This window comes from Bombina bombina, chromosome 2 (genome assembly GCF_027579735.1).
Source record: "Bombina bombina isolate aBomBom1 chromosome 2, aBomBom1.pri, whole genome shotgun sequence".
NCBI classification, from domain to species: Eukaryota; Metazoa; Chordata; class Amphibia; order Anura; family Bombinatoridae; genus Bombina; species Bombina bombina.
Genome location: NC_069500.1, coordinates 141,931,173 through 142,219,530, shown reverse-complemented (window position 1 = coordinate 142,219,530; position 288,358 = coordinate 141,931,173). Strand labels below are relative to the sequence as shown.

Below are 288,358 nucleotides of genomic sequence, written 5' to 3'. Positions count from 1 at the left end.
CATCCCAGAGAATAAAAAGCCACACTCAGTAATACAGATGTACGCAATGCCCACAACATGTATTGATTGAAATGATCAGAGCTTAATGCCCCCAGTGGGGCTGTTAAAGATTAAGAGCTTATCAACCACTAGTACAGACATGAGGCAGAACTCTCACATCGGCCCCATAGGACCAATATAACCATAAACGAAACCAACTAAAAATATATACTAAAACCGGTATGAGGTAAACCTGAATCTCATATACAGCCTTAGGTACTGTCCAAACCAGGCCAATTCCTATAAACTCCAGTTACCAAGAAAAACGCTCAATGCAGGGGGTGTAAGAGCTCAAAATGTACCAAATGCACCAGGTGCCTATAAACGTAATTTTACAAGTGCGGACTTCCCACATACATACACACACCCGCAAGGATGCAATCATGCGGTTCTATATAAACACAAGGGTAAAATATTGTTCAGACATGTCTAAATCGATAGGACTCGAGGTAACCACCAACAATAACATTAACAAGCAGACCTTACCTTAATGCGGCTAGTCTGCCGTACTCCCAGAAGAAAAATAAGCATGATCTGCATCGACACCCAGCTCAACCTTAAATAGCATTACTTACGCGTACAGGGGATGGGCATCAGGTGTATGAACGTCAGGCTCTGAGGACGTACACTAATTATGCAATGAAACAGATCAGAGTGCTAACAGACTCTGCAATCCACTACCGATATACAGGACCATAGCTGTCAAAACACATGACTAGACAGCAGGTCAAATGTATGGAAAATTGCTCAAAGCTTCACATCAAACAAGTGAACATGCCCTAAATAGTATATGACTCGTGGATTCCACTTAAACACAATAGCCATTCCCCAAAGCTAGGACGTGTAATATAAAGTACCCATCGGAGGTATGGCAAAACCTGTACCTAAAGATCATACGCAATGCACTATAGAAAGGAATCTAAAGCAAAACACAAAAATAGACCTCCACAAGAACCCCTCTGACAGTCATGTGGTAAACATTCTATCCATCAGCAGGAGACTCAGAAACTGATAAACACAAAAGCCACTGAAACAACAGAAAAAAGACCCTAGCAAAAAGATACTAGTCAAGGGGACACAGAACCTAAGTACCCATGCTGGTGGGACCTCAAGCTTCTACCTACGCAACAAACCCTGAGTATTATGTCAGACCGGTCAGTCAAACCAAACAAGTCTAGTGCAAGCCAAAACAAATATATCACAGTAGTAGTGGTATGATGTGGGTGTCATTCACACATTGAGACATAATTAGAACGGCCCAGAAAAGTTCAATAAAACAAGGCATTGTCAATGTGCACCTTAAGTCCGTGGGGTGCAAGTGTGTTGAGTCTGAAGAACCACATAACGACCAAAAGACAGGAGAGAAAGTAGACCACGTACTATATATATATATATATATATATACATATATATATATATGTTACACATCCTGAAATTAATATATAGTATAATACTATGTTTAACCTTCTAACTGCTGTATTGGGGCTGCAGAGAACAATATATGCAGATATGTTGTGGACTTGCTAAGACACATTTGAAAGTTTCACAAGTAGATGGCATTTTATGAGGTAACAATTCATGTTTCTTCTTTGTTGCTGCAAAGATTAATAGCAATAGATTAATAGACCCATAAATTCCCTACTAAGGACTAGATTACAACTGGAGCGATAAGAGTTATGCGCAAATGAAAAGGGGTTTATCACGCGGGTTTGTGCGCGTCAAAACAAGATCGATTGAGCACAATTTAAGTTAACGAGCGTTGGGTTACAACAACCTCAGAGCTCTGGTTAATTGTTTTGCAAAACAAAAAAGTGTCACAAAACACATAAAATATATTAGAAAATATACTTACACTCATAATAACGCCATCTAATAATGATTAATACAAAATATTGTACAAAAAAGTTATAAGGGCTCAAAGATATAAAGGTCTTAGGTGTTAGAAAAAAAGGCAGGCAAAAGGCTTTAACATAGAGATACATACATTTACATTTCTATAGATGGATATGTATGTGTGTGTGTATATATATATATATATATATATGTTGATTTGTGTGTACATATGTATTAATATGTGTATATATGTATTTATAGACAAATATACACATATAAACACATAAATACATATGTATACACCAAAATTAGCTATGAATCTGTTGGCGCTCTACAAATAACCGATAATAATAATAATAGACATATATATATATAAAAGCATTGGAGCCCTTTGCAGTTAAGTAAATGAAAACATGTAAAAGCATATTTATGCAATATTACTTTTTAAATAAAGTGTTATTCCGTGTATTTACTGTAAATATTTCACATTTCAATGTTCTCCACATAGCACTAAATATTTATAAATAGATATTCCTATATATATATATATTCCAAGGTTCCATTCTCGGCCCCCTACTATTGACATTATTTATAAATGATTTGCCTAATGTCTGCAAATCCTCAACTGTACACATGTACGCAGACAACACGGTAATCTATGCAAGCAAATCCGATCTGCAGCAGCTTGAAGCAGTGCTCCAAGACCAGTTCACAGAGGTAGAAAAGTGGATCTCAAAAAACAAACTCTTCCTAAACACTGACAAAACTGTCACAATGATCTTTGGAACAAGACCTAAATTACACAAATTACAAAATTCCCATCAACGCATCAAAACAAAATCCAATTGCACGCTGACCGCAGTCCACTCTTTCAAATACTTGATATGTATGCTAACATACTAGGTATGTTGTTAGACCCCAATCTATCTTTTGGCCTCCACATAGAAAAACTTGCATCTAAACTTTATCCAAAACTAGGTGCCCTGTACAGAAACAAATCTTGCCTCAGCGCTACAGTAAAAGAAAAGATTGTACAGCAAATGCTGATGCCTATCATGGATTATGGGGACGTAGTATACGCACCTGCACCGCAAACTCACATTAATAACCTTAATACATTGTATAACTGCCGCTTTGTGCTACAATGTAACTACAGGACCCACATTGTGACATGCTAGACATGCTAAAAGAACTAAACTGGCTGACGCTGGAATCCAGACGCACCCTCCATCTTTCCTGCCTTGTGTTTAAGAGCCTTTCTGGGAAGCTCCCACGCTACCTGACCATAATGCTCTCCCCGGCTATTCCCACCTCCTATAACTTCCGATCCAATAACAGCACATTATTTAGCTTGCCTCAATACAAAAAGAAAGCAGCTCAATCCTCCTTTTCCTACAGAGCGCCACAGTTATGGAACGACCTCCCGCACACTTTAAAATCTTCCCCAAGCCTAATATCCTTTAAGAGATCCCTCTCTATATATCTCAAAACAGAATGCACCTGTCATGGTTGATTATATATTTCCTACCTGTGCTATGTTAATTGTTTGCATATATTGTGTATTATTATTGTTTTTGTATTTTATTGTACCCTATTGTATCAATTGCAATGTTTTGTGATCCCAGGACATACTTGAAAACGAGAGAAATCTCAATGTATCCTTCCTGGTAAAATATTTTATAAATAAATAAATAAATATATCTTTATATAGCTATACTTATATATAATCATGTGTGTATATATATATATATATATATATATATATATATATATATATATATAGGTATAGATATATAGTGTACCAAAATACCATAATATACTGTATATGTAGAAATATGTATTTATTTATAAATAAAACATATTCTGCTATGTGAAGAGCATTAGAATGTGAAATATTAATATTTTCATGTCAGGTTAGCACACTTGGGAATATACAATCGTGCTTCCGTGCGAGTAGGGTTTTAGTTCTCCGACTAACACTTTTTTGCTTCATTGACTTCTATGGGGAATAGTGATAAATAACTTACAATCACAAACAAAAAAGAACAGATAATAAATGTGATAATAAAAAGCACTGTACAATACTTGAGCTTAAGATAGCTCAAGGTTATATGATGTAACAGTACTGTGGCTTTAAGCAGGTTACCACCCCCTTTCACATACCCAAGTCTACTTAACATCCGTTTTACCTGTAACCGGTGTTTGAATATTTTGTTCTATCTAGTCGTTTATCCTCTAGGTTTAACTCCACTCCAAGCTCCTAACCTAGTATCGTCATATACTAATTTGGATCATTTTGTCTCTGCTTCACAAACATCTCTCTACCAGAATAATATCCTTGCATCTAGCTGGATACTTCGCGGGTCTAAGCAGCCGCTTCCTTTTTTGCTCAGCCTGTCAGCCTCATCAGCTCTGAGCTGAATTCATCTGTGCCATAACCGGAACGCTCTCTACAGTTCCATGCTTGCCTAAGCAACTTCTATACATCAGTGTCTGAGGAAACCGCAAGTAAAACATTGTTATTTTCAAAGTTGCTCCTTATTATATTAGTTTATGTGCAATCTCTAATTTAGTGGTCACGGACTGTGTGTGTATTGACTATATCTCAAGCTACGTAAACAGTGAGGATTCTGAGGGTCTGGAATTGCACTTAATCGTACAACTTGTCCACAAGTGACAGCATATAACCAAAAGATCGTTAATTCAATCTATGTCTTGAGCATTCCTTTTAACCTGTCGCCTCTCATATTTGTTCCACACAAAATACTATTTTACCATCTAATAGTATTATCAATTACTTGATAAAATTGCTTACACTTGTGGTTTGCTAAGATTGTTACAGCACCCAATCTTAGTCACAACATCAGCTACAAACTACTCTTTAGTAGGATACATTGAATATTTGCTACACTATTTCTTATTATTACATACGAGTACAAAATTGACATGTTATTTTTACACTGAATTGTGTTACAATATTGCACTATATTATGTTTCTTTTTTGTTTAAGATACTGAAAATTGGAAGCTCATAAGTCTTTTGACCCACCATACCATATCCTTTTTATTATCACATTTATTATCTATTCTATGGGAGAATAGGTTATCGTGCGTGCAATATTCTAAGGTTTGGCTTTTTACACTCATCAGGTTTAGCGTGAGAGTGAAAACTGTTTACTTTCAACTTGTAATATAAGTGCTACTGGACGTGCGTAAAAAGCTTACTTCTAACAAAGTTAACGCTCAAGCGGGAGCGTTAAATAACGCTCCACTTGTAATCTAGCCCCAAATCTGGATTTTTTGTGTGTTCTGTGAATTCCAGCTCAGCACATGAAAAACCTGGTGTGTTAAGCCCCTGATAAGCAAAGCCTCAGTATATACATGGGGAAAATATACACGTTACAAATTCTGCAACACTATTGAGCTGCCTGGCTTCTTCACCCCTTGTTTCCTACCCTCCCTAGTATTATATATCACATATCATGGCTTTCCCTAACCTGACCTCACACTGCTAAACTTGATTGTAACAGAAGACCACATAAGTTCTATAACACCCCACCCCTCACAAAACAAAACCCCACATACTGTAAGCAATGAGACTAATGCCACACGCCCTCTATCATGGAAGTGCTGCACACAATATTTATAAACTATATACAGACTGAATTGAACAAGGGACAAGCTTAAAAGGCAGGGGCAGGAAGCCAAAAATTGGACTGTCCTGGGAAAAACAGAACAATATAACTAATTAGAAGGTCACTGCAATTCTGAAATTCCCGGAAGTGAAGGGGTTAATTAATTAGCTGTTAAGGGAAATATTAAATTAATGTAGGTATTACCCTCCTACCTGACATGTCCCATCTCCATTATCCCCTCCCAAACAACTCTCCCCACTAACACTCATCCCTACCATCTTAGGTACTGGCAGACAGTCTGCTAGTATGCAGTTCAGGGCCTATTTTTTTTTTTTTTTTAAATTGTTGTTATTATTTTTCTACAGTGTAGTGATCCCCCTCAACTCTTCCACCTCCCTGATCACTCCCAAACAGCTCTCTAACCCTCCCATTAGTGGCAGCCATCTTTGGTACTGGCAGCTGTATGCCAGTACATAATTTGTGTGTTTTTTAAAAAAAAATATATATTATATTTATATTTTTCTGTAGTGTAGTGGTTCCCCATCTCCCCCCCTCTCCATGATCAACCCCCCATTTCACCCCTTTTCTGTAGTGCAGTGCCCTCTCCCTCCCTCTCCCTTCAAAACTATTTTTCTGTAGGTAGGGTCCCTCCAACTCCCTCCCTCTTCTCCCCCGCTCTGTCGCTGAGTCGCCCACTCACCTCCCACACCTCCGGTTGGCACCAGCAGATGCTCATTACAGACAGTGACACACGCAGTGACACTCTCTGTAATGATCAGGCATCTACCTTCCTATGGAATCGGAGCACTGATCGTTCTCCTTTACCAAATGAAGAGAGTTGCCTGCAGCTCAGGAACAGCAGTTGTCAGATGTCACTTTAAAGCTGAGGCTACTGTAGCTTCCTGAAGATGCTGCGTATGTATACAGTATGTGGTACAATGGGCAATGTTTGGTTTAAGGGGTTAATATACATTATTATAATAAAAATATAAAAAGTGAATCACATCTCTTGTTCAATGTTTACATTAAAGGTATTGCCAGACCTTGTGAGTTGTGCAGTCACCCATTAGCACCTAGCTCCCAGCAGTGCATTGCTGCTACTGAGCCTACCTATGCATTTCAACAAGGGATACCAAGAGAACAAAGCAAATTTAATAAGAAAAATACATTTGAAAGTTGTTAAAAATGGCATGATCTGAATCATGAAAGTTGTATATTTACTTTACTGTCCCTTTAATGAACAAGGGCATTATTGATATAACTTAATTTTTTTAACAAAGATTTTTTTAGAATGGAAAAGATTAAAAAAATGAGAGGATAATATTTTTTACTAAATAATATATACTGATATACTCTTAGTTAAGCTGAAAATGTTTAAACCATGATTAAAGGTACATGAAACTCAAACATTTGCTTTCATTATTCAGATAAAGTATGATTTAAAAAAAGTTTGCAATTTACATCTAGTATCAAAATTGCTTTGTTCTCGTGTTATTCTTTTCGAAGAGATGCCTAGGTAGGTAGCGTACACATGCCTGAAGCACTACATGACAGGAAATAGTTACAAAATTGCTGCCGTATAGTGCTGCAGACACGTGCACTGCTTTTCAACAAATCCCTGCTTTTCAACAAAGGATTACAAGAATTGGAAGACAATTTGATAATAGAAGTAAATTAGAAAGTTGTTTCAAATTGTATGCTATATCTGAAACATGGGTTTTATGTCCCCTTAACTTCATAATATCATTCTTTTGCAACACATCAGGTGATTCTTCCTGGCGTTTCCTGCATTTAAAGGGATATAAAACCCAAATGTATTTTGTGATTCATACAATTAATAAAAAATGTTTCCAATTAATTTCTTTTATCAAATTTGCTTTGTTCCCATAGTATTCTTTGTTGAAGAGATTCCTTAGGTAGGTGTCTAGAGTTTTGCAAGAATGTTATCCATTTGCAAGAGCCCTAGCTGGCAGTGCTATTTCCTGCCATGAAGTGTTCCAGATACCTACCCAAGGAATCTCTTCAACAAAGATCTTTCGCCCTGCTTTTCAACAAAAGATACCAAGAGACCGAAGAAAATGTGATGAAAGGATGAAATTAGAAAGTTGTTTAAAACCACATGCTCTATCTGAATTATGAAAGAACAAAAACTGTGTTTCATGTCCCTTTAAGAAATGTTACATACATTTCAAATATAAATCATAGATGTCACAGAAAGTTAAACACTAATTCAAACAGGCAGTATAGAGCCAACATACTCCCTCAGAGCTAACCCCTTGCCTGCCATGAAGGTCTCCAGCATGGATTAAAAGCTAATAATGTGATGATTTAAATAAAATAAAACTAATAAACTGGCAAAGGGACATTGATTTTGTATTTTTTTGTATTCTCTTCGTGTTGCACATAATTTCAAACTTTTTGATAAACATTCAAACTACCTTGCTATAGCTAATTGGGATGAGAACTCAGCCATGTTTTCCTGGACACTTATGAGTTACAAATGCTGCAGGGATTGCAGGAAGGAACAGCATTATTCATATTCCTCCCTGCAGCATGTGTAAATCACGGAAAACATGGCTGAGGTGGTAACCCTATATGGCGACCATGATCATATGAGATATGTGAAACCAAGTCTATAATTTAAATTATTTTGTTGTATTGTTCTATCTAGAGAGAGACCCACGCACAGAAAACTTTATTCAGCTAAAATATAATTTTGGATTGTTGGTATTTCATTAAAAAAGATTAGAAAAGTACCACTAAACACTATAAGAAAAAGAATAAAATAATTTTATGACAAGCAATCTTGAAAAATCACTTCTTAATTAATTTAATTATTAAACTTCTCTTTTTTAAATGGTCTTTGCTAAATGGAGAATTAATGGCAATTTTCCTCATTGTAGTTACTTATTCATTAAAATCCCTAATTGAAAATCTCTTAACCATGAACCTATATTGCTAATGACGCACAACTAATGATACAGGGCAGCCCTTTCCATTTATTTGTATGGCTATTTATTAACCCTTGAAAAAAATAAAAATATACATTTTTAATCCCTAAATCTTTTTTTCCTTTTTAGTAAATAGAAATATATATTTATAAAAAAAACATTTCTATACGCTTTTTTTTTTGCATCTCTGCATTTGAGAGCTACAAATATCTAATTATATTTTTACAAGTAATTTGTACTAATCATCCCTAGGACACCGGTATTTAGGTTTCATTACATGTAAGTAAATGCAATAATTACCAAAATCTGTACAGCCACCAACTACTGAGTATTGATGAATTGTTTAAAAAGATAGATAACGCCTTTATTACTACCCATCACCCAGCTTTGCACAACCAACATGGTTATATTAATATAATTTATAACATTTAAACCTCTAAATTTCTGCCTGTTTCTAAGCCATTACAGACAGCCTTTTATCACATGCTTTTTTATTAGCTTTTCACAACAGGAGACTGCTAGTTCATGAGGGCCATATAGATAAGATTGTACTCACACCCGGGGAGTTATTTAAGAGTCAGCACAACACAATACTAATTGGCTAAAATGCAAGTCAATAGATAATAAATAAAAAGTAATGTGATCTGGGGGGCTGTCAGAAGATGCTTAGATACAAGGTAATCACAGAGGTAAAAAGTGTATTAATATAACTTTGTTGGTTATGCAAAACTGGGGAATGGGTAATAAAGGGATTATCTATCTTTTCAAACAAAAAGTCTGGTGTAGACTGTCCCTTTTACAATTTAAAAATATGAAATTTATTATATTAACATAACATTTGTTAACTGTATCAATACACACCTTTAGGGCACAAGCAAGGAATTTTCTTAACATTATAGAGCTAAAGCACTTTGACAATTTTAAGCAATTGTATTTACATACATACTAATTTAGTTCTGAAACTGAGGATAAACCTATAATTACAAACTTGTCAGAGGCAGTTTATGTTCTTTGAGCATGTTTTAAAATCTCTAAAGTATGAATTTTCAGTTCGTAGGTATTAATTAGTATGAGCCAATGGGATCAGTTAGCTTATATGCCACAGAAATATACTTAATTCATAAATGTTTCTTTCCTTGTGAGGAAATATTTAATCTTTCATATAAAAGTATAAACACTTTGTTTTAGTTAGTGGTGTTTATCTTTTTTGGCAACCGTCAGTTTACAAAGATTTTGGTTTTCTTTTTTGCCGTCTCCAAACTAGAACAAAAAAAAAAAAAGATGTGTCCCCTTTAATGTTCTCCCGAATATTTGTTTTAATTGGTGGAGTGTGTTAAAGAGATGTGAAACATTGGTTCTTTAATAAATCAAAGTAAACATAAAAAGAAGCAGATTGTGTTGAAAAAAAAAAAAAAAAACAGCAAATAACTTGCTTTCTTACAAAACGAGTACAGGTGGCCCTCGTTTTACAACGGTTCAATTAACACCGTTTCAGAATAACAACCTTTTTTTCCAGTCATGTGACTGCTATTGAAAAGCATTGAGAAGCAGTGCATTTATTAAAATAGCCAGTAGGTGGAGCTGTCCGCTTGTGTTGCAGCAAAGCCAAGCAAGCTGAAATTAATCAGTTTAACCAGACCTGAGCTATCAAGCAGATTTCAGAGGAACAAGATCTTCCTGTCTATAAATCAGTCCAGATTGGAATGCATAGAAAGAACTGTTTGCAGAAAAATGCAAGTGAAGTCTGTGTTCTGTGATTATTTTATTAGGTTTATAATACTGTTTATCAAATGTTTTTGTTCATTTAACTTAGTTTAATTATATATTATGTGTTGTGTGATTATTTTAGTATGTTTATAATGCTGTTTAGCATTTAAAGGCTTCATTTCAAAGCTTTCAAAATAATGTATTAGATGTTACTTATGACAATTTTGAGAGGGGCATGGAACCTATCTCCCTCACTTCCCATTGACTTACATTATAAACTGGGTTTCAATTTACAACGGTTTTGATTTACAACCATTCCTTCTGGAACCTAACCCCGGCGTAAACTGAGGGCTACCTGTACTTAGAAATATTCTCAGTGTAGCCATCACCTGCAGCAAGGTAAGAGTGCAGACATATAGACAACTTAAAGGGACATGAAACATAACATTTTGATTTCATGACCAATTTATGCAGAAAACCAACTAATTCCAAAGGGTTTGCATACTGTTTCTTGCCACTGTATACTTTCATTGTACATATTTGCCCGCTATTGCTGTAATAAAGCTTAGTAAGTTGTATTTTCCCTATTCTCCTATAGCCACTGGATTCTGCAGTTATTCCTTGTATAAAACAATGACACACATAGGGGCCGATTTAACAACCCCAACAAGGAATGCTTGTGCAATGATAAATGCTGACAGCATTTGCTGTAGGCATTTATCGATGTGCGGCGGACATGATCCGCTACAGCGGATCATGTTCGCTCGCACTTTTTGATAATTCGGCCCCATAGTCTTAGTGTTCACATTTTTTCAGGATGTAATTAACCACAGCAAAAGGAGACAGGAACATGAAGTTCAGCAAATTTTGCTAAAAAACATAATTTATGCTTACCTGATAAATTCCTTTCTTCTGTAGTGTGATCAGTCCACGGGTCATCATTACTTGTGGGATATTAACTGCTCCCCTACAGGAAGTGCAAGAGGATTCACCCAGCAGAGTTGCTATATAGCTCCTCCCCTCTACGTCACCTCCAGTCATTCGACCAAGGACCAACGAGAAAGGAGAAGCCAAGGGTGTAGTGGTGACTGGAGTATAATTTAAAAAATATTTACCTGCCTTAAAAAACAGGGCGGGCCGTGGACTGATCACACTACAGAAGAAAGGAATTTATCAGGTAAGCATAAATTATGTTTTCTTCTGTTAAGTGTGATCAGTCCACGGGTCATCATTACTTGTGGGATACCAATACCAAAGCAAAAGTACACGGATGACGGGAGGGATAGGCAGGCTCTTTATACAGAAGGAACCACTGCCTGAAGAACCTTTCTCCCAAAAATAGCCTCCGAGGAAGCAAAAGTGTCAAATTTGTAAAATTTGGAAAAAGTATGAAGCGAAGACCAAGTTGCAGCCTTGCAAATCTGTTCAACAGAGGCCTCATTCTTAAAGGCCCAAGTGGAAGCCACAGCTCTAGTGGAATGAGCTGTAATTCTTTCAGGAGGCTGCTGTCCAGCAGTCTCATAAGCTAAACGAATTATGCTACGAAGCCAAAAAGAGAGAGAGGTAGCAGAAGCTTTTTGACCTCTCCTCTGACCAGAGTAAACGACAAACAGGGAAGACGTTTGTCGAAAATCTTTAGTTGCCTGTAAATAAAATTTAAGGGCACGAACTACATCCAGATTGTGCAAAAGACGTTCCTTCCTCGAAGAAGGATTTGGGCACAAGGATGGAACAACAATCTCCTGATTGATATTCCTGTTAGTGACTACCTTAGGTAAGAACCCAGGCTTAGTACGCAGAACTACCTTATCCGAGTGAAAAATCAAATAAGGAGAATCACAATGTAAGGCTGATAACTCAGAGACTCTTCGAGCCGAGGAAATAGCCATTAAAAATAGAACTTTCCAAGATAACAACTTTATATCAATGGAATGAAGGGGTTCAAACGGAACACCCTGTAAAACGTTAAGAACAAGGTTTAAACTCCATGGTGGAGCCACAGCTTTAAACACAGGTTTAATCCTGGCCAAAGCCTGACAAAAAGCCTGAACGTCTGGAACTTCTGACAGACGCTTGTGTAACAGAATGGACAGAGCTGAGATCTGTCCCTTTAAGGAACTAGCGGATAACCCCTTTTCTAAACCTTCTTGTAGAAAAGACAATATCCTAGGAATCCTAACCTTACTCCAAGAGTAACCTTTGGATTCGCACCAATATAGGTATTTACGCCATATTTTATGGTAAATCTTTCTGGTAACAGGCTTCCTAGCCTGTATTAAGGTATCAATAACTGACTCAGAAAAACCACGCTTTGATAAGATCAAGCGTTCAATTTCCAAGCAGTCAGCTTCAGAGAAGTTAGATTTTGATGTTTGAAAGGACCCTGAATCAGAAGGTCCTGTTTCAGAGGTAACGACCAAGGTGGACAGAATGACATGTCCACCAGATCTGTATACCAAGTCCTGCGTGGCCATGCAGGCGCTATTAGAATCACTGATGCTTTCTCCTGTTTGATTCTGGCAATCAATCGAGGAAGCATCGGGAAAGGTGGAAACACATGAGCCATCCTGAAGGTCCATGGTGCTGTCAAGGCATCTATCAGGACCGCTCCCGGATCCCTGGATCTGGACCCGTAGCGCGGAAGCTTGGCGTTCTGTCGAGACGCCATGAGATCTATCTCTGGTTTGCCCCAACGTCGAAGTATTTGGGCAAAGACCTCTGGATGAAGTTCCCACTCCCCCGGATGAAAAGTCTGACGACTTAAGAAATCCGCCTCCCAGTTCTCCACTCCCGGGATGTGGATTGCAGGACAGGTGGCAAGAGTGAGACTCTGCCCAGCGAATTATCTTCGATACTTCCATCATTGCTAGGGAGCTTCTTGTCCCTCCCTGATGGTTGATATAAGCTACAGTCGTGATGTTGTCCGACTGGAACCTGATGAACCCCCGAGTTGCTAACTGGGGCCAAGCCAGAAGAGCATTGAGGACTGCTCTCAATTCCAGAATGTTTATTGGAAGAAGACTCTCCTCCTGATTCCATAGTCCCTGAGCCTTCAGAGAATTCCAGACAGCGCCCCAACCTAGTAGGCTGGCGTCTGTTGTTACAATTGACCAGTCTGGCCTGCTGAATGGCATTCCCCTGGACAGATGTGGCCGATTAAAGCCACCATAGAAGAGAATTTCTGGTCTCTTGAATGGAATGAAGGACAACGGCATGCACTTTGAAGTTTTGTTAACCTGTCCTCTGTCAGGTAAATCTTCATTTCTACAGAATCTATCAGAGTCCCCAGGAAGGGAACTCTTGTGAGTGGAAAGAGAGAACTTTTCTCTTCGTTCACTTTCCATCCATGCGACCTTAGAAATGCCAGTACTATCTCTGTATGAGATTTGGCAGTTTGAAAGCTTGAAGCTTGTATCAGTATGTCGTCTAAGTACGGAGCTACTGAAATTCCTCGCGGTCTTAGTACCGCCAGAAGAGTGCCCAGAACCTTTGTGAAGATTCTTGGAGCCGTAGCCAGTCCGAATGGAAGAGCTACAAACTGGTAATGCCTGTCTAAAAAGGCAAACCTTAGATACCGGTAATGACTTCTGTGAATCGGTATGTGAAGGTAAGCATCCTTTAAATCCACTGTGGTCAAGTACTGACCCTCTTGGATCATGGGCAAAATTGTTCGAATAGTTTCCATCTTGAACGATGGAACTCTTAGGAATTTGTTTAGGATCTTTAAATCCAAGATTGGCCTGAAGGTTCCCTCTTTTTTGGGAACTACAAACAGATTTGAGTAAAAACCCTTGTCCTTGTTCCAACCGCGGAACTGGATGGATCACTCCCATTAATAAAAGATCTTGTACGCAGCGTAGAAACGCTTCCTTCTTTGTTAGGTTTGTTGACAACCTTGACAGATGAAATCTCCCTCTTGGGGGAGAGGATTTGAAGTCCAGAAGGTATCCCTGAGATATGATCTCTAACGCCCAGGGATCCTGAACATCTCTTGCCCAAGCCTGGGCGAAGAGGGAAAGTCTGCCCCCCACTAGATCCGGTCCCGGATCGGGGGCCCTCAATTCATGCTGTCTTAGGGGCAGCAGCAGGTTTTCTGGCCTGTTTGCCCCTGTTCCAGGACTGGTTAGGTTTCCAGCCTTGTCTGTAGCGAGCAACAGCTCCTTCCTGTTTTGGTGCAGAGGAAGTTGATGCTGCTCCTGCTTTGAAATTACGAAAGGAACGAAAATTGGACTGTCTAGCCTTGGCTTTGGCCTTGTCCTGAGGCAGGGCATGACCTTTACCTCCTGTAATGTCATCAATAATCTCTTTCAAGCCGGGCCCGAATAAGGTCTGCCCTTTGAAATATTAAGCAATTTAGATTTAGACGTAACATCAGCTGACCAGGATTTTAGCCACAGAGCTCTGCGTGCCTGAATGGCGAATCCTGAATTTTTAGCCGCAAGTTTAGTTAAATGTACTACGGCATCTGAAATAAATGAATTAGCTAACTTAAGGAATTTAAGTTTGTGTGTGATGTCATCTAGTGTGGATGATTGAAGTGTCTCTTCCAGAGACTCAAACCAAAATGCTGCTGCAGCCGTGACAGGCGCAATACATGCAAGAGGTTGCAATATAAACCCTTGTTGAACAAACATTTTCTTAAGGTAACCCTCTAATTTTTTTATCCATTGGATCTGAAAAAGCACAGCTATCCTCCACTGGGATAGTGGTACGCTTAGCTAAAGTAGAAACTGCTCCCTCCACCTTAGGGACCATTTGCCATAAGTCCCGTGTGGCGGCGTCTATTGGAAACATTTTTCTGAATATAGGAGGGGGTGAGAAAGGCACACCGGGTCTATCCCACTCCTTAGTAACAATGTCAGTAAGTCTCTTAGGTATAGGAAAAAACGTCAGTACTCTCGTCGGTACCCAAGCAAAATATTTATCCAACCTACACATTTTTTCTGGGATTGCAACTGTGTTACAATCATTCAGAGCCGCTAATACCTCCCCTAGTAACACACGGAGGTTCTCAAGCTTAAATTTAAAATTTGAAATGTCTGAGTCCAGTTTATTTGGATCAGAACCGTCACCCACAGAATGAAGCTCTCCGTCTTCATGTTCTGCAAACTGTGACGCAGTATCAGACATGGCCCTTGCATTATCAGCGCACTCTGTTCTCATCCAGAGTGATCACGTTTACCTCTTAGTTCTGGTAGTTTAGCCAAAACTTCAGTCATAACAGTAGCCATATCTTGTAATGTGATTTGTAATGGCCGCCCAGATGCACTCGGCGCTACAATATCACGCACCTCCTGAGCGGGAGATGCAGGTACTGACACGTGAGGCGAGTTAGTCGGCATAACTCTCCCCTCGTTGTTTGGTGAAATATGTTCAATTTGTACAGATTGACTATTTTTTAAAGTAGCATCAATACATTTAGTACATAAATTTCTATTGGGCTCCACTTTGGCATTAACACATATAGCACAGATATCTTCCTCTGAATCAGACATGTTTAACACACTAGCAAATAAACAGCAACTTGGAAATACTTTTCAAAGTAATTTACAAATAATATGAAAACGAACTGTGCCTTTAAGAAGCACAGAAAAATATTATAACAGATAAAATAATTAAGTTATAGCATCAATCTTTGTCAGAATATACAGTTTTAGCAAAGGATTGTTCCCCTCAGCAAATGATAACTAACCCAGGCAGCAGAAAAAAAATACACAAATAAACGTTTTTTATATCACAGTCAATACAATCAGCACAGCTCTGCTGTATGATTACTTCCCTCAAAAAAGACTCTTGAGATCCCTGAACTCTGTAGAGATGAACCGGATCATGCAGGAAGAAAATGAACCTCTGACTGAGTTTTTCTGATGCATAGTGAAAGCACCAAAATGGCCCCTCCCCCACACACATAACAGTGAGAGGGATCAGTGAACTGCTCTAATTTAAATCAAAACTATTGCCAAGTGGAAAAAAAGTGCCCAAAACATTTTTTCACCCAGTACCTCAGAGAAAAAAAAACGTTTTTACATGCCAGCAAAAAAACATTTTACCTCAATAATTAATTGTCATTTAAAACCTATTGCAAGTCCCTGCAAAATAGGTTAAGTCTATGTATACAGTTTAAAAGCCAGAGAAGTACCATTTCCCAGAAAACTGAAGTGTAAAATATACATACATGACAGCCTGATATCAGCTACATCTACTGCATTCAAGGCTGAGTTTACATTATAACGGTATGGCAGGATTTTCTCATCAATTCCATGTCAGAAAATAATAAACTGCTACATACCTCTTTGCAGATTAATCTGCCTGCTGTCCCCTGATCTGAAGTTTACCTCACTCCTCAGATGGCCGAGAAACAGCAATATGATCTTAACTACTCCGGCTAAAATCATAGAAAAACTCAGGTAGATTCTTCTTCAAATTCTACCAGAGAAGGAATAACACACTCCGGTTGCTATTATTAAAATAACAAACTTTTGATTGAAGATATAAAAACTAAATATATCACCATAGTCCTCTCACACATCCTATCTAGTCGTTGGGTGCAAGAGAATGACTGGGGGTGACGTAGAGGGGAGGAGCTATATAGCAACTCTGCTGGGTGAATCCTCTTGCACTTCCTGTAGGGGAGCAGTTAATATCCCACAAGTAATGATGACCCGTGGACTGATCACACTTAACAGAAGAAAGAACATTTTAAATGCTTTTAATTTGTTTTTGAAAGTAGATTTTGTTTTCATTGTGGTATTTAATAGATTATCTATGCATTTAAAACTGACTTTAATGTCCCTTTAGATTCCCCAGCAGGGACTGCATTCTAAAATCTACTTTAGTGTGTTCCCAGTGGTCCATTTTCCCAGCTTCTTTATCTTTTTGTCATTTGAAACAGCTGCTTTGCCTACAGAAACCACTACCTACACTGAAAATATGAATAACAAATGTATTCTCTGTAGAAAAGTTATGTAAACAGGTGACATGATTAATCTCCCAGTGGAGGGTATGAGAAAGACAGAGATTTTTGAATACGAAATAGCTAGTTGCGCCAAGCCATAATTAGCATTTCAATACCTAACTTTGTTTAGACATAGATAACATTAGCAAGTGTGCTTTGTGGGGTTAGCGCGAGTGATGACTTCCCATAAAGGGTTAGGGCTAAATCAAAAGTTGTTCAAAACGCAACATAAATACATTAAAATAAATACACTACCTAATAAAAAAATATTTACATAAATATCTAAAAAATAAGGGTTAAAAGGTATTTGAATGGAAAGGGCTATAATGTATATTAAAGGGACACTGAACCCAAATTTGTTATTTCATGATTCAGATAGAGCATGGAATTTTAAGCAACTTTCTAATTTACTTCTATTATCACATTTTCTTCATTCTCTTGGTATCTTTATTTGAAAAGCAAGAATGTAAGTTTAGATGCCGGCCCATTTTTGGTGAACAACCTGGGTTGTTCTTGCTGATTGGTGGATACATTCATCCACCAATAAAAAAGTGCTGTCCAGAGTTCTGATATAATAAAAAAAGCTTAGATGCCTTCTTTTTCAAATAAAGATAGCAAGAGAATGAAAAAAAATTGATAATAGGAGTAAATTAGAAAGTTGCTTAAAATTGCATGCTCTATCTGAATTATGAAAGAAAAATTTTGGGTTCAGTGTCTCTTTAACATAATATACATATCTAAATATGTGTACGTAACTATATTTACATATGCATATGTGTATACATATTTACTTATGTGTTTATATGTGTACAGTATATATGTATATATATACATATATACACATATAAACACATATATACACATTTATGCACATACAGTATATACAAATTTTACGTTTTTGGTAAAACACGATTTTGATGCAAATAATTTTGATGCACCTTAACAATACAGTTTTTCCCTGCTTATTTTTTTTCGTTTTGTATGATGTTTAAAATACAAATGTTATGGTGCACTCTCCTTAAGATAATGGGAAATGAAAATAAGCTATAAAGCAGAGGGCTATTGTGGCCAGGACAAGCTGTCTGTGCCTAGGGCAGCAGGATATAGGACAAGTAGTTTTATGGTTTGACGCCTTCCCCCTCCCTGCTCTACAAGTCAGTAATGCCTTATTGTCTAGTGGTGGTGAATGCATCCCTAGTAAATGGTTGTGAAAAATATATGAGGCAAATATGAGATTAAAGGAACAGAACATTTTCATGATTGAGACAGAGAATCTTAGTAAGGCTCAGGAGCAGCAATGCACTACTGGGAGCTAGCTGCTGATTGGTGACTGCACATATATGCCTCTTGTAATTGGCTCATTCAATGTGTTCAGCTAGCTCCCAGTGGCAAATGCTGCTTCTTAAACAAAGGATACCAAAAGAATGAAACTAATTTGATAATAAAGTAAATTGGAAAGTGGTTTAAACTTGCATGCTATGTCATGAAAGTTTAATTTACTGTCTTTTTCATTTGTTGGGGTTGAGATTCTTGAGGGCTCCATTTTTCCCAGTGCCTAGAGCAGCACTAAAACTAAATGCACCACTGCTTTAAAGAAAGAATGCAGAAGCCAAGCTTTTCAGCATGTTTTGTTTAAAGGGACATAAAACCAAAACTTTTCTTTCATGATTCAGATAGAACATACAAATTTTAAACAATTTTCCAATGTACTTCTATTATCAAAATTTATTTGTTTTCTTGTTGAAAAGCAGGAATGGAAGCTCAGGAGTGTGCACGTGTCTGCAGCACTCTATGGCAGCAGTGTTGCAACACTGTTATACATTAGCAAGAGCAGCAGATGGCAGCACTATTTCCTGTCATGTAGTGCTTCAGGCATGTGCACTCTACCTATTTAGATATCCCTTCAACAAAGAATACAATGAGAACGAAGCAAGATTGATAATAGAACAAAATTGGAAACCTGTTTAAAATTGTATTCTCTATCGGAATAATGAACGAACAATATTGGGTTTAATGTCCCTTTAAGGTTTCACAAGAAGCTGCACAAATACTGTCGTTGACTCCTGTGACAAACATAATTTACAACTTTATGAAATGTGCTTTTTATAAGCAGTTGCCGTTCTATCGATCTTTTTTAATGAGATGTTGCAGAAAGTAAATTTCCACTCTAGTGACATAGCAGAAACTGGTTTCTTTTTAAAATGAGGCGTATATAATGTAAAACATATTTTCTTTTAAATTACATTTTCTATAAAAACATGTTAAAAAAAAATGACAAAGTATCTCTTTTATAAATGAGTGAAGGTTAATAGAAATTTTTTTTGCTACTAAACCTCTTTTTTAAAACATAATAACAAAGTAAACAATAGAATCCGTCTCCATTTGTTGAGTGTATATGTTAATACTGTTAATGTGTAATAAGTAAGCTTACCCTGTGCAAGCCCACACCCAGACATGATGGATACAAATTCACCTCTTTGTTAAGATGAACTTGACTGAAATTAATGGATTTATTTTGTTAAATATTGTGCATTCATTTTACTCAAAGTATTTTTATACAGGTATATTTTTGAGATAACAATCGGCCAGATTACGAGTTTTGCGTTATGAGCGGCTTTGTACTAACTTGCAAGTTATTTCCACCGCTCACCTCCCTATAGCGCTGCTATTACAGGTTTGCAAAAACCCGGCGTTAGCAGGCAATATGGCAGCGTTGAGCTCCATACCGCACACAAATACCAGCGCTGCTTTGAGCTGGTTTTACGTGCTCATGCACGATTGGAGAGCCTTCTAAAAAAAAGCCTAACACCTGCAATAAAGGAGCGTAAAGCTCCGTAAAGCAGCCCCATTGATTCCTATAGGGAAAGAAAATGTATGTTTACACCTAACACCCTAACATAAACCCTGAGTCTAAACATCCCTAATCTGCCGCCCCTGACATCGCCGACACCTACATTTCACTTTATTAACCCCTAATCTGCTGCCCCCGACATCGCCGCCACCTACCTACACTTATTAACCCCTAATCTGCCGTCCCCAATGTCGCTGCCACCTACCTACACTTATTAACCCCTAATCGGCTGCCCCCAATGTCGTCACTACCTACATTACACTTATTAACCACTAATCTGACGTCCCCAATGTTGCCGCCACCTACCAACACTTATTAACCCCTAATCTGCCGCCCTGACATTGCCGACACCTACCTACACTTATTAACCCCTAATCTTCCGCCCCGACATCGCCGACACCTACCTACACTTATTAACCACTAATCTGCCGCCCCCAATGTCGCCACCACCTACCAACACTTATTAACCCCTAATCTGCCGCCCCCGACATCGCCGACACCTACCTACACTTATTAACCCCTAATCGGCTGCCCCCAATGTCGTCACTACCTACATTACACTTATTAACCACTAATCTGCCGCCCCCAATGTCGCCACCTACCAACACTTATTAACCCCTAATCTGCCGTCCCCGACATCGCTGACACCTACACTTATTAACCCCTAATCTGCCACCCCAACGTCACCACCACTATACTAAAGTTATTAACCCCTAAACCTAACCCTAATCCCCCTAACTTTAACATAATTAAAATAAATCTTAATAAAAATTACAATTAATACCTAAATAATTCCTATTTAAAACTAAATACTAAATCCCAAGGTACAAGCCCCGCTCCCTTTTTTACCCCATACATTCCACGGGTAAAATATTTTAACTTTACCATAAAAGGGTGATAGAGGAGCTTAAACAACTTGATGAATCAAAAAAGAATGACATACACCATCTGTCATTAAGAGAGAAAGAGGCAATAAACTCGTTGAGAAATAATTCCTCCATAGTAATTAGGCATTCGGACAAGGGAGGTAGTGTGGTTGTACTTGATAAAGACCAATACATAGGTGAGGTGTTTCGTCAATTGTCAGATACCAATGCCTACAACACATTGAGCCATAATCCTTTGAAAGAAAAAGGCATTTTCACACATATTGGATGATGGACTGCATCTGACCATTCTAGATGAGCCCACTGTGAAATATCTGAGTGTAAAACACCCTGTTACGCCAATGTTCCACCACCTACTTAAGGTGCATAAAAGCCTACACAATGTGGTCGGATGACCAATTGTATCTGGTATTGGTTTACTGCTGGAGCCGCTTTCAGAGTGGTTAGATGATGTCATTCAACCTATGGTGTTGGGACTTTCCAGTTATCTTAGGGACACTACACACGTTCTCCAGCTGATTAAAGACTTTGAATGGACACCCAGTTGTAGCTGACTTACAATCGATGTAGTGTCCCTATATTCCAGTATACCACATAAATTAGGTATACAAGCTCTTAAATACTTTTTGGAGCAACAAACAGATCTGGATCCCCAAACTATGGATTACATTATCAGGGTCACGTGGTTTCTGTTGCAGCACAATTATTTTTCTTTTGAGGGTAATTGCTATCTGCAGAGACAGGGGACTGCCATGGGTGCAAAATTCGCACCATCCTATGCCAATATTTTCATGGGCTGGTTGGAGCGGTCCTTTGTCTATGCGGATAGCAATCCCTTTGGGCATTATATTTTGTTTTATCGTTGATTCAGCGACGATCTGCTGCTTATTTGGGATTCCAACAGAGACTCAGCTGATAGATTTGTACACTACTTAAATGAGTGTGACAATGGAGTCAACTTCACTTTCGAATGGGATAAGTCAGAAATAAACTTCCTTGACATCACTCTAATTGGTAAACCAGATTTCAAGAATATTCAGACTAAACTGTATCGCAAGAAAATAGCAGGTAATACTATTCTTCATAAAAACAGTTCCCATCCACAACATGTTTTTAGAGGCATTGTGAAAGGACAGTTTCTCAGGGTAAAACGAATATGCAGTACAGAGTCAGATTTTGCGTAGGAAACTGTAAATATTACAGAAATACTAACCTCTAGAGGATATCCCACACAAATGTCGAATAGGATTGCCAAAGAGGTTGTGGCTACTGATAGACGCGACACTCTATGGTCTAAAAGGATAGTGAGAAAAAACACAAAGAGCATTCCTAACACAAACGAAAAAGATCCTATGCTGTTTATTACACAGTATTCCTTTGATTTCTACTCAATCTGTAAAATACTCCAAAAAAAATTTCCACTCTTATATGGAGATAGAGATTTGAGCAAGATAGTCGATCAAGGTTTCATATGTGTGTACTCAAGAAATTTAACACTAGGCAACATCCTATCTCCCAGCCAGTTACCAAGACAAGAACCAACTAGTACGTGGTTGAGTGTCAATGGCACCTTTAAATGTGGAGTGAGTAGGTGTAAAGCTTGTGACTACCTGATAGAGAGCAGAGAATTTAGATCACATATTACTCAACAATCATTTCCAACTAAGGGCTGTATCAAATGCTCTTCTAAGTATGTTATCTATATTATTGAATGTACTACCCATTGTCGCCAATATGTAGGCATGACAACAAGAGATGTTCGCTCCCATATCCGGGAACACTTGAGGTACATAAAAAATGATAGACCATGTTCTGCGCTCTCATGTCACTTCTTGGATGTTCATAAAAAAGACGTCACCACTTTCAAGTGGAGAGCCATAGAAATGATTAGACAACCACCTAGGGGTGGTGACAAGGAGCGACGTCTGGCCAGGCAGGAAGTCTATTCGATCCACAAGCTTTAGACTCAGGTTCCCAACGGATACAATTCAGAGTTTGATATTATCAACCACTGGAACTAACTACTGACCCTGGACTGTCCTGCCTGGCCACTACATTAGTATCACTCCTTAAAATAAATTGTAAACATCAATTCATATATTCACACATACTTTTTGCATTGTTATATTTAATTTATTTTATTTGTCCCTATTGATTTAGCCTTAAATTTTGATATCTTAATATTATCTGATATCGTTTATATTTCTCCTTGCTATGGCTCTCCAATTATCAATTAATGTACTCATTTATGCAGAGGGTTAATCTTTGGGATTGTCTTTTTGCAGGCCATATAGCCATATGTAGGCTCTTAATATACGCTACTTGCTGACTTCCCTTTCATTTTATTAGATTATTCTTTTATATTTTCACAACAGATTTATACTTCATATTTATTTATCCCTCTCCTATTTGTACTTCCTTTACCTCAGATTAGCAATCAAGATAATACTAATGTTTTTTGCAGCACTAAATCTTTTTGTACTTGAGAGATTAAAATTGTTTATTTTAATTCAGTCTAACACCAGTAAGTTAGGATATTTGTAAGTAACATGGTTTAAACTTATTTATATATTTTTATATATTGATTGGTGTTTTAGATTCACTTTATTATATTTGTACATTCTATTTAGTCTTCTTTATGTCATAACATTATAATGTCTCTGCATAATATACTGATTGTAACAGGGTTAAATGGGAGTGTTTTTAATTAGCACTTTCCGCCAATAGCTGTGAATGTTTGATTATTTAAACTAGCAATGTACCTTGCACAAATCAGATCTATGATTACGGCACCTGCCGAAACGCGTAGAATCTGATGTTCCTGCCGAAACGCGTAGAATCTGATGTTCCTGTGATTTACTCTGTACACGGCATTGGCGTGTTTTAACATATGTTTTCAATAAAGCTTCAAGATCGTTTTATCATCCAACAGTCAATAGAATATGAGCTCAATCCTAATGGCTGATTGGATCAGCCAATAGGATGAAAGCTCAATCCTATTGGCTGATTTGAATTCAAGGGACGCCATCTTGGATGACGTCCCATAAAGGAACCTTCATTCTTCAAGAGCCGTCAACAGAAGAAGATGCTTTGTGCCGGATGTCTTGAAGATGGAGCCGCTCCGGGTCGGAAGGATGAAGATAGAAGATGCCGTCTGGATGAAGACTTCTGCCCGTCTGGAGGACGACTTCTTGTGCCGCTTGGATGAAGACTTCTCCCGCTTCGTTGAGGACTTCTGCCGCTGGGATGAAGACTTCTCCCGGCCTTAATGAGGATGGATGTCCGGTCTTCAAAAACTGTAAGTGGATCTTCTGGGGTTAGTGTTAGGTTTTTCTAAGGGTTTATTGGGTGGGTTTATTTTTATCTTAGGGTTTGGGCAAAGAAAAGAGCTAAATGCCCTTTTAAGGGCAATGCCCTTCCAAATGCCCTTTTCAGGGCAATGGGGAGCTTATGTTTTTTAGATAGGATTTTATTTGAGGGGTTTTGTTGTGTGGATGGTGGGTTTTACTGCTGGGGAGTTGTTTGTATTTTTGTTTACAGGTAAAAGAGCTGATTTCTTTGGGGCAATGCCTCACAAAAGGCCCTTTTAAGGGCTATTGGCAGTTTAGTTTAGGCTAGGGTTTTTTTATTTTATTTTGGGGGGGCTTTTTTAATTTTGATAGGGCTATTAGATTAGGTGCAATTAGTTTAAATACTTGATAATTTCTTTTTTATTTTGTGTAATTTAGTGTTTATTTTTTTTGTAATTTAGTTAATTGTATTTCATTAATGTAATTGATTTAATTTGAGTGTAATGTTAGGTGTTAGTGTAAGACAGGTTAGGTTTTATTTTACAGGTAAATTTGTATTTATTTTAACTAGGTAGCTAGTAAATAGTTAATAACTATTTACTAACTAGTCTACCTAGTTAAAATAAATACAAACTTAGCTGTGAAATAAAAATAAAACCTAACGGCTAGATTTAGAGTTTTGTCGGTAACGACCCGAAAAGCTAACGCCGGCTTTTTTCTGGCCGCACCATAAAAATAACTCTGGTATTGAGAGTCCACAGAATGGCTGCGTTAGGCTCCAAAAAAGGAGCGTAGAGCATATTTAACGCAGCTTCAACTCTCGATACCAGAGTTGCTTACGGAAGCGGCCAGCCTCAAAAACGTGCTCGTGCACGATTCCCCCATAGAAAACAATGGAGCTGTTTGAGCTGAAAAAAAACCTAACACCTGCAAAAAAGCTGCGTTCAGCTCCTAACGCAGCCCCATTGTTTGCTATGCGGAAACACTTCCTACGTCTGCACCTAACACTCTAACATGTACCCCGAGTCTAAACACCCCTAGCCTTACACTTATTATCCCCTAATCTGCCGCCCCCGCTATCGCTGACCCCTGCATATTATTATTAACCCCTAATCTGCCGCTCCGTAAACCGCCGCTACTTACATTATCCCTATGTACCCCAAATCTGCTGCCCTAACATCGCCGACCCCTATATTATATTTATTAACCCCTAATCTGCCCCCCACAACGTCGCCTCCACCTGCCTACACTTAATTAACCCCTAATCTGCCGAGCGGACCTGAGCGATACTATAATAAAGTATATTAACCCCTAATCCGCCTCACTAACCCTATAATAAATAGTATTAACCCCTAATCTGCCCTCCCTAACATCGCCGACACCTAACTTCAATTATTAACCCCTAATCTGCCGACTGGAGCTCACCGCTATTCTAATAAATGTATTAACCCCTAAAGCTAAGTCTAACCCTAACACTAACACCCCCCCTAAGTTAAATATAATTTACATCTAACGAAATTAATTATCTCTTATTAAATAAATTATTCCTATTTAAAGCTAAATACTTACCTGTAAAATAAATCCTAATATAGCTACACTATAAATTATAATTATATTATAGCTATTTTAGGATTAATATTTATTTTACAGGTAACTTTGTAATTATTTTAACCAGGTACAATAGCTATTAAATAGTTAAGAACTATTTAATAGTTACCTAGTTAAAATAATAACAAAATTACCTGTAAAATAAATCCTAACCTAAGTTACAATTAAACCTAACACTACACTATCAATAAATAAATTAAATACAATTCCTACAAATAACTACAATGAAATAAACTAACTAAAGTATAAAAAATAAAAAAGAACTAAGTTACAAAAAATAAAAAAATATTTACAAACATAAGAAAAATATTACAACAATTTTAAACTAATTACACCTACTCTAAGCCCCCTAATAAAATAACAAAGCCCCCCAAAATAAAAAAATGCCCTACCCTATTCTAAATTACTAAAGTTCAAAGCTCTTTTACCTTACCAGCCCTGAACAGGGCCCTTTGCGGGGCATGCCCCAAGAAGTTCAGCTCTTTTGCCTGTAAAAAAAAACATACAATACCCCCCCCAACATTACAACCCACCACCCACATACCCCTAATCTAACCCAAACCCCCCTTAAATAAACCTAACACTAAGCCCCTGAAGATCATCCTACCTTGTCTTCACCTCACCAGGTATCACACCGATCCGTCCTGGCTCCGATATCTTCATCCAACCCAAGCGGGGGCTAGACATCCACTGAAGAAGTCCAGAAGAGGGTCCAAAGTCTTCATCCTATCCGGGAAGAAGAGTAGATCCGGACCGGCAACCATCATCTTCCAAGCGGCATCTTCTATCTTCATCCGATGAGGACCGGCTCCATCCTGAAGACCTCCACCGCGGACCCATCTTCATCCGGTGACGTCCAACTGAAGAATGACGGTTCCTTTAAGGGACGTCATCCAAGATGGCGTCCCTCGAATTCCGATTGGCTGATAGGATTCTATCAGCCAATTGGAATTAAGGTAGGACTATTCTGATTGGCTGATGGAATCAGCCAATCAGAATCAAGTTCAATCCGATTGGCTGATCCAATCAGCCAATCAGATTGAGCTCGCATTCTATTGGCTGTTCCGATCAGCCAATAGAAGTTGTAGTTATTTGTAGATATTGTATTTAATTAATGTATTGATAGTGTAGTGTTAGGTTTAATTGTAGGTAATTGTAGGTATTTTATTTAATTAATTTATTGATAGTGTAGTGTTAGGTTTAATTGTAACTTAGGTTAGGATTTATTTTACAGGTAAATTTGTAATTATTTTAACTATTTTAGCTATTAAATAGTTATTAACTATTTAATAGCTATTGTACCTGGTTAAAATAAATACAAAGTTACCTGTAAAATAAATCCTAATATAGCTACAATATAAATTATAATTACATTGTAGCTATATTAGGATTTATTTTACAGGTAAGTATTTAGCTTTAAATAGGAATAATTTATTTAATAATAGTTAATTAATTTCGTTAGATTAAAATTATATTTAATTTAGGGGGTGTTAGTGTTAGGGTTAGACTTAGCTTTAGGGGTTAATACATTTATTAGAATAGCGGTGAGCTCCAGTCGGCAGATTAGGGGTTAATGTTTGAAGTTAGGTGTCGGCGATGTTAGGGAGGGCAGATTAGGGGTTAATACTATTTATTATAGGGTTAGTGAGGCGGATTAGGGGTTAATAACTTTATAATAATAGCGGTGCGGTCCGCTCGGCAGATTAGGGGTTAATAAGTGTAGGCAGGTGGAGGCGACGTTGAGGGGGGCAGATTAGGGGTTAATAAATATAATATAGGGGTCGGCGGTGTTAGGGGCAGCAGATTAGGGGTACATAAGGATAACGTAGTTGGCGGTCGGCAGATTAGGGGTTAAAAAAATGTAATCGAGTTGCGGCGATGTGGGGGGACCTCGGTTTAGGGGTACATAGGTAGTTTATGGGTGTTAGTGTACTTTAGAGTACAGTAGTTAAGAGCTTTATAAACCGGCGTTAGCCCATAAAGCTCTTAACTACTGACTTTTTTCCTGCGGCTGGAGTTTTGTCATTAGATTTCTAACGCTCACTTCAGACACGACTCTAAATACCGGAGTTAGAAAAATCCCATTGAAAAGATAGGATACACAATTTACGTAAGGGGATCTGCGGTATGGAAAAGTCGCGGCTGAAAAGTGAGTTTTAGACCCTTTTTTGAGTGACTCCAAATACCGGAGGTAGCCTAAAACCAGCGTTAGGAGCCTCTAACGCTGGTTTTCACGGCTAACGCCAAACTCTAAATCTAGGCCTAAGATAGCTACAATGTAACTATTAGTTATATTGTAGCTAGCTTAGGGTTTATTTTATAGGTAAGTATTTAGTTTTAAATAGGAATTATTTAGTTAATGATAGTAATTTTTATTTAGATTTATTTTAATTATATTAAAGTTAGGGGTGTTAGGGTTAGACTTAGGGTTAGGTTTAGTATAGTGGCGGCGGTGACGTTGGGGGCGGCAGATTAGGGGTTAATAATATTTAAATAGTGTTTACGATGCGGGAGTGCAGCGGTTTAGGGGTTAATATGTTTATTATAGTGGCGGCGATGTCCGGAGCGGCAGATTAGGGGTTAATATTTTTATTTTAGTGTTTGTGATGCGGGAGGGCCTCAGTTTAGGGGTTAATAGGAAGTTCATGGGTGTTAGTGTACTTTGTAACACTTTAGTTATGAGTTTTATGATACAGATTTGTAACATAAAACCCATAACTACTGACTTTCAGTTTACAGTACGGGTCTTGTAGTTATAGGCTGTACCGCTCACTTTTTGGCCGGACAGGCAAACTCGTAATACCGGCGCTATTGAAGTCCCATTGAAAAATGAATTTTTGAAAGGTGCGGTAGTTATGTTGCGTTACGGCCAAAAAAGTGTGCGGTACAGTTATACCTGCAAGACTCGTAATACCAGCAGTAGTGAAAAAGCAGTGTTATGAGGCTTTTTCACTCATAGTGCAAAACCCGTAATCTAGCAGATACATGCTGGATATTTTATCCTGCAGTAGAAATATAATTATGAAATCTTTAGAAATATACCAAACAAAAAAAAGAGATAGAGAGAGAAAAGAGAGAGGGGGGAGAGAGAGAGAGAGAGAGAGAGAGAGGAGAGTGATAGAGGGGAGGGAGAGAGAAGGGAGAGAGGGGGGATAGAGGAGAGAGAGAAAAGAGAGACACGAGAGAGAGAGAGAGAGAGAGAGAGAGAGAGAGAGAGAGAGAGGGGAGAGAGATAGAAGAGAGAGGGAGGACAGGGAGACGGGAGAGAAAGAGAGAGGAGGGGGAGAGAGATATGACATTTTGATAAAAAAACAAACACAAGGATGCACAAGCTAACACAGTAAAGGTGACGATATATAAAGGTGAATATATATATATATATATATGGTACGGGTAAAGTAAGAAATCTGGGTAATCCTAGGTAAAACGGACTGTGGGTAAAGCCTGATGTACTGTAATTCCCCCATCTACACTATTTATTTTGCCTCTACCTGGAGGGGGGTTCAAGGGAGGCGCACCGCCGATCCTCTGGCATCCACCAGATGTGAACCTTAGGGAATGGGGTTTACAAGGGAGGCTTTGCTCCCCTTGGACCCCACCAGGTGAAGGCAAAAAAGATAGTGAAGATGGGGGAATTACAGTGCATGCTATACTGTATGTTTGATGTGATGACTCTGCACTCTGAGGGGATTTACGATCATACATCTGGCTCTACCCACAGCCGCTTGGATAATGTCCGTTTTACCTGAGTAATCCTAAGATTACCCAATATCTGATTTTACCCATAACATATATGTTATAGAGACCTTCAATGATATGTATTTAACCCCCTCGCAAAAGAATTAAACACATAGTTAAAGTACTGCTCAGGACCTGCCGAGAAAAGACTAATGAAATTATACAATTGTCACGGATACCGGGCTGCAAGGGTTAAACCCCCTACTACCTCACCCCCTCTTGTTTCTTGGCAGTTTTGTGCTACTCAAAGCAACCGCAATTTCCCAGACCTTTCCTTTTGTGAGAATTTGTGTGTGAACCTGATCTTGAAAGAGCTGGTCTCTGACCGACCTATCCCTCTCCGGCCGCCGCACCCAACATCCTCCAGATCTTTACCTCTGGCCGCTTCAGAGGCTCCTTGCCCTAGAGCTCCGCTCTCTTGGGGGCTGGTACCATGTGTGTGTGTGTGGTGGGGGGGGGGGGGGTGTAAGATGTGGGCAAATTGCCAAAGGTGAGCTCCATAGGGAACCAGGGTTTCCGAGCCCTACTCAGCAGACCGCCCTTCGGCTGGCCGGCCCCATGGAAATTCGTCCGGCCACAGCAGCTCGGATTGCTGGTCCCCTTTAACTCAGATCGCTCCAGCGGCCCCTCGTCCTAGAGCTTTGCTCTTTTGGGGATTGATATCTTTCAGGGGGAACTAGAGGTGGGGTGATTTCAAGGGGTGAGTCCCCATAGGAACCAGGGGTTTCGGACCTCGCCTCAATACCCATTTTGCAGAGGTCTTCCTGGTGTATGGTTGGACGTCCATAGCTCCGGCCCCCAGCCATGGATCAGGGCACTTTTTGGACTGTATCAGCTGGGGACCGAGGGCTATCCAATGACAGTGCCGCCGCTCCCCCGGGATCACCCCGAATGCACCCTCCCTGTACCGCTGGACACTGGGGGCCATTGGACATTATGGAGGTGCCAGCCTGTCTGGAGGGGCGGGAATGGTGGGAGATTTGGGGGACTGATGAGGCTCTTATCAAGATCAGTTTGTGTATAAATGTTCTGTGTTTTCCCCAATAAAGTGTACTTCTTGTTTCACCTGAATGGGTGGGAACTGCTATAATCACTCTTCTCCGCTCTATAGCGGCAGGTTCCAGGTGCTGGAAGGATCCTTTGGCGGAGCTACCCAGTCAGGTAGCCAGTAATCCGTCACACCAATCAGCAGCAGCTGCATGACCCAGCTGTGCAACTGCTGCTGCTGGATGGCTCACCCACACTTTCTGCTCAATATGAGTAGTGGTTGAGTGGTACTTTAACTATGTATTTAACCCTGTTGTCTTGGTTAAACACGCAGAATTATTTAAAGGTCTGTGGCCTTGCAAGATTCTGTTAGAAATCTTGCCAGTACTATGAAGTGCTTGTGGGAATTTGCTAAAGGCAGCTTTTACACTGAAAATAGTGTATCTCACAAAGGGGTGTTTCCTACATTTAAGTATGAAAAAGAGATGCCTATATTACAAAAGGGCTAAAATAAAATCATCCTATATAATAAAAGGCCAAGTGTGTTTGTCCGAAGCTGTCATGCGCAGTCGAGACAACACACCTGGCCTTTGAGTCCCTAGCTGATCTGCGGCAGAAGTGGGCGTGACCGGCGTGAAGGGGGCGTGAATTGCCATGAAGGGGGCGTGGCCGGGCACAGTCACACGATAGAAGGGAGAGAGATAGAGAGGGGGAGAGATAGAGAGGGGAGAGAGATAGAGAGGGGGGGAGGAGAGAGAGGGGGGAGGAGGGGAGAGAGAGAGCTCAAAAGAGAGGGGGGAGAGAGAACAGAAGAGGGTGAATAGAGAGAGCAGAAGAGGGGGGAGAGAGGGAGAGACAGCAAAAGAGAGAGGGGGAGAGAGGCAGCAAAAGAGAGGGGGAGAGAGACAGCAAAAGAGGGGGGAGAGAGACAGCAAAAGATAGAGGGGGAGAGAGAAAGCAAAAGAGAGGGGGGGGAGAGAGACAGCAAAAGAGAGGGGGGAGAGAGAACAGAAGAGGGGGGATAGAGAGAGGGAGAGAGAGACAGCAAAAGAGAGAGGGGGAGAGAGACAGCAAAAGAGAGGGGGAGAGAGACAGAAAAAGAGGGGGGAGAGAGACAGCAAAAGATAGAGGGGGAGAGAGACAGCAAAAGAGAGGGGGGAGAGAGACAGCAAAAGAGAGAGGGGGAGAGAGACAGCAAAAGAGAGGGGGAGAGAGACAGCAAAAGAGAGGGGGGAGAGAGACAGCAAAAGAGAGGGGGGAGAGAGACAGCAAAAGAGAGGGGGGGAGAGAGACAGAAAAAGAGAGGGGGGAGAGAGAGAGCAAAAGAGAGGGGGGAGAGAGACAGCAAAAGAGAGAGGGGGAAGAGAGACAGCAAATAGAGGGGGGAGAGAGACAGCAAAAAAGAGAGGGGGAGAGAGACAGCAAAAGAGAGAGGGGGAGAGAGACAGCAAAAGAGAGGGGGGAGAGAGACAGCAAAAGAGAGAGGGGGAGAGAGACAGCAAAAGAGAGGGGGAGAGACAGCAAAAGAGAGGGGGGAGAGAGCGCAAAAGAGAGGGGGGAGAGAGCGCAAAAGAGGGGGGAGAGAGAGAGCACAAAAGAGAGGGGGGAAGAGCGCAAAAGAGAGGGGGGAGAGAGAGCGCAAAAGAGAGGGGTGGAGAGAGAGCGCAAAAGAGAGGGGGGAGAGAGAGCGCAATAGAGAGGGGGAGAGAGAGCGCAAAAGAAAGGGGAGAGAGAGAGAGCACAAAAGAGAGGGGGAGAGAGAGAGAGCAAAAGAGAGGGGGGAGAGAGAGCGCAAAAGAGAGGGGGGAGAGAGAGCGCAAAAGAGAGGGAGAGAGGGGGGGAGAGAGCGCAAAAGAGATGGGGGAGAGAGAGCGCAAAAGAGATGGGGGAGAGAGAGAGCACAAAAGAGAGGGGGAGAGAGAGAGCGCAAAAGAGAGGGGGAGAGAGAGAGCACAAAAGAGAGGGGGAGAGAGAGAGCGCAAAAGAGAGGGGGGGAGAGAGAGAGCGCAAAAGAGAGGGGGAGAGAGCGCAAAAGAGAGGGGGGAGAGAGAGAGCTCAAAAGAGAGGGGGGAGAGAGAGAGCAAAAGAGAGGGGGGAGAGAGAGCGCAAAAGAGAGGGGGGACAGAGAGAGTGCAAAAGAGAGGGGGAGAGAGCGCAAAAGAGAGGGGGGAGAGAGAGAGCTCAAAAGAGAGGGGGGAGAGAGAGCTCAAAGAGAGGGGGAGAGAGAGAGCAAAAGAGAGGGGGGGAGAGAGAGCAAAAAGAGAGGGGGAGGGAGAGAGCACAAGGGGTGGGACCGCTGTACTGCAAAAAATGGCCCGTGTGAACGGGCTTTAGGACTAGTAATTTAATAATTACATTAAATTAATTAATGAAAAATTTAAAAATATAGTAAAACATTATATAGTTAAAATTGCACTAAAATTTGTAACAAAATAGTTCTATAAAAATACTATTTTATGGAACAATTCAAATTTATTTACACTGCGCATGCAAAAACGAAACTGTGAAATGTGTACTAATAATGTGAAGCATTTTTTTCCCTCATTGTAAAATGAGTATCACTGCCTCTGCTAGTGTTGTGTACAGAGATGTTCTTGCTAACTGAGGTGACAAGATTGTGTCAAATATGCAAAACACTAAAAAAAAACCAGGTATACGAAAATAGATATGGTTACAAGATACTATGGCCCAGATTACGAGTTTTGCGTTAGAGGCTGTGCAGTGCTAACAAGCAGTTTTCCCTCACTGCTCACTTACCTGCAGCGCTGGTATTACGAGTTTTCATAAACCCGTCGTTAAAAGACAATAAGTGAGCGTTGAGCAAAATTTTGCTCATTACCGCACTTCAATACCAGCGCTGCTTAAGTCAGCGGTGAGCTGGTGTAACGTGCTCGTGCACGATTTCCCCATAGGATTTAACGGGGAGAGCCGACTGAAAAAAAGTCTAACACCTGCAAAAAAGCAGCGTAAAACTCCTTAACGCAGCCCCATTGATTCCTATGGGGAAATAAAAGTTATGTCTACACCTAACACCCTAACATGAATCCTGAGTCTAAACACCCCTAATCTTACACTTATTAACCCCTAATCTGCTGCCCCCGACATCGCCGCCACCTAAATTATAATTATTAACCCCTAATCTGCCACTCCGGACACCGCCGCCACCTACATTATACTTATTAACCCCTAATCTGCTGCCCCCAACATAGCTGACACATACATTATATTTATTAACCCCTACTCTGCCACCCCCAATGTCGCCCGCCACCTACCTACACTTATTAACCCCTAATCTGCCACCCCCAACGTCGCTGCCACTATATTTAAGTTATTAACCCCTAAACCTAAGTCTAACCCTAAACCTAACACCCCCTAACTTAAATATAATTTAAATAAATCAAAATAAATATTCCTATCATTAACTAAATTATTCCTATTTAAAACTAAATACTTACCTGTAAAATAAACCCTAAGCTAGCTACAATATAACTAATAGTTAAAATAAAACCTAACCTAAGTTACACTAACACCTAACACTACACTATAATGAAATAAATTAACAAATTACAGATATTTAAACTAATTACACCTAATCTAATAGCCCTATTAAAATAAAAAAAGCCTCCCCCCAAAATAAAAAACCCTAGCCTAAACTAAACTACCAATAGCCCTTAAAAGGGCCTTTTGCGGGCATTGTCCCAAAGTAATCAGCTCTTTTACCTGTAAAAAAAAAATACAAACAAGCCCCCCAACAGTAAAACCCACCACCCACACAACCAACCCCCCAAATAAAATACTAGCTAAAAAAACCTAAGCTCCCCATTGCCCTGAAAAGGGCATTTGGATGGGCATTGCCCTTAAAAGGGCAGTTAGCTCTTTTGCAAGCCCAAACCCCTAATCTAAAAAATAAACCCACCCAATACACCCTTAAAAAAACCTAACACTAACCCCCTGAAGATCGACTTACCGGGAGACGTCTTTATCCAAGCCGGGCGAAGTGGTCCTCCAGACGGGCAGAAGTCTTCATCCAGACGGCATCTTCTATCTTCATCCATTCGGCGCGGAACGGGTCCATCTTCAAGACATCCAACGCGGAGCATCCTCTTCATCCGACGACTAACACAGAATGAAGGTACCTTTAAGTGATGTCATCCAAGATGGCGTCCCTTAGATTCCGATTGGCTGATAGAATTCTATCAGCAAATCGGAATTAAGGTAGAAAAAATCTTATTGGCTGATGCAATCAGCCAATAGAATGCGAGCTCAATCCTATTGGCTGATAGGATCAGCCAATAGGATTGAACTTCAATCCTATTGGCTGATTGCATCAGCCAATAGGATTTTTTCTACCTTAATTCCGATTGGCTGATAGAATTCTATCAGCCAATCGGAATCTAAGGGACGCCATTGTGGATGATGTCACTTAAAGGTACCTTCAGTCTGTGTTAGTTGTTGGATGAAGAGGATGCTCCGCGTCGGATGTCTTGAAGATGGATCCGCTCCGCGACGGATGGATGAAGATAGAAGATGCCGTCTGGATGAAGACTTCTGCCCGACTGGAGGACGACTTCTGCCTGGCTTGGATGAAGACTTCTGCCCGTCTGGAGGACCACTTCGCCCGGCTTGGATGAAGACTTCTGCCCGTCTGGAGGACTACTTCCCCCCCGGCATGGATGAAGACGTCTCCCGGTAAGTCAATCTTCAGGGGGTTAGTGTTAGGTTTTTTTAAGGGTGTATTGGGTGGGTTTATTTTTTAGATTAGGGGTTTGGGCTTGCAAAAGAGCTAACTGACATTTTAAGGGCAATGCCCATCCAAATGCCCTTTTCAGGGCAATGGGGAGCTTAGTTTTTTTAGCTAGTGTTTTATTTGGGGGGTTGGTTGTGTGGGTGGTGGGTTTTACTGTTGGGGGGGTTGTTTGTATTTTTTTTACAGGTAAAAGAGCTGATTACTTTGCCCCGCAAAAGGCCCTTTTAAGGGCTATTGGTAGTTTAGTTTAGGCTAGGGTTTTTTTTTTTGTTTTTTTATTTTATTTCAATAGGGCTATTAGATTAGTTGTAATTAGTTTAAATTTCTGTAATTTGTTTATTATTTTCTGTAATTTAGTGGGGGTTTTTTTGTACTTTAGCTAATTTAATTTAGGTAATTGTATGTAATTTATTTAATTGTATTTAATTTAGCTAATTTATTTAAATATAGTGTAGTGCTAGGTATAATTGTAACTTAGGTTAGGTTTTATTTTACAGGTACTTTTGTATTTATTTTAGCTAGGTAGTTATAAAATAGTTAATAACTATTTAATAACTATTCTACCTAGTTAAAATAAATACAAACTTGCCTGTAAAATAAAAATAAATCCTAAGCTAGCTACAATGTAACTATTAGTTATATTGTAGCTATTTTAGGGTTTATTTTACAGGTAACTATTTAGTTTTAAATAGGAATAATTTAGCTAATGATAGGAATTTTTAATTAGATTTCTTTTAATTATATTTAAGTTAGGGGGTGTTAGGGTTAGTCTTAGATTTAGGGGTTAATAACTTAAATATAGTGGCGGCGACGTTGGGGGCGGCAGATTAGGGGTTAATAAATGTAGGTAGGTGGCGGCGATGTTAGGGACAGCAGATTAGGGGTTAATAATATTTAACTAATGTTTGCGAGGTGGGAGTTTAGGGGGTTAATATATTTATTATAGTAGTGGCGATGTCCGGTTCGGCAGATTATAGGGGTTAAAATTGTTCTTTTAGTGTTTGCGATGTGGGAGGGCCTCGGTTTAGGGGTTAATAGGTTTATGGGTGTTAGTGTACTTTTTAGCACTTTAGTTAATAGTTGTATGCTACAGCGTTGAAGTATAAAACTCTTTACTACTGACTTTAATATGCTGTACCAGTCTTGACAGGAGAGGGTCTACCGCTCACTTTTTGGCAGACTCGTAATACCGGTGCTATGCAAGTCCCATTGAAAAAGGAGGATACGCAATTTACGTAAGAGGATTTGCGGTATTACCAAGTCTGGCCAAAAAAGTGAGTGGTACACCTGTTAAAAAGCAGCGTTAGGACCGGCTAACGCTGCTTTTTAAGCCTAACGCAAAACTGGTAATCTAGCCGTATGTGTTGAAAGCAGAGCAATATGATTTGTGTTGGCTTCAGTATTTCATTTTTAAATAACTTGGAAAATCAGGACAAAATAATCAATCTATTTTGAGGGCTGTTTTTTTTTAGCTACACTAGTCATGTAGACATGATTATAAACAAAACTGCTTTTGTAGATTTTCCACTATTTTTCAGTGTTAAATTCATATTTCTTGTTATTTTATTTGACCATTTAGGGTATCACAATAAAGCCGTTTGTCTGTTAAAATGGTATATAATATATATAGATGCACTTAAAGGGAAGTTTAAACAACTTTCCAATTTACTTTTATCACCAATTTTGCTTTGTTCTCTTGGTATTCTTAGTTGAAAGCTAAACCTAGTTGGTTCATATGCTAATTTCTTAGACCTTGAAGGCCGCCTCTAATCTAAATGCATTTTGATAGTTTTTCACCACTAGAGGGCATTAGTTCATGTGTTTCATATACATAACATTGAGATTATGCATGTGAATTTACCATAGAGTCAGCTCTGATTAGCTAAAATGCAAGTCTGTCAAAAGAACAAAAATGAGGGGGCAGTCTGCTGAGACTTAGATACAAGGTAATTACAGAGGTAAAACGTGTATAATTATAACTGTGTTGGTTATGCAAAACTGGGGAATTGGTAATTAAGGTATTATCTATCTTTTTAAAAAAACAAAAATTCTGCTGTTGACTGTCCCTTTAAAGGGACATTGTACACTAGATTTTTCTTTGCATAAATGTTTTGTAGACGATCCATTTATATAGCCCATCTGGCAGTGTTTTTGTAAAAATGTATGGTTTTGCTTATTTTTTTAATAACATTGTGCTAATTTTCACTCCTAACCAAACCCCACAGTGCCAGATGAATATCCGCGTTTACCGACTCCTGTTTATGTTACCTGTCTTTTCATATGCAGGGAAGGGGAGGGGGGAGTGTCTGCTCTTCTTGTTTTCCAGCCCCTTTTTATTATTATTATTATTATCGGTTATTTGTAGAGCGCCAACAGATTCCGCAGCCCCTTTCATTCGGTGTCCCAGCCTAACCTCATCAACAGTGCTAAACTGGGAGCTTCTAAGTAAGTTTTTTTAAAGGTTTTATACTGGATTTTTAGATCAGCATCCATGCATATTCTTTATAATAGTGTCTATTACATGCAGCTATATGAAAATTGGTGAGCACTGCCCCTTTAACAAGAGATGGAATAATTATGTTAAAACCAATAGTGAGCAAAAATGACTAAAAGTCAGAAATACCTTTGTTCTTAAGGGGTTGAAGAGCGCCCCCTGCTCCCTGATAACTTTACTCTCTGCAGCAGTTTCCCTTTCCAGCGTGCTCCATTACCTGCTATAAGAGGCATCGCACAGGCACTCCCTGAAGGCAGCCCCTGCCTTGAGTATCAATGTAGTTTTTCACTCCTGAACAGACAAATGTTAGATAACGAGGCTCATAGAGTTGCTGGGTCACTAGTGATAAAATTAGATGCGATTAGAATAAATAAGAGAATGTACTTTTTCCCACTAAAATGCCCTTTAAATAGGATGTATTTGATTTTCCCTGTATGAAATGTGGGAAAGTGTCCTGATAATGCTCATATTTTATAGTGTGGCAAACAAAGCTTTATATTAATGAACTGCTGGAAGAAAGTAAAAAAAAGAAAACTGTTACTATTTTACATTTTTTAGAATTGGAAAGTTGTTGAAAAATTGCTAGTACTATAGGAATATTAATATGCTTTATTTTGCTGACATTATCATATTTAGAATGAATCAGATAATTTAAAGGGCCATAAGTAAAAAAAATAATAATTGCATGATCTAATGAGTTAGATCATGTAATTTTAAGACTAACAACTCTTAAATGCTATGTGTTTAACCCCAGCGAACTGTTGATAATCCAACCAGCAGCGCTAGTGACACAGCTGAGTTGTACAACTATTGTTACCGATTTGATCAGCTGCAGTTTCTGCTCGGTACCGGCAGTGCTCTGTGGGTCAGGAACGTACTTCTTCTATGGGCTAGATTTATCAATTTGCTGACGGACAATGTTCACATGTTATGAGCCTGTTGACTTTTTATCGCAAATTGTGGGGCCAATTTGTTCCCCATTGCACAATCAAATGCTCATACAGTGCCGCTCCTCTGCGCTCGTGCAACTATTTGTGCAAGAGCTGGGCTTGTCAATCACCCCGATTGAATGAATCCGGATGATTTTCATTCACAAACTCTAACTTGGCAAACAGGGTTTAGGAAGCAGTGGTTTAAAGGGACAGTACACTGTAAAATAGTTTTTCCCTTAATGTGTTTACAATTGCTTTTTTTACCAACTGCAGAGTAAAAAAATTATGAAAATTAGCTTTTTAAGGCTTATTTGTGTATATTAAAGCTCTGATTTTGTGTTTTGAGGCCACAACCTAATAAAATGGGTTGAGCTTGTAGGTTTAATCAGATCTCATTACTGTATTACATTGTGTACATATATACCTGCTTCTGTATCTTATATCTGTCCTTAAAACAATCACCAGTACTTTGAGAGAACAATGGAAAATCAACATTGTATTACCTTATCTCTGCTATATCCGACTGGGAGTGTAATTTCTTCTGCTGGCTGTGTTTACAAAGCTTATCTATAGCTGGTACGCACGGCCACAAACTTTCAGAATAGGTGGGGATACCACATGCTAAATCAACAATTTCAAATGCCAATATAAGGGTAAAGGAGCTACTTGTAAACAATTTAATACACTCCAGCAGGTAAAGTGGATCATTGGGAACAAATTAAAGGGGAGAAATTTTTTGAGTAAACTGTCCCTTTAACTTGTTGTTTCAAAAATGTCAGTTATAGGCTAAATGGGCAAGCCTGCAACCAATAGGGGATTTTGCCTCATGATAAATAATCCCCTATGTTTCTATATAAATACATAGAGGAACAGGGTTGTTAAAGGGACACTGAACCCAATTGTTTTCTTCCGTGAATCAGATAGAGCATGCAATTTTAAGCAACTTTCTAATTTACTCCTATTATAATTTTTTCTTCATTCTCTTGCTATCTTTATATGAAAAAGAAGGCATCTAAGCTAAGGAGCCAAACAATTTTTGGTTCAGACCCTGGACAGCAATTATTTATTGGTGGGTGAATTGATCCACCATTCAGCAAGAACAACCTAGGTTGTTCACCAAAAATGGTCCGGCATCTAAACTTACATTCTTGCTTTTCAAATAAAGATACCACAAGAATGAAGAAAATTTGATAATAGGAGTAAATTAGAAAGTTGTTTAAATTGGAATGTTCTATCTGAATCACGAAAGAAAGAAAATTGGGTTCAGTGTCCCTTTAAGCTTAAAATTACATGCTCTAACGTCAGGATTTCAATGGCATTTTATGTTAAATGTTCTTATAGTGATGTAATAATAATACTTTTGGTATAGTTATAAAGTAGTGTGTGCTTAAATGGTATTAGAGAGATAAAAACGCATATAAACATATATTGATTCGCATGGTTTTTATGTAAGCGTTACTAGAGAGACTGCTGCTTATATTATTGAAAAAGATCTGCTGCCCTCTTCTGGTTATTTAGAAAACTCTTATAGTGAAAAACGACACTAAAAAAATCAACAGGAGGTTGGGGAAAAAAGAGAATCCTACAAAAAAACGGGACATGATGCATTTCAATCGCAAGAGAGGCTGCATCTTTATCTGAGATGCAGAAATAAATGTAAAAAAAAAATAATTAGAAGATAAACACAGTAACTAACATTTGTAAGGGATATTTGATCAATATATTTTTTTTATCATAGTGATTAGAAACATAAAGACATTGTTTACTTTTAGCATTGTTTTTCAGGATGAACTATAAGATATGCCGTTGTGTTGACAAAAATCTACAGATAATAACATAACGAACTAGTAAAATAGAGTGCGTTTTAATATCATTTTGAAAATTTGAATAAAAGTTTTCCTTTTTAATTTCACATAAACATGCAGGTTGTTAGAACAATTATAATAACCTGGGAACTGTTTATACAGGTAGTGTGAAATTGTGCTATAAAAGCATTCAACGAGTTTATAATTACCAGAATTTACAGATTAAACCCCCATTCCAATCCCCACACCTGTTCCCGCATATTTATAATGAACCTGCTTGAATGTCATCTTGCACTGCTACTTCGCGGTTAGTTATAAAAAACGCAAACTATTTTATTTTATAAGCCGAAATTTGAATGGAATTAGATTTCATTTTCTCAGTTCAATTTCTCAGAAATGTGCTAGGCATAATTTAGGTTGATTAAATATTAAATATATGTCAGTAACACGGGCGTCACACTAACAACCCCATACTATTTTATTTTTAGACTACTAGACCGCGCTACATTTACCGTTCTTGTTCAGTGTGTTAATGTATATATTATATAACTGTCAGAGGAGGACTGCAGGTTCACTCACTGATAGGCAACTGCTTGCAGGGCCAAGGTGGGAGTGACTGTGACCCACCAGCAACTTCAGGTTGCAAAAGGGACGCGCAGCACGTGTTTACGCGACCGCGCGCTTATTTGCCGCGCGGACGGACATCTAGTCATCATCTAGTGTCTACCGTTGGTGCTGACAGTTGCATTGCTGTCACATGATGTCATGATGTTGTAAAGCGTGCTCGCTTCTCAATCTCTAGGTGCGCACCTAGGTGTTCTGTTCACTTCCATAGCAACCACATTGGCACATTAGCTTTTGGTCTACACTAGAATATGGAGGTGGTAGAAGTACCAGAGGTCAGTTGCACAAGGGATACAGACGTATTGTTCGCGTATAGAAAAACAAAAGGTGCCCCCCCCCCAGTGGAAATTGAATACAAACATGACATCTACTCAATCAAATAAACGGTCATATTTTAATGCTAAATCCCGAATTAGTATTACAGTACTTCATTAACATTCGTTTGTAAAGGTTGTGTTGGGCATACGAGTAAGGGGACAAATTATTGATACTGATTCATGGTTAATACAAATTATATATATATATATATATATATATATATATATATATATATATATATATATATATATATATATATATATATATATATATATATATATATATATATATATACACTTATATATACTCACTATACAAAACACAAAAAGAGGGGCCCTGCTCTGAAGAATTTAAAATATTCAGGATTGTTTTAAACTATTTTTTTGTCTTTGAGAAATGTATACATGAATAACGAGTGTATATTTAATAAAATATGTAACAGGCAAATCTATAGGAGACATTTTAATTTTAGTGAAATAATTTTATTTGACTGTCTCATACTGTTATGAAGTGTGAGATGGTAATCTACTTTTTTGTTGTTAAACATAACATGTTAAAACGAAATTTGTTGAGCTTTGTGGAATTTGAATTGGGTGAAGTACCAATTTATTTTGGGTTCTAAAAAATAACTGGCTCAGAAAATGTCTATATTTGTTCTAACAGTGCTTGCACACTTTATATATATTGAGTTTTCACTTCTTTTTTCTTTCAGGCAGTTTACAACCCAAATATGTAAGGATTATTTGGACAAAAAGGCAAGTCAAGGTTTACTTTATAGCTGGTATATATGATTTTTAACATAATATACTATCACAGTTAATAATAACAAGCATACTATTTATTTATACAGGTATACCCCGCTCATACAGCAGGTTAGGGACCGGAGCCCCGTTGTAAAGTGAAAACCCCCTTAAAGTGAAACAAGGCAGTTTTAGCTTTCTTTTCACTTGCCAGTGTGTTTAAAAACTTGAAAACATGTTTAAACTAACATATTAGGGGTGTAATAGTGCTAATTTAGTTTAACACTAGCATAGCACAGTATTTAATTAGTATTCAATAAATACTGTAACTGTAAAATAGTGACAATTACTGCAGTACAATTTGCCAGACTATAGCACTGAGACACATATTGCACTTTAATGCTGTAAACAGAGTGAACTAAGCAAAACAAAATGGTGGCAGTCACTTTTCTCGCAATCTCACGATGATTACAGCACTGTTTCAAAATCCTTGGAGGTTAAACTTCAGCTCCACAAAGCGCTGTATTATCGAATCGCTGTAAGGTGAGGTATACCTGTATATTGTACTATAATGTCATGCTCGGACACCAGCTTTTACATATTTCTGCAACCCTTGATTTTCTGATGTCCCAAGACCATTGACTGATTGGACTTTCCTTAAAGGGACACTGTACAGTAAAATGTACTTTAATGTGTTCTCAATGGTCCATTTTACTTTCTGGAACATATTAATTTTTTACAAATAGCGTATTATTTTGTCATATGAAATAGTTGATTTTATTTATTCAAACCACCACCTATAATGAAAATATAAATACAGATGTATCATATCATATATCAGTGGAAAAGCTTTGTAAACAGGAGGCAGTAGTATTAAATTAACCTACTAGTGGGGGGGGGGGGGGGGGAAGGAAAAGAGATATAGATTTTAGTATCTAAAACTGCTATTTTTGACATAACTAGGATTTCATGATCTATTAGGCTTTGAGTACATAGAGAGATGGCATTTCCAAGTCTACTCTTTCTCTAGGTTCATTATATTTAAATGGGCATGTCCTTGAGAACATATGATGATTTTAATAAATAAAACCAGATATTTTAAATACAAAAGTAACAATGAAGGATTTCCCCCCCATGCATTAAATAATCTGTAGTAAGTCATTTGGAATTTTAAACTTGAAGGAGCTAAAAATCCAAGATCTAATTCCACGATTTGTTTTGCAGATTAGCAACAGCTCATTGTTGACCATCTGGTTCTTACACTCCAATGTCTTCTATTTCTGTATATGTATCCTCTAGCAATGCAGCCATAACATCAGTAAAATACGTTAAAGTGAATGTAAATTTTGATGCTAAAGTGCCCTGTTTTTAAAAATGTGATTAAAAACAAGGGCACTTTAATTCATCAAAATTTACATTTCACTCGTGTTGTGAAAAAATACCTTTTAAATTTGACAGCCGCTCCAGCTTCCTCCGCGCGTTGCAAAGCCTCTTCCTGGGTCTAAAATGAGGAATCAGGCTTCCTCCAAACACGGCTTTAAATCAGACACTGATTTTACGGGTGGGAAGCCGTGATTGGACGATGACCGATCCATCATTTCTGATGTCAGAAATGACTTTTCGGCGACCAGAGGAAGCTTGAACGACTGTCAAGTTTAAAAGGTAAGTATTTTTTCACAACAAGTGAAATGTAAATTTTGATGAATTAAAGTTCCCCTGTTTTTAATCAAATTTTTAAAAACCGGGCACTTTAGCATCAAAATTTACATTCACTTTAAGGCTAGATATATTTATGTTTGGCTTTAAATTGTTCTACTAGGCCAAATGCTTAGTTTATTTACTAGCAGCGAACAAATAACAAAGAAAAAAAACATTTAAGCAATGAAGCAGACCCCAATGCCACCATCAAGGGCATTGTATCTGGCTCTTCTCATCTCCAAACATGCTTTAAAACAGGAATTAATTAGTCAGTATTTCAACTTTATGATAACTAAACTATATTACATTTTTATCAACAAATGAAAGTATACTAATTTTATATATATATATATATATATATATATATATATATATATATATATATATATATATATATATATATATATATATATATATATATATACATACACACACACATGTATGGGAAATTGCTTTTTTTGGCCTAGACAAAGTCGGTATGTGAATAGGGCAGAATTTAAGGAGCAGCACTTTTTAATGGATAGTTCTATGGCCTTTTAAATTAATTTGTAAGAAAAATTAGGCAATTTTCAGGGGGGTACAGAAGTTTGTTGGCAATATATGTCTATGGCAGCCTATAAATATAATAAACCATTAAATTCAACCTATATAAGTGAGGGGTAAGAATTTGTTAAATAAAATAAACTCTTGACTATATGGATTTGAAAGTTTAAGTAGAAATTTCTCATTAAAAAAACTGTAGTTCTGTGAATATCCCATTGACAAACTCCAATAGCTGCTCCATTTTGTATTTGAAATAAATATAATAAAGCAAATCGCAGAAGAAAAATGTGTTAACAATGGCATATACCCAAAACCACAATTTTTGGCATAAGCCTTTTTTAATGTCTCTGCTCATACATAAACCCAACCTTTAAATTATATTCAAAAAATAAACAAAATGTTTTCCCAAAGTGTATTACATTTTCAGAAATAATCTCCCTCTACCTATAAACAATGCAAAAGAGATTAGCTGACAACCACTCATGGATAGAAAATATAAAAAGCTAAAGACACACACACGAACATGTTATATATAAAGATGCACAAATTAATATTTTTATTACTGGATTAATGTATACATAAACTGCCATTGACATGACTGCCACACAGGTATTATTTGTCGTTCGCGGTCCAAACCAACATCTATTAGCGCCATTTCGATTGCCATCTGGTTAACCCTGTGATTATCTGTGATCAGAAACTAAATTCTATAACTCTTTGCCGCTACTCAGAGCCAGATAACCCCGCTACTGCAGCACCACTGGGCAGACCAGTTTTCCCATGGCATGTTTGGGTAACTATGGGCTTGTTTGACCCGCCCGTTGCCCACAGCTCTCGCGGGTCCTACTTTGCTATCACCTGGCACCATCAGGCTTAATTTGGCGGGATCTAAGGCGCCTGTGGCAACAGACGGTCTAAACTAGGCAGTATTAGCCACCGGGCGTTTAGCACGTTAGATACTATAGAGACATGCATTATACAATTGCAACTAATTTGACGTAATCTAAAATTTTAGAATTTTAACAATATACGTTACACTCGTAACGTTCTGAAGAGGGATTCCCTCACGTTGCCAGGACAACTATATGAGGCAGCCAATCAGATCAAAGGGCTGCTAGCTTTTCGCGTGCGCAGCTGGTACAGTGCGCGAGTAGAGCTTCAGTGGAGTTTGTTGCTGAGCAGCATTCCAAACAGGGAATCCCTGAAGTGATGTCACATGCCCTGCCTCGCGCTCCCAGTCTCCAAACTCTTGGACCAATCAGATGCTAGGACAGGTGCTTCCCGCTGTAGCAGGCGCCTGTTACCCACCTTTATATAGAAGAATAGTACCCAAGGGAACATCACAGAGCTCCTGGAGACAAAGAGAACAGCTCCAGGTACAGCAACAACGCACAAATCTCTTCGTTTTACAACATGGAGTGGAAACTAGAAAGGATTGCATGCAGAAAAGTTAAATCAGACGAAGACATGTTGTGGGTAAGTTTAGCAATCAGAACTAATTTCTATTATTGTGATCTCCGAATGCAGATCTAGCAAACAAATCCGGGTTCCAATATATATATATATATATATATATATATATATATATATATATATATATATATATATATATATATATATATATATATATATATATATATATATATATATATATTAGTATTAAAGTTTATCCTTTCATTTTTAGGGAAGTATAATGAGAACTCTGGGAAACGACTTCAAAAGGATCAGGAAATACAATCTGCAGAAGAGCACCAAGGTGAGTATAGTTTATTTTCACAACAGAGAATGGATATTGAATATGTCATTTGTCTATTATTTGAACAACCTGGTTTACCTTGTGTTATAACATCACTAGGCACATAGTTTGTGTTTATAGATCATTAGTTGTATCCTGTTGTACCTTCAAGTGAAGTGATTCACAATATGTGAATCTGCACATCATGGAGTGTCAAAATACTCTGTTTGTGTCAAACATAAATAGACTGTGAACATGACCTAAATTACACATGATGTCTTTTTGAGGATAAGCATTAATCATTTTGAAATAAAACCTAGTGTCATAGTACATGATAGTTCATACAAACAAATGCCTCTTGTTCATATTATTTTAATTTTTATATCCTTGCATTAACCTTGCAAACCTTTTATGGACCATAACGTTTGTGCAGTAGCATAAAACTATTAGTTTAACACACACAACATCCAAAATATAATCATTTATAAAAACAAATGTAAGTGCATGGTTGCCTGACTCCATTTTACATTTACTTTTTTGAATGGTAATTTATACTCTAAAAGGACATATTTTTTCTAAAGAAAAAAATCAATATAACTGACAGGTAGATTTTTAAATAACAACCAGTCATTTTCATACAATAAGCTTTGAAAACAAATATAGATTTTGAAAGTCTATAAGAACCTAAAGGTCCCGTTTGTGTCACTGAATGTAGTGCATTGCTGCATCTAAGCCTACCTAGGTATGATTTTTTTACAAGAGGATAATAATGGAACACAACTGTCCCTTTGAGTGTTGATTTTGCATATTGTGCATTATTTCCAAAAGTCATTATGTGATAAGAGGTTGGATAGATGCCATATAGGAGAATGTGACAGTAAGGCAGTGCATTACAAGCTGGCTGTTTTGTACTATAGACTGACAGCTGCTGGTTGCACTCCACATTGTTGCATTCATTGCGCCATGGCAAAATAAACACCGCCATCTTGTGGAATAAGTGTAAACTTTATATCTAAGTTAAATAAAGCTTCAGAAAGGGGAAACAATATATTCTATAAAACGCTATATACTATAAAAGTTTGTTTCACCCCCCCCCCATACATGTTGCACTAAACGTCCTCATGGTTCATTTGCCAGCATTGGTCTGGTTTCCGTTGCTGTTGTTGTTTTTGTTGTTGACCACTGATTACAAAATCAATTGCATGCAAACAGGGCTTGTATTTATTCCTGTATCAGGTAGGCAGTGTACATTTAGCTGGCTGCTTGTGTTGTGTTTAGCAGTCGCTAGTACTTTGCCATCTGCAACAGGAAGCTGCTTCAATCAGTCCGTGTAACTGTATTATCCTTAGTAATGTGTGTGCTGAGGTTAGGCAGTGTTTTGTTAGCTGGTTGGAAAATCAAAACATCAGTTAACATACATCTGCCCCTCCTCTTCACACGTTGTCTTCAGCTGCTGATTTTTATTAAAACATAATATTTATTTGCTGTTCTGTGACAAAGATCTTTAGTGACTTTATTACAGTTGATTCATTTATTGCTTTTTCAATTATATTGTGTGACATGCAGTATTCTAAACTGATGTATAGTTTATAACATGAATAGCACTCGCTACTTTATTCTTTGCTTCTTGTGTGTTGTATCTGTGAGCAGCCAGAATCCAATCAAAAGTCTCACAGGCATCCCAGGAAACACTGAATAAAGCTAGTTTTATTATGTGTGGTGATTAGGCAGTGTATTGTTAGTTTGCTGTTGTATGACTCTCAGCAGCTACGTACACTACCACATCAGCACATGCTGTGTCGCCTAGACCTGGAGAACTGCATTGTTTATATATATATATATATATATATATATATATATATATATATATATATATATATATATATACACACTTATAGGGCCTATATGTTGGTCTCAAGTTGGTTCTTTGTGAATAGACACAAATATATTACTTTCTATTTTAAAGGGACACAGTACTGTAAAATTGCTTTCCCCCTAATTTGTTGCCAATTACTTAAATGTATGGCAAATTGTCCCTTGTGTTTGTTTTTGTATATGAAATAGCCTTTTCTGGTAATTGGAGACCAATCTCTCACTCACTCACTCTCTCTCTCCCTTCCCATATTCTTTTTGTGCATAAAGAAGAGAGCAATTGAAAATATGCAATTTTGTACCCATCTCCCATACCCACTACACTGTTGTAGCATATTGTTGCTTCAGTATAAGTGACCCTTCCAATAGTCTAAAACAGTTAATTCAAAATGACAAAATAAAGTTAAAGGAGCTATTTAATACACCCTAACAGGTAACATGAATTATTGAGAGCACTTTTAAAAAGAGAAGAAAAAAAAAACACAGAACAATGTCCCTTTAACATTATATTTTTTATCAAGTTTTCCTCACATGATTACATTGTCTGTATAATTAACCTACGTTTGAGTTTCATGTCCCTTTAAAGGGACATTGTACACTAAGTGTTTCTTTGCATAAATATTTTGTAGATGATCCATGTACATAGCCCATCTTAAGGGTGTTTTTGTAAACATTTATAATATTGCTTATTTTTAAATAACGTGCAGATTTTACCAAAGCCCAAACATTTTAGATATATACTGATGTATACAGACTTCAGCTTCCTCCTGTTTGTATAATGGGTCTTTTCATATGTAGGGGAGGGGGAAGGGTCTGCTCTCAACTGCTTTCAATGGGTGTCCCAGCCTAACCTCATCAACAGTGCTAAATTTGGAGCTTCTAAGTAAGTTTTTAAAAGATTTTAATATCAGTATCTGTGCATATTCTTCTTTATAGTAGTGTCTATTACAGTTATATGAAAATTTGTGTATACTGTCCCTTTAAGTTAAACGCATTAGAATATTCTCAGTGCCTGCTTTGTAATCTAGCTTTTTAGATGTTAGTAGAACAGGACATGGGTATTATATTACAAATAAAAAGAGATATTGCAGGCAATGATTACTGATCTGGTGCCTGACTATTTGTAAAATGAAATAATAGTACACTTTCTCCAAATAACTCTGGTTTACTTACCATGTTGCTTTTGGACATCTGACAATCTTCTTCACTAAAGGGACATTTTAAAGGACAGTGGTATCTACACCTATACAGAAAATGTCAATACTTAAAGGGATAGTAAAGTCCAAATTAAACTTTCATGATTCAGATAGGGCATTTTCAAAACAACTTTCCAATTTAATTAGCGTTTACCCACATGTAAATCTGGCAGGATTTGTGGGTAGAGTGAGAACATTTGTGTCAAGTAAATTTTTCCTTTGTCATTATGGAGAATTTTTACTTTCACTAAATCACTAATCATGGATATTAAAGGGCTACTGTACTATAAAATTAGCTTCCCCTTTAATGTTTTCCAAATTACGTGTTGTACCTACTGCAGAGTATCAAATGTAAGGGATATAGTTATTTCATATTTATTTTTGTATCTGAAACATACAGTTTTGCTCATTAAAGCCACCACCTGTTCTCAAGGACATACCCATAAAAATGGCGGAGCCTGCAGGTAAAGCAGACTTGCTAATGGTATCTATGTATCAACACACAGACTGGCAATTAGTATTGAAATGCTAATTATAGCTGGGATTTTAATGAGCACAACCAGCTTTTTAAGATACAAACATCTCTTGTTTTAACAAATTTCCTTCTGCCACTGTATATTTACTCATGTAATTCTTAAGCATAGGTGTTAAGGTGATGTCGGGCCTCCCCGTGTCCCTCCTCAGCAGTCATAATGCTAAGGGTTATAACACAAAGCATTTCTGATACTGTCCCTTACTGACCTCATATAACTATACATAGAAACAAACAGAAACATAGATATTGACGACAGATAACAACCATAGTCCCAACAAGTCTGCCAATATTTCCTAAACGTAAAAACTTATCTAGTTGGTAGGATAGTCTTATGCTTATTCCAGGCATTCTTAAAGTCCCCCACAGTGTTTGTCATTACCACCTCTTGTGGGAGTTTATTCAATGAATCAATCACCCTTTCTGTAAAGAAGTTCTTTCTCAAATTACTCCTGAATCTACTACCCTTCAGCTTGAGATCATGACCCCTTGTTCTTTTTATGAACTATACGCACAGCCTCAGCTTTACTAAGCCCTTTAATATATTTGTAAGTTACTATCATATCACCTCTTTACCTTCTTTCCTCTAAGCTGTACATATTTAGGTTATTGAGACTCTCCTGATAAGTTTTATTTTTTTAGACCATGTACCATTTTAGTAGCCCTCCTTGGCACAGATTCCAGTTTGTTTATATCCTTCTGGAGATATGGCCTCCAGAACTGTACACAATACTCAAGATGAGGCCTAACTAATGATCTATAAAGTGGCATAATAACCTTACTATTTCTGCTGCAAATACCTCTACCAATACATCCAAGCATTCTGCTAGCCTTACTCACTGCATTACTACATTGTTTACTAAGTTTTAAATCATCTAAAATAATAATTCCCAATTCCCCATCCTCATTTGTAACAGTCAGTAAAGTGTCATTTAGTTTGTAATAATGTTTGGATTTTTCTTTCCTAGAGGCATAATTTTGCACTTTGCAGTGTTAAACTTTAGATCACAGACATTCGTCCAGTCATGGGAAGTCAGTCATGCACAGCATATGTGCATATCCTACAATTTATAAACCTGTATATATTAAAGTGATGGTAAACGCTCCACTTTTAAAAATCAAATCCAGACTGTTATTGGTATTTTAGATGGAGTTTCATTCATCAGTTGTAATGGAGATAACTTACTTTTTAATATAGATATAAAATTCAAATACCCTGCACTCCGCCACCCACTTCAAAAGTTAATTTTTCTGTGAGCTAATGGTTTGATTTTTTTTGTCCAATCAGCACTCTTCCCATATGGTACTTTTGTTGTAGCTAGAGCGCTGATTGGTAAACAGTCCAAACCTTTAGCTGGTGGATACTAGAGTAGGGTTGAAAAGCTTTGTGACAGAAGATAATTGGTTAACAAATAATTATTTTGCTAGGCTGTTCTTTTAAGATCAAACAGATCTGAAAGCCAAAATAAATCAAAATGCAAAAATACTGACAACCATCTTATTATATCTGAGCAAATAATAGAATAAACACACATACATAGATTTTAGTCAGTATTCACATAGGGCATACAATATTAAACACCTTTTCAATTTATGCCTTTTATCTAATTTCCTTTGTTCTCTTGGTATCTTTTGTTGAAAAGAATACCCAGGTAGGCTCAGCAGCAATGCACTAATAGGAGATAGCTGCTGATTGGTGGCTGCACATATAGTATATACCTCTTGTCATTGGTTTACCCAGTGTGTTCATCTAGCTTCATGTAGTGTAATGCTGCTTCTTCAACAAAGAATAGCAAAGGAATTAAGTAAATTTGCTTATTGAAGTAAATTGTAAAGTTAATTAAAATTGCACGGCTTATCTGAAAGAGGAAAGAAAGTTTGGATTTCATATCCCTTTAAGTTTGATCAGATGTTCTACGATAAGCCCAACCATTTCAATGCTTACAACTTTAGTTTGGATCAATAAAGTGGCATAAGTTTGATTTCTGCTTGGAAGTTACAAACCCTGCAATTCAAAGTAAATAATTTCCATAGCTTTTAAGTTATTAAAAGGGACAGTAAAATCAAATTTACATTTTCTTGATTCAGATAAATTTTAAGAGACTTTTCAATGTACTTCTGCTAATCAAGTTACTTAATTCTATTGACATCCTTTATAGGTATGCTCAGGAGTGGCACTACTGGGAGCTAGCTGTTTATGTGTTCAGCTAGGTCATTGCTGCATTTTACACTTTTATGTCCCTTTAAATGTAAAACAAAGGTTATTTTCTTTCTTTCTAAGGAAGTTATTAGGAGTTTTGAAAATTTCTACAGCCAAAATATGTGAATAGATTTGTTTAAAGGGACATTACATAAAAAATGTAAATGCACATAGATTAATTACATGTTTAATTAGAAACATATTTGCAATTTATATGTATTGGCAAAAATGCTTCTAGTAAAAGATTTCACTGTGAAGCATAGCTAGATATCAGTGCGCCAGCATTTTATATACTGCAGCTGCTCAGAGTGACAGTGGGGCTTGTATCATGTCAGCAGCAAATTTGGTCATTACCAGATGGTACAATTAACTTAGGCTCTCTGAGCAAGTGTTGTGTTTAAAATGCTGGTGCACGGTGCATACTTAAATACACTTTTTTAACAGCTATAGCAGAATTTACTTTTCTAAGGATTTTTAAATTATATAGAGAAATCTCAGTCATCCCTATCGTTTAAAAAACGCTATGGTTGACTTTCACTTTAAAATAACTTTTTTACCATTCCTGCTGAATAGAAAGCAAAAACAAACAAGGATTCAGCGGGTACAGGAGGGGTTTTTCTATTTGTCTACCTATTTCTAATATTATTATTTTAAATCCCACTTTTCCCTCCTTTGTCCCCTTCCTTACTCTGTGTACAGCACCTGACATGTTAAAAAGTCACAACTCTGCAAATAAAGGGCCCCTTTGACGTGCTACTGTACTGAACGTGAGGACACATAGGGGTAGATTTATGATGCACCTATATCAAGTGAACCTACTGCCACACATATAAACTGCTTTCAGAGGTGGCGAGATTAATCACCCAGACACTTGCTTGTATGGCTCATTGACATGCCCTGCTGTAGCCAATTGTTTTTTTTTTCTGCAAATGGCGATTGCAGACAGACAGGTTCACTACATGCAGGGATGGTAAATTTTGCCCATAAAATTGCCACTGTCTCTTTTAAATGCATTATAGAAATTGTTATAATTCCTCGTCCCTTTAAGTTATAATCATCCTTTCTGTATCCCTTTAAATGTTTACTTAAACAAAACGTTTTTTTGCCGTTAAAGGGATAGCAAAGTCCAAATTAAACTTTCATGAGTCAGATAGGGCATGTCATTTTAAACAGCTTTCTAATTTACTTTTATCATCAAATTGCTTTGTTCTCTTGTTATTCTTAGTGGAAAGCTAAACCTAGGTAGGCTCATATGCTAATTTCTTAGCCCTTGAAGGTCACCTTTTATCTGAATGCATTTGACAGTTTTTCACAGCTAGAGGGCATTAGTTCATGCGTTTCATATAAATAACATCGTGCTCACGCACGTGGAGTTATTTAAGAGTCAGCACTAATTGCCTGAAATGCAAGTCTGTCAAAAGAAGAGAGATAATGTGGCAGCCTGCAGAACCTTAGATAAGAGGTAATTTACAAAGGTAAAACGTATATTTCTATAACAGTGTTGGTTATGCAGCAAAACTGAGGAATGGTAAATAAAGGGATTATCTATCTTTTTAAACAACAACAATTTTTGGTGTTTACTGTCCCTTTAAACATTTTTTGAAAGGTGTTACACACGTAGCAAAAAATAATAATAAAAAAATATATATATATAGAAAGAGAGAGGCTGTAGTTATAATTACCTACTAATTCTAAAGACTCATTGATTTATAATACTTATTTTACTAGCAATTGTTTGGTATATTATGGAGTGCTGATTTGTTTTTTACTAGCCCATGAATATTTTAGCATTTTAGCAGTCAAATGGTTAAGTATTCTAATCTGTTCTGTTTTTGTAACTCCAAAATAATTAACTTTTTTTTTAATCTTAAGAATATAGTTTATATAAATGTAGCTTTCATGAAGCACGATGCTAATTATTGAGCTGTATCTCCGGCCACTTCTTGAGAAATACTGTTTTTCTTTTAAACCTTCTTCTCTACAGACGCTAGCTAGAAAATTGTATTATTATTATATTCCTCACGACATGCTTATTAAGAGGTGAAATTAAGTAATTACAACAAAAATAAAATATAATAGCCCATATAAATCTGGAAATGTTTAACAAATATTCATATTTAGGATTTTAAAGAACTGATGATGTCTTATCAGTTGAAAATTTGGACTTAAATGTATGCTCTTTAACGCGTTCTCAATTATCCATCTTACCTACTGGAGTGTATTCAGTTGTTTACAAATATATACTTTACCTTTATTTTGCTATGTGAAATTGCTACATTTGCCTCTTGTTTCGCCTCCTATACTGACAATACTGACTATTTCAATACAAGTACTGGTTATAAAAAAGATATGTAAACAAAAATGATTGGATAGTGGGCGGCAGGCGAGTATAGGAGATGTTCATTTTCAATTGTTCTTTCAAATGGCCTGATGATCAATAACAGCACGGTGAGAAATCTCACAAAATATTTGGGGTCCTTTTTTGAGTATTATTGTACAACACGTGTGTCTGTTCTTCAAATCCAGAACTCTGTATAGTGAGATAAACAGCTCTCAAACTAAAAAGTGTGCCTTTCTAAAAAGTTTTAAGGAGCTTGCAGTACTAACAGGACGTTTTAGTTTACCGGATCTTTAGATCATCAGGTCCTAAGTATGGGTCTCTGTGTATGCAAGATAAGGAGGACTCCCTGCAAGCACTGCCCATTTGATTGGTTTTAATCTCTGTAGATGGTAGAACAAGTAATTGGAAATACATTAAAGGTACAAAAAATATATTTCATGATCCAAATAGAGCATACAATTTTAAACAACTTTCCAATTTACTTCTATTATATAATTTGCTTTGTTCCCTTGGTATCCTTTGTTAAAAAGCATACATAGGTAGGCCCACTGCTGATTGGTGGCTGCACACATATACCTCTTATCATTGGCTTACCAATGTGGTCAGCTAGCTCCTAGTAGTGCATTGTTGCTCCTTCAATAAATGATACTTAGAGACTAAAGCAAAATTGATAATAGAAGTAATTTGTAGAGTTGTTTAATATTGTATGCTCTATCTGAATCATGAAATAAACATTTTGGGTTCCACATCTCTTTAAAGGACCAGTAAATTCAGTAGATTTGCATATTCAACAAATGCATGATAAAAAGACAATGCAATAGCACTTAGTCTGAACTTCAAATGAGTAGTAGATTTGTTTCTGACAGATTTCAAAGTTATGTCTATTTGCACTCCCCCTGTACCATGTGACAGCCATTAGCCAATCACAAATGCATATGTTTATTCTGTGATATCTTGCACATGCTTAGAATGAGCTGGTGACTCAAAAAGTGTAAATATAAAAAGACTCTTCAAATTTTGGTAAATGAAGTAAATTGGAAGGATGTTCAAAATTGCATGTTCTATCTGAATCATTAAAGTTTAATTTTGACTTGAGTGTCCCTTTAACCCCTTAATGACCGCAGCACTTTTCCATTTTCTGTCCGTTTGGGACCAAGGCTATTTTTACATTTTTGCGGTGTTTGTGTTTAGCTGTAATTTTCCTCTTACTCATTTACTGTACCCACACATATTATATACCGTTTTTCTCGCCATTAAATGGGCTTTCTAAAGATACCATTATTTTTATCATATCTTATAATTTACTCTAATTTTTTTTATAAAATATGAGGAAAAAATGGAAAAAAACACACTTTTTCTAACTTTGACCCCCAAAATCTGTTACACATCTACAACCACCAAAAAAATCCCATGCTAAATAGTTTCTAAATTTTGTTCTGAGTTTAGAAATACCCAATGTTTACATGTTCTTTGCTTTTTTTGCAAGTTATAGGTCCATAAATACAAGTAGCACTTTGCTATTTCCAAACCACTTTTTTTCAAAATGAGTGCTAGTTACATTGGGACACTGATATCTTTCAGGAATCCCTGAATATCCATTGACATGTATATATTTTTTTTTAGAAGACATCCCAAAGTATTGATCTAGGCCCATTTTGGTATATTTCATGCCACCATTTCACCGCCAAATGCGATCAAATAAAAAAAATTGTTCACTTTTTCACAAATTTTTTCACAAACTTTAGGTTTCTCACTGAAATCATTTACAAACAGCTTGTGCAATTATAGCATAAATGGTTGTAAATTCTTCTCTGGGATCCCCTTTGTTCATAAATAGCAGACATATATGGCTTTGGCGTTGCTTTTTGGTAATTAGAAGGCTGCTAAATGCCACTGCGCACCACACGTGTTTTATGCCCAGCAGTGAAGGGGTTAATTAGGGAGCATGTAGGGAGCTTGTATGGTTAATTTTAGCTTTAGTGTAGTGTAGTAGACAACCCCAAGTATTGATCTAGGCCCATTTTGGTATATTTCATGCCACCATTTCACCACCATATGCGATCAAATTTAAAAAAACGTTAAATTTTTCACAATTTTAGGTTTCTCACTGAAATTATTTACAAACAGCTTATGCAATTATGGCACAAATGGTTGTAAATGCTTTTCTGGGATCCCCTTTGTTCAGAAATAGCAGACATATATGACTTCGGCGTTGCTTTTTGGTAATTAGAAGGCCGCTAAATGCTGCTGCGCATCACACGTATATTATGGCTAGCAGTGAAGGGGTTAATTAGGTAGTTTGTAGGGAGCTTGCAGGGTTAATTTTAGCTTTAGTGTAGAGATCAGCCTCCCACCTGACACATCAGACCCCCTGATCCCTCCCAAACAGCTCCCTTCCCTCCCCCACCCCACAATTGTCCCCGCCATCTTAAGTACTGGCAGAAAGTCTGCCAGTACTAAAATAAAAGGTTTTTTTAATTTGTTCTTTTTTTTTTTTAGCATATTTACATATGCTGCTTTGTAGAATCCCCCCTTAGCCCCCAACCTCCCTGATCCACCCCCAAAACAGCTCTCTTACCCTCCCCCTCTGCATTATTGGGGGCCATCTTGGGTACTGGCAGCTATCTGCCAGTACCCAGTTTCAAGAAAAAAACGTGTTTTTTTTTAAAAAAATAGAAATTCTGTAGTGTAGCTTCACCCCCCCCTCACAGACAAACCCCAACACCTTAATTGATTATTTAAAAAAAAACTTTTATTCCCTTTTTTTTTGCATTTTTTTTAAAACTTTTTTCTGTAGTGTAGCGGTTCCCACCCGCTCCCTCCCCGTGCACGCGCCCGCCCCCGCCCTTCCGTGCACGCGCGCGCGTCAGTGCGCGCGCCCGATCACCCACGCCCACGATCCCGCCCCTCCTGCACGTCGCCAAGGCCATCGATGGCCACCACCCGCCTCCCACCAGCCTCCCACCCACCAACGCGGTAAGCCAACAATCTCCGGTGCAGAGAGGGCCACAGAGTGGCTCTCTCTGCACCGGATGGCTTAAAAATGTTATTGCAGGATGCCTCGATATCGAGGCATCACTGCAATAACCGGAAAGCAGCTGGAAGCGAGCAGGATCGCTTCCAGCTGCTTTCCACACCGAGGACGTGCAGGGTACGTCCTCAGGCGTTAACTGCCTTTTTTTTGAGGACGTACCCTGCACGTCCTCGGTCATTAAGGGGTTAAGAAGGGATACCAATTTAACAGGTCGCTTTCCCTTTAACAAGTGCACTGTGATCCCCCCCCTTCTCCTTTAATGTGCTCCCAATTATCCATTTTACCTGCTGGAGTGTATTAAATTGTTTACTAATAGCTCAGTTATCTCTATTTTGTTATTTGAAATAGCTGATTTTGCCTGTTGTATCAGGACCCATACTGAAAGATACCAACATCTTTAGGACCAGAATACTCATGCAAACAGCATACGGTTAGTGCACCTATATCAGGAATCATGAAAGATTATTATCTACAACTGTTACCTACCTAGATCCTGCATGTTATAATGGAGTTATTATAAATGGCAGATGAAGCTCATATTGCTGTTATTTTAGTGGCAGTGCTAGTTGCTATTACTAACCACCAGTGAGTTTGTATCCCTCACTGCTATTGCTCTGGTATCTATATTACATATATATTAGATTAAAGAGACCGTCTACTTTAATTTGTATTGTTTAAAACGATAGATAATCCCTTTATTGCCCATTCCCCAGGTATGAGCCTACCTAGGGTTAGCTTTTAACAAAGAATACCATTAGAGGTATACTAGTCTGTGATTGGCTGATATCTGTTACATGATACATGGGGCCGGAAAATGGGATGAAAAATAAAATTGTCAGGCATAAATTAATGTTAAAATAGCATAAGTGGTTGTTAGAAAAGTAATTTAAAATGTAATGAATACAGCTGCTCAGTGTTACATATAAGTAAGCATATCAGTAAAGCCTTTTGAGAACCAGGAAGTACAGTGGTGTTGAATTAAAGCAAAACTTGCAAAAAGCCTGTGCATCATCTAATAGATTGTATTTAGGAGCCATACAATGAAAATGCAGCCCTCCAAAATTTTCACTAAATGACCATTTTTTTTAAAGCCTTTGTGTCAAATTTTTTTTTTGTTTCTGCAAAAAAAATAAATGTTTATTGTATATGATATTTTACACTTAAAAAAGTCTCAAACAACCCATAGATAGCAACACTAAGGTAATAACTCAATATTTGTCAGGTAGAATAAAATGAAAGATCATTTCTCAATAGCACATTTAAACCGATACAAATAAAACAATATAAAAGATTGTAAATTAATTCCCTGCCATTGGTTGACAGGATGCTAGAGAGAATGAATTGCTACAGTTCAAAACTACAGAACTAAACCATTGTCACTTATCTGATGGTGGCATGAAGATTTTATAATCACAGTACATTCCATTTGGTTGCACATTGCCTTTGGACATTATCTTTACTTACTAAGGTGAGACATGTCTCTACGTGAACAGTACAATCCTAGGTTGTTCACTGTGTAATCGCCGCTCAGTCTTAGAATTGTTCTTTACCCATGGGTTAGTTGCACCTGGATTGAGTTTAGCCTGCTGTTGCTCTCACTGGGGACTATTGCTGTCCTTGTTTAAGCATGCCAAATGATTGATCCTATTGCATGCAAGAATTTTAGCATACAAAGGGATTAAAGGGACAGTCTAGTCAAAATGTTACTTTCTTGATTCAGACAGGGCATGCAATTTTAAACAACTTACCAATTTACTTTTATCATCAAATTAGCTTTGTTCTCTTTGTATTCTTTTAGCTAAACCTTGGTAGTCTCAACCTGATTTCTAAACCATTGAAAACTGCCTCTTATTTCAGTGCATTTTAATAGTTTTTCACAGTTAGACAGCGCTAGTTCATGTGTGTCATATAACATTGTGCTCACTTCCGGGAAGTTATTTAGGAGTCAGCACTGATTGACGAAAATGCATGTCTGTCAAAAGCACTGAGATGAGGGGTTAGTCTGCAGAGGCTTAGATACAGGGTAACCACAGAAGTAATAAGCGTATTAATATCACAAGGTTTGTTATGCAAAACTGAGGAATGGGTAATAAAGGGGTTATCTATGTTTTTAAACAATACAAATTTGTAGACTGTCCCTTTAAACTTGTATGAGAGTAGCCTACAAGGTGTTGTACCCAAGTGGTTACAAGTGCATGAGAGGGGCAAATAACTGCATGCAAGAAACAGCCATCAATTACAGTAGTTTTTATTATTCTGCTCCGGCATTGGCTGAGAAAAACACCATGTGACGCTTTTCCAATGTACCTTTTTTGTATTCATTTTTGCTGCTCCTCTCACACCTCTGTGTGGAAAACCCTTACCATAAATAACTCATTTGATTTTGGCATAGCAGATACAGGCAACATGTGCTTTATATGCACAAAGCTTTTATAAGTAATATATAGAACTATACATTTGCAAAAAATATATATATCTATGGTATAAATCTATAGCTAATGAGCATAGGTCAGTACACTGTTAAATCACAAACAATAATTTATATAGTAGAAAGAGTGAATGATATGTTTTACACTTTGGTTTGTAAGCTGGGTCAAGCTACCCAAAAACACCCAAATAAATTATATACTTTATGAAAATACAGACCCAGGATAATTAAAATGTCCCTTACAGATTTCACATGACAAAATATTAGTTTGTTGATCTTTGGTAAAAATGTAATTTTCTAAACTTAAATATTCACCAAAAAATCGTATATGCAATTTCTGTTAGAACTAAATAGAACTCTATGAAAAGTGGTTTGGGTCTAAGAATCTATACATATATGGCTTGTGGCTTAAATGGTCAAAGTAACCGACAATGCAATAACAAAATCTGAAAGTAAATATCTTCTGAGAGTACAAACTACAAAATAATCAAAAATATCAAGCAGATCTCAGCTCACAAAGTCTATGTTTTTAAGACAATAATAATTTAATGTCTTAATTATATATATTTTTCCCAGCTATATCATTTTAAAAATGAAATCACCATATCTACAAAGTACATAAGAATATGAAATATATTTATGACCTCACACCATTTCTGACACATAAGAACAATAGTTTACTATTTTCACATTTTAAGTTACACAAAATGGTATGCATTTTTTAAGTACAGTCTGCAGTGAAAATACATATATTTTATACCTTTACCAAAGTATTTTGCCGTTAATCTTTAATAAAAAAGAACAGATATAGATTTCAATTAACTAATTAAAAAAAGTGCACAATTAATACATTAATAGGTTTTTTAATGAAACTAGATATGATCATTAAATAAAACTGAATGTCATTCTTTGATAGTACATTTTTATTTCGCATGAAACGTTACAGATAGAGTTGGGAATTGGTTTGGAGAACTCACAATGTGTTGTCACTAAGACATTTTTTCCCCAGAACAAAGCACCCTTGTAACATTTATTTACACCAGGCAAACCCCCCCCCCCCCCCCCCCCAAAAAAGCAAGAGGATATTCGTATAATGTACAGTATGGACGAACTATCTTTTATTTCTGAATAAAAAATATCCTGGTGTATGAATCCCAATGAAATACCTTTTTGTAAACTTTTAGCAGCTTCACTTCAAGATAAGTGACATTTTTTTTTATCATGCACATGAAAGAGTGCTATTTAAACTTGTTGACATTTATTTTGTATGAAAATGGCAAAATTAAAGCTATTTTGATTCTGAATCTAACAGGAAGTGAATGACAGCACAACTTGGTCTTAAAAGGACATGGAACCCAAATTGTTTATTTCATGATTCAGGTAGAGAATACAATTTTAAACAAGTTTCCAATTTACTTCTATTTCTCTTGTTAAGTGTATCCAGTCCACGGATCATCCATTACTTGTGGGATATTCTCTTTCCCAACAGGAAGTTGCAAGAGGATCACCCACAGCAGAGCTGCTATATAGCTCCTCCCCTCACTGCCATATCCAGTCATTCTCTTGCAACTCTCAACAAAGATGGAGGTAGTAAGAGGAGAATGGTGTATTATAGTTAGTTTTTTAACTTCAATCAAAAGTTTGTTATTTTTAAATGGTACCGGAGTGTACTGTTTTAGCTCAGGCAGCATTAGAAGAAGAATCTGCCTGCGGTTTCTATGATCTTAGCAGAAGTAACTAAGATCCACTGCCGTTCTCACATATTCTGAGTAGTGAGGTAACTTCAGAGGGGGAATGGCGTGCAGGTTATCCTGCAATAAGGTATGTGCAGTTAACATATTTCTAGGGATGGAATTTGCTAGAAAAATGCTGCTGATACCGGATTAAGGTAAGTTAAGCCTAAATACAGTGATTTAATAGCGACTGGTATCAGGCTTATTACCAGAGACACATACTCTTATAAAAGTGCAATATAAAACGTTTGCTGGCATGTTTAATCGTTTTTATATATGCTTGGTGATAAAACTTATTGGGGCCTAGTTTTTTTTCCACATGGCTGGCTTGATTTTTGCCTAGAAACAGTTTCCTGAGGCTTTCCACTGTTGTAATATGAGTGGGAGGGGCCTATTTTAGCGCTTTTCTGCGCAGCTAAAATTATTGACAGAGACATCCAGCTTCCCTCTGCATATTACAGGACATCTCTGAAGGGCTCAAAAGGCTTCAAAAGTCGTGTTTGAGGAGGGTAAACAACCACAGTAGATCTGTGGCAGTTGTTGTGACTAGTTTTAAAAACGTTTTTTTCATTTATTATTCCGTTTTTGGTATTAAGGGGTTAATCATCCATTTGCAAGTGGGTGCAATGCTCTGCTAACTTGTTACATACACTGTGAAAATTTCGTTAGTGTAACTGCCTTTTTTCACTGTTATTTGAAATTTTGACAAAATTTGTTTTTCTTAAAGGCACAGTAACATTTTTTATATTGCTTGTTAACTTGTTTTAAAGTGTTTTCCAAGTTTGCTAGTCTCATTGCTAGTCTGTACAAACATGTCTGACACAGAGGAAACTACTTGTTCATTATGTTTAAAAGCCATGGTGGAGCCCCATAGGAGAATGTGTACTAAATTTATTGATTTCACCTTAAACAGTAAAGATCAGTCTTTATCTTTAAAAGAATTGTCACCAGAGGGTTCTGTCGAGGGGGAAGTTATGCCGACTAACCTCCCCACGTGTCGGACCCTTTGCCTCCCGCTCAAGGGACGCACGCTAATATGGCGCCAAGTACATCAGGGACGCCCATAGCGATTACTTTGCAGGACATATCATAGAAGATATAGACTGAAAGAATGCACCAAGGTGCATTCTTTCAGTCTATATCTTCTATGATATAGACTATTCTCGCAATCGTTGTCATTTCATGCACAAGCACTCAAGCTCACCAGGTATATATGTATATACCCTATATTAAAAATACAGAAATTTGATAATCATATGCACGATATCCAGACATAGTCATATAAAAGGATACGTTGTTTGCAAACAACTTAAATATATTCTCTGTATTTATTAAAAGAAGACACAGAGCGTTCCAACCTTACCAGTGTAGTGCTCTTGCTATTTCTTGTTAAACTTTGCAGGACATGGCTGCGATCATGGATAATACCCTGTCAGCGGTATTAGCCAGATTGCCTGAATTAAGAGGCAAGCGCGATAGCTCTGGGGTTAGACGAGATACAGAGCGCGTAAATGCTGTAAGGGTCATGTCTGATACTGCGTCACAATATGCAGAACCTGAGGACGGAGAGCTTCAGTCTGTGGGTGACATCTCTGACTCAGGGAAACCTGATTCAGAGATTTCTAATTTTAAATTTAAGCTTGAGAACCTCCGTGTATTGCTTGGGGAGGTGTTAGCTGCTCTGAATGACTGTGACACAATTGCAGTGCCAGAGAAATTGTGTAGAAGGAGTGGGATAGACCCGGTGTGCTGTTTTCCCCCCCCTCCTATATTTAGAAAAATGTTTCCCATAGACGCCACTACACAGGACTTATGGCAGACGGTCCCTAAGGTGGAGGGAGCAGTTTCTATTTTAGCAAAGCGTACCACTATCCCGGTTGAGGACAGTTGTGCTTTTTCAGATCCAATGGATAAAAAATTAGAGGGTTACCTTAAGAAAATGTTTATTCCACAAGGTTTTATTTTACAGCCCCTTGCATGCATTGCGCCTGTCACTGCTGCGGCGGCATTCTGGTTTGAGGCCCTGGAAGAGGCCATCCATACAGCTCCATTGACTGAAATCATTGTCAAGCTTAGAACACTTAAGCTAGCTAACTCATTTGTTTCTGATGCCATTGTTCATTTGACTAAACTAACGGCTAAGAATTCCGGATTCGCCATCCAGGCGTGTAGGGCGCTATGGCTTAAATCCTGGTCAGCTGACGTGACTTCAAAGTCTAAATTACTCAACATTCCTTTCAAGGGGCAGACCTTATTCTGGCCTGGTTTGAAAGAGATTATTGCTGACATTACTGGGGGTAAGGGTCATACCCTTCCTCAGGACAGGGCCAAATCAAGGGCCAAACAGTCTAATTTTCGTGCCTTTCGAAATTTCAAGGCAGGTGCAGCATCAACTTCCTCTGCTTCAAAACAAGAGGGAACTTTTGCTCAATCCAAGCAGGCCTGGAAATCTAACCAGTCCTGGAACAAGGGCAAGCAGGCTAGAAAGCCTGCTGCTGCCTCCAAGACAGCATGAAGGAACGGCCCCCTATCCGGCAACGGATCTAGTAGGGGGCAGACTTTCTCTCTTCGCCCAGGCGTGGGCAAGAGATGTTCAGGATCCCTGGGCGTTGGAGATCATATCTCAGGGATATCTTCTGGACTTCAAAGCTTCTCCTCCACAAGGGAGATTTCACCTTTCAAGAATATCTGCAAACCAGATAAAGAAAGAGGCATTCCTACGCTGCGTGCAAGACCTCCTAGTAATGGGAGTGATCCATCCAGTTCCGCGGACGGAACAAGGACAGGGTTTTTATTCAAATCTGTTTGTGGTTCCCAAAAAAGAGGGAACCTTCAGACAAATTTTGGATCTAAAGATCTTAAACAAATTCCTCAGAGTTCCATCATTCAAGATGGAAACTATTCGAACCATCTTACCCATGATCCAAGAGGGTCAGTACATGACCACAGTGGACTTAAAGGATGCCTACCTTCACATTCCGATTCACAAGAATCATCATCGGTTCCTGAGATTTGCCTTTCTAGACAGGCATTACCAATTTGTAGCTCTTCCCTTCGGATTGGCTACATCCCCAAGAATTTTCACAAAGGTTCTGGGCTCTCTTCTGGCGGTTCTAAGACCGAGAGGCATAGCGGTGGCTCCTTATTTAGACGACATCCTGATACATGCGTCAAGCTTTCAAATTGCCAAGTCTCATACAGAGATAGTTCTGGCATTTCTGAGGTCGCATGGGTGGAAAGTGAACGAAGAAAAGAGTTCTCTATCTCCTCTCACAAGGGTTTCCTTTCTAGGGACTCTTATAGATTCTGTAGAAATGAAAATTTACCTGACGGAGTCCAGGTTATCAAAACTTCTAAATGCTTGCCGTGTTCTTCACTCCACTCCGCGCCCTACGGTGGCTCAGTGCATGGAGGTAATCGGCTTAATGGTAGCGGCAATGGACATAGTGCCATTTGCGCGCCTGCATCTCAGACCGCTGCAATTATGCATGCTCAGTCAGTGGAATGGGGATTACACAGATTTGTCCCCTCTACTAAATCTGGATCAGGAAACCAGAGATTCTCTTCTCTGGTGGTTATCTTGGGTCCACCTGTCCAAGGGTATGACCTTTCGCAGACCAGATTGGACGATTGTAACAACAGATGCAAGCCTTCTAGGTTGGGGTGCAGTCTGGAACTCCCTGAAGGCTCAGGGATCGTGGACTCAGGAGGAGAAACTCCTCCCAATAAATATTCTGGAGTTAAGAGCAATATTCAATGCTCTTCTAGCTTGGCCTCCGTTAGCAACCCTGAGGTTCATCAGATTTCAGTCGGACAACATCACGACTGTGGCTTACATCAACCATCAAGGGGGAACCAGGAGTTCCCTAGCGATGTTAGAAGTCTCCAAGATAATTTGCTGGGCAGAGTCTCACTCTTGCCACCTATCAGCAATCCATATCCCAGATGTAGAGAACTGGGAGGCGGATTTTCTAAGTTGTCAGACTTTTCATCCGGGGGAGTGGGAACTCCATCCGGAGGTGTTTGCTCAATTGGTTCATCGTTGGGGCAAACCAGAACTGGATCTCATGGCGTCTCGCCAGAACGCCAAGCTTCCTTGTTACGGATCCAGGACCAGGGACCCAGAAGCGATGCTGATAGATGCTCTAGCAGCTCCTTGGTTCTTCAACCTGGCTTATGTGTTTCCACCTTTCCTCTGCTCCCTCGTCTGATTGCCAAAATCAGACAGGAGAGGGCATCTGTGATTCTGATAGCGCCTGCGTGGTCACGCAGGACCTGGTATGCAGACCTAGTGGACATGTCATCCTTTCCACCATGGACTCTGCCTCTGAGACAAGACCTTCTCATACAAGGTCCTTTCAATCATCCGAATCTAATTTCTCTGAGACTGACTGCATGGAGATTGAACGCTTGATCCTATCAAAGCGTGGCTTCTCCGAGTCAGTCATTAATACCTTAATACAGGCACGAAAGCCTGTCACCAGGAAAATCTACCATAAGATATGGCGTAAATATCTTCATTGGTGTGAATCCAAGAATTACTCATGGAGTAGGGTTACGATTCCTAGGATATTGTCCTTCCTCCAAGAGGGTTTGGACAAAGGATTATCAGCTAGTTCTTTGAAGGGACAGATTTCTGCTCTGTCTATTCTTTTACACAAGCGTCTGGCAGAAGTTCCAGACGTTCAGGCATTTTGTCAGGCTTTAGTTAGAATTAAGCCTGTGTTTAAACCTGTTGCTCCTCCATGGAGCTTAAACTTGGTTCTTAAAGTTCTTCAAGGGGTTCCGTTTGAACCCCTTCATTCTATTGATATCAAACTTCTATCATGGAAAGTTCTTTTTCTGATGGCTATTTCCTCGGCTCGAAGAGTCTCTGAGTTATCTGCCTTACGTTGTGATTCTCCTTATCTGATCTTTCATTGAGATAAAGTAGTTCTACGTACAAAACCTGGGTTTTTACCCAAGGTGGTTTCTAACAAGAATATCAATCAAGAGATTGTTGTTCCATCATTATGTCCTAATCCTTCTTCAAAGAAGGAACGTCTTTTGCATAATCTAGACGTAGTCCGTGCCTTGAAGTTTTACTTACAAGCGACTAAAGATTTTCGTCAAACATCTAACCTGTTTGTTGTTTACTCTGGACAGAGGAGAGGTCAAAAGGCCTCGGCAACCTCTTTCTTTTTGACTTCGGAGAATAATCCGTCTAGCCTATGAGACTGCTGGACAGCAGCCCCCTGAAAGGATTACAGCTCATTCCACTAGAGCTGTGGCTTCCACCTGGGCCTTTAAAAATGAGGCTTCTATTGAACAGATTTGCAAGGCTGCGACTTGGTCTAAGCTTCATACTTTTTCCAAATTTTCGAAATTTGATACTTTTGCTTCTTCGGAGGCTGTTTTTGGGAGAAAGGTTCTACAGGCAGTGGTTCCTGCCTTGTCCCTCCCATCATCCGTGTACTTTAGCTTTGGTATTGGTATCCCACAAGTAATGGATGATTCGTGGACTGGATACACTTAACAAGAGAAAACATTATTTATGCTTACCTGATAAATGTATTTCTCTTGTAGTGTATCCAGTCCACGGCCCGCCCTGTCCTTTTAAGGCAGGTCTAAATTTTAATTAAACTACAGTCACCACTGCACCCTATGGTTTCTCCTTTCTCGGCTTGTTTCGGTCGAATGACTGGATATGGCAGTGAGGGGAGGAGCTATATAGCAGCTCTGCTGTGGGTGATCCTCTTGCAACTTCCTGTTGGGAAGGAGAATATCCCACAAGTAATGGATGATCCGTGGACTGGATACACTACAAGAGAAATAAATTTATCAGGTAAGCATAAATTATGTTTTTCTAATTGGCTGCATTCTCTTTGTATCCTTTGTTGAAGAAACAGCAATGCACATGGGCGAGCCAATAACATGGAGGCATCTATGTGAAGCCACCAATTAGCAGCTCCTGAGCTAGGAATCCCTTTCATAAAAGGGTGCCAAAACAATGAAACAAATTAGATAACAGAAGTGCATTGTAAAGTTGTTTAAAATTACATGCTGTCTATGAATCATAAAAGAAAAAAATTGTGGGTTTCATGTCCCTTTAAGGACTGATTTTAAAGTGTAATACACTTAAAAATGCAATCTTTTAAAAGAAAAAAAACAACAACTTGTGTCTCAAAAACTTTTTAAATTTGTAGGTCAACTCATTTTCCAGATAAACTGTAGTAAACCGGCTTCATATAAAAAAAAAGAAAAAAAAAAAGAAAAAAAAAAAAAAAGAGTAATCTGAAAAATAATGGCGTTCTGTATATGTTTTAACACTGAAAGTCAGCAAATCACATATACTTCTTTAAGAAAATTCACATATTTATTTAGAAATGTTAGAAAAACTTTTAAATTACTGGGTTAGATTAACTAACATTAGAATTGTATTTGTTTCACTCTGCTCCAATAAATTGTTTAATATTACAGTGTTGAGCTTTTGGTGTGAAGCCTGACTAGGGTTGCCACCTCGGCCATGTTTTCCTGGACACTTATGAGTTACACATGCTGCAGGGTGTGCAGTGAGGAACATGAATAGTGTTATCCAGGGTCACTATTCATGTGCTGTTTAGGTGTGCAATGCATGTTCCCCTCTGCTTACCCTGCAGCATGTGTAACTCATAAAGGCTGTGACACACTGCGGTGCGCAGCGTGTACATGCAGCTGTGTGCGCTCAGTGTGTCCTGCCTTTTAATCTCTGAGCACTGCTGCGTCAGGTCGCATAGCTAAGCTCTCAGAGATGAAATATTTGAACTTCAGAAGCGATGCAACGCAGAGCGAAGCAGCTGCTTTGCCTCGCGCCGCATCGCTTGCAGTGTGTCACAGCCTTTAGTGTCTAGGAAAACATGGCCGAGGTGGCAACCCTAAGCCTGACAGCGTGCACGTGTACACTGGTGCTGAATGAACTGGTATTGTTAGATTAACTAACAGCCTTTCCGGTGTCTCCATTCTTTTCAGATCTTGTGCTGTTATATGGAGGCTATTCACTAAACAACTTAAATGGATATTAAAGGGACATAAAACAAGATGGGATAGAGACAAAATATAATAATATGTACTTTAATAACTTTACCTCAAAATGTATACTGCAGTGCCTCGCCATTAACCCTTCCTTTTTAGTTTCTGAATTGTAAAGCTCTAACTCCCCCCACACATTTCCTTCTATGGCTGTATCTATATCTATTGTTGTTTTGGTAGAATGCAAAAGTGCATAGGGATTATCTGCTGGAGCATGCCTAGAAGCTGTGAACTCAGTTGAAATACAATGCCTGTGTCTGAACACTGATAAGGAGGGTGGAGTTGGCTGCTCCAGGCAGCTTAGCTATGTAATTCTTTTTGCTTATTTTTGAAAATTATTTTAAAATACTTGCCAGCAATTTTTAAACAATTTTTTTTAGGCAAACTTTTTAATTCATTGGCCCTTTTAGGATATGTACAAATCTCAACCTGTTTTACGTCCCTTTAAACCCTTCTTGCTTTTGTGTAAAAATTGTGCTCGTCTTATGCTCCTGGAAGAGACAAAAAACAAACGCTATAACAAGTATAATACCCTTTTCTAAAATGCTACAAATTGCTAAAACAAATGATTTGATTTGCAGAATTGGGAAGAAAATCTAGGTTTATAGAATTTGTTCTTGGTCTCCATAGGGAGTGAAGGATACACATAGTTTTTACTCAAAAGCAACGTGTTAAATGACCCTTTAAGGAGAGGTTGCATAGAATAAATTAAGAAGTGGAGTAATTGGAGAGACTGAATTTAGCACATTGTTTCAGTCAACAAATACATTTTCAAAATATCTTTAAACCATTGCACTTTTTAAAATATGCCCTAAAATAAAACTTGGTACAAAACTGACAAATTGGTGATTCTTGTTTCAAATATTAAATAACCACAAGACTGTTCCTCAAATGTTTGGTATCTTAGAAATGTAAAAGGACAATAAAACAAATTTCAGAGAAGTGGGACAAATATTAAAAACATACACAAACATTTCAACACATACAAAAAAAATAAAACTGTTGAGAAAACCAGCACAACTGTGCTGTGAACAGTCTGAAGCCCATGTGGCTAAATGAAAGTTTTAAAGATCTTCTTTCTTCTTCATGATTATTTCTCTGACTAAGGCCGCTACGTCATGTCGAATATTCTCAATTGGTTCCTCTGGTCTCCAGAACTTCACTACTTGCCCTTGCGTGTTTATCAGATATTTCCAAAAGTTCCATCTTGGCTCTTTTTTTGTTGAATCTAAATAATACAAATTATAACTTATGTTTTCATTACATATTTTTTTTTTATCAAAAAAACAAAACTGGTATATACAGTATGATAAATCTGGATGGTAACTATTTTATTTGTATCTTATCACAAATCTTTTTCATTGTCTTCCTCTATCACTGTACCCAGCGCTACGGAAGTTGGCAGCGCTATACAAATAAATGATAACGATGATCTGTTATTTTTCTTCCCTCAAAAACAGTTAAATATACGTAAAGCAATACTTTCTATAAATGACACAAGTATTACCAGTACCCTGTGCAATAAATTGTCCTGCAAATATATCACAGGTGTAGCTTAAAAGAAACAATGCACCCAAACTTACTAAATATATTTAATTTGACAGATTTTGCCTGTCCATTCTTGTAAGGCAGCAACAGCATAAATAAACAGATAAAAATGTTTGCCGTAACTTGTGCAAACTGAAACCAGTTTGTGAAAGGGACATTAAATTCCCACTAAAATGTTCAATAAAGTGTAAAACAAATGTAATGTAAATCTATTATTTATTTTGTGGATTCCCTTAATAAACTGTTCAAATTCATTAAACAAATAAAGGATAAGGCCAATGGATGAGAGTTTTGACGCAAGCCGCCCTTTGACTTTTATAACTGTAGTCTCACCTGGCAGAATGTTCCTTTAAGCATGCTGCAGTGTTTCTGACCCTGCTAAATGCTATAAACCAATTGCTAGATTATTATATTTATTTACAATACAATGTGCAAATTAAACAATAATTTTGGGGGAATTCAGTGCTTAATTACAGATTAATTGTGCATATATTAACTAAGGTTTAATTCCTTTTTAAGGTTTTTACAGTGCGGAGATCTTTCCTAGTTCATAAAAATGAGGTGACAGGTGATATGTTTCAAAGTAGTTAATACCCTAGCTCTAAGAAACAGGATTTTTTTTTACACCTGAGACAGTCATTGTTCTTAAATCATTCCAGCACAATAGACATTTTTAGTGATCACAAATGTTAAACCAGGAGTATAATTATCTTTTTTGTATATGAGAACTTCCAGATAATTACACACAATCAATAGGTTGTTCTAGCCATCTGTTACCAGGAACGGTATATGGGCCTTTCACTAAAAAATGAGTATAGAATTGATAAATAAAGTATACATCATTGTTATAAATCCTCCACAGAGGTTTTTTTTTTTTTTGAGGGGGGGGGGGGGGCATACAAAATGAAGAAAAAAAAAAAGGAATATATTATTAGTGCAGAGAAACAAATGCAGTAGAACAGTTTTCAGCACCCCACATTAAAGAAGCATTTCCTGCTCATTCTCGGAGGTGGTGGAGATAAATTGATTGACAGGTCTTGCTCTCACCTGATTGATGACATGAGAGTAGGAGAGGGATTGCACAAGAGAGCACTTGTGTAACCTTATATTTTGCCAAGCGATGCTGCATTAGAAGTAGCAATTCCGGGCAGATTAGTTCTCTGCTTGAGAACCTGCTGCCTGCAGCTTGATAAATTTTCCTGAATATATGGAACAATCATCCAGATAAGTAATTTCATCAACCATATGATATCTAGGGGTCATCTAACCCATCATTTGGCTGAAGAAGACTCAATTCTTTATAATGTGAGGTCTCAGCTGTGTGTTTAGATTTGGTAAAACAAGGTGATGCAGTTTACTTGACAAATCAATTTTATTTATATGGAAACTACATTTCCCATCATTCCACTTACAATTAAACAAGTGTTATAAGCAGCTGCAGTGCTCAAACTCATTAGTATGGCAGTAGCTAAATGATAGGCATTGCCAGGACTCATTATGCTTTGTGATAGAACCGATTTCTGAGGTGCAATATATATATATATATATATATATATATATATATTATTTTTTTTATTTTCATACATAGTATTTCGGCAATTAAAAGGACAAACTTTATCCCATACCTTAGATCCACAAAAAAAAAGATCCTGCACCGCACTCCATCTTAATAATAATACCACTAATGTTATGTGTCTAATCTTCGAATGAATACATAGTTTTCCACGGTAGATAATGCCGCCAAACTACCCCCACCGTTACGTAGGAGGCTTATTCTTAAAGTCTTCAACCAATCAGAAATAAATCCTAGGCTAGATTCTTTACCCGCATTCACGGAGACACTTTCTATTTCTAATATCGAGGGGACTAAAATTATAATGCGCATTAGAAATAGAACAGCGTCCCTGTGAAAGAGGATTAAATTGAAAAAAGAAGGGGACGGAGGAGGGGGAGGAGTTTGGCGGCCATATCTACCGATGAAAACTGTATGGGCTTTTGATGATTAGACTTATAACGTTAGTGGTATTGAAGATGGGAGGCGGTGCAGGCGCATCTTTTTTTGTGGTTCTAAAGTATGGGATAAAGTTTTCCTGGGTGTCGACTGTCCCTTTAAAGGGACATTATACACTAATTTTTTCTTTGCATAAATGTTTTTGTAGATGATCTATTTATATAGCCCATAAAGTTTTAAAAAAAAATAAATGTATAGTTTTGCTTATTTTTAAATAACATTGCTCTGATTTTCAGACTCCTAACCAAGCCCCAAAGTTTTATGTGAATACCGTCAGCTACCTTCTTCAGCTTGCTCCTGTTTGTGTAAAGGGTATTTTCATATGCAAAAGAAGGGGGAGGGGGGGGGAGTGTCTTATTTCCCACTTGCAGTGGTCTTTCCAGCTACCTTTTCAACAGAGCCAAACTGACAGCTTCTAAGTAAGTTTTTAAACAGTTTTATACTAGATTTTTATATCAGTATCTGTGCATCTTATTCTTTATATTCTTATTCTTCTTCTTATTCTTTATAGTAGTGTCTATTACATGCAGTTATATGAAAATGAGTGTATACTGTCCCTTTAAGCACTGAATTGAATTTAAAACTTACAGTATCATTTAAAGGGACATTTTTTAATGCTTAAAAGTTAACGCCTTAAAGGGACACTGAACCCACATTTTTTCTTTCGTGATTCAGACAGAGCATGCAATTTTAAGCAACTTTCTGATTTACTCCTATTATCAATTTTTCTTCTTTCTCTTGCTATCTTTATTTAAAAAAGAAGGCATCTAAGCTTTTTTTTTAGTTCAAACTCTGGACAGCACTTTTTTATTGGTGGATGAATTTATCCACCAATCAGCAAGAACAACCCAGGTTGTTCACCAAAAATGGGCCGGCATCTAAACTTACATTCTTGCATTTCAAATAAAGATACCAATAGAATGAAAAAAAATGTGATAATAGGAGTTAATTAGAAAGTTGCTTAAAATTTCATGCTCTATCTGAATCACGAAATAATTATTAGATTATCTATCATTTTAAACAATACAATGTTTAGGGTAGATTGTCTCTTTAACAGCTTATTTATTTTGTTATTTGGAATAGCTACTTTTGCCTGGTGTATCCCCACCTATACTGAAAAAAGGAGTAACAAAAATGTTTCTCTGTAGAAAAGCTATGTAAATAGGAGACAATAGCACTAATTAATTTCCCAGTGTGGGGTAAGAAGGAGACATAGATTTTGTATATGAAAAAGCTGGTTGTACTCATTCAACCACAAATTAGTATTTCCTTACCTAATATAGATAATATTAGCAAGTCTGCTTTACTTGCAGGCTCAGCCCATTGTTATGCATGCCCAAGAGAAGAACATGTGATGGTTTTAATGAGCAGAACAGCTATTTTAAATACAAAAACAAACACAAAGGAACAATATAGCTTAAATTTAATACTCTACAGTAGATATAACAAGTCATTTGGAACGCAGTGTCACTTTAATTGAGTCATAGCCAACAAAGTACAAAGCACCGACAGCTCTACGAGCAGACAGGACATCTTAAAATGCTGATGCATGAAACATATAGAGAAATGCTTCACGTGCACATGGTCAAAAAAAGCTCTCACTGAAAACAATGATATTTTTTATTAGAAGCATTTTTCTTAATACAAATATGTTGCACAAATGCAAATTTCGAAAACTCAAATGCATTAATAAATGATGTTTTAATTTTGTGTTTAATGTCTTTTTAACCCGTAAAGAGTTTAACGCCTATTTTTCTGCTTGATCCTCTTTTTTCCAAGCCACATAGGGGATTAGCGTATATGAATAATGCTGTTCATCAAGTATTGCTGTAACTGTTAGATTTAATCAGGTTAAAGCACTGGTTTTCAAACCTGACCTCAGGCCTCCATTTACAGGGAACTGGAGCACAGATGAAATAATCAGCTGATTAGTAAACATGGTTATTTTACCTGCTCTCATCAAAGGTAATCCTGAAAACCTGGCCTGTTGGGGAGACTTGAGAACAGGTTTGAAAACCAGGGCGTTAAAGGGACACTGAAATTTCAAGCATATGAAGGAACAGCTGTTTAAAAAGACTGTAAAGCAGTTACATCTAAATGAGGGTATTTTATATACTGCATGTTTTTGATTTATATAAAACGGATTATTCTGGACTAAGCAAATAGTTATTTTGTTTTATGTCCATGAGACATATCGCTGTTCATCAATAAAGCAGCTGCAGTTCTTCTTATCAGCCAGTGAGTATTCAGACCCTAGGGACCAATAGTACACAGATATGCACTTCCGGTTATCTTCAAAATGAAAATAAACCGCTTTTTATGTATATTTTTTTTTTAAAATTGAGCTCTTTCAATGGCAATGCAGAATTGTTTAGGTTTGAATCAATCTATCTACCACCTATCTATCTATCTATCTATCTATCTATCTATCTATGCCATATAAATATATTTATGTAAAAGGTTAGATACATATGTTTACATTGACAGAAGCAGAAATGATATGTTGGTGTACTGCTGCCACTTGAAGAGACAGTAGACACCTTAAGTTTGTTATATAATATGTTTACTTATACATAATGAAACAACTTTGCAATATTTTTTCATTATTTATTTTGCTCCCTTTTCATATAAATTAGCTCTGAAAATTGAGCACCTTCTAATTCTCAGAACTTAAAAATGCATCAGCTGACTTCTCAAGACTAACCTTGCTACATACATGTCTGCCTTTAATGGGCTTTATCAGATAACAACTGTAAAACAATTAATTTTTTGTATTTAATGACAGAGATTAGCCTTGTTGTCTGTGCCCAGATTGGTTCCACAAAATGAGGCAAATGGTGGTTGGAGTTTTGTTATTATAAACTAACTGCAGTAAAAAGGATGTTAATTTGTTTGTAAAACATTGAGACTTGACTGATATATTAGTCTATAGCAACACAACAGAAATATCTCATATTTATAAGGTGTTTACTGTCCTTTTAAAGGGACTTAAAGCGACAGTAAACACATTCTAATTAAAAGATATTTCTGTTTTCTTCTTGAAGAATAACATCAACCAAGTCTAAATATTTTTAAAACAAATAAATCATCTTGTTGAAACACTTGTCTTTTTTTTGGGCGACCCAATCTTGGCTTCAGTCTGCAGACATAAAGGCTAGCCACAGACATATATTTAGTATGAAATGCATTATTTTGCAGCTGTTATCTATTAAATCCAGTTAGGTAAAAAAAGCATGTAGTAGGGTTATCCTTGAGAAGTCTGCCACAATTTTCAGAGCTAAATTACATGTAAAGGGGGCAAAATAAATAATGAAAGTAGGATTGCGAAATTGTTTTATTATGCATAACTTAACATTTTATATTAAAATCTGTCCCTTTAAAGTGATTTTTTAATATGCATAGTATATATGATCTGTGTGCTCAGTGCACAATAAAAACACTTAATCTCTGCGCTGGCACAGTGTTTAAAGATTGGTGAATATGCTTCTTTCATAATTTAAATAGAGTATGCGATTTTAAACAACTTTCCAATTTACTTCTATTTTCTAATTTGTTTTGTTCTCTTGGTTTCCTTTGTTGAAAAGCATACCTAGGTAGAATCAGGAGCTGCTGATTGGTGGCTGCATATATATGCCTCATGGCTCACCCACTGCATTCAACTAGCTCCCAGTAGTGCATTGCTGTTTCTTCGACAAAGGATAGCAAAAGAATAAAGCAAATTATGGAATAGAAGTAAATTCTAAAGTTGCTTAAATTGTTCTATCTGAATCATGAAAAAAAATGTTGTGTTTCATGACCCTTTACCTTTTACTAGAAGCATTTTTGCGAAGACAATGTTTTAATTCAAAAATGAAATGTACTACATACAAAATAAATGTTTTACAGCATTTAAAACTATGACTTTATTAATGAAATTAAATGGATTGCCCTAAGCAATCACTTTCCAGGTAATTCATAAACTAAGCACAACCAGAACACTTGTAAAAAAAACAACTCATGTAGAAGGGAGGTAAACAATTATAAAAATGTGTGTTATAAAATGCTTAAAGGGACACTGAACCCAAATTGATTCTTGCGTGATTCAGATAAAGCATTATCAAATTCTCTTCATTCTCTTGCTATCTTTATTTGAAAAGTAAGGCATCTAAGCTAAGGAGCCAGCCAATTTTTGGTTTAGGACACTGGACAGCACTTGTTTATTGGTCGGTGAATTTATCCACCAATCAGAAACAATAACCCAGGTTGTTCACCAAAAATGGGCCGGCATCTAAACTTACATTCTTGCTTTTCAAATAAAGATAGCAAGAGAATGAAGAAACTTTGATAATAGGAGTAAATGAGAAAGTTGCTTAAAATTGCATGCTCTGTCTGAATAAGAAAACATTTGGGTTTAGTGTCCCTTTAAAAGGGATATGAAACCCAATTTTTTTCTTTTATGATTCAGCTAGAAAATGCAATTTTAAATAACTTTCTTATTTGGTTTTATTATCAAAATGTTATTTGTTCTTTTGTTGAAAAGCAGGGATGTAAGCTCAGGAGTGTGGACGTGTCTGGAGCACTATATGGCAGCAATGTTATAAGCAAGTGCACTAGATGGCAGCAGTTTTGCAAGAATGTTATAAGCAAGTGCACTAGATGGCAGCAGTTTTGCAAGAATGTTATAAGCAAGTGCACTAGATGGCAGCAGTTTTGCAAGAATGTTATACATTAGCAAGAGCACTAGATGGCAGCACTATTTCCTGTAGTGCTTCAGACACCTACCCCTTCAACAAAGAATACCAAAATAGAAGTAAATTAGATTTTATTCCCCTGAAAATTGTGTGCATATTAAACAACTTAGCAATATACTTTCATTTTTTATTTTGCCCCAGTTTCCTGAAAAAAAAGTCTGGAAAGTGTGTGTTTTCCAGTCCTGTAAAGTGAAAGAAGCATATCCGGCTTCACAGGCCTAACCCCGCCATATATCTCTCCCTAATTTGCAGTTTGCTGTCTTATCTTTTTTACGAAGCCATACAATGGGCAGTAATGACAGTAAGCCCTGCTGTCTCTAGACTCAAGTCCAGATTGACTCCTCCAAATAAAGTGGTGGGTCGTTTGGCCATTTAAAAACATTTGTAGCAAACAAGATATTAATCTTTTCTAATATTTTTCAGATGCTGTTGATATGTTAAAGAGATATTAAACTGATGGTAAACCCTTTATAAAAGCAGATCCAAAATGTTATTGATATTCAGGGGCGGGCTGATCAGCCGGGCACATAGGACTTGGACCGAGGGCCCAGCATGTAGAGGGGACCACAAATGGCATCTCCATGGCTCCTGGTGCCTTATCATTAACTAAGCAGTTAAGTGTGGGTTTAATGGGGGACCTGGCCCAGAGTGGGGGCCTTGTGTCTGGATGTAGGGGGGCCTGTGGTGGTCTATTGCTATGGGGGACATGGAGTGTGTGGTCTGGCCCTGGAGGTTGGGGGCCTAGTGTGGGCAGGGCAGGGAAGGGAGGCTACTATATTCATTGCATACATTTAGATACTTTTGGGTCACTGTGAGACAGTAGGGGCCCTTACCTAATTTTTGCCCGGGGCCCTGATTGGTCTCAGTCCGCCCCTGGTGATATTCTAGAAGGAGTTTAATTAATCAGTTATGAAGATGCGCTATAAACTTACTTTTTAATATAGATATGAAATTCAAACACCCTGTGCTCTGCCGCCCACTTTAAAAGTAAATTTTTCTGTGAGCTAAAGGTTTGATTTGTTGTCCAATCTGCACTCTAGCTACAGCATAAGTGCCTTAAGGGGAAAGTGCTGATTGGAGAACAGTTCAAACCTTTCACTCACAGAACAATTGACTTTTGAAGTGGACGGCTGGAGTGTGGGGTATTTGAATTTCATATCTATATTAAAAAGTAACTTATAGTGCAACTTAATTACAACTGACGTGAATGAAACTTTATCTAAGATATCGCTAACATTCTAGATCTGTTTTTATAAAGGGGAGAGTTCACCATCACTTTAAACACTAAATTCTTTTTATAAACTTATTATTGAGGTGCCGCCTACAAATCTACTTTTCACAGCTTTCCAGAGCTGACGTGTTTGCACATGTGTAGCAACTCTGTCAGATACTTGCACTATAACCTAGGTCAGTGTTTTTCAACCAGTGTGCCGTGGCACACTAGTGTGCCGTGAGAGATCCTCAGGTGTGCCACGGCAGACTGACAACAGTGTGACATATTTTTTAAACTTTGCTTGTTTTTTACTCCCAGTGCAGGGGTAGTTTGTAGGAGGCATGGCATAACAGCACAATACATACAGTATGTGTGTGTTTGTGTGTATGTGTATATATATATGCTGTATTAGGCTACAATGTGTGATTTTTTTTTAAAATTTTGGGATGGTGGTGTGCCACAGGATTTTTTAATGTAAAAAAGTGTGCCACGGCAAAAAAAAGGTTAAAAATCACTGACCTAGGTTACAAAATTGTGGTATCCATAATTAAAGGGGGTGCATAAAATGTACTTAGTTTTTAAAGTAAATATTGTAAGACTGTAGAGAAATGTTGCAGTTAGTGTTTACTGTCACTTCCATGCAAATATTCAGCATTTTGGTAGTTTTGCAACAATGAAAAACCTTAAAGTTCTTTTTTTTATATGTTTAAATGTAACAATAATGAAAGTGTCATTTTATGTTACTTATCATTTACAACAACTGTACTTCAGGGATAACACACTTACCCACAAGGAATCTGAAGGCAGGTTCTGCTTCCGAACCTAGAATTTTAGTCTTGCTGAATATTGGAAATGTCACTCCATAGTTCCCTTTAGCAAATGATAAAATGTCATAGTTGCTTCCGGGTTCACTCTCTCCAAACTGATTGCAGGGAAAGGCAAGGACAGTGAAATGGGAAGGACCAAATTCTCTGTGTAATTCCTGCAGCGCTCTGTAGTTTGCATCTGTATGCTTGCAGGCACTAGCCACGTTTACAACCAGAGATGCCTGAAAAAACACATTGTAAATTAAAAAAAATAAGACATTTACTTTTCAAATATCTGCTAATTCTTTAAGACCTAATACCTTTTTTTTTAGGTCTGTGACACTTATAGAATACTGTTAATATATCAATTACAGAAAACCTAAGTGCCTTATTGATTTGAAGTAAACATTAATTAATAGCCTCTCTGATTTCTGTATTTTATATCATGTAATCATTAACCATTGTTTTGCCAATTCAGTTCATTACCATCAAGAATGTTGAGTGCGGATATGGATGAGCTGGCAGCTCTCACAGCTGATCACTGTACATAAAGTGTTAATAAACACAAACTCTACAATCAGTAAACAAAATATATAATACAAAATCAGTGAATAGTGCCATGTAATATATGTAATGATTGTGACCAATTCAGATTCTGTTGGAAAGTAAATAAGCAGTAAATCATTTCATAGTTATAAAATGATTCAGATCATTTTAGTGTTGAAATCGAAATATATTATTAAGAAGTTATATTATCTTTTATGAACTATGCAACAATTGCTATGTTGACGCTTTACAGTTAAATGCATTAGAATAACAACATGCAGCAGTTAGAAAGTTCCACTTACTTTGCCTCTGTATTTTCCCAAAGAAACACTCTGTCCTTTAGAATCCATTACTTCAAAAGAATAAAAATCTTTCACTTTAGGTCTAAAAAACTTTAACTGTACAATACATAATAAAGATGTGCATAAAACCATAGAAAAGAAAACGAGGAAAACTTTAGCTTTAGGTGACGAACATTTCAAGGGATAAGGAGGGAGAGTCTCCATTTTGGAGATTTTGCTAGGAGGAGGTTTGAGCAAGTCCCTGGAATGTGAGAGGGAGGAGCAGGCAGTGTGTAACTGGAAACCAGCAGCAGATCTGCCTTCACTGGGAGAGAGGATGGCTGTCCTGTGTAGTTGTCATGAGAAGGTGTAGTGTTACCCTTAAAGGGACACTGAACCCAAATTTTTTCTTTCATGATTCAGATAGAGCATACATTTTCTAATTTACTTCTCTTATCAAATATTCTTCCTTCTCTTGCTATCTTTATTTGAAAAATAAGGCATCTAAGCTAAGGAGCCAGCAAATGTTTGGTTTCAGAACCATGGACAGCACTGGTTTATTGGTGCTGTCCAATCAGCAAGGACAACCCAGGTTGTTCACCAAAAATGGGCCGGCATCTAAACTTACATTCTTGCTTTTCAAATAAACATACCAAGAGAATGAAGAAAAATTGATAATAGGAGTACATTAGAAAGTTTTTTAAAATTGCATGCTCTATCTGAATCACAAAAATAAACATTTGGGTACAGTGTCCCTTTAACAATGCTATCTGTTATAGAAATGATTTAAAGGGACATGAAATCCACATTTTTTCTTCAATGGTTCGGATAGAAAAGACAATTTGAATCAACTTTCCCATTTTCTTCTATTATGTAATTTACTTAATTCCCTTGATATCCTTTGTTGAAAAGCATATCTAAATAGGCTCAAATAGCTACTGATTGGTGACTGCACATATATGCCTTTTTTTTGCATGAAAAATATTCCATGCACTTCAATTTCTTCCTTTTTTTTAATCAGTGGGTTCTATTCACTCTGGTGTGAGTATTGATTGACTATGATCCTGTTTAGGCTAAGCTGCATTAAAGGGACACAACCCCATATTTTTTCTTTCATTATTCAGCTACAGCATGCAATTTTAAGTCTCTGGAAAGTTTGCTGCTCAGATCTTCAGGGAGAGAACACACCTGTATGTAATCGTCATGGCGGGGGTGACGGCTAATACAGCTGAACCAAGCTGCATATGAATCAAAAGCAAAAAGGTTAAGCCGCAACACCAAGTCTTAGTATGCGTTTCGTACTCTTATGAGCACTTAGTCATAGATGATCTATGACTAAGTGCTTGTAAGAGTACGAAATGCGTAAGATTACTGTTGGATTAACTCCCTCTTGTGAATTATTGATTTTAAGGAACAAATAAAGTCTCTTGTTTTAAAGATTTGGTATTGCGGCTTAACCATTTTTGCTTTTCATGCAATTTTAAGTAACTTTCTAATTTACTCCTATTATAACTTTTTCTTTGTTCTCTTGCTATCTTTATTTGAAAAAGCAGGAATGTAAGCATAGGCGTCGGCCCATTTTTGGTTCAGCACCTGGGTAGTGCTTGCTGATTGGTGGCTACATTTAAAGGGACAGTCAACACCAGAATTTTTGTTGTTTAAAAAGAAAGATAATCCCTTTATTACCCATTCCCCAGTTTTGCATATCCAACACAGTTATAATAATACACGTTTTACCTCTGTAATTATCTTGTATCTAAGCCTCTGCTGACTGCCCCCTTATTTCAGTTCTTTTGACAGACATGCAGTTTAGCCAATCAGTTCTCACTCCTAGGTCACTTTACGTGCATGAGCTCAATGTTATCTATATGAAACGTGAACTAATGCCCTCTAGTGGTCAAAATGTTTCAGATTAGAGGCAGTCTTCATGGTCTAAGAAATTAGCATATGAACCTCCTAGGTTTAGCTTTCAACTAAGAATACCAAGAGAACAAAACAAAATTGGTGATAAAAGTAAATTGGGAAGTTGTTTAAAATTGCATGCCCTATTTAAATCATGAAAGTTTTTTTTGGACTTGACTGTCCCTTTAAAGGAAGCTAGGCCTACGTTTATGGTAAAATCACCTTTACTGTTGGCCTGCACATCATAAGGCAGCCCATGTTGGTTATAAAAAAAAAATAGCCAGCTTGCTATTAGAAGTATAGCAAGTCAGCTTATCCCCCTATCTTCAGATCAAAGTTACATAACTATACCGAAAGGCACTTATTTATGCAAGGATAACCCCTTCTTCTTTTTGACTAAAGAGTTTAGAAACACACACATACAATTGTTTGAAACCTTATTTATAAAAAATGTTATAAAAGTCGTTAAGGGCTTGTCTGATTATAATAACGCAGGTCTTGCTGCGAGCGACAAGACCTCGCTATTAGACCCTCCCTCCCTCCTGCAGGCTTCCGCTGCTGGTGGTGAGACCGTGCTATTGAGAAAACAATCCCCATAGAAAGACCAGCAACGTTGCCGGTCATTAAGAGGTTAAAGCTGCATGCTCTATCTGAAATGGCCAAGTGTAAGCAACTTCTGCTGACTGTTTCCAGCTAAACATTTTAGACAGTTGGCTTTTGCAGAACCAACTCCACAGGCAAAAATAAGTTACTTCAAATTACAAAATAAAGGTAAAGGAGCTATTTGTAAACACTCAAGCATGGATCATTGGGATCACATTAACCCCTTCATGGTGGTACTATAATGTTCACATCAGAACAAAGTTTAGACTATTAGTAAAGTCGATTCGATCGCATGATTTTAAAGGGACAGTATACACCAATTTTCATATAACTGTATGTAATAGACACTACTATAAAGAATAATATGAACAGATATGGATATAAAAATCCAGTATAAAAGTGTTTAACCCCTTAGTGACCACAACACTTTTCCATTTTCTGACCATTTGGGACCAGGGCTATTTTTGCATTTCTGCAGTGTTTGTGTTTAGCTGTAATTTTCCTCTTACTCATTTACTGTACCCACACATATTATATACCGTTTTTCTCGCCATTAAATGGACTTTCTAAAGATACTATTATTTTCATCATATCATAATTTACTATAATTTTTTTTATAAAATATGAGGAAAAAATGGAAAAAAACACACTTTTTCTAACTTTGACCCCCAAAATCTGTTGCACATCTACAACCACCAAAAAACAACCATACTAAATAGTTTCTAAATTTTGTCCTGAGTTAAGAAATACCCAATGTTTACATGTTCTTTGCTTTTTTTGCAAGTTATAGGGCAATAAGTTCAAGTAGCACTTTGCTATTTCCAAACCATTTTCCCCCCCAAATTAGCGATAGTTACATTGTAACACTGATATCTGTCAGGAATCCCTGAATATCCCTTGACATGTGTATATGGTAATTAGAAGGCCGCTAAATGCCGCTGTGCACCACACGTGTATTATGCCCAGCAGTGAAGGGGTTAATTAGGGAGCTTGTAGGGTTAATTTTAGCTTTAGTGTAGGGTAGTAGACAACCCAAAGTATTGATCTAGGCCCATTTTGGTATATTTCATGCCACCATTTCATCGCCAAATGGGATCAAATAAAAATAATCGTTCACTTTTTTACAAACTTTTTCACAAATTTTAGGTTTCTCACTGAAATTATTTACAAACAGCTTGTGCAATTATGGCACAAATGGCTGTAAATGCTTCTCTGGGATCCCCTTTGTTCAGAAATAGCAGACATATGGCTTTGGCGTTGCTTTTTGGTAATTAGAAGGCCGCTAAATGCCGCTGCGCACCACACTTGTATTATGCCCAGTAGTGAAGGGGTTAATTAGGTTGCTTGTAGGGTTAATTTTAGCTTTAGTGTAGAGATCAGCCTCTCACCTGACACATCACACTCCCTGATCCCTCCCTGACCCTCCTCAAACAGATCTCTTCCCTTCCCTAATTAGGTAGCTTGCAGGGAACTTGCAGGGTTAATTTTAGCTTTAGTGTAGAGATCAGCCTCCCACCTGACACATCCCACCCCCTGATCCCTCCCAAACAGCTCTCTTACCTCCCCCACCCCACAACTGTCCCCGCCATCTTAAGTACTGGCAAAAAGTCTGGCAGTACTAAAATAAAAGCTTTTTTTTTTTAAAAACATATTCTGATGTGTAAGATCCCCCCTTAGCCCCCAACCTCCCTGATTCCCCCCAAACAGCTCTCTAACCCTCCCCCTCTACCTTATTGTGTGCCATCTTGTTTGCCAAAAATATGGTTTTGTTTTTTTTAATAGAATTAATAAATATTTTCTGTAGTGTAGCTGCCCCTCTCAATATCCAACCTCCCACATCCCTTAGCTAAAAATTCCCCCCTCCTCTCTCCCATCTTATCATAGCAAATTGTTCCATAGTGTAGCGTTCCCACCCGCTCCCGTGCACATGCATGCCCGTGCGCGCTCCTGTCCGCGCTCCCGCCCCCCTCTGACGCACTTCTCCCATCGATGGCCGCCCACCATCGATGGCCGTTGCAGAGAGGGCTCTCTCTGTATAGGATGGCTAAAAATTGTTATTGCAGGATGCCTCAATATCGAGGCATCACTGCAATAACATGAAAGAGTCTGGAAGCGATCAGGATCACTTCCACCGCTTGAAAACACCAACAACGTACAGGATACGTCCTTGGTCGTTAACTACCTTTTTTTGTACGTCGTTGGTCGTTAAGGGGTTAAAAACTTACTTAGAAGCTTCCAGTTTAACTCTGTTTAAAAGGTTACTGGAACACCCACTGCAAGTGGGAAATATCAGACACTCCCCCCTCCCCTTCCTTTGCATATGAAAAGACCCTTTACACAAACAGAAGCAAGCTGGAGTAGGTATACGTCGGTATTCTCCTTAAACTTTGGGGCTTGGTTAGGAGTCTGAAAATCAGAGCAATGTTTAAAAATAAGCAAAACTTAAAAAAAAAAACCTTTATGGGCTATATAAATGGATCATCTACAAAACATTTATTCAAAGAAAAAACGAGTGTATATGTATGTCCCTTTAAGGCTGGGATCGTATCATGGGGAATTGACAACACTGCTAGGCACGCCACCCAGGCCGATCCTAGCCTATGTCAAAGGGTGAAGCTGCAGGACGCTGTATATGGTAGGACGTTATATGCCATTCTAACGGCTTTAAAGCCCAGCGCTGTTAGGACGGCATGAAATGTCTTAATGGTGTAAAGGGGTTAAGGGCTAGATTACAAGTGGAGCCCCATTATAGCTCCGACTCATGCGCGTGTATTACAAGTTGAAAGTAAAATGTTTTCGGATAAGCTCTTACCCGACAATCGCAAAAATCCGAACTTCAAATATTGTGACCACGTTACCTTATTACCCCATAGACTTCAATGGAGTGTGAAAGTGGGAAAAAAAGCTAACACCCTTACGTGCAAACCCAACCACTTTTAACCAAGGCCACTAACCTGACAAGAAATATGAATATTTCACATTCCAATTTTCTTCACATAGCAGAATATGTTCTATGATTTTTTTTTGGTGTATATGTATATATATATATATATATATATATATATATATATATATATATATATATATATATATATATATATGTATAGATATATACAAACAAATCCCCCTTTGTGAAGAATATTGTAACGTAAAAAATGTACAGTATAACCATAGTTAAACACTTTATTAAATATGAAAATTGCATAAATATGATTTTACATTTTTTCATCTACTTGACAGCAAAGGGCTCCAATACACTTATATACAGGTGGCCCTCGTTTTACAACGGTTCAATTTACACCGTTTCAGAATAACAACCTTTTTTTTCCAGTCATGTGACTGCTATTGAAAAGCATTGAGAAGCAGTGCATTTATTAAAATAGCCAGTAGGTGGAGCTGTCCGCTTGTGTTGCAGCAAGCCAAGCAAGCTGAAATTAATGAATTTAACCAGACCTGAGCTATCGAGTAGATTTCAAAGGAACAAGATCTTCCTGTCTATAAATCAGTCCAGATTGGAATGCATAGAAAGAACTGTTTGCAGAAAAATGCAAGTAAAGTCTGTGTTGTGTGATTTTTTTATTAGGTTTATAATGCTGTTTAGTAAATGTTTTTTTTAATTTAACTAAGTTTAATTATATATTCTGTGTTGTGTGATTATTTTATTAGGTTTATAATGCTGTTTAGCATTTAAAGTCTTCATTTCAAAGCTTTAAAAAAAATGTATTAGGTGTTACTTATGACAATTTTGAGAGGGGCCTGGAACCTATCTCCCTCACTTCCTATTGACTTACATTATAAACTGGGTTTCAATTTACAACGGTTTAGATTTACAACCATTCCTCCTTGAACCTAACCCCGGCGTAAACTGAGGGCTACCTGTATATGTCTATAAATGTATACATATGTATTTATGTGTATATATATAACATAATTTATGTAAGAACTTACCTGATAAATTCATTTCTTTCATATTAACAAGAGTCCATGAGCTAGTGACGTATGGGATATACATTCCTACCAGGAGGGGCAAAGTTTCCCAAACCTTAAAATGCCTATAAATACACCCCTCACCACACCCACAAATCAGTTTAACGAATAGCCAAGAAGTGGGGTGATAAGAAAAAGTGCGAAGCATATAAAATAAGGAATTGGAATAATTGTGCTTTATACAAAAAAATCATAACCACCACAAAAAAGGGTGGGCCTCATGGACTCTTGTTAATATGAAAGAAATGAATTTATCAGGTAAGTTCTTACATAAATTATGTTTTCTTTCATGTAATTAACAAGAGTCCATGAGCTAGTGACGTATGGGATAATGACTACCCAAGATGTGGATCTTTCCACACAAGAGTCACTAGAGAGGGAGGGATAAAATAAAGACAGCCAATTCCTGCTGAAAATAATCCACACCCAAAATAAAGTTTAACAAAAAACATAAGCAGAAGATTCAAACTGAAACCGCTGCCTGAAGAACTTTTCTACCAAAAACTGCTTCAGAAGAAGAAAATACATCAAAATGGTAGAATTTAGTAAAAGTATGCAAAGAAGACCAAGTTGCTGCTTTGCAGATCTGGTCAACCGAAGCTTCATTCCTAAACGCCCAGGAAGTAGATACTGACCTAGTAGAATGAGCTGTAATTCTTTGAGGCGGAGTTTTACCCGACTCAACATAGGCAAGATGAATTAAAGATTTCAACCAAGATGCCAAAGAAATGGCAGAAGCTTTCTGGCCTTTCCTAGAACCGGAAAAGATAACAAATAGACTAGAAGTCTTACGGAAAGATTTCGTAGCTTCAACATAATATTTCAAAGCTCTAACAACATCCAAAGAATGCAATGATTTCTCCTTAGAATTCTTAGGATTAGGACATAATGAAGGAACCACAATTTCTCTACTAATGTTGTTGGAATTCACAACTTTAGGTAAAAATTCAAAAGAAGTTCGCAACACCGCCTTATCCTGATGAAAAATCAGAAAAGGAGACTCACACGAAAGAGCAGATAATTCAGAAACTCTTCTAGCAGAAGAGATGGCCAAAAGGAACAAAACTTTCCAAGAAAGTAATTTAATGTCCAATGAATGCATAGGTTCAAACGGAGGAGCTTGAAGAGCTCCCAGAACCAAATTCAAACTCCAAGGAGGAGAAATTGACTTAATGACAGGTTTTATACGAACCAAAGCTTGTACAAAACAATGAATATCAGGAAGAATAGCAATCTTTCTGTGAAAAAGAACAGAAAGAGCAGAGATTTGTCCTTTCAAAGAACTTGCGGACAAACCCTTATCCAAACCATCCTGAAGAAATTGTAAAATTCTCGGTATTCTAAAAGAATGCCAAGAAAAATGATGAGAAAGACACCATGAAATATAAGTCTTCCAGACTCTATAATATATCTCTCGAGATACAGATTTACGAGCCTGTAACATAGTATTAATCACGGAGTCAGAGAAACCTCTATGACCAAGAATCAAGCGTTCAATCTCCATACCTTTAAATTTAAGGATTTCAGATCCGGATGGAAAAAAGGACCTTGTGACAGAAGGTCTGGTCTTAACGGAAGAGTCCATGGCTGGCAAGATGCCATCCGGACAAGATCCGCATACCAAAACCTGTGAGGCCATGCCGGAGCTATTAGCAGAACAAACGAGCATTCCCTCAGAATCTTGGAGATTACTCTTGGAAGAAGAACTAGAGGCGGAAAGATATAGGCAGGATGATACTTCCAAGGAAGTGATAATGCATCCACTGCCTCCGCCTGAGGATCCCGAGATCTGGACAGATACCTGGGAAGTTTCTTGTTTAGATGAGAGGCCATCAGATCTATCTCTGGGAGCCCCCACAATTGAACAATCTGAAGAAATACCTCTGGGTGAAGAGACCATTCGCCCGGATGCAACGTTTGGCGACTGAGATAATCCGCTTCCCAATTGTCTACACCTGGGATATGAACCGCAGAGATTAGACAGGAGCTGGATTCCGCCCAAACCAAAATTCGAGATACTTCTTTCATAGCCAGAGGACTGTGAGTCCCTCCTTGATGATTGATGTATGCCACAGTTGTGACATTGTCTGTCTGAAAACAAATGAACGATTCTCTCTTCAGAAGAGGCCAAAACTGAAGAGCTCTGAAAATTGCACGGAGTTCCAAAATATTGATCGGTAATCTCACCTCCTGAGATTCCCAAACTCCTTGTGCCGTCAGAGATCCCCACACAGCTCCCCAACCTGTGAGACTTGCATCTGTTGAAATTACAGTCCAGGTCGGAAGAACAAAAGAAGCCCCCTGAATTAAACGATGGTGATTTGTCCACCACGTTAGAGAGTGTCGAACAATCGGTTTTAAAGATATTAATTGAGATATCTTCGTGTAATCCCTGCACCATTGGTTCAGCATACAGAGCTGAAGAGGTCGCATGTGAAAACGAGCAAAGGGGATCGCGTCCGATGCAGCAGTCATAAGACCTAGAATTTCCATGCATAAGGCTACCGAAGGGAATGATTGTGACTGAAGGTTTCGACAAGCTGTAATCAATTTTAGACGTCTCTTGTCTGTTAAAGACAGAGTCATGGACACTGAATCTATCTGGAAACCCAGAAAGGTTACCCTTGTTTGAGGAATCAAAGAACTTTTTGGTAAATTGATCCTCCAACCATGATCTTGAAGAAACAACACAAGTCGATTCGTATGAGACTCTGCTAAATGTAAAGACGGAGCAAGTACCAAGATATCGTCCAAATAAGGAAATACCACAATACCCTGTTCTCTGATTACAGACAGAAGGGCACCGAGAATTTTTGTGAAAATTCTTGGAGCTGTAGCAAGGCCAAACGGTAGAGCCACAAATTGGTAATGCTTGTCTAGAAAAGAGAATCTCAGGAACTGATAATGATCTGGATGAATCGGAATATGCAGATATGCATCCTGTAAATCTATTGTGGACATATAATTCCCTTGCTGAACAAAAGGCAATATAGTCCTTACAGTTACCATCTTGAACGTTGGTATCCTTACATAACGATTCAATAATTTTAGATCCAGAACTGGTCTGAAGGAATTCTCCTTCTTTGGTACAATGAAGAGATTTGAATAAAACCCCATCCCCTGTTCCGGAACTGGAACTGGCATAATTACTCCAGCCAACTCTAGATCTGAAACACAATTCAGAAATGCTTGAGCTTTCACTGGATTTACTGGGACATGGGAAAGAAAAAATCTCTTTGCAGGAGGTCTCATCTTGAAACCAATTCTGTACCCTTCTGAAACAATGTTCTGAATCCAAAGATTGTGAACAGATTTGATCCAAATTTCTTTGAAAAAACGTAACCTGCCCCCTACCAGCTGAACTGGAATGAGGGCCGTACCTTCATGTGAACTTAGAAGCAGGCTTTGCCTTTCTAGCAGGCTTGGATTTATTCCAGACTGGGGATGGTTTCCAAACTGAAACTGCTCCTGAGGACGAAGGATCAGGCTTTTGTTCTTTGTTGAAACGAAAGGAACGAAAACGATTGTTAGCCCTGTTTTTACCTTTAGACTTTTTATCCTGTGGTAAAAAAGTTCCTTTCCCACCAGTAACAGTTGAAATAATAGAATCCAACTGAGAACCAAATAATTTATTTCCCTGGAAAGAAATGGAAAGTAGAGTTGATTTAGAAGCCATATCAGCATTCCAAGTCTTAAGCCATAAAGCTCTTCTGGCTAAGATAGCCAGAGACATAAATCTAACATCAACTCTAATAATATCAAAAATGGCATCACAGATGAAATTATTAGCATGCTGGAGAAGAATAATAATATCATGAGAATCACGATTTGTTACTTGTTGCGCTAGAGTTTCCAACCAAAAAGTTGAAGCTGCAGCAACATCAGCCAATGATATAGCAGGTCTAAGAAGATTACCTGAACATAGATAAGCTTTTCTTAGAAAAGATTCAATTTTTCTATCTAAAGGATCCTTAAACGAGGTACCATCTGATGTAGGAATGGTAGTACGTTTAGCAAGGGTAGAAATAGCCCCATCAACTTTAGGGATTTTGTCCCAAAATTCTAATCTGTCAGGCGGAACAGGATATAATTGCTTAAAACGTTTAGAAGGAGTAAATGAATTACCCAATCTATCCCATTCCTTAGCAATTACTGCAGAAATAGCATTAGGAACAGGAAAGACTTCTGGAATAACCGCAGGAGCTTTAAAAACCTTATCCAAACGTATAGAATTAGTATCAAGAGGACTAGAATCCTCTATTTCTAAAGCAATTAGTACTTCTTTAAGTAAAGAGCGAATAAATTCCATCTTAAATAAATATGAAGATTTATCAGCATCAATCTCTGAGACAGAATCCTCTGAACCAGAAGAGTCCAAAGAATCAGAATGATGGTGTTCATTTAAAAATTCATCTGTAGAGAGAGAAGATTTAAAAGACTTTTTACGTTTACTAGAAGGAGAAATAACAGACAAAGCCTTCTTTATGGATTCAGAAACAAAATCTCTTATGTTATCAGGAACATTCTGCACCTTAGAAGTTGAGGGAACTGCAACAGGCAATGGTACATCACTAAAGGAAATATTATCTGCATTAACAAGTTTGTCATGACATTTAATACAAACAACAGCTGGAGGAATAGCTACCAAAAGTTTACAGCAGATACACTTAGCTTTGGTAGATCCAGCAGGCAGAGGTTTTCCTGTAGTATCTTCTGGCTCAGATGCAACGTGAGACATCTTGCAATATGTAAGAGAAAAAACAACATATAAAGCAAAATAGATCAAATTCCTTATAAGACAGTTTCAGGAATGGGAAAAAAATGCCAAACATCAAGCTTCTAGCAACCAGAAGCAAATGAAAAATGAGACTGAAATAATGTGGAGACAAAAGCGACGCCCATATTTTTTGGCGCCAAATAAGACGCCCACATTATTTGGCGCCTAAATGCTTTTGGCGCCAAAAATGACGCCACATCCGGAACGCCGACATTTTTGGCGCAAAATAACGTCAAAAAAATGACGCAACTTCCGGCGACACGTATGACGCCGGAAACGGAAATGAATTTTTGCGCCAAAAAAGTCCGCGCCAAGAATGACGCAATAAAATGAAGCATTTTCAGCCCCCGCGAGCCTAACAGCCCACAGGGAAAAAAGTCAAATTTTTGAGGTAAGAAAAATATGATAATTAAAGCATAATCCCAAATATGAAACTGACTGTCTGGAAATAAGGAAAGTTGAACATTCTGAGTCAAGGCAAATAAATGTTTGAATACATATATTTAGAACTTTATAAATAAAGTGCCCAACCATAGCTTAGAGTGTCACAGAAAATAAGACTTACTTACCCCAGGACACTCATCTACATGTTTGTAGAAAGCCAAACCAGTACTGAAACGAGAATCAGTAGAGGAAATGGTAAATATAAGAGTATATCGTCGATCTGAAAAGGGAGGTAAGAGATGAATCTCTACGACCGATAACAGAGAACCTTATGAAATAGACCCCGTAGAAGGAGATCACTGCATTCAATAGGCAATACTCTCCTCACATCCCTCTGACATTCACTGCACGCTGAGAGGAAAACCGGGCTCCAACTTGCTGCGGAGCGCATATCAACGTAGAATCTAGCACAAACTTACTTCACCACCTCCCTTGGAGGCAAAGTTTGTAAAACTGATTTGTGGGTGTGGTGAGGGGTGTATTTATAGGCATTTTAAGGTTTGGGAAACTTTGCCCCTCCTGGTAGGAATGTATATCCCATACGTCACTAGCTCATGGACTCTTGTTAATTACATGAAAGAAATATATATATATATATATATATATATTTGTAAATACATATATACACATATAAATACATACTGTATGTACACACGTATAAACATATATATATATATATACATATCTAGACGTATATGTATGTATCTCTATGTTAAAGCCTTTTGCAGTCTTTTTTTCCTCTCTAACACCTGAGATGTCATATCTTTGAGCCCTTTTAACTTTTTTATGCAATATTTTTTTTTATTTTTAATCAGTTTTGTTATACAGTGTTATTATGAGTGTAACTGTACTTTTAAATGTAATTTTTATGTGCTTTGTGTAACTTTTTTGTCAATCGTGAAAGTTAACTAAAGCTCTGTAGTTAATTAACTAGAACTACGCTTGTTAATTAAATTGTTCTCAAGAAACTTGAATCAACTTGCAATATGTGCGCTAATTCCGAAGCTCGCAAAGAGACAAGATAAACCCCTTATCGCTCGCGCGCAACAGTTAGCGCCCCACTCGTAATCTAGACCTGAAGTGGAGAACATTTTAAAGTACAATGATCCTTTTCAAGAATATTTAAAATTTAAAATGTGAAACAGCCTGTGCAAATTATCATAATCTTTGTTTAATCGAATGAACCAAGAGTCCATATTTTATTTGGAATGCAATTAAATTAATGCCCTTTTATTAACAAATAGTCACTGTTAAATATGGTAAAATAATTATGCCAATGCCCTGTTTTACTGCAAATATCCTGTAATAATACAACTGCTATTATAACATGATTCTCAATTTCTTTATGGTGACTGAACTTTCATTTGACAGATGACCTTTTATTTATTTTCTAATAGACACCTGACATAGGAAAGACCTCGTATTCCAGGTTCAAAAGAAGCATCATGAGAAAGCGTGCAGCTCAGGATCCCATGGCTAGCAGCCCAATATCCACAAGGTGGCAGCAAAGCTATGAAAAAGAACAGGAACGCACCTCTCACAGCCAGTCAACTGACTGTTCTGTTTCTTCCTCTGATGAGTATTGGAGGACCCCAGAGAAGAGGTCTTTATTACCATGTGAGTACCCTAATTCTGCAAATTACCATCTCTACACAAACTGCAGCACAAATTCAGCTGCTATATTACACAAATGTGTCTTATGTAAAAATGGCATCATAGATTATTGCAGTCAACATAGTTTTAAATTCATGAATCTGTATAACAAAGCAATTTATCTTTATTATTTTCTATGAAGTATTCTGGTACATTATGACTTTTATGTCTTTGAATTGCTATAAAAGATTGGCATGAGAAAATACCTAAGCATCAAGTAATAATTAAAGATACAGTAGATTCCTTTCATGATTCAGATAGATCATGCAATTTTAAACAACTTTCCATTTGACATCTATTATCAAATTTGCTTTGTTCACTTGGTAACATTTGTTGAGGAAACAGCAATGCATTTACTTGGACCTAATTGAATACATTGGGTTAGCCAATGACAAGAGGCATATATGTGCAGCCACCAATCAGCAGCTAGCTCCTAGTAATTCATTGCTGCTTCTTCAACACATGGTATTAAGAGACTGGTCATAGAAGTAAATAGCAAAGTTACTTCAAATAGTATGCTCTGTCTGAATTGTGATAGAGAGAAAAAAAAAGTCAAAAAATGAACAAGAGACAATGACAAAAAGAGACAGATAAAGACAAACACCTAGATTACGAGTTGTGCATTAGGGTTAAAAAGCAGCGTTAAGAGGTCCCAATGCTGCTTTTTAACGCCCGCTGGTATTACGAGTCTTGCAGGGACAGGTGTACCGCTCACTTTTTTGGCCAGACTCGGAAATACCGCAAATCCACTTACGTCAATTGCGTATCCTATATTTTCAATGGGACTTGCATAGCGCCGGTATTACGAGTCTGACCAAAAGTGAGCGGTAAACCCTCTCCTGTCAAGCCTGGTACCGCATTTTAAAGTCAGTAGTTAAGAGTTTTACACTACAACGCCGTAGCATAAAACTCTTAACTAAAGTGCTAAAAAGTACACTAACACCCATAAACTACCTATTAACCCCTAAACCGAGGCCCCCCCACATTGCAAACACTAAAATAAATATTTTAACCCCTAATCTGCCGAACCGGACATCGCCGCCACTATAATAAATATATTAACCCCTAAACCGCCGCACTCCCGCATCGCAAACACTAGTTAAATATTATTAACCCCTAATCTGCAGGCCCTAACATCGCCGACACCTACCTAAATTTATTAAACCATAATCTGCTGCCCACAACGTCGCCGCCACTATATTAAATGTATTAACCCCTAAACCTAAGTCTAACCCTAACCCTAACACCCCCTAACTTAAATATAATTACAAAAAATCTAAATAAAATTACTACAATTACCTAAATAATTCCTATTTCAAACTAAATACTTACCTATAAAATAAACCCTAAACTGGCTACAATATAACTAATAGTTACATTGTAGCTATCTTAGGGTTTATTTTTATTTTACAGGCAACTTTTATTTTAACTAGGTAGAATAGTTATTAAATAGTTAGTAACTATTTAATAACTACCTAGTTAAAATAAAGACAAATGTACCTGTAAAATAAAACCTAACCTAAGTTACACTAACACCTAACACTACACTATAATTAAATAAATTAACTAAACTAAATACAATTAATTACAATTAAATAAAAGTCTAAAGTACAAAAAAAACAAACAATAAATTACAGAAAATAATAAAATAATTACAAGATTTTTAAACTAATTACACCTACTCTAAAATAAAAAAGCCCTACCCTACACTAAATTACAAATAGCCCTTAAAAGGGCCTTTTGCGGGGCATTGCCCCAAAGTAATCAGCTCTTTTACCTGTAAAACAAAAGTACAAATACCCCCGCAACATTAAAACCCACCACCCACACAACCAACCCTATTCTAAAACCCACCCAATCCCCCCTTAAAAAAACCTAACACTAACCCCTTGAAGATTACTCTAGAATTCTATCAGCCAATCGGAATTAAGGTAGAAAAAATCCTATTGGCTGATGCAATTTGAACAGCCAATAGAATGCCAGCTCAATCCTATTGGCTGATTGGATCAGCCAAAAGGATTGTAGTTCAATCCTATTGACTGATTGCATCAGCCAATAGGATTTTTTCTACCTTAATTCTGATTGGCTGATAGAATTCTATCAGCCAATCGGAATTGAAGGTACGCCATCTCGGATGACGTCACTTAACGGTACCGTCATTTAGTTAGAAGACTCCGGATGAAGAGGATGCTCCGCGTCGGATGTCTTGAAGATGGACCCACTCCGCGCCGGATGGATGAAGATAGAAGATGCCGTCTGGATGAAGACTTCTGCCCGTCTGGAGGACCTCTTCTGCCCGGCTTGGATGAAGACTTCTGCCCGTCTGGAGGACCACTTCTGCCCGGTTGGGTGAAGACGTTTTACGGTAGGGTTTAATGATTAAATAACCAAGGAATAGCCCTCACCTGTCCAAGAAACAGCTTTTAAATCAATTGTCCAATTACTTTTGGTCCCTTGAAAAAGAGGGGGCTACATATTAAAGAGCTGTAATTCCTAAACCCTTCCTCCAATTTGGATCATATTAAAGCTGATAGACTGCACTTTAAGCCCATATTAATTATTTAACTGTAAATTGAATTTATTTTGGTAAACAGACGAAGTAACAAAACTTGTGTCGGTATACAATTATTTCCGGACCTTACTGTATGTTAATTGTATTTTTTTTATTTTTAGGTTTTACAGAAGTATCCAACAACTGCAGCCCTGTCACTCATAAACCTCCCAGAACATTAGCACGGAACCTGACTCAGAAACCAGTGAGGAGGTTGCTTCTGCATCATCATAAAATGAAATTTCGCCACCAGGTGTGATTCCATGTAAATTAGTTTTTTAATGTGTTTATGATTAAGATGCTGTTTAAACTTTTGATGCTGTTAAGCTGCTCTATAAGCGATTCTTTGGAAGGTTTGCAGGGGACTTTCACACTTTTTTTTAACAAAACTCTATATTCTTTTATTTAATCAGTTTGCCCATCAGAACAAAGATTTGGTGTTTTACACCTGCCTTGTATTTATTTTTAAATATTTTATTGAGGTTTAAATACAAACATACATTCAAAAAAAAAAATACGATGAGCAAACAAAGAAAAAATACAACATATGTATGCAGTACAGTTAGAAGACTATGCATACATTATATTAAAATAACAGTAATCTTTGGATAGGTAGTATTGCTCCATACAGGTTAGGAGAGAAAATGCGGTGCTCATCATTAATGGTGGATATTATTCTACTTATAAACCCTCTAAAATGAATTAAGGAGGCCACATTTGGACCTCAGATGTTGGAGTGATAATACTTATTTATAGAAGGTATCTGGAGATGAATAGGCCACTCATGGACCACATCTTGTAAACCTCGTTTTTTATTTTTATAGTACTGTAATGCAATAGGCCACTATTGGACCTATTTAGGGTGATAATTAACATACCAAGTGATAACCACAACAAAAGTAATATTCCCAAATGGAAATAGCATGTTGAAGCAAACAATCAGAGACTCTTCTGAAAAGTTATGATGATCAGACCTGCTGAAGAATATGTAGTGATTAGAGCCATCTCTTTGGTAATATGTAAAGAAGAGTGTTAGGGAGGTATTGATTGCGTGGCATTGGCAAGATAAGCCACATAGTTAATCCCCCTGAATTAGGAGGCATATTATATACAGTGGGGGGGGGGTGGTGGGTTGAAAACTATTAGTAAACATATATAGCGCAGGAGACTGTTGAATTGTAGGGTATCAACTGTAGATAAATAGGGCAGCCCTCAAGGGTTTATGCTGTATGTTGGCAACTAAAGATTTTAAGGTTACTATGGGAGCGTCTTTCTAGTAGTATTAGGCATGTAATATAAGGAAAAATAAACATACACATTCTTTTTGGCAAGCTAAGGAGGCAAAGGGCCTCACAGCAGATTTAAGTTTGTGAGATTAAATATGTACGGAATGGAGCATAGATAGCATATCTAGAGCCTTGCCGCAAAGTACATTATAAACATTGCTTGCACAATTTGGTAAGCGCTGCGGTACAAGGCTATAACTGTAATATTTCCCCTGAGCTGTGCATTTGTGGAGTATAGGCGTCACTCCACCCCGGCCGCAGGCAGTCGCACGCCATGTCTAATAGTTATACTGAAGCCCAAGGGACATACGTAGGGGTCAGTACTCAATTCCAAAGCTCAGAGATAAATAGGGAGATGATAGTTTAGCTGTACTTTAGCAAGTGAGATGAACCAAATTTTAAAGCAATGACTAGACATACATTCCTAATAGCCCAAATTGTTGTAGCTTATTCACTATTAATAACAAATAACATGTAAGAAAACAGATATACCCCGCGCATCCCTAAAGATGATGCAAATAAATTAAGTAGGAGCTTTTCTGCATATTAAACTTTAAATAGCAGTTTGTTAGCATAGTATACTGTAATAAAATGTAGATGAATATTCAGATTCAAAAGACATGCCCGGAAGGGCAATATATAGTTAAACACATATAGTGGGTGTTTGAAAAAACATTTTGCCAACATAACATAATGTAGATTAGTATAAATGGGTACCTAAGGTAATTAGTAAATGAAAAGGAGAATGAACACAGCGTTTATCTTAACTATAACAGAACATGCTAAACAGTTAATTAGTCAAGGTATAAACTTGGGTAACTGTATTTCCCAGTCTGACTAAGGGAAAAGCACCGAACATACTCCACTCATAAACAAAATGCACAAATAGAAATATAGGAGGTAGCATATGTAGTCTAAGAGCTAGACACGATATCAGACATACATAGTGTGTGATTAATAATATATCAGTGCAAGAACTATCAAGTCAAATAAATTTTTAACAGTGTCTCTCCGCGGTCTAAAATGAAATCTAACATTCAGTGTGAATAGGTTAGGCCACCAGGAGGTAATAGGAGCAGTGACTCTATCCTACCCCAGCTTTCAAGCTGCTGCGAGTATCGATTATCCAGAGCTTAAATTCCCATGGACAAGTCAGAGTCCCAGGCAAGTGAACAGCCTGTGGATGCAGCGTGGCATTAGATGCAGACACTCCCGGGTTATGAGAGAGCTCATCAGCGTGAGCCCTCCCGGGTGTATCCCACCCATATGCCTGGGTTGATGTAAGCGCTGGTCGGGCCTTATCAATATCGCCACTCCAGGGTCGCAATAAAGTGAGATGACCTTTTTCGGCTTCAGCAGTAACTGCCGCTGCATGAGCCGATGTGATGGCTTCCACAGTCAATAAAGCCAGTGCTCCAGCTCCAAGTGCTACACCTGTCCCATTCGTTTTAGGGGCCGAGACTCTGTGGGTCCGACCAGCAAACACCTCCAACATGCAGTCCAAGCTAGGGCAGTCTAACATAGGCTTCACCGCAGCAGGTTGTAGTGGGTTTAGAGCCCGCATTGCTGTTGCACAATCATCCTCAGCGACTGACTGATCTATCCCCATTTCTAAGATGCTGTCACGAGTTGCTGCTGCTAGAGGGGTAGAGGCTAACCGCCCGCTGTCGGCTTCCACCTGTGGGGCTGTTAACGCGTCTGCACATTGTTCAGTGTCCGTGGCCAAGTCTGTGGCATCGTAGCAGAAACTTTTTTTTGCAGTGACTTACTCACAGTTGTCATTGAAGGGTGCGCTATTCCCAAAAGCCTCATGAAGAGCTTGTGTGAGACTGTGGAAGTGGCTGTGAAGGAGCCGCGCCATCTCTGATTCCCACATGGTCACGGCCTTCCGCATGGTAGTATTGCTGTTTTGCTCTCCTGCTCAGTCCAATCTCAGCCAGCCCCCACAACTCCACCAAAGTTATCCAGACATGGTCAAATGCTATCATAGGTGTTCAAAACACAAATTTTGATAGAGATACCCATAGTTATATCAAAGTTTAGTCAGGAGCTTAACACAGGCACGTCTCTGTCCTTGGATAGCTGGCTCCGCCCCCTCCTGCCTTGTATTTAGAATATTGTGATGCCTTACAGTGGACCATCTTACACATAAGCAATGCATTCCATAAAGTTTAAAGGTCTCTTTTTTCAGACTATATTCTGATTATAAAGGGTGGTCTTACATCACAAATACGACAACAAGTGGATTATGCATTTCTTCTAAGCTTTATACACATGCTCCAAACTTTCTTTCACTGAGTAACCTACAATGGACCTTCTCAATTGCTTGTATTGCAGACATGTCTTGAAGCTTTTGATGACAATAAGGATGAGCCATGCAACAGATGTGATAGCAGTATACAGTTATGTGAACAGGACACTTGCTCATGGAAAGGTAAGCATGGCTCATGTCATGTATATTCAGTGCCTAAATTACAAGTGGAGTGTAGAAATGTTAGCACTATGGGGCACTAAAGCACAAGCCATAGCCCTTCCATTTTTACTCTAATATTACAATATTAGATTCGAGTGAAAGCCTTGTGCGTGCAAACATCTGGAGGTCAGATACAGCTGGGTGCAATAAACCCCTCACATAATAATAGACTCTATGGGACTCACTTAAAAACGTAGGTCCTGGCATTCACTAGAGCGCTAACCTGAAGGCGCATATATATATTCACACATGAAAAAGAAAAGAAAAATAAATATTTTCTAATGGTGATGAACTAAATATAGAACTTTGAAATGTTTTAAGCAATCAAACTAGTACATTATACTTGCCCTAAAATGCCTGGGCCTATTTGTGGTCCTAGTCCAGCCCTGTATCTGTTTATCATGTATAATATATTAAAATAAACTATTTCACTCATATATACACATATAAATACTATTAAATCCCTTCACAGTCATATACCATATCCCTTAAAATCAATCTTGACACATTTGTTTATTGTAGTCTACAAACTTCACTCAGGTCTCCAGTGGCATGCAACACCTAACTAACCACTTGTAATGTGAGCGATGGTAACGCACCCTGAGCTATCTATTTAAAGTGAAAGGCACGCAAAAAAAAGTGACGACAGTGCTAACATTTTCTGGTAAATCTTTTTTTCCATTGATTTGTAATACCAGATTGTTTGTTATTCTTATTAATAAGGCTCCACTTGTCATTTAGGCCATAATATTTATAATAACCACAGCAGCCTTATTAACTACCGTAAATATGGGCTTGTAGTAAGGTTAACCCCTAAAAGGTACTTTGTACTTTGCACTTAATTTCTTTATTTGGTTTTGCAACAGCAGGTGTAAGAGCATAAATGAGAAGTTACAGAAACACAAGCTGCCTAAAACATCCCCTAATGTTGAGGCGTGTAGAAATGCCTTCATGGATTTACACTTTAACCCCTTAATGACCACAGCACTTTTCCATTTTCTGTCCGTTTGGGACCAAGGCTATTTTTACATTTCTGCGGTGTTTGTGTTTAGCTGTAATTTCCCTCTTACTCATTTAATGTACCCACACATATTATATACCGTTTTTCTCGCCATTAAATGGACTTTCAAAATATACCATTATTTTCATCATATCTTATAATTTACTATAAAAAAAATTATAAAATATGAGGCAAAAATTGAAAAAAACACACTTGTTCTAACTTTGACCCCCAAAATCTGTTACACATCTACAACCACCAAAAAAAACATATGCTAAATAGTTTCTAAATTTTGTCCTGAGTTTAGAAATACCCAATGTTTACATGTTCTTTGCTTTTTTTGCAAGTTATAGGGCCATAAATACAAGTAGCACTTTGCTATTTCCAAACCACTTTTTTCAAAATTAGCGCTATTTACATTGGGACACTGATATCTTTCAGGAATCCCTGAATATCCATTGACATGTATATATTTTTTTTTAGAAGACATTCCAAAGTATTGATCTAGGCCCATTTTGGTATATTTCATGACACCATTTCACTGCCAAATGCGATCAAATAAAAAAAATTGTTCACTTTTTCACAATTTGTTTCACAAACTTTAGGTTTCTCACTGAAATTATTTACAAACAACTTATGCAATTATAGCATAAATGGTTGTAAATGCTTCTCTGGGATCCCCTTTGTTCATAAATAGCAGACATATATGGCTTTGGCTTTGCTTTTTACTAATTAGAAGGCTGCTAAATGCGACTGCGCACCACACGTGTATTATGCCCAGCAGCGAAGGGGTTAATTAGGGAGCATGTAGGGAGCTTCTAGGGTTAATTTTAGCTTCAGTGTAGTGTAGTAGACAACCCCAAGTATTGATCTAGGCCCATTTCTCCAACATTGGTGTGTCCGGTCCACGGCGTCATCCTTACTTGTGGGATATCTCTTCCCCAACAGGAAATGGCAAAGAGTCCCAGCAAAGCTGGCCATATAGTCCCTCCTAGGCTCCGCCCACCCCAGTCATTCTCTTTGCCGTTGCACAGGCAACATCTCCACGGAGATGGTTAAGAGTTTTTTTGGTGTTTAAATGTAGTTTTTATTCTTCTATCAAGTGTTTGTTATTTTAAAATAGTGCTGGTATGTACTATTTACTTTGAAACAGAAAAGGATGAAGATTTCTGTTTGTGAGAGGAAGATGATTTTAGCAGACAGTAACTAAAATCGATTGCTGTTTCCACATAGGACTGTTGAGATGAAGTAACTTCAGTTGGGGGAAGCAGTTAGCAGACTTTTCTGCTTAAGGTATGACTAGCCATATTTCTAACAAGACGATGTGATGCTGGAAGGCTGTCATTTCCCCTCATGGGGACCGGTAAGCCATTTTCTTAGTCAAACAAACAGAATAAAGGGCTTAATATGGGATAAAAAACTGGTAGACATTTTTATGGGCTAAATCGATTGCTTTATTTGGGCATTTTATTCATATTTATGCTGACAATTTGCATTTATAAACTTGGGGAACGTTTATTAAACGGCAGGCACTGTATTAGACACCTTTTCCAGTCAGGGGGCCTTCCTAGTTGTAGACTGAGCCTCATTTTCGCGCCATTACTGCGCAGTTGTTTTTTGAGAGCAGGGAATGCAGACGCATGTGTGAGGATCTAAAAATTGCTGGAAAAGCTTCTAGAAGGCGTCAATTGGTATCGTATTACCCTCTGGGCTTGGTTGGGTCTCAGCAAAGACTATAGCTGGGACTGTATAGGGGTTAAATTTATAAACGGCTCCGGTTCCGTTATTGTAAGGGTTAAAGCTCTGAAATTTGGTGTGCAATACTATTAATGCTTTAAGACAATGTGGTGAAATTTTGGTAATTTTTGAACAATTCCTTCATACTTTTTCACATATTCAGTAATAAAGTGTTTTCTGTTTAAAATTTAAAGAGACAGTAACGGTTTTGTTTTAAAACGTTTTTTGTGCTTTGTTGACAAGTTTAAGCCTGTTTAACATGTCTGTACCTTCAGATAAGCTATGTTCTATATGTATGAAAGCCAATGGGGCCTAGTTATCAAGCCGTCAACCTCAAATACGCTGGAATTCCGCAGCGTATTTGTGGCGAGGCTGATTCGCCTTAGTTATCAAAGGCTCGAGACCGGCAAAAGTAGAATTTTGTGACGTAAGCTTCGATCCGTCGGACTCAGTCCGACACAGATCGATTCTTACGTCACTCCAGATGTTCCGCACACAAGTGCGGCACATTCTCACTACTTTTGCTAGCTATCCAAAAACTAGCAGGTACGCTCGGCACTTTTACGGCCCAGCGTACCTGGTTTTCAATCCGCCACCCCTGGAGGCGGCGGATCCCATAGGAATCAATGGGAGTCTGACCATAGCGAAAGTACAAGTTCGCTGCTGACAGACATCCCATTGATTTCTATGGGAGCTGTCTGCACCTAACACCCTAACATGTACCCCGAGTCTAAACACCACTAATCTGACCCCCCCTACACCGCCGCAACTAAATAAAGTTATTACCCCCTAAACCGCCGCTCCCGGAGCCCACCGCAAGCTACTCTATACATATTAACCCCTAAACCGCCGCTCCCGGAGCCCACCGCAACTATAATAAATGTATTAACCCCTAAACCGCCGCTCCCTGAACCCGCCGCAACCTATATTAAATGTATTAACCCCTATCCTGCCCCCCCTACACCGTCGCCACCTATAATAAATTTATTAACCCCTAATCTGCCCCCCACTACGCCGCCGCCACTGTAATAAAATTATTAACCCCTAAACCTAAGTCTAACCCTAACGCCCCCCTAACTTAAATATTAATTAAATAAATCTAAATAAATTAACTCTTATTAACTAAATGAATCCTATTTAAAACTAAATACTTACCTTTAAAATAAACCCTAATATAGCTACAATATAAATAATAATTATATTATAGCTATCTTAGGATTTATATTTATTTTACAGGTAACTTTGTATTTATTTTAGCTAGTTAGAATAGTTATTAAATAGTTATTAACTATTTAATAACTACCTAGCTAAAAGAAATACAAAATTACCTGTAAAATAAATCCTAACTTAAGTTACAATTAAACCTAATACTACACTATCATTAAATTAACTAAATAAACTACCTACAAAGAACTACAAGGAAATACAATTACATAAACTAACTAAAGTACAAAAAATAAAAAAAGCTAAGTTACAAAAAATAAAAAATTAAGTTACAAACATGTTAAAAATATTACAACAATTTTAAGCTACTTACACCTAATCTAAGCCCCCTAATAAAATAACAAACCCCCCCAAAATAAAAAAATGCCCTACCCTATTCTAAATTAAATAAATTTCAAAGCTCTTTTACCTTACCAGCCCTTAAAAGGGCCATTTGTGGGGGCATGCCCCAAAAAGTTCAGCTCTTTTGCCTGTAAAAGAAAAATACAACCCCCCCCCAACATTAAAACCCACCACCCACATACCCCTAATCTAACCCAAAACCCCTTACAAAAACCTAACACTAATCCCCTGAAGATCATCCTACCTTGAGTCGTCTTCACTCAGCCGAGCCACCGATGGAACTGAAGAGGACATCCGGAGCGGAAGAAGTTAATCCTCCAAGCGGCGCTGAAGAAATCTTCCATCCGATGAAGTCATCATCCAGGCGGCGCTGAAGAAGTCTTCGATCCGGCCGATGTCATCTTCAAAGAGGCGCTGAAGAGGTCTTCTATCCGGGCGAAGTCATCTTCCAAGCCGGGTCTTGAATCTTCCTTCCGCCGACGCGGAACCACCTTCTTCACCGACGGACTACGACGAATGACGGCTCCTTTAAGGGACGTCATCCAAGATGGCGTCCCCTCAATTCCGATTGGCTGATAGGATTCTATCAGCCAATCGGAATTAAGGTAGGAAAAATCTGATTGGCTGATGGAATCAGCCAATCAGATTGAGCTCGCATTCTATTGGCTGTTCCGATCAGCCAATAGAATGCAAGCTCAATCTGATTGGCTGATTGGATCAGCCAATCGGATTGAACTTGAATCTGATTGGCTGATTCCATCAGCCAATCAGATTTTCCTACCTTAATTCCGATTGGCTGATAGAATCCTATCAGCCAATCGGAATTGAGGGGACGCCATCTTGGATGACGTCCCTTAAAGGAGCCGTCATTCGTCGTAGTCCGTCGGTGAAGAAGGTGGTTCCGCGTCGGCGGAAGGAAGATTCAAGACCCGGCTTGGAAGATGACTTCGCCCGGATAGAAGACCTCTTCAGCGCCTCTTTGAAGATGACATCGGCCGGATCGAAGACTTCTTCAGCGCCGCCTGGATGATGACTTCATCGGATGGAAGATTTCTTCAGCGCCGTTTGGAGGATTAACTTCTTCCGCTCCGGATGTCCTCTTCAGTTCCATCGGTGGCTCGGCTGAGTGAAGACGACTCAAGGTAGGATGATCTTCAGGGGATTAGTGTTAGGTTTTTGTAAGGGGGGTTTGGGTTAGATTAGGGGTATGTGGGTGGTGGGTTTTAATGTTGGGGGGGGTTGTATTTTTCTTTTACAGGCAAAAGAGCTGAACTTTTTGGGGCATGCCCCCACAAATGGCCCTTTTAAGGGCTGGTAAGGTAAAAGAGCTTTGAAATTTATTTAATTTAGAATAGGGTAGGGATTTTTTTTTATTTTGGGGGGGTTTGTTATTTTATTAGGGGGCTTAGATTAGGTGTAAGTAGCTTAAAATTGTTGTAATATTTTTAACATGTTTGTAACTTAATTTTTTATTTTTTGTAACTTAGCTTTTTTTATTTTTTGTACTATAGTTAGTTTATGTAATTGTATTTCATTGTAGTTCTTTGTAGGTAGTTTATTTAGTTAATTTAATGATAGTGTAGTATTAGGTTTAATTGTAACTTAAGTTAGGATTTATTTTACAGGTAATTTTGTATTTCTTTTAGCTAGGTAGTTATTAAATAGTTAATAACTATTTAATAACTATTCTAACTAGCTAAAATAAATACAAAGTTACCTGTAAAATAAATATAAATCCTAAGATAGCTATAATATAAGTATTAATTACATTGTAGCTATCTTAGGGTTTATTTTACAGGTAAGTATTTATTTTTAAATAGGAATAATTTATTAAAGTATAGTGTAGTGTTAGGTGTAATTGTAACTTAGGTTAGGATTTATTTCACAGGTACATTTCTCTTTATTTTAGCTAGGTAATCCTAAGATAGCTAGCATATAATTATTATTTATATTGTAGCTATATTAGGGTTTATTTTATAAGTAAGTATTTAGTTTTAAATAGGATTCATTTAGTTAATAAGAGTTAATTTATTTAGATTTATTTAATTAATATTTAAGTTAGGGGGGCGTTATGGTTAGGGTTAGACTTAGGTTTAGGGGTTAATAATTTTATTACAGTGGCGGCGGCGTAGTGGGGGGCAGGATAGGGGTTAATAAATTTATTATAGGTTGCGGCGGGTTCATGGAGCGGCGGTTTAGGGGTTAAACTATTTATTTAGTTGCGGAGAGGTGCGGGATCAGCAGGATAGGGGTTAATAATTTTATAATAGAGGGCGACGGTATAGGGGGGGCAGGATAGGGGTTACTAGGTATAATGTAGGTGGCAGTGGTGTCCGGGAGCGGCGGTTTAGGGGTTAATACATTTATAAGAGTTGCGGCAGGGTCTAGGAGCGGCGGTTTAGGGTTTAGTAACTTTATTTAGTTGCGGGGGCCTCCGGGGGCGCCGGTATAGGGGGTAGAACAGTGTAGTTTAGTGTGAGTGCTTAGTGACAGGCTAGCAATAAAGCTGGGAAAAAGCCGAAGGGCAGCGAGATCGGATGAGTGATAACTGTCACAGTCCGCTGCTCATCGCCCCGCGGCTTTTTGACAGCTTTATTTGATAACTTAGGCGAACGTATTCAAGGTCCGCGGCGGCGAAGGTAGGCGAGCTTAGGCGGACGTATTGGGCCGGCGAAGCCAGAAAAGTAGACGGCTTGATAACTACCCCCCAATGTGTCTCCCCATTTAGATTTATGTGATAATTGTGCCATAGCGTCCAAACAAAGTAAGGACAGTACTGCCACAGATAATGAAATTGCCCAAGATGATTCCTCAGATGAGGGGAGTAAACATGATACTACATCATCTCCTACTGTGTCTACACCAGTTTTGCCCACGCAGGAGGCCCCTAGTACATCTAGTGCGCCAATGCTTATTACCATGCAACAATTAACGGCTGTAATGGATAACTCCATAGCAAATATTTTATCCAAAATGCCTACTTATCAGAGAAAGCGCGATTGCTCTGTTTTAAACACTGAAGAGCAGGAGGGCGCTGATGATAATTGTTCTGTTATACCCTCACACCAATCTGAAGGGGCCATGAGGGAGGTTTTGTCAGATGGAGAAATTTCAGATTCAGGAAAAAATTTTCAACAAGCTGAACCTGATGTTGTGACATTTAAATTTAAATTAGAACATCTCCGCGCACTGCTTAAGGAGGTGTTATCTACTCTGGATGATTGTGACAACTTGGTCATTCCAGAGAAATTATGCAAGATGGACAAGTTCCTAGAGGTTGCGGTGCACCCCAACGCTTTTCCTATACCCAAGCGGGTGGCGGACATAGTAAATAAGGAGTGGGAAAAGCCCGGCATACCTTTTGTTCCCCCCCCTATATTTAAGAAATTATTTCCTATGGTCGACCCCAGAAAGGACTTATGGCAGACAGTCCCTAAGGTCGAGGGGGCAGTTTCTACTCTAAACAAACGCACTACTATTCCTATCGAAGATAGTTGTGCTTTCAAAGATCCTATGGATAAAAAATTGGAAGGTTTGCTTAAAAAGATTTTTGTACAGCAAGGTTACCTTCTACAACCAATTTCGTGCATTGTTCCTGTCACTACAGCAGCGTGGTTCTGGTTCGAGGAACTAGAAAAGTCGCTCAGTAGAGAGACTCCATATGAGGAGGTTATGGACAGAGTTCACGCACTTAAGTTGGCTAACTCTTTTATTTTAGATGCCGCTTTGCAATTAGCTAGATTAGCTGCGAAAAATTCAGGGTTTGCTATCGTGGCGCGCAGAGCGCTTTGGCTAAAGTCTTGGTCAGCGGATGTGTCATCCAAGACAAAATTGCTTAACATCCCTTTCAAAGGTAAAACTCTATTTGGACCAGAATTGAAAGAGATTATTTCAGACATCACTGGGGGAAAGGGCCACGCCCTTCCACAAGATAGGTCTTTCAAGGCTAAAAATAAGTCTAATTTTCGTTCCTCTCGCAATTTCAGGAACGGACCGGCCTCTAATTCTGCATCCTCTAAGCAAGAGGGTAATGCCTCACAACCCAAACCAGCCTGGAAACCGATGCAAGGCTGGAACAAGGGTAAGCAGGTCAAGAAGCCTGCCGCTGCTAATAAAACAGCATGAAGGAGTAGCCCCCGATCCGGGACCGGATCTAGTGGGGGGCAGACTCTCTCTCTTTGCTCAGGCTTGGGCAAGAGATGTTCAGGATCCCTGGGCGCTAGAAATAGTTTCTCAAGGTTATCTCCTGGAATTCAAGGAACTACCCCCAAGGGGAAGGTTCCACATGTCTCACTTATCCTCAAACCAAATAAAGAGACAGGCATTCTTACATTGTGTAGAAGACCTGTTAAAGATGGGAGTGATACACCCAGTTCCAATAAAGGAACAAGGAATGGGATTTTATTCCAATCTGTTCGTAGTTCCCAAAAAAGAGGGAACTTTCAGACCAATTTTGGATTTGAAGATCCTAAACAAATTTCTCAGGGTACCATCGTTCAAGATGGAAACCATTCGAACGATTCTACCCACTATCCAGGAAAGTCAATTTATGACTACCGTGGATCTAAAGGATGCGTACCTACATATTCCTATCCACAAGGAACATCATCAGTTCCTAAGGTTCGCTTTTCTGGACAAGCATTACCAGTTTGTGGCCTCCCATTCGGGTTAGCCACTGCTCCAAGGATTTTCACAAAGGTGCTAGGGTCCCTTCTAGCGGTTCTAAGACCGAGGGGCATTGCAGTAGTACCTTACTTGGACGACATTCTAATACAAGCGTCGTTCCTGTCAAAAGCAAAGGCTCATACAGACATCGTTCTGGCCTTTCTCAGATCACACGGATGGAAGGTGAACATAGAAAAAAGTTCTCTGTCTCCGTCGACAAGAGTTCCCTTCTTGGGAACAATAATAGATTCCTTAGAAATGAGGATTTTTCTGACAGAGGTCAGAAAATCAAAACTTCTAAGCTCTTGTCAAGTTCTTCATTCTGTTCCTCGTCCTTCCATAGCGCAGTGCATGGAAGTTGTAGGGTTGATGGTTGCAGCAATGGACATAGTTCCTTTTGCACGAATTCATCTAAGACCATTACAACTGTGCATGCTCAAACAGTGGAATGGGGACTATACAGACTTGTCTCCAATGATTCAAGTAGATCAGAAGACCAGAGATTCACTCCGTTGGTGGCTGACCCTGGACCATCTGTCCCAGGGAATGAGCTTCCGCAGACCAGAGTGGGTCATTGTCACGACCGACGCCAGTCTAGTGGGCTGGGGCGCGGTCTGGAAATCCCTGAAAGCTCAGGGTCTATGGTCTCGGGAAGAGTCTCTTCTCCCGATAAACATTCTGGAACTGAGAGCGATATTCAATGCTCTCAGGGCTTGGCCTCAGCTAGCAAAGGCCAGATTCATAAGGTTCCAATCAGACAACATGTCGACCGTTGCGTATATCAATCATCAGGGGGGAACAAGGAGTTCCCTGGCGATGAAAGAAGTGACCAAAATAATTCAATGGGCGGAGGATCACTCCTGCCACCTGTCTGCGATCCACATCCCAGGTGTGGAAAACTGGGAGGCGGATTTTCTGAGTCGTCAGACATTCCATCCGGGGGAGTGGGAACTCCATCCGGAGATCTTTGCCCAAATAACTCAATTATGGGGCATTCCAGACATGGATCTGATGGCGTCTCGTCAGAACTTCAAGGTTCCTTGCTACGGGTCCAGATCCAGGGATCCCAAGGCGACTCTAGTAGATGCACTAGTAGCACCTTGGACCTTCAACCTAGCTTATGTATTTCCACCGTTTCCTCTCATTCCCAGGCTGGTAACCAGGATCAATCAGGAGAGGGCCTCGGTGATCTTGATAGCTCCTGCGTGGCCACGCAGGACTTGGTATGCAGACCTGGTGAATATGTCATCGGCTCCACCATGGAAGCTACCTTTGAGACAGGACCTTCTTGTTCAGGGTCCATTCGAACATCCAAATCTGGTCTCCCTCCAGCTGACGGCTTGGAGATTGAACGCTTGATTCTATCGAAGCGTGGGTTTTCAGATTCTGTGATAGATACTCTGGTTCAGGCCAGAAAACCGGTAACTAGAAAGATTTACCATAAAATATGGAAAAGATATATCTGTTGGTGTGAATCCAAAGGATTCCCATGGAATAAGATAAAAATTCCTAAGATTCTCTCCTTTCTACAAGAAGGTTTGGAGAAAGGATTATCTGCAAGTTCTCTAAAGGGACAGATCTCTGCTTTATCTGTCTTACTACACAAAAGACTGGCAGCTGTGCCAGATGTTCAAGCATTTGTTCAGGCTCTGGTTAGGATCAAGCCTGTTTACAGACCTTTGACTCCTCCCTGGAGTCTAAATCTAGTTCTTTCAGTTCTTCAAGGGGTTCCGTTTGAACCTTTACATTCCATAGATATTAAGTTACTATCTTGGAAAGTTTTGTTTTTGGTTGCAATCTTCCTTGTTTGTTGTTTATTCTGGTAAAAGGAGAGGTCAAAAAGCGACTTCTACCGCTCTTTCCTTTTGGCTTAAAAGCATCATCCGATTGGCTTATGAGACTGCCGGACGGCAGCCTCCTGAAAGAATCACAGCTCACTCCACTAGGGCTGTGGCTTCCACATGGGCCTTTAAGAACGAGGCTTCTGTTGACCAGATATGTAAGGCAGCGACTTGGTCTTCACTGCACACTTTTGCCAAATTTTACAAATTTGATACTTTTGCTTCTTCGGAGGCTATTTTTGGGAGAAAGGTTTTGCAAGCTGTGGTGCCTTCCGTTTAGGTAACCTGATTTGCTCCCTCCCTTCATCCGTGTCCTAAAGCTTTGGTATTGGTTCCCACAAGTAAGGATGACGCCGTGGACCGGACACACCAATGTTGGAGAAAACAGAATTTATGCTTACCTGATAAATTACTTTCTCCAACGGTGTGTCCGGTCCACGGCCCGCCCTGGTTTTTTAATCAGGTCTGATGAATTATTTTCTCTAACTACAGTCACCACGGTACCATATGGTTTCTCCTATATATATTTCCTCCTGTCCGTCGGTCGAATGACTGGGGTGGGCGGAGCCTAGGAGGGACTATATGGCCAGCTTTGCTGGGACTCTTTGCCATTTCCTGTTGGGGAAGAGAATATCCCACAAGTAAGGATGACGCCGTGGACCGGACACACCGTTGGAGAAAGTAATTTATCAGGTAAGCATAAATTCTGTTTTTGGTATATTTCATGCCACCATTTCACCGCCAAATGCAATCAAATTAAAAAAAACGCTAAATTTTTCACAATTTTAGGTTTCTCACTGAAATTATTTACAAACAGCTTGTGTAATTATGGCACAAATGGTTGTAAATGCTTCTCTGGGATCCCCTTTGTTCAGAAATAGCAGACATATATGACTTTGGCGTTGCTTTTTGGTAATTAGAAGGCCGCTAAGTGCTGCTGCGCATCACACGTGTATTATGGCTAGCAGTGAAGGGGTTAATTAGGTAGTTTGTAGGGAGCTTGCAGGGTTAATTTTAGCTTTAGTGTAGAGATCAGCCTCCCACCTGACACATCAGACCCCCTGATCCCTCCCAAACAGCTCCCTTCCCTCCCCCACACCACAATTGTCCCCGCCATCTTAAGTACTGGCAGAAAGTCTGCCAGTACTAAAATAAAAGTTTTTTTTTTTTAAAAAAATAAAATAAATTTTTAGCATATTTACAAATGCTACTTTGTAGGATCCCCCCTTAGCCCCCAACCTCCCTGATCCCCCCCAAAACAGCTCTCTAACCCTCCCCCTCTGCCTTATTGGGGTCCATCTTGGGTACTGGCAGCTGTCTGCCAGTACCCAGTTTGCAAGAGAAATGTTTTTATTTTTTTATTTTTATGTTCTTTTTCTGTAGTGTAGCTTCCCCCCCACACAGACCAATCCCCCACCCCCTGACTAATGTAGTTTTATATAAATATTGACTACTTTTTAAAACTTTTAATACATCATTTTTCTGTAGTGGAGCGGTTCCCACCCACTCCCTCCCCGTGCACGCGCCCCCGCCCTCCCGTGCACGCGTCCGTGCGCGCCTCCGATCACCCCCGCCCACGATCCCGCCCCCCTCCACATCATCAGGGCCATCGATGCCCGCCTCCCGAACCGGCTCCCACCCACCAACGGATTTAGCCGGTGATGTCCGGTGCAGAGAGGGCCACAGAGTGGCTCTCTCTGCACCGGATTGCTAAAAAAGGTTATTGCAGGATGCCTCGATATCGAGGCATCACTGCAATAACCGGAAAGCAACTGGAAGCGAGCAGGATCGCTTCCAGCTGCTTTCCAGACCAAGGACGTACGCCACACGTCCTCGGTCATTAACTGTATTTTTTTTGAGGACTTGTGGCGTACGTCCTTGGTCGTTAAGGGGTTAAAGGGACAGTTTAATCAAAATTAAACTTTCATTATTCAGATAGGGCATGCAATTTTAAACAACTTTTTGATTTACTTTTATCATCAAATTTGCTTTGTTCTCGTGGTATTCTATGTTTAAAGCTAAACCTAGGTAGGTTAATATGCTAATTTCTAAGTTTTTAAAAGGACAGTCAACACCAGAATTTTTGTTGTTTAAAAAGGTAGATAATCCCTTTATTACCCATTCCCCAGTTTTGCATAATCAACACAGTTATAATAATACACATTTTACCTCTGTAATAACCTTGTATCTAAGCCTCCTGCAAACTGCCCCTTATTTCAGTTCTTTTGACAGACTTGCATTTTAGCCAATCAGTGCTCATTGCTAGGAGCTTCACGTGCGTGAGCTCAATGTTATCTATATGAAACACATGAACTAGCACCCTCTAGTGGTGAAAAACTGTAAAAATGCTTTCAGATTAGAGGCGCCCTTCAAGGTCTAAGAAATTAGCATATGAACCTCCTAGGTTTAGCTTTCAACTAAGAATACCAAGAGAACAAAGCAAAATTGGTGATAAAAGTAAATTTGGAAAGTTGTTTAAAATTACATGCCCTATTTAAATCATGAAAGGTTGTTTGTTTGTTTGTTTGTTTTTTTTTACTTGACTGTCCCTTTAACCCCTTAGTGACCAGACCATTTTTCAATTTTCTTACCGTTAAGGACCAGGGCTTTTTTTACATTTCTGCTGTGTTTGTGTTTAGCTGTAATTTTCCTCTTACTCATTTACTGTACCCACACATATTATATACAGTTTTTCTCGCCATTAAAGGGACAGTCTACACCAAAATTGTTATTGTTTAAAAAGATAGATAATCCCTTTATTACCCATTACCTAGTTTTGCATAACCAACACAGTTGTATAAATACACCTTTTACCTCTGTGATTACCTTGTGTCTAAGTCTCTGCAAACTGCCCCATTATTTCAGTTCTTTTGAAAGACACTGGAACTCCATGTGCGTGAGCACAGTGTTATCTATATGACACACTTGAACTAACACCCTCTAGTGGTGAAAAACTGTCAAAATGCCCTGAGAGAAGAGGCGGCCTTCAAGGGCTTAGAAATTAGCATATGAACCTCCTAGGTTTAGCTTTCAAATAAGAATACCAAGAGAACAAAGCAAAATTATTGTTAAAAGTAAAATTGTTTAAAAGGACATTCTCTATCTGAATCATGATAGTTTATTTTGGACTAGATTGTCCCTTTAAATGGACTTTCTAAAGATACCATTATTTTTCATCATATCTTATAATTTACTATAATTTTTTTAAATAAAATATGATGAAAAAATTGAACAAAAAACACACACTTTTTCTAAGTTTGACCCCCAAATTCTGTTATACATCTACAACCACCAAAAAACACCCATGCTAAATCTAAATAGTTTCTAAAATTTGTCCTGAGTTTAGAAATACCCAATGTTTACATGTTCTTTGCTTTTTTTTGCAAGTTATAGAACAATAAATATAAGTAGCACTTTGCTATTTCCAAACCATTCCCCCACAAATTAGCGATAGTTACATTGTAACACTGATATCTGTCAGGAATCCCTGAATATCCTTTGACATGTATATATATATTTTTTAGTAGACAACCTAAAGTATTGATCTAGGCCCATTTTGGTATATTTCATGCCACCATTTCACTGCCAAATGCGATAAAAAAAAAAAAAAATCGTTTACTTTTTCACAAACTTTAGGTTTCTTACTGAAATTATTTACAAACAGCTTGTGCAATTATGGCACAAATGGTTGTAAATGCTTCTCTGGGATCCCCTTTGTTCAAAAATAGCAAACATTTATGGCTTTGGCATTACTTTTTGGTAATAAGAAGGCAGCTAAATGCTGCTGCACACCACCCTTGTATTATGCCAACAGTGAAGGGGTTCATTAGGGAGCTTGTAGGGTTCATTTTAGCTTTAGTGTAGTGTAGTAGACAACTCAAAGTATTGATCTAGGCCCATTCATTTAATTCCACCATATCACCACCAAATGCGATCAAATAAAAAAAATATTAACTATTTCACTAACTTTAGGTTTCTCACTGAAATTATTTACAAACAGCTTGTGCAATTATGGCACACATGGTTGTAAATGCTGCTCTGGGTCCCCTTTGTTCAGAAATAGCAGACATATATTGCTTTGGCATTGATTTTTTGTAATTAGAAGGCCGCTAAATGCCGCTGCGCACCACACTTTTATTATACCCAGCAGTGAAGGGGTTAATTAGGTAGCTTGTAGGTAGCTTGTAGGGGTAATTTTAGTTTTAGTGTAGAGATTAGCATCCCACCTGACACATCCCACCCCTGATCCCTCCCTGACCCCCCTCAAACAGCTCTCTTCCCTCCCCATCTCACAATTGTCACCGCCATCTTAAATACCCCCCAAATTGCTCTCTAACCCTCCCCCCTCTACCTATTTTCCACCATCTTGGTCAATATTGAGGCATCGCTGCCATACCCTGAAAGCAGCTGGAAGCGATCACGTCATTGGTTCTTAACTGACACTTTTTGTCGTTAAGGGTTAAAGGGCCGCCTCTAATCTCGGTGCATTTTGACAGTTGTTCCCAGTTAGACAGTGCTAGTTCACGTGTGCCATATAGATAATATTGTGCTCACTTCTGTGGAGTTACATAGGAGTCAGCACTGATTGGCTAAAATGCAAGTATGTCAAAAGAAATGAGATAAGAGAGCAGTCTGCAGGGTTAGATACAAGGAAAAAATGTATTAATATAATCGTGTTGGTTATGCAAAACAGAGGAATGGGTAATAAAGGGATTATCTATCTTTTTAAGCAATAAAAATTCTGAGTAGACTGTCACTTTAAAATGTTCTGTTTGTTCTTAAGGTGAACTTATTCACTGGACACGTACTGTGATTAAAGATTTGTTTTATGTGAAATAGCAGAAATGCAATGATGCGCTGTTACTCCTCATCACTATACTCTAGCTATGTGCTAAGTGACCACAGTGTGAAGTCTAGTAAACTAGATTATCAGTGTATATTTAGTGGTTACTGTGTGAGAGATTCACACTTCATATTTGTTGAGAGTAATGAGAAGACTAAACATATAAAAGGAATAACCTATTAGCCAATACTTATTTGTATTCATGAGAATATCTTTTCTTTTTTTAAATTATTTTATTGAGGTTTAAGCAATGACGTAACAAATAGTCAGTGTCAAGATACAGAAATACCACAGCTCTTGGGTAGTACAGAAATACACACTAGATAGAGCAATGTCAAAAAGAACGGTAGTCAGGTTATATCAACATTTGTTTTACATAAATAAAAGCGAAAAAACACATCCCATGAAAACAATGTCTACAGCATACATAGATAATATAGTAACACAGCTATTTATGACCTCTAGCATGAAGGCCTCTTTTTCTTTTAAATGATATTGCACCTCCTTTACCAAGCTAAAGCCACTCTTAGTTCTATTGTAAATAGCAGTTACCGGTGGACGCTTGAGAATATAGGGCCACTTTTGGACCCTCAGCTAAGATTTAAGCTTGTTTGAGTTTTGCAAAGTTATATGAAACTTTCAAACATTATTAAAATAGTGTTATGAGTTCAAAACCCTTAGGGGCTGTTATCAATTGAACCACTATTAATGTATAAATTTGTTAGCAATTGCACTCATAATATGTGCAATAGAATATATTAGGAAAAAAGGACATAATAAACCTAAAAGGAGTGAAACCATCATAAATAGGGTGACCATATTGCCGCTTTAAAAAGGGACACATATGAAAAATACATATGACAGGGCTGTTTTCAGGGCTGTTTAAATAAATGTTTTGTATAAGAACCCTGTCATATGTATGTTTCATATGTATCCCTTTTTAAAGCGGCAATATGGTCACCCTAATTATAAAACAATATGTAGAACTAACCGGTTCCTTGGGGTGTAATTTAGGCATCAGTAAATATAATCGCTTAATTTGGTAGGTAGTACAATATAAGAAGTAAAGAGAGATGAGTATTTTAATAGAGTATTGTCCACCAATTTAAAACTTTATGTATGTAAAGTCTGAATGGGTTAAATCTGTAAAGATCAATATTCAAAATATCTATCATTGTAACTCAGCTTTTATATGTTAACCCCTCCACATTACACATGGTGTAGGGCTAAGTAATAAGAGTTAAATACTAATTTACATCTGGATAAATTGATTAAGTCATATTATCATCAAGTCCGGGTTGGACTAGCTGAAAAAAGCCTCCTATTAAAAATTTTGGTTAGTTTGTCAACTTTTGTGAGGACTGTAGGAACTAAATATGCCCCAATACCATGTAGCTTAATCTACTAATCCTCACATTAGGGCAAGTCCAAATCAATGAAAATTCATCCTATGCCGGCTCTCAGATTTCCCCCCAAAGTTAAACAACAATCTCCTAGAATAATGTTCCAGACCATGTGTGCACTCATACCTTCCAGGATTACACAAGTTGAGGTCCATATGCTCTATAATCTACTAGTGAAAGCGGCAGATTCATTGAACCATGAACTGTATAGCTGTCACACCGTCTGGGACAGCAGCTGTAACCATAGCATCCCCTCCAGAGCCACCATACTGGTCCTCAGTCTGTGTATAAGGGCCATGCGATCTTTTGATCCCTGCTGTGAAGAGTTCCTCTTCCAGACCACCAACACCTGGAATCACCACTGTGTCATGGTCAGCTGCAGTGTCGCCGCTCTCTGTGAACTTTCTAGGGCCACGTGAATTTTGAGTGTCTCCAGTAAGTATGGCAGGGCTCACAGTATGGTCTGGAGCTTGCAAAAGCAATTTTGAGAAAGCTTCTCTTAGCTGGTGTTAAAGGCTGCCAAAGTGGTCATCCAGTAGCCACAAGGTCTAATGTTCCCATTTATCCACTTGCTGTCTGATTTTCACAGAACAACTCAGACTATTAACCGGTAGCATAATTGCACTTAAGATAATAGTGGTTGTTGTACAAATTCAATGTAGATAGTCTCAGTCCTTAGGGAAGAAAATTGTAGTCCAACTAGCAGACATCTGTCGTCTGATTACCCTGTGAACCGGGGGGGGGGGGGGGGGTTGTCGGGATCTGTATAGTAGGCTGCCGCCTGAGATCCAACAGTCCAGATCAGACCATGAGATTCGAAATGTGACAAGCTATATATTATTTCTCTCAGTTCACTTTCAGATGTACAGATACACCATTTATATGCTTTTATGAGAAAATATTTCTAAGATATTTGGTTGGAAAATCATATTATATCTCGCAGCTCCTGATATTACAGCCTGTCATGGCTGCAGCCCGTACACGCCCCCAATGAGAATATATTTTACTACCATTTCTTAATTAGAAACATGTATATATAGATAGATATGATATAGTTTCTTAGTTAAAGGGACAGTCTAGTCAAAATTAAATATTCATGATTCAGATAGGGCATGCAATTTTAAACAATGCAGCAGCAGAAAATTGCATTGCAAATTAGCTGCATAAAAATAATGAATACATTTGTTTCCTTTGCTCTTGGTGTATTATCACATAATTATAATTTAAAATGCAGTAATGAAAAGGTGCTTTGCTCGCAAGAACGTCTTACATTCAGCAGTCACAGCATTGCAGACTGGGAAAGGCTAGGAGGCAGGGTTAAAAAAATCCATGAGAGCTAGTCACCAATCAATGTGCTTTTGACTGTTTTCTTCAAACAGTGCTTAGCTATGGCTGCACTGTGCTAAGGAAAAATTGCACAGTGCAGCCACTGCACAACAAAGGAGGGTAGGAAAATGGATTCCACCAGGCTTTTCAAGAGGTGTATTGTATATCTAAGCTACTCTTGATTTGCAAATCTTTGCAAATAGTGCTAATAAAATGATGAGAGCGTTTATGATTTTAAAACGTTTATTTTGCTCTGCAGTGTTTAATTGCTGTTATAGACTATGGGCTTGATTTATCAAGCAATGGTGGACAGGGGCGTACATATGTGCCCCTGTCTGCCGCAGCTCGCCTCTGGCGGGCTGAATTCCGCTGTCGGAATTCAGCATTGCACAAAAGCGCTATTTTGATAAAAATAATACCATACTGTGCAAAAGTCTTAGGCCACCATTAGCTTTGTTGTTTTAGCAAAGTTTTAATGACCATCCATATTTATTTTTCAGTATCTTTAGTAAGATACAAACAGAAAATATAGGAAATATGTACACAAAATATAAAAAACACACTTTTCAGAAAAAAATGGCTTCTTCAGGCAACAGTCAGTATTAAGTGTGACCTCCCTTGGCGCTAAGCTAATCTTGAACTCTTTTGAGGAGACTGTCCTGAAGTTTTCTGAAGTAATTTTCTGGTATATTTTACCAGGCTTCTTTCAGCACTTCCCAGAGTTCTTCTTTAAATTTAGGTTGTCTTTTATATATTTCTTTGTCCAGGTAATCCCATACTGTCTCTATAATATTTAGGTCTGGACTCTGTGAACGCCAATCCATGACTTTCAGTGTTTTATCAGCTGCTTTTCTCTCCAAATATGATTTCACCGCATTAGCATTGTGCTTGGGATCGTTATCATGCTGAAAAATAAAAACATTCCCAATCAGGTGCTTTCCAGAAGGAATGGCATGATGAATTAAAAACTGTCTGTACTTTTCAGCATTCATGATCCCATCAATATTGCCAACACCACTGGCAGCCCCAAACGCAGCCCAAACCAGGACAGACCCTCCACCATGTTTCACTGAAGGCCGCAAGTACTCATTCTTCCATCTTTCTCCAACTCTTTATCTATTACAAATTGTCAACGATTGGACACAGACATTTCAAACTTGAATTCTTTACTCCAAAATACTTTTTTTCACTGATCTTCATTCAAATGTTTGAGAGCTTTAGCATATCTTAGCCTTTTCACCTTGTGCCCCCTCTGAAAAAGTGGTTTCTCGGTTGCTACCCTTCCACAAAGACCATACTTGATCAAGCTTCTTCGAACTGTAGAAGGGTCAACTTGGTATCCCGATGAAGCTGCCAGATTCTGAGCCAGGTCCTGGCTAGACTTCTTCTGGTCTCTCAAATAAGATACTCTGAGAAACTTCTCATCAGATTTTGAAAGTTTTCTTGTCTTTGACCTCTCTGATTCTTCAACTTTCTTTAAAACAGCTTGAATACCACATCTTGAGTATCCAGTTTGTTTGCTGATTTCCCTTTCAGAGTGACCTTGCTGATGCAAAAGTATGATTTTATGTTAAATTCTGTGATCTTTGGCATTTTGAAAGGAATGATGTGATTGAAAGTTAGTCTTATTAGCAAGCTTCTAATGAATTAAACTCATACTACATGTGTATGTAATGCTCAAACATGTCTTGCAAAAACATGGTGTAATAGACATTTTTCACAGCAGTCATGTTGAAATGAAATAGTATGACAATATAGGTGTTAGCACTGACATTAATTAGGGTTCATTCCATTTAGGTTTATGAGAGCCAGGTTCCTGCTATTGCTCAAGTGTAAGGGTAGGTCACACTAAATACTTGCCACTTTAGCCTATAGAGGCTGTTTTTCTGATTTGTTTCTGTTTTTTAATATTGCATACAAATATCCTGTATTTTATGGTTGTATTCTAATAAATAGACTGAGAAATAATTATATATGGTCATTATACCATTGCCAAAACAACAAATCTAATAGTGGCCTAACACGTTTGCACAGTACTGTATATTTAGCCTATCTAAAAAGAAAATACCATTTTAAATATCAAAATAAATAATGAAGCAAATACACCTGTATCAGTTAAACCCTTCTTGTTTAATAAAAACTGCAATAATAAAAGGGATACAATGTAACAATACCAGTGTAATAAAAACTGTGATAATAAACTCTGATTGGCTAAGAGGCACTTCATACTACTGCTCATTGGCTTCCTGCTGTTAATGCTTATTGGCTGATTAGTACTTCCTGCTTTTGCTCATTGTGTCCATTTTCTTTGTTCATTAATGTGTTATTTTCTCAATAATCCATTATTATTGCTACAAATAAGTACGAAATTGCTGATAAATAAATAATTAAATATTTGCTATATCCTGATATTTAGGTTGCCAAGAAACTAAACAGAAAAGAACAGTCGGTCGGACATATGTGGAAGATAACTATTATTGTAGCAGTTTAAAACCCGAAGTAAAACTTCACCTTACCGGCCTTCACAACGATTATTGTAAGTTATCACACAGACTACACAAGTTTATTTTACTGAAATACATTTAAAGGGACAATAAGCTATATCTCTTCCTGCAATGCTTCTTACTGCGTGAATAGAAATGGAACTTGTATTTCAGCACCCATCCAAGGGTTCTCTTAGGTGTTGAGCTGAAAGCCCCTCTTCCAGAGACTTTTTATTTTGCTTCTTTACATGCAGGGAGGCTTACAGCTAATTGGACGGCAACCACCTGCCCTATAGACTGTAATGGAAGCATCAGCATACATAGTTATGTAGAGAGAGAGCACAATTGCTGGCTGTAGCTGACTATGCAGCAAGTATCACAATCCCATTACAGTTTATAGACCAGGCAGCACATGCATTTGAGGGCAAACAAAGTTGTACTGAAATATAACTTACACTTCTATTCACGCTGTAAGAAGTGGACATTGGTTTCTAAAATCATGCAATGCTATAAAACCATTGCAGGAAAAGATATAGTTTACTGCCGCTTTAATGTGCCTTTAAATGATTATGCATACGAAGTACAGTTTAAACATACTTACTTAAAAGAACAGTAAAGTCAAAATTAAAATGTCATGGTTAAGATAACATGCAATTTTAAACAACTTTCCAATTTACTTCTACTATTGAATTTGCTTTGTTCTTTTGGTATCTGTGTTGAAAAGCATTCTGTGTAGAGTCGGGAGCAGCAATGCACTACAGGGATCTAGCTTCTGATTGGTGGCCACACATATATGCCTCCTTGTCATTGGCTCACTTGATATGTTCAGCTTGCTCCTAGTAGTGCATTGCAACTCCTTCAATAAAGGATACAAGGAAAATGAATAAAATTGGATAATAGAACTTAAATGGAAAGTGGTTTAAAATAGGATGTTCTGTCTGAATCATGAAAGAAATTTTTTGAACATTATGTCCCTTTAAGTATTAATTGCTCATTGGTTGATAATGACATCTCTCACATGACACCACTAGCATTAAAGTAAAACAAATTCTTGATTTTTTCTTAGAACTTCTCAGCACATTGTTTTTTGTTTTTTTTAAAAAAAAAAAAGATTTTTAAATACTTTTTCCATGCTACAAAGAGAACACATTATTTCAATATTCCTTTAATATGTATTTAATGTTTACTAAGTTACTGTTCCAATGCTATTAAACACTTCTAGGCTAATATTACCAGGCGGCGGCTGATTATTGAAATAGGATGGGGACTCATAGAGTTTCATTAAATCTTGTATTGTCTGGAGCAAAGGGAATATACTGGCTGAGCTAAAACACTATCGCCTAGATTACGAGTCTTGCGTTAGCCTTAAAAAGCAACGTTGAGAGGTCCCAATGCTGCTTTTTAACCCCCGCTAGTATTACGAGTCTGGCAGGTACAGGTGTACCGCTCACTTTTTTTCTGCGACTCGAGCATACCGCAAATTCACTTACGTCAATTGCGTATCCTATCTTTTCAATGGGATTTGCCTAATGCCAGTATTACGAGTCTTGGAAAAAGTGAGCGGTACACCCTCTCCTGTCAATACTCCTACTGCATTTAAAAGTCAGTAGTTAAGAGTTTTATGGGCTAACGCTGTAACATAAAACTCTTAACTAAAGTGCTAAAAAGTACACTAACACCCATAAACTACCTATTAACCCCTAAACCGAGGCCCCCCCGCACATTGCAAACACTTATATAAATTTTTTAACACCTAATCTGCCGACCGGACATCGCAGCCACTGTAATAAATATATTAACCCCTAAACCGCCGCACTCCCACCTTGCAAACACTAGTTAAATTTTATTAACCCCTAATCTGCCGCCCCAATGTCACCGCCACTATAATAAAGTTATTAACCCCTAAATCTAAGTCTAACCCTAACACCCCCTAACTTAAATATAATTTAAATAAATCTAAATAAAATAACTACAATTAAATAAATTATTCCTATTTAAAACTAAATACTTACCTATAAAATAAACCCTAAGCTAGCTACAATATAACTAATAATTACATTGTAGCTATCTCAGGGTTTATTTTTATTTTACAGGCAAGTTTGTATTGATTTTAATTAGGTACAATAGTTATTAAATAGTTATTAACTATTTAATATCTTCCTAGTTAAAATAAGTACAAATTTACCTGTAAAATAAACCCTAACCTAAGTTACAATTACACCTAACACTACACTATAATTATATTAATTCCCTAAACTAACTACAATTAATTACAATTAAAATAAATAAACTAAAGTACGAAAAAAAAACCCCCACTAAATTACAGAAAATAATAAAATAATTACAAGTTTTTTAAACTAATTACACCTAATCTAATCCCCCTAATAAAATAAATAAGACCGCCAAAATAAAAGAAAACTCTTACCCTATACTAAATTACAAATAGCCCTTAAAAGGGCCTTTTGCGGGGCATTGCCCCAAAGTAATCAGGATTGAGCTCGCATTCTATTGGCTGTTCCAATCAGCCAATAAAATTCAAGATCAATCCTATTGGCTGATTGGATCAGCCAATAGGATTGAAGTTCAATCCTATTGGCTGATTGCATCAGCCAATAGGATTTTTTCTACCTTAATTCCGATTGGCTGCTAGAATTCTATCAGCCAATCGGAATTGAAGGGACGCCATCTTGGATTACGTCACTTAAAGGTACCGTCATTTAGTGTTAGTCGTCGGATGGAAGAGGATGCTCCGCGTCGGATGGCTTGAAGATGGACCCGCTCCTCTCCGGATGGATGAAGATAGAAGATGCCGCCTGGATGAAGACTTCTGCCCATCTGGAGGTCCACTTCTGCCTGGATCGGATGAAGACTTCTGGCCGTCTGGAGGACCACTTCTGCCCGGTTGGGTGAAGACGTCTCAAGGTAGGGTGATCTTTAAGGGGTTAGTGTTAGGTTTTATTAAGGGGGGATTGGGTGGGTTTTAGAGTAGGGTTGGGTGTGTGGGTGGTGGGTTGTAATGTTGGGGGGGGGTATTGCATTTTTTTTACAGGTAAAAGAGCTGATTACTTTGGGGCAATGCCCCGCAAAAGGCCCTTTTAAGGGCTATTTGTTATTTAGTATAGGGTAGGGATTTTTTTATTTGGGGGGCTCTTTTATTTTATTAGGGGGATTAGATTAGGTGTAATTAGTTTTAAAAACTTCTAATTATTTTATTATTTTCTGTAATTTAGTGGTTTTTTTTCCCGTACTTTAGTTTATTTAATTTAATTGTAATTAATTGTAGTTAGTTTAGGGAATTAATTTAATTGTAGTGTAGTGTTAGGTGTAATTGTAACTTAGGTTAGGGTTTATTTTACAGGTAAATTTGTACTTAGCTTAACTAGGAAGTTATAAAATAGTTAATAACTATTTAATAACTATTGTACCTAGTTAAAATAAATACAAAGTTGCCTGTAAAATAAAAATAAACCCTGAGATAGCTACAATGTAACTATTAGTTATATTGTAGCTAGCTTTGGGTTTATTTTATAGGTAAGTATTTAGTTTTAAATAGGAATTATTTAGTTAATTAAAGTTATTTTATTTAGATGTATTTAAATTATATTTAAGTTAGGGAGGGATAGGGTTAGGGTTAGACTTAGATTTAGGGGTTAATATATTTATTATTGTGGCGGCGACGTTGGAGGCAGCAGATTAGGGGTTAATAAGTGTAGTTAGGTGGTGGCGACATTTGGGGCGGCAGATTAGGGGTTAATAAATATAATGTAGGGTTCAGCGATGTTGGGGGCAGCAGATTAGGGGTTCATAAGTATAATGTAGGTGGCAACGGTGTCCGGAGCGGCAGATTAGGGGTTAATAATATAATGCAGGTGGCGACGATGTCGGGAATGGCAGATTAGGGGTTAATAAGTGTAAGATTAGGGGTGTTTAGACTCGGGGTTCATGTTAGGGTGTTAGGTGTAGACATAAAATGTATTTCCCCATAGGAATCAATGGGGCTGTGTTAGGAGCTGAACGCTGCTTTTTTGCAGGTGTTAGGTTTTTTTTCAGCGGAATCTGCCTCATTGATTCCTATAGGGAAATCGTGCACAAGCATGTTTAGCCAGCTCACCGCTACCGTAAGCAACGCTGGTATTGAGGTGAGATGTGGAGCTAAATTTTGCTCTCCGTTCACTTTTTTGCGTCTAACACCGGGTTTGTAAAAACCCGTAATACCAGCGTTGTTTGTAGGTGAGCATAAACTAAGTGTTAGCACCTTACCGACAAAAACTCGTAATCTAGCCGTATAACTTGCAAGAGATGATAACACTAATATTACAATAGACAAGCTAATAAGAGCCGGTATAAGGACATAATTGCATTCTCTTGTTTAAGGCCACATTACATTAGATAGTTATTTTTTATAAGGCTGCAATAATAACTCCTCAGCAATGTGATAGCTCCTTCCAGGTGGACATAATGTCCCATCATAAGATATCTGACAATAGCCATAAACATAAAAGCCCCTTTTGATGGAATAGGTACTTGGTATCTACGTTATACAGTTGTGTCACTATAATAAGGGTATCTTGTAATACCCTAAGGCTCTTCACTGCCCTAACAACACTGGCCCACAAAATAACCCTTACTAGGACTCTCCTCCACCATACTGTCCTCTACCTCACTGCCTGTCCTGCAATTTTACCATGAATGTCCCAGTAACCCCCAGCACTGTATACTATCATTACTTGCTCCAGCTTTGCAAAAGAAGCTAACCTTGACTGCACCAGCCTCTATTGCTGCAAGGTTACTCTAACTGCACCATCTGCTCCATTACAAATTTACCTTAACCACACCTCCACCTCAAGTTAACCCTAACTGCACCTAACTCTCAACTGACTTTACCTACCTACCACAATACCACTTATTTCAGATCCCTCCTTATCCATACACCCTATTTGTGAGCTTGCCCACTGCCTTACTTGTAACTGCTTTACTTGTACCCTCTAGCACTCAAGGTACCACCATACATAAAGCCCCAGTGCAACTACCCCTTAGGAAGGGAAACCCAGTACATGATGACCCAAGCTCAATTTCCAGGTTTAGGCCTTGTCTGATTTTCATTTTTTTTAACTTATCAAAATTAAGTGGGAGGGCTCTGTATCAGAAATTGTCAGGGTTTTTTCCCTGTTTTGTTTGCTATTTGCTGCTGGCAGACATTTTACTTACCTCTCTTGCTGACTCTGGTGCATACTGTGTGGTGCTGCTCATTTCCTGCACTTCCTTTTATGGCCAGACTGGTGTATATCATCCGTGTGAGACAGGATCCAGTCTCAGAATTGTGATGTAATCACTTATTATTTAAAGGGCCTCTGTTCCGTATGCTTTGCCCTTGCGTTGTCTCAGACCTGTTTGTGAGAGCTCCTGTGTATTACCTGGCTGTCTAACGTCCCTCCTGGTTCCTGATCCCTGGCTTGTTCCTGATTCTGGCTCGTCTGACTACTCGCTTTGGCTCCTGACTCGGCTCGTCTGACTACCAGCTCTGGTTTTGATTCCTGGCTTGTTATTTGACTTGTGGACTTTTTATTATTTTTTGCTATTAATAAATGTGTGATTATTTTTGCACTTCTCGTCTCAGTCTGATTCCTGGCACCCTGACATTACACAAGGGCCATGAATCCTGATGGTGCTAATAATCCACCTTTACCTGCTATAATTTCCAGGATGGATGAACAGGAGCACCGCTTGGATCAATTTGCACTAGCCCTGCAAACCCTGCTGACTCACACTGCACATTTGGACGAAAGTGTCCCGCAAGTTATGGCTGCTCCTGTTTCCGCTGCTGCACCTAGTCCTACCAGGAGCATGTCCGGTTCTGCACCTCTACCTCAGCATTATGGAGGCGATCCTAATAAGTGCAGAGGGTTTTTGAGGTGGGCATTTACTTTGAGATGTTACCTCAGGCGTTTCCCTCTGACAGAGCTAAGGTGGGATTTCTCATCTTGTTACTCTATGACACAGCTCTTGCCTGGGCTAATCCCTTGTGGGAGACTAATAAACCTGTGATTTCAAATTACCCTGAATTTGTGGCCTCCTTTCGAAGGGTATTTGATGTTCCGGTTCCCTCCTCTTCTGCTGCTAAATGACTCATGTCCATTCAGCAAGGTACAAGATCTGTTGCTCAGTATGCCATTGAGTTCTGTACGCTTGCCGCAGAGGTAAGTTGGAACAATGAAGCCCTTGTTGCCTCCTTTTTTCATGGGCTGTCTGATGCGATTAAATACAAAGTTGCTGCCAGAGACTTACCAGAAGATCTTGAGACATTGGTGTCTTTTTTTATCCTAATTGACATCAGACTAAGTGAGAGGCCCTCTTTCAAGGATCGTTTGCGGAAGCCTCCTGTTCCGTTGTCTCCTACGTTTTAGTTCCCACCCATGCTTCCCTCTCCTCCCATGCCTCCTGGTCCCGAATCACCAGGTACTGCTGAGCCGATGCAGTTGGGATTCACGCGTCTCTCCGCGGCGGAGAGGGTCTTTAGGAGGAGGGAGGGGCTCTGCCTCTATTGTGTGTTACAGGGTCACCTTTTTGAATTCTTGTCCTACATGGCCGGGAAACGCTCACACCTAAGGTCCTGTCGAGGGCAGACCTTTGGTGGTTTATCCTTGTCCCCGGAACCGCTAAAGGAGAAACCTTTGGTCACGGTTGTCCTTTCCTGGGTGGACTCCTCCATAGTCACCCTGGCTCTTGTTGACGGTGGTGCAGGCTATTTCATTGACAGTGCTTTTGTATCAAAGCACTCCATTCCTGTTTTGCCTCAGTCCGTTCCACTTGCTATTGAGGCCATTGATGGCAGGCCCCTTCAGCCCGCACTCGTTACTCACGAAACTGCTCCGTTATCCATGGCTGTTGGGGCTCTCCATTTTGAAACCCTCCAGTTCCAGGTGATAAACTCTCCGCATTTTCCGGTTGTTCTGAGTTATCCCTGGCTCCAAAAGCACAATTAACAGGGGAGAGACAGAAAAGACAGGGGCTTAAATAGCACTCATCCTTACTGATTATTGAATATAAAACTTAAATACTTTAATGTTAAAAGTTAAAAATAGGGTAGAACATCCCTAATAATTCCTAAACCCACTACCATAGAAACAAAAAGCAAAAACAAACACCAAACCGACAGTCACTTTTCTGTTTCCTGGCCGATAACAGGAAACGTCGGTATCAGGTGGCTGAAGTGACTGTACAGTGTTGGAGTAAAGTAATAAAAACAAACGCGTTTCGGCTAATATATAGCCTTTATCAATGCTATACTTTACAGTGTCAAATCGTTTAAGCCGAAGCTCAAGCGTGTATGGCCTTATATACCGGTCTATAGCTTCACAAACCGCGAATCCAAAGTGTCAAGAGGGAAACGCCTACATATTGTCCAATCGTAGTGTGAGGCCAGAAACACCCTCCATTTTGACTACTGTGTATGGCTGAGGAGTGTGACTTCCGCCATAACCTACACGCTCATTGGGTGACTAAAAAGAACTAACACAAATGCCCGATTGTATGGTACCAATGTTGCGATCATATTGTCCAGTCAGGGAAACAAAAAATATGCTTTCAAACACGATCGATTTTCTGTAAAGCATCACTATATGACACCACTATATCATGTGAATGAATTTGTCACGATCGTGATAAGCATAACAGTACACTGATGCGAACGTCTTAAAAACAACCAAGTTACACCCGGTTCCAAATGAACACACTATAAGTTTATCGGATACAAGAATATACCAATTATAGTTATTAATATAGTTCTTGAGTACCGTATATCGTAATCAGTGCGACTTAGTATTTTATTTATAAATTTCAATTGGGTTTCAGGTTAGATGGTAAGTATTAAGACTATGATCTAATGAATAAGCAGCAGTGTCAGTGTGTAACATTAAAACTTTGTTATGATTGACATTTCTCCACCAAAAACACAGTATGATTCATACTTGTAACAGTAATGCAGAAGAATGTGCACAACCCTTTATCCTCGTATCCATATAAGTAGTATTGGTAAATTTGTGAGGATATTAAAATTATTAAGTTCACATCCAAATAGGACTGCATCTGTATGTGTAAGGATATTTAGATATATGTATATTGTGATCATAAATTCAATAATTTAAAGTATGTAAGGTATGTTACAGCTGACATATGCTTAATATAATGCCATTATGGGTCATGTCATTAAGACACGAGCATAACCATAATGGACTAGGTTACCATATATTAAAAGGGCATAAGGTTGCCTAAGAGTCATCCAATTAGATATACACCCAGTAATTATTATACTCATTCATGCCATTGGGCATGACGGTATTCAGATTAAAAACCCACTTAGTTTCCATCTGTAATAATTTGTTCTCAGTACTTCCCCCTCTTATTCCAGGCTTAAGTCTTTCCAAACCCCAACATTTTAAAGCATTGGTTTTCCCATTGTGGGCATGTAGAAAGTGTCTTGCGACACTTGTGATTTGTTTATGTTTATCCACATCCCTCTGGGCAGTCCTTATATTACTGAGATGTTCTGTAATACGTGTTCCCATACTCCTTGTTGTCATACCAACATAGTATAAATTACAGCTGCAAGAGATACAGTAGATGACATTAGTGCTCTGGCAGTTAATACGTTGTCTAATTTTACACGTATTTCCAAATCTATCCACTATTGTTTGTTTTTTAACCATATGCTGGCATATTGAACAATGCCCACACGCGATAGAACCTTCATAAATAGGTGATTTATTAGCATTTCTGTCATAATGGCTTGTTATAAGCGTATCCCTGATATTGTTTGCTCGCCTATATGTTAATAGAGGTCTATCTGGTAGCAATGGTTTCAATAGTTCGTCTCTGGTAAGGACATGCCAATGTTGTTGTAAAATGTTGGTAATTTTATCACTTTGTGTGGAATATGTAGTGATACATCGCAGGGGAGTATTATTCTCTTTAAATTTAGGAGTTAATAACTCTCTCCTATCCTTTCGCAGTGCTCTGTTATAGGCTTTAGCCAATGATTTTCTAGAGTAGCCTCTTTCAAGTAGTCTTTTTCTTAGATCGTGTGCAGCTTTTTTGAAACTGTCTAATGTACTACAATTTCTACGCAGGCGAGTATATTCCCCCATGGGTAACCCTTTAATTGTTGCAGGATGATGGTAACTGCTTGCATGTAGTATATTGTTAGTAGACGTGGGCTTTCTGTATGCATTAGTTTCAATTGAGCTGCCTTTCTTGTGGATAGTAAGATCTAGAAATTCTACTTTAGATTTTTGTATGGTAGATGTTAAAAATAATCCAAATGGATTATCGTTAAGGATATCAATGAAATCTGTGAGGAGGTTCTCAGGGCCATTCCATATAAATAGAATGTCATCTATATATCTGGACCAGTGGGAGACATATTGAGTAAAGTGTTTTAGGTTTTCATTAAACACTACTGTTTCCTCCCACCAGCCCAGATATATATTCGCATATGTGGGGGCACATGAGGTGCCCATGGCAGTCCCACAGATCTGCAGATAGAATTTATCATCGAATACGAAGAAGTTGTGGGTTAATATAAATTCTATCATATTTAGCAGAAATTCTTTAACCTCCTCACTCATACTGGTGTTTTTGTTTAGATAGTATGAAACCGCTTTACACCCCCAGTGTGTTTTTATACTGGTGTAGAGTGATTCTACATCGCATGACACTAATACAGAGTTAGTCTCAATACTGATCTCATTGATTTTGTTAAGTAGATGCATTGTGTCTCGTGTATAAGATGGTAATGAGTCTACAATGTATCTTAAACGTGCATCTACATCTTTGCTTGCTTTTTCTGTAAGGGAGCCGATCCCAGACACTATCGGCCTTCCTGGTGGCTTGTGTATGTCTTTATGTATTTTCGGCAGCAAATATAATGTGGCTGTTTTTGGTTCTTTGACTTCTAGAAATTTGTATTCCTTTTGATCTATAATCCCATTAGTAAAGCCTGAATGAATAAGTGTATTATAACTATTCAAAAACATATCTGTAGGATTACACAGAAGTGCCTTATAATTTGAAGGGTTATTTAGCTGGCGTGATGCTTCCTCACGATACATAGTATCTGGCCAAATAACAATATTACCTCCCTTGTCACTATTTTTTATTTGTATTCCTTTCATATTTTTGAGTTGTTTTAGTGCCAAACATTCTCCCTTTGTCAAGTTGTGATTGGTACCTCCATCATTACCTTGTATTTCTAGGATGTCTTGGCATACTAAATTGAGAAAGGTTAATGTATTATGTGACGTAGTGTTAGGGGGTACAAATTTTGATTTTGCTTTGAGAATTTTACGCCAGCTACTATTATCTTCTTCAGAGGTAGTGCTAATGGTTTGATCTAAAAGGGCAATTAAATCATTGATAGCCGTTTGATCACTAGCATTTAGGGAGTTGGATTCAGAGTTACTAAAGTATTTCTTCAATAGAATTTTGCGAGTGAAAAGGTGTATATCTTTAATGGCTTCGAATTTGTTGAATTTAGGTGTGGGTATAAACGACAGGCCTCTTTTTAGGACGGATATCTGATCATTAGTAAGAGTTAAATTAGAAAGATTAATAATATTGAGTTCAGGACTATCTACTTCTTCTTGTGTTGTGGTTTGTAATTGAACCTGACTTGTCTCCTGGTTCTGGGTTTTGTGCTTGCGGCCCCTTCGTGTTCTACGCCTAAAGGGATGTTTGTATTGTTCACTTTATGAGGTACAATTCTATTTTTCAAGATAGTTTTTGGTAGATTCTCACCATCAGAAACTTCAGCATCAGTACTATCTCCTTCCTTATCTGAATTGTCTATATCTAGACTGGCTGTTTTGTTCTGACCCCATGTATATATTGTGTCTGAGGAATAGTCATTGAGGTCCCTGTCAATTTTGCGTTCTTTCCTTTCAGAGATATACCGTGCAAATTTCTCAACCTCTCCCTTAGTTTTATTATATGACTTTTGAAATTCCTCATTACATTCATATTGTTTGAGTTCATCACATAGTTTAGATATGCCCTCATTAATCTCATTTAGTTTGTCTAATTCATGTTCTGTTAAATATCCCATCAGTTTGAGTGAGCATTCAGTTAGTGCACTTTCCCATTTTAATTTGAATTCAGGTTTATAGTCACTAAAAGACGGAAATAATTTTAATCTTAGACCTCTAGGAATGACATTGTTGTCTTTATAGAAATTGTACATTCCTATGTTCCACTGTTTTTTAATTTGTTTCCTTCTAAATTTCTTTAGATCTTTTAATGAATCAAAGCATTCCATAATATTATTATTTTCAATGGTACTTTTGTTTTTTAACTCAGCAGTAAGATTAGTTATATCATTAGTCCATTGGAGCATTTCTGCTCCTAAATCAAAAGAGGCCATAGTTGGGAATTAAAATGTGTGTGCTCAAGTTCAAAAGAAAAATGTGAGTGCAATTCTCACATTAATATACAATAGTTTAGAGAAAATGTAAACTGGCACTACACACGTATGCTAAGTAAGGAAAAAGAATCTGTGAAACAGATTCCGGTGCTGTCCCTTAAATTAATATTAACAGGGGAGAGACAGAAAAGACAGGGGCTTAAATAGCACTCATCCTTACTGATTATTGAATATAAAACTTAAATACTTTAATGTTAAAAGTTAAAAATAGGGTAGAACATCCCTAATAATTCCTAAACCCACTACCATAGAAACAAAAAGCAAAAACAAACACCAAACCGACAGTCACTTTTCTGTTTCCTGGCCGATAACAGGAAACGTCGGCATCAGGTGGCTGAAGTGACTGTACAGTGTTGGAGTAAAGTAATAAAAACAAACGCGTTTCGGCTAATATATAGCCTTTATCAATGCTATACTTTACAGTGTCAAATCGTTTAAGCCGAAGCTCAAGCGTGTATGGCCTTATATACCGGTCTATAGCTTCACAAACCGCCAATCCAAAGTGTCAAGAGGGAAACGCCTACATATTGTCCAATCGTAGTGTGAGGCCAGAAACACCCTCCATTTTGACTACTGTGTATGGCTGAGGAGTGTGACTTCCGCCATAACCTACACGCTCATTGGGTGACTAAAAAGAACTAACACAAATGCCCGATTGTATGGTACCAATGTTGCGATCATATTGTCCAGTCAGGGAAACAAAAAATATGCTTTCAAACACGATCGATTTTCTGTAAAGCATCACTATATGACACCACTATATCATGTGAATGAATTTGTCACGATCGTGATAAGCATAACAGTACACTGATGCGAACGTCTTAAAAACAACCAAGTTACACCCGGTTCCAAATGAACACACTATAAGTTTATCGGATACAAGAATATACCAATTATAGTTATTAATATAGTTCTTGAGTACCGTATATCGTAATCAGTGCGACTTAGTATTTTATTTATAAATTTCAATTGGGTTTCAGGTTAGATGGTAAGTATTAAGACTATGATCTAATGAATAAGCAGCAGCAAATTAAGTGGGAGGGCTCTGTATCAGAAATTGTCAGGGTTTTTTCCCTGTTTTGTTTGCTATTTGCTGCTGGCAGACATTTTACTTACCTCTCTTGCTGACTCTGGTGCATACTGTGTGGTGCTGCTCATTTCCTGCACTTCCTTTTATGGCCAGACTGGTGTACATCATCCGTGTGAGACAGGATCCAGTCTCAGAATTGTGATGTAATCACTTATTATTTAAAGGGCCTCTGTTCCGTATGCTTTGCCCTTGCGTTGTCTCAGACCTGTTTGTGAGAGCTCCTGTGTATTACCTGGCTGTCTAACGTCCCTCCTGGTTCCTGATCCCTGGCTTGTTCCTGATTCTGGCTCGTCTGACTACTCGCTTTGGCTCCTGACTCGGCTCGTCTGACTACCAGCTCTGGTTTTGATTCCTGGCTTGTTATTTGACTTGTGGACTTTTTATTATTTTTTGCTATTAATAAATGTGTGATTATTTTTGCACTTCTCGTCTCAGTCTGATTCCTGGCACCCTGACATTACACAAGGGCCATGAATCCTGATGGTGCTAATAATCCACCTTTACCTGCTATAATTTCCAGGATGGATGAACAGGAGCACCGCTTGGATCAATTTGCACTAGCCCTGCAAACCCTGCTGACTCACACTGCACATTTGGACGAAAGTGTCCCGCAAGTTATGGCTGCTCCTGTTTCCGCTGCTGCACCTAGTCCTACCAGGAGCATGTCCGGTTCTGCACCTCTACCTCAGCATTATGGAGGCGATCCTAATAAGTGCAGAGGGTTTTTGAGGTGGGCATTTACTTTGAGATGTTACCTCAGGCGTTTCCCTCTGACAGAGCTAAGGTGGGATTTCTCATCTTGTTACTCTATGACACAGCTCTTGCCTGGGCTAATCCCTTGTGGGAGACTAATAAACCTGTGATTTCAAATTACCCTGAATTTGTGGCCTCCTTTCGAAGGGTATTTGATGTTCCGGTTCCCTCCTCTTCTGCTGCTAAATGACTCATGTCCATTCAGCAAGGTACAAGATCTGTTGCTCAGTATGCCATTGAGTTCTGTACGCTTGCCGCAGAGGTAAGTTGGAACAATGAAGCCCTTGTTGCCTCCTTTTTTCATGGGCTGTCTGATGCGATTAAATACAAAGTTGCTGCCAGAGACTTACCAGAAGATCTTGAGACATTGGTGTCTTTTTTTATCCTAATTGACATCAGACTAAGTGAGAGGCCCTCTTTCAAGGATCGTTTGCGGAAGCCTCCTGTTCCGTTGTCTCCTACGTTTTAGTTCCCACCCATGCTTCCCTCTCCTCCCATGCCTCCTGGTCCCGAATCACCAGGTACTGCTGAGCCGATGCAGTTGGGATTCACGCGTCTCTCCGCGGCGGAGAGGGTCTTTAGGAGGAGGGAGGGGCTCTGCCTCTATTGTGTGTTACAGGGTCACCTTTTTGAATTCTTGTCCTACATGGCCGGGAAACGCTCACACCTAAGGTCCTGTCGAGGGCAGACCTTTGGTGGTTTATCCTTGTCCCCGGAACCGCTAAAGGAGAAACCTTTGGTCACGGTTGTCCTTTCCTGGGTGGACTCCTCCATAGTCACCCTGGCTCTTGTTGACGGTGGTGCAGGCTATTTCATTGACAGTGCTTTTGTATCAAAGCACTCCATTCCTGTTTTGCCTCAGTCCGTTCCACTTGCTATTGAGGCCATTGATGGCAGGCCCCTTCAGCCCGCACTCGTTACTCACGAAACTGCTCCGTTATCCATGGCTGTTGGGGCTCTCCATTTTGAAACCCTCCAGTTCCAGGTGATAAACTCTCCGCATTTTCCGGTTGTTCTGAGTTATCCCTGGCTCCAAAAGCACAATTAACAGGGGAGAGACAGAAAAGACAGGGGCTTAAATAGCACTCATCCTTACTGATTATTGAATATAAAACTTAAATACTTTAATGTTAAAAGTTAAAAATAGGGTAGAACATCCCTAATAATTCCTAAACCCACTACCATAGAAACAAAAAGCAAAAACAAACACCAAACCGACAGTCACTTTTCTGTTTCCTGGCCGATAACAGGAAACGTCGGTATCAGGTGGCTGAAGTGACTGTACAGTGTTGGAGTAAAGTAATAAAAAACAAACGCGTTTCGGCTAATATATAGCCTTTATCAATGCTATACTTTACAGTGTCAAATCGTTTAAGCCGAAGCTCAAGCGTGTATGGCCTTATATACCGGTCTATAGCTTCACAAACCGCGAATCCAAAGTGTCAAGAGGGAAACGCCTACATATTGTCCAATCGTAGTGTGAGGCCAGAAACACCCTCCATTTTGACTACTGTGTATGGCTGAGGAGTGTGACTTCCGCCATAACCTACACGCTCATTGGGTGACTAAAAAGAACTAACACAAATGCCCGATTGTATGGTACCAATGTTGCGATCATATTGTCCAGTCAGGGAAACAAAAAATATGCTTTCAAACACGATCGATTTTCTGTAAAGCATCACTATATGACACCACTATATCATGTGAATGAATTTGTCACGATCGTGATAAGCATAACAGTACACTGATGCGAACGTCTTAAAAACAACCAAGTTACACCCGGTTCCAAATGAACACACTATAAGTTTATCGGATACAAGAATATACCAATTATAGTTATTAATATAGTTCTTGAGTACCGTATATCGTAATCAGTGCGACTTAGTATTTTATTTATAAATTTCAATTGGGTTTCAGGTTAGATGGTAAGTATTAAGACTATGATCTAATGAATAAGCAGCAGTGTCAGTGTGTAACATTAAAACTTTGTTATGATTGACATTTCTCCACCAAAAACACAGTATGATTCATACTTGTAACAGTAATGCAGAAGAATGTGCACAACCCTTTATCCTCGTATCCATATAAGTAGTATTGGTAAATTTGTGAGGATATTAAAATTATTAAGTTCACATCCAAATAGGACTGCATCTGTATGTGTAAGGATATTTAGATATATGTATATTGTGATCATAAATTCAATAATTTAAAGTATGTAAGGTATGTTACAGCTGACATATGCTTAATATAATGCCATTATGGGTCATGTCATTAAGACACGAGCATAACCATAATGGACTAGGTTACCATATATTAAAAGGGCATAAGGTTGCCTAAGAGTCATCCAATTAGATATACACCCAGTAATTATTATACTCATTCATGCCATTGGGCATGACGGTATTCAGATTAAAAACCCACTTAGTTTCCATCTGTAATAATTTGTTCTCAGTACTTCCCCCTCTTATTCCAGGCTTAAGTCTTTCCAAACCCCAACATTTTAAAGCATTGGTTTTCCCATTGTGGGCATGTAGAAAGTGTCTTGCGACACTTGTGATTTGTTTATGTTTATCCACATCCCTCTGGGCAGTCCTTATATTACTGAGATGTTCTGTAATACGTGTTCCCATACTCCTTGTTGTCATACCAACATAGTATAAATTACAGCTGCAAGAGATACAGTAGATGACATTAGTGCTCTGGCAGTTAATATGTTGTCTAATTTTACACGTATTTCCAAATCTATCCACTATTGTTTGTTTTTTAACCATATGCTGGCATATTGAACAATGCCCACACGCGATAGAACCTTCATAAATAGGTGATTTATTAGCATTTCTGTCATAATGGCTTGTTATAAGCGTATCCCTGATATTGTTTGCTCGCCTATATGTTAATAGAGGTCTATCTGGTAGCAATGGTTTCAATAGTTCGTCTCTGGTAAGGACATGCCAATGTTGTTGTAAAATGTTGGTAATTTTATCACTTTGTGTGGAATATGTAGTGATACATCGCAGGGGAGTATTATTCTCTTTAAATTTAGGAGTTAATAACTCTCTCCTATCCTTTCGCAGTGCTCTGTTATAGGCTTTAGCCAATGATTTTCTAGAGTAGCCTCTTTCAAGTAGTCTTTTTCTTAGATCGTGTGCAGCTTTTTTGAAACTGTCTAATGTACTACAATTTCTACGCAGGCGAGTATATTCCCCCATGGGTAACCCTTTAATTGTTGCAGGATGATGGTAACTGCTTGCATGTAGTATATTGTTAGTAGACGTGGGCTTTCTGTATGCATTAGTTTCAATTGAGCTGCCTTTCTTGTGGATAGTAAGATCTAGAAATTCTACTTTAGATTTTTGTATGGTAGATGTTAAAAATAATCCAAATGGATTATCGTTAAGGATATCAATGAAATCTGTGAGGAGGTTCTCAGGGCCATTCCATATAAATAGAATGTCATCTATATATCTGGACCAGTGGGAGACATATTGAGTAAAGTGTTTTAGGTTTTCATTAAACACTACTGTTTCCTCCCACCAGCCCAGATATATATTCGCATATGTGGGGGCACATGAGGTGCCCATGGCAGTCCCACAGATCTGCAGATAGAATTTATCATCGAATACGAAGAAGTTGTGGGTTAATATAAATTCTATCATATTTAGCAGAAATTCTTTAACCTCCTCACTCATACTGGTGTTTTTGTTTAGATAGTATGAAACCGCTTTACACCCCCAGTGTGTTTTTATACTGGTGTAGAGTGATTCTACATCGCATGACACTAATACAGAGTTAGTCTCAATACTGATCTCATTGATTTTGTTAAGTAGATGCATTGTGTCTCGTGTATAAGATGGTAATGAGTCTACAATGTATCTTAAACGTGCATCTACATCTTTGCTTGCTTTTTCTGTAAGGGAGCCGATCCCAGACACTATCGGCCTTCCTGGTGGCTTGTGTATGTCTTTATGTATTTTCGGCAGCAAATATAATGTGGCTGTTTTTGGTTCTTTGACTTCTAGAAATTTGTATTCCTTTTGATCTATAATCCCATTAGTAAAGCCTGAATGAATAAGTGTATTATAACTATTCAAAAACATATCTGTAGGATTACACAGAAGTGCCTTATAATTTGAAGGGTTATTTAGCTGGCGTGATGCTTCCTCACGATACATAGTATCTGGCCAAATAACAATATTACCTCCCTTGTCACTATTTTTTATTTGTATTCCTTTCATATTTTTGAGTTGTTTTAGTGCCAAACATTCTCCCTTTGTCAAGTTGTGATTGGTACCTCCATCATTACCTTGTATTTCTAGGATGTCTTGGCATACTAAATTGAGAAAGGTTAATGTATTATGTGACGTAGTGTTAGGGGGTACAAATTTTGATTTTGCTTTGAGAATTTTACGCCAGCTACTATTATCTTCTTCAGAGGTAGTGCTAATGGTTTGATCTAAAAGGGCAATTAAATCATTGATAGCCGTTTGATCACTAGCATTTAGGGAGTTGGATTCAGAGTTACTAAAGTATTTCTTCAATAGAATTTTGCGAGTGAAAAGGTGTATATCTTTAATGGCTTCGAATTTGTTGAATTTAGGTGTGGGTATAAACGACAGGCCTCTTTTTAGGACGGATATCTGATCATTAGTAAGAGTTAAATTAGAAAGATTAATAATATTGAGTTCAGGACTATCTACTTCTTCTTGTGTTGTGGTTTGTAATTGAACCTGACTTGTCTCCTGGTTCTGGGTTTTGTGCTTGCGGCCCCTTCGTGTTCTACGCCTAAAGGGATGTTTGTATTGTTCACTTTATGAGGTACAATTCTATTTTTCAAGATAGTTTTTGGTAGATTCTCACCATCAGAAACTTCAGCATCAGTACTATCTCCTTCCTTATCTGAATTGTCTATATCTAGACTGGCTGTTTTGTTCTGACCCCATGTATATATTGTGTCTGAGGAATAGTCATTGAGGTCCCTGTCAATTTTGCGTTCTTTCCTTTCAGAGATATACCGTGCAAATTTCTCAACCTCTCCCTTAGTTTTATTATATGACTTTTGAAATTCCTCATTACATTCATATTGTTTGAGTTCATCACATAGTTTAGATATGCCCTCATTAATCTCATTTAGTTTGTCTAATTCATGTTCTGTTAAATATCCCATCAGTTTGAGTGAGCATTCAGTTAGTGCACTTTCCCATTTTAATTTGAATTCAGGTTTATAGTCACTAAAAGACGGAAATAATTTTAATCTTAGACCTCTAGGAATGACATTGTTGTCTTTATAGAAATTGTACATTCCTATGTTCCACTGTTTTTTAATTTGTTTCCTTCTAAATTTCTTTAGATCTTTTAATGAATCAAAGCATTCCATAATATTATTATTTTCAATGGTACTTTTGTTTTTTAACTCAGCAGTAAGATTAGTTATATCATTAGTCCATTGGAGCATTTCTGCTCCTAAATCAAAAGAGGCCATAGTTGGGAATTAAAATGTGTGTGCTCAAGTTCAAAAGAAAAATGTGAGTGCAATTCTCACATTAATATACAATAGTTTAGAGAAAATGTAAACTGGCACTACACACGTATGCTAAGTAAGGAAAAAGAATCTGTGAAACAGATTCCGGTGCTGTCCCTTAAATTAATATTAACAGGGGAGAGACAGAAAAGACAGGGGCTTAAATAGCACTCATCCTTACTGATTATTGAATATAAAACTTAAATACTTTAATGTTAAAAGTTAAAAATAGGGTAGAACATCCCTAATAATTCCTAAACCCACTACCATAGAAACAAAAAGCAAAAACAAACACCAAACCGACAGTCACTTTTCTGTTTCCTGGCCGATAACAGGAAACGTCGGCATCAGGTGGCTGAAGTGACTGTACAGTGTTGGAGTAAAGTAATAAAAACAAACGCGTTTCGGCTAATATATAGCCTTTATCAATGCTATACTTTACAGTGTCAAATCGTTTAAGCCGAAGCTCAAGCGTGTATGGCCTTATATACCGGTCTATAGCTTCACAAACCGCCAATCCAAAGTGTCAAGAGGGAAACGCCTACATATTGTCCAATCGTAGTGTGAGGCCAGAAACACCCTCCATTTTGACTACTGTGTATGGCTGAGGAGTGTGACTTCCGCCATAACCTACACGCTCATTGGGTGACTAAAAAGAACTAACACAAATGCCCGATTGTATGGTACCAATGTTGCGATCATATTGTCCAGTCAGGGAAACAAAAAATATGCTTTCAAACACGATCGATTTTCTGTAAAGCATCACTATATGACACCACTATATCATGTGAATGAATTCGTCACGATCGTGATAAGCATAACAGTACACTGATGCGAACGTCTTAAAAACAACCAAGTTACACCCGGTTCCAAATGAACACACTATAAGTTTATCGGATACAAGAATATACCAATTATAGTTATTAATATAGTTCTTGAGTACCGTATATCGTAATCAGTGCGACTTAGTATTTTATTTATAAATTTCAATTGGGTTTCAGGTTAGATGGTAAGTATTAAGACTATGATCTAATGAATAAGCAGCAGTGTCAGTGTGTAACATTAAAACTTTATTATGATTGACATTTCTCCACCAAAAACACAGTATGATTCATACTTGTAACAGTAATGCAGAAGAATGTGCACAACCCTTTATCCTCGTATCCATATAAGTAGTATTGGTAAATTTGTGAGGATATTAAAATTATTAAGTTCACATCCAAATAGGACTGCATCTGTATGTGTAAGGATATTTAGATATATGTATATTGTGATCATAAATTCAATAATTTAAAGTATGTAAGGTATGTTACAGCTGACATATGCTTAATATAATGCCATTATGGGTCATGTCATTAAGACACGAGCATAACCATAATGGACTAGGTTACCATATATTAAAAGGGCATAAGGTGTGAAGAATACATTTATTTTTATTAAAATAATGTTTATTTTCACCATTAATCTGAGTGTTTGTTTTCATTTTCTCCCTTATATCATGACTGGGTAAAAGGGAACCTGAATGAGAACAATATTTCTGTAGGATAAGTGATTTATGTATATTTCTCTGATCTGAAATTTTGTCAGTCAGGGAGACTCAAATTAAATAATAACTTGACATAAGAATGACTGGTATCTATGGTACTCTCTGTTCTGTCTTATTGTAATAAAACATTAGTATAAGCCCCAAAGAATTATAAAATAAATGAGTAAGATGTATAGTGAATGTTTTGTCAACAATTTGGAGTTTAATGTATGCACATTCGTATTGACTGGCAATAGATGATTTACAGTCTCTTTAGTTACGAGGTGGAGAGGATAGCATTATTTGGAAAACGTTGGAGATCTCAAAATAAAGCTGCTTAACTTTTAAATGATATGTACATACCTTAAATCCTTAGGGTTTTTTGGTTTAAGTCGGCACGACTGTTTGTTTATGCGTGTGGCTCTGAGCTGAGTATTCAGCGTATGTGGGGAGAGAGACGCGCCGACAGCACAGCTTGTGCTGCGGCGTGTGACGTCACAGGACATACACGCTTGAGGCGAAGTCCCGCCTCGATCTGTGTTTGAATATACTGCAATGGTAGAAAAAGCTTGAGAGGTTAGAAATGCTTAAATTCAAATTGACAAGTAGTTGTGGTGATGAAAAGCAATAGAACAATAATATCAATAATAAGACTTGAATTTCCAAAAAGGAGTTAAGGTTTAACTGATACTTGGCTTGTTGAATCCTTGAAGAGGGATGAATCAAACAATCCTCAGACTGCAATAATCAAGCAATGCAGTGAGGAGAAGGTGTGTCTTAAATAGAGAACAGACAAGGGAGGAGATCCTGAATTAAAGGCACAGTTTTAGACAGGATCATGACAGATCCCCCCCGTCAAGAACCCCCCCCATGAGATCGGGGTCCAGGTTTCAGAGGATAAGACGAGTGAAAATCCGCCAATAGATCTGGTGCAGACAGATCCCGAACCGGAACCCAAGAATCTTCACTATCATCATAACCCTTCCAGTGAACCAGGTATTCCAATGTTCCTCTACGACGTCTGGAATCCAATATTCTATCCACCTCATAGTCCAGAGGATCGGGTAACGCTGGTCTGTAGACAAGAGGCTGCGGAGTCCCTGTCCCCCTGTAGGGTTTGAGAAGGGAAACATGAAAGGAGGGATGGATGCGCAAATCCGGTGGTAGCTTCAGGGTCACTGCATTGTCATTAATGATTTTGACAACAGGGAAGGGACCAATAAATTGATCAGCCAATTTTTTGGAGGGTACCGGAAGTTTAATGTTTTTTGTGGATAACCAAACCAGATCATGAAGGTGATACTTAGGTGCTGGTGTTCTCTTTTTATCATAATAAATTTTCTGAGACCTCTTTGCCTCATTCAAATGATTTTGTAGTGATACCAAGACATGTTTTAAACTTTCTGTGTAAGAAGAGACAGAGGGTGATTGGTCAGATGATAAAGTGTTGGGGTAAGATCTAGGATGAAAACCGTATGAGGCAAAAAATGGAGTTACCTTAGTGGAGGAATTAACAGAGTTGTTATAAGCAAACTCAGCGGTTGGCAACAGAGTGTACCAATCTGTCTGCTGTGTTGATATGAAACATCTGAGATATTGCTCCAGAGTCTGATTCAAACGCTCCGTGAGACCGTTCGATTGCGGGTGAAAAGCTGTTGTGAACCGCAGTGTGATATGTAAAGATTGACATAAATATCTCCAAAATTTTGAGGTAAATTGACTACCTCGATCTGATACAATTGATGCTGGTAAACCATGAAGCTTGACAATGTGGTCATTAAATACTGTTGCTGTAGTCATGGCAGTTGGTACCTTTTTCAAGGGAATAAAATGAGCTAACCTTGTTAGATGATCCACTACTACCATTATAGTGGTATGAGCATGTGATAATGGTAGATCCACAATGAAATCCATGGATATAACATCCCAAGGTCTTTGTGGTACTGGTAGTGGGCATAATAATCCGTATGGTTTGTGATGCTCCTTCTTTTTGGTTGCACAAATTTGACAATTAAGTATATAATCTTGTACCGCCAATTTCATTCGTGGCCACCAATAAGTCCTTTTGAGTAACTCATATGTCTTTTCAATTCCTGGATGACCTGCTAATGGAGTATTATGGTGTTGTTGGATGATCTGTTCTCTCAAACAGTTTGGTACGTAAATTTTTTCTTTGTACAAGTAGAGTCCTGACTCAGAGTCAGGTGAACATATAGGAGGTATTTCTGAATCAGAAATTTGTGCTTGATACAAGTCAGATGTTACTAAGTTTGTGGCACCGATTATTTTCGTGGAAGGAATTATCTGAGTCATATTTTCAGATTCTTCAGTTAACTCAAATGACCTGGAAATGGCATCAGCTTTTGTGTTCTTAGTTCCTGGTATATGTGTTAGGGTAAAGTTGAATCGATCGAGGAAAAGAGCCCATCTAACTTGTCGTGAGGATAATGTTTTATTCTTTTTGAGATATTGGAGATTCTTGTGATCAGTAAATACCTGAAATGGTTGTGTGGTTCCTTCGAGTAGGTGTCTCCAATGTTCCATAGCTGACTTCATTGCCAATAACTCCTTATCTCCAACTGTATAGTTTCTTTCTGCAGGTGTTAGTCGACGAGAAAAGAATGCTACTGGATGAAGAAATGATTCTGTAGGACTTGATTGTGATAATATTTCTGTGAAGAATACATTTATTTTTATTAAAATAATGTTTATTTTCACCATTAATCTGAGTGTTTGTTTTCATTTTCTCCCTTATATCATGACTGGGTAAAAGGGAACCTGAATGAGAACAATATTTCTGTAGGATAAGTGATTTATGTATATTTCTCTGATCTGAAATTTTGTCAGTCAGGGAGACTCAAATTAAATAATAACTTGACATAAGAATGACTGGTATCTATGGTACTCTCTGTTCTGTCTTATTGTAATAAAACATTAGTATAAGCCCCAAAGAATTATAAAATAAATGAGTAAGATGTATAGTGAATGTTTTGTCAACAATTTGGAGTTTAATGTATGCACATTCGTATTGACCGGCAATAGATGATTTACAGTCTCTTTAGTTTCGAGGTGGAGAGGATAGCATTATTTGGAAAACGTTGGAGATCTCAAAATAAAGCTGCTTAACTTTTAAATGATATGTACATACCTTAAATCCTTAGGGTTTTTTGGTTTAAGTCGGCACGACTGTTTGTTTATGCGTGTGGCTCTGAGCTGAGTATTCAGCGTATGTGGGGAGAGAGACGCGCCGACAGCACAGCTTGTGCTGCGGCGTGTGACGTCACAGGACATACACGCTTGAGGCGAAGTCCCGCCTCGATCTGTGTTTGAATATACTGCAATGGTAGAAAAAGCTTGAGAGGTTAGAAATGCTTAAATTCAAATTGACAAGTAGTTGTGGTGATGAAAAGCAATAGAACAATAATATCAATAATAAGACTTGAATTTCCAAAAAGGAGTTAAGGTTTAACTGATACTTGGCTTGTTGAATCCTTGAAGAGGGATGAATCAAACAATCCTCAGACTGCAATAATCAAGCAATGCAGTGAGGAGAAGGTGTGTCTTAAATAGAGAACAGACAAGGGAGGAGATCCTGAATTAAAGGCACAGTTTTAGACAGGATCATGACATAAGGTTGCCTAAGAGTCATCCAATTAGATATACACCCAGTAATTATTATACTCATTCATGCCATTGGGCATGACGGTATTCAGATTAAAAACCCACTTAGTTTCCATCTGTAATAATTTGTTCTCAGTACTTCCCCCTCTTATTCCAGGCTTAAGTCTTTCCAAACCCCAACATTTTAAAGCATTGGTTTTCCCATTGTGGGCATGTAGAAAGTGTCTTGCGACACTTGTGATTTGTTTATGTTTATCCACATCCCTCTGGGCAGTCCTTATATTACTGAGATGTTCTGTAATACGTGTTCCCATACTCCTTGTTGTCATACCAACATAGTATAAATTACAGCTGCAAGAGATACAGTAGATGACATTAGTGCTCTGGCAGTTAATATGTTGTCTAATTTTACACGTATTTCCAAATCTATCCACTATTGTTTGTTTTTTAACCATATGCTGGCATATTGAACAATGCCCACACGCGATAGAACCTTCATAAATAGGTGATTTATTAGCATTTCTGTCATAATGGCTTGTTATAAGCGTATCCCTGATATTGTTTGCTCGCCTATATGTTAATAGAGGTCTATCTGGTAGCAATGGTTTCAATAGTTCGTCTCTGGTAAGGACATGCCAATGTTGTTGTAAAATGTTGGTAATGTTATCACTTTGTGTGGAATATGTAGTGATACATCGCAGGGGAGTATTATTCTCTTTAACTTTAGGAGTTAATAACTCTCTCCTATCCTTTCGCAGTGCTCTGTTATAGGCGTTAGCCAATGATTTTCTAGAGTAGCCTCTTTCAAGTAGTCTTTTTCTTAGATCGTGTGCAGCTTTTTTGAAACTGTCTAATGTACTACAATTTCTACGCAGGCGAGTATATTCCCCCATGGGTAACCCTTTAATTGTTGCAGGATGATGGTAACTGCTTGCATGTAGTATATTGTTAGTAGACGTGGGCTTTCTGTATGCATTAGTTTCAATTGAGCTGCCTTTCTTGTGGATAGTAAGATCTAGAAATTCTACTTTAGATTTTTGTATGGTAGATGTTAAAAATAATCCAAATGGATTATCGTTAAGGATATCAATAAAATCTGTGAGGAGGTTCTCAGGGCCATTCCATATAAATAGAATGTCATCTATATATCTGGACCAGTGGGAGACATATTGAGTAAAGTGTTTTAGGTTTTCATTAAACACTACTGTTTCCTCCCACCAGCCCAGATATATATTCGCATATGTGGGGGCACATGAGGTGCCCATGGCAGTCCCACAGATCTGCAGATAGAATTTATCATCGAATACGAAGAAGTTGTGGGTTAATATAAATTCTATCATATTTAGCAGAAATTCTTTAACCTCCTCACTCATACTGGTGTTTTTGTTTAGATAGTATGAAACCGCTTTACACCCCCAGTGTGTTTTTATACTGGTGTAGAGTGATTCTACATCGCATGACACTAATACAGAGTTAGTCTCAATACTGATCTCATTGATTTTGTTAAGTAGATGCATTGTGTCTCGTGTATAAGATGGTAATGAGTCTACAATGTATCTTAAACGTGCATCTACATATTTGCTTGCTTTTTCTGTAAGGGAGCCGATCCCAGACACTATCGGCCTTCCTGGTAGCTTGTGTATGTCTTTATGTATTTTCGGCAGCAAATATAATATGGCTGTTTTTGGTTCTTTGACTTCTAGAAATTTGTATTCCTTTTGATCTATAATCCCATTAGTAAAGGCTGAATGAATAAGTGTATTATAACTATTCAAAAACATATCTGTAGATATGTTTTTGAATAGTTATAATACACTTATTCATTCAGCCTTTACTAATGGGATTATAGATCAAAAGGAATACAAATTTCTAGAAGTCAAAGAACCAAAAACAGCCACATTATATTTGCTGCCGAAAATACATAAAGACATACACAAGCCACCAGGAAGGCCGATAGTGTCTGGGATTGGCTCCCTTACAGAAAAAGCAAGCAAATATGTAGATGCACGTTTAAGATACATTGTAGACTCATTACCATCTTATACACGAGACACAATGCATCTACTTAACAAAATCAATGAGATCAGTATTGAGACTAACTCTGTATTAGTGTCATGCGATGTAGAATCACTCTACACCAGTATAAAAACACACTGGGGGTGTAAAACGGTTTCATACTATCTAAACAAAAACACCAGTATGAGTGAGGAGGTTAAAGAATTTCTGCTAAATATGATAGAATTTATATTAACCCACAACTTCTTCGTATTCGATGATAAATTCTATCTGCAGATCTGTGGGACTGCCATGGGCACCTCATGTGCCCCCACATATGCGAATATATATCTGGGCTGGTGGGAGGAAACAGTAGTGTTTAATGAAAACCTAAAACACTTTACTCAATATGTCTCCCACTGGTCCAGATATATAGATGACATTCTATTTATATGGAATGGCCCTGAGAACCTCCTCACAGATTTCATTGATATCCTTAACGATAATCCATTTGGATTATTTTTAACATCTACCATACAAAAATCTAAAGTAGAATTTCTAGATCTTACTATCCACAAGAAAGGCAGCTCAATTGAAACTAATGCATACAGAAAGCCCACGTCTACTAACAATATAGTACATGCAGGCAGTTACCATCATCCTGCAACAATTAAAGGGTTACCCATGAGGGAATATACTCGCCTGCGTAGAAATTGTAGTACATTAGACAGTTTCAAAAAAGCTGCACACGATCTAAGAAAAAGACTACTTGAAAGAGGCTACTCTAGAAAATCATTGGCTAAAGCCTATAACAGAGCACTGCGAAAGGATAGGAGAGAGTTATTAACTCCTAAAGTTAAAGAGAATAATACTCCCCTGCGATGTATCACTACATATTCCACACAAAGTGATAAAATTACCAACATTTTACAACAACATTGGCATGTCCTTACCAGAGACGAACTATTGAAACCATTGCTACCAGATAGACCTCTATTAACATATAGGCGAGCAAACAATATCAGGGATACGCTTATAACAAGCCATTATGACAGAAATGCTAATAAATCACCTATTTATGAAGGTTCTATCGCGTGTGGGCATTGTTCAATATGCCAGCATATGGTTAAAAAACAAATAATAGTGGATAGATTTGGAAATACGTGTAAAATTAGACAACATATTAACTGCCAGAGCACTAATGTCATCTACTGTATCTCTTGCAGCTGTAATTTATACTATGTTGGTATGACAACAAGGAGTATGGGAACACGTATTACAGAACATCTCAGTAATATAAGGACTGCCCAGAGGGATGTGGATAAACATAAACAAATCACAAGTGTCGCAAGACACTTTCTACATGCCCACAATGGGAAAACCAATGCTTTAAAATGTTGGGGTTTGGAAAGACTTAAGCCTGGAATAAGAGGGGGAAGTACTGAGAACAAATTATTACAGATGGAAACTAAGTGGGTTTTTAATCTGAATACCGTCATGCCCAATGGCATGAATGAGTATAATAATTACTGGGTGTATATCTAATTGGATGACTCTTAGGCAACCTTATGCCCTTTTAATATATGGTAACCTAGTCCATTATGGTTATGCTCGTGTCTTAATGACATGACCCATAATGGCATTATATTAAGCATATGTCAGCTGTAACATACCTTACATACTTTAAATTATTGAATTTATGATCACAATATACATATATCTAAATATCCTTACACATACAGATGCAGTCCTATTTGGATGTTAACTTAATAATTTTAATATCCTCACAAATTTACCAATACTACTTATATGGATACGAGGATAAAGGGTTGTGCACATTCTTCTGCATTACTGTTACAAGTATGAATCATACTGTGTTTTTGGTGGAGAAATGTCAATCATAATAAAGTTTTAATGTTACACACTGACACTGCTGCTTATTCATTAAATCATAGTCTTAATACTTACCATCTAACCTGAAACCCAATTGAAATTTATAAATAAAATACTAAGTCGCACTGATTACGATATACGGTACTCAAGAACTATATTAATAACTATAATTGGTATATTCTTGTATCCGATAAACTTATAGTGTGTTCATTTGGAACCGGGTGTAACTTGGTTGTTTTTAAGACGTTCGCATCAGTGTACTGTTATGCTTATCACGATCGTGACAAATTCATTCACATGATATAGTGGTGTCATATAGTGATGCTTTACAGAAAATCGATCGTGTTTGAAAGCATATTTTTTGTTTCCCTGACTGGACAATATGATCGCAACATTGGTACCATACAATCGGGCATTTGTGTTAGTTCTTTTTAGTCACCCAATGAGCGTGTAGGTTATGGCGGAAGTCACACTCCTCAGCCATACACAGTAGTCAAAATGGAGGGTGTTTCTGGCCTCACACTACGATTGGACAATATGTAGGCGTTTCCCTCTTGACACTTTGGATTGGCGGTTTGTGAAGCTATAGACCGGTATATAAGGCCATACACGCTTGAGCTTCGGCTTAAACGATTTGACACTGTAAAGTATAGCATTGATAAAGGCTATATATTAGCCGAAACGCGTTTGTTTTTATTACTTTACTCCAACACTGTACAGTCACTTCAGCCACCTGATGCCGACGTTTCCTGTTATCGGCCAGGAAACAGAAAAGTGACTGTCGGTTTGGTGTTTGTTTTTGCTTTTTGTTTCTATGGTAGTGGGTTTAGGAATTATTAGGGATGTTCTACCCTATTTTTAACTTTTAACATTAAAGTATTTAAGTTTTATATTCAATAATCAGTAAGGATGAGTGCTATTTAAGCCCCTGTCTTTTCTGTCTCTCCCCTGTTAATATTAATTTAAGGGACAGCACCGGAATCTGTTTCACAGATTCTTTTTCCTTACTTAGCATACGTGTGTAGTGCCAGTTTACATTTTCTCTATCCAAAAGCACAATCCCAGTCTCGACTGGCGCAGGTCCCAAATTTTGTCGTGGTCTCCGCAATGTATTTCCACTTGTCTTCGGAAACCAGTTAAAGTCTTGTGCACTTCTTCGGTATCATAATTGCCAGAGGAGTACAGAGAATTCCTAGACGTTTTTGACAAGGTGCGTGCCGGTATGTTGCCTCCTCACCGTTCTTAAGATTGTGCCATAGACCTGCAACCCGGAGCCATTCCTCCTCAGGCTGGGTTTACCCTCTGTCTGTTGCAGAGAATTGTGCTATGGAGGAGTGTGTTGCCGATGCTCTGTCGCGGGGGATCATCCACAAATCCTACTCTCTTGCAGGGCCTGGCTTCTTCTTTGTGAAGAAAAAGGGTGGCAAGTTAAGACCATGCATCGATTATAGGGGTCTTAATCATCTTACCATTAAGAATGCTTACCCTATTCCGTTCATTACGGAACTCTTTGACCGCCTCAAGGGAGCTACGGTCTTTACTAAACTTGATTTGAGAGGAGCGTACAATCTCGTTAGGATTAAGGAGGGCCACGAATGGAAAACAGCATTTAACACCAGGAGCGGGCATTATGAGTATCTTGTAATGCCCTTTGGCCTATGTAATGCTCCTGCTGTTTTCCAGGAATTTATTAATGATGTCCTACGAGATATGTTGCAACAGTGTGTTGTGGTGTACTTGGACGACATCCTCATACACTCACCCACACTTGACGCTCATCGTTCTGATGTTACACGGGTTCTTCAGAGACTACGTGAGAACGGCCTATTTTGTAAACTCGAGAAATGTGAGTTCCATCAGACTCAAGTAACCTTCCTAGGTTATGTTATCTCCGTTGCAGGGTGCTCCATGGATCCTGACAAGTTATCTGCAGTTCTGCAGTGGCCTTGCCCAGTTGGTCTTCGGTCTATTCAACGTTTTTTGGGGTTCGCCAATTACTATAGAAGGTTTATTAAAAACTTTTCTTCCTTGGTCAAACCTATCACAGACATGACCCGTAAAGAGAATGATCCACTCCATTGGTCACCTACTGCCATTAAGGCTTTTGATAGTCTTAAGACTGCCTTTGCTGCCGCTCCAGTTCTGGCTCATCCTAACCCTGTCCTGCCTTTCATTCTTGAGGTCGATGCGTCTGAGACTGGAGTAGGTGCCCTCTTGTCTCAACGTCCTACGCCTGACGGTTCCTTGCATCCTTGTGGTTTCTTCTCTAAGAAATTGTCTCCAGCGGAGTGCAATTATGAAATTGGCAACGGGGAATTACTGGCCATAATTTTGGCACTCAAGGAATGGAGGCATCTTCTCGAGGGTACTAGCGTACCAGTGCTCATTCTTACTGACCACAAGAATTTAACTTATCTATCTGAAGCAAAACGTTTGTCGCCCCGACAGGCCAGATGGGCGCTATTTTTGTCTCGGTTTAATTATGTGGTCTCCTACCTGCCTGGTAGTAAGAATGTTAGGGCTGATGCCCTTTCTCGACAATTTTCCCCTCTGTCCAAGGAGGAGTCTGTACCTACTCTAGTTATACCTCCTGACCATATTTTGGTTTCCATACATACTTATTTGACTTCTCCCTTGGTGGAGGAGATCCTGGCTGCACAAACCAATGCACCTCCTGAGAAACCTAGTGGTAAGTGTTTTGTTCCTGAGAATCTTCGAACTAAATGTTTGCACACTTACCACTATCCTAAAGCCGCAGGTCACCCAGGCAAGAACCAAATGATTTGGTCTGTCACTCGACAATTCTGGTGGCCAGGTCTTCGTTCTGATGTTGCTGCGTATGTTGCCTCCTGCTCAGTTTGTGCACAGAATAAGACTCCTCAACGTCTTCTTGTGGGTCTTCTTCAACCTATTGCTAATGGTGAACGTCCTTGGACACATCTTTCCATGGACTTCATTGTCAAGCTCCCTGTTTCCAATGGCAATACTGTTATCCTTATGGTGGTTGAAAGTTTTTCTAAAATGTCACATTGCGTTCCCTTGAAGAAGTTGCCTACCGCTCAGAGCTTGCTTCAAATTTTGTCTCCAGATTTTGGCGTTCCTTTTGTGCTCAAATGGGGATCCAGCTTTCCTTCTCCTCTGCATATCACCCTCAATCCAATGGGGCTGTGGAACGGTCTAATCAAGCTCTGGAACAGTTCCTCCGTTGCTATGTCTCAGATCACCACAATAATTGGTCTGAACTATTACCTTGGGCAGAGTTTGCTCGTAATAGTGCTATTAATTCTTCCACCAAGTTATCCCCGTTCATGGCAAATTATGGGTTTCAACCATCCTTGTTGCCTGATTCATTCATGTCTCAGGGTATTCCGGCTTATGAGGAGCATCTCCGGCAACTCCGTTCCACGTGGGTGCAGATTCAGGATTGCCTTCATCGTTCTATGCAGCGCCAAAAGTTCCAGGCTGATCATAGGCGTCTGCCAGCGCCTTCCTACCAGGTTGGTGAGAGAGTTTGGCTGTCCTCCTGCAACTTGAATCTTCGTGTGCCTTCCAATAAACTGGCTCCCCGTTATGTTGGTTCTTTTCAAATACTCTGACAGGTCAATCCTGTGGCCTACGCTCTTAACCTTCCTCCTGCAATGCGCATCTCCAATGTTTTTCATGTTTCCCTCTTGAAATCATTGGTTTGTAATCGGTTTACCACTGTGTTGCCTCGTCCCCGTCCTATCTTTGTTGACAACCATGAGGAGTATGAGGTCAGCAGCATTATTGACTCTCGTATGTCCAGGGGCCGCAAACAGTATTTGGTTCCCTGGAGGGGCTACGGTCTGGAGGAGCGTTCATGGGTTCCCTCCTCTGATGTTCATGCTCCCGCCCTCCTCCGTGCCTTCCATGCCCGTTTCCCCAATAAACCTTTTGTCCTCCCGCGGGGGAGGGGTAGTTGAGGGGAGGGTACTGTCAGGATTTTTTCCCTGTTTTGTTTGCCATGTGCTGCTGGCATCCATTTTACTCACCTCTGTTGCTGACTCTGGTGCATACTATGTGATGCTGCTCATTTCCTGCACTTCCTTTTATGGCCAGACTGGTGTACATCATCCGTGTGAGACAGGATCCAGTCTCAGAATTGTGATGTCATCACTTATTATTTAAAGGGCCTCTGTTCAGTATGCTTTGCCCTTGCGTTGTCTCAGACCTGTTTGCGAGAGCTTCTGTGTATTACCTGGCTGTCTGACGTCCCTCCTGGTTCCTGATCCCTGGCTTGTTCCTGACTCTGCTCTTCTCCTTGTTCTTGATTCCGGCTCGTCTGACTACTCACTTTGGCTCCTGACTCGGCTCGTCTGACTACCAGCTCTGGTTTTGATTCCTGGCTTGTTATTTGACTTGTGGACTTTTGTATTATTTTTTGCTATTTTTGCACTTCTCATCTCAGTCTGATTCCTGGCACCCTGACAGAAATAACCCATCATTCTGATGGACAGATCAAGCAAACAGTCTATATTTGATTTAGATTAATATTAGTGACCCAACTAAATTTGCTAATCAGTTATAAATAATATACTTGCATGTCATGTAGATACTCAGCTTTGTTGGTCATTGCAGTGAAAAATAATCTTTGATAATTAATTTTTTAAGCAAAACTTAAATAAAATATAAAAAATGGGATTAATTAATCTTAATCAATCTTGAGATTTAATTACAAACACCTAGATTACGAGTTTTGAGCGCTATAGAGAAATTAACGAACGCAACAAAAGTTACGTTATTTAATTTCTTATAGCGCTGCTATTACAAATTTGCAAACATACGCCTTTTGCGTGCGATATGGTTGCGTTGAGCTTCATACCGCACACAATCAGAGTGCTGCTGAGACATGCTCAGGCACGATTTCCCCATAGACATGAATGGGGAGAGCCAGGAAAAAAAAAAGAAACTAACATCTACGATCGCGGAAACAAAAGTTCCGTAGCGCAGCCCCATTGATGTACCCCTAATCTGCCGCTCCGGATATCGCCGCTACCTAAATAAAATTATTAACCCCTAATCTGTCACTCCTGATATCGCCACCACTATACTACATTTATTAACCCCTAAACCGCAAGCCCCCCCACATCGTAACAAGCTAAATTAAACTATATTAACCCTTAAACCTAACCCCCCTAACTTTAACATGATTAAATTAGATCTAAATTAAATTTACAATTATTAACTAAATAATACCTATTTAAAACTAAATACTTACCTGTGTTTTTTTTATTGGGGGGGGGGGTATTTTGATAGGGCTATTAGATTAGGTGTAATTCTTTTTTATTTTGGATCATTTGTTATTTTTCTATAATTTAGGGTTTGTTATTTTTGTAATTGAGTATTTTTTATTTTTTGAAATGAGATACTTTTTGTAATTTTTAGAGTAGTGTTAGGATTTTTTTATTGGTAGTTTAGTTTTATTTAATTGGTAGTTAGTTTTATTGTAAGATAGGAAGATGAACCTCATAATTCCATTTATAATCGGATTACAATAAGTAGCTCCCTACAGCTTGTGGGTGGTAGCTATGGATGACCAAGGAGAACAGGCTATTACACTATTTGCTGATATTGATGAGGACAATTTGGACTCTTTAGACCTGGATGACGTATTTAAATTTGACTCCCCAAATATCAAATTGGGGGACCTTTTTCAAGATTATGAATACCTAAAGCTCAAAGAACAGAAGCTTAAATGGGATAAATGGATTCTCAATAAATATCTACATTTGAAAATGGTGCCCAGAGGGCTTAGAATCAATAAGTTTCCAACTTATGATGTGAAAGATCAGGATTTTATTGATCGTTGGAATCTTGCACTTACTAATTGTTCTCTAACTTTGATTTCACTGCTTATAGAATATAAGGATGTGTTGTTGTTAGAGGTAAAATCTAAGTTAGATAGGGTGTATTCTGATATGGAAAGGTTCAAGGAATATGAGGTTTATTTAAGATTTGATACCATTTATAAACAGACACTAGAGGAATCCAAGAAATTGGTGATTCAAACTAAACATACCAAGTTCTTGCGAGACCAGAAGGACTATACATCGGGTACTGTCTATATTTGGCGGCGACGCCAAAGAAATAGACAGTGGTCAAATGTGGGTGATTTTGACTGTACCACTGAGAATACCATCCCTTACAAGAAAAGGAATAGGAATAGGAATAAAAGAAGGGGTCAGAGATACAATAAACAGAATAAATCAACAGAGTTGGAAACAGGACAGGATGGTGCTAAGAGAGTGTCATTTTTAGATTCAGGGGGTGATACCTCTGAAGAGGATAGATTTGCCTCAAGCTATGAGGGAGGTTCAAGTGAGGATCAGGCATCTGAAATTGAAAATCAAGCAGAAATAGCATGTGCCTCAGTTTCCATTAATGTTCCCTCAAAAGGTATATTAAAGAGTTCTGTTCAGCAAGGAGCAAAACCAAAATCAAAATCAGGGCTTAATCAGTTACAGCTCTCTAAACCACAGGTTTTTCAGGGGGCTCAGGACCCACCGGAAGGGGGGGGGAGGGGGGAAACACATTGTGAGAAATTCAAACCCCCAAATACGAGATCAGGATCAACAGAGATATCCTGTGAGAACCACCAGAACCAGGAAACAAAACAAGTATGTTTAGACGCTGTTATTAATATCTCCAAATATTGTCTGACTGGCTTTGAACGTAAGGTTCTTAGTTATGGTCTTGGATTTGTGCCAGCCAAGAAGTTTGATCTTTTTCAAACAATTGTTGATGTTAACAAATTGATTAGGGACCTTACAGTTCATAAATACTTTTCAGGTTCAGAGCACAACACTGAAGCTCTGGATATGGGAACTATTTTGCCAGATATTGGAGAAACAGGCAATTTGGACTTTATTGATACTTGTACACTCATGTCCCTCGAAAGCTTGTCTAATGAGGGTGATATGGGAGCAATCAGTTCTGTAACCAATGTTCCTAAATTTAGGTCACCATCTACCTTCTATCCCATGCAAGTGCGGAGCAAGGCGCTTGAAGTGTTTCACAAGAGAGTAGTGGAGGATCTCACTAAATTGTCCATGACGGCCACAGTGGGACCCCATAATCTTTCCTTAAAGGAAAAATCAGCTTTAACTGATCTAAAAAACAATGATCAGATTGTGATAAAGCAATCTGACAAGGGTGGCAATGTGGTTGTCATGGACAAAGATTATTATGTGACAGAGGCCCTTCGCCAGCTAAATGATAGTGACACATACTTTGAATTACCAGGTAATCCAACTTTGAAATACTCGAATGAACTACGACATTGGGTGGATGAAGCGGTGGAAGATGGGATTATTGATCATGCAACTGCAGACACTATGATGGTTATTAATCCAGTTGTTCCCATCTTCCACCACTTACCCAAGGTACATAAGAGTATTGTAAATGTGAAAGGTAGGCCAATTGTGGCCGGTATTGGCTCCCTACTTGAGCCACTTTCTAAGTGGGTAGATCATTTTCTTCAACCCATGGTGAAAAGGCTACCAAGTTATATCAGGGATACCACTCAGGCCATGTGTATGATGGAGGATGTGGCCTGGAGAAAGGAATATAGTTGGTTGACGATTGACGTTGTTTCCCTGTACTCATCTATCCCTCATACACATGGCTTGAGGGCAATTGAATTCTATTTAGATCTATATACAGATCTTTCGGATAGAACGAAGGAGTTCATTGTGGGGTCAGTCAAATTTCTGCTTGAACACAATTTTTTCATGTTTCAGGTTACTACCTCCAGAGGTGTGGGACCGCTATGGGGGCTAAATTTGCCCCCTCTTACGCCAACCTCTTTATGGGGTGGTGGGAGAGGTCCCACATCTATGGAGGTAGTGGTACGAATCCTTCTGATCAGGTTATTAAGTATGTACGTTATATTGACGACCTGCTTTTGATCTGGTCAGGTGACTATGTTTCTGCCATGAGATATGTGGAATATTTGAACACCAATGAAGTAGGTATCCAGTTCACCTTTGAGTGGAATAAAACGGATATCTGCTTTTTGGATATCACCCTCAAGGGTATCCCAGATGCGAATAAGGTTGTTTCTTCTCTCTATAGGAAACCCATTGCTGGTAACACCGTGCTACACGCTAAAAGTAGTCACCCGAAGCATGTCTTTGACGGTATAGCCAAGGGCCAATTTATGAGGGTGCGACGCAATTGTACCCAGCAATGTGATTTCCAGAAGGAGAGTAAGGACTTGAGCAAGAGACTCAGACAAAGAGGCTATCCGCGAGAGGTTGTGTATAAGGCCCAGTCCGAGGTAAATAAAATGGACAGGGCATCTTTGCTCAGAGGTCCTCCAAGAAATAGGAAGCATCTATCTACTGGTACCAAACCTAAATTTGTCACACAGTTTTCGAATCAGTACGGAGATGTTTGTAATATTATTGCAAAAAATCTTCCGATACTGATGGGTGACAAAAAATTGAGGGGCAAGGTTGAAGAGGGCTGTATGTTTGTAGCGAGACGAGCTGCCACGTTGGGAAACATACTGTCTCCAAGTTTGCTCAAAGAGCCAATTGTTAACAATTCATGGTTAACGCATGAGGGTACCTATAGATGTGGCAGACGTACTTGCACCTCCTGTGATCACATCAGAGTGGGTAGATCATTTGTATCAAGCCAGTCTGGTGAGACATTTAATACTAAGGGATGTATCAATTGTAAGAGTACTTACATAGTTTATCTTATACAGTGTACATGCTGTTTGAAATCCTATGTAGGTAGAACCACTAGGGATGTTGGCACAAGGATCAGGGAGCATTTATCCTATATCTCTGGTGAGAAGCCGTGCTCGGCTCTTTCTAGGCATTTTTTGGATATACACTATGGTGATGTAGCAACTTTCAAGTGGCAAGCGATAGAGCAAATTCCTAAATCCCCTAGGGGAGGTGATAGACTATCATCCCTGTGCAGACAGGAAACCTACTGGATATTTAAGTTAAATTGCTTGGTGCCAGTGGGTTTCAATTCTGAACATGACATTCTAAACTTTTGGCACAGATAAGTCAGTCACCATCTGAGTTTAAGATTTAAGTTGAATTAACAATAGTCTTTATATTAACACTACTTTGAACTGTAGGCACAGATAAGTTAGTGACTACACATTTGATCTTTACATTGGTACTGTTTTCAGCATTATGAGTTATATGGTATTCAATGTGCAATGTAATATCACAATGTATAGTATTATTATTTGGAACTTTTTCCATAAATTGGTGTTTTTTAGACCTCACTATATACTTCTATAAATTGCAGGTTACGTTGTAACTTTTACTACCATATGTAGTTTATTCACTCTCTTTACTCGTCATTGCTGTTAGGGGCAGTCTATAACAAGGTAATTTATTATTTACTTTTGCAGTTTCTAACATAGGATATATTGACTATTTAATGCAAATTAATACAATTAAGTCTATTCCGTTTTGAAATACCTAACTGCTATATAACTGTGTTCATGATATTAATGTGAATATAATCCATTGTGTCTATTCCATTTTTTGACATACCTAACTGTTATATAACTGTGTCTATGTTATCTTTGTTATCAAATATTTGTTTTTTGACAAATTTTAGGTCTATATATTGTCTACAGGTTCTCATCTTATTACACAGCATTACATTTATATGTTTTGTAGGTGTCTATTACGCAGCATTTGTTATTAACCAATCAGTGTGTTTTTAACCCTTTTTAAGGGTAGCAACATGTGTGTACAATTATGTCTATGATTACGGTCCTGTGTGACCGAAACCGGTCAGACGTTTCAGCTTGGCTGCGTTTGGTTTGTCCTGTTTTTTGTCTCCTATTTTAACCAACATGGATTAAAGCTTATTTCATTTAATATAAGTGTGAGAATCAGCTATTTTTCCTCCCTTTTTTTAGTTTTATTGTAGTTTAACCCCTTAACGACTGAGGACGTGCAGGGTACGTCCTCAGAAAAAAGGCAGTTAATGCCTGAGAACGTACCCTGCACGTCCTCAGTGTGGAAAGCAGCTGGAAGCGATCCTGCTCGCTTCCAGCTGCTTTCCGGTTATTGCAGTGATGCCTCGATATGGAGGCATCCTGCAATAACCTTTTTAAGTAATCCGGTGCAGAGAGAGCCACTCTGTGGCCCTCTCTGCACCGGAGATCGGTGGCTACCTGCGTTGGTGGGTGGGAGCCGGACCGGGAGGCGGGTGGCGGCCATCGATGGCCCTGTGGAAGTGAAGGGGGGCGGGATCGTGGGCGGGGGTGGCTGGGGGCGCGCACGGGCGCGCGCGCGTGCACGGGAGGGTGGGGGCGGGCGCGTGCACGGGGAGGGAGCGGGTGGGAACCGCTACACTGCAGAAAATGTGCAAATAAAAAAGATTAAAAAAATCGAAAAATAAAATAATCATCAAAGTGGTGGGGGTTTGTCTGGGTGGGGGGGGGTGTCTGGGTGGGGGGGGGGGGAAGCTACACTACAGAAAAAAAAAAAACAAAGAGAAAAAAAAACACTTTTTATTGTAAACTGGGTACTGGCAGACAGCTGCCAGTACCCAAGATGGCCCCCAATAAGGCAGAGGGGAGGGTTAGAGAGCGGTTTTGGGGGGGATCAGGGAGGTTGGGGGCTAAGGGGGGGATCCTACACAGTAGCATATGTAAATATGCTAAAAAAAATTTTAATTTTTTTTTTAAAACCCTTTTATTTTAGTACTGGCAGACTTTCTGCCAGTACTTAAGATGGCGGGGACAATTGTGGGGTGGGGGAGGGAAGGGAGCTGTTTGGGAGGGATCAGGGGGTGGGATGTGTCAGATGGGAGGCTGATCTCTACACTAAAGCTAAAATTAACCCTGCAAGCTCACTACAAACTCCCTAATTAACCCTTTCACTGCTAGCCATAATACACGTGTGAGGCGCAACAGGATTTAGTGGCCTTCTAATTACCAGAAAGCAACGCCAAAGTCATATATGTCTGCTATTTCTGAACAAAGGGGATCCCAGACAAGCATTTACAACCATTTGTGCCATAATTGCACAAGCTGTTTGTAAATGATTTCAGTGAGAAGCCTAAAATTGTGAAAAATTTTACGTTTTTTTTAATTTGATCGCATTTGGCGGTGAAATGGTGGCATGAAATATACCAAAATGTGCCTAGATCAATACTTGGGGTTGTCTACTACACTACACTAAAGCTAAAATTAACCCTACAAGTTCCCTAAAAGCTCCCTAATTAACCCCTTAACTGCTGGGCATGATACACTTGTGGTGCGCAGTGGCATTTAGCGGCCTTCTAATTACCAAAAAGCAACGCCAAAGCCATATATGTGTGCTATTTATGAACAAAGGGGATCCCAGAGAAGAATTTACAACCATTTATGCCATAATTGCACAAGTTGTTTGTAAATAATTTCAGTGAGAAACCTAAAGTTTGTGAAAAAATTTGTGAAAAAGTGAACAATTTTTTGTATTTGATCGCATTTGGCGGTGAAATGGTGGCATGAAATATACCAAAATTGGCCTAGATCAATACTTTGGGATGTCTACTAAAAAAAAATATATAAATGTCAAGGGATATTCAGATATTCCTGAAAGATATCAGTGTTCTAAATGTGACTAGCGCTAATTTTGGAAAAACATGGTTTGGAAATAGCAAAGTGCTACTTGTATTTATGGCCCTATAACTTGCAAAAAAAGCAAAGAACATGTAAACATTGGGTATTTCTAAACTCAGGACAAAATTTAGAAACTATTTAGCATGGGTGTTTTTTGGTGGTTTTAGATATGTAACAGATTTTGGGGGTCAAAGTTAGAAAAAGTGTGTTTTTTTCCATTTTTCCTCATATTTTATCATTTTTTTTATAGTAAATTATAAGATATGATGAAAATAATGGTATCTTTAGAAAGTCCATTTAATGGCGAGAAAAACGGTATATAATATGTGTGGGTACAGTAAATGAGTAAGAAGAAAATTACAGCTAAACACAAACACCGCAAAAATGTAAAAATAGCCTTGGTCCCAAACGGACAGAAAATGGAAAAGTGCTCTGGTCACTAAGGGGTTAATAATTATAATAGTTTAATTGTTAGTTCAAATTTTTTTTTTTAATTTGACAGGTAAGTTTTAATTTAATTTAAGATAGGAAAATTGTAATTTTAATATAAAGTTAGGGGGTCGTTAGGTTTAGGGGTTACTAGTTTAAATTAGTTTATTTCGTTGTGGGGGCTTTCGGTTTACTGGTTAATATTGTATTTTAGTATATTTCATTGTGGGGGGCTTGCGGTTTAGAGGTTAATAGGTTTATTATGCGGCGGTGTGGGCAGACGGCAGATTAGGGGTTAATAATATTTAAATAGTGTTTGTGATGCGGTAGGGCGGTGGTTTAGGGGTTAATACATTTATTATAGTGGCGACAATGTCAGGGAGCGGCGAATAGGGGTTAATACATTTTTTTAGTAGCGGCGATGTCAGGAGCGGAAGATTAGGGGATAATAAATTTAATATAGTGTTTGCAATGTGGGAGGGCCTCGGTTTAGGGGTTAATAGGTAGTTTATGGGTGTTAGTGTACTTTTTAACACTTTAGTTATGAGTTTTATGCTACAGCTTTGTAGCATAAAACTCATAACTACTAACTTTAGATGGCGGTACGGATCGTGTCTCTATAGAGTGTAACGCTCACTTTTTAGCCTCACTGCAAACCTCGTAATACCGGCGCTATGGAAGTCCCATGAAAAAACTTAATTTTTACGTGTGTGGAACTGACGTTGCGTTACAGGCTAAAAGGTGTGCGGTACACCTATACGGACAAGACTTGTAATATCTACGGTGCTGTTTTAACGCTGAAAATGCCATATTTTCAGCGTTACAAACCGCAAAGCATGTTGTTATGATATAAAAATACGCGCACACACACACCATTAATAATATTCACACTCATAGGACCTCTCAATGTATAAAAGAAAACCTTAAGGGGACTTTAAAGTCAAAATTAAAGGGACAGTCTACACCAGAATTTTTATTGTTTTAATAGATAGATAATCCCTTTATTACCCATTTCCCAGTTTTGCATAACCAACACAGTTATAATAATATACTTTTAACCTCTGTGATTATCTTGTATCTAAGCCTCTGCAAACTGCCCCTTTTTACAGTTCTTTTGACAGACTTGCAGACTAGCCAATCAGTGCCTGCTCCCAGATAACTTCTCGTGCACGAGCACAGTGTTATCTATATGAAATATGTGAACTAACACCCTCTAGTGGTGAAAAACTGTTAAAATGCAATCTGAAAGAGGTGGGCTTCAAGGTCTAAGAAATTAGCATATGAACCTCCTAGGTTAAGCTTTCAACTAAGAATACCAAGAGAACAAAGCAAAATTGTTCAAAATTACATGCTCTATCTGAATCATGAAAGTTTATTTTGGCCTAGACTGTCCCTTTAAACATTTATGATTCTAATAGAGAATGCAATTTTAAACAACTCTCCGATTTACTTTTTTTTATCAAACTTGCTTTGTTCTTTTGGTATCCTTTGTTGAAGCATAAACCTAGGTAGGCAGATAGGCACTTAGGAATGTGCTTGTGTTGTTAGCAGTCTATTATGGCAGCAGTATTTGCAACATTGTATAACACTGCAATAAACAATGTTGCAAACACGTGCACACTCATGAGCTTACCTAGAATTAATCTTTAAAGGGACATAAAATCCCCAAAAAATTATTTCATGATTCAAATAAAGAATACAATTTAAAAAAAAGTTTCCGATTTACTTCTATTATAAAATGTGCTTAGTTCTCTTGTTATTCTTTGTTGAAGAGATATCTAGATAGGTAGCGTGCACATGTTTGGAGCATTACATGACAGGAAATAGGGCTGCCATCTAGTGCTCTTACTAATACATAACATTGTTGCAAAACATATATGCTGCCATATATTGCTGCAGACACGTGTAAATTGGAAAGTTGTTTAAAATGTCCTACTCTATCTAATCCATTTAAGTTTAATTTTGACTTTTATTAGCATTATCATTAATTTAATATTTTTCTATGATTGAGCAACCGGGCAGATTTAGCACTTTTTACCCTAGAGAATTCATTGTATCTGGTCACTTAGGCCTAGATTTAGAGTTTGGCGGTAGCCGTGAAAACCAGCGTTAGAGGCTCCTAACGCTGGTTTTAGGCTACCGCCGGTATTTGGAGTCACTCAAAATAGGGTCTAACGCTCACTTTTCAGCCGCGACTTTTCCATACCGCAGATCCCCTTACGTAAATTGCGTATCCTATCTTTTCAATGGGATCTTTCTAACTCCGGTATTTAGAGTCGTTTCTGAAGTGAGCGTTAGACATCTAACGACAAAACTCCAGCCGCAGGAAAAAAGTCAGTAGTTAAGAGCTTTCTGGGCTAACACCGGTTTCTAATGCTCTTAACTACTGTACTCTAAAGTACACTAACACCCATAAACTACCTATGTACCCCTAAACCGAGGTCCCCCCACATCGCAGACACTCGAAAAAAATTTTTTAACCCCTAATCTGCCGACCGCCACCTACGTTATACTTATGTACCCCTAATCTGCTGCCCCTAACACCGCCGACCCCTATATTATATTTATTAACCCCTAATCTGCCCCCCTCAACGTCGCCTCCACCTGCTTGCACTTATTAACCCCTAATCTGCCGACCGGACCTGAGCGCTACTATAATAAAGTTATTAACCCCTAATCCGCCTCACTAACCCCATCATAAATAGTATTAACCCCTAATCTGCCCTCCCTAACATCGCCGACACCTAACTTCAATTATTAACCCGTAATCTGCCGACCGAATCTCGCCGCTATTCTAATAAATGTATTAACCCCTAAAGCTAAGTCTAACCCTAATACTAACACCCCCCTAAGTTAAATATAATTTAAATCTAACGAAATTAATTAACTCTTATTAAATAAATTATTCCTATTTAAAGCTAAATACTTACCTGTAAAATAAACCCTAATATAGCTACAATATAAATTATAATTATATTATAGCTATTTTAGGATTTATATTTATTTTACAGGTAACTTTGTATTTATTTTAACCATGTACAATATCTATTAAATAGTTAAGAACTATTTAATAGCTAAAATAGTTAAAATAATTACAAATTTACCTGTAAAAGAAATCCTAACCTAAGTTACAAATAAACCTAACACTAGACTATCAATAAATACATTAAATAAACTACCTACAATTAACCTAACACTACACTATCAATAAATTAATTAAATACAATTGCTACAAATAAATACAATTAAATAAACTAGCTAAAGTACAAAAAATAAAAAAGAACTAAGTTACAAAAAATAAAAAAATATTTACAAACATAAGAAAAATATTACAACAATTTTAAACTAATTACACCTACTCTAAGCCCCCTAATAAAATAACAAAGCCCCCCAAAATAAAAAAAATGCCCTACCCTATTCTAAATTACTACATTTCAAAGCTCTTTTACCTTACCAGCCCTGAACAGGGCCCTTTGCGGGGCATGCCCCAAGAAATACAGCTCTTTTGCCTGTAAAAAAAAACATACATTAGGGGTTAATGTTTGAAGTTATGTGTCGGCGATGTTAGGGAGGGCAGATTAGGGGTTAATACTATTTATGATAGGGTTAGTGAGGCGGATTAGGGGTTAATAACTTTATTATAGTAGCGCTCAGGTCCGGTCGGCAGATTAGGGGTTAATAAGTGTAGGCAGGTGGAGGCGACGTTGTGGGGGGCAGATTAGGGGTTAATAAATATAATATAGGGGTCGGCGATGTTAGGGCAGCAGATTAGGGGTACATAGGGATAATGTAAGTAGCGGCGGTTTACGGAGCGGCAGATTAGGGGTTAATAATAATATGCAGGGGTCAGCGATAGCGGGGGCGGCAGAATAGGGGTTAATAAGTGTAAGGTTAGGGGTGTTTAGACTCGGGGTACATGTTAGAGTATTAGGTGCAGACGTAGGAAGGGTTACCGCATAGCAAACAATGGGGCTGCGTTAAGAGCTGAACGCTGCTTTTTTGCAGGTGTTAGGTTTTTTTTCAGCTCAAACAGCCCCATTGTTTCCTATGGGGGAATCGTGCACGAGCACGTTTTTGAGGCTGGCCGCGTCCGTAAGCAACTCTGGTATCGAGAGTTGAAGCTGCGTTAAAAATGCTCTACACTCCTTTTTTGGAGCCTAACGCAGCCTTTATGTGGGCTCTCAATACCAGAGTTATTTTTATGGTGCGGCCAGAATAAAGCCGGCGTTAGTTTTTCGGGTCGTTACCGACAAAACTCCAAATCTAGCGGTTAGTTTCTGAAATCTATTTCGGTGAGTTTTGTATATGTAGATATATATAATCTCTGTTCTTTACAATGTGCTTATTTACAGATCTAAATCTACTAGACTGGAATTTAGAAAACCACATTGCTATTGGATTGAAATCAACTGCCTATATTTGGAGTGGAGAAAACAATACATTAACTCAAAAAATACATTTACCTTCACCCTCAACATATGTTTCATCTGTTTCGTGTATAAAAGCCGGAGATTGCTTAGCAATTGGCACAAATAATGGAGAAGTACAGGTATGTTTAAGGCATTTGGTCTTGAAACAAATTTCTAGTTATTGATGGTATGCATTAAAGGGTCATTAAGTGACCTGGAAGTAATATTTAAATATTTATGACAGAGCAAACCTCCCAACTGTTCTTGATCCTGTGGGATTGTCACCACTTGGGAGATCTGTCTGCTTTCTTCTCTGTGGCTTCTCCAGCAAGAGGAAATGTTCCAGCTCAGCCCAGGACACAAAAAGAAGGAAGACACTTTTTAAGCCGCATAAAACCAGTCTTTCTTTTTGCATCCTGTTTTTATAACGTACCATGGAATAAAGAATCATTTTTATCCTCTACTTTGAGATGCCCTTGTCTATCTTTTTCTTTTTTTTTTATCATAGACTTTATTTGGGGACTTGACTTTATTTGGGGTCTATGAGGAATCCAATCTACTGACCGGAGGCTACATTTGATGTCTCCTGTTCTTCCCCCGTTACCAGCTAGCAGAGACGGAGCTGCCTGCCTAACTAAGGACACACGCCCCAAAGAGATCGCGGGATTGGTTCTTCATCCGAGAAGCTTAACAGCTTCATCCGTTGATTGGACCATGTATGACCACGCCTCCACTCACCTCGGTCCAATCAACGGATGGAGCTGTGACATTTCTTAGACGAAGAACCAATCCCGCAATCTTATTGGGGGGGTGTCATAAGTTAGGTAGGCAACTGCGATGCTCCATCTCAGCTAGCAGGTAACGGGAAAGGAGAACAGGAGATATCAAAGGGAGAGAGCCTCCGGTCAGTAGAGGAGATTCCTCGTAGTCCCCAAATAAAAGTCAAGTCCCCAGCCTCCGTCTCAGCTAGCAGGTAACGGGTTTATCCGGAAAAGCAGATGTGGATGTAAATGCTAGCAGGCTGTGTTTATATTGCTGGCTTTAGTTACCGGGAACTTTTTTTCTCTTGTAAGATGTATCGAGTCCACGGATTCATCCATACTTGTGGGATATTCTCCTTCCTTACAGGAAGTGGCAAAGAGAGCACCCACAGCAGAGCTGTCTATATAGCTCCTCCCTTAGCTCCACCCCCCACTCATTCTCTTTGCCTACTCTAAGTACTAGTAACGGTAAAGTGAGTGTGGTGACAAAAATGTTAGTTTTTATTTTCTGAAGCAAAAGTTTGTTATTTTAAATTGTACCGTACAGTCTATTTTTTTCTAGACATACTGTGATAATTCTAGAAAAGGCTGGCAATATCCCCATGAGGGAAGGGTAAGCTGTATTCAGATACTTAGTAGGAATCCCAGCTTGCATAAAGGGCTCATTAGTTACTGGTGACACTGATAGGAAAAACGTTTTTGTTTTTTTATTGCAAATATAACGTTTTTTGAGGGACTTTAAGGGGTCATTGTGGCTTGTTTAAGGGTTATTAACCCACATGGCTAGTTTAAGAAACTCTCTGTTGTGTTTCTTTTAGGCCCCATAACATCGAGTGAGGTGGGAGGGGCCTATTTTCGCGCCTCAGTTGCGCAGATTCTTTTCCTCAGAGACATCCAGCTGCTTCTCCAGAGGTTCCTACTGTGTTTGAGGGCTTTAAAGAAGTTTTTTTCCCCACAAATCGTTCCTAAAGGGCAGGTAGGCGCCACAGCAGAGCTGTGGCAAGGTGCTGAACATTTTTTACCGGTTTTTGACGTTTTGTCAATCCGGTTTTTACATTAAGGGGTTAATTGTTTATTTGCATAGCTGTGCAAAGTTACTAAGGCTTTATGATGCTACTGTAAAAATTTTGTTGAGTTTACTGCTTTTTTACACTGTTTTGCAGAGTTTGTGCAGCTTTTTTTTTTCTCTTAAAGGCACAGTACCGTTTTTTTTCTAAGTGTTATTTGCTTTGATTAAAGTGTTTTCCAAGCTTGCTTGTTGCATTACTAGCCTGTTTAACATGTCTGACAGAGAATGGAGAAGTAGAGTAAAGTCCAGCACACAGGTGCTATCCTGCAAAGTCACAATGACCTGCTTCCAAGGTCAAGGTAATGATATCAAAAAAACAGAGAGTAGTGACAGCATGGATATTTATTCGTGAGACAGCAGGACAAACAGCAACGTTTCGAGACTTCTGTCTCTTTGTCAAGCTGTCTGACATCAAGGAAAATCCTTGTTCAATGTGTTTAGAAGCCATTGTGGAACCCCCTCTTAGAATGTGTCCCACTTGCACTGATATGTCTATAAATGATAAAGAGCATTTTGTAGCACTTAAAAATATTGCAATAGATGATTCTCAGACAGAAGGAAATGAGGGTTTGCCATCTAGCTCTCCCCAAGTGTCACAACCAGTAACGCCCGCACAAGTGACGCCAAGTACCTCTAGTGCGTCAAATTCATTTACTTTACAAGACATGGCCACAGTTATGAATACAACCCTCACAGAGGTTTTATCCAAACTGCCTGGTTTACAAGGAAAGCGTGACAGCTCTGGGTTAAGAACAAATGCTGAGCCGTCTGACGCTTTAGTAGCCGTATCCGATATACCCTCACAATGTTCTGAAGTAGAGGTAAGGGATTTGTTATCTGAGGGAGAAATTTCTGATTCAGGAAAGACGCTCCCTCAGACAGATTCTGATATGACGGCCTTTAAATTTAAGCTTGAACACCTCCGCTTATTGCTCAGGGAGGTATTAGCGACTCTAGATGATTGTGACCCTATAGTGGTCCCAGAGAAATTGTGTAAAATGGACAAATACTTAGAGGTTCCTGTTTACACTGATGTTTTTCCAGTCCCTAAGAGGATTGTGAATATTGTTACTAAGGAGTGGGAAAGATCAGGTATTCCGTTCGCTCCCCCTCCTGTTTTTAAGAAAATGTTTCCCATATCTGACACCATGCGGGACTTGTGGCATACGGTTCCTAAGGTGGAGGGAGCTATTTCTACTCTTGCTAAGCGTACAACTATACCTATCGAAGACAGTTGTGCTTTCAAAGATCCTATGGATAAAAAATTAGAGGGTCTCCTAAAGAAAATTTTTGTTCATCAAGGTTTTCTTCTCCAACCTATTGCGTGCATTGTTCCTGTAACTACTGCAGCTGCTTTCTGGTTCAAGGCTCTAGAAGAGGCTCTTCAGATGGAGACTCCATTAGAGGATATTATGTATAGAATTAAGGCCCTTAATTTGGCTAATTCTTTCATTACAGATGCCGCTTTCCAACTGGCTAAATTAGCGGCAAAGAATTTAGGTTTTGCCATTTTAGCACGCAGGGCGTTATGGCTTAAGTCCTGGTCTGCTGATGTGTCATCAAAATCTAAACTTTTGAACATCCCTTTCAAAGGAAAGACCCTATTGGGGCCTGAACTGAAAGAGATTATTTCAGACATCACTGGAGGGAAAGGCCATGCCCTCCCACAGGATAAAACAAATAAAATGAGGACCAAACAAAATAATTTTCGTTCCTTTCGGAACTTCAAGGGTGGTCCCGCTTCAGCTTCCCCTGCTGCAAAGCAAAAGGGGAATTTTACCCAATCCAAGTCAGTCTGGAGACCTAACCAGGCTTGGAACAAGGGTAAACAGGCCAAGAAGCCTGCAGTTGCCTCTAAGACAGCATGAAGGGGTAGCCCCCGATCCGGGACCGGATCTAGTAGGGGGCAGACTCTCTCTCTTCGCTTAGGCTTGGGCAAGAGATGTTCACGATTCCTGGGCCTTAGAAATTGTGTCCCAGGGATATCTTTTGGACTTCAAAGACTCCCACCCAAGGGGGAGATTTCACATTTCTCAATTGTCTGCAAACCAGACAAAGAGAGAGGCGTTCTTACGCTGTGTAGAAGACCAAAAGTGGAACAAGGGCTAGGGTTTTACTCAAACCTGTTTGTGGTTCCCAAAAAAGAGGGAACTTCCAGACCAATCTTGGATCTCAAAATTCTAAACAAATTCCTCAGAGTACCATCATTCAAGATGGAGACTATTCGGACTATTCTACCGTTGATCCAGGAGGGTCAATATATGACTACCGTGGACTTAAAGGATGCGTATCTACACATCCCTATTCACAGAGATCATCATCAATTCCTGAGATTCGCCTTTCTGGACAGGCATTACCAATTTGTGGCCCTTCCCTTCGGGTTGGCCACGGCTCCCAGAATTCTCACAAAGGTGCTAGGGTCCCTTTTGGCGGTTCTAAGACTGCGGGGCATAGCGGTGGTGCCTTATCTAGACGGCATCTTAATTCAGGCGTGGACTTTCCAGCTAGCCAAGTCTCACACATCGTGTTGGTTTTTCTGAGATCTCACGGGTGGAAGGTGAACATAAAAAAGAGTTCTCTCTTCCCTCTCACAAGAGTTTCCTTCCTAGGGACTCTGATAGACTCGGTAGAAATGAAAATATTTCTGACGGAGGTCAGAAAATCAAAACTCTTAACCACTTGCTGAGCTCTTCATTCCATTCCTTAGCCATCAGTGGCTCAGTGTATGGAGGTAATCGGACTCATGGTAGCGGCAATGGACATAGTTCCTTTTGCCCGCCTACACCTCAGACCACTGCAACTATGCATGCTCAAACAGTGGAATGGGGATTATGCAGATTTATCTCCTCAACTGCATCTGGACCAGGAGACAAGAGATTCTCTTCTCTGGTGGTTGTCTCAGGACCACCTGTCCCAGGAAATGTGTTTCCGCAGGCCAGAGTGGCTCATAGTAACGACAGATGGCAGCCTGCTAGGCTGGGGTGCAGTCTGGAACTCCCTGAAAGCACAGGGCTTATGGTCTCGGGAGGAAACTCTACTCCCGATAAACATTCTAGAACTGAGAGCGATATTCAATGTGCTTCAGGCGTGGCCTCAGCTAGCTGCGGCCAAATTCATCAGATTTCAGTCGGACAACATCACGACTGTAGCTTATATCAATCATCAAGGAGGAACACAGAGTTCTCTAGCGATGATGGAGATAACCAAAATAATCCGATGGGCGGAGGATCACTCTTGCCATCTCTCAGCAATCCATATCCCAGGGGTAGAGAACTGGGAGGCGGATTTCCTAAGTCGTCAGACTTTTCATCCGGGGGAGTGGGAGCTCCATCCGGAGGTATTTGCCCAGCTTCCTCGTTATGGGTCCCGGGATCCCCAGGCGGTACTGATAGATGCTTTAGCAGTGCCCTGGTCCTTCAATCTGGCCTATGTATTTCCACCGTTTCCTCTCCTCCCTTGTCTGGTTGCCAGAATCAAGCAGGAGAGAGCTTTGGTGATTCTGATAGCACCTGCGTGGCCACGCAGGACTTGGTATGCAGACCTAGTGGACATGTCATCGGTTCCACCGTGTACTCTAATCCAAGGTCCATTCAAACATCCAAATCTAATTTCTCTGCGTCTGACTGCTTGGAGATTGAACGCCTGATTCTATCAAAGCATGGTTTCTCTGAGTCGGTTATTGATACCCTGATTCAAGCTAGAAAGCCTGTCACCAGGAAAATCTATCATAAGATTTGGCACAAATATCTTTATTGGTGTGAATCCAAGGGTTACTCATGGAGTAAGATTAGGATTCCTAGAATATTGTCTTTTCTCCAAGAAGGATTGGAGAAGGGATTATCAGCTAGTTCCTTAAAAGGACAAATATCTGCTTTGTCTATTCTTGTACACAAACGTCTGGCAGATGTCCCAGACGTTCAAGCGTTTAGTCAGGCCTTGGTCAGGATCAAGCCTGTATTTAAACCTGTTGCTCCGCCATGGAGCCTAAAATTAGTTCTTAAAGTTCTTCAAGGGGTTCCGTTTGAACCTATGCATTCCATAGATATTAAGCTTCTATCTTGGAAAGTTTTGTTTTTAGTAGCTATCTCTTCGGCTCAAAGAATTTCTGAGTTATCTGCTTTACAGTGTGACTCACCTTACCTTGTTTTCCATGCAGATAAGGTGGTTTTGCGTACCAAACCTGGATTCCTTTCTAAGGTTGTTTGTAATAGGAATATCAATCAGGAAATTGTTGTTCCTTCACTGTGCCCTAATCCTTCATCAAAGAAGGAATGTCTGTTGCACAATCTTGATGTGGTTCATGATTTAAAGTTCTACTTACAAGCAACTAAAGATTTACGTCAAACATCTTCATTGTTTGTTGTTTATTCTGGTAAACGGAGAGGTCAAAGGCTACGACTACCTCTCTTTCCTTTTGGCTGAAAAGCATCATCCGTTTGGCTTATGAGACTGCTGGCCAGCAGCTTTCTGAAAGAATTACTGCTCATTCTACTAGAGCAGTGGCTTCCACATGGGCTTTTAAAAATGAGGCTTCTGTTGAACAGATTTGTAAGGCAGCGACTTGGTCTTCGCTTCAAACTTTTTCCAAATTTTATAAATTCGATACTTTTGCTTCTTCGGAGGCTATTTTTGGGAGAAAGGTTCTACAAGCAGTGGTGCCTTCTGTTTAAGGTACCTGTCTTGTCCCTCCCTTCATCCGTGTCCTAAAGCTTTGGTATTGGTATCCCACAAGTATGGATGAATCTGTGGACTTGATACCTCTTACAAGAGAAAACAGAATTAATGCTTACCTGATAAATTTATTTCTCTTGTGATGTATCGAGTCCACGGCCCGCCCTGTTTATTTAAGACAGGCAGTATATTTTTATTTAAAAAACTTCAGTCACCTCTGCACCCTATAGTTTCTCCTTTTTCTTCCTAGCCTTCGGTCGAATGACTGGGGGGTGGAGCTAAGGGAGGAGCTATATAGACAGCTCTGCTGTGGGTGCTCTCTTTGCCACTTCCTGTAAGGAAGGAGAATATCCCACAAGTATGGATGAATCCGTGGACTCGATACATCACAAGAGAGAGAAATTTATCAGGTAAGCATAAATTATGTTTTTTTAATCTTAACTTACTCAGCCTCCTTACTTACTTAACTTACTACCGGTGCCTAAGCATACCAGTATTTTTATGGTTTTTGTGTAACATCCCGAGTATAGGCCACATCCCTAGTTTAAAGACTTGCATTAGGGGGAAAAAGTCTGTCCTATACTCGGGACAATACGGTATATACAGTATATATATATATATATATATATATATATATATATATATATATATATATATATATATATATATATAGTTATTTATATATAAATACTATAAATAAGTGTGTGTGTGTGTATATACAGTATATATATATATATATATATATACAGGTATATACAGTATATATATATATTCATGTATTTATATTGCATTCATATTTTAAAAATGTTCTAATGTGAGCAAGTGATGAACATTACCAAAATAAATACAACACAAAGGGCCAGATCACAAGTGGAGCGCAAATTAACGCTTCAGAACGAGCGTTAGTTGCACTAGAAATAAGCTTTTTGCACTTGTCGGACTGTGTTCGTATTACGAGTTAAAAGTAAACTGTTTTCGCTCTCGCTATAATTCGACAAGCGCCAGAAGTCGAACATAGAATATCACACACGCGTTCACATATTCCCTCATAGAAGTCAATAGAGAGAAAAAATTTGAAAAACTAACAGTCTGGCGCAAACCGGATTGCATATTCTCAATTGCGCTATCCCAACATGAAAATATGAATATTTCACATTTCAATGTTCTTCAAATAACAGAATACGTTCTATATGTGTATAAATGTCTGTAACAATGTAAATACATGTGTATGTATATATATTTAGATATATTTTTTTTTATATATCTGTGTGTTTATATTAAAAAATATTATTTTTTGTAATTTTCCTTGTTTGGGCCTTGCACCCAGGCCTGACTGGGGTTAACTGCCTGTGACTCTGGTAGCAGTGCAGCTTCCTGAGAGTGCTGGTTTGCACCCAGGGCTGTGCATGTTGCAGGGTCATAGGATGTGTACCCGGTCCGGTCTGAGAGTGCTGACCCCACCCCATGTTTTGTATATGTTTGGGAAATTACATAAGCCTGTGCACCCTCCATTTTTTCACAGTTGCTTTTTTTCACAGTTGTTTGATTGTGAGCCTGCATTGTGTGGCTGTTTAGGGACCCAGGTGTATTTGGAAGAAACCTTGACGAGGTACCTGGGCTTTTCCCATTTGGCCAGATGCGGTAACTAATTCTTCCATTGCTGCTTTTTATCTTAGTTGAGAGCTTGTGAGTGAGTGCTGGACTTTTTCTGTGTGTTTATATTAAAAAATATTATTTTTTGTAATTTTCCTTGTTTGGGCCTTGCACCCAGGCCTGACTGGGGTTAACTGCCTGTGACTCTGGTGGCAGTGCAGCTTCCTGAGAGTGCTGGTTTGTAACCAGGGCTGTGCATGTTGCAGGGTCATAGGATGTGTACCCGGTCCGGTCTGAGAGTGCTGACCCCACCCCATGTTTTGTATATATATATATATATATATATATATATATATATATATATATATATATATATATATATATATATATATATATATATATATATACACATTTTTAGACATATATATGTATGTATCTCTGTGTTAAAGCCCTTTGCTGCTTTTTCATCTAATACCTGAGACTTCATATCTTTGAGCCTTTATACTTTTTTGTGCAATATTGTTTTTTGTAATTATTTTATTAGATGGTGTTATTATGAGTGTAACTATACCTTGTAATGTATTTTTGATGTGTTTTGTGCAACTTTTATGTTTCACAAAACATTTATTCTAGCGTATATCGCTTTTGTGCTCACGTGATCAACTTGTAATAACAGCAGTAAGCCCGCCAAGTGCAAACCCCTGTGATAAATCCCTTATCGCTTGTGTGCAAACGTTTGCGTTCCACTCGTATTCTGGCACAAAGTGGGAAAAGTTGAGCATTATGACGTGTGAAACCACCCAAACAGAAAATTAATAAGCATTTGGCAAATAAGAGAAACTATAAATGTATTGATATTTATTTTTATTTTTAGCTGTGGGACATTGAAACTCAGATGAGGTTGCGCAATATGGTTGGCCATATATCAGTAGTCGGAGCCTTGAACTGGAATGGGCACATCCTTACCAGGTATGACTCACCACCACAAATTGATTTATCAATTTTTACATGAAACACTTTCACCTAGATTACGAGTTTTGCGTTAGGAGGTTGCGATGCTAACAAGCAGTTTATGCTCACCGCTCACTTACAGACAGCGCAGGTATTACAGGTTTTTACAAACCCGGCGTTAACCGCAAAAAAGTGAGCGAAGAGCAAAATTTTGCTCCAAATCTCACCTCAATACCAGCGCTGCTTACGTTAGCGGTGAGCTGGTAAAACGTGCTTGTGCACGATTTCCCCATAGAAATCAATGGGGGAGAGCCGGCTGAAAAAAAGCCTAACACCTGCAAAAAAACGCAGCCCCATTGATTCCTTTGGAGAAATACTTTTTATGTCTACACCTAACACCCTAACATGAAACCCGAGTCTAAACATCCCTAATCTTACACTTATTAACCCCTAATCTGCCCCCCCGACATCGCCGACACCTACATTACATTATTAACCCCTAATCTGCTGCTCCGGACACCGCAGCCACCTACATTATACTTATGAACCCCTTATCTGCTGCCCCCAACATCGCCGATCCCTACATTGTATTTATTAACCCCTAATCTGCCGCCCCCAATGTCGCCGCAACCTAACTACATTTACTAACCCCTAATCTGCCGCCCACAACGTCGCCACCACTATATTAAATGTATTAACCCCTAACCCTAACACCCCCTAACTTAAATATAATTACAATAAATCTAAATAAAATTACTACAATTTCCTAAATTATTCCTATTTAAAACTAAATACCTATAAAATAAACCCTAAGATAGCTACAATATAACTAATAGTTACATTGTATCTAGCATAGGGTTTATTTTTATTTTACAGGCAACTTTGTATTTATTTTAACGAGGTAGAATAGTTAATAAATAGTTATTAACTATTTAATAACTACCTAGTTATTATAAAGACAAATTTACCTGTAAAATAAAACCTAACCTAAGTTACAATTACACCTAACACTACACTATAATTAAATAAATTAACTAAACTAAATACAATTAATTACAATTAAATAAAATTATCTAAAGTACGAAACCCCCCCCACTAAATTACAGAAAATAATAAAATGATTACAAGATTTTTAAACTAATTACACCTACTCTAATCCCCCTAACAAAATAAAAAAGCCCCCCAAAATAAAAAAAAGCCCTACCCTACACTAAATTACAAATAGCCCTTAAAAGGGCCTTTTGCTGGGCATTGCCCCAAAGTAATCAGCTCTTTTACCTGTAAAAAAAAAGTACAAATACCCTCACAACATTAAAACCCACCACCCACACAACCAACCCTACTCTAAAACCCACCCAATCTCCCCTTAAAAAAAACCTAACACTAACCCCTTGAAGATCACCCTACCGTGAGACGTCTTCACCCAACCAGGCAGAAGTGGTCCTCCAGACGGGCAGAAGTCTTCATCCAAGCCGGGCAGAAGAGGTCCTGCAGACGGGAAGAAGTCTTCATCCAGACGGCATCTTCTATCTTCTTCGATCCGGCAAGGAGCGGGTCCATCTTCAAGACATCTGACGCGCAGCATCCTCTTCATCCAGAGTCTTCTTACTAAACACTAAATGACGTCCAGAGTCTTCTGACTAACACTAAATGACGGTACCTTTAAGTGACGTCATCCAAGATGGCGTCCCTTCAATTCTGATTGGCTGATAGAATTCTATCAGCCAATCGGAATTAAGGTAGAAAAAATCCTATTGGCTGATGCAATCAGCCAATAGGATTGAGCTTGCATTCTATTGGCTGATTGGAACAGCCAATAGAATGCCAGCTCAATTCTATTGGCTGATTGGATCAGCCAATAGGATTGAACTTCGATCCTATTGGCTGATTGCATCAGCCAATAGGATTTTTTTCTACCTTAATTCCGATTGGCTGATAGAATTCTATCAGCCAGTCGGAATTGAAGGGACGCCATCTTCGATGACATCACTTAAAGGTACCGTCATTTAGTAAGAAGACTCCGGATGAAGAGGATGCTCCGCGTCGGATGTCTTAAAGATGGACCCGCTTCGCGCCGGATGGATGAAGATTTCTGCCCGTCTGGAGGACCACTTCTGCCTGGTTGGGTGAAGACGTCTCATGGTAGGGTGATGTTCAAGGGGTTAGTGCTAGGTTTTTTTTTTTTTTTTTTTTTTTTCAAAGACTTTTTTATTAAGAATCCATGATACAATGAAATCAACATAAGATAATGCAATAATAACATTTGCAAAGTGAATCTTGCATAAAGAAATACATATTAATTACCATGCGTCATAGACTCTTGTTTTAACTTTTTCCATAAAATAATACAAAAACAACAATAACAAAATAAGGATGTCACAATGCTTATCTCTTTCTTGTATAAGTATCTACCCAAAAAAAAAAGAAAAAATTCTTACTCATTGGTTGCGCTTATGTCTGGACATGGTCTACTCCTTGACCGGCCAGAAGGCCTTTCTACAATGTCGAGCAGGTTAGGTTGGGGCTCAATGGATTTAATATAATTTTCCCATGTTAATTGTAATTCTATAAATTGCTCTCTTTTATCAAGTAAGAAGGAGCCATACTCTTCTAAATCTATCAAATCTGAGACTTTATTGCGCCACATTGCCAGCGAAGGAATCTCTGATGATCTCCAGTTTTGTGCTATCAGGACTTTCAAGCTATTTGTCATTATTTTTAGCAGAGGTTTGAAGTGTGGTCGGGGTAACTTAAATGATTTATTTAATAACCATACGAGGGGGTCTAATGGGATACTGACTTGAAAAATATGTTCTATTTCTATTATAATTGTTCTCCATAATGAATTTATCTGGGAGCACCACCACCACATATGACTCATGCCACTACCAACATGTCCACATCTCCAGCAACGATTACTGGTCTGTGAAAAGAGCCTATGGAGTCTCTTAGGGGTCAAATACCAACCATGTAATATTTTGTAATTAAGCTCTTTAATGGCTGCAGATATTGAAATTGACTTGGTGTTATGGAAGATATTTGTCGCTGTCTGAGGTGTGATGATGACTCCGAGTTCCCTCTCCCACATCTCTATAGAGCGTGGTAGATTGCCTGGTGGTAGTTGGGTAATAATGCCATTAATATATGTAAGACTATGCTTAACTGGCGGTGTTGAGGTGAATAATTTCTCAATGTTGGACAGTGGACGGAGCATGTTTAGATGTTGTTGATGTGTTGTAATATAGTGGTGTACCCTCCTATACGTGAACCAGTTATTGGCCCATTTATGGCCTGCTTCAGTTAGTTGCCTTTGGGGTAGTAACTGGTCATTATCAGTTAGAGTCAGAAGTTGAACGTCAGAGTCATGATATTGTATCTCTAAATCCCCAGTCAAAGTGAGCAGGGAAAACTCAGAATTGTGGACAAGTGATGTCAAGGGGCCTGGGCAGGAGGAGACATATGGGTTCGTCCTATTGGTCGATTCCCAGGTTCTCAGTGTTTCTTGTGTAATTGGGTTATTAATTTGATTAAGGAGTACCCGAAAACCCGGGTTCCAACACACAGAAGGAAGATTAATACTGGGATTAAGAGTGCTAGGTTTTTTTAAGGGGAATTGGGTGGGTTTTAGAGTAGGGTTGGTTGTGTGGGTGGTGGGTTTTAATGTTGGGGGGGTATTTGTACTTTTTTTTTGTTACAGTAAAAGAGCTGATTACTTTGGGGCAATGCCCCGCAAAAGGCCCTTTTAAGGGCTATTTGTAATTTAGTGTAGGGTAGAGCTTTTTTATTTTGGGGGGCTTTTTTATTTTGTTTTGTTTTGGGGGATTAGATTAGGTGTAATAAGTTTAAAAATCTTGTAATTATTTTATTATTTTCTGTAATTTAGTGGGGGGGGGGTTTCCGTACTTTAGATAATTTTATTTAATTGTAATTAATTGTATTTCATTTAGGTAATTAATTTAATTATAGTGTAGTGTTAGGTGTAATCTGCAGGGGGCGGCATTGCACCAGCAGTTCACCAGAACTGCTGGTGCAATGATAAATGCCGACAGCGTTTGCTGTCAGCATTTATCGATGTGCAGCGGACATAATACGCTACATTGTATCATGTCCGCTCGTACTTTCATAAATTGACCCCATAGGGGTCGATTTATGAAGCAGCGGATGTTGCTTCCGACTCACTCCGCTTCAGTTTCACCTAAAGCGGAAGTTAAGAAGCAGCGGTCCTAAGTCCGCTGCTCCTTAACTCGTCCGCCACCTCTGAGGTTGCGTAGAGCAATCTGCCGATCGAATACGATCGGGTTGATTGACACCCCCTGCTAGCGGCCGATCCGCGAATCTGCAGGGGGCGGTATTGCACCAGCATTTCACAAGAACTGCTGGTGCAATGATAAATGCTGACAGCGTATGCTGTCGGCATTTATCGATGTGCGGCGGACATGATTCGCTATAGCTGATCATATCTGCACCATGATAAATTTACTCCATAGAGGGGAGCACTGAAGCACTTATTGCTTAAAAATTGCCTATCATTTGCATCACTCACTACAGAGTCCCAAGCTGCCTCTGAAATAAGATCAGTTCAAATAAGCAAACGGAGCTCCACAGTGATATAATGTTGAAAAAACTAAAATCCTTTAATGCACAAAGTTAAAGCTGTAATACAGACGATCCATGTGTAGTATCTAGCAAAATCAGCTAACATGTTTCAGCATATGCTGTACATAAAGCTGTCTATTTTGTCTTAATGCTAATTCCAACATTTGAAACCCCTTTGCAAAATTTGATTGGCTAAAATCAAAATGAGCTCATAATAATGGGAGGTATTATTCTCTTAAGGTGGAAAAGAAAGAACATGATTTCTGTATATATCTCCACTTTGTAAGGATGCACACTTCTGAAATGAACATCAGCATAAGAACTATGTATCAGGAGCTTTATTAAAACGGTTTCTATGGCTGAGCAGTTGTACACAAGCCTCACAGCAACATGTGTAATGCCAAGTGTAGCCAGGATTGGTGTAAAGCACGCTGCCACTGGACTCTGAAGTAGTAGAAATGTGTTCTCTGAAATGATGAATAAGTCTTAACTATCTGGCAGTCTGATGGAATGATCTGGGTGTGGCAGATACCAGGAGAACACTAGACAGGGGTATCAGGAACACGGTCAAAACCATCGGTCTGTGCATACAAAAATAGAAGGATTTAAGATGCTCTGATACAGGGATACTTGGAGTGCCGTAGCTATATGGCTGATCAGGCCGTGGTAAGTCAAAGAGAACAAGGCACTACTTGGTTAGACAAAAAATGTATAAAACATACATTTATTATTGCTATTAAAATAACAGTAGTGTATCCCAAACACTACTGTTATTTTAATAGCAATAAAAAAGGTATGTTTTATACATTTTTTTTCTAACCAAGTAGTGCCTGCATCCATTTGTTCTCTTTGACTTACCAGGAGAACACTACCCACTGCAAAACATAGTGCCTGCTAAAAAAGTTTGGTGGAGGAGGGATAATGGTCTAGGGCTGTGTTTCTAGGTTTGGGCCAGGTCGCTTAGTTGCAGTGAGGAGTCATCTTAATGTTACAGGATGCAAAGTCATTTTAAACAACTGAATACTTCCAACTCAGTGGCAACAGTTTGGGCAAGGCCCGTTCCTGTTCCAATATGGTTATGCCCCGTGCACACAGTGAGGTCCATGAAGGCATGGTTTGACAAGTTTCGTGTGGAGGAACTCAACTGGCCTGCACAAACACCTGACAACATTAGTACCTGACCTCACAAATGCTATTTTGGCTGAATGGGTACAAACTCACACAGATACACTCGAAAAACTTGTAGAAAGCCTTCCCAGAAGAGTTGCAGCTGTTATAGCCGCAAAGGGCGGCCAACTCCATATAAATGCTAATGGTTTTGAAATGGGATGTCTAGCATACTCATAAAGGTGTGATGGTCTGGTGTGCACATACTTTTAATACAATAAACCCCAAAAGAGAGTTATGAAACAGATAAGGGCTTGTAGCACTTTTCCTCTAATAAGCCTTTTAAACCCATGCTTCTAAAGCACTCCACCAATCATGACGCAACATGTCATCAAGCCTCTCCCCTAAATTTATTCCAGTTTTCTATTTGCTAGGTTGCGGGCATGTGCTTTAGTGTGCTTTTCTCATTGGGCCGACACTATGCTGATCGTTGTTTACATCCCCACCCTTATGAATCAATCACAAGAAGTGTGTGTGTATATACTAGTTACGGTATTGATATGGATGTAATGTGTGAAGTGGTTAGGTTGTATGAACTTTTACAAGGTAGTCTTATAGATGATTCTTCACCGCAAATCGGTTACAACTACGATCTTAAACTGTTGGACAATTAACCCCTTGTCCACATACTTTTGCCATATAGTGTATGTATATGTAACTTTAATGTCACTTTTAAGAATTTCACATCAATATGTTTAAAAAGGCAAGGATAAGAAAGTGCACTCGCTGTCTAGTTACTCTCTGTAAGTTGCTAAGAACCTCCATATTGTTTATATATTTATTATGAAGAAAAAAAATAAAAGACCTGCATATAGATGCAAGAGAGGGTTCCTGATATCCAAAAGTTCCTCAATGAAATGCATATCGAACATGAAAAGAGACCCTTATTAATGTAATGTCAATGTTTTATTGAGCTGTGGATCTTTTCTGATATCATAGCGGCTCTCGACTCGGACATATACACCATCATGATGTCCGAATTGCGCAGCACCATGTTGGAACTCTGAATCATAAGCAAAGTATTTGTAGTCTCAGATGGTCTCCATGTGAGAAACGTCTAGCCAGTGGCTCAAGTGATGGAGACCTCAATATCTGGCCCTATGACCCAGGAACAGCTATGCGTAATGCGCCATTGCACAGTATAAAACATCCTACAGCAGTAAAGGTAAGATAAATAATATGTTTTATATATGTTAAACTCAAATAAACACAATATAAATGTGTATGTGTGACAATGTAGCGCTCCTTCTATTTCTCCTCTCTTAAAGGGACAGTATATACTCATTTTCATATAACTGCATGTAATAGACACTACTATAAAGAATAAGATGCACAGATACTGATATAAAGGTCCAGTATAAAACTGTTTAAAAACTTACTTAGAAGCTTTCAGTTTAACTCTGTTGAAAAGGCAGCTGGAAAGCCCACTGCAAGTGGCAAATAAGACACTCCCCCCCTCCCCCTTCATTTGCATATGAAAAGACCCTTTACACAAACAGGAGCAAGCTGGAGAAGGTAGCTGACGGTATTCACATAAAACTTTGGGGCTTGGTTTGGAGTCTGAAAATCAGAGCAGTGTTATTTAAAAATAAGCAAAACTATACATTTTTTGTAAAAAAAAACTTTATGGGTTATATAAATAGATCATCTACAAAACATTTATGCAAAGAAAAAATGAGTGTATAATGTCCCTTTAAGCCCTTGATCCAAAATTACGTAAACCTACGCCATGCAGTACGAAGCCCATCGTACCACACATAACGTAGATCTACATCTCAGCTGCAGGAAGGTGAGAGCTTTTGTTCCTGACAGCCGACAGCTTTTTTTTCTCCTGAGCTGCAGGCATCTGTCTTCATATGGTAGTGAAGGGGTTAAATGAAGGTTTTGAACTGAGGATAAAAATAAAGTAACTGTGTTTAAACGTAACACATACACTCTCCCTTGCCAGTACTGGGACAAGCATCTGAATTCGATGCTTAAAGGTAAATGAAACCCAATATTTTTCTTTCATGATTCAGATAGAGAATACAATTTTTAACAACTTTCCAATTTACTGCTATTATCTAATTTGCTATGTTCTCTTGATATCATTTGTTGAATAAGATACCTAGGTAGGCTCAGGAGATGCTGATTGATGGCTGTTCATATATGCCTCATCTTATTGGCTTAACCAATGTGTTAATTAGCTCCCAGTAATGCATGGCTGCTTCTTCAACAAAGGATAACAAGAGATGTTATATAGAGATGTTCATGTGATATTTTCTAGTGCATTTTCTTTACAGATTTGCTACAACTTTACTACAACTTAGCATATAAGCAACATGTCCCTTTAAATGTAGGTGATATCTAGGAGTTAAAGGGATATGAAGCTCAATAGTTTTATCTTGTGGTTTAGACAGAGCATACCATTTAAAAAAAAGTGTCCAACCAATGTGTTTCTATTATCAAATTGACTTTGTTCCTATTATATTCTTTGTTGAAGAGATACCTAGTTAGGTGTCTGGAGCAGTACATGGCAGGAAATAGTTTTGTCATTTTGTGCTCTTGCAAATGGATACCATTGCAAAGCAGCTTTTTCTGCTTACACGTGCACATTCCTGAGCTTACCTCACTGCTTTTCAAAAAAAGATGCCAAGAAAACAAAGAAAAAATTATAATCGATGTGAATTAGAAAGTTGTTTAAAACTGCATGTTTTATCTGAATTATGGAAGAAAAAATTTGAGTTTCATGTCCCTTTAAGGTGTTGTGGCTTATGTAGGAGTATCATTTATATGTGTTTATATATCATATATTCTATAGTTTATATATACAGATATATTTTTTAATTGTGATTTACCACATTACCATACATGCCATGAAAATAGATATTTTACAATTGGATGAGTGTGAACAAAAAAAGCTTTAGGCAATATGTTGTTTTATACTTGTACACTGGATATCTATATTTCTATCTATCTATCTATCTAGCTATCATCTATCTATCTATCTATCTATCTATCTATCTATCTATCTATCTATCATCTATCTATCTATCTATCTATCTATCTATCTATCTATCTATCTATCATCTATCTATCTATCTATCTAGCTATCATCTATCTATCTATCTATCTATCTATCTAGCTATCATCTATCTATCTATCTATCTATCTATCATCTATCTATCTATCTATCTATCTATCTATCTATCTATCTATCTATCTATCTATCTATCATCTATCTATCATCTATCTATCTATCTATCTATCTATCTATCTATCTATCATCTATCTATCTATCTAGCTATCATCTATCTATCTATCTATCTATCTATCTATCTATCATCTATCTAGCTATCATCTAGCTATCTATCTATCTATCTATCTATCTATCTATCTATCTATCTATCTATCATCTATCTATCTATCTATCTATCTATTTATCTATCTATCATCTATCTATCTATCTATCTATCATCTATCTAGCTATCATCTATCTATCTATCTATCTATCTATCTATCTATCTATCTATCTATCTATCTATCTATCTATCTATCTATCTATCTATCTATCTATCGATCCTCTAGCTAGCTATCATCTATCTATTTATCTAGCTATCATCTATCTATCTATCTATCTATCATCTATCTATCTATCATCTATGTAGCTAGCTATCATCTATCTATGTATCTCTATCTATCCGTCTACCATATATCTGTCTGTCTATCATATATTTTCTGTGCATTAATTAAATGAATCAATTTTCTTAAATTGTTTTATTATTAAATTAGTGAAAACGATTCTCTGGTCTTCAGGCTATGAACTGGTGTCCATGGATTTCTGAAAATCTGGCTGTAGGAGGTGGTATGGGAGATGGACACTTGCGTATCTGGGATACAAACACTGGCAAAAATATTCATTCTGCAAGCACAAATTCACAGGTAAATAAAACGATTTGGCTAAGATGTAAGCTCATTTTGTATCATTACTATTGTTATAGCAAACCTGCAAGGTTAGGAGTTTGTTGTAACTGTTCATATGGCTCATCTTAATATTCCATATCAAAGCACAATATTAAAGGTTATAGTTGACCATTTTTTGATAAGCTGACGGTACAGCCAATGGGAAGTTCACCACCTCCTGTTTAGCAGCAAGTTTTTAATTAAAAAAACATTCACCTCAATAGCAGCATCATGGGAACAGTGCTAACATTAGTAATATTAATAGGCACACAGGATTCCACAATCGAAATTACAGGGGCCACTAATAATTGCTGATACCAAAGACATATACAGTATATAGTGTGTGCCCTAATCATATAGCCCTTCTGCTGATCACTGACTCACCATTCTGACCATGTCTCTCTGGCTGTCACTTTCTGAGGCATGGCTGTCCAAACCACTGCTGAGGGCCACATCTGCCCCTCAAAAAGTTTCTTGTGTGGCCCTTGGCACCATTGAGCATAAAGCAGATATTAGTAATTTGTTGGCAAAAGGGCAGATCCGCTCCTCTCATTTGGTAATAAAGCATGTTTAAATATGATTGTTGAATACAGTATTAACTGATAGTAACTAATTTCCTATGAAGGGCTAGATAAAGAGTGGAGTGCTATTTATCGCTCCCGCTTGCGCGCTAACTCTGCTAGAAGTCAGTTCTTTGCACGCGTTGGGCAGCATGAGTATTACAAGATGGAAGTAAAAACTTTTTGCTTGTGCAATAACCCAACGTGTGGAAAAAGCTGAAGTTAGAATATCGTAACTGCGTTAATGTATTCCCGCATAGACTTCAATGCATTTTCTCAAGTGCATTGCATTTTCTCAAGTGCGCTAACCCGACATGAAATTATTATTTCACATTCCAATGTCCTTCACATAGCAAAATATGTTTTATTTATTCATAAATACATATTTCTACATATATCTGATGGTATTTTGGTACAATATATATCTACTGTATATCTATCTATCTATCTATCTATCTATCTATCTATCTATATATATATATATATTTTTTTTATATTTTTGATGAATAAATTTTGAATTTTTTACCTATTTTTCTAGTCCTCTTTCTGGAGTAGCGGGATAGCAGAGTGTGTTTACTATATATATATATATATATATATATATATATATATATATATATATATATATATATATATATATATATATATACAGCAGGTATTGGCAGGTGCACTCTCACTAACACTTTAGTTCCAAATGCCAGGGTGCTAGAATATGGTGAAGAATATGGAAATCAGGAGACAGCACTCACTGGTCTTGACAATACTGGATTTATTCAGTGACGTTTCGGGGAATACACCCCTTCATCAGACCAGAGTACATAGAATGAAGCAAACATTTATACTGTTCCATAAGACGCTCCCCCAGTGTGAAATTGCGCCAAAATTGTTGCCATGGCAACCACCAAGTGTCAACAAACCCCATACAAATGAAAAACAAATGAATTAAAAAAACAAAATATACCACAATATACCAAATAAGTGAACATTGCAACCATGTACATATACAGAGCAAGGGGGAATCATAATGCAAACAGTAGATACAATTAAAGATCAAACAGAATATCAATAGAAAAAAGTATTCAGCATAGATAGATGTTATGGATGGGCAGCAGTTAACAGGACCAAAGAGCAATGCTTAGATTAAACATTTCATTACAGGCTTATACTGAGCAAGCAATATATACATATACAGGGCATACTATCCCCATCATACAGGCAGGTAGACAAGATAGCGGAACGACTATAAGTAGAAATCACACTGCAGGCCTACATTAGCATACATTAACAGGGGGTGTCCAAGGTATATGTATGGGGCTTATCTCATTAGTATCAATGTAGCGCTGGCAGGAAGAGGGGCTATCAAGGCACATGAACATGGAGTAACCAGTAAAACACTCTATGCATACAGATAAGGAGAAGATAAATACCTGATGGGTTTAGAGGGATATAGCTCCGCGGAGAATTGTGTGTGTTACCGGAGATACAATAAGCTTGGAGTACTGCACATGCGTATCGCAATTAAGCAACGCCCCTAAGGCTATCGCTATGTGAAAGTTAATTGGTTAGAGGAGACAAGCCCCTATGTTGTCAACAGGCAACAAACAGCTAAAGACAGCAGCAAGAGCAGCTGGAAAAAGAGATCACTGGATACGCATAGCCAGAGATTGTAAGGAACACCCTTACACAGTGTAAAAATTCATATGGGGAAAGTAAAAATTCATATGGGGAAAGTAAAAATAACTCATATGGGGAAAGTAAAAATAACTGATCTGCTATATATAGCACAGACACAGTCCCTAACACGGTCAAATGCAGGAATATTGAGCTAATCAATAGTTGGTAGATCCATTAGCACTGGATGGTAAACGGAAGAATTAATCAAGGGGGCATATTGTACAGAAGAGTACATGCACAGTGGATAAAAAAGTACATGTATAGTATATCAAAAAAGCAAATTTTGAGTTTACAAAAAGCCAAATTTGATTAAAAAATAAACAATTAACCTATTGTATTAAAACAAGGGTGGAAAAAGGCACACACAACACAACTCAAGGGATCGCTATGTATACTCCAAATGCATAAAAAATACACAAAAGATATATATAAGATATAAGATATAGTATGTGGTCATATCCAAATGTCCAATGGCTAAATACACAATGTAAGGCAACCTCCGTTATATGACACACCAAAACATTTTTTAAACAGGTATTCATATAAACAAACCCAATAGATAGCAGGTATATACATAGACATAGAATTCAATGTCAAATGCCCACGTTTGGGTCTTAAGGATGAAACCAGGTAATCAATGTCCACAATATCCAAAGCAATGGAGAACATCAGAAAGTCAAAAAATAAGTCAAATGATAAGTAAACCACAATTGTTTCTGTGAACTAACCACAGAGAGTAAACACAGTGTTTACAGGGAACAAAAAGGTGGTACCTGTGTCTTCAGATGTCACAAGAAGCAATGCCAGTCGATACTCATGTTAAGGCCGTGAGGGTGGACTGTGTTCAATTTATAAATCCATTCAGCCTCTCTACGGAGTAGTAGCTTGTCACGGTCCCCCCCGCGGTTTAGCGGTGGGATGTGGTCAATCAGCTTGAACCTAAGATCATATACCGTGTGGCCCATCTCCAAAAAGTGCCTAGCAACGGGTTGGTCACTCTTCCCCTTATCGATGGCTGCTCGTATGGCACTTCTGTGATTCGCCATCCTCTTTTTATGTCATCAGAAGTTTTTCCAATGTAGAATAAACCACAATTGCAGTTTAGCATGTATATCACATATTGTGTGGTACACTTAAGGTAATGTTTAATTTTAAACAACTCATTCGTGTGAGGATGTCAGAATTGACTGCCTTGGAGCATTGAATTGCACGTCACACAACTGGGGCACTTGAATGATCCTTTTTTAGTGGGTCGGGTTTTTTTACTGTAACTGTTAATGGGGTCAGTTTTCATCAGTATGTCTTTTAAATTCCTCCCTCTCTTGTAACCAATTCTTGGAGGGCCATACCCATGGTATGGTAATGATGCATCTGATTCAATTATGTCCCATTTCTCTTTCAATGTCATACCCAGTGTCCTTGTGTCTGGGGAGTAAGTAGTGATGAAATTCATTCTGGTCTTGGGGTCCACACTCGTCCTGTTCTCTGTGATATCCTTTCTAGCTTTCTTAATCAGTTCATTATTATAGCCCCTGTTCCGGAACCTTTCCTCCATTTCATTCAGCTGGGTGTTCCTTCTGATGTCAGAAGAGTTATTTCTTGTAACCCGTAGTAGCTGCGCTTTTGGAATAGCTCGTATAAGAGATCTAGGGTGGAAGCTGGAGGCATGCAGCAGTGTATTACGGTCAGTTTCTTTCTTAAACAGGGTTGTACCCAGGCCAGAGTCTTCTTTATAGATTCTTAGATCTAAAAAATCTACTTCGTTGTAGCTTGACACCTCTTTCAGTTTCACCTGGTCACCCATTGTATTCAGGTTTCTCACCCATTCCTGGAATGATTCTGTAGTACCTCTCCACACCACGATGATGTCATCAATGTACCTTTTATAAAAAATACCTGTTCATGTTCATATACCTTGAAGACATTCTCCTCCATGTGTTCCATAAAGAGATTTGCGAAGGCCGGGGCCATATTGGAGCCCATCGCCGTTCCCATCAACTGGAGGTAAAATCTCTTCTCAAATTTGAAATAGTTCATCTTCAGGCATAGAGCTAGTAAATCAATGATGAACCCAACCGGGGGTCCAATGTAGGGATGTTTTTCCAGACTACGTCTTACGATATCCATACCCATTTCATGAGGTATAATAGTGTAAAGACTTGCTACATCCAAACTAGCCAGAACATCACCTGGTAGTATTTCGGTTAGTGCAGCTAGGTCTTTAATTAATGCAGTGGAGTCTCTCAGGTATGACCTCATATTAGTCACCATAGGTTGTAGAATGGAGTCTATATACGTGGCCAGAGGTTGAAGGAGTGAACCCCTGGCAGAGACAATCGGTCTCCCAGGTGGATGGTCCAGTTGTTTATGAATTTTAGGCAGTGTATATAGGATTGGTCTGATTGGGTAGTCAGTAATCATCCAGTCCCGTAATCTTGAGTCAATCCAATTCATCTCTGCCCCATGTTCAATAAGGGCATCAATCTGTGCTTTGTAGGTAATGGTCGGGTCGCAGGGCAGTGCCATATAAGTCGCAGTATCTGCCAGTTGTTTATCAATCTCCATTTTGTAGTCTTTGTAGTCTTGTAGGACTATCGCACCCCCTTTGTCCGCCGGGCGTATGACAATTGAATCATCAGCTGTAAGCGATCTTATGGCCTCCCAGTCAGAGGTAGTCATGTTGTTTCTATACTTCATCTGGCAGCCAGCATTCAGTTTTTGTTGTATAATCCTCGTGTATGTCCTTATACTAGGATTAGTAGTGGGAGGATCAAATGAACTTGGTTTCTTAAATGAGTGGGGCTGGTCCTCAAATGTTTTCCCTTGGAAGTAATCCCCCAATTTCAATTGTCTTTGGAATTTCATTGTATCAATGTATGTGGAGAATTTATTTGTAGCTGTAGTAGGTACAAATGATAGTCCCTTCTTTAGAACCTTTATTTCTTGTTCACTCAGGGTATGTTGGCTCAGGTTCACTGTCACATCCTCCTCCTCCTGCGCTGGTACGGTGGTCTTCCTCCATACCCCGCCCCTTCTGACATGCGGTCTTCTCCTCTGCCTCTGGAGCGGGTAGTAATTCCTAAAAAAGGTTGTGTGCCTGTATTGCTTTGTTGTTCTTGTTGTGGGTTGACGGTGCCATCTGAGTCCGACCCTGAGCTTGTGTCCACCGTATTTAACTGGCGGTGTCCATAGATCCTGATTCGTCTTTGTCTCCTGGGTTGGTAGTATGTTCTTTCAACCGGTCCTAAGTTCCATCGGTAAACTTTTTTGTCTTTATAGTCGTCCATAACGTAGCCCAATTTCTTATTCTTGAAGGCTACTAGCGTGTTGTTATACTCGCGTAATTGTGTCGCTATTTTCTCAGTCCAGTTCTCAGACTTATCTTGTTGCAAGATCAGACTTTTAGCCTCTTCAATGATACTAATATCATCCTTTGTCTTTTGTAGCAAATTTCTAATTTCCTCCACTACTAGTAGTATTAAATCCAGGGAACATTTGTTAAGGACCGCACACCACTTTTTGCAAAACTCAGGATTCTGTCTGCCAATGGTGGGTACGTTGTTAATTCTGAAACCCCTAGGTATTAGTCTTTTCCAGTGGTATTCAGAGAGGTATATTCCGTGTAGTTTTAAATCTACCTCTTTTTTCTTAAGTTTCATGATTTGGTTAAATACAGTCATTGCATCTTCTGCTTGGTTACTTGGTAATAAAGTGTTGAACAATATCCGTGCTGCATCTGTGTCACTCAAGGACAAAGTTTCAACACCCTCAATCTCAGGTGGAATAGTAGCCGTGGCCTGTGTTAATCCACTTGGTTCCATGATGTTTAGGTGCTCGTAGCAGTACTTGGTGCAAAGTGAACACAATAGTCCTTCACCGTGGTGAATGTAAAATGAAGACACAACTGTTCCAAATAACAACTGAGTGGTGGGTCCAATGCAGTAAACAATGGTGGGTGCAGCCCGAGGGTTAGATATACAGCAGGTATTGGCAGGTGCACTCTCACTAACACTTTAGTTCCAAATGCCAGGGTGCTAGAATATGGTGTAAAATAGAGGATGGCGAATCACAGAAGTGCCATACGAGCAGCCATCGATAAGGGGAAGAGTGACCAACCCGTTGCCAGGCACTTTTTGGAGATGGGCCACACGGTATCTGATCTTAGGTTCAAGCTGATTGACCACATCCCACCGCTAAACCGCGGGGGGGACCGTGACAAGCTACTACTCCGTAGAGAGGCTGAATGGATTTATAAATTGAACACAGTCCACCCACACGGCCTTAACATGAGTATCGACTGGCATTGCTTCTTGTGACATCTGAAGACACAGGTACCACCTTTTTGTTCCCTGTAAACACTGTGTTTACTCTCTGTGGTTAGTTCACAGAAACAATTGTGGTTTACTTATCATTTGACTTATTTTTTGACTTTCTGATGTTCTCCATTGCTTTTGGATATTGTGGACATTTATTACCTGGTTTCATCCTTAAGACCCAAACGTGGGCATTTGACATTGAATTCTATGTCTATGTATATACCTGCTATCTATTGGGTTTGTTTATATGAATACCTGTTTAAAAAATTTTTTGGTGTGTCATATAATGGAGGTTGCCTTACATTGTGTATTTAGCCATTGGACATTTGGATATGACCGCATACAATATCTTATATCTTATATATATCTTTTGTGTATTTTTTATGCATTTGGAGTATACATAGCGATCCCTTGAGTTGTGTTGTGTGTGCCTTTTTCCACCCTTGTTTTAATACAATAGGTTAATTGTTTATTTTTTAATCAAATTTGGCTTTTTGTAAACTCAAAATTTGCTTTTTTGATATACTATACATGTACTTTTTTATCCACTGTGCATGTACTCTTCTGTACAATATGCCCCCTTGATTAATTCTTCCGTTTACCAGTGCTAATGGATCTACCAACTATTGATTAGCTCAATATTCCTGCATTTGACCGTGTTAGGGACTGTGTCTGTGCTATATATAGCAGATCAGTTATTTTTACTTTCCCCATATGAGTTATTTTTACTTTCCCCATATGAATTTTTACTTTCCCCATATGAATTTTTACACCGTGTAAGGGTGTTCCTTACAATCTCTGGCTATGCGTATCCAGTGATCTCTTTTTCCAGCTGCTCTTGCTGCTGTCTTTAGCTGTTTGTTGCCTGTTGACAACATAGGGGCTTGTCTCCTCTAACCAATTAACTTTCACATAGCGATAGCCTTAGGGGCGTTGCTTAATTGCGATACGCATGTGCAGAACTCCAAGCTTATTGTATCTCCGGTAACACACACAACTCTCCGCGGAGCTATATCCCTCTAAACCCATCAGGTATTTATCTTCTCCTTATCTGTATGCATAGAGTGTTTTACTGGTTACTCCATGTTCATGTGCCTTGATAGCCCCTCTTCCTGCCAGCGCTACATTGATACTAATGAGATAAGCCCCATACATATACCTTGGACACCCCCTGCTAATGTATGCTAATGTAGGCCTGCAGTGTGATTTCTACTTATAGTCGTTCCGCTATCTTGTCTACCTGCCTGTATGATGGGGATAGTATGCCCTGTATATGTATATATTGCTTGCTCAGTATAAGCCTGTAATGAAATGTTTAATCTAAGCATTGCTCATTGGTCCTGTTAACTGCTGCCCATCCATAACATCTATCTATGCTGAATACTTTTTTCTATTGATATTCTGTTTGATCTTTAATTGATTCCCCCTTGCTCTGTATATGTACATGGTTGCAATGTTCACTTATTTGGTATATTGTGGTATATTTTGTTTTTTTAATTAATTTGTTTTTCATTTGTATGGGGTTTGTTGACACTTGGTGGTTGCCATGGCAACAATTTTGGCGCAATTTCACACTGGGGGAGGGTCTTATAGAACAGTATAAATGTTTGCTTCATTCTATGTACTCTGGTCTGATGAAGGGGTGTATTCCCCGAAACGTCACTGAATAAATCCAGTATTGTCAAGACCAGTGAGTGCTGTCTCCTGATTTCCATATATATATATATATATATGTATATATTTATAAATACTTAGAACATATTGCTCTATGTGAAGAACATTGGAATATGAAATATTTACAGTAATACATAAACACTTTATTAAATATGAATATTGCATAAATATGCTTTTACATGTTTTCATCTACTTGACTGCAAAGGGCTCCAATGCACTTATATATGTCTATAAATGTATACATATATATTTATGTGTTTATAAGTGTATATATGTCTGTAAATACATATGTACACATATAAATACATATGTACACACACACACACACATATATATATACAAATATATATATGTATATATACATAAGTCCCAAAGGAAAAAAGTGAATGGCTCCAGCACTGTTTCTTTAAAAGTGAAAAAACCTTTATTAAAGGGACACTAAACCCAAATATTTTCTTTCATGATTCAAGTAGAGAATACAATTTTAAACAACATTCCAATTTACTTCTATTATCTAATTTGCTTCATTCTTTAGATATCCTTTATTGAAGAAATAGCAATGCACATGGGGGAGCCAATCACACAAGGTATCTATGTGCAGCAACCAATCAACAGCTACTGAGCCTATCTAGATATGCTTTTCAGCAAAGTATGTCAAGAGAATTAAGCAAATGAGATAATAGAAGTAAATTAGAAAGTTGTTTAAAATGGCATACTCTTTTTAAATCACAAAAGAAAAAATGTGGGTTTCATGTCCCTTTAAGGTGACAAAATGAACAGACAGCAACGTTTCGGGTAACGCAGACCCTTAATCATGCTTAAGGGTCTGCGTTATCCGAAACGTTGCTGTCTGTTCATTTTGTCACCTTAATAAAGGTTTTTTCACTTTTAAAGAAACAGTGCTAGAGCCATTCACTTTTTTCCTTTGGGACTTATATATGAGAGGTGAGCAGGACCCTCTGGCTGCCGTGCACTTTGCTAACCAATTCTGGACTGTTGCTTGTGCTGGACCTATTGCTCTCTTTGTATATATACATACATATACATATTTAGACATGTGTATGTATGTATCTCTATGTTAAAGCCCTTTGCAGTCCTTTTCTTCTGTTAAGTGTGATCAGTCCACGGGTCATCATTACTTCTGGGATATTACTCCTCCCCAACAGGAAGTGCAAGAGGATTCACCCAGCAGAGCTGCATATAGCTCCTCCCCTCTACGTCACTCCCAGTCATTCTCTTGCACCCAACGACTAGATAGGATGTGTGAGAGGACTATGGTGATTATACTTAGTTTTTGTCTTCAATCAAGAGTTTGTTATTTTAAAATAGCACCGGAGTGTGTTATTATCTCTCTGGCAGAGTTTGAAGAAGAATCTACCAGAGTTTTTGTTATGATTTTAGCCGGAGTAGTTAAGATCATATTGCTGTTTCTCGGCCATCTGAGGAGAGGTAAACTTCAGATCAGGGGACAGCGGGCAGATGAATCTGCATAGAGGTATGTAGCAGTTTTTATTTTCTGATAATGGAATTGATGAGAAAATCCTGCCATACCGATATAATGTCATGTATGTATACTTTACACTTCAGTATTCTGGGGAATGGTACTTCACTAGAATTACACTGTAAGAAATACATAAAGCTGTTTAATAACTAGAGATTATGTTTAACGTTTTTGCTGGAATGTAAAATCGTTTTCATTTACTGAGGTACTGAGTGAATAAATGTTTGGGCACTATTTTTCCACTTGGCAGTTGCTTAATCTGTTTTCTGACAGTTTCTGTTCTCCCTCACTGCTGTGTGTGAGGGGGAGGGGCCGTTTTTTGGCGCTTTTACTACGCATCAAATATTTCAGTCAGCAACTCATTGTATTCCCTGCATGATCCGGTTCATCTCTACAGAGCTCAGGGGTCTTCAAAACTTATTTTGAGGGAGGTAATTTCTCTCAGCAGAGCTGTGAGAATTGTAGTTTGACTGAGATAAAAAACGTTTATTCTGTAATTTGTTTCCTGCTTTCAGAATTTGTTATCTTTGCTAATGGGATTAAACCTTTGCTAAAGTTGTGTTGTTTACAAGGATTGAGGCTATAACTGTTTCAATTTATTAATTTTCAACTGTCATAGATCTTCTGTGCTTCTTAAAGGCACAGTACGTTTTAATATTATTCTAATTGAATTGTATTTCCAAGTTGCAAGTTTATTTGCTAGTGTGTTAAACATGTCTGATTCAGAGGATGATACCTGTGTCATTTGTTGCAATGCCAAAGTGGAGCCCAATAGAAATTTATGTACTAACTGTATTGATGCTACTTTAAATAAAAGTCAATCTGTACAAATTGAACAAATTTCACCAAACAACGAGGGGAGAGTTATGCCGACTAACTCGCCTCACGTGTCAGTACCTACATCTCCCGCTCAGAGGGAGGTGCGTGATATTGTAGCGCCGAGTACATCTGGGCGGCCATTACAAATCACATTACAGGATATGGCTACTGTTATGACTGAGGTTTTGGCTAAATTACCAGAACTAAGAGGTAAGCGTGATCACTCTGGGGTGAGAACAGAGTGCGCTGATAATATTAGGGCCATGTCAGACACTGCATCACAGGTGGCAGAACATGAGGACGGAGAACTTCATTCTGTGGGTGACGGTTCTGATCCAAACAGACTGGATTCAGATATTTCAAATTTTAAATTTAAACTGGAAAACCTCCGTGTATTACTAGGGGAGGTGTTAGCGGCTCTGAATGATTGTAACACAGTTGCAATACCAGAGAAAATGTGTAGGTTGGATAAATATTTTGCGGTACCGACGAGTACTGAGGTTTTTCCTATACCTAAGAGACTTACTGAAATTGTTACTAAGGAGTGGGATAGACCCGGTGTGCCGTTCTCACCCCCTCCGATATTTAGAAAAATGTTTCCAATAGACGCCACCACAAGGGACTTATGGCAAACGGTCCCTAAGGTGGAGGGAGCAGTTTCTACCTTAGCTAAGCGTACCACTATCCCGGTGGAGGATAGCTGTGCTTTTTCAGATCCAATGGATAAAAAGTTAGAGGGTTACCTTAAGAAAATGTTTGTTCAACAAGGTTTTATATTGCAACCCCTTGCATGCATTGCGCCGATCACGGCTGCAGCGGCATTCTGGATTGAGTCTCTGGAAGAGAACATTGGTTCAGCTACTCTGGACGACATTACGGACAGGCTTAGAGTCCTTAAACTAGCTAATTCATTCATTTCGGAGGCCGTAGTACATCTTACTAAACTTACGGCGAAGAATTCAGGATTCGCCATTCAGGCACGCAGGGCGCTGTGGCTAAAATCCTGGTCAGCTGATGTTACTTCTAAGTCTAAATTGCTTAATATACCTTTCAAAGGGCAGACCTTATTCGGGCCCGGGTTGAAAGAGATTATCGCTGACATTACAGGAGGTAAAGGCCATGCCCTGCCTCAGGACAAAGCCAAAGTTAAGGCTAGACAGTCTAATTTTCGTTCCTTTCGTAATTTCAAAGCAGGAGCAGCATCAACTTCCTCTGCACCAAAACAGGAAGGAGCTGTTGCTCGCTACAGACAAGGCTGGAAACCTAACCAGTCCTGGAACAAGGGCAAGCAGGCCAGGAAACCTGCTGCTGCCCCTAAAACAGCATGAATTGAGGGCCCCCGATCCGGGATCGGATCTAGTGGGGGGCAGACTTTCTCTCTTCGCCCAGGCTTGGGCAAGAGATGTCCAGGATCCCTGGGCGCTAGAGATAATATCTCAGGGATACCTTCTGGACTTCAAATACTCTCCTCCAAGAGAGAGATTTCATCTGTCAAGATTGTCAACAATCCAGACAAAGAAAGAGGCGTTTCTACGCTGCGTACAAGAGCTCTTGTTAATGGGAGTAATCCATCCAGTTCCACGATCGGAACAGGGACAGGGGTTTTACTCAAATCTGTTTGTGGTTCCCAAAAAAGAGGGAACTTTCAGACCAATCCTGGACTTAAAGATCCTAAACAAATTCCTAAGAGTTCCATCGTTCAAGATGGAGACTATTCGGACAATTTTACCTATGATCCAAGAGGGTCAGTACATGACCACTGTAGATTTAAAAGATGCTTACCTTCACATACCGATTCACAAAGATCATTATCGGTACCTAAGGTTTGCCTTCCTAGACAGGCATTACCAGTTTGTGGCTCTTCCATTCGGATTGGCTACAGCTCCAAGAATCTTCACAAAGGTTCTGGGTGCTCTTCTGGCGGTACTAAGACCGCGGGGAATCTCGGTAGCTCCATACCTAGACGACATTCTGATACAAGCTTCAAGCTTTCAAACTGCCAAGTCTCATACAGAGTTAGTGCTGGCATTTCTAAGGTCACATGGATGGAAGGTGAACGAAAAGAAAAGTTCACTCGTTCCACTCACAAGAGTTCCCTTCCTGGGGACTCTTATAGATTCTGTAGAAATGAAGATTTACCTGACAGAGGACAGGCTAACAAGACTTCAAAGTGCTTGCCGCACCCTACATTCCATTCAACACCCGTCAGTGGCTCAATGCATGGAGGTAATCGGCTTAATGGTAGCGGCAATGGACATAGTACCCTTTGCACGCTTACACCTCAGACCACTGCAACTGTGCATGCTAAGTCAGTGGAATGGGGATTACTCAGACTTATCCCCTTCTCTGAATCTGGATCAAGAGACCAGAAATTCTCTTCTATGGTGGCTTTCTCGGCCACATCTGTCCAGGGGGATGCCATTCAGCAGACCAGACTGGACAATTGTAACAACAGACGCCAGCCTTCTAGGTTGGGGTGCCGTCTGGAATTCTCTGAAGGCTCAGGGACAATGGAGTCAGGAGGAGAGTCTCCTGCCAATAAACATTCTGGAATTGAGAGCAGTTCTCAATGCCCTCCTGGCTTGGCCCCAGTTGACAACTCGGGGGTTCATCAGGTTTCAGTCGGACAACATCACGACTGTAGCTTACATCAACCATCAGGGAGGGACAAGAAGCTCCCTAGCTATGATGGAAGTATCAAAGATAATTCTCTGGGCAGAGTCTCACTCTTGCCACCTGTCAGCAATCCACATCCCGGGAGTGGAGAACTGGGAGGCGGATTTCTTAAGTCGTCAGACTTTTCATCCGGGGGAGTGGGAACTTCATCCGGAGGTCTTTGCCCAAATACTGCGACGTTGGGGCAAACCAGAGATAGATCTCATGGCGTCTCGACAGAACGCCAAGCTTCCTCGTTACGGGTCCAGATCCAGGGATCCTGGAGCAGTCCTGATAGATGCTCTGACAGCACCTTGGGACTTCAGGATGGCTTACGTGTTTCCACCCTTCCCGTTGCTTCCTCGATTGATTGCCAGAATCAAACAAGAGAGAGCATCAGTGATTCTAATAGCACCTGCGTGGCCACGCAGGACTTGGTATGCAGATCCTGTCCACCTTGGTCTCTACCTCTGAAACAGGACCTTCTGATACAGGGTCCCTTCAAACATCAAAATCTAACTTCTCTGAAGCTGACTGCTTGGAAATTGAACGCTTGATTTTATCAAGACGTGGGTTTTCTGAGTCAGTTATTGATACCTTAATACAGGCTAGGAAACCTGTTACCAGAAAGATTTACCATAAGATATGGCGTAAATACCTATATTGGTGTGAATCCAAAGGTTACTCTTGGAGTAAGGTTAGGATTCCTAGGATATTGTCTTTTCTACAAGAAGGTTTAGAAAAGGGTTTATCTGCTAGTTCATTAAAGGGACAGATCTCAGCTCTGTCCATTCTGTTACACAAACGTCTGTCAGAAGTTCCTGACGTCCAGGTTTTTTGTCAGGCTTTGACCAGGATTAAGCCTGTGTTTAAAACTGTTGCTCCACCATGGAGTTTAAACCTTGTTCTTAATGTTTTACAGGGCGTTCCGTTTGAACCCCTTCATTCCATTGATATAAAGTTGTTATCTTGGAAAGTTCTATTTTTAATGGCTATTTCCTCAGCTCGAAGAGTCTCTGAATTATCAGCCTTACATTGTGATTCTCCTTATTTGATTTTTCATTCGGATAAGGTAGTCCTGCGTACTAAACCTGGGTTCTTACCTAAGGTAGTTACTAACAGGAATATCAATCAAGAGATTGTTGTTCCTTCTTTATGCCCAAATCCTTCTTCAAAGAAGGAACGTCTACTGCACAACCTGGATGTAGTCCGTGCTCTAAAATTTTACTTACAGGCAACTAAGGAATTTCGACAAACGTCTTCTCTGTTTGTCATTTACTCTGGGCAGAGGAGAGGTCAAAAAGCTTCCGCTACCTCTCTTTCTTTTTGGCTTCGTAGCATAATTCGTTTAGCTTATGAGACTGCTGGACAGCAGCCTCCTGAAAGAATTACAGCTCATTCTACTAGAGCTGTGGCTTCCACTTGGGCCTTCAAGAATGAGGCCTCTGTTGAACAGATTTGCAAGGCTGCAACTTGGTCTTCGCTTCATACTTTTTCCAAATTTTACAAATTTGACACTTTTGCTTCATCGGAGGCTATTTTTGGGAGAAAGGTTCTTCAGGCAGTGGTTCCTTCTGTATAAAGAGCCTGCCTATCCCTCCCGTCATCCGTGTACTTTTGCTTTGGTATTGGTATCCCAGAAGTAATGATGACCCGTGGACTGATCACACTTAACAGAAGAAAACATAATTTATGCTTACCTGATAAATTCCTTTCTTCTGTAGTGTGATCAGTCCACGGCCCGCCCTGTTTTTAAGGCAGGTAAATATTTTTTAATTTATACTCCAGTCACCACTTCACCCTTGGCTTTTCCTTTCTCGTTGGTCCTTGGTCGAATGACTGGGAGTGACGTAGAGGGGAGGAGCTATATGCAGCTCTGCTGGGTGAATCCTCTTGCACTTCCTGTTGGGGAGGAGTAATATCCCAGAAGTAATGATGACCCGTGGACTGATCACACTACAGAAGAAAGGAATTTATCAGGTAAGCATAAATTATGTTTTTTGTTATTGAGCCCTTATAACTGTTTTATGCAAAAAAAAATTTTTTATTAGATAGTGCTATTAAATGAGTACTTTCAAATGTATTTCTGATGTGTTTTGTGACACTTTTTTGTCTCGTGTAACAGTTAAACAGAGCTCTGAAGTCGCCATATCCCGACGCGTTAAATTCAATTGTGCTCAAACAATTGTGTTTACTTTCAACCTGTAATACGTGTGCTACTTCCTACATACGCAAACACCCGCAATAAACCCAAAGTCACTTGTGCGCAACAGTTAGCGTACCACTCGTAATCTATCCCATAATGTTTAGCTATAAAGGTGATTATAATCTAATCTCATTTCATTGTGAGGCACTACCTTTAGCATAAATGTCAGTATAATATAAAAATGTTTGGGTACCCCTGGTGTAGTGGGATTTGATCTGATGCCAACAGACAGAGCAAACAGAAGTATTTTTTAAAGCAGGAGTGCCCATACTTTGGGGAGTTAGAATTACTTCTACTAATGCATGTACTCAGCATAAGAAAATCTGAGGTTGCACGTGAAATGTATCTTCATAATTAATACAGGGACTAATACTCTTGTGTGGTATTACACGTTTTTACATTTGTTTTAACTTGAGAACTTACTAATGGCTAAAGTGAAATGCAACTCAACAGTCTTGTGATCTACTGACACCTTCTTTAAAAGAACACTAAAGTCTAAATTAAACTTTCATGATTCAGATAGATAATGCAATTATAAAAAATACTTTATAATTTACATCCATTATCTAATTGTGCACATTCCTTTTTTATACTGTATTTACACTTTCTGAGGCACCATGTATTACTGAGCATGTGCAAGACTTTCACATGATACAGGAGTAGGAAATATAAGCACATTTTGAAATTTGCCAGAAATTTGAAATTCGGAGTAAGTGCTATTGCATTATCCTGTATTTATGCATTTGTTGATTAGGTGATTCTATTATATTTAGCGGTCCTTTAAAGGAACTGCATGCCCATTATTTATTGCTGTATCAATGTATATAAACACAGACCAAGTCTGTACTTTTTAAGTCAAATGTGTATATTTAGACTTTTTATTGTTTTAGATTTGTTCCCTCCTTTGGTTACCTGAGACAAAACAACTGTTGACTGGTCATGGTCCACCCAAAAATCAAATGACTGTTTGGCAATACCCATCTTTATCAAAAGCTACCGATTTGTCTGGTAAGTAAAGTGATATTATGACACATAAATAAAGGGAAAATCATGAATTTAATTCTACAAGCTGGTAACTTACAGATCACATGCTAAAACTATATCTAAAATATAGTGCTTTATATTTCCCGGTTTCACTGCAAAATGTTTTTTAAATATTGTTTTATTGTGTGACCAGTGTGAAAAGCAATTTTTGTATGCATTGTATGTATCAGCATTTAAAATATTGGGGTTGATCACAATCTTTACAATATCTGTTCCCGATAATGTGGTTCAGTTTTTGCTGATATGGGAAGTGTCTTCTGGGTCATCACAATCCAAAATAGATTTGGCCACTAAAACCTCTACAGTCATGAACGAGTTTTTGCTAAAAAAAACTTCCTAAAAACGTGTTTTTAATTGTTAAGTACTTGTGATCGGGCTCAAAACTGGGTAATCAACCAAAACTGGCATTTACAATGGCAGTTTCACACCTGTAAAGGGATATTAAACCCTATTTTTTTCTTTCATGATTCAGATAGATCAGCAATTTTAAGCAACTTTCTAATTTACTCCTACTATCACTTTTTCTTCATTATCTTGCTATCTTTATTTAAAAAGCATGCATTTAAAGCTTAGGTTCAGAACCCTGGATAGCGCTTGCTCATTGGAGGCTACATTCAGCAAACCAATAAGTAAGCATAACCCAGGTTCTCAACCAAAAATGGTCCGGTTCTTAAGCTTCACATTCCTGCTTTTTAAATAAAAATAGCAAGAGAACAAAGAAAATGTGATAATAGGAGTAAATTAGAAAGTTGTTTAAAATTGCATGCTCTATCTGAATCATGAAAGAAAAAAAATGGGGTTTTAGTGTCCCTTTAAGTTTACGTTACAGCTGTATTAAATGAACCCCTTTGTGCAGTTTGCAAGAGAAATCGTTGTTTACATGTGCAGTTTATGCTAGAATGATTACAGAGTCCTAAGTGATCTAGTTAACTGCTTAGCATAACAAAAAAGTGTCACAAAACACAACAAAAATACATTACAATGTATTCTTACATATAAATAACACCATCTTATAAAATATTTTAATGCAATTTTTAAAAATAATTTTTTAAGGGTTAGAAGATATGAGGTCTTAGGTGTTAGAAAAAAAATACAGGCAAAGGGCTTTAACATAGAGATACATAAATATACATGTCTAAATATCTACATGTATGTGTATGTACATATATATATATATATATATATATATATATATATATATATATATATATATATATATATATATATATATATACAGTGGTATGCAAAAGTTTAGGCACCCCTGACAATTTCCATGATTTTCATTTATAAATAATTGGGTGTTTGGATCAGCAATTTAATTTTGATCTATCAAATAACTGAAGGATGCAGTAATATTTCAGTAGTGAAATGAGGTTTATTGGATTAACAGAAAATGTGCAATATGCATCAAAACGAAATTAGACAGGTGCATAAATTTGGGCCACCCAACAGAAATATTGCATCAATATTTAGTAGTGTCTTCTTTAGCAGAAATAACAGCCTCTAGACACTTCCTATAGCCTGTAATGAGTGTCTGGATTCTGGATGAAGGTGTTTTGGACCATTCCTCCTTGCAAAACATCTCCAGTTCAGTTAGGTTTGATGGTTGCTGAGCATGGACAGCCCGCTTCAAATCACCCCACAAATTTTCAATGATATTCAGGTCTTGGGACTGGGATGGCCATTCCAGAACATTGTATTTATTCCTCTGCATAAATGCCAGAGTATATTTTGAGCAGTGTTTTGGGTCGTTGTCTTGTTGAAATATCCAGCCCCGGTGTAACTTCAACTTTGTTTCTGATTCCTCAACATTATTCTCAAGTATCTGCTGATATTGAGTGGAATCCATGCGACCCTCAACTTTAACAAGATTCCCAGTACCGGCACTGGCCACACAGCCCCACAGCATGATGGAACATCCATCAAATTTTACTGTGGGTAGCAAGTGTTTATCTTGGAACGCTGTGTTCTTTTGCCGCCATGCATAAGGCCCCTTGTTATGACCAAATAACTAAAAATTTGTTTCATCAGTCCACAGCACCTTCTTCCAAAATGAAGCTGGCTTGTCCAAATGTGCGTTTGCATACCTCAAGCGACTCTGTTTGTGGCGTGTGTGCAGAAAAGGCTTCTTCCGCATCACTCTCCCATACAGCTTCTCCTTGTGCAAAGTGCGCTGAATTGTTAAATGATGCACAGTGACAACATCTGCAGCAAGATTATATTGTAGGTCTTTGGAGCTGGTCTGTGGGCTGTTTTTGACCGTTGTCACCATCCTTTGCCTCTCCGATATTTTACCTGGCCTGCGACTTCTGGTCTTAACAAGAACTGTGCCTGTGGTCTTCCATTTCCTCACTATGTTCCTCACAGTGGACACTGACAGCTTAAATCTCTGCGATAGCTTTTTGTAGCCTTCCCCTAAACCATAATGTTGAACAATCTTTGTTTTCAGGTCATTTGAGAGTTGTTTTTAGGCCCCCATATTGTCACTCTTCAGAGGAGAGTCAAAGAGAACAACAACTTGCAATTGGCCACCTTAAATACCTTTTCTCATGATTGGATGCACCTGTCTATGAAGTTCAAGACTTAATGGGCTCACCAAACCAATTGTGTGTTCCAATTAATCATTGCTACGTAGTTACAGTTATTCAAATCAACCAAATAACAAGGGTGTCCACATTTATGCACCTGTCTAATTTTGTTTTGATGCATATTGCACATTTTCTGTTAATCCAATAAACCTCATTTCACTACTGAAATATTGCTGTGATAGATCAAAATGAAATTGCTGATCCAAACCCCCAATTATTTTTAAATGAAAATCATGGAAATTGTCAGGGGTGCCTAATCTTTTGCATACAACTGTGTGTGTATATATATATACACACTCCCAGGAAGGGGTTCTGTGTAAGGGGAGGGAGGACGACTACCTCCTCTCCCTGGGGATGGCTCTGCCGCTGGGGAGAGAGACCGGTTGTCTCCTCTCCTTGTACCTGGCTCTGCCGCTGGGGAGAGAGACCGACTGTCTCCACTCCCGGGAAGGGGTTCTGCCGCTGGGGAGAGTTATTGACATCCGTTTCTCCCTGCAAGGGGTTCTGTGTAAGGGGAGGGAGGACGACTACCTCATCTCCCTGGTTTACCAGAGCTGCTGCAAGGGCTGGGCAGAGGCCGGTGGCTCTCTGCCCTGTTGCTAGCGCTTCTGCTAGGGTGGCCCCCTGGTCCAAGACCATAAGCTCGGAGCCAGACTGCTGATCGAGATCCAGCAGCCCTGGTTCCCTTTTTCTTTGTTGCCATTCCTCCACAGTCAAGCTCCATGAATCCCAGAGGGCTGCACCCCAGATCTGTATACCCCTGGCGCGCTGCTTAGCGAGATCTAACAGCCTCTTGTATTCCTTGACCAGTGCCTCTTCCTGGTCAATTATAAAATCCAGATCGTCTAGTAGCCAGGATTCCTCCAAGAGATCCAGCAGTTCCTCTTGGAGCCCAGAGATATCCTCCAGACCCTGGTCCGTCTCACTCCCAAACTGTGGGTCATCTGTCCTTTTTGTAAATAGCAATCCAGGGCCGCCGAAGCCAAAGCCCTCTGTGAGGGAGCCATCCTCCAGCCATGGCTGCGCTTGCATAGCGAGCCATTGGAGGGCCCGATAGCCGTCCTCCACCCACATCTCTTGCTGGACCAGTCTATGTAGAACAGATAACCATTCCTTCTTTGGCTGTTTTCCCAGGAAAGGCACTCTCACGGTCAGTCGAACCCGGAACCTTGTGTCATTCGTGGGGAGGACCTTTCCATTGTCCTGCTCCTGTTGAAGAGCCTCCCACCAGAGTTCCCGGCAGATCAGGTCCCTCTATTCCAACACGTCCTGTTGGTAAATAGGACCGTCCAGCTGGGCCAGCGCCTCCTGTACTTTCCTTAGAAATTTGACTTTCATACTTACCGGCTACTGTGGCCCTTCTCCTCTGTCAGCAGGAATCACATGAAAGAAGAAGATCCCACCTCTTCCAGCCAATGTGACGGATACCCCGACTGGGTAGCTCCACCAAATGGGTCCTGCTTCCTCCCTAAATAATAACTAAATTATTAACCCCTAATCCGCCAACCCCAACATTGCAAACTACCTATCAAAAGTATTAACCCCTAAACCGCCAAAGCCCACAACGCAATACACCTATCAAAAGTATTAACCCCTAAACCACCAAAGCCCACATCTCAATACACCTATCAAAAGTATTAACCCCTAAAACGCAAATAAATAAATTACTAAGCCCCCTAGCCTAACACCCCCTAAATGAACCCAAATTACCTAAATTACAAAATACTAGTTACTATTAAAATAAAAAAAACTAACACTACTTTAAAAATTAAATTAAACTAAGTATAAATTAAAGGGGAAGTCTATTCAAAATTAAAATTCTGGTGTAGACAGTCCCTTTAAGCTACAATTACATAAAATAAAAAAAATCTAAGATTACATAAAATTAAAAACAAAATTACCAAATTTAAAAGAATTATACCTTATCCCTATGAGAAAAAAACCCCCAAAATAAAAACACCCACTACTCTAAGAATAAACTACCAGTAGCCCTTAAAAGGGCTTTTTGCAGGGCATTGCCCCAAGATAATCAGCTCTTTCACAAACAATACACAAAGTAACAGTAACCCCCCTCCCAAATAAAAGAACCTAACACTAAAAAAACCTAAACTACCAATTGCCCTGAAAAGGGCATTTGTTGGGCATTGCCCTTAAAAGGGCATTTAGCTCTTTTACTGCTCACCCTATCTAAATAAAAAAAAAACTAAGTCTAACCCCCAGGTTAATACTCACCATTCTTGAAGTCCGGCGGAGAAGGTCCTGTCCCATGCGGTGAAGTCTCCTTCCAATCGGCGACCTCTTCTTCCAGGAACATCCGGAGCGGAGGGCGGAGATGAAGACCGACGAGTCTGGAACTGAAGATCGGCAAGCCATGAACTGAAGACCGGCGACCCTGGAGCCATGGAGAGTGGAGGATCTTCTTCGTATGATCGCCGCCGTACACTGGATTGAGAATTCAAGGTACGCAATTAAAAATGGCGTCCCTTGAATTTCTATTGGCTGATTTGAATCTTCAAATTTAAATCAGCCAATAGGATGAAAGTTACTCAAATCCTATTGGCTGTTCAAATCAGCCAATAGGATGAGAGCTACTGAAATTCTATTGGCTATTCAAATCAACCCGGGTTTGCGCTTGTGCGAAAACTTTTTACTTTCCACTTGTAATACACACGCTACCTGACACGCTCAAAAAGCTTCTAGCGAATTTATCATAATCTTGCCCATTGTGTGATGCACAAATATAACATAAATTGTTAATTAAAATATGAGTAATATGTTATAATAGGCAGAATATAAAACTATTTCTTTCATGTAATTGGCAAGAGTCCATGAGCTAGTGACGTATGGGATATACAATCCTACCAGGAGGTGCAAAGTTTCCCAAACCTCAAAATGCCTATAAATACACCCCTCACCACACCCACAATTCAGTTTTACAAACTTTGCCTCCTATGGAGGTGGTGAAGTAAGTTTGTGCTAAGATTTCTACGTTGATATGCGCTTCTCAGCATTTTGAAGCCCGATTCCTCTTAGAGTACAGTGAATGTCAGACGGATGTGAAGGGAGTATCACCTATTGAATGCAGTGGTTTTCCTCACGGGGATCTATTTCATAGGTTCTCTGTTATCGGTCGTAGAGATTCATCTCCTACCTCCCTTGTCAGATCGACGATATACTCTCATTTTCCATTACCTCTACTGATAACCAGATTCATCTCCTACCTCCCTTGTCAGATCGACGATATACTCTCATTTTCCATTACCTCTACTGATAACCGTTTCAGTACTGGTTTGGCTATCTGCTATATATGGATGGGTGTCTTTGGTAAGTATGTTTTCATTACTTAAGACACTCTCAGCTATGGTTTGGCACTTTATGTATTTTATAAAGTTCTAAATATATGTATTGTACTTATATTTGCCATGATTCAGGTTTTCAGTATATTTCCTTTAGCAGGCTGTCAGTTTCATATCTGGGAAATGTTTTTTTAGGAAAAATATATTTCTTACCTGGGGTGTAGTCTTTTTCAAATTGACTATCTTTTCATTTCGCGGGCAGAATTAGGCTCGCGAGGGCGCAAAGTGCTAAACTTTATTGCGTCATTTTTGGCACAAGATTTTTTTGGCGCGAAGTTACGTTCGTTGACGCAATTTCATCATTTCCGGCGTCTTAGTTGACACCGAGTCCTTCACAAGGTTGCGTCTTCTGTGACGCGAGTGTGTCATTTCCGGACGTTTTTGCCGCCAAAAAATATCTTTCTGTTTGTGCCGTGCGTCATACTTGGCACCAAATATTTTCATTATTTAAGACCCCATTCCTATATGCCTCTTGCCTTTTATCTATGTCAAAGGGCTATGCTGTTTGCATTTTTTTCCCTTTCCTGCAACTGCCATATAAGGAAATTGATCATTTTGCTTTATATTTTGTTTTTTTCTCTTACATTTGCAAGATCTCTCAATATGATCCTGTCTCAGAAATCACTGTTGGAACTCTGCCGCCGGATAACGGTTTTACCAAAGCTAAGTGCATTTGTTGTAAACTTGTGGAGGTTATTTCTCCAGCTGTGGTTTGTAATAGTTGTCATGATAAACTTTTACATGCAGAAAATGTATCCATCAGTAGTAGTTCATTACCTGTTGCTGTTCCCTCAACATCTAATGCACAAGATATACCTGTAAATTTAAAAGAATTTATTTCTGATTCTATACAGAAGGCTTTGTCTGCCTTTCTGCCTTCTAATAAAAGTAAAAGGTCTTTTTAAACTTCTCATAAAGTTGATGAAATTTCAAATGACCGACAACATACTAAATTATCCTTCTCTGATGAGGATCTATTTGGTTCAGAAGATCCTGCCTCAGATATTGACAATGACAAATCTTCTTATTTGTTTAAAATGGAGTATATTCGCTCTTTGTTAAAAGAAGTGTTGATTACATTGGATATGGAGGAAACTAGTCCTCTTGATATTAAGACTAGTTAACATTTAAATTCTGTTTATAAACCTCCTGTGGTTATTCCAGAGGTTTTTCCAGTTCCTGATGCTATTTCAGATATGATTTCTAAGGAATGGAATAGACCTGGTACTTCTTTTGTTCCTTCTTCAAGGTTTAAAAATTGTACCCTTTGCCAGCAGTTTCTTTAGAGTTTTGGGAAAAAATCTCTAAAGTTGATGGGGCTATCTCTACTCTTGATAAATGTACTACTATTCCTACGGAAGATAGTACTTCTTTTAAGGATCCTTTAGATAGAAAACTTGAATCTTATCTAAGGAAAGCCTATTTATATGCTGGTCATCTTCTCAGGTCTGCAATTTCTTTGGCTGATGTTGCAGCTGCATCAACTTTTTGGTTGGAACATTTAGTGCAACAAGAATTGGATTCTGATTTGTCTAGCATTGTTCGCTTTTTCCAACATGCTAATCATTTTTGATATCATCTAAATTGATGTTAAATCTATGTCTTTAGCTATTTTAGCTAGAAGAGCTTTGTGGCTTAAATCTTGGAATGCTGATATGACTTCTAAGTCCAGATTGCTACCTTTTTCTTTCTAAGGTAATAAGTTATTTGGTTCTCAGTTGGATTCAATTATTTCAACTGTCACTGGGGGAAGGGAGTTTTTTGCCTCAGGATAAAAGAGCTAAGGGTAAATCTAAAGCTTCTAATCGGTTTCATTCCTTTCGACAAAATAAGGAACAGAAATCTGATCCTTCCCCCAAGGAATCTGTTTCCAGTTGGAAACCTTCCTCAAATTGGAATAAATCCAAGCCATTTAAGAGATCAAAGCCAGCCCCCAAGTCCGCATGAAGGTGCGACCCTCATTCCAGTTCAGCTGGTGGGGGGGCAGATTAAGATTTTTCAAAAATGTTTGGATCAATTCGGTCCAAAATCAATGGATTCAGAGTATTGTCTCTCAGGGGTACAGAATAGGATTCAGAGTAAGACCGCCTGTGAGAAGATGTTTTCTCTCACGCATTCCAGCAAGCCCAGTAAAGGCTCAGGCTTTCCTGAAGTGTGTTTCAGACCTGGAGTTATCAGGGGTAATAATGCCAGTTCCGTTTCAGGAACAGGGTCTGGGGTTTTATTCAAATCTATTCATTGTCCCAAAGAAGGAAAATTCATTCAGACCACTTTTGGATCTAAAGATTTTGAATCGATATGTAAGAGCACCAACTTTCAAGATGGTGACTATAAGGACTATTCTGCCTTTTGTTCAGCAAGGGCATTATATGTCCACAATAGACTTACAGGATGCATATCTTCATATTCCGATTCATCCAGATCACTATCAGTTCCTGAGATTCTCTTTTCTAGACAAGCATTACCAATTTGTTGCTCTTCCTTTTGGTCTAGCGACAGCTGCAAGAATTTTTTCAAAGGTTCTCAGTGCCCTACTCTCTGTAATCAGAGAGCGGGGTATTGCGGTGTTTCCTTATTTGGACGATATCTTGGTACTTGCTCAGTCTTTACGTTCTGCAGAATCTCACACGAATCAACTAGTGTTGTTTCTTCAAAGACATGGTTGGAGGATCAATTTACCAAAAAGTTTTTTGATTCCTCAGACAAGGGTAACCTTTTTAGGTTTTCAGATAGATTCAGTGTCCATGACTCTGTCTCTAACAGACAAGAGATGATTAAAATTGGTTTCAGCTTGTCGGAACCTTTAGTCTCAATCATTCCCTTCAATGGCTTTGTGCATGGAAGTTTTAGGTCTCATGACTGCAGCATCGGACGCGATCCCCTTTGCTCGTTTTCATATGAGACCTCTCCAGCTTTGTATGCTGAACAAATGGTGCAGGGATTATACACAGATATCACAATTAATATCCTTAAATCCCAATGTTCGACTCTCTCTGACTTGGTGGTTAGATCACCATCGTATAATTCTAGGGGCCTCTTTTGTTCGTCCAACCTGGACTGTGATCACAACAGATGCAAGCCTTTCAGGTTGGGGGGCTGTTTGGGGATCTCTGACAGCACAAGGGGTTTGGGAATCTCAAGAGGCGAGATTACCAATTTTGGCCTCTGTTGAAGAGAGAACCGTTCATTTGTTTTCAGACAGATACAATCACAACTGTGGCATATGTCAATCATCAGGGCGGGAAGTATCCCGGATACTTGTTTGGGTGGAATCCAGCTACTGTCTAATTTCTGCGGTTCATATCCCAGGTATAGACAATTGGGAAGCGGATTATCTCAGTCGTCAGACTTTACATCCGGGAGAATGGTCTCTCCACCAGGATGTGTTTTCTCAAATTGTTCAGATGTGGGGGCTTCCAGAAATAGATCTGATGGCATCTCATCTAAACAAGAAACTTTCCAGGTACCTGTCCAGGTCCAGGGATCCTCAGGCGGAAGCAGTGGATGCGTTGACACTTCCTTGGTGTTATCATCCTGCTTATATTTTCCCGCCTCTAGTTCTTCCAAGAGTGATCTCCAAAATCATAATGGAGCGATCGTTTGTGCTGCTGGTGGCTCCAGCATGGCTTCACAGGTTTTGGTATGTGGATCTTGTTTGGATGTCCAGTTGCCAACCTTGGCCACTTCCTTTAAGGCCAGACCTTCTATCGCAAGGTCAGTTTTTCCATCAGGATCTCAAATCATTAAATTTGAAGGTATGGAAATTGAATGCTTAGTACTTAGTCATAGATGTTTCTCTGACTCAGTGATTAATACTATGTTACAGGCTCGTAAATCTGTTTCTAGAAAGATATTGGAAGATGGTAAAAAACAACAACAATCTGTTACAAATGGACTAAGAACTAATACGCTCCTTGTGTTTAGACCGCTGCCTTCTTTCAGTCTCTCCCCAGGGACTGTGGTTAAGATAGGATTGCAGTAGTAGATGGCGCAGGTCTTTAGGAATTAGTCTCAGGTTGTATAATCCCTCTGATGATAAAGAGAAAAGGGCTTGGCGTGTATGTTAAAGCCAATTAATAAGAGTGCAATATACTCACTACATAAGTTGCATGGTGTCCGCTTGTCTGAAGTGTGCCACTCAGATGTCTGGTAGCTGTAATCCACAGAGGTTTGGTAAACTGGGAGCAAGATAAAACTCCAGTGAGAGGTTCCGGTAGAGGAGGAGCCAGACAGGTGTTGCTGTGCTCACAGCTCCAGTCCTACAGCCTGTGGCAGTGGAAATTTTCGCGCCGTGCCCCAGCCCTGGGGCTGCTTTTTGGGATAGTCAATAAAAACGTCTCTGGAACCTCTACCAGTGGACTGTCAACCCACTGGTGTATGCCTAATACCAGTCATCTAGGCTTACTTCAGTTGAATTTACTTGTCCTATCTGGCTAAATCAGGTGTGCCGTACTCCACCTGTTCCTCAGCCTTAACGCACTCTATCTCCCCCGGAGGAGTTTCTTTCTTTCCCTGACTGCCCAGGCATTAATTTTTCTCTCCCCCCCCCCCCTACCTGCCTGCCCCGCCAGGTTAACACGGGGGTCGAAGACCGCTCTGTAATTTTGCAATTTTACCTGCTGTGCCGCTGAAGACTTTCCTTCTGTCTAGCCCGGTGCTCCTGATACCCGGTGTTTGCCCCGCCCCCTCCCCCACCGGTGCTGCATGGGAGGGAGCAGGGACCGGTCCTGGATCGGAGACCGGGTGTGGAGTTTGCTCTCTCCGTTGCTGAGGGTGTTTGGTCGAGACGCTTCTCTATCCCCTCCCACAGTTGCTGCGAGAGGGGAGTAGAGGCTGGAATTCCGAACGGAGCCGTGAAGCAGAAGGTCTCAGAGGCGGCCCCCTTATGGTTTTGACCTTGCCAACAAGGATCTGCAGCTCGACGAGGAACACGGAGGGCAGGCAGGCAGCACGAGAGGGGGTGAGTGCTCCAGTACTGTTCTCTTGGCATGTCTTTGGGAAACGGCAGCTAAACCTCTCAGGAGGAACTGCAGGATAAAACTCTAGATTTAAAAACTGTTTGTGAGTGGTCTAGAGGCCCACCGAGAGACATAACACATATTTGCAAGAGGACATTACTTCCATCTGATAAGGGACACTAAGGGAGAGAAAAAAACAAAAAAAAGAGACTTTCACTGGCCACCTTTGCAGTATAAGTAAGACTTAAAAATATAACGAAAAAACAGGTCTTCAAGGGGGGGGGGGGGGGGAAAGAAAAGAGAAAAAAAAGAAAGGAGAAATAAGTAACTCTGGGACTCTCTGTTAATACATCTTCAGACTAGAGCTAAGGAACTGGTCGTCTTACTTATAATGCATTTTTTCTTGTCTTTTTTTCCCTTATGGTATAGTGGTTACAATGTGGATGCTTATAATGCATTTAGCTACTTCATTTGAAATGTATCTTCTCATGCTATAACCCCCTAAGTGTTTGTTAATTAGTTAACCACATTTGTCCTTAAAGCATTTTAAGGTTGCCTTGGGGAAATTTGAAATTTAAAAAGGGTAGGGAAAGGAGGGAAAGGGGTATATGATGTGTTAGGCATACTCAAATGTATAGTTGATTGTAGATATCTAGGATCTCCTTACTCTCTTTCTTTGTGTCATGACCCAACAATAGCGAACCCCCCCCTCCTGAAAAACTTCAAACCTATCATTTATGAACCTAGGACTAGTTCTACAGGATTACACCCAAAATTATCTAACAACGGTCATTTGGCTTCTATGGAGATATAAGCACACTATATATAACAGCAAAGCAGAATCCCCAAAAGCTCTGACTAATATAACCTGGTAACACATAAGGTATTCATTTAGATAATTAGACAGAGATACTTTTGAAATGTAAAAATTAGATTGTGTGTAATGTCAATTGGGACTTACTACTGTTGTTGAAAGAAAACAATTTATTAAGAAACTGAAAAATGTATTCTGTCTCTAGGGAAGTGCATATTCACTTTTTCATACTTGCCAAATATAAGAATATAAGAATCAGATCATATGGGATGAGAACTGGGACTTATTCTTGGTAATAATTGAGAAGTTAGGCCATTCATCCAGCTTCTATTAATCCCCTATACAACAAAGAAACACCAGACATAGTAAGTCTCTGAAAGATCTCTCTAAAAACAGTGACTACAAATAAGATAATAAGTTTACTATATTTAGGAAATTATCTTCACTTTAAGTGTACAGGTACAATATAGTACTAATCGAGTAGTTAGGAAATTATCTTCACTTTAAGTGTACAAGTACAATATAGGATTAATTGAGTATTCAGGAAATTATCTTCACTTTAAGTGTACAGGTACATTATAGTACTAACTGAGTTGGGCTCTCTACTATGTAAGATAGTTTAAAATAGACTAAGTGAGAATAACTCTGTAAAATCTAGACTGCTGATTTAAGGGCTCAAGGTTAAATACAACTAATATAAGATAATTGATATCTGGATCTGGGATCCCTGGTGATCTTATACACTTTATAACAATAATAACACTTACTTGGCACTATTTTGTCACTTGACTTTCTTATTTTCCTTCACCTCCCTCCTCACCCCCTGTAGAAGGGGGTGGGGATCTTCACTTCTTCACTTCTTCACTACACTCCCTTAGTCTCCAATTTTTTTTTTTTCTTCTCTCTTCCCCTTTGCCCATCACTTCCACCCTCTCAAAAATTAATCACAATCACAATTAACTCTAAACTTCTTATATTGCACATCTTCTTTTTTTTTTATCTATTCCGTCAACACACCTATGGATACATTTTTAAATTCACCATCTCACACCAAAATCACTTCACCAACCATGGCTTCCAGACCTAGAGACAGAAGGAATAAGACAACAGCTGAAACTTTGGTCGAATTACACCCTGAGCCAGCCCCTTTCTTAAAGCAGACTGACGCGATAAATCCACAGCTAATTGTGAGTGATATCATTGAAGCCCTGAACCCAAAATTTGAATCTCTTAGATTAGAGATAAAACAAGATATACACGCATTATCAGTAGAAGTTAAGCAATTCTCTGCAAGGATTCAGGAGATTGAGCAGAGAGTATCAGATTTGGAAGACCTCACAGTATCTCACGACACTAAAGTACAGGCCAACTCACTTTCACTGATAGAATTACAAAGGAAAATCGAGGATTTAGAGAATCAGTCTAGGAGAAATAACGTTAGGATAATGGGGTTCCGGAAACTACTCAATACGCAGATCTAATAAAGTTTACAGCAGAGACTCTTCATAAACTTTTTAAGATGCCGCAAGAAATACTACCCCTAGCCGTAGAACGGGCACACAGACTGGGGAGATCTCCCTCATCAGGTGGAGATAAAATTAGATCCAGACCTATAATAGTGAGATATCTGAATTACCAGGACAAGATTAGGATCATGCAATTTTCACGTAAAAACGTGCCTATTCTATTAGAAGGAAATAAGATCTTGGTTTTTCAAGATTTTGCTTATGAAACCTCCCTAAAAAGGAGGGAGCTCTCCCCAATTTGTGGCAGACTGATTAAAGAGGGACTATTTGCTACACTTGTTTATCCAGCTAAACGTAAGGTAGAAATGCAGGGTCACATCTATTTTTTTGATAATGTATCTGAGGCAGAAAAATGTTATACTGAGAAATGCACTAAGTAGTGTTGATTTAAAGGAGAGAAAGGGGAAGGGAAATGGTATATATGATAATAACCCTGTTGTAAATATTGATATATCAAAATGTCTCTCAGCTTTATACACGGTTGGATGTATTTTCCTTTTTCTGTGTTTTTTTCTCTTTTTATCTCTGATGGGTAAGGTTGACAAGCGCAGAAAGGGGGGTAGGGATAGGGGGGGATGTTTTTTTTTAAAATTTTATTATTATTTTTCTTTCTATCAGCTTATTCTTCCTTTCCCCTTATAAATGGTGGCTAAAGTAAGAAAATTGATCTTATCCTCCTGGAACATTGGAGGGATATCTACTCCAATAAAGCGTAAAATGATGATCTCACAATTGAGGAAACTCAATACAGACATTGCCTTCATTCAGGAGACACATTTAACTCCAGCAGAATCATTGAAATTAAGATTTTCATGGGTCAAGGAAGTATTCTTTACACCTAGTATAGGTAGAAAAAGAGGAGTAGCTATTCTATTAGGAAAAAAACATCCCATGTGAAGTATTGCTGGAAGTTAATGATCTGGAAAGTAGAATTTTGATTTTAAAAATAAAAATTTTAAACTCTATATTTACTCTATGTAATATATATGCTCCTAATAAATTTTAACCAAGATTCTGGGAAATTTTACAAAATAAAATCTTACAATATGGGGAAGGCAATATAATTGTAGCAGGGGATTTTAATATGACCTCACAAAGTCCCCTAGATAGGTACAGGCAAACAAATATTACTCATATCTCTAAAAGAGATAAATTGGAAAATAAAATGTTCAAAACTCTATTTAGGAATCTAGCTCTTAAAGATATATGGAGGATTCAAAATCCAACTGAAAGAGAATTTACTTGTAAAGCTAGGAGTGTGAATTCCCTGTCAAGAATTGACTTATTTCTAGTCAATGAGAATCTATTAAAAATAGGAGCCTTAGCTAAGATAACGCAAGTCACTATATCAGATCATGCCCCAATTACTCTAAGTATTCCACTAAGTAATAAAATACACAAATCACAGCGCTTCTTTTTTCCTAAATTTCTAATAAAAAACTTAAAATTTAAAAACTGGTTGACTACTAGAATGACGGAATTTTTTGCATTAAATCTTGGATCAGTTAATGACCCAAGCCTATTATGGGAGGCAGGCAAAGCAGTAATTAGAGGGGACATCATTGCCTATATGGCTAATCTTAAACGAAAAAATACACACAGGGAAAATGAAACACTGAGGTCACTCACCAATTCTTACAATAAATATCTAGCACAACCCACATCTGCAAATTGGAGGAGATATACCTCTGCTAAGAGAGTTAGAGATACTTTTTTAATGCATACCTCGGTTCAAGCTGATTTTAAATACAGACCTAAGTTTTATCGATACGGGGACAAGGCAGGTAAACTATTAGCTAAACTAGTTAAAAATACACAGGGGAGCTCTGCTATTGATTCACTTCTTGAGCAAGATATTATACTTAAAGACCCAAATGAAATTCTTGAGGCTTTCTCTGTCTATTATAGGGATATATATTCATCTAGGGAGTCGGATCTGAAAACTGCAGAATTATTTTGGAAAGGGCTCGAATATCCACGTCTGAATGACGAAGCGATAGCCAAAATTAATGCCCCCATTTCTGATCAAGAAATTGCTAATGCCATTAAAAATCTGAAATTGGATAAAGCACCGGGGCCTGATTCTCTGCCTAGTGAGTTCTATAAGATACTGTCACATGTCTTAATTCCTCATTTGAGAAATCTTTTTAACTACTATTATATAGAAAATAAGACTATTTCCCAGAACTTTGCTGTATCTAACACAGTGTTAATCTTGAAACCAGGAAAAGATACTTTGAAAAAGGAGTCTTACCGCCCCATCGCGTTATTGAAAACTGATTATAAGCTGTTGACATCAATTTTAGCTAAAAGGCTTCAACATGAAATAGGAGTATTAATTGACAAAGATCAGGCAGGATTCTTACCTAAGCGTAACTTAACGGCCAAAATCAGAGAATTGCTCTTAATTATTGAGTATTTTTATAATTCACAAGAGATTATAGGACAAGAGAAATCTGACTTAGCAATTATCGCGCTTGACGCAGAAAAAGCATTTGACTCAGTACATCATCAGCATATTTTAACCTCATTATCTAATTTTGGCTTTAAAGATAACTTGATCTCCCTTATTGATAATATATGTAATAATTCATCTACTAAATTGATTGTCAACAACTTAGAATCTAATCTAATTAATCTTCAGAGAGGCACAAGACAAGGATGCCCACTATCACCTCTTTTATTCGATTTAGCGATTGAATCGCTAGCTCTTAAAATTAGGCAATCTCTTGAGGGAATAAAGATTGGTTCAGCAGAGCAAAAGATTGCTTTATATGCTGATGATGTGCTGATTTATATTTCAGATACAGAAAAGAACATTCCAAAATTATTGTCAATTATCAACTCCTTTGGAACTTTTACTGGTTATAAAGTAAATAACTCCAAATCGGAAATAATGTGGATTAGGAAAAATGAGACCTCCCTCCACGCGACACCTTTTAAGGAGGTAGTGTCATATTTCAGATATCTTGGAATTAATGTATCAGCTAACCCAAAAGAGTGGTATGGTCTTAATATCTCTACTATATTATCAAAGATAATAGAATATATGAATAGTTGGCAAAATCTTCCACTCTCTCTATCAGGACGCATTGCTATATTTAAAATGGTTCTCCTTCCAAAAATTATTTTTCCGTTACAAAACATACCGTTCATATTGAAAGTTAAAGATTGGAAAAAAACTGAACAAAGGTTTAAGATATTTCATATGGAAATGTAAAAGGCCCCGTATTTCGTTATATAAGTTATAGCTACCCAAAAAATATGGGGGACTGGCTTTACCTGATCTTAGCAAATACAGCTTAGTTTTTCTCTCACGCATTGCGATAGATTGGATTGTAAATAAAGATTACTTCACAAATAATACGCTGGAAAAAAATATTATATACCCTTACAACCCTATGGCTCTAATTCACTGCCCAGTTCAATTAATCCCAAAAAAGGTGAAATGTCTCAAATCGATTTATACGATAATACAGGCCTGGAAGAAGTATGGACAAAAAGTGGGTATTGATCTCTCTATTCGAAAATTTCAATGCTTATGTGGTAATCCAGAATTTCAACAAGGAACACAATCTTGGATATTCCAGACCTGGCAAGGGAAGGGGTTAATTTTCATCTCTCAACTTATAGAGCAAGAAACCTTATCAGTAAAAGCTTTTGACAAATTAAGACAAGAATATCAATTAAGTAACAAAGATTTTTTTGCCTATCTACAGGCCAGGCACTATCTTTTTTCTCTTACTGAAAAATTTGGGTGGTCATGGTCATGGGGAAAATTAGACAGCTGGCCCATTCTAGCCAAAAATGACTTAACTTCTATTTCACCTTGGTATGAGCTGGCAATCAGGGAAGCTTAAATTTAAGCCAGATAACACAGAGTTGGAATTGTCTATCCCCAGGATTAAACATAGAGATAGAACAGGTAGAAAAGTCCATAATTGCAACAGCCCAAACAACTCTATCTGTAAGTTGGAGAGAATCACATATCAAACTCTTATATAGATCTTACTATACTCCATTGAAAAGATCCAAATGGCACAATTATAAATTTAATACTTGCCCGAAATGTGCATATCCAGCAGCTGATATAATACACATGATATGGGCATGTCCCAAGATAAGACAATTATGGCGGAAAGTAGAGTTTTGGCTTAAAAAAGTATTGAAGATATATTCTATCTCTATTTCTCTGGCAGAGGTTGTCTTCCTTAGAGAATCTTCCTTGGCCCCTGAACACAAGATGGCTAGAAATGTAACGATTCTGGCAACAAGAAATTTAATCTTTAAGAATTGGCGAGGTTCTATGACACCTAGTATATTAGAGATTAAAAACTATATGAAAAAACAGTGTATTACTGAACAGATGGACACAACCCTAACATCTGAAAGAGATATAACACTTTTTTTTCGAAAGTAGTCCACATTCATTAAGATCTTCCCACCAGAAGAAATAAATCAGTTAATTTATCCCTTTAGATACTCTGAAATAGTGATATTAGATAGATGGTAACATTTAACTCCTCTCTCCCTTTTTTTTTTTTCTCTCTCTCTTTCCCCCCCCCCCATGTTCCACCCCGCACATATCACTCTATATTTTGATAAAGAGCAAAAGGATCAGGTAATTAATTTATAGGACATGAGTGTAAGAGAAACAATCTTTCATTTATTCTTTTTTTCTTTTTCTCTTTCAGTATTGTCTGTAATGATGCATAATATATATATAAAATGCCTTCATTGGGTACATTTAATATTGTTTCGTTAACAAAAGACATGTATTTTGTTTTTTTATCAGGATATGATAAATGTCTTGCTTTTGTATAATGACATTAAGTTTTGAATAGAATGTTCTATGTTTCTGTACTCAATGCTGGTAAATAAAGAAATCTTTAAAAAAAAAAAAAACTCCAGTGAAAAATATGCAAAATCTGTGATAATAAAATAAGTAGTAACTTACTCCATCAAAATTGAACTTCCGGCACTGTCACAGCAAAAGAACGAAATGATGTTCCAATTTAGATAAAAATATATTTATTAGCTCAACGTGTTTTAACTTATGCAAACGTCTTTTTCAATAGCATATATAAAACAGGTAAAAACAGTTGAAAAGTTTTTTAAGCTGTGATAATTATGGCCGGTTTAAAACAGGTGGTCTATGTTCCAACTTCCTGTGTTAAACAGGAAATTGGACTCACAAAAGATTAAATTGTAAACATCTGATATGATTCATATTCATCCCTAACCAAATGTTACATGATCGCAAAGTTAAATTTCAGATTATGCCGCCAAATGAATTAAAATTTTGGTGTAAAATCAAATGGTTAGGTATGAATATATATATCAACCAATGAAAATGAGTGTTGCTATGCAATAGCCAATAGAGGAATTCCCAATAAATAGTCCTCAATCGAGTAGTGTTAGACAAATAGTTCCATTTCAGGTCTGCTTTTGTCATGTGATTCTGCACACCGTAGCGAAATGACGTAAGTCATAATGAATAATGTTTAAACAAATAGTTCCATTTCAGGTTCGCCTTTTTTATGAAATGTTACGGATCTGTCAAAAGAAGAGAGCGTCCAGGGTGACGTTTAGACAAATAGTTCCATTGGTTTGTATCAAGCCTGTTATTAAATCAATCTCTCCTCCTTGGAGTCTTAATTTGAATTTAAAGGCTTTACAGACTCCTCCATTTGAGCCTATGCATTCTTTGGACATTAAACTACTTTTTTGGAAAGTGTTGTTCCTTTTGGCCATCTCTTCTGCTAGAAGAGTTTCTGAATTAGCTGCTCTCTCTCTTGTGAATCTCCTTTTCTGATTTTTCATCAGGATAAGGCATTTTTGCGAACTTCATTTAAATTCTTACCTAAGGTTGTGAATTCTAACAACATTAATATAGAAATTGTTGTCCCTTCCTTGTGTCCTAATCCTAAGAATTCATTGGAGAGATCTTTACATTCTTTGGATGTGGTAAGAGCTCTGAAATATTATGTTGAAGCTACTAAAGTTTTCAGAAAGACTTCCAGTCTATTTGTTAGCTTTTCTGGTTCCAGGAAAGGTCAGAAGGCTTCTGCTGTTTCTTTGGCATCGTGGTTAAAGCTTTTGATTTATCAAACTTATTTGGAGTCGGGTAAAACCACGCCTCAGAGAATTACAGCTCATTCTTCTAGATCAGTCTCCACTTCGTGGGCTTTTAAGAATGAAGCTTCAGTTGATCAGATTTGCAAAGCAGCAACTTGGTCTTCTTTGCATTCATTTACTAAATTCTATCATTTTGATGTACAGGTAGCCCTCAGTTTACGCCGGGGTTAGGTTCCAGAAGGAATGGTTGTAAATCGAAACCGTTGTAAATTGAAACCCATTTTATAATGTAAGTCAATGGGAAGTGAGGGAGATAGGTTCCAGGCCCCTCTCAAAATTGTCATAAGTAACACCTAATACATTATTTTTAAAGCTTTGAAATGAAGACTTTAAATGCTAAACAGCATTATAAGCCTAATAAAATAATCACACAATACAGAATATATAATTAAACTAAGTTAAATGAACAAAAACATTTGCTAAACAGCATTATAAACCTAATAAAATAATCACACAACACAGACTTCACTTGCATTTTTCAGCAAACAGTTCTTTCTATGCATTCCAATCTGGACTGATTTATAGACAGGAAGATCTTGTTCCTTTGAAATCTGCTCGATAGCTCAGGTCTGGTTAAACTGATTAATTTAATCTTGCTTGGCTTTGCTGCAACACAAGCGGACAGCTCCACCTACTGGCTATTTTAATAAATGCACTGCTTCTCAATGCTTTTCAATAGCAGTCACATGACTGGAAAAAAAGGTTGTTATTCTGAAACGGTGTAAATTGAACCTTTGTAAAACGAGGGCCACCTGTATTTGCTTCTTCGGAAGCAGTTTTTGGTAGAAAAGTTCTTCAGGCAGCTGTTTCAGTTTGATTCTTCTGCTTCTGATTTAAGTTTTTTCTTTTCAATTATAAGACTAAACTTATGTTTTGGGTTGTGGATTAATTTTTTTCAGCGGAAAATGGCTGTTTTAATTTTTATCCCTCCCTCTCTAGTGACTCTTGCGTGGAGTTCCACTTCTTGGGTATTGCTATCCCATACGTCACTAGCTCATGGACTCTTGCCAATTTCATGAAAGAAAACATAATTTATGTAAGAACTTACCTGATAAATTAATTTCTTTCATGTTGGCAAGAGTCCATGAGGCCCACCCTTTTTATGGTGGTTATGATTTTTTTGTATAAAGCACAATTATTTCCATATTCCTTTGTTGATGCTTTTTACTCCTTTCTTAACACCCCACTACTTGGCTATTCGTTAAACTGAATTGTGGGTGTGGTGAGGGGTGTATTTATAGGCATTTTGAGGTTTGGGAAACTTTGCCCCTCCTGGTAGGATTGTATATCCCATACATCACTAGCTCATGGACTCTTGCCAATATGAAAGAAATTAATTTATCAGGTAAGTTCTTACATAAATTATGTGTTTTTTTTTAAAATAAAATAAATGACTACTGAACCAGAACTATGAATATTTGTATAGACAGTGAGGTATATTAAATGATGGCATTACAACAAATAAAAAGGGTAAATACGTTCTTCTTTATAATATAATTGTAAATGTTATGTCATTTATTATTAAAGTGACATATTTCCCATATGCTAAATAACTTGAAAGTGATGCAGTATAACTGTTAAAAGCTGACAAGAAAATATCACCTGAACATCTGTATGTAAAAAAGGAAGATATTTTACCTCAATTTATTTCAGCTTACTATAATAAGTGCTCTGTGAAAAGGTATTATTCAGCTACTTCCAATAAGCTTCATCAGTGCTGATGTCACACTTTGGTTTACTGTGATCTCATGAGATTTCACTGAAAATGTACACTTCCTTAAACTGAGGAGAGAAATAACTTGATTGTGCCTTCACATGCCAGTTCCATGCTCCCTTCCAAGTCCTGGGACTAGCATCCTGATTGGCTGCTAAATTTCCATTGAAATGGGATGTGGCTACTGAGAAAATTTTGGGGTAAAATATCTTTCTTTTTTTTTAGATATTTCAGGTGATATTTTCTAGTTAGCTTTTTACAACTATGCTTTACTTTCAAGTGCTTCAACATTTGGGTATCATGTCCCTTTAATATATAAAGTATAATATTTTAAAGTTTACTTTTTGAAGATGATATTTTATCAAATACCTTCTTACCAACAGCTATTAACCATTTACAATGCAAATAAGTCCAAGAATATTTCTGTTTAATGTCTAATTAATTATTTATGCAACTGCTTTATCAGCTGGGATTTTTTTTTTATGATTCAAAACAATCTTTCCTATGTAATTCTGTTTTCAAATGTACCTTTTTCTTTTTGTGTCCTTGGTGGAAACCTGCCATCTTTTTATAAGGCCATAGAAGAGACATGCATGTGCACTTGCCTTGGGCACTATGTGGCAGCGCTCCATATAGCAATGTTTTATTCAGATGATCAGCAAAGCTTTAGAGTACAGTAGCTTCAGCTATTCTATGATAAACTAGATGGTGTTTTAAAAAGTGCATTTATCTTTGAATATTAAACGCCCAAACAATGGGCTCCATTTTTCAAGCTGCTAAGGCATGAGCGATCCTGTGGCAGATAGTTGCCAGCTCCAAGATTGCTGATTTATTATAACCCCAGACTAGTCTGACCAAGATGATTGACAGCCCCTGCTCTCCCATGACTGGTCACTCTCACAATCAACGGTGGGCAGATTCCCTTATTAGGAACTTGTCCATCCACACATTAATAAACGGAGGCCATGTAAAGTAGAAATTAAAGGTATAGCTGTGATTGTTCCCTGTTGTCACTCAGCGCAGGCTGCTGCAGCCAATTTCTACAGGTTGCTTGTAATATTACTACTCTGCTGCAGGCATATAGTCTTCAGGACACATTCACGCTCTTCAGCTTACCTCAGTATACCTTCATAATAAGGGGCCATGTTTCAACAAAGGAGACCTCATGGAATAGGCAAATTTGACCTTAGAAATTGTAAGTTTTTAAAAAAAATAATACACTTTGAATCATGAAAATATCATTTTAAATTCCAATCCCTTTATATGTATAAAATATGCTTTATGATAGTTGTTATGAGAACTGCATCACTTGGCCTAAAAATACCTATTTGTATTCATTAGCCAGATACCTGCCTTAGACTGCACTACAACATAGATTTTTGTTTTCTAAAGGATAGTTTCCATAAATGACAAGAGTGTGTATTTTTGTATTTCCAGAACACAGCGGAAGAGTTTTGCACCTTGCTTTAAGTCCAGACCAGAAAAGAATATTCTCTGCAGCAGCCAATGGAACAGCTTGTATATGGAAAAACAGCCAATGAGAGGACAAACAATAATTGTTTAACTTACTGTTGCATTATTGCTAATATTTATAGTCCTATTATTAATATTTACCATGTTGCAGCTAAATATTTTAAATCTATGTGTAATTAAAAATCTCTCACTAGTTTGTGACTATATTATTGTACTGAAAGCATTACATTTCTCAAATTGTGTAACATTTATTTACTTCATCTTAAGACACACTCGCCTAGAGTTTAGAGTTAGAGTTTTGTCGGTAAAGACCCGCGTAGCTAACGCTGCTTTTTTTCCCAACGCACCCTTAAGACAATGCTGGTATTTAGAGTTGTCTGAGGGGCTGCGTTAGGCACAAAAAAGGGTGCGTTGAGCCGAATGTACCGCCACTTCAACCCTCAATACCAGCGTTGCTTAAGGTAGCGGTAAGCTGGCAAAACGTGCTCGTGCACGATTCCCCCATAGGAAACAATGGGGCATTTTTGGATGAAAAAAAACCTAACACCTGCAAAAAAGCAGCGTTAAGCTCCCAACGCAGCCCCATTGTTTCCTATGGGGAAACACTTTCTAAGTCTGCACCTAACACCCTAACATGAACCCCGAGTCTAAACACCCCTAATCTTACACTCATTAACCCCTAATCAGCCGCCCCCGCTATCGCTGACACCTGCATTATATTATTAACCCCTAATCTGCCGACCGCACATCGCCGCCACCTACATTATTCTTATGAACCCCTAATCTGCTGCCCCTAACATCGCCGACACCTATATTATATTTCTTAACCCCTAATCTGCCCCCCCCCAACGTCGCCGCTACCTAACTACACTTATTAACCCCTAATCGCCGCCACTATAATAAATGTATTAACCCCTAAACCGTCGCACTCCCGCCTCGCAAACCCTATAATAAATAGTATTAACCCCTAATCTGCCCCCCCAACGTCGCCGCCACCACCTAACTTCAAGTATTAACCCCTAATCTGCCGACCGGACCTCGCCGCTACTCTAATAAATGTATTAACCCCTAAAGCTAAGTCTAACCCTAACACCCCCCTAAGTTAAATATAATTTTAATCTAACGAAATAAATTAACTCTTATTAACTAAAGTATTCCTATTTAAAACTAAATAAACCCTAATATAGCTACAATATAACGAATAATTATATTGTAGCTATTTTAGGATTTATATTTATTTTACAGGCAACTTTGTATTTATTTTAACTAGGTACAATAGCGATTAAATAGTTAATAACTATTTAATAGCTACCTAGTTAAAATAATTACAAAATTACCTGTAAAATAAATCCTAACCTAAGTTACAATTAAACCTAGCACTACACTATCAATAAATTAATTAAATAAATTACCTACAATTACATACAATTAAATAAACTAAACTAAATTACAAACCCCCCCCCCCACTAAATTACAAAAAAATAAAAAAAGACTACAAGAATATTAGGCTAATTACACCTACTCTAAGCCCCCTAATAAAATAAAAAAGCCCCCCAAAATAATAAAATTCCCTACCCTATTCTAAATCAAAAAGTAACCAGCTCTTTTACCAGCCCTTAAAAGGGCTTTTTGCGGGGCATGCCCCTAAGTAATCAGCACTTTTGCCTGTAAAAAAAAATACAACCCCCCCAACATTAAAACCCACCACCCACATACCCCTACTCTAACCCAAACCCCCCTTAAATAAACCTAACACTACCCCCCTGAAGATCTCCCTACCTTGAGTCGTCTTCACCCAGCCGGGCACCGATGGACCAAAAGAGGACATCCGGAGCGGCAGAAGTCTTCATCCTATCCGGGCAGAAGAGGACATCCGGACCGGCAGACATCTTCATCCAAGCGGCATCTTCTATCTTCATCCATCCGGAGCGGAGCCATCTTCTTCCAGCCGACGCAGATCCAACCTCTTCAACCGACGCCTACTCGCCGAATGAAGGTTCCTTTAAATTACGTCATCCAAGATGGCGTCCCTCAAATTCCGATTGGCTGATAGGATTCTATCAGCCAATCGGAATTAAGGTAGGAAAAATCTGATTGGCTGATCCAATCAGCCAATCAGATTGAGCTCACATTCTATTGGCTGATCGGAACAGCCAATAGAATGCGAGCTCAATCTGATTTGCTGATTGGATCAGCCAATCGGATTAAACTTGAATCTGATTGGCTGATTTAATCAGCCAATCAGATTTTTCCTACCTTAATTCCGATTGGCTGATAGAATCCTATCAGCCAATCGGAATTCGAGGGACGCCATCTTGGATGACGTCATTTAAAGGAACCTTCATTCGACGAGTAGGCGTCTGTCGAAGAGGATGGATCCGTGTTGGCTGGAAGAAGATGGCTCCGCTCCGCTCCGGATAGATGAAGATAGAAGATGCTGCTTGGATGAAGATGTCTGCCAGTCCGGATGTCCTCTTCTGCCCGGATAGGATGAAGACTTCTGTCGCTCCGGATGTCCTCGTTTGGTCCATCGGTGCCCGGCTGGGTGAAGACGACTCAAGGTAGGGAGATCTTCAGGGGGGTAGTGTTAGGTTTATTTAAGGGGGGTTAGAGTAGGGGTATGTGGGTGGTGGGTTTTGATGTTGGGGGGTTGTATTTTTTTTTACAGGCAAAAGAGCCCTTTTAAGGGCTGGTAAAAGAGCTGGTTACTTTTTAATTTAGAATAGGGTAGGAAATTTTATTATTTTGGGGGGCTTTTTTATTTTATTAGGGGGCTTAGAGTAGGTGTAATTAGTCTAATATTCTTGTAATCTTTTTTTATTTTTTGTAATTTAGTGTTTATTTTTTTTTTGTAATTTAGTTTAGTTTATTTAATTGTTTTATTGATAGTGTAGTGTTAGGTTTAATTGTAACTTAGGTTAGGATTTATTTTACAGGTAATTTTGTAATTATTTTAAGTAGGTAGCTATTAAATAGTTATTAACTATTTAATATCTATTGTACCTAGTTAAAATAAATACAAAGTTGCCTGTAAAATAAATATAAATCCTAAAATAGCTACAATATAATTATTCGTTATATTGTAGCTATATTAGGGCTTATTTTACAGGTAAGTATTTAGTTTTAAATAGGAATACTTTAGTTAATAAGAGTTAATTTATTTTGTTAGATTAAAATTATATTTAATTTAGGGGGGTGTTAGGGTTAGGGTTAGACTTAGCTTTAGGGGTTAATACATTTATTAGAGTAGCGGCGAGGTCCGGTCGGCAGATTAGGGGTTAATACTTGAAGTTAGGTGGCGGCGACGTTGGGGGGGGGGGCAGATTAGCGGTTAATACTATTTATTATAGGGTTTGCGAGGCGGGAGTGCGGCGGTTTAGGGGTTAATACATTTATTATAGTGGCGGCGAGGTCCGGTCGGCAGATTAGGGGTTAATAAGTGTAGTTAGGTAGTGGCAACGTTGGGGGGGGGCAGATTAGGGGTTAATAAATATAATATAAGTGTCAGCGATGTTAGGGGCAGCAGATTAGGGGTTCATAGGGATACTGTAGGTGGCGGCGATGTGCGGTCGGCAGATTAGGGGTTAAAAAAATGTATTATAGTGGGGGGACCTCGGTTTAGGGGTACATAGGTAGTTTATGGGTGTTAGTGTACTTTAGAGCACTGTAGTTAAGAGCTTTATAAACCGGCGTTAGCCCATAAAGCTCTTAACTACAGCCTTTCCATGGGCGGTAGGAGTCTTGTCGGTAGAGGGTCTACCACTCACTTCAGCCAAGACTCTAAATACCAGCGTTAGGAAGATCCCATTGACAAGATAGGATACGCAAGTGGCGTAAGGGGATCTGCGGTATGGAAAAGTCGCGGCTTGAAAGGGAGCGGTAGACCCTTTCCTGCCTGACTCTAAATACCAGCGGGCAGCCAAAAGCAGCGTTAGGACCCCTTAACGCTGCTTTTGACGGCTAAAGCAGAACTCTAAATCTAGGCGACTGTGCTTTTCAGTACCATTAAGGAATTTAGATGTAATTAAAAAATGTAATTAAAGGGACAGTCTACTCCAGAATTTTTTATTGTTTAGAGCTGCAGAATTTGTTGGCATTCTACAAATACCTGATGATAATAATAATAATAATTGTTTAAAAAGATAGATAATCCCTTTATTACCCATTCCCCAGTTTGGCATAACCAACACAGTTATATTAATATACGTTTTACTTCTGTGATTACCTTGTATCTAAGCCTCTTCAGACTGCCTCATTATTTCAGTTCTTTTGATAGACTTGCATTTTAGCCAATCAGTGCCCTCTCATAAGTAACTCCACAGGAGTGAGCACAATGTTATCTATAGGGCACACATGAACTAACTCCCTCTAGCTGTGAAAAACTGTTAAATCCAATTAAATAAGAGGCGGCCTTCAAGGGCTTAGAAATTGAATCTGAATTATGAAAGTTTAATTTTCACTAGACTTTCCCTTTAAGCTATGAACTGTTAATCATTCTTAAAGGGACATTAAACACTAACAAATGCTAGATAGAATGATGCATTTAAAGAAAATATTAGTCTGAGAATAACATGTAGATGTATTTTTTTAAAGTTTAAGTAGTTGTTTACATATTGACAGATTGTTTAGTGTCTATAAAACAATGTAAGCTGTCATGTTGTAACTTGGGTTAAGTTCTCTCCTGTGGCCATTTAGGGGCAGTTATAAATAGGTCACTAGAGTGTGCAGCCAATGGCCCCTATTTATCAAGGTCTAGCGGACCTGATCTGACAGTGCGGATCAGGTCCGCCAGACCTCGCTGAATACGGCGAGCTATACGCTCGCCGTATTCAGCATTGCATCAGCAGCTCACAAGAGCTGCTGGTGCAACGCCGCCCCCTGCAGACTCGCGGCCAATCGGCCGCCAGCAGGGGGGGGTGTCAATCAACCCGATCGTACTCGATCGGGTTGATTTCCGGCGATGTCTGTCCGCCTGCTCAGAGCAGGCGGACAGTGTTATGGAGCAGCGGTCTTTGTGACCGCCAGAAACACAGGGCATCAGCTCCATTCGGAGCTTGATAGATAGGCCCCATAGGCTGTGTGTAATATAACAGTGTTCTGCACTTCCATTTCTAACAGGAACTGAAATGCTCACAATTTCAGAATGGAATTACGGGAAAAGGAGACAAAATAAATAGTGAAAGTATAATGTAGAGTGTTTTTTTATATATAATTTATCATTTTATATTACCATCTCAAAGTGTTTAATGTCCCTTTAAAGTATGTTTAACTATGTGTTTAACATTGCAGTTACACAACTGTGCTAAGTAAACTCTAGAGTAGTAATGAACTACTAGGTGAACGCACCTGGAGAGCCAAATTTGACTTTCATGGCCATCTAAACAAAGTAGACAGTTTCTTAATATAGTCACGTTTACTCAGAGAGGCTCCTGTCTGGCTGCTAAGGTGATGATTTTTTTCAGTTCACTGCTTTAAAAATTTTTTTTTCTTAATTGCGTATGCTATAAATTTGGCTGTAAGGTGAGATGAACCACCAAGCACAAATGTACAGAAAATGCTTTGGCACAAGAGATGGACGATGACCCCTGAATACAAGATGTGTTTTTTTATAAGGGTTTTTTATTCATTTATTTATATATAACATTTTAGGCAGAGATCGTTATTTCATAATCAACAAATAAGCACTGGCTGAGGATATGTTAATGTTTGTAATAAAACATAATGTAATATGTTAATGTTTATGCAAATGTTTTTTGGTTATTTCCGAATGCCAACATCCCATATGTTTGGAAAAATAAAATAGCTGTATATATGTAAAACATTGGGAGGTATTATAGTATCCTATCAAAGGGATATAAAAGTGCAAATGAAAATTCTTTGTTAGCACCAGAGCAGCAAAGCACTACTAGGAACAAGCTGAACACATCTAGTGAGCCAATGAAGATAGGCATGTATGCATATCCACCAATCACCAGCTAGATACTTGTAGCACATTGCTGCTTCTTAGCCTACTTAGGTATGCTTTTCAATAAAGCATAGAAAAAAAGTCATTTTGACAATTCAAGTTAAATGGATATTAACCACACTTTTTCTCTGTTATGATTCAGATAGAGCATGCAATTTTAAGCAACCTTCATTTCACCACATTTAGCCATCAAGCAGCAAGCGCTACCCAGGTTCTGAACCAAAAATGGGCTGCCTCCTAAGCTTACATTTCTGCTTTAAAAATAAAGATACCAAGAGAACAAAGAAAAATTGATAATAGGAGTAAATTAGAAAGTTGCTTAAAATTGCCTGCTCTATTTGAATCATGAAAGAAAGAAAAAAATGAGGTTACGTTTTCAACTCTTAGCCAATAGCCATGCGGTAAATCCGGCTCCCATGGGCGCCAAGCTGGATTTACCGCACGGCTATTGGCTAAGAGGTGAAAACGTCACCTCTTAGCAAAATAATTTTTTAGCCGTGGGCTGCTGTAGCAGCTAAAAACGGCTATCGATTGAATCAAATAAAGGAGCTTTCTAATTGTGTGCAGACAAGGTTCTCAGCAAAAGAAATCTACCTTTAATGTTTAAATCTACCTTCATTGTAAAATAAAGCAGGGTTTACCAGAAACCATCTCGCCTCTAGGGTTACAATAGAGCCCCATACAGCTACTGTTATGCTTTGCAGGTGCCCAGAAACATTGGATTCGCAAGAAAAACATTGATGCTGTTTACTCACCATCTTGTTTGGAAGTTTGATATGGCATATTCCCAGAAATATACCCAACAAAAAAAATTCTACCAGGGGGCTGTTATCTAACCTAGGTGTGATCTATCATATTCCTGGCATAAGAGGGCTATAAAAGAGCAAAGTATGTAATCATGGTGTGTGGATGTGATATAATATCATATATAGTATTCTACCTTAGCATACAGACGAAATGCGTCAGCTCTCTTTAAAGGACCAGTACATTTTTCTAAATGTAGTTGGTTTTTTTTATTGCTATCTTAAAAAATTTGCATGAATATTGAGCTAAACTGTTTTTTTCAATAATTTATTTAAAAAAAACTCCTATTTTACCGTTTTTGTTTCACGGTCTTTCCATGTAAACTCCACCCCTTCAAAAATCCCCTTCACGCTCATTTAAAATCCAACCTATGAAACATGTTTGTTTTGAATATCTAATTAGGCTGTGCTCATTCCCGAGCGCATGCGCAAGTGAATTCACAGTGGCACCAAAAAAGCAAATATATAAATAGAAGCAGTCTCTGGCAATGAGCAAATTGCTAAACTGATGGGACTGCAGAGCGGCAAAACTGCTTCGAGTAAAACAAGTCAAACAACAGATCTGATTCCGATCTTCAATTACGGTACAAGTGCGCAACTGCGCATGCGCAAAACCGCTTCAAGTAAGTGACATGTAATCACAGTTCACTTACAGTACAAGTGCGCAACTGTGAGTCGCGCGTAGCCGCCGTCCTATCCGGATAGTGTGAACCGATAAGACTGCTTGCAAAGCAAAAAAGGGGTTTGGAAAAAAAAAAATTTAAAGCCAAATTAAAACAAAAGTATACAAATAAAATAATAACATGCATTTAAAAAAAAAAGAAGTTTTTAACACAATTAAGTAAAAAAGATAAGCAAATTTAAAAGTTTACTGGTCCTTTAATGGACATTGGGACTTTTCATTGCACACACGTTCATGTAATTTTATTTATATTTGTAAGTAAATGTTGTTTTATTGAACTCCCAAATATTTATAATTATTGGTACCACATGCCAGCCATAGCAAGTTGACCTCTTCCTCTGACCACCCTGTATGTCGAACTGTTTTAGCGAAATGCACAGGAGCAGTGTACTTTGGATTAGAGATCAGGGCATATTGGTAAGTACATGGTATTACTTATAAAGGCAAAAATTATTTAATGTGCTACTTGACTGATTTGAAGGGGGTGAAGCAAACAAGCAAGTTATTTTCTGCATGGGATGATAGCTCCATCCCCACCACTACATGGAAATATTTTAATCCTGTTAAAATTAGCACACAATAATATACATATTTGAACTGACTGGATTGGTTTTACTAGTGCTTTTTTTTTTTTTTTTTAATTTTAAAGTTTTTTTATTGATCATTGTAAAGTAACAGAAAACGTCATTTGGGAGACACAGCTCCCATACAATGCGATTAGTAATATTTACAGGTTTTATATAGATAACATAACATCGATCTATAACTACTTCCAAGTTCAAACTGATTTAGCTATTTCAGCCCTAAGCAGAATAACAAAAAAAAAAAAAAAAAAAAAAAAAAAGCAAAAACATAAAGAAGCAAAAAGGAACGACAGAAAAAACCTTGCAAAGAAAGATTACTCCTCTTTTAATTCTAAACTAATTCGATTATTCTTATATAAGATCGTCTACAGAAACTTGTTATGTTCCTATCTAAATACCTCAGCTGTTCAATCTCTTCAAGGTGTGTTATTTACCACTTCTAGCTATTTCTGGGGTACCCCCTTACTCTTACTACATATGTCTGAGCGAATTTCTAATAAATGAGATTATTCTGCTGGTTCCTAATTCTGAGCAGTTACTATTCCTTGTTATGGGTGACAAACAATCCAACCTATACTGAGGGCTAGGAATTATCCATGTCAAGTGGGAGGGAGGTGGGGGAGGGAGAAGAAAAAAAAAAAAAAAAAAAAAAAAAGGGGGGGGGGGGGAGAGAAGGAAAAAAGTAGTGGGATAAAGATAGAAGACCAACCATTCCCTTCTTTCCTAACATAGCCAGCTTCTAGGAAACCGACTCCGTTCTATTTGTTGTTGGAACCAAGAGGAACTACTAGTGCTTTTTAATTACAATGTGATATCATATATACCTGATACAGACGTGGCAGAATTTATTGGTACCCTTGCATTTTAAGAGAGAAACACAAAAAAGCTTGACTGCAGTTTGCCAAAATGCATGTTGAAAGCCACAATTCTTTAGAGAGAATGTCTTTTGGACAGAACATTAACAAATGTAGAGTTTATTTTGGCAAATCACAACAACTACATTTTTACAGAAGGAAAAAATAAACTTTTAAAGCAAACAAAAACATCCATGCCGTGAAACATAGAGGAGGCTCAGTGATGTTTTTTTTTTTTTTTTTGCTGCCTCTGGCACTGGGTGCCTAGAATTTGTGCAGGGCACAATGAAATCAAAAGACTATCAAGTCATTTTGAGCAAAACTTACTGTCTAGTGTCAGAAAGCTGTGTCTAAATTGCAGGTCATTGGTCCTCCAGGATAATCACCATAGACATACCTCAAAAAGCTCTGAAAAATGGATGAGAAGACAACATTGGACCGTTCTGAAGTGGCCACTGGCTTTCTATGAGTCTAGAACTGAATCCCATCGATCATCTGTGGAAAGAGCTTAAATGCAGTTTGGAAAAGGCACCCATCAAACCTGATAGAACTGGAGCAGTTTTCTCAAGAATAGTGTGCCAAAAAAAGGCTGTGCTACAAAATAATACATTTGTCCGTGCCATTCTCATTTGTTTTACTGTTTAAAGTAATACGTAAAGTCAGAAGTGAAGTTCATGTTTTATTACATTTGAAATAAAGAATGGTGGATACCAAATATGTTTGTTGATTTTTACTTTGTTCAGAGAAAATTGTGCCTTTTACTAAAAAAGTTAAAGGGTACCAATACTTTCGGCCACATCTGTATACAGTGAGTGCCTGGGAGCTGTGCATCTTGTCTGGGGGTCTTAGTAGGTGCATTCTCTTCCCATTCATGCAATGGTCTTATAATCTGATGGGGCATATAACATTCCCTAATAAGGGAGCGAGTATGGGTGTTGTGACATTTGTGCTGGGGTGTGATGTAGCATATATAGAATGAGGGATTCCTCTAAATGATCTCACCACAATAGATTCCACTCATCCTATATTAACCCCTATATACAAAAAGAAACTTAAGTCAAAATTAGTTTGAGTAAAAAAAGTTTTTCCAATCCAAAGTCTAATGGATTGGAATGGTTCCTGTGTGCAATAGAAACATACTACATGTCTTGAAAGTGCCATACCTCCCAACACTAAATAGTTTAATAATGAAACATGAAGGCTTAGGAGTGTAGTCTCCATGGTATAGAGGGAAAGTTTATGCTCTTTGGGGGTTTGGGTGAGCATACCTCAAATGGAATCTGGATGTTCATGTGTTGCATTTTTTTTTAAATCTGGGCATTCCTGGACAAGTTTGGCCAGTGTTTGGTTGATCTCAGTTTACTTTTAGAGAAACAAAGGCATAATTAAGGAGAAGGTTGGATAGCTTTGAATTTAGTGATGATTAAATAACAAGACTAGAGTGGTAAAGGTATGTATTTAGTAAACCACTGAACACATAAATTCCAGTTCTAGATCTGAAGACTATTTAGGTATGGAAGTTCTAGTTCTATATTTTACTTTTGTAATCTATATAGTTCCATAGACAATTAATATTAACAAATTGACTACTCAAATTGAATGAGTCAGTATTACAGCTCTGAAATAATTTGATTTATTTAGATATTGGAAAGCAGCATATACCCTTTAACTGTATGTGTTTGATTATGGTCCACCTCAAACTGTCAGCCTTCAATAGGTGTCTATGCTTAAAGTGTAGGACTAATGGGGTAGTTAGATCCCCCGCTTTTACAATTAATAGATGTTCTTTTATACATTATCTAACCTCCCTAATCGTGAGCCCTATATACTGCAACCTGCAGTCCATACAAGTAAGGAGGTGGACCACGTACAGACACCTTCAATTCATACTAGCCTTATGTTTGAATTCCTGTCCAGTTCGTGTGCTCACAAATGTATTCACTGGGTCCAGGTATTCATATGCTTTGCATGCAGAATACCCACATCTAAAGACCCCTTTATGTATCAACCATGAACTCTATTGCTGTGGTTTGATACTCAATTGAGTGGGGGAAATCATATTACCTATCGTTGCCCCTCACTTATAAGAACATCTACAACCACTTTTTATTACCTCAGTGAAATCATCATCAGCTATTAAAAGTTTGAAGTGTTTTCTTACTATATTACATATTTGATCATATTGTTGACTGTGGGCCAGATTACGAGTGGAGCGATATCGCTAGCAGGAGGAGCGTAAACACGATTGTGAGATTGTGGTGTTCTTTAAACTCAAATCCATATTACAAGTGGCGCGCTGTTTAAATTACAGCAAATTTGTTTGAATTTGCGGTAATTTATGCTCCCCAAAGTTTTAGCTTATAATAAAGCATTTGACTCACACAACAAACTAGGTCATTGGGGCCGAATTATCAAGCTCCAAATGAATAGTAGTTATGAAGCAGCAGTCTAAAGACTGCTGCTCTATAACTGGTCCGCCTGCCCTGAGGCCGCGGACATCAATCTGCCCGATCCTATACGATCGGGCTGATTGACACCCCTTGCTAGCGGCCGCAAATCTGCAGGGGGCGGCATTGCACAAGCAGTTCACGGTGAACATGGTAAATTGGCCCCTAGATCTGAAATGGCTTGTTCTAGATTCAAGAATAACTTGAGGGGCATTAAGCACTTTAAAATTGTAATATAAATTGTTTAATTATGTATGATAACATTTTGCAGTATATTTTCATGATTTATTTTTCCTCCTTTTCCTGTAATTTAATCTTGGAAATTGGGAGTTCCCCAATTCTGAGAATTGCAAGTGCACACTGCAGACAACTCAAGCCTAATTTTGCTATACATCTGTCCCTAATTGGCCTCAGAAGAGGTAACCAGATAAAGAATGGCAAGGCAAAGCATCTGTTACTAACAAAATGACGCCTCCAATTAAAGCAAAATAACAGGTGAAATTTGGCTAATAACTGCGGCAATTAAAACATTAAACTGATATGGTAATTTATTGCAAGACTTGTAATTACATGCGGCTAGATTTAGAGTTTTGCGTTAGAAGGGGTGCGTTAGCTACACAGGTTTTTTTCCCCCCGCACCTTTTAAATACAGCTGTTATTTAGAGTTTACAGAATGGCTGCGTTAGGCTCCAAAAAGGGAGCGTAGCGCATAATTTACCGCCACTGCAACTCTCAATACCAGCGGTGCTTATGGACGCGGCCAGCTTCAAAAACGTGCTCGTGCACGATTCCCCCATAGGAAACAATGGGGCCATTTGAGCTGAAAAAAACCTAACACCTGCAAAAAAGCAGCGTTCAGCTCCTAACGCAGCCCCATTGTTTCCTAAGGGGAAACACTCTCTAAGTCTGCACCTAACACCCTAACATGTACCCCGAGTCTAAACACCCCTAACCTTACACTTATTAACCCCTAATCTGCCGCCCCCGCTATCGCTGACCCCAGGGCCGGACTGGGACCAAAATAAGGCCCAGGCATTTTAGGGCAATGAGGCCCCCCCTTCGCTCACCATTTCTTATTTAACCATACTTTAGGTAGGGTGTCCGACTTCAGCTGGTGCAGCAAAAACCTAGAAACTGTTTTCTCAGTTGAGGCATGATACATATTAAATAATTGTTACCTAAATATGTTTTTTTTCAATATAACATGTTTGTAGAATATCTTCTCTATAGCATACATGTCTGAGTGAAGCCATAGCTAAAGTGACATTCCACTAAACCAAAAATTTCTCTTTACACAAAAAAATATTTGCACAAATAAAAAAGTAAAGAGTAGACAATTTAAACAGTATTTTATACTGCATGGAATAGAGTTTCTTGGGCCTAGTTAGCGTAAATATTTCCTTGTAAACAATCTTATACATAATATAAATTATATGTCCATTTAACTTGGAATAGGACAGCATAACTTCTTGAAAGATTGTACAGATTGGGCTCAGTGGCAGCTGGTGGGTTTTGAAGATGGTAGGGCGCTGAGACCAACCAGGACCCCCACCTTCTATGCCCCTCCCCCATAATTTTTGTTATTGCCATATAGAGATTTTTTTTTCTCTCAGTTACACACACATACACACAAATAACTAATAAAACACATATAACTCATAAAAAAACATACAGCTATGGAAATAAGACTGTAAAGGCAGCCCCAGATGCAGTAATTATGAAGGAGGGGCTTTTGACCCCAGGACAGGCCAGAGCAGGGATAGGTGGTTGGTAGGTTGGGGGGTGGAGCCAGAGTAGTGTAAGCAAGGTGAGACAGGAAGTTAAGGTTCTCTTCATTTCCGGACCTGTTAGGTACAACATCAGCTAGCTGAGTTACCTATGGAGAATCTGGGTGAGCTGTTGGCGGCGGCGGCGGCCTTGTCTAGGGAGCGTGGTGCTGGCTGGTTGCTGGAGCAACTTAAGGAGGCTGGGGCCCTTCCAGAAGTGGGCATTGGTGCCGGACAGAAAGAGAGGCCAGTCAGAAAATCCAGGGCACCAGTTCGGCTGAGCCCTGAAGTCGCAGTCCGGCAGTCTCGTGGAGCCCAGGGTGGAGGTCCTCGCAGGGCGGCTGGACGGCCAAGGAAGGCAGCAGGGAAGTCGGGCATAGACGCAGGCTGCATGGTTAGCCGTGAGTTACAGGAGAGAGGAGGAGTGTCACTGCCTTGTCCCGTTGCGGCATCGCTGATGGTGGAGGGCGGCCAGGTGAATGACCAGCAGTGGGGGATGTCCGGAGGCCGTTCTTTGGAGGAAGCAGCTGTGCAGGGTCAGGGTAAGGCTCATTTTGGTGGGGGTGGTTGCTCCTGAGGGGAACTTGGGCTGTTGTGTTCAGGTGTGTGGCGGTAGCCATTGCTTAAGATTAAAAAAAAAAAAAAAAACCCTGTGGAGTTTGCGCGCGTTTTTTCTTGGAGGAGGGGGTGGGTATGGATGTTTGCCCCTTGTGTAAGGTCGGGTGGGCCCTGTTATTATATTAGTCTTTATGCTCCCCATCTTTTTAAATAATATATTTCCTGTTTTTTGTTCCTTCATTTGGCATTGTGTGTTGGTTCCCGGTCCCCCCCCCCCTTTTTCTCCCCTTTTTCAACCCCCTTTTATTGGTGCTATCCTTTTTCTTCCCTATTCCCAATTTTCTGTCTGATATATTAAATTAAAATAATAAAAAAAAAAAAAAAAGTGCTGTTCCTCATTTGTCCAGCAGGTGTCTCCCCTGGTTAATTTTTCCTTTCCTTGTCTTATTTTGTTCCATTCTTTTCCCTTGTATGTGTGTGCATGTTTGGGTCCCTGGTCCAGGAGTTGTTAATTCCTTCATATTTTCTATTTTGCTTAGTAGCATAGGTCCAGGGTTTTAATGGGGGGGGGGGGGGTTTAGCCCATGAGTTGCATTGTTAAATGTTTTCATACCATGTTGTTTGGGTATTTTAGGTACCATTTGGGGGGGTCCCCATGCATTCGACTCATTTCATTTCCCCTCCCCCCCCCCCTTTTTTAAAAAATAATAAATAAATTAAAAAAAAAATATATATATATATATATATATATATATAAAAAAAAATATATATATATATATATATATATATATATATATATATATATATATATATATATAAAAAAAAATAATTAATAAAATGTTATGAAATTATAATATAAAAAATAAATAAATAAATAAATAAAATAATTATAAAAATTTAATATTATTTTGAAATGAAATGTGTCCTATGTTGTTCGTGTGTTTCCACCCCCCCCCCTCTCTCCTTCCTTGTCCTGGGGAGTTGCTGTAGTGTCTTATGCACTAACATTTTTTCTTTTCTTAAGTAGTGGAGCCGGTTATTACTAGTAGTGGTCCGGTTGTGACCGAAGATGGGCTGAACTGTCGTGGTAGTGTCAGGGAGCATGACGGTGACTCCATCAACTTGGAGGACGTTTTAAGTGATTTTGAGGAGGACCCGGGCGTGGGCCCATCATCAGGAGCTACGGCGGCTGGCCAGGTAGGAGGGTTGGATACTTTGGCGCAGCTTTTACGTTGTTTATCCCCGCAATTGCCCAGGCATGGGGGGCAGCAGAACTTTAGGCAGCCAGGTGTTACGGCCGCTTCCGGCCGGGATACGCCGGCAGGTGGGCTTGGTGGCAGAAGACAGGTGGTGCTAGCATCTAATCTTTCGTTGCAGGAGGACAGGAACAGCCGAGCAGCGGTTTCATCACGGGATGCTGGTGCCGATTACAGGCGGGGTCGTTCACGTTCGCCGCTGCCTAGAAGGAGGGAGGTTGAGACACGTTCATCGCCTACAAGGGCCAGATTGGACAGATCCCCTCGCGGGAGGAGTAGAGAACGGAGGCGGTGTGCTGATACCAGGAGGAGGTCGCTTTTACGGAGGAGGCGTTCGGTGGGCAGAGACAATCGCCGCCAGACGGCTAGGCCAATGGCGTCGCCACCAGTGGTATCCACGGCTTCCGCTACAGGACCTGGGACGGCGCCTTGTGGAGCAGGTGAGGTGCTGGGTGTGGGGACGCCCATTGGGCCGGGCGGGAGTATAGATAAGCAGCAAGTTTTATTACAAGGTTTGAAAGAATTGATTGCGAGTTTTGAGAGGAAGGATACTCCTTCAGGAAGTCAAGGGGCGGGGGGAGCGTGGGCCCTTCCGGCCTCAGGGGAGGTGGAGTCGCAGCCAAAGGTTTTGACGGTGGGCCAGACGGGCGGTACCCCGGCCTTAGGGACGGTTAGCGTAACGGGTGGCGTCAGGGTATCTGAGGAAGCTTTTCAGCGTCCTTGCCTTTGTTCTATTGGCCCTCTGGGGCTACACTTGCAATCGGAGGTTAAGGAAAAGATCTGGAAGCGCGAGTTTTTGGAGATCTTTTCTTTGCTTCCGGTTGATCAGTTTGTTGACTTTAAGGATGACCCTAAGGGGGATGCGGGCAAGAAAGAGGAGGATGAGAGGAAAAAGAGATATCGAAGGTTACCAAAAACTCTGAGTAATTGGTCCAGGTCCTTTTGTATCCTGGCTAGTGTTATTACAGAGAGGTCCTGGAGCAAGGTTCAGCTCTTTTTTGTTATTACGATGAGATTTCCTCGGCTTACCGTACGTATGGCGGGTTAGCATGGTGGCGGTATGATGAACAATTTCGTCAGCGGCTTGCCGTGCGGCCCGCCATGCGTTGGGACGATAGAGATATGGGTATCTGGCTTGAGATCATGACCCCTCTACGTTCGGGGCAGTCCTTTCGAATCGGGGGGGCCGCTTTTGCCGGCGGCGCTGGTGCCAGTACCGCTGTCTCCGGTAGGAAGGGGTTATGCTTCCAATATAACGAGAGTCAATGCCGTTTTGGTCTCTCATGTAAATACAAACATGAGTGTTCAGGGTGCGGGGGTGTACACTCCTATGCCAAATGTTTCAAGAGAGGTCGGGCGGGCGCACGCCCAGGTGAAATGGTTATACAGGGCCAAGACGCCAGTGAACATAGGAAAGATGGTGCCTTGGCTAAGGCAATACGCTAAGGTTCGGGGAAAAGCAGGTGCTGCTGAGCTGTTGCTTACTGGTTTCAGCTCGGGTTTTTGGATACCGTTCCTGCCGGGGGAGGGCCCCCGTTTTTTGGGTAACTTGAAATCAGCCAGGGCCCACCCGGAAATCATTCGGGAAAAATTGGCTAAGGAGGTTTCTTTGGGCCGCATGGCGGGTCCATTTACCGATTTGCCCATTCCCGATTTGCGTATTTCTCCACTAGGGGTCGTGCCTAAAAAAGGCCAAGGCCAGTTCCGGATGATCCACCACTTGTCCTACCCTAAAGGATCATCCGTGAACGATGGCATCGATCCTGAATTGTCAGCGGTCTCTTATTCTTCTTTTGACTCAGCGGTGTGTTTGGTTCGGGAAGCTGGCAGAGGGGCGCTTTTAGCGAAGGTTGACGTTGAGTCGGCATTTCGTTTGTTACCGGTACATCCTAAATGCCATCATTTGTTGGTTTGTACCTTTGATGATTCCTTTTTTGTTGACCTTTGTTTACCAATGGGATGCTCTATTTCCTGCTCCTACTTTGAGTCTTTTAGTTGTTTTGTTGAGTGGGTTGTTAAGCGTTTATCGGGTTTGAAATCAATTGTCCATTACTTGGACGATTTCTTATTTGTTGGTCCTCCTCAGTCCGAGATTTGCGGCAGGCTTTTGTCAACCTTTATGCAGATTGCAAGGGTTTTTGGTATCCCGATAGCCACTGAGAAGTCAGAGGGTCCGACGTCGGTCTTGTGCTTTTTAGGGATACAGATTGATTCAAACTTAATGGAGTGTAGTCTACCGGAAGAAAAAGTTGTTGATTTAGTCCAAGTTTTACAAATGGCTGTGGGTCGTAATAAGCTGACATTGCGCGAGATGCAGTCCATTGTAGGTAAACTAAATTTTGCATGCAGGATCATTCCTGTCGGCAGAGTTTTTTGCAGGCGGTTGTCCCTTGCGACGGCCGGGGCAACAGAGCCTTACCATCACATTCGAGTGACCAGTTTGATCAGGGAGGACTTGAGGGTTTGGTTGGATTTCCTCCAGGGATACAATGGCAAGTCCATCATTCAGAAGGTAGTGTTGGGGTCAGAGTTGAACCTTTTCACTGATGCTTCTGGTTCCCATGGTTTCGGAGCGTATTTGGGTGGCAGATGGTGCGCCGATGTGTGGCCTGAGTCTTGGATTGAGGCAGGTTTGAATAAAAATTTGGTTTTTCTGGAGCTGTTTCCATTGTTAGTGTCGCTAAAATTGTGGGCACCAGTTTTGAGGGATAGGAAGGTTATTTTCCACTCGGATAATATGGGAGTGGTCATGTCTGTTAACAATTTGTCAGCCTCTTCCCCTCCGGTGGTTTCTTTATTACGCCTGTTTGTTTTGGAGTGTTTGAGATTGAACGTGTGTTTTAGGGCTGTACATGTCCCCGGTTCATCTAATGACATTGCCGATGCTCTCTCACGTCTACAGTGGGACCGTTTCCGGGCCCTTGCCCCAGAAGCTGCTGCCGAAGGGGATTGCTGTCCAGCGGGATTGTGGAAGGCGGTATTCCCAGGTTGATGAGTATGGTGAGGTCGGCATTGGCCAAGAGTACTTGGAGAGCATACGGACAGGTATGGGGTGATTGGCAATTTTTCTTGGAAGCAGGTGGGTATTCTTTTTCAGAAGCCGACTGGTCCCGGGCTTTGATGGAGTGGATGGGTACATGGACCGAGTACCGGGTCTCTAAAGCAGTAGTTCAGAGGCGTTTAGCGGCTCTTGCCTTTTTATGTCAGTTGTTGGGCTTCCAGGATATTACGAAGTCGTTTGTGGTTAGGATGGTCGGACGTAGTTTGTGTAGGGGTCCTATCGGGGTCGACGTGAGGCGGCCAGTCATTTTTTCCGTCCTACAGAAGGTAGTCGGGGTTCTTCCCTCGGTCTGCGCGGATCCGTTCAAAGTTTCATTGTTCCGTGCGGCCTTTGTGTTGGCCTTTTTTGCAGCCTTTCGGGTTTCAGAAATCGTCGCTCCTAACAGATCTGACAGGGGTGGGATCCAAGTGGGGGACGTTGTTGCAGAAGGGCGACAAATTGTAATTTGGCTCCGGCGGTCAAAGACTGATCAGTCGGGAAGAGGCCGTTTAATACGGTTACGGTTTATTGGGGGTCTGTGCTGCCCAGTCGGGGCTGTGAGGGAATTTCTGCAGATTAGGCCGGCTGGTGATGGTCCGTTGTTGATCCACGCGGGGGGTTCGTCGTTGTAAAAATTTCAGTTCGTGGCAGTGTTTCGGAAGGCGTTGACATTAGTGGGCTTTCCCGCTGGTGAATTTAGTTCCCATTAATTCCGGATTGGCGCAGCTACCGAAGCGAGAATGTTAGGTTTGAGTGATGAGATGATACAGGGAATTGGGAGGTGGTCATCGGGAAGGTTTAAGTCATATGTGCGCCAGTACTTAGCTCTATAAGTTTTCTTGTTGTTTTAGGTCCAGTGGAGTGTTGGTTTGTCGGGCATTCTTACATCTACTGGGCACGACGCGCAGCTGCAGCGAAGGAAGATGGTTACCAGCTGGGTTTTTCTTCAGAGGAGGTGGTGATGCGGTGGTTTGGGGTTAGGGGTTTGAAATGGGATCAGGTATTGTTGCAAGTAGTTGATTATTCTAGGTTATTTCGCCCTCCAGGTATTTTGGTAATCCATGCTGGAGGTAACGATTTAGGTTACACGGCACAGAGAGATCTGGTGTCAATGATGAAAAGGGATTTGTTTCGTTTGTGGGACTTATTTCCTCAGCTGTTGGTGGTTTGGTCGGAGTTGGAGCCTAGGGTGGTTTGGAAGGCAGCATGGGATAGTAAGCGGTTGGATACATCTAGGAGGAAGATTAACAGGGTTTTGAGTAGTTTTGTTAGGCAGAGGGGGGGTGTGTCCATACGGCACGTTGAGTTTGAAGGTGAAGCGGGTAGATGTTTTTTCTTAAGAGACGGGGTTCACCTTAATGAGATAGGTCTTCAGCTTTTCAATTTTAACTTGAAGGAAGGGGTTGAAAAGGCCTTGGGTTTTTGGCGGGGCTCGGACAGTGTCCGGGCCAGTGGCGGTGTTCTGGATGTTTAGAACTTTCAGAAGTTATGTGGGTACCTCCTGTGGTTTCAGGAGAGGTTAGCAATATGCTTACTGGTTAAAGTTAGAAGAGCTATTGAGCCCCTACGGGCAGGCACTAATGTTTGTTATTTGGTATCCAATAGCTTTTCAAGTGTTAAACGTTATTTATTTGTTTACATGTTATAATAAATTGGCTGCGGCCTTTTCAACCCCAATTTATGGTGTCATAGCCTTTATTTAATGGGGCTCGGGTTTTTAAGGGAATAGAGTGCCTAACTATGGGGTCAAGGCAGCCCCGGATGCAGTAATTATGAAGGAGGGGCTTTTGACCCCAGGACAGGCCAGAGCAGGGATAGGTGGTTGGTAGGTTGGGGGGTGGAGCCAGAGTAGTGTAAGCAAGGTGAGACAGGAAGTTAAGGTTCTCTTCATTTCCGGACCTGTTAGGTACAACATCAGCTCCCGCCCTCCCTTCCCTGTTTTGTATACGGCAGAGGAGAATTTTGGCGGTGTTCTGGATGTTTAGAACTTCCAGAAGTTATGTGGGTACCTCCTGTGGTTTCAGGAGAGGTTAGCAATATGCTTACTGGTTAAAGTTAGAAGAGCTATTGAGCCCCTACGGGCAGGCACTAATGTTTGTTATTTGGTATCCAATAGCTTTTCAAGTGTTAAACGTTATTTATTTGTTTACATGTTATAATAAATTGGCTGCGGCCTTTTCAACCCCAATTTATGGTGTCATAGCCTTTATTTAATGGGGCTCGGGTTTTTAAGGGAATAGAGTGCCTAACTATGGGGTCAAATAAATTATTTCTTGGGACTTTAAAATATATACTGTCTGAATTTATATTTCATATGGGGTAGGTAGACAGTTTAGAAATATGTCCCTTTTAATTTTGAATATTTTTCATGTGCTGCATAAATATCATCATTTTATTAAAACAAAACTGTATCAGTTGTGCAAAATTTGCACAAGCTTTTCTTATAACTCCTTTTACACATTCACTGATGTTCTTGAGAAACACATTGATCTACTGACACTAAAATTCCTGTAAGCAACTTTTTTCAAATAAACACATATGGAGAATGGTACAAACAATATATTGTACATTATCAAATCTTACATTATGGTAAACTGCAGAAATGCAGCAGTATTTAAGCCACTATAATAAAAATGATAGGAACAGAACACATACCAGTTGTATTATATATAGAGACAGCAACAACTTATCTGCTACAGTTCTCTGCCAGTTTTATTTTACAGATTTCATATATATATATATATATTTATACACACTTAATCTTGTAGTATAAAACTAAGATAACAGAGATAACATAAGTGGTAAATGTCACAATAGGTGTTTTGGACCATAGCAATATACATTATCCCTGCTTTGTGTAGCTTTAAGCCTGGTCAGTTTATAGTTTTATTGCCTTTAGTGTTGCAGCCGCTTGCAGTGGATGTACACAAAGCCATCACTGATTTATGGGTTTGTCCGGTGAACATTTAGACATGTAATAAAGATGGCATTGTCAGAATTTAGAAGCTTACAAAGGTCTTCTGCACGCTGATGCTGTCAGATGCTTGGAAGATCACAGGACCTTCTCCTCCTGGTGTTGCATAAAAAATGATTCCCCCGTGGCCAGCCGTTTCCCCTGCACTTTGGTACTTCCTTCTTATATCAGTTTCTTATGTCATCATCAGCACATGCCCGGGCTGCAGTCACCCGGTCCCCACCAGATAACCAGTGTCCTGCTCTGTGTGTGTTATGGTCCCTTAACATCTAAAAGGTTAATATATTAAGTTTGCATATGGCCATGAGAAGTTATAGCTACAGGATTATTAATGCTAACAAAAAACGAATAGATTGTCTTGTGTGCTCTGCAGCTTGGAAATAAACAGTCTGTTTATTTCCAAGCTGCAGAGCACACAAGACAATCTATTCGTTTTTTTGTTAGCATTAATAATCCTGTAGCTATAACTTCTCATGGCCATATGCAAACTGAATATTAACCCTTTAGATGTTAAGGGACCATACCACATGGGTAGTAGATGGGTTAACTAGAGGAGAGAAGTTACCACAAGTGCAGAAATTGATTTATTTTGGTTTTGTACATAACCGGCAGTTTCCTGCACTGACACGCAGCATCTGGTAACTGCATATACAGACCTGCCGGGTTTGCCTTCATTTGCAAATTATGGAGATACAGAAAATGTTTGTTTTCATCTGGATTCCATGTGCAGTTACCAGATGCTGGGTATCACTGTAGGACACTGTCGGTTGTGTACAATACAAAGTAACTTAAAGGGCCACTAAACCCAATATCTTTCTTTCATGATTCAGATAGAGAATAGAAATTTAAACAACATTACAATTTACTTCTATTATTTATTTTGCTTCATTTTTTAGATATCCTTAGTTGAATAAAAAGCAATGCACATGGTGAGCCAATCACACGAGGCTTCTATGTGCAGCAACCAATCAGCAGCTGCTGAGCATATCTAGATATGCTTTTCTGCAAAGAATATCAAGAGAATAAAACAAATTAGATAATATAAGTAAATTAGAAAGGTGTTTAAAATTGCATTCTCTTTCTAAATCATGAAAGAAAAAATGTGGGTGTCATGTCCCTTTAAGTATATCTCTGCTATATCCGGGAGAAGGTCCTGTGATCAGCGTGCACACTACAAATACCGTTTGTATGTATTTAAATTTTCCCGCCATACCAGAACAAAACACAATTGCTCACAGTCGAATATCATTATTAAAATGGAGAAATAGAGACCTCACCTGTGACGGCTGCCTGGTGCCTTGTGCAGTTAAGCAATCTGTGCGGTTATAGGGGGCGGGGCTAAAGTAAACTGCGGCCCACCGGGCAAATGCCGGAATGCCCTATGGTCAGTCCGGGCCTGGCTGACCCCTGCATTACACTTTTAACCCCTAATCTGCCGCTCCGTACACCGCCGCAACCTACGTTATCCCTATGTACCCCTAATCTGCTGCCCCTAACACCGCCGACCCCTATATTATATGCCGACCCCTATATTATATTTATTAACCCCTAATCTGCCACCCCCAACGTCGCCGCCACCTACCTACAATTATTAACCCCTAATCTGCCGACCGGACCTCACTGCTACTATAATAAAGTTATTAACCCCTAATCCGCCTCACTCCCGCCTCAATAACCCTATAATAAATAGTATTAACCCCTAATCTTCCCTCCCTAACATCACCGACACCTAACTTCAAGTATTAACCCCTAATCTGCCGACCGGACCTCACCGCTACTCTAATAAATTTATTAACCCCTAAAGCTAAGTCTAACCCTAACACTAACACCCCCCTAAGTTAAATATAATTTTTATCTAACGAAATAAATTAACTCTTATTAAATAAATTATTCCTATTTAAAGCTAAATACTTACCTGTAAAATAAACCCTAATATAGCTACAATATAAATTATAATTATATTGTAGCTGTTTTAGGATTTATATTTATTTTACAGGCAACTTTGTATTTATTTTAACCAGGTACAATAGTTATTAAATAGTTAATAACTATTTAATAGCTACCTAGTTAAAATAATTACAAAATTACCTGTAAAATAAATCCTAACCTAAGTTACAATTAAACCTAACACTACACTATCAATAAATTAATTAAATAAAATACCTACAATTATCTACAATTAAACCTAACACTACACTATCAATAAATTAATTACATACAAATACCTACAAATAAATACAATTAAATAAACTAACTAAAGTACAAAAAATAAAAAAAGCTAAGTTACAAAAAATAAAAAAATAATTTACAAACATTATAAAAATATTACAACAATTTTAAGCTAATTACACCTACTCTAAGCCCCCTAATAAAATAACAAAGCCCCCCAAAATAAAAAAATGCCCTACCCTATTCTAAAATACAAATAGAAAAGCTCTTTTACCTTACCAGCCCTTAAAAGGGCCTTTTGCGGGGCATGCCCCAAAGAATTCTGCTCTTTTGCCTGTAAAAAAAAACATACAATACCCCCCCCAACATTACAACCCACCACCCACATACCCCTAATCTAACCCAAACCCCCCTTAAATAAACCTAACACTAAGCCCCTGAAGATCTTCCTACCTTATCTTCACCACGCCGGGTATCACCGATCTGTCCACAAGAGGCTCCGAAGTCTTCATCCAAGCCCAAGCTGGGGCTGAAGAGGTCCATCATCAGGCTGAAGTCTTGATCCAAGCGCGGGCTGAAGAGGTCCATCATCGGGCTGAAGTCTTGATCCAAGCGCGGGCTGAAGAGATCCATCATCCGGCTGAAGTCTTCTATCAAGCGGCATCTTCAATCTTCTTTCTTCCGGATCCATCTTCATCCCGCCGACGCGGAACATCCATCCTGGCCGACGACTTCCCGACGAATGACGGTTCCTTTAAGGGACGTCATCCAAGATGGCGTCCCTCGAATTCCGATTGGCTGATAGGATTCTATCAGCCAATCGGAATTAAGGTAGGAAAATTCTGATTGGCTGATGGAATCAGCCAATCAGATTCAAGTTCAATCCGATTGGCTCATCCAATCAGCCAATCGGATTGAACTTGAATCTGATTGGCTGATTCCATCAGCCAATCAGAATTTTCCTACCTTAATTCCGATTGGCTGATAGAATCCTATCAGCCAATCGGAATTCGAGGGACGCCATCTTGGATGACGTCCCTTAAAGGAACCGTCATTCGTCGGGAAGTCGTCGGCCAGGATGGATGTTCCGCGTCGGCGGGATGAAGATGGATCCGGAAGAAAGAAGATTGAAGATGCCGCTTGATAGAAGACTTCAGCCGGATGATGGATCTCTTCAGCCCGCGCTTGGATCAAGACTTCAGCCCGCGCTTGGATCAAGACTTCAGCCCGATGATGGACCTCTTAAGCCCGCGCTTGGATCAAGATTTCAGCCCGATGATGGACCTCTTCAGCCCCAGCTTGGGCTTGGATGAAGACTTCGGAGCCTCTTGTGGACAGATCGGTGATACCCGGCGTGGTGAAGATAAGGTAGGAAGATCTTCAGGGGCTTAGTGTTAGGTTTATTTAAGGGGGGTTTGGATTAGATTAGGGGTATGTGGGTGGTGGGTTGTAATGTTAGGGGGGGTATTGTATGTTTTTTTTTACAGGCAAAAGAGCAGAATTCTTTGGGGCATGCCCCGCAAAAGGCCCTTTTAAGGGCTGGTAAGGTAAAAGAGCTTTTCAATTTTTATTTTAGAATAGGGTAGGGCATTTTTTTATTTTGGGGGGGCTTTGTCATTTTATTAGGGGGCTTAGAGTAGGTGTAATTAGCTTAAAATTGTTGCAATATTTTTATAATGTTTGTAAATTATTTTTTTATTTTTTGTAACAGTTCTTATTTTCTTTTTTGTACTTTAGTTAGTTTATTTAATTGCATTTATTTGTAGGTATTTGTATGTAATTAATTTATTGATAGTGTAGTGTTAGGTTTAATTGTAGATAATTGTAGGTATTTTATTTAATTAATTTATTGATAGTGTAGTGTTAGGTTTAATTGTAACTTAGGTTAGGATTTATTTTACAGGTCATTTTGTAATTATTTTAACTAGGTAGCTATTAAATAGTTATTAACTATTTAATAGCTATTGTACCTGGTTAAAATAAATACAAAGTTGCCTGTAAAATAAATATTAATCCTAAAATAGCTACAATATAATTATTCATTATATTGTAGCTATATTAGGGTTTATTTTACAGGTAAGTATTTAGCTTTAAATAGGAATAATTTATTTAATAAGAAATAATTTATTTCGTTAGATAAAAATTATAATTAACTTAGGGGGGTGTTAGTGTTAGGGTTAGACTTAGCTTTAGGGGTTAATAAATTTATTAGAGTAGCGGTGAGGTCCGGTCGGCAGATTAGGGGTTAATACTTGAAGTTTGGTGTCGGTGATGTTAGGGAGGGCAGATTAGGGGTTAATACTATTTATTATAGGGTTATTGAGGCGGGAGTGAGGCGGATTAGGGGTTAATAACTTTATTATAGTAGCGGTGAGGTCCGGTCGGCAGATTAGGGGTTAATAATTGTAGGTAGGTGGCGGCGACGTTGGGGGTGGCAGATTAGGGGTTAATAAATATAATATAGGGGTCGGCGGTGTTAGGGGCAGCAGATTAGGGGTACATAGGGATAATGTAGGTGGCGGCGGTGTGCGGTCGGCAGATTAGGGGTTAAAAAAATGTATTAGAGTGGCGGCGATGTGGGGGGGCCTCGGTTTAGGGGTACATAGGTAGTTTATGGGTGTTAGTGTACTTTAGAGCACAGTAGTTAAGAGCTTTATGAACCGGCGTTAGCCCAGAAAACTCTCTGCGGCTGGAGTCTTGTTGTTAGAGTTCTAACGCTCACTTCAGCCAAGACTCTAAATACCGGCGTTAGAAAGATCCCATTGAAAAGATAGGATACGCAAATGGCGTAGGGGGATCTGCGGTATGGAAAAGTCGCGGCTGGAAAGTGAGCGTTAGACCCTTTCCTGGCTGACTCTATATACCAGCGGTAGCCCAAAACCAGCGTTAGGAGCCCCTAACGCTGGTTTTGTCGGCTAACGCAAAACTCTAAATCTAGGCGAATATATTTACAATATATACAAATAGGCATATGAATAAATACAGAGATATGAAAGACAATATTGCTTTATTAAAACATAAAAATATTGAGGGACATGTAAATATGTTTGAAAAAAAACACAGACATAACATATATATTTACATATATATATATATATATATATCCATTTGTCGGTCAAACCAGCTCAAAGAAAAAAGACCTGGATTAATGATATGGTAAAGAGAAACCTCAGACAAAAATATCGAATGTCAGAGGGTGCACAGGAGGAATCAATTATTGAATTTAATTCAATGGTAGAAAAAAGGAAAATTACAAAAAAAAAGATAAAGAATACAGAAAAGAAAAGTATTCCTTAGCCAGCACTTCTCATATAATACACCATAAAATAATATCAGACTAGTGATATCCAGCACTCACACGGAACCAGACCCAAAAAGGCAAAGAATCAAAATACACTGAATTGATACAATGAAGTGAACAATTTATTGACTAAACAAATATGTCATAAGAATATGATAATAACCACAGTGAATAAAAACATAAGCCATGGCCATGGCAGTAAAAATCAACAGCTTATTTGATGTATGCTAAATCAGTCACAATAACATTGCACATGTAAAGCTCAAAGGGATATGTTATACAATTTATACCCACAATATAACCCTAAAGATGCGACATAGAATATCCACAATAAATGCTATGTGCAAAAATAGACTGTTTTATATAGCAAAAAAAGCTCAGGAGGTTTGATCAGTCCATCATTAGTATATAACCATAATTAATAAATGCTGTATAAAGTGCAGTCAGTGCATCAGTAAAAGTTCAATAACAAACAACTGTGAACAAAGCAAGCAAGGAGAGCAGCAATAAGCGTATGGGCTACGACAAGTTGTTAGGATAAGTGCAATCCAGCAAAGTGTTCCATGCAATGTTAGCGCTTCAGCAGTGTGAAAATGATGCAGTTGTTAATCACAGTGTAAGTAATGACAGCAATGGTTAAGCATATAACATGTTAATGCTCAGCGGCATAAAATGATGAAATAAAGTTAGATGAATATATGCGATGACCAACATATAGCCAGCAAGAATCTAGTAGATAACAATATATCTTGTAAGGAGACAGTACTGTTAGAGCACATATGTGGCGGTGAATCAATAATTATAGGCAATGTCCTACAGAGAGATATACTCTCATCTAAGGGGCCTTCCGTTAGATCTCACCACTCCACCATGCGTGACATTCTTCTCCGATATGAAATGCTGACGGACTGTGCAGGATCCTCCAGTTACTGTTCCGTAACTTTTACCAGGCCATGTCTTGTAAAAGCAACCTCCTCCTTTACTCGGGCGGCCTTTCCCGAGACATATACAAACACGCAACACGTGTTTCGCCGCTAGGAACTTCTGGTGCGGCTTCTTCACAGCGTATCAGTGCTACTGGTATGTTCTTCCTCCCGGAAATTTATACCCTAATAGTGGAGGCCTAGGGCTTGTTTTACTCCTCTAATCAGTGCGCTTGCTGTTCACTTGGGTTATTTGTGTGGTTAACATGGAGTGATTGTTAAACGCCAATGCTAATATCAAGCAACTAAGTTTTACATTAGTCGTCATAATCTTACGTCACAACATTAAATTCAATGATACAGTGTATTTACAAGTTTATAAAATGGCATTAAAAAGAGGCACGTTTGATTACAGACGAGGGGTAAAGTTTATGTTTATAATACTCAAGTAAACCTAAATCAGGACGAGGTCAGTGCTACCTATCATAGTTATATAAAAATTTCATATTGTACACAGAGTTTAAGTTCTGAAATTAATTTCAGTTATTAACATGAAATATATGAACATATATAGAAATATTGAAAAGTTATTGACCATTCATGATGATATACAATTAAAGGCATTTGGTTTAAAGGAAGAGAGCATAGTTTATTTCTTCATTTAAACCATTGGGGTTCATTGTATTCATATTGTATATCCATTTACACTCAGCTTGTAAAAGCTGTTTGTCTAGATCACCTAGACAAACAGCTTTTACAAGCTGAGTGCAAGCACTAAACATATAAAACATATAAAGTGCAAGCACTAAAAAGTCACCACTCAGCAAAGACAGTCATCCGTCCGTTTTCAGCACAAATTATTCCTCCTCCGGCTGTATAGCTTATTAGTTCCGCTGTAGTCCTATGGAGCCGATATATCGGAAAACCAGAACGTCACCGGAAGTAATCACGGTAAATGGAGCGTCACAGATTCGTATTGATTAGCTTTCACACGCTACTCCAATGTAGCCCAGTCTTTCAGAGAACTCAGAACTCTACGCGTTCCATCGGGTTACGACCCGACTTTATCAAGAGAATATTTTTGTCCTGATAGACGCTTCCTTTTAAACATGGCGGGGTTTGACACACCCCCAATATGGAAAGATTTGATTGGTTAGTATTCATTACCCATGAACGAAATTCATCAATGAAGTCCATCATATGCCCTTATTTATGATAATATATGTACTCTAAAAGATGAAACAAAACAAATAAATACCAATAAAAACCATACATATAAATACCAATAAACACAATAATCCATATAAAAAAATACATTTGTAATCAATTCATTATAAAACAGTATAACACATATGTATGTTTTACACACTACTAATACTAATAAAATATGAAATATAAAATACAATCATATATATATGCCTATACAATGTGTCATACACAATTAGTATAAATTCATAATTCACAGTAAAAATTCATAATTTACAATCAGAAATAATAATAATAAATTTATTGGACTTGTAAAACACGTCGATTCATTAATTGATGTTATTATTATGCTAATTCATGTACTATAATTTCCTGTAAAAACTAATGGTGCAAAGCCATAAAGAGGATAGAACCATGAAAACAAATCAATAAAATAATACACCACGATCTAATCTACCTTTCTTCAACCTAAGTATACCTTATATGAATAAATAAGTTGAACCTATTCCTATATATACCTGTGATCTACATAAAGGCCTGGAGGTCTAAATCAATATTAAGACCTTTGGGATTATCAGTATTGAGGGTTCTGAGTTCGTGAATCCAAAAGGTTTTGCGTTGTCTCAGACACCTCAATCTGTTGTTGGAACAGTTGGGGGGGATCCAGTCCAACACCATAATTCTTAAGCTATTATTGTTAGCCTCATGTAAATGTTTAAAATGGAACGGTACACTATGGTTTTCAATTTTATTTTTTGTGCGACCTATATAATAACAATTGCAGTCGCATTTAAGGAGATACACTACGAAATTGGATTTGCAAGAGAATTTCTGTTTCACCTTATATGATTTAGTCTGATCAATATTTTCAAACATGTCTCCTCTAATAATGCGACTGCACATGTTACAATTCTTTACCCCACAAGGCCAAGTTCCATTCTTTCTACTTAGCCAGTGGTTGTTGGAGCTGATAGGGGGAGCTTTCTCGGATACAAATTTGGAAGGGGCCAGCGTTTTTTTGGGATCCTTATTTTTTCTAAAAGTGATGGTAGGCTGGTTAGGCAGTAAACCCCCTAGAATCGGATCAGAAGTCAGGATCCTCCAATGTTTTTTTAAAATATTACCTATATCTTTACTTCCCTAGTTATAGGTGGTAATAAATCTAATTTCCTCTCTCCCTGAATGGGGAATCTTATTTCTATTCGTGGGCTCTAACATAGCACTCCTATCCATATTGGAAATTTTGTCTTTGACAGTAGTCAGGAGGTTCTTATCATACCCCTTCTCTGTAAATCTACGATCTAGTGACTTAGACTCCTCCAAATAGTCCTCATAGTGGGTGCAATTCCTGCGTACCCTCTGGTATTGACCAAGGGGAATATTATTCTTCCACCTTGGGAGGTGTCCGCTATTGGCATTGAGAAATCCATTCTTATCAGTAGGTTTCCGAAAATTCTTTACAGCAACATGATTGTTATGGTCAACATATAGTATTAGATCTAAAAACTCCATAGCCTCCCTATGAATCTTGCTAGTGAATTTAAGATTCATATTGTTGTTATTTAGATGTGTAATAAATGTAGTTGCTTCTTCTTCCTTTCCCTTCCATATAAGGATCAAATCATCGATGTACCTGAAGTAGTTAATAATATTGGTACTGAAGGGATTGTGATTCCAAACAAAATTATTCTCAAAAAAATTCATAAAAAGATTTGCATAAGATGGGGAAAATGTAGTCCCCATCGCTGTGCCTCGTAACTGTAAATAAAAATTAGAATCAAACTTAAAATAATTATGTTTCAAAATAAAATCAATACCTTTTAAAATAAAATCTCTTTGTAATTGGGGGAGTTGGCTATTTTGCAGACTGTCCTCTACCGCTGTAATGCCCTGGTTGTGGGGAATACAAGTATAAAGGGCCGTGACATCGCACGTAACCCATAAAAAATCGTTTTCCCATTTAATACCTTCAAAGGTTCTTATTATTTGGGTTGTATCTTCAAGAAAAGATCTAGTACTCTGGACCAGGGGTTGCAAGAAATGGTCTATATATGTAGACAGATTGCTAGACAGGGACCCTATTCCTGATATAATTGGCCTCCCCGGAGGATCTACCAAGGCTTTATGCACCTTGGGGAGGTGATAAAAGATGGGAATAGATGGGTCCCTGTCTAGCAAAAAACAAAATTCCTCATTGTTCAAAATTCCACATAATTTGGCTTGGCTCAGAATATCATTGAGTTCTTTAGTAAATTTAGTAGTTGGATTAAAGGAGAGTCTTTTATAAGTGTCTGTGTCACCTAGAATCCTTAATGCCTCCTTCAAATAATCGGATTTGTCTTGCACCCCTACTCCTCCACCCTTGTCCGCTGTTTTGATCACTATATTAGAATTATTTTTCAAATTCTGCAACGTCACTCTCTCTTGTTTAGAAAGGTTATCATTGAACCTATTAAGCCATTTTCCATTTTTGCGCTCCCACAATTTGGAAAGGTCAGAGCTGACTAGTTTGTTAAATATTTTAATATATTCCCCTTGGGCCCCTACTGGAAAGAAATTAGATGGCCTCTTGAAATGAGTGTGTACTAAAGGAGGTTCTTCATTCTCATCATACATGCTTAAATCCATAAGGGATTGAGTTGAACTAGGGGCATCCCCCTGTAGGGAATTTAGTACTTGTATGGTTTCTATGTATTGACTATTTAAACTCTCTATAGAGCCAGAGCAACTTCTATAATAGGGTTGTTGTTTAATAAATTACCTCTTGAGTGTCATTTTTCTAATATATTTTTGTAAATCGATATATGTCTTGAATTTGTTTGGCGCTTTCTTTGGGGCAAAATTCAAACCCTTGGCTAACAAATTAATCTCTTGATTGTTCAACTTCCTACTAGTTAAATCATATATCGACTCCTTGTTCCTATTTATATTTGATTTTTGTAATCTTGCTCTCTGTACATGTCTCCCTCCTCTATTTCCACGCTTGTTCATTTTCTTTTTGCGTTCATGTGTGGCTCTTGTCTTAATCCTCTCCCCTGTGGAGAAGGGAACGTATGTTCCAGTCTCTCTGCCTGTCTGACCTCTAAAAAATGATGACTACTACTCTGTTTGTTCCTATTTTCTTGCTGTTCTCTCTGGTTCCATCCTCGTTGTTCATTGCCCCCTCCATAATTACTTTTGGGTCTTGCTCCTTGTCTATCAAACTCATATGTAGATACTTTGTTCCTATCTTTCTGCTCTCTTAAGTAGTGCCCCTGGAGCGGGGCTCTACTATGATCATAATTTCGATGGAAGCTAGAATTAGTGATGTCGCGAACCTAAAATTTTCGGTTCGCGAACGGCAGACTCGAACTTCCGGTATTGTTCGCGAACGCGCAAACCGCCATTGAATTCAATAGGCAGGCGAACTTTAAAACCTACAAGGACTCTTTCTGGCCACAATAGTGATGGAAAAGTTGTTTCAAGGGTACTAACACCTGGACTGTCGCATGCTGGAGGGGGATCCCTGGCAAAACTCCCATGGAAAATTACATAGTTTATGCAGAGTCTGCTTTTAAGCCATAATGGGTCTAAATCAACTAACATTCCCAAAGTGGCTGTCTCAAAACATCCCGGACAGAAGATAGATTGATAGATAGGATAGATAGATATACATAGATTGATAGTTAGATAGAATCGATAGAAGAGAAATAGATAGATTTGTTAGATATATAATTACCCTAATAAATTCTAATAATCAAACATGCGTTCTTGGACCCAACTAGCTTGTGTTAATTAGTACTTTTCTTAGCACTTTAATCCCTGTCCCCCCCCCTATCGGGGGTGTTCTATATGGCCTGCCAGATTACCCTGAAAAATTATAATAATAAGACATGTGGTCTGCTACCTATTTTAACTAGGTTGTGTTTTAAGTACTACCATTCTTAGCACTTTAATCTCTGTAACTCCCCCTATTTGGTGAGGTCTATACAGCCTGGATGATTACCCATACAAAATATAATAATAAGACATCTGCTCTTGGTCTGCGACCCATGGTAACTATGTTGTGTTAATTAGTAATGTCCTTCGCATTTTAATAGCTGTTACTCATACTCACCCTATTGGTGGAGGTCTATATGGCCTGCATGATTACCCTTACAAAATATAACAACCAAACATATGCTCTGGGACCCATGGTAAGTAGGTTGTGTTAAGTAGTACTGTTCTTTGCAGTTTCATACCTGTTACAACACCAAATGGTGGCAGGTCTATCTGGCCTTCATGATTAGCTGCACCCAAACCCAAAAAAAAGCCGAGTGGTCTTAGACTAACACCCATGGCTAACTCGGTTGTTTCAATTAGTACTATTCTTAGCACTTTCATCCCTGTTACGGGTGGTCTACATGGCCATCATGATTAGCCGAACAAAATACTACAATCCAACCTTTGCTCAGTCTTCATAGGCCCTTCATTGTCTGTATTTTGATAGTACAGTTCTTATTATTTTTATAGCTGATACAACACCGAATGGTGGCAGCTCTATATGGCCTGCATGATTAGCCGCACCCAATACAAAAATAAATCCAAGCGGTCTTGGATTACCACCCATGGCTAACTCTGTTGTTTCAAGTAGTATTATTCTTAGCACTTTCATCTCATCATCCCTGTTACTTCCAGGACTCTCGGTGGTGGTGGTCTACATGGCCATCATGATTAGCCTAACCAAATACTACAATCCAACCTTGGCTCAGTCTTCCTAAGGCCCTTCATTGGCTGTATTTTGGTAGTACTGTTCTTATTAGTTTAATAGCTGATACGACACCAAATGTTGGCAGCTCTATATGGCCTACATGAAAAGCCGCACCCAAAGCCAAAAAAAAGCCAAGCGGTTTTGCACTAACACCCATGGCTAACTCTGTTGTTTCAAGTTCTACTATTCTTAGCTCTTTCATCTCACCCCTGTTACTTCCATGACTCTCGGTGGTGGTGGTCTACATGGCCATCATGATTAGCCGAACCAAATACTACAATCCAACCTTGGCTCAGTCTTCCTAAGGCCCTTCATTGGCTGTATTTTGGTAGTACTGTTCTTATTAGTTTAATAGCTGATACGACACCGAATGGTGGCAGCTCTATATGGCCTGCATGAATAGCCGCACCCAAAGCCAAAAAAAAGCCAAGCGGTTTTGCACTAACACCCATGGCTAACTCTGTTGTTTCAAGTTCTACTATTCTTAGCTCTTTCATCTCATCCCTGTTACTTCCAGGACTCTCGGTGGTGGTGGTCTACATGGCCATCATGATTAGCCTAACCAAATACTACAATCCAACCTTGGCTCAGTCTTCCTAAGGCCCTTCATTGGCTGTATTTTGGTAGTACTGTTCCTATTAGTTTAATAGCTGATATGACACCGAATGGTGGCAGCTCTATATGGCCTGCATGAATAGCCGCACCCAAAGCCAAAAAAAAAGCCAAGCGGTTTTGCACTAACACCCATGGCTAACTCTGTTGTTTCAAGTTCTACTATTCTTAGCTCTTTCATCTCATCCCTATTACTTCCATGACTCTCGGTGGTGGTGGTCTACATGGCCATCATGATTAGCCTAACCAAATACTACAATCCAACCTTGGCTCAGTCTTCCTAAGGCCCTTCATTGGCTGTATTTTGGTAGTACTGTCATCCTTTTGAATAATAGATTACAGGAAAGGCATTGATTTTAGAATCCCAGAGATCATTTATATGACCCGTGAAATAGAAAAAAACATTCATTAGACACCCATTACACTTATTTATCCTCAGGCATTTTTAATAAGAGGGTCCCGGAGCCTCAACCGAAACAACAGCATGAAAGAGGAGATATGTCATCCTTTTGAATAAAAGATTACAGGAAAGACATTGATTTTAGAAACCCACAGATCATTTATATGACCCGTGAAATAGAAAAAACATTCATTAGACACCGGTTACACTTATTTATCCTCAGGCCTTGTTAATACGAGGGTCCCGGAGCCTCAACCGAAACAACAGCATGAAAGAAGAGATATGTCATCCTTTTGAATAAAAGATTACAGGAAAGGCATTGATTTTAGAAACCCACAGATCATTATTTGCAACCATGAAATAGAAAAAAACATTGATTACACACCCGTTACACTTATTTATCCTCAGGCCTTTTTAATACGAGGGTCCCGGAGCCTCAACCGAAACAACAGCATGAAAGAGGAGATATGTCATCCTTTTGAATAATAGATTACAGGAAAGACATTGATTTTAGAAACCCACAGATCATTTATATGACCCGTGAAATAGAAAAAAACATTAATTAGACACCGGTTACACTTATTTATACTCAGGCCTTGTTAATACGAGGGTCCCGGAGCCTCAAGCGAAACAACAGCATGAAAGAGGAGATATGTCATCCTTTTGAATAAAAGATTACAGTAAAGGCATTGATTTTAGAAACCCACAGATCATTATTTGCAACCGTGAAATAGAAAAAAACATTGATTACACACCCGTTACACTTATTTATCCTCAGGCCTTTTTAATACGAGGGTCCCGGAGCCTCAACCGAAACAATAGCATGAAAGAGGAGATATGTCATCCTTTTGAATAAAAGATTACAGTAAAGGCATTGATTTTAGAATCCCAGAGATCCTTATTTGCAACCGTGAAATAGAAAAAAACATTGATTACACACCCGTTAGGTGGGCCTGGCTCACAGCAGGCTGCAAGGCAGGAGGAAAGTGCTATTCAAATGCACCAGCAAACTGAGGATTCAAATCACAGCAACTATTACCAAAATTTTTAATTATTAGAATACTGTCACAACAAATATGATTGGTGTAAATATTTTTCAAGTAGGCCTGGCACACAGGCTTGGAAGGCTGTAGAAAAGTGCAATTCTAGGGCACGAGCAAACTGAGGATTAAGATCATCAACAATCAAGATTTTTTTAATTGTAATTAGTAACTATACTGTGACAAAAAATTAGGATTGGTGTAAATAGTTGGCAAGACGGCCTGGCACAAAAGGATGGCAGGCAGGAGGTAGATGCAATTCAAGGACACTAGGAGACTGATTACTGACAGTCTAAACAGTGATGATTGACAATTTTTGCAATACTGTTAACAGAAATATGATTGCTGACAACAATTGGCTAGGTGGGCCTGGCTCACAGCAGGCTGCAAGGCAGGAGGAAAGTGCTATTCAATGGCACCAGCAAACTGAGGATTCAAATCACAGCAACTATTACCAAAAATAAAATTTTAATTTTTAATTATTAGAATACTGTCACAACAAATATGATTGGTGTAAATATTTTTTAAGTAGGCCTGGCACACAGGCTTGGAAGGCTGTAGAAAAGTGCAATTCAAAGGCACGAGCAAACTGAGGATTAAGATTATCAACAATCAAGATTTTTTTAATTGTAATTAGTAACTATACTGTGACAAAAAATTAGGATTGGTGTAAATAGTTGGCAAGACGGCCTGGCACAAAAGGATGGCAGGCAGGAGGTAGATGCAATTCAAGGACACTAGGAGACTGATTACTGACAGTCTAAACAGTGATGATTGACAATTTTTGCAATACTGTTAACAGAAATATGATTGCTGACAACAATTGGCTAGGTGGGCCTGGCTCACAGCAGGCTGCAAGGCAGGAGGAAAGTGCTATTCAATGGCACCAGCAAACTGAGGATTCAAATCACAGCAACTATTACCAAAAATTTTAATTTTTAATTATTAGAATACTGTCACAACAAATATGATTGGTGTAAATATTTTTTAAGTAGGCCTGGCACACAGGCTTGGAAGGCTGTAGAAAAGTGCAATTCAAAGGCACGAGCAAACTGAGGATTAAGATCATCAACAATCAAGATTTTTTTAATTGTAATTAGTAACTATACTGTGACAAAAAATTAGGATTGGTGTAAATAGTTGGCAAGACGGCCTGGCACAAAAGGATGGCAGGCAGGAGGTAGATGCAATTCAAGGACACTAGGAGACTGATTACTGACAGTCTAAACAGTGATGATTGACAATTTTTGCAATACTGTTAACAGAAATATGATTGCTGGCAACAATTGGCTAGGTGGGCCTGGCTCACAGCAAGCTGCAAGGCAGGAGGAAAGTGCTATTCAATGGCACCAGCAAACTGAGGATTCAAATCACAGCAACTATTACCAAAATTTTTATTTTTTAATTATTAGAATACTGTCACAACAAATATGATTGGTGTAAATATTTTTTAAGTAGGCCTGGCACACAGGCTTGGAAGGCTGTAGAAAAGTGCAATTCTAGGGCACGAGCAAACTGAGGATTAAGATCAACACTAAAAATTTTTTTATTTAAATTAATAACTATACTGTCTGTGACAACAATTATTATTGGTGTAAATAGTTGGCTAGACGGCCTGGCACAAAAGGCTGGCAGTGGCAGGCAGGAGGTAAATGAAATTCAATGGCACTAGGAGACTGAATATTTGCAGTCCAAAAAATTATGATTTTTTTTTTTTAATTACTGTTACAAGAATTGTGATTGGTGCCACTAATTGGCTACTTGGGCCTGGCAGACAGGCTGGCAGATATGAGTCGTGGATGGTAGGTAGGGCAGCAATTTAACACAGTATGCTGTGTAAGTGACACAAACACAGGACTGATAGAAAATTAAGTTACATTACACTAGCAAAATATTTTAAAATTTTAGATTTTAATATTAAAATTATGTTAAGAAGTGCAATGCACATATGACTCTATGAGTGGTCGCACTGGCTGGCTGCTACGTAGGGCAGCAATTATAACAACAGTATGCTGTGTAAGTCAGATAGACAGTTAGACACAGGCCTGATAGAAAATACAATTAGATTACACTAGCATAATGATTTAAAGACTTTTTTTTGGAAATTTTAAGAAAAAGGTTAAGCACATACATATGAGTCGTGGCTGATAGCCTTGGAAGGGCAGCTATTAAAAACAGTAGGCTCTGTAAGTCGGATACACACACGCCGGATAGAAAATACTATTAGATTACACTAGAAAAATGATTGAAATTATTTTTTTGGGGGGGAAATTAAAAAAAGGTTAAACACATATGAGTCGTGGCTCATAGACTAGGGAGGGCAGCAAGTAAACACAGTAGGCTCTCTATGTCAGCAAAACACACAGGCCGGATAGAAAATTATATTAGATTACACTAGCAAACAAATTTAAACTTTTTTTTTTTTATATTAAAATTAAGGTGAAGGAGAATAGATATGAGTGCTGAGTGGCTGCATGGCACAGACCAATTAACCAAAAGACTGAAAAAAAAGAGGTATATTAATGCTGAGTGAGCCTGACAGACACAGGCCTGATAGAAAATGTAATTAGATTACACTAGCAAAATATCTTTTTTTTTATTTTTATTTTTTATTTAAAATAATGTTATAAACGGATATTAACACTGGTGGCTGCTGGCTGGCACAGAGCAATGAACCAGAGTATATGCTGTGTGACACTGGCCTGATAGAAAATGAAAAAAAATTACACTAGAAAAATAATTATATTTTTGGGTTAGTTAAATTTAAACTAATGTTGTTAGGGAGATTTCAGTGGTGGCAGTAGTCACAGCATATGCTGTGAGACTTAAACACACAGCTGAAAGCCAGGCAAATGCTAATAAAAAAAAAACGAAAAAAAAAAAAAAAACGGCACGAAATATAGCCCTAAAAAGGGCTTTTTGGGGTGCTGTGCTTGCAGCAGAGATGAGTGGAGTCCTTCTGGACTGTAAATACACTAGCCTAGCTATGTTTTTCCTATTAATGTCAGGAGCAAAAACACAACACGTCCTCTCATTAAGAAAGCAAGGTCGTTATGAGTCTAAAATGGCGGATTCCGAGTAGCTGGGAGTGTCTGTGAGGGAGTGTCTGATGTTGATTGGCTCTAATGTGTCAGGCGGCTGTGACATAAAGGGTCAAAGTTTCCACAATGATGACACATAGGGGCGGATCGAACATCGCCATGTGTTCGCCCACAAACGTGAACGCGAACAAGCTATGTTCGCTGTGAACCGTTCGCGGGCAAACAGTTCGGGACATCACTAGCTAGAATTATCACCCTCCCTTGCCGGATAATATCTGGCATTGTGGATGTATGACCGGTTATCCGGGTGGTGAGAATAACATCTATCATCAGGGTAGTTTCTTAGGGATGTCTCCTTCCCATGTCTATAATCTGTGTTACCCTTATTCTCCCTATTACCATGTTAATAGTTGGTACTATTTCTCCTATTATATGTACGTGAGTTTGGAGAGTCATAGGTAACTAGTTTTTTCTCTTTAAGTGGCAATTTAGAATCTGAATTTTTGTTATTCTTATTCTTATTATTAATATTATTCATTCTCCTATCATTCTTATATGTATACACCTTATCATTTCTATAGTCTTCTAGGTCTCTACTAAGTTTTGCCTGTTTGGATTTTGCTAAATCTTCATTCAATTTCTTATTGCGAGCCTGTATGTTTTCATTGAGTTTTTTCCATCGTTCCTCCCCTTGGAAAGGTTGAATTTTATGTAAAATAGTATCTATAGCTATTTTCACTTTCTTCAATTTCAATTCTCTATGCTTGATCAATATTTTGATCAATGTCATGGAGCCGTCCTGAAGGGCCTTTTCCCAGTCCGTGGTCAATTCCACTTCCTCCAAGTCAAATGCTGAATAACCTAAGGCCCCTAGGGACTACTTCATGTAAAACGTAATTGTCTAACAGGAGTAAATCCTGCCATTCCTTAGTGTCATTATTAAGGAGTTTTTCTAGATCCCTAAACAGATCTATGGGGTTTTCTGTGGGAATGTCAAAAGGGCAAGATGTCTCCAAATTGAGGATGTTCTGTGCCCGTTGTCTGTTGTATCTAAATTCACAGTCCCCAAAAGAGCACTCATTATCTGCGCTTGTTTCCATATTTTTATAAAAGTCACTACTTTAAATTTACAACAATAATCAATATACCAAAAGGGAGAAATTAACTTCCTCTTGTAAGTGAGTAATCAAGCTCTAAATAGGAATAAAGAATGGTGACTCACCAAGACGGTATATAGGAAAAAGGCTAACCGTTGAGTATGTTGCCCCAAATACAGTCACATCAAACACTTATATGAGTAATAACAATGAATGTGGTAAGAGATTCGCTGTCTAGCAACACAGAAAAAATGAAAAACACTGAAAAAAACAATTATAAACTGCGCTTCTCTAACTCCACATAAAGAATATCTTACAAAATGTACATGAAAATACTAAGAACAATAAAAGCATAAAATCTGAAACTAACAATCATAAAAATCTAAATGGATAAAATACGGTCCAAAAAACAATATTGCACGGTTAATATATAAAAAGGCAATAACAAATGGACATAGAATATATATCTCAATACATAGATACTTCCCAAATGTAAGTAACGCTGTAATGGATGGAAAGGGTGCTGCTCTGTTAAGGGATGCAATGAACTGTGCTCCTGCTCCCAAGACAAAAGCTGTAAATACAAGAAAAAGAAAACAGAGCGCAACCCACTCTGAACATAAAACTGTTTAATGAAAATTTAACAAATATATAGCGACATATACAGACACAAACGTACATGAAACATATAAAGTGCAAGCACTAAAAAGTCACCACTCGGCAAAGACAGTCATCCGTCCGTTTCCAGCACAAATTATTCCTCCTCCGGCTGTATAGCTTATTAGTTCTGCTGCAGTCCTATGGAGCCGATATCCGGAAAACCAGAACGTCACCGGAAGTAATCACGGTAAATGGAGCGTCACAGATTCGTATTGATTAGCTGTCACACGCTACTCCAATGTAGCCCAGTCTTTCAGAGAACTCAGAACTCTACGCGTTTCATTGGGTTACGACCCGACTTTATCAAGAGAATATTTTTGTCCTGATAGACGCTTCCTTTTAAACATGGTGGGGTTTGACACACCCCCAATATGGAAAGATTTGATTGGTTAGTATTCATTACCCATGAACGAAATTCATCAATGAAGTCCATCATATGCCCTTATTTATGATAATATATGTACTCTAAAGGATGAAATAAAAACAAATAAATACCAATAAAAACCATACATATAAATACCAATAAACACGATAATCCATATAAAAATACATTTGTAATCAATTCATTATAAAACAGTATAACACATATGTATGTTTTACACACTACTAATACTAATAAAATATGAAATATAAAATACAATCATATATATAATCACCATATATGCAAATAATTGATGCCTATACAATGTGTCATACATGATTAGTATAAATTCATAATTCACAGTAAAAATTCATAATTTACAATCAGAATTTTATGTAAAATAGTATATATAGCTATTTTCACTTTCTTCAATTTCAATTCTCTATGCTTGATCAATATTTTGATCAATGTCATGGAGCCGTCCTGAAGGGCCTTTTCCCAGTCCGTGGTCAATTCCACTTCCTCCAAGTCAAATGCTGAATAACCTAAGGCCCCTAGGGACTACTTCATGTAAAACGTAATTGTCTAACAGGAGTAAATCCTGCCATTCCTTAGTGTCATTATTAAGGAGTTTTTCTAGATACCTAAACAGATCTATGGGGTTTTCTGTGGGAATGTCAAAAGGGCAAGATGTCTCCAAATTGAGGATGTTCTGTGCCCGTTGTCTGTTGTATCTAAATTCACAGTCCCCAAAAGAGCACTCATTATCTGCGCTTGTTTCCATATTTTTATGAAAGTCACTACTTTAAATTTACAACAATAATCAATATACCAAAAGGGAGAAATTAACTTCCTCTTGTAAGTGAGTAATCAAGCTCTAAATAGGAATAAAGAATGGTGACTCACCAAGACGGTATATAGGAAAAAGGCTAACCGTTGAATATGTTGCCCCAAATACAGTCACATCAAACACTTATATGAGTAATAACAATGAATGTGGTAAGAGATTCGCTGTCTAGCAACACAGAAAAAATGAAAAACACTGAAAAAAACAATTATAAACTGCGCTTCTCTAACTCCACATAAAGAATATCTTACAAAATGTACATGAAAATACTAAGAACAATAAAAGCATAAAATCTGAAACTAACAATCATAAAAATCTAAATGGATAAAATACGGTCCAAAAAACAATATTGCACGGTTAATATATAAAAAGGCAATAACAAATGGACATAGAATATATATCTCAGTACATAGATACTTCCCAAATGTAAGTAACGCTGTAATGGATGGAAAGGGTGCTGCTCTGTTAAGGGATGCAATGAACTGTGCTCCTGCTCCCAAGACAAAAGCTGGAAATACAAGAAAAAGAAAACAGAGCACAACCCACTCTGAACATAAAACTGTTTAATGAAAATTTAACAAATATATAGCGACATATACAGACACAAACGTACATGAAACATATAAAGTGCAAGCACTAAAAAGTCACCACTCGGCAAAGACAGTCATCCGTCCGTTTCCAGCACAAATTATTCCTCCGGCTGTATAGCTTATTAGTTCTGCTGCAGTCCTATGGAGCCGATATCCGGAAAACCAGAACGTCACCGGAAGTAATCACGGTAAATGGAGCGTCACAGATTCGTATTGATTAGCTGTCACACGCTACTCCAATGTAGCCCAGTCTTTCAGAGAACTTAGAACTCTACGCGTTTCATCGGGTTACGACCCGACTTTATCAAGAGAATATTTTTGTCCTGATAGACGCTTCCTTTTAAACATGGCGGGGTTTGACACACCCCCAATATGGAAAAATTTGATTGGTTAGTATTCATTACCCATGAACGAAATTCATCAATGAAGTCCATCATATGCCCTTATTTATGATAATATATGTACTCTAAAGGATGAAATAAAAACAAATAAATACCAATAAAAACCATACATATAAATACCAATAAACACGATAATCCATATAAAAAATACATTTGTAATCAATTCATTATAAAACAGTATAACACATATGTATGTTTTACACACTACTAATACTAATAAAATATGAAATATAAAATACAATCATATATATAATCACCATATATGCAAATAATTGATGCCTATACAATGTGTCATACACGATTAGTATAAATTCATAATTCACAGTAAAAATTCATAATTTACAATCAGAAATAATAATAATAAATTTATTGGACTTGTAAAACACGTGGATTCATTAATTGATGTTATTATTATGCTAATTCATGTACTATAATTTCCTGTAAAAACTAATGGTGCAAAGCCATAAAGAGGATAGAACCATGAAAACAAATCAATAAAATAATACACCACGATCTAATCTACCTTTCTTCAACCTAAGTATACCTTATATGAATAAATAAATTGAACCTATTCCTATATATACCTGTGATCTACATAAAGGCCTGGAGGTCTAAATCAATATTAAGACCTTTGGGATTATCAGTATTGAGGGTTCTGAGTTCGTGAATCAAAAGGTTTCGCGTTGTCTCAGACACCTCAATCTGTTGTTGGAACAGTTGGGGGGGATCCAGTCCAACACCATAATTCTTAAGCTATTATTGTTAGCCTCATGTAAATGTTTAAAATGGAACGGTACACTATGGCCTTTATGTAGATCACAGGTATATATAGGAATAGGTTCAACTTATTTATTCATATAGTCGGGTGGTAACCCGATGAAACGCGTAGAGTTTTGAGTTCTCTGAAAGACTGGGCTACATTGGAGTAGCGTGTGACAGCTAATCAATACGAATCTGTGATGCTCCATTTACCGTGATTACTTCCGGCGACGTTCTGGTTTTCCGGATATCGGCTCCATAGGACTGCATCGGAACTAATAAGCTATACAGCCGGAGGAATAATTTGTGCTGGAAACGGACGGATGACTGTCTTTGCCGAGTGGTGACTTTTTAGTGCCTGCACTTTATATGTTTCATGTACGTTTGTGTCTGTATATGTCGCTATATATTTGTTAAATTTTCATTAAACAGTTTTATGTTCAGAGTGGGTTGTGCTCTGTTTTCTTTTTCTTGTATTTACAGCTTTTGTCTTGGGAGCAGGAGCACAGTTCATTGCATCCCTTAACAGAGCAGCACCCTTTCCATCCATTACAGCGTTACTTACATTTGGGAAGTATCTATGTATTGAGATATATATTCTATGTCCATTTGTTATTGCCTTTTTATATATTAACCATGCAATATTGTTTTTTGGACCGTATTTTATCCATTTAGATTTTTATGATTGTTAGTTTCAGATTTTATGCTTTTATTGTTCTTAGTTGTTACTTTCATGTACATTTTGTAAGATATTATTTATGTGGAGTTAGAGAAGCGCAGTTTATAATTGTTTTTTTCAGTATATACTAATGATGGACTGATCAAACCTCCTGAGCTTTTTTTGCTATATAAAACAGTCTATTTTTGCACATAGCATTTATTGTGGATATTCTATGTCGCATCTTTAGGGTTATATTGTGGGTATAAATTGTATCACATATCCCTTTGAGCTTTACATGTGCAATGTTTTTGTGACTGATTTAGCATACATCAAATAAGCTGTTGATTTTTACTGCCATGGCCATGGCTTATGTTTTTATTCACTGTGGTTATTATCATATTCTTATGACATATTTGTTTAGTCAATAAATTGTTCACTTCATTGTATCAATTCAGTGTATTTTGATTCTTTGCCTTTTTGGGTCTGTTTCCGTGTGAGTGCTGGATATCACTAGTCTGATATTATTTTATGGTGTATTATATGAAAAGTGCTGGCTAAGGAATCCTTTTCTTTTCTGTATTCTTTATCTTTTTTCTGTCATTTTCCTTTTTTTCTACCATTGAATTAAATATATATATATATATATATACATACACACAAGTATATGCAAAGATATATGTACAATGGTATAAATAAAGTTGGAATAAGCAGACAATAATGTCTTCATTTGATGGACATTCAGGGTAGATCATTTGATAAGTAAGGATATCCGCAACATCAATGACTCTTATTTATCAACAGTCCGATGCTAATTGCGCCGGACTTGACGCACGTGTATTTGACAGACATGTTGATAAATAAGACCGTTGAATTTAGATTTGCGTCTGCGATGTCTGGCGAGCGTATTGACTCCAGCGAATGTACTTAGATTGACGCTTTGATAAATCGGCCTCATGGACTCAATCAACCCTAAGAATTGACAATAAATAGAAGCCCTCACTGATAGAGGCCATCTTACTTGTGAGCTATTGTGAGCATGCAGAGATAGAGGATTCAGTTTTTTGTGATCGGTTTTAAATGGTACTGCTGTGAGAAAATGGAGATCAAATATGGAGTTATCAAGCTCTGCTTTGTTCGACTTGGTAAGATTGTAATTGTTTTGATTATCGTACAAGCATTTAAAAAAGATTGGAATTGAGTCCTATGTGTTCATTATACAACTGCCAAGCCACTTAACAGCAGGCCCACAGTTAGTGATTGATAGCTACTCACGTATGCTATTGTTGATTGGCCCACTGACAATGACCTTCCCAGCACTGTAATGCACTGCGGCTTCTGAGCAAAGTTTAGCTATGTTTGTAATGCCAGTGTTTTATTATCACATTAAGTCCACTTTAAATGACCTTATCTAGGCATAAGAATAATCATATATATATTTTGAAGTTCCCATCTGCACAGTGCTTGTATATTCTATTTTTGTCTCTGTGCACGTAAAACTGCTTGTGGTGTACCCAGCCTTTTCTAATTTGTTGTACGAAGCTTCATCTATTCATCTTTTTTGAGGTGATTAGTTTCTTCCTCACAACTTGTGGCTTCTTAACAAAAATTACTCACATTTCAACAAAACAGCTGCCACAAAAATTATTATCTTTGTCCCTTGAGGTTCAAAAATCGTCTGCTAGCATGCAATGACTAAATAACCTTTTTAAATGAAATGATGCTTAAAAACCTAAAAAGCAACTAATAAAACATACTGTATGTAAAAACTAGGATACCAAACAAATGAATGAGATTGCCCACGCTAGAACTCACACATGACACAGGGTTTACAAATTTAAATCCATTGCATTCTATTTGAAACTTCTCCGATAATCTAATTATAACAAGCTTGTCAAATGTATTCATGGGGGCATATTTATCAAGGTCCGTATGGAGCCCCTTGTTTGTTGGAAACAGAAGTTATCAAGAAGTTATGAAGCAGCGGTCTAAAGATCTCCATAACTCCATAACTTGTCCGCCTGCTCTGAGGCGGTGGACAGAAATTAACCCGATCGCATACGATCGGGTTGATTGACACCCCTGCTAGCAGCCGATTGGCCGTGAATCTGCAAGGGGCGGCATTGCACCAGCAGTTCAAAAGAACTGCTGCTGCAATGATATATGCCGACAGCGTATGCTGTTGGCATTTATCGATGGGCAGCGATGTGCAGCGGACATGATACGCTACTTAAAAAACATTTTTGCTTTAGGGAGTGTGAGATGAAGCACAATTCTTACACAAAAGCAAACGGTCGCTATCCACACTGACTCTTGCCAAAGATTTTGTACTTATTTCATATGAAAATAAATATTTTTAATTTTTTTGGTTTAACCCTGTTTGTGAGACGTGAGCATCAACAGTCCTGAAAGCACTTGCAAATGGTCTATGTACAGGATCTATGTACAGGGTACAAACAATGGCTGCCTGTCGTGAAGGGGCTAATAAAAAGTTAAAATATAGCACAAATGTTTAGATTTTTGAAATAAGAAAGAACATTTCTAGTCAAAAGAATATTTATATATGAGTGCAATAGAAGTTAATAAAAATATTTATAAAATTCTAATGATGATATTAATGGTTAAAGTGATTGTCAATCCTAGCATTTGTGAAATGCTATGAGTGACCATTGGAACAAATAAATGGGACTTTCATTCATGGGGGCATATTTATAAAGCTCCGTATGGAGCTTGATGCCCGTGTTTCTAAAGACCGCTGCTCCATAACCTGTCCGCCTGCTCTGAAGTGGCGGACAGAAATCAGCCCGATCGAATGCAGGGGGCGGCATTGTACCAGCAGTTCACTAGAACTGCTGGTGCAATGATAAATGCAGACAGCATTTATCGATGTGCAGCGAATATCATCCGCAATATCGGATCATGTCCACTCGCACCATAATAAATAGGCCCCATGAAGTATAAAGTGTATAAAGTACTTCATGCTGAAAAATCCTTTATTTGTTTAAAGCGTTTGCCGCACTGAGCTGCTCAGACAGCCCACAGCAGAACGCTATTTTGCTAGAAGGTGAGGTTTCCACCTCTTAGCAAATTGCCGTGCAGGAAAGCCGGATTTCCTGCACGGCTATTGACTAAGAGGTGAAAATGTATTTTATTCTTCATGACTGAAAGTCCCCTTTATTTTGTTCCAATGGTCAATCCTAGCGTTTCACAAACGCTAGGATTGACACTCACTTTAACTGTTGGAAGCTGCATTCAAACACTTTTGCTTCCTATAAAGTCTTTAAAAACCCCTTGGAAATACTAAATTTTTATAAATGTACTGTTTTTTTTAAGTAAAGTGCTTATACATGTTTATACATTGGTTTTACCTCACAACAGGCCAGATTTTCAGGAGATTACCTTGGATGAGAGCAGGTAAAATAACCATGAAAGAAAGAAAAATTGATAATAAGAGCAAATTAGAAAGTTGCTAAAAAAATTGCCTGCTCTATCTGAATCATGAAACAAAAATTTGGGTTTAGTTGCCCTTTAACACTAAAACAGTGATAACTTTTACTAGAAGCAGTTTTGCCAATACTTGTGCATTTCAAATATGTTTGCAGACATCCCAACCTGCAAAAACTAATTTCAGGGAGGTGGCTACTGCGCAAACCCCCCCCCCCAAAAAAAAGAAAAGTGGTTTAATGTCCCTTTAAATTGTTACCTGACCAAATTATATATGTGTGCAGTTCCTGATCCGGTCTTGGAGTGCAGTTCCCTTCCATGTTTTGTATTTTCTATGGGTGATTACAGCCACCTGTGCACCCCTTCTTTGTTCTCAGTTTGTTTAGCTTTGTGAGCTCGCATGATGGTGTGCCTGTGTTAGGGACTCAGGCAAAGGAAAGGACCTTGACGTGGTGCCTGAGCTTTCCCATTTGGCCAGATTCGGTGACTAACCTTTCCAGTTGTGATTTTATCTTAGCTGTGAGCTAGCTGGTGAGTGCTGGGTGTTTCTATGTGTTGTATTACTTTTTATTTGTAATCTCCCATGGTTCTTGCACCCATTCCGGACTGGGGTTAACTGCCTGTGGCTCTGGTGACATCACAGCTTTTTTGGAGTGCTATTTAGCACCCAGGGCTGGATGTTACTGAGTCACAGGATGTGTACCTGATCCGGTCTTGGAGTGCAGTTCCCTTCCATGTTTTGTATTTTCTATGGGTGATTACAGCCACCTGTGCACCCCTTCTTTGTTCTCAGTTTGTTTAGCTTTGTGAGCTCGCATGATGGTGTGCCTGTGTTAGGGACTCAGGCAAAGGAAAGGACCTTGACGTGGTGCCTGAGCTTTCCCATTTGGCCAGATGCAGTGACTAACCTTTCCAGTTGTGATTTTATCTTAGCTGTGAGCTAGCTGGTGAGTGCTGGGTGTTTCTATGTGTTATATATATATATATATATATATATATATATATATATATATATATATATATATATATATATATTTTAATATATATAATATATGTATATTATATATATATACACACTATATATATATATATATATATATATATATATATATATATATATATATATATATATATATATATATATATATTAATATACAGTATAATGTTATCCACACTTTGTACAGCTCATGGCAGAAATTGTAAAACTGAACTAGAAAACATAATTTTTTATATGACCTTTCTCTCACCATTACAAGACACCCTCCCCTCTGTTACAGGCATAGGTTGCTCAACGGCCACCTGACCTCTTAAGAGTATGGGAGCCTGCACAATATAGAGGTATGGGAGCCTGCCCAATATAGAGGTATGGGAGCCTGCACAATATAGAGGTTTGGGAGCCTGCACAATATAGAAGTATGGGAGCCTGCACAATAGAGAGGTATGGGAGCCTGCACAATAGAGTGGTATGGGAGCCTGCACAATATAGAGGTATGGAAGCCTGCACAAGTCTGCACAATATAGAGGTATGGGAGCATGCACAATATAGAGGTATGGGAGCCTGCACAATAGAGAGGTATGGGAGCCTGCACAATAGGGAGGTATGGGAGCCTGCGCAGAAGAGAGGTATGGGAGCCTGTACAATAGAGAGGTATGGGAGTCTGCACAATATAGAGGTATGGGAGTCTGCACAATAGAGAGGTATGTGAGCCTGCACAATAGAGAGGTATGGGAGCCTGCACAGAAGAGAGGTATGGGAGCTTGCACAATAGAGAGGTATGGGAGCCTGCACAATATAGAGGTATAGGAGTCTGCACATCTCACCTATATATATCAGGTCTGCTGCTGTCTCGCACCGCACTAGAGTAGAGTAGAGATCAGGAAGGAGGGAAAAAGTCTAGAGAGGAACGCAGTAACTATTTACCTTGAGCTATAACAGAACAGTGACACCTAGAGATAGAAATGAAAAGTGCAGGCACACATTTTATTTTCTCTGGTACCGCTATTTCCGGGAGATTGAGTTTCATTTGCAGGTGTCAGGGAGACGCTATTTCAATGCGGGAGCCTCCCAGACCTTCCGGGAGAATTGGGATGTCTGTGTTTGCATTCAAAGATATAATTCATCTATGTGCATTTAAATTTTGACTGGAATGTCCCTTTAAGTTTTCACATCACATAACCTAATAACAGATTGAAATATTTAATAGAGGTTTGAGATATCTTTATAGCATTTACATACATTTTTCATGGAAAAAGAAAGATTTACAACCATTTGTAGAAAGGATGTTGTGGTTATTGCTTTATAACTCTTTTGTTTTTTGATGTGGTTATTTAGTAAAGTCACAATAATATCAACTCAAAAAAAGCAGACTTTTTTACATTTCAGTTTCTATTTTACTTTAAATTGATTAGGTTGGAGAAAAAATTTTGCACTTATAAGATTTGTTCGAAACAACAAATTTAAAAGGTGTGTTCCTCAACAAATGAGACAAAGGAACAAAGTAAATTTTAAATTGCAGAAAATTGGAAATATTTTTTTAATTGTATGCTCTATCTGAATTATGAAATTATTTTTCTTTGAATTTTCAGGAACTTACCTGGAAGCAAAAGTCAAGCAGCCAATAGCCAGCTTCAAAATGAATACATTGGCGTATCCTGTATAAGGGCAATTATGCTGTCATAATTGTAGCTACAAGGTCCAGGAAGAGACACATGCACAGCCGCCCATACAGGACACTTTTAATGAATTTTCCTACCTTAATTCCGATTGGCTGATAGAATCCTATCAGCCAATCGGAATTTGAGGGACGCCATCTTGGATGACGTCCCTTAAAGGAACCTTCATTCTGTGTTAGGACGTCGGAAGAAGAGGATGGATCCGCGCCGGAGGTCTTGAAGATGGAGCCGCTCGTCGTCGGATGGAAGAAGATAGAAGATGCCGCTTGGATGAAGATGTCTACCGGTCCAGATCTCCTCTTCTGCCCGGATAGGATGAAGACTTCAGCCGGATGATGGACGTCTTCAGCCCCCGCTTGGGCTTGGATGAAGACTTCGGAGCCTGGACCGATCGGTGATACCCGGCGTGGTGAAGATAAGGTAGGAAGATCTTCAGGGGCTTAGTGTTAGGTTTATTTAAGGGGGCTTTGGGTTAGATTAGGGGTATGTGGGTTGTAATGTTGGGGGGGGGTATTGTATGTTTTTTTTTTACAGGCAAAAGAGCTGAATTCTTTGGGGCATGCCCCGCAAAAGGCCCTTTTAAGGGCTGGTAAGGTAAAAGAGCTTTTCTATTTGTATTTTAGAATAGGGTAGGGCATTTTTTTATTTTGGGGGGCTTTGTTATTTTATTAGGGGGCTTAGAGTAGGTGTAATTAGCTTAAAATTATTGTAATATTTTTATAATGTTTGTAAATATTTTTTTATTTTTTGTAACTTAGTTCTTTTTTTATTTTTTGTAACTTAGTTCTTTTTTTATTTTTTGTACTTTAGTTAGTTTATGTAATTGCATTTATTTGTAGGTACAGGTAGCCCTCAGTTTACGCCGGGGTTAGGTTCCAGAAGGAATGGTTGTAAATCGAAACCGTTGTAAATTGAAACCCAGTTTATAATGTAAGTCAATGGGAAGTTGGGGAGTTAGGCTCCAGGCCCCTCTCAAAATTGTCATAAGTAACACCTAATACATTATTTTAAAAGCTTTGAAATGAAGACTTTAAATGCTAGACAGCATTATAAACCTAATAAAATAGTCACACAACACAGAATATATAATTAAACTAAGTTAAATGAACAAAAACATTTGCTAAACAGCATTATAAACCTAATAAAATAATCACACAACACAGACTTCACTTGCATTTTTCTGCAAACAGTTCTTTCTATGCATTCCAATCTGGACTGAGTTATAGACAGGAAGATCTTGTTCCTTTGAAATCTGCTCGATAGCTCAGGTCTGGTTAAACTGATTAATTTCAGCTTGCTTGGCTTTGCTGCAACACAAGTGGAAAACTCCACCTACTGGCTATTTTAATAAATGCACTGCTTCTCAATGCTTTTCAATAGCAGTCACATGACTGGGAAAAAAGTTTGTTATTCTGAAACGGTGTAAATTGAACCGTTGTAAAACGAGGACCACCTGTATTTGTATTTAATTAATTTATTGATAGTGTAGTGTTAGGTTTAATTGTAGATAATTGTAGGCATTTTATTTAATTAATTTATTGATAGTGTAGTGTTAGGTTTAATTGTAACTTAGGTTAGGATTTATTTTACAGGTAATTTTGTAATTATTTTAACTAGGTAACTATTAAATAGTTATTAACTATTTAATAGCTATTGTACCTGGTTAAAATAAATACAAAGTTGCCTGTAAAATAAATATTAATTCTAAAATAGCTACAATATAATTATAATTTATATTGTAGCTATATTAGGGTTTATTTTACAGGTAAGTATTTAGCTTTAAATAGGAATAATTTATTTAATAAGAGTTAATTTATTTCATTAGAATAAAATTATATTTAACTTAGGGGGGTGTTAGTGTTAGGGTTAGAGTTAGCTTTAGGGGTTAATACATTTATTAGAGTAGCGGTGAGGTCCGGTTGGCAGATTAGGGGTTAATAATTGTAGGTAGGTTAATAAATATAATATAGGGGTCGGTGGTGTTAGGGGCAGCAGGTTAGGGGTACATAGGGATAATGTAGGTTGCGGCGGTGTACGGAGCGGAAGATTAGGGGTTAAAAAAAATATGCAGGTGTCAGCGATAGCGGGGGCAGCAGATTAGAGGTTAATAAGTGTAAGGTTAGGGGTGTTTAGACTCGGGGTACATATTAGGTTGTTAGGTGCAGACGTAGGAAGTGTTTCCCCATAGGAAACAATGGGGCTGCGTTAGGAGCTGAACGCTGCTTTTTTGCAGGTGTTAGGTTTTTTTTCAGCTCAAACTGCCTCATTGTTTCCTATGGGGGAATCGTGCACGAGCACGTTTTTTAAGCTGGCCGCGTCCGTAAGCACCGCTGGTATTGAGAGTTGCAGTGGCGGTAAATATGCCTGTACGCTCCCTTTTTGGAGCCTAACGCAGCCCTTCTGTGAACTCTCAATACCAGCGGTATTAAAAAGGTGCGGGGAAAAAAAAGCCAGCGTTAGCTACGCGGGTCGTTACCGACAAAACTCTAGCCGATAGTAAGTTGCACATGTAAAGTAAATATATTTTTGTTTATGTACAATGCTTTATTTTTTTTTTAATTCCATGTTTTACAATGCTAATTATGGCACAGATAGGCACTTAGGCAGAACTGATTCTTGCTTTTTTTTCCTATTATAAGTTGTATGAGCTTATAATATCATGTATCTACACTGGCCCTTTTATTTAGAATAATATGTTGAAAACAAATGCATTTTCACAGAGTACAACTTTCTCAACAGACACTGCAGCACATGCTCTGCATCTGCCTCACAGTGAATATTTTATCGAAGCAAACATAAATAACAGAATAATAAGATCACGTTATATATGATCACGTTATATATGACCTGGTACATACACTACATTGAGCAGAAGCCAGTATTCTTAAGCACTACTTTTATATCTTATTATTATTGGAAGAATTAAGTATCAATTCCCAGTCATTTATGCTAGTGGAATCCTCCTTACAAGGTATTATAAAGGTTATTCCATTACGGAGTCCACAGAGACGCTACGCAACTAGCGTCAATTACCATTATTCCGCTGATTTACCCCCTCAACGTATTTTTAACTTGTATGTCTTCTCTCTTTTTTAATTTTGTCCTAATAAAAGCTATATTTTAATTCATTTTACTATCTGACCCAACTATCATATAATTAATGAGATATTGTCCTTTAATATAACTAAGTGTGATTAACACTTTTTCTGGACTTTGGAGTGCTATTAGTGTATACTTAGGAGGGTTTAGCTCTCCATTCCTTTCTTTTGTATCGCCGGAATTCAACCCGATCGTACTTGACACGATTGGCCGCGAGTCTGCAGGGGGCGGCGTTGCACCAGCAGCTCACAAGAGCTACTAGTGCAATGCTGAATACGGAGAGCGTATTTTGGTATCGCAAGTTTTTGCGTGATTTTGGTATCCTATATACGTCGTAACATAGAAGTTACGTGCGTATATTTCACCCATCGCCCGCAATATTTACTCCCATAAGCTAACATATAAAAGACGCGCAATTTGGTATCCAATATCCAGCGCAAGGACTTACGTGGCGAAAATGGAGAAATCTTACTCCATTTTCACCTCGCCATAAAAAGCAGCCATAGCAAGCCTTATGCTGAGTATTGGAGCACCGTAACTCCCTAAAATGCCTGCATAAAAAAAGGAAATTTATGCTTACCTGATAAATTGATTTCTTCTACGATACGACGAGTCCACGGATTCATCCTTACTTGTGGGATATTATCCTCCTGCTAACAGGAAGTGGCAAAGAGCACCACAGCAGAGCTGTATATATAGCTCCTCCCTTCCCTCCACCCCCAGTCATTCGACCGAAGGTTTAGGAAGAGAAAGGAAAATCTAAAAGGTGCAGAGGTGACTGAAGTTGTAAAATTAAAAAATAATCTGTCTTTAAAATGACAGGGCGGGCCGTGGACTCATTGTATCGTAGAAGAAATCAATTTATCAGGTAAGCATAAATTTCCTTTTCTTCTACAAGATACGACGAGTCCACGGATTCATCCTTACTTGTGGGATACAATACCAAAGCTACAGGACACGGATGAACCGGAGGGACAAGACAGATACCTAAACAGAAGGGACCACTGCTTGACGAACCTTTCTCCCGAAAAAAAAAGTATGAAGGGACGACCAAGTCGCAGCCTTACAAATCTGTTCAACAGAAGCATCGTTTTTAAAACCCATGTGGAAGCCACAGCTCTAGTAGAATGAGCCGTAATTCTTTCAGGAGGCTGCTGTCCAGCAGTCTCATATGCCAGGCGGATGATGCTCTTCAACCAAAAAGAAAGAGAGGAAGCCATAGCTTTTTGACCCCTACGCTTTCCAGAATAAACAATGAATAAAGAAGATGATTGATGGAAATCCTTGGTCGCTTGTAAGTAAAACTTCAAAGCACGAACCACGTCCAGGTTATGTAATAGACGTTTCTTCTTAGAAGAAGGATTAGTTCACAAGGAAGGAACAACAATTTCCTGATTAATATTCTTATTTGAAACAACCTTAGGAAGGAATCCAGGTTTAGTACGCAAAACCACCTTATCAGAATGGAATATAAGATAAGGCGAATCACATTGTAACGCAGAAAGCTCAGAAACCCTTCGAGCAGAAGAGATAGCAACCAAAAACAAAACTTTCCAAGATAACAACTTAATATCTATGGAATGCATGGGTTCAAACGGAACCCCTTGAAGAACATTGAGAACTAAATTCAAACTCCATGGCGGAGCAATAGGTTTAAACACAGGCTTGATTCTGATTAAAGCCTGACAAAAGGACTGAACGTCTGGAACATCCGCCAGGCGCTTGTGTAGTAAAATTGACAAAGCAGAAATTTGTCCCTTTAAGGAACTAGCTGATAACCCCTTCTCCAATCCTTCTTGGAGAAAAGACAAAATCCTAGGAATCCTAACCTTACTCCATGAGTAGCCCTTGGATTCGCACCAATAAAGATATTTACGCCATATCTTATGGTAAATTTTTCTAGTGACAGGCTTACGCGCCTGAATCAAAGTATTAATGACCGTCTCAGAGAATCCCCGCTTAGATAAGATCAAGCTTTCAATCTCCAAGCAGTCAGCTGCAGAGAATTTAGATTTGGATGTTGGAAAGGACCTTGAATTAGAAAATCCTTTCTCAAAGGAAGCTTACACAGTGGCAGAGAGGACATGTCCACTAGATCCGCATACCAAGTCCTGCGTGGCCATGCAGGTGCTATCAATATTACAGAAGCTCTCTCCTGTTTGATCCGCGCAATCACACGAGGCAGGAGAGGGAAAAGGTGGAAACACATAAGCTAGGTTGAACGACCAAGGCACTGCTAGAGCATCTATCAGTGCGGCCTGAGTATCCCTTGACCTGGATCCATAATGTGGAAGCTTGGCATTCTGTCGAGATGCCATCAGATCCAATTCCAGTCTGCCCCATTGACGAATCAATGATGCAAACACCTCCCGATGGAGTTCCCTCTCCCCCGTATGAAAAGTCTGACGACTTAGAAAATCCGCTTCCCAGTTCTCTACTCCTGGGATGTAGATTGCCGATAGATGGCAAGAGTGAGCCTCCGCCCATCGGATTATCTTTGATACCTCTATCATCGCTAAAGAACTCCTTGTTCCCCCCTGATGATTGATGTATGCCACAGTCATGATATTGTCCGACTGGAATCTTATGAATTTGGCCGAAGCCAACTGAGGCCACGCCCGAAGCGCATTGAATATTGCTCTCAGTTCCAGAAAAAATTGATTGGAAGTAGAGACTCCCCCTGAGTCCAAACACCCTGAGCCTTCAGGGAATTCCAGACTGCACCCCAGTTGTCACTATTACCCATGATGGTCTGCGGAAACACGTGTTACACGTCCCCTGGGACAGATGATCCGGTGACAACCACTAAAGAAGAGAGTCCCTGGTCTCTTGATCCAGATTTATCTGAGGAGATAAATTCGCATAGCCCCCATTCCACTGTCTGAGCATGCACAGCTGCAGTGGTCTGAGATGAAAGCGAGCAAACGGAATGATGTCCATTGCCGCTACCATTAACCCAATGACCTCCATACACTGAGCCACTGATGGCCGAGGAATGGATTGAAGTGCTCGGCAAGTATTTAGAATCTTTGATTTTCTGACCTCTGTCAGAAATATTTTCATGTTTACCGAGTCTATCAGAGTTCCCAAGAAGGGAACTCTTGTCTGTGGAACTAGTGAACTCTTTTCTATGTTCACCTTCCAACCGTGAGTTCTTAGGAACGACAACACGATATCCGTGTGAAATTTGGTCAGATGATAAGCTGACGCCTGAATCAAAATATCGTCCAGATAAGGCGCCACTGCTATGCCCCACAGCCTGAGAACCCCTAGAAGGGACCCTAGCACTTTTGTGAAGATTCTGGGAGCTGTGGCCAACCCGAAGGGAAGGGCCACGAACTGATAATGTTTGTCCAGAAAGGCAAACCTTAGAAACTGATGATGATCCTTGTGAATAGGAATGTGAAGGTATGCATCCTTCAAGTCCACGGTGGTCATGTATTGACCCTCCTGGATCATTGGTAGAATTGTTCGTATAGTCTCCATCTTGAACGATGGGACTCTGAGAAATTTGTTTAGACACTTGAGATCTAAAATAGGTCTGAAGGTTCCCTCTTTTTTGGGGACCACGAAAAGATTTGAGTTAAACCCCTGTCCCTGTTCCAACTTTGGAACGGGACAAATTACTCCCATGGTATAGAGGTCTTTTACACAGCATAAGAACGCCTCTCTTTTTATCTGGTCTACAGACAAATGTGAAAGATTAAATCTCCCTCTTGGGAGAAAATCCTTGAATTTCAGTTGATACCCGTGGGTCACAATTTCCAATGCCCAGGGGTCCTGAACATCCCTTGCCCAAGCCTGAGCAAAGAAGGAAAGTCTGCCCCCTACTAGATCCGGTCCCGGATCGGGGGCCGCCCCTTCATGCTGTCTTGGTAGCAGCATCGGGCTTCTTAGCTTGTTTACCTTTATTCCAAGCCTGGTTGGGCCTCCAGACTGACTTGGATTGAGCAAAATTCCCTTCCTGCTTAGTGGAGGAAGAGGAAGCAGAGGGTACTCCCTTAAAATTTCAAAAGGAACGAAAATTATTTTGTTTACCCCTCATCTTAACAGACCTGTCCTGAGGTAGGGCGTGACCCTTACCTCCAGTAATGTCAGAAATAATTTGCTTCAATTCAGGCCCGAATAGGGTCTTACCCTTGAAAGGAATAGCTAAAAGCTTAGATTTAGATGACACATCAGCAGACCACAACTTTAGCCTCAACGCTCTACGCGCTAGAATGGCAAAGCCTGCATTTTGTGCCGCTAATTTAGCAATTTGAAAAACGGCATCTGTGATAAAAGAATTAGCTAGCTTGAGAGCTTTAATTCTATCCAAAATGTCCTCTAAAGGTGTCTCAACCTTCAGAGACTCTTCCAGGGCTTCAAACCAGAACGCCACTGCAATAGTTACTGGAACAATGCAGGCTGTAGGCTGTAAAAGAAAACCCTGATGAACAAATAATTTCTTTAGAAGACCCTCTAACTTTTTATCCATAGGATCTTTGAAAGCACAACTGTCCTCAATAGGTATAGTTGTACGCTTAGCTAGGGTAGATATTGCTCCCTCCACCTTAGGGACCATTTGCCAAGAGTCCCGAATGGTGTCTGATATAGGAAATATTTTCTTAAAATTAGGAGGAGGAGAGAACGATATACCTGGTCTATCCCATTCCTTTTTAACAATTTCCGAAATTATTTTAGGAACCGGAAAAACGTCAGTGCACCTCTAGATATTTGTCCATCTTACACAACTTCTCTGGCGGTATTATAATAGGGTCACAATCATCCAGAGTTGCTAAAACCTCCCTAAGCAACAGGCGGAGGTGTTCAAGCTTAAATTTAAAAGACATGACGTTCAAATCTGTCTGAGGCAACACATTTCCTGATTCTGAAAGTTTTCCCTCAGACAGCAATTCCCTGACCCCCAACTCAGAGCACTGTGAGGGTACAACAGAAATAGCTAATAAAGCATCAGAGGTATCAGTATTCACATTAATACCTGACCTACTGCGTTTACCCTATAAAACTGTTAATTTAGATAACACCTCTGTAAGGGTAGTTGACATAACTGCAGCCATATCTTGCAGAGTAAAAGAATTAGACGCACTGGAGGTACTTGGCGTCGCTTGTGTGGGCGTTAAAGGTTGTGACACTTGGGGAGAATTGGATGGCATATCCTGATTCTCTTCAGACTGAGAATCATCCTTAGACACACTTTCATTACCTAAAATATGCTCTTTACAATGTAAGGCCCTTTCAGTACAAGAGGTACACAATGTAAGAGGGGGTTCCACAATGGCTTCTAAACACATAGAGCAATGATTTTCCTCAATGTCAGACATGTTGAACAGACTAGTAATAACCACAATAGTCGTTAAACACTTTATTTATTGATTTAAACAATTTTTGAAAAACGTGTACTGCGCCTTTAAGAAATAAAAAGTGCACAATTTTTCCAAACTGCTCCGAAAACGTTATTAAGGCTTTAAAGTTAGCAATCCTTAAACAAACGTTCCCAAATATATTGCATCCCCAAGATAAAGGGAGAAATTAACCTCTAAGAGTCATTTATGCCCAAACACATGTTAAATTTAACAACATAACAAAAATAACCCCTGCCCTCAGGGTACTGTCAATTGACGTAACAACGATCTGGATAACTAAACAGTAGTCTGGGCTCAACCGGAGCTAATGTTTGCTGCTATTACAGTCACAGTGAAGAAAATAAGCCCCGTCCACCGGGACGACGATGTAAAACCCAAACAACCGCATGGAGAAGCGGTCTGAGCATAAAACCATGTGGATTTTTTCACCCCTCAAACACTCAATATACGGCCATATTGTTATCAAATAAAAACCGTTAAGCCTCCCAGTGTCTTTCACATTGCTTAAAGTCTATAATCAATGATCTTTAGCCCAAATGTCAGAATAACATAATCAAAGGTTTCTCAGTAACACCCCTTATAACTGGTTACTGTTTACCCCTTCCCTTGCAGGGAAAAAATGTCAGCCAGTTCTGAGCTATCCGGTCTCTTCAGAAAATTAAGGGCTGCACATACCTCAATGCTGCTTGTAGCATGAACCGTTCCCCACACTGAAGATTTACCTTGTATTACCTTCAGAAGTTCTGTGGGAACCAACATGGATCTTAGTTACAGGTGCTAAGATCATTCACCTCAGGGCAGAAATCTTCTTCCATGTCTCCCTAAGGAAAAATAGTACTCACCGGTACCATTTAAAATAAAAAATAGCTTGATTGAAGAAACTACAACTAACACCTCACTTTACCTCTTCCTAGTACTAACACCGGCAAAAAGAATGACTGGGGGTGGAGGGAAGGGAGGAGCTATATATACAGCTCTGCTGTGGTGCTCTTTGCCACTTCCTGTTAGCAGGAGGATAATATCCCACAAGTAAGGATGAATCCGTGGACTCGTCGTATCTTGTAGAAGAAAAAACTAACACCTAAACAACTAAAACCAGCCAATCGGATTGACCTCGCATTCTATTGGCTGATCGGAACAGCCAATAGAATGCGAGGTCAATCCGATTGGCTGGTTGTGACACTTGGGGAGAATTGGATGGCATATCCTGATTCTCTTCAGACTGAGAATCATCCTTAGACACACTTTCATTACCTAAAATATGCTCTTTACAATGTAAGGCCCTTTCAGTACAAGAGGTACACAATGTAAGAGGGGGTTCCACAATGGCTTCTAAACACATAGAGAAATGATTTTCCTCAATGTCAGACATGTTGAACAGACTAGTAATAACCACAATAGTCGTTAAACACTTTATTTATTGATTTAAACAATTTTTGAAAAACGTGTACTGCGCCTTTAAGAAATAAAAAGTGCACAATTTTTCCAAACTGCTCCGAAAACGTTATTAAGGCTTTAAAGTTAGCAATCCTTAAACAAACGTTCCCAAATATATTGCATCCCCAAGATAAAGGGAGAAATTAACCTCTAAGAGTCATTTATGCCCAAACACATGTTAAATTTAACAACATAACAAAAATAACCCCTGCCCTCAGGGTACTGTCAATTGACGTAACAACGATCTGGATAACTAAACAGTAGTCTGGGCTCAACCGGAGCTAATGTTTGCTGCTATTACAGTCACAGTGAAGAAAATAAGCCCCGTCCACCGGGACGACGATGTAAAACCCAAACAACCGCATGGAGAAGCGGTCTGAGCATAAAACCATGTGGATTTTTTCACCCCTCAAACACTCAATATACGGCCATATTGTTATCAAATAAAAACCGTTAAGCCTCCCAGTGTCTTTCACATTGCTTAAAGTCTATAATCAATGATCTTTAGCCCAAATGTCAGAATAACATAATCAAAGGTTTCTCAGTAACACCCCTTATAACTGGTTACTGTTTACCCCTTCCCTTGCAGGGAAAAAATGTCAGCCAGTTCTGAGCTATCCGGTCTCTTCAGAAAATTAAGGGCTGCACATACCTCAATGCTGCTTGTAGCATGAACCGTTCCCCACACTGAAGATTTACCTTGTATTACCTTCAGAAGTTCTGTGGGAACCAACATGGATCTTAGTTACAGGTGCTAAGATCATTCACCTCAGGGCAGAAATCTTCTTCCATGTCTCCCTGAGGAAAAATAGTACTCACCGGTACCATTTAAAATAAAAAATAGCTTGATTGAAGAAACTACAACTAACACATCACTTTACCTCTTCCTAGTACTAACACCGGCAAAAAGAATGACTGGGGGTGGAGGGAAGGGAGGAGCTATATATACAGCTCTGCTGTGGTGCTCTTTGCCACTTCCTGTTAGCAGGAGGATAATATCCCACAAGTAAGGATGAATCCGTGGACTCGTCGTATCTTGTAGAAGAAAAAACTAACACCTAAACAACTAAAACCAGCCAATCGGATTGACCTCGCATTCTATTGGCTGATCGGAACAGCCAATAGAATGCGAGGTCAATCCGATTGGCTGATTGGATCAGCTAATCGGATTGAACTTTAATCCGATTGGCTGATTGAATCAGCCAATCGGATTTTTCCTACCTTAATTCCGATTGGCTGATAGAATCCTATCAGCCAATCGGAATTCGAGGGACGCCATCTTGGATGACGTCATTTAAAGGAACCGTCATTCATCGGGAAGTCGTCGGCGGAGGAGGATGTTCCGCGTTGGATGTCTTGAAGATGGAGCCGCAGATGGATGAAGATAGAAGATGCAGCTTGGATGAGGACTTCTGCCGGATGGAGGACCTCTTCTGCCCCGATCGGAGGAAGACTTCTGCCGGATGGAGGACCACTTGTGCCTGGCTTCTTGGAGGACTTCGGCCCGGCTGGGTGAAGACGGCTCAAGGTAGGGTGATCTTCAGGGGGTTAGTGTTAGGTTTTTTAAGGGATGTTTTGGTGGGTTTTAGAGTAGGGGTATGTGGATGGTGGGTTTTAATGTTGGGAGGTTGTATTCTTTTTTTACAGGTAAAAGAGCTGATTACTTTGGGGCAATGCCCCGCAAAAAGCCCTTTTAAGGTCTATTTGTAATGTAGTATAGGGTAGGGAATTTTATTATTTTGGGAGGATTTTTTATTTTATTAGGGGGCTTAGATTAGGTGTAATTAGGTTAAACTTCTTGTAATTTTTTTTTATTTTCTGTAATTTAGTGGGGGGTTTTTTGTACTTTAGTTTATTTTAGTTAATTGTATTTAATTTTAGGTAATTGTATTTAATTAATTTAATTTATTTAATGATAGTGTAGTGTTAGGTGTAATTGTAACTTAGGTTAGGTTTTATTTTACAGGTAAATTTGTAATTATTTTAACTAGGTAGCTATTAAATAGTTAATAACTATTTAATAGCTATTGTACCTAGTTAAAATAAATACAAAGTTGCCTGTAAAATAAAAATAAAATCCTAAAATAGCTACAATGTAATTATTAATTATATTGTAGCTATCTTAGGGTTTGTTTTACAGGTAAGTATTTAGTTTTAAATAGGAATGCTTTAGTTAATATTATAATAGTAATATTATTTAGATTTATTTAAATAATAATTAAGTTAGGGGGGTGTTAGGGTTAGACTTAGGTTTAGGGGTTAATAACTTTATTATAGTGGCGGCGACGTTGGCGGCAGCAGATTAGGGGTTAATAGATTTAGTGGGCTATGGCGGTTTAGGGTTAATACTAGAATAGGTTTATTGCGGTGTGGGCTATGGCGGTTTAGGGGTTAATAATTAGGCATATTGCGTTGTGGGGGGTTGTTGGTCTAGGGGTTAATACATTTATTATTAGGAGTGAGAGGGGGATTGCGGATATAGGGGTATACGTGTCGGGCTTATTTTTGGGAGGCGTGTTAGACAGTTACGGGAGATTTAACATTTTAGTTACTTTTCTTAGGCGCCGGCAGTTTCTAAAGTGCCGTAAGTCACTGGCGACTCCAGAAATTTGTACTTACGCTCATTTCTGGACATCGCTAGTTTATCAGACTTACGGCACTTAGGAAATGCCGACGCCCTATATGTAATAGCCCGATGTGCAAGGTGAAATTACGGGCGGCGCAGGTTTCCACGCTTGCACCGAAACCTGCGCTGTATATCAGATTGCGCCACAAGATCCTACATAAATCTGTTTTTTTAGTGTTAGGTTCTTTTATTTTGGGGGGTGGGGGGGTTACTGTTAGGTGGGACTTTGTGTTTTTTTTTGTAAAAGAGCTGATTATCTTGGGGCAATGCCCTGCAAAAAGCCCTTTTAAGGGCTACTGGTAATTATTCTTAGTAGCTGCGTTAGCCTCAGAAAAGTGAGCGTTAAGCAAATTTTGCGCCACTTCTACCTGTAATACCAGTGTTGCTAATGGTAGCGGTAAGCTGGCTAAAACGTGCTTGTGCGTGATTTCCCTATAGAAAACAATGGGGCTGAGACGGCTGAAAAAAAACCTAACACCTGCAAAAAAGCAGCGTCCAGCTCCTAACGCAGCCCCATTGTTTCCTATGGGGAAATACTTTTATGACTACACCTAACACCCTAACATGAACCCCGAGTCTAAACACCCCTAATCTAACACTTATTAACCCCTAATCTGACGCCCCCGATATCCTCGCAACCTGCATTATAATATTAACCCCTAATCTGCTGCTCCGGACACCGCCGCCACCTACGTTATACCTATGAACCCCTAATCTGCTGCCCCTAACGCCGCCGACACCTACATTTTATTTATTAACCCCTAATCTGCCATCCCCAATGTCGCCGCAACCTACCTACAATTATTAACCCCTATTCTGCCGCCCCAACGTCGCCGCTACTATAATAAAGTTATTAACCCCTAAACCTAAGTCTAACCCTAACCCTAACACCCCCTAACTTTAATCTAATTTTAATAAATCTAAATAAAATTACTATCATTAAATAAATTATTCCTATTTAAAACTAAATACTTACCTATAAATCTGTTTTTTTAGTGTTAGGTTCTTTTATTTTGGGGGGTGGGGGGGTTACTGTTAGGTGGGACTTTGTGTTTTTTTTTGTAAAAGAGCTGATTATCTTGGGGCAATGCCCTGCAAAAAGCCCTTTTAAGGGCTACTGGTAATTATTCTTAGTAGCTGCGTTAGCCTCAGAAAAGTGAGCGTTAAGCAAATTTTGCGCCACTTCTACCTGTAATACCAGCGTTGCTAATGGTAGCGGTAAGCTGGCTAAAACGTGCTTGTGCGTGATTTCCCTATAGAAAACAATGGGGCTGAGACGGCTGAAAAAAAACCTAATACCTGCAAAAAAGCAGCGTCCAGCTCCTAACGCAGCCCCATTGTTTCCTATGGGGAAATACTTTTATAACTACACCTAACACCCTAACATGAACCCCGAGTCTAAACACCCCTAATCTAACACTTATTAACCCCTAATCTGACGCCCCCGATATCCTCGCAACCTGCATTATAATATTAACCCCTAATCTGCCGCTCCGGACACCGCCGCCACCTACGTTATACCTATGAACCCCTAATCTGCTGCCCCTAACGCCGCCGACACCTACATTTTATTTATTAACCCCTAATCTGCCATCCCCAATGTCGCCGCAACCTACCTACGCTACTATAATAAAGTTATTAACCCCTAAACCTAAGTCTTTTAAGGGCTGGTAAAAGAGCTGATTACTTTGTAATTTAGGATAGGGTAGGGCATTTTATTATTTTGGGGGGCTTTTTTATTTTATTAGGGGGCTTAGATTAGGTGTAATTAGTTTAAACTTTTTTTATTTTCTGTAATTTAGTGGGGGTTTTTTTTCTCGTAATTTAGTTTAGTTAATTTAATTGTATTTAATTGTAGGTAGTTTAGGTAATTAATTTAATTATAGAGTAGTGTTAGGTGTAATTGTAACTTAGGTTAGGGTTTATTTTACAGGTACTTTTGTATTTATTTTAGTTAGGTAGCTATTAAATAGTTAATAACTATTTAATAACTATTGTACCTAGTTAAAATAAATGCAAAGTTGCCTGTAAAATAAAAATAAATTCTAAAATAGCTGTAATGTAACTATTAGTTATATTGTAGCTATATTAGGGTTTATTTTATAGGTAAGTATTTAGTTTTAAATAGGAATAATTTATTTAATGATAGTAATTTTATTTAGATTTATTAAAATTAGATTTAAGTTAGGGGGTGTTAGGGTTAGGGTTAGACTTAGGTTTAGGGGTTAATAACTTTATTATAGTAGCGGCGACATTGGGGGCGGCAGATTAGGGGTTAATAATTGTAGGTAGGTGGTGGCGATGTTAGGGACAGCAGATTAGGGGTTAATAAAATTTTTTATAGTGTTTGCGAGGCGGGAGTGCGGCGGTTTAGGGGTTAATACATTTATTATAGTGGCGTCGATGTCCGGTCGGCAGATTAGGGGTTATTAATTGTAGGTAGGTTGCGGCGACGTTGGGGTCGGCAGATTAGGGGTTAATAACTATAATGTAGGTGTCGGCGATGTTAGGGGCAGCAGACTAGGGATTCATAGGTATAATGTAGGTGGCGGCGATGTCCGGTCGGCAGATTAGGGGTTAAATAATTTTATTATAGTGTTTATGATGTGGGGGGGGGCTCGGTTTAGGGGTACATAAGTAGTTTATGGGTGTTAGTGTACTTTGTAGCACTTTAGTTAAGAGCTTTATGTTCCGCGTTAGCCCATAAAGGTCTTAACTACTGACTTTTAAATGCGGTAGGAGTCTTGGCGGTAGAGGCTGTACAGCTCACTTCTTCCAAGACTCGTAATACCAGAGTTAGGGCAAATCCCATTAAAAAGATAGGATACGCAATTGACGTAAGGGGATTTGCGGTAGAAATAAGTCGCGGAAGAAAAGTGAGCGGTACACCTTTACCTGCCAAACTCGTAATACCAGCGGGCATTAAAAAGCAGCGTTAGGACCCCTTAAAGCTGCTTTTTAACCCTAATGCAGAACTCGTAATCTAGGCAATAGTTTTTTGTTTTTTTTTAACTTTAGAATGTATTAGTTTAGGTAATTTGGGTTAATTTAAGGGGTTGTTAGGTTAGGGGGTTTTAGGTTAGAGAAGAAGGCCTAGATTTGGAGTTCGGCGGTAGCCGTCAAAACCAGCGTTAGAGGCTCCTAACGCTGGTTTTGGCCGCCCGCTGGTATTTGGAGTCAGTGATTAAAGGGTCTAACGCTCACTTTTCAGCCGCGACTTTTCCATACCGCAGATCCCCTTACGCCATTTGCGTATCCTATCTTTTCAATGGGATCTTTCTAACGCCGGTATTTAGAGTCGTTTCTGAAGTGAGCGTTAGAGCTCTAACGACAAAACTCCAGCCGCCTGAAAATAGCAGGAGTTAAGAGCTTTCTGGCTAACGCCGGTTCATAAAGCTCTTAACTACTGTACCCTAAAGTACACTAACACCCATAAACTACCTATGTACCCCTAAACCGAGGTCCCCCCACATCGCCGCCACTCGATTAAAATTTTTAACCCCTAATCTGCCGACCGCCACCTACGTTATACTTATGTACCCCTAATCTGCTGCCCCTAACCGCGCCGACCCCTATATTACATTTATTAACCCCTAACCTGCCCCCCACAACGTCGCCGCCAGCTACCTACAATAATTAACCCCTAATCTTCCGACCGCAAAGCGCCGCCACCTACGTTATCCCTATGTACCCCTAATCTGCTGCCCCTAATACCGCCGACCCCTATATT

General features: G+C 38.8%; 2 protein-coding genes across 2 annotated transcripts; one reads left to right on the top strand and one right to left on the bottom strand.

Moving 5' to 3' along the window:
* Positions 1-67,785: 67,785 nt before the first annotated feature.
* GPX8 (glutathione peroxidase 8 (putative)) lies at positions 67,786-79,883 on the bottom strand. Its single transcript, XM_053701277.1, has 3 exons — positions 79,656-79,883; positions 78,788-79,049; positions 67,786-69,727 (listed from the first exon to the last, which is right to left on the bottom strand). The coding sequence occupies exons 1-3, from the start codon at positions 79,857-79,859 to the stop codon at positions 69,564-69,566; spliced, it is 630 nt and encodes a 209-aa protein (XP_053557252.1). The 5' UTR covers positions 79,860-79,883; the 3' UTR covers positions 67,786-69,563.
* Positions 79,884-92,674: 12,791 nt separating this feature from the next.
* CDC20B (cell division cycle 20B) lies at positions 92,675-222,328 on the top strand. Its single transcript, XM_053699688.1, has 11 exons — positions 92,675-92,695; positions 92,745-92,964; positions 95,674-95,804; positions 99,175-99,271; positions 120,108-120,227; positions 164,438-164,634; positions 173,463-173,557; positions 180,242-180,467; positions 183,098-183,223; positions 199,540-199,657; positions 222,225-222,328. The coding sequence occupies exons 1-11, from the start codon at positions 92,675-92,677 to the stop codon at positions 222,326-222,328; spliced, it is 1,455 nt and encodes a 484-aa protein (XP_053555663.1).
* The last annotated feature ends 66,030 nt before the right edge of the window (positions 222,329-288,358 follow it).

Bases quoted from the DNA above. Each gene is read 5' to 3' on its own strand.
- CDC20B (XM_053699688.1), top strand. From the start codon at position 92,675: ATGATTCTCAATTTCTTTATG. The intron at 120,228-164,437 runs GTAAGTTATCAC...GCTTATTTACAG, and splicing joins CGGCCTTCACAACGATTATT to ATCTAAATCTACTAGACTGG. The intron at 173,558-180,241 runs GTATGACTCACC...CTGATATCATAG, and splicing joins AATGGGCACATCCTTACCAG to CGGCTCTCGACTCGGACATA.
- GPX8 (XM_053701277.1), bottom strand. From the start codon at position 79,859: ATGGAGACTCTCCCTCCTTATCCCTTGAAATGTTCGTCACCTAAAGCT. The intron at 79,050-79,655 runs GTAAGTGGAACT...GTGTTTTTTCAG, and splicing joins TGGGAAAATACAGAGGCAAA to GCATCTCTGGTTGTAAACGT. The intron at 69,728-78,787 runs GTAAGTGTGTTA...TGTATTATTTAG, and splicing joins TGCCTTCAGATTCCTTGTGG to ATTCAACAAAAAAAGAGCCA.